The sequence below is a fragment of the Zootoca vivipara genome, chromosome 3 (genome assembly GCF_965207765.1).
Source record: "Zootoca vivipara chromosome 3, rZooViv2.hap1.1, whole genome shotgun sequence".
NCBI classification, from domain to species: Eukaryota; Metazoa; Chordata; class Lepidosauria; order Squamata; family Lacertidae; genus Zootoca; species Zootoca vivipara.
This window is the reverse complement of record NC_142586.1, coordinates 12,329-294,110: the sequence shown is the minus strand read 5'-3', so window position 1 is coordinate 294,110 and position 281,782 is coordinate 12,329. Positions and strand designations below refer to the sequence as shown.

The 281,782-nt window shown below is 44.8% G+C and overlaps 14 protein-coding genes, 2 long non-coding RNA genes and 1 pseudogene across 36 annotated transcripts in view; 14 read left to right on the top strand and 3 right to left on the bottom strand.

The window, feature by feature from the left end:
* LOC148686117 (cysteine-rich venom protein ophanin-like) overlaps positions 1–2,599 on the top strand; it is an 11,391-nt gene extending 8,792 nt beyond the window's left edge. The window contains exons 5-7 of the mRNA XM_088665477.1: positions 463–557; positions 646–734; positions 1,825–2,599. Of these exons, the coding sequence (XP_088521603.1) occupies positions 463–557; positions 646–734; positions 1,825–1,952 (312 nt within the window). The 3' untranslated portion in view covers positions 1,953–2,599. The remainder of the gene's footprint in view (positions 1–462; positions 558–645; positions 735–1,824) is intronic.
* Positions 2,600–6,785: 4,186 nt separating this feature from the next.
* On the top strand, positions 6,786–19,674 carry LOC118082970 (cysteine-rich venom protein-like). Its single transcript, XM_060272301.2, has 8 exons — positions 6,786–6,854; positions 8,493–8,554; positions 10,831–10,941; positions 12,654–12,744; positions 14,444–14,589; positions 15,008–15,102; positions 17,261–17,349; positions 18,985–19,674. Exons 2-8 carry the CDS (start codon positions 8,495–8,497, stop codon positions 19,110–19,112), a joined length of 720 nt encoding a protein of 239 aa, XP_060128284.1. The 5' UTR covers positions 6,786–6,854; positions 8,493–8,494; the 3' UTR covers positions 19,113–19,674.
* A 14,472-nt stretch (positions 19,675–34,146) lies between these two features.
* On the top strand, positions 34,147–52,719 carry RHAG (Rh associated glycoprotein). Of its 2 annotated transcripts, XR_004692290.3 has the most exons (11): positions 34,147–34,324; positions 36,611–36,794; positions 40,037–40,187; positions 41,231–41,378; positions 42,409–42,575; positions 44,159–44,296; positions 45,722–45,843; positions 48,879–48,952; positions 49,629–49,702; positions 49,869–49,951; positions 52,503–52,719. XR_004692290.3 is itself a non-coding variant. In XM_035110396.3 (10 exons), the coding sequence occupies exons 1-10, from the start codon at positions 34,210–34,212 to the stop codon at positions 52,572–52,574; spliced, it is 1,245 nt and encodes a 414-aa protein (XP_034966287.1). In that variant the 5' UTR covers positions 34,147–34,209; the 3' UTR covers positions 52,575–52,719. The 2 variants fall into 2 exon arrangements, 1 of the variants encoding a protein (XP_034966287.1); XM_035110396.3 differs by lacking the exon at positions 49,869–49,951.
* LOC118082633 (uncharacterized) lies at positions 51,805–55,837 on the bottom strand. Its single transcript, XR_004692291.3, has 3 exons — positions 55,628–55,837; positions 54,102–54,235; positions 51,805–52,340 (listed from the first exon to the last, which is right to left on the bottom strand). It is a non-coding gene; the product is annotated as an uncharacterized LOC118082633 (long non-coding RNA).
* Positions 55,838–55,995: 158 nt separating this feature from the next.
* LOC118082631 (cytochrome P450 2K6-like) lies at positions 55,996–74,884 on the top strand. 4 transcript variants are annotated; one of them, XM_088665476.1, is made up of 10 exons: positions 55,996–56,235; positions 58,077–58,172; positions 59,068–59,230; positions 62,843–62,992; positions 63,688–63,848; positions 64,376–64,549; positions 68,285–68,432; positions 72,032–72,216; positions 72,588–72,729; positions 73,496–74,884. In XM_088665476.1, exons 2-10 carry the CDS (start codon positions 58,137–58,139, stop codon positions 73,681–73,683), a joined length of 1,347 nt encoding a protein of 448 aa, XP_088521602.1. In that variant the 5' UTR covers positions 55,996–56,235; positions 58,077–58,136; the 3' UTR covers positions 73,684–74,884. The 4 variants fall into 4 exon arrangements, with proteins under 4 accessions (XP_088521602.1, XP_060128280.1, XP_060128281.1 ...); XM_060272297.2 differs by having other exon boundaries at positions 55,997–56,235; positions 57,639–58,172; XM_060272298.2 differs by having other exon boundaries at positions 56,108–56,235; positions 57,639–58,172; positions 64,424–64,549.
* A 6,406-nt stretch (positions 74,885–81,290) lies between these two features.
* On the top strand, positions 81,291–97,357 carry LOC118082632 (cytochrome P450 2K1-like). Of its 4 annotated transcripts, none has more exons than XM_060272287.2 (9): positions 81,291–81,572; positions 84,260–84,422; positions 85,947–86,096; positions 86,695–86,855; positions 87,424–87,549; positions 91,695–91,863; positions 95,457–95,641; positions 96,013–96,154; positions 97,170–97,357. In XM_060272287.2, exons 1-9 carry the CDS (start codon positions 81,390–81,392, stop codon positions 97,355–97,357), a joined length of 1,467 nt encoding a protein of 488 aa, XP_060128270.2. In that variant the 5' UTR covers positions 81,291–81,389. The 4 variants fall into 4 exon arrangements, with proteins under 4 accessions (XP_060128270.2, XP_060128271.2, XP_060128268.2 ...); XM_060272288.2 differs by having other exon boundaries at positions 81,295–81,572; positions 91,716–91,863; XM_060272285.2 differs by having other exon boundaries at positions 81,295–81,572; positions 87,376–87,549.
* A 1,967-nt stretch (positions 97,358–99,324) lies between these two features.
* Positions 99,325–101,287, bottom strand: LOC148686116 (uncharacterized; annotated as a pseudogene). The gene is made up of 3 exons (XR_015948799.1): positions 101,051–101,287; positions 100,128–100,271; positions 99,325–99,778 (listed from the first exon to the last, which is right to left on the bottom strand). The product of XR_015948799.1 is annotated as an uncharacterized LOC148686116 (transcript).
* A 5,722-nt stretch (positions 101,288–107,009) lies between these two features.
* On the top strand, positions 107,010–120,145 carry LOC132591136 (cytochrome P450 2K1-like). Its single transcript, XM_060272292.2, has 9 exons — positions 107,010–107,279; positions 109,886–110,048; positions 110,869–111,018; positions 111,379–111,539; positions 112,070–112,243; positions 115,147–115,294; positions 117,501–117,685; positions 118,057–118,198; positions 118,570–120,145. The coding sequence occupies exons 1-9, from the start codon at positions 107,097–107,099 to the stop codon at positions 118,755–118,757; spliced, it is 1,494 nt and encodes a 497-aa protein (XP_060128275.1). The 5' UTR covers positions 107,010–107,096; the 3' UTR covers positions 118,758–120,145.
* Positions 120,146–120,284: 139 nt separating this feature from the next.
* Positions 120,285–139,832, top strand: LOC118079144 (cytochrome P450 2K6-like). 5 transcript variants are annotated; one of them, XM_060272291.2, is made up of 9 exons: positions 120,285–120,715; positions 126,551–126,713; positions 127,618–127,767; positions 128,711–128,871; positions 129,529–129,702; positions 133,639–133,807; positions 137,230–137,414; positions 138,282–138,423; positions 138,853–139,832. In XM_060272291.2, the coding sequence occupies exons 1-9, from the start codon at positions 120,533–120,535 to the stop codon at positions 139,038–139,040; spliced, it is 1,515 nt and encodes a 504-aa protein (XP_060128274.1). In that variant the 5' UTR covers positions 120,285–120,532; the 3' UTR covers positions 139,041–139,832. The 5 variants fall into 5 exon arrangements, with proteins under 5 accessions (XP_060128274.1, XP_060128272.1, XP_060128273.1 ...); XM_060272289.2 differs by lacking the exon at positions 120,285–120,715 and adding an exon at positions 123,528–124,024; XM_060272290.2 differs by lacking the exon at positions 120,285–120,715 and adding an exon at positions 123,532–124,024 and having other exon boundaries at positions 133,660–133,807.
* Positions 139,833–139,979: 147 nt separating this feature from the next.
* On the top strand, positions 139,980–168,064 carry LOC118082627 (cytochrome P450 2K1-like). Of its 2 annotated transcripts, XM_060272283.2 has the most exons (10): positions 139,980–140,502; positions 144,895–145,057; positions 145,966–146,115; positions 146,476–146,636; positions 147,167–147,340; positions 155,790–155,937; positions 164,336–164,413; positions 166,005–166,189; positions 166,538–166,679; positions 167,062–168,064. In XM_060272283.2, the coding sequence occupies exons 1-10, from the start codon at positions 140,320–140,322 to the stop codon at positions 167,247–167,249; spliced, it is 1,572 nt and encodes a 523-aa protein (XP_060128266.1). In that variant the 5' UTR covers positions 139,980–140,319; the 3' UTR covers positions 167,250–168,064. The 2 variants fall into 2 exon arrangements, with proteins under 2 accessions (XP_060128266.1, XP_060128267.1); XM_060272284.2 differs by lacking the exon at positions 164,336–164,413 and having other exon boundaries at positions 167,062–168,061.
* Positions 168,065–168,413: 349 nt separating this feature from the next.
* Positions 168,414–186,838, top strand: LOC118082628 (cytochrome P450 2K4-like). 4 transcript variants are annotated; one of them, XM_060272294.2, is made up of 9 exons: positions 168,414–168,745; positions 171,435–171,597; positions 172,395–172,544; positions 173,635–173,795; positions 174,208–174,381; positions 179,762–179,909; positions 184,338–184,522; positions 184,912–185,053; positions 185,647–186,838. In XM_060272294.2, the coding sequence occupies exons 1-9, from the start codon at positions 168,563–168,565 to the stop codon at positions 185,832–185,834; spliced, it is 1,494 nt and encodes a 497-aa protein (XP_060128277.1). In that variant the 5' UTR covers positions 168,414–168,562; the 3' UTR covers positions 185,835–186,838. The 4 variants fall into 4 exon arrangements, with proteins under 4 accessions (XP_060128277.1, XP_088521594.1, XP_088521596.1 ...); XM_088665468.1 differs by having other exon boundaries at positions 179,741–179,909; XM_088665470.1 differs by lacking the exon at positions 172,395–172,544.
* A 372-nt stretch (positions 186,839–187,210) lies between these two features.
* LOC118082629 (cytochrome P450 2K1-like) lies at positions 187,211–204,757 on the top strand. Its single transcript, XM_035110393.3, has 9 exons — positions 187,211–187,463; positions 192,051–192,213; positions 194,225–194,374; positions 195,016–195,176; positions 195,811–195,984; positions 200,144–200,291; positions 203,080–203,264; positions 203,613–203,754; positions 204,128–204,757. The coding sequence occupies exons 1-9, from the start codon at positions 187,281–187,283 to the stop codon at positions 204,313–204,315; spliced, it is 1,494 nt and encodes a 497-aa protein (XP_034966284.2). The 5' UTR covers positions 187,211–187,280; the 3' UTR covers positions 204,316–204,757.
* Positions 204,758–208,363: 3,606 nt separating this feature from the next.
* Positions 208,364–217,417, bottom strand: LOC148686115 (uncharacterized). 2 transcript variants are annotated; one of them, XR_015948803.1, is made up of 3 exons: positions 216,865–217,417; positions 209,663–209,702; positions 208,364–209,111 (listed from the first exon to the last, which is right to left on the bottom strand). It is a non-coding gene; the product is annotated as an uncharacterized LOC148686115 (long non-coding RNA). The 2 variants fall into 2 exon arrangements; XR_015948804.1 differs by lacking the exon at positions 209,663–209,702.
* Positions 217,418–217,660: 243 nt separating this feature from the next.
* LOC118082621 (cytochrome P450 2K4) lies at positions 217,661–229,166 on the top strand. 2 transcript variants are annotated; one of them, XR_015948802.1, is made up of 11 exons: positions 217,661–217,796; positions 217,979–218,194; positions 219,930–220,092; positions 220,779–220,928; positions 221,986–222,146; positions 223,284–223,457; positions 224,069–224,210; positions 224,672–224,856; positions 225,974–226,115; positions 227,640–228,297; positions 228,755–229,166. XR_015948802.1 is itself a non-coding variant. In XM_060272295.2 (10 exons), exons 2-10 carry the CDS (start codon positions 218,012–218,014, stop codon positions 227,825–227,827), a joined length of 1,488 nt encoding a protein of 495 aa, XP_060128278.1. In that variant the 5' UTR covers positions 217,661–217,796; positions 217,979–218,011; the 3' UTR covers positions 227,828–229,166. The 2 variants fall into 2 exon arrangements, 1 of the variants encoding a protein (XP_060128278.1); XM_060272295.2 differs by having other exon boundaries at positions 227,640–229,166.
* On the top strand, positions 217,720–245,448 carry LOC132591864 (cytochrome P450 2K1-like). 3 transcript variants are annotated; one of them, XM_060272296.2, is made up of 10 exons: positions 217,720–217,796; positions 231,709–231,924; positions 233,596–233,758; positions 234,183–234,332; positions 235,569–235,729; positions 236,438–236,611; positions 237,250–237,391; positions 237,914–238,098; positions 243,396–243,537; positions 244,674–245,448. In XM_060272296.2, the coding sequence occupies exons 2-10, from the start codon at positions 231,742–231,744 to the stop codon at positions 244,859–244,861; spliced, it is 1,488 nt and encodes a 495-aa protein (XP_060128279.1). In that variant the 5' UTR covers positions 217,720–217,796; positions 231,709–231,741; the 3' UTR covers positions 244,862–245,448. The 3 variants fall into 3 exon arrangements, with proteins under 3 accessions (XP_060128279.1, XP_088521598.1, XP_088521599.1); XM_088665472.1 differs by lacking the exon at positions 217,720–217,796 and adding an exon at positions 231,039–231,155; XM_088665473.1 differs by lacking the exon at positions 217,720–217,796 and having other exon boundaries at positions 231,568–231,924; positions 244,266–245,448.
* A 9,000-nt stretch (positions 245,449–254,448) lies between these two features.
* Positions 254,449–268,445, top strand: LOC132591863 (ATP-binding cassette sub-family A member 2-like). Its single transcript, XM_088665459.1, has 5 exons — positions 254,449–254,883; positions 257,484–257,599; positions 260,278–260,419; positions 267,649–267,932; positions 268,430–268,445. The coding sequence occupies exons 1-5, from the start codon at positions 254,755–254,757 to the stop codon at positions 268,443–268,445; spliced, it is 687 nt and encodes a 228-aa protein (XP_088521585.1). The 5' UTR covers positions 254,449–254,754.
* Positions 268,446–268,531: 86 nt separating this feature from the next.
* On the top strand, positions 268,532–275,957 carry LOC148686114 (ATP-binding cassette sub-family A member 2-like). The gene is made up of 6 exons (XM_088665463.1): positions 268,532–268,645; positions 269,114–269,206; positions 269,791–269,893; positions 271,341–271,478; positions 273,285–273,491; positions 274,942–275,957. The coding sequence occupies exons 1-6, from the start codon at positions 268,560–268,562 to the stop codon at positions 274,975–274,977; spliced, it is 663 nt and encodes a 220-aa protein (XP_088521589.1). The 5' UTR covers positions 268,532–268,559; the 3' UTR covers positions 274,978–275,957.
* Positions 275,958–281,782: the final 5,825 nt, after the last annotated feature.

Genomic DNA, 281,782 nt, shown 5'->3' with positions numbered 1-281,782 from the left:
GCCAGGCCCGGAGTGAGGAAGTGGCCTTCTTTGCAGGATGAGGCGGCGCTGAGGGAAGGAGCAGCCGAGGTGCCTCAGAGGCCGCGCAGCTCCTGGCCTCGGAAGTTTGACAGCCTTCCCGCCAACAGGGATGACCCTGGCGCTGGAGAGGTCCTAGAGCCCCTGCTCCGCTCGCTTACCTCCCTGCTCTCCCCTGAGCGGCGCGGCTGGCGGAGGGAAAAGGGAGGCCGCCGCGCAGCTCCCCCACTTGCTGGGGTGCCCCTCAGCACCCCCTGAGAGCCCAGGTGCCATGGTGCCCCACGCCACTAGAGCCAATGGGCGAGCCGGCCCTGATTGTTTTTTTTTTGCCTTTTCTTTTTAAGTGCAGAAAGTTAATCTTTTCATATCTTAAAAGTGCTCAGTGTTCAAATGTAATTCTATATGGTTTCCTGGTTTGATGTATTTCCCCTCTTATGTCCACAGCTCATTTGGTACAATTCACATGAAGTTGGATGTGCACTTGTTTACTGCCCAGAGAGTACCTCCCCTTTTTTCTACCTGTGCCGTTTCTGCCGTGGGTAACTATCAGTTTTGAATACAGTGTTCTTAATTTTCCCCCCATGAGAGCCCACATTTCATGCTCTGACTATGGCTCTGTGATTTCAGTGGGAACATAGAAGGCAAACTAGCAGAACCCTACAAAAGAGGCCCATCATGCGAAGCGTGCCCTGCCAACTGTGAGGACAAACTCTGCAGTAAGTTACTTATACAGTGGTACCTCAGGATACAGACGCTTCAGGTTACAGACTCCACTAACCCAGAAATAGTAACTTGGGTTAAGAACTTTGCTTCAGGATGAGAACAGAAATCGCGCGGCGGCAGCAGGAGGCCCCGTTAGCTAAAGTGGTACCTCAGGTTAAGAACAGTTTCAGGTTAAGAACGGACCTCCAGAACTAATTAAGTTCTTAACCAGAGGTACCACTGTATAAAGCAATTTCTCTGGACTCTGAAATTTGTGTTAGATATAGTTAAGCACTCCAGAAACTTTTGTGAATGGAATGCTAGTGGTCTTTCTAAGAGGCATCTATAGCTGTCTCATCGCCCGGTGCTGAGATCTGCCCTGGGGAGTGAATCCCAGCATTTATTTACAGCCACAAATAAGGCTTTATTCGGAATGGACTTTGTATAGGAGTAGAACTTTAAGCAAGGCCCTTTGGGAGATCATTGTGAATGTCCAAATTTCCTAAAATAAACTGGGCCTCTTGACCAGTTAATAAAAATAAAAATTTATACCCCGTCCATCTGGCTGGGTTTCCCCAGCAGAATATTAATATACAATGATTCATCAAATATGTGTGGACATGCGCAGTCCATCCTGGCTCGTCCTGGAGTGCGCATCGTGGGTCGTGATGTCACGATGCATGCGTCAGGATGCATGCGCACTGTGGAGCGACGCCCCGCCCCAGGGGGTGCTGCCCCAGGCAGCCAAGCGGCACCGTTCGCCACTGCTTTGACATCTGATGGGAGGGCGTTCCACAGGATGGGTGCCACTACCGAGAAGGCCCTCTGCCCAGTTCCCTGCAACTTCGCTTCTCGCAGTGAGGGAACCAGCAGAAGACCCTCAGTGCTGGACCTCAGTGTCCAGACTTCTTTAGGTAATTAGTGACCGTCAATGGTAACGCTGACATAAAATAGTTTGCATGAAAAAAGGATAAATCACCTGGATTGTTGCAAGACCGAAGTCACAGAGTCAAGAGATAGATAAATGGCAGATAAAAGGAGGTGTGTTTTGCTTTCTCTTTCTCCTTTTGTATCTAACTTTTCTTTTTGTTCGATCTATTTCAGCCAACCCCTGCTTGTATGTCGATTTTTATGACCACTGTGAGGAATTGCTAAAACACTTCAAATGTAGCGCGAAAAGATTGGCTAAATATTGCCAAGCTAGTTGTCACTGCCTGACAGAAATTATTTAACATGTACACATGAGTACCACAAGGTTAATTTTCAGAGGGTCATTCTTCACTGAAAAGTATGGAAACTCAGCATTAAAAAGAAACTCTCCCCTCTAAAACTCATGTATTTGCATGCTATTGGTTTTTTTCAAAAGAGCATTTGCAAGAATTGTTTGCAAAAAAGAGTGACAGAAATATGTCAATCTCTGTGTCCACTTTGGGTTTTGTTCTATTTTTTTTAAAAAAAAACTATTATTACAGTATGTTTTAGAGAATGCTTCGAATCCTCAACGCCAAATGTTTAAATATTGCAAATATTTCAAATTGCAAATATTGCAAATATATTCTCTCCCTACCCATCACATTCTAACGTTGCTTTATATTTCAGTTCCACACAAACCACTGCTTAGAATATTGTTCAGTAAGCTAAAAATTTGTTGTATAACTGCTTCAGATTGTGATTGTAACCATCAGGTGGTATGTTGTGGAACTCAAATTATAGCATTCCCATTTATTTTATGTTTAAAATTAGAAAGTGGCTGCAATAAACTTTTAAATAAACAAACTATTAGACATTCATTCTTAAGTTTAATTTCCTTCTCTCATAGCTCTTTATTGGCTGTAAAAAATTATTGTAATCTTGCAAAATAAATGCATTCTCAAACTAATGGCTGTCAATTACTGCTCTTAATTCCATTCTTTTTAAGAACAAAGAACCAAGCATGGGTAAAATCCTGCAGCTAATTAAATGCCAAGTGAGGGTATGAGTTATTAGGAGCATGCTGAGTGTCAAATCAAAGAAAAATGGGCCAGAATGGGGCACCATTGCAGCAGCTCTTTAGGGGCTAGGACTTGCTGCCAACGGCTTGGTGCTTATGACCCCAGGCACAACTGGAACTCAGACAGGAAGAAAGAAACCACATGAAACTCATGGTGGGATGCAAACAAGCCATAAGTATTATTGGCTACAACTTCCTAACTGACAAACTACAAACACAAATCATCAGGTCCAGATTGTATTGACCTGAGAACTCAGATTTGAAATGGTTGATCTTCTAACAAAAATATGTACCGGTAACTGTTCCCTAACATCCGTCTCCATACCTGAGGATTGGAAAGTGGTAACACCAATGTAACACCAATTTTTAGAGCAGATGTGGGACGGGTGTGGATCCTGGAAATCATGGCAGTTAGCTCAACACCTGTCCTGTGGAAACTAGTGGAGAGTATTGTTAAGAACAAGAAAACCCAAGCATATAGACGAGTAAGCCTTGCTGAAGTAGAACCAAGGTCTTACTAACCTTTTAGAGTTGTTTGAGAGTGTCAAGACAGAGGTGATCCACTTAGCAGGGTGTATTTAGCCTTCAAAAAGCTTTCAACAAAAGTACCTCACCAAAGACTCCTGAATAAGCTTAGCAGTCATGGGATAAGAGGCAAAGTGGCCCAGGAACATCCTAAGTAACACGAAGCAGAGAGTAGGAACAAATGCATAGGTATCCCAGGGAAGGGATGTAGAAAGCAGAGTCCTCCAAAAGTTGGCGCTGGGACCTGTGGTTCTTAACTTGTTTGTTAATGTTCTTAAGTTAGAACAGGCACCCCCAACCTGCAGCCCTCCAGGTGTTCTGGTCTACAACTCCCATGATCCCTAGCTAACAGGTCCAGTGGTCAGGGATGATGGGAATTGTAGTCCAAAACATCTGAAGGGACGAAGGTTGGAGGTGCCTGAGTTAGAAGTTACCAGCGAGGTAGACAACTTTGTTTTCCAGTTTAGAAAAAAAGGAAGGAAGGAAGGAAGGAAGGTAGTGCCTGATAACATTTTGGCTTGGTAGGTTGGCAGTTTTTAACCTTGATTTTTTCATTACAAAAGGACTTGTGTACCCAGGCACATAAATCCCCACACAACCCGACTTTCTTATTAAGGAATACTGTACACAAAACCCAAAACTGTTGGTCAAATGTTATACCATAATGTTATTGATTACAGATGTAAGAGGTTGGGTACAACCCCCCCAGCCCATCTGCTGGCAGTGCCTGAAGGGCTCAACCTTTTATGAGGAGGTCCTATGACATATATCAAATAGGATCGTCCTGATGGGATTGCCTGAGCATCCAGACAGAGGTACCTACTCCCAGACACTTCAAGAGGATACACCTTTCTTTGGAGGGGCAGGCAGAGTCTACAACCTTCCTTCCAACCAACGCTAAGGTCAACCCCAGGCATCCCCAAACTGTGGCCCCCCAGATGTTTTGGCCTACAACTCCCATGATCCCTAGCTAATAGGATGAGTGGTCGGGGAAGATGGGAATTGTAGTCTAAAACATCTGGAGGGCCGAAGTTTGGGGATGCCTGGTCAACCCAATGCCAAAGTTGAAACAATTGCCATGAGGTTGGCAAAAATCCCAGGCTGGGCCAATTTAGTCTAGTGACCAATGATGTCACTAGCAAAGTCAACTCAATACAAGCGAGGCAATATGGAGAGGGAGATTTGACAAGGAACTGCTGCAGAGGGTGGAGGGGGCTGGGGGTGGCAGCGGCCCTGGGCACATTTTTTGAGAGGGCACAACGAGGGCCCCCACAATAGGCTCCCCCATCAAGGCCAGAGCTGCAGGGAGGGAAGCCATGCCTGAGCTGAGCCTTTGGGGCCTGGCGCCAGCATGTGAGGGAGCCATGAATGCAGCTTCTTCACCCAACACTGCCAGCCAGCTGCAGTTCCAGTCCCAGGTCAGGCCATCATTTTGACATCACACAAATCTTGACTAAAACACATTTGTGAGAGATAGAAATGCCTTATCCAGAAAGCTACATTTCAGCAGGACAGGGGAATCTCCTGATTATGCAGAGACTTTGCTTTTCCCTTTGTGAACCTGCTTTGTTTCCATCCTTTGTGCGTACAGTACGTCCAGCAAACATTGGGAACCGAATGTTCAACCGAGCAACCATTTGCTGTTGATTTGTACTTATAAAACAGCTTTAGATTACCTTTCAAGGGCAATGGTGCCTAACCACAAATATTAAAAGTATTCCGCCTGTCAGCCTTATATGTAGAGATTTATAAGATTGCACATGGTTTAGAGCAAGTGGATAGCGACAAGTTTTTCTCCCTTTCTCATGATACGAGAAGTGTCCACTGAAACTTCACACAGAGCACAGCCACTGGATGTGTGAGCATGGCTGACATCTGGTGTGTGTGTGTGTGTGTGTGTGTGTGTGTGTGTGTGTGTGTGTGTGTGTAGAAAACCCTCATGGTTCTATGTGCTATGAGTGAACCCTCTTATAAAAAAACAGTTATTTTATTTTATTTGAGAAAGGAAGGTCATCTTCACCATGGCAGCATTGAAAGAAATTACCCCTGCAAGTGAGCTTGAGAAAGGCATGTGATCTGCTGTCAGGATCGCGGAGTATCATTACAAAATTAAGATATCAACTCATATTTTTAAGTATGACTCAGTATGTAGTATATGTATGTGTGTTTGTAGGGCAGATAACAACTCCTTCTTATCTCCCCGCAAGCAAAACGGAGTGACAAAATGCTACTAACGTTGATTCCATGGCAAATTTGAATACATTTGCATGTAGAGAATCTCATGTTAGTGCAGACCATACTGTTTTGAAGCAGGATTATGTCGAGGGGAGGGGTGTGTATCCACTTTGGACAAAAAGTATGAATACGAAACTAAAGCTGTCCGCTGTGGAGGTATTCAGACTTTGTTTGAAGCAAGGCAGCTCTTGTCTGAAGTGGTTCAAACTAACGTGGTCTGTTCCCAAAAATGTGGACCTGCTGTGCTGTTGGTTCCTTTTAGGCAGGCATCCCCAAACTGTGGCCCTCCAGATGTTTTGGCCTACAACTCCCATGATCCCTAGCTAACAGGACCAGTGGTCAGGGATGATGGGAATTGTAGTCCAAAACATCTGGAGGGCCAAAGTTTGGGGTGCCTGCTTTTAGGGCTCACCCACACTTCTGCTTGGGTTGCTGCTTTCCCCTGGGAAAACCTGCAGTTTACTACTGCATTGGAACAAATGTCAGCCAGCCTTTCTGCAGATTGGCATTTGTTCCAATGTAAGTGGTAAACAGCGGGTTTTCTCAAGGAAAGTGGCAGGACAAACATAAAGTTGCTCAGACCTCTGCTTAGAAAGCTCAGAACAAGAGGGAAATCTCCCAGACCCGTTTTTCTAGGACGGGGCAAGCGGAATTGTGGACGAGCCCTTCAGGGAACAGGCTGAGCCATGTGGTGGGATACTCTGCAAACCAGAATTGCAGCTGGGAGACATGACCCAAGGGAAATAAAACCAGCCCCAAAGCTGGGTAAGGAACACAGGACAGTTTCATTGTGGGGTTCCTCCCCCCCCCCCCGGCAACTTTGCTTTCCATGTTTTTGCTCCAATGAAGGCTGGGACTGAAGCACTTTCCCTCAAGGTCTGCCAAGCTCTCTGAGCCCTCACAGCAGCTTCAGCGGCCTTGCAGCTCCAGCATCCATGTCAGGTAACCAACCTCACAGTGCAATCCTATATGTCTGCTCATAAGTAAGATAAGTAAGATATGCAGAGCCCAGTGAGACAGCAGGCTAAATATCTTGTATTAGGTTTGACAGTGCAAATGGGACTCAACTGCCAGGTAAGAAAGGCACAGGATTTCAGCTTATGACAGTGTATATCAGTATCCATGCCTTCAGAGATAGAGCGAGCATTGCAGTTCAACTGGGAGCTTTACAACCACCTGTTAGCTGAAAAACCACAGGATTTAAAAAAAAGAAATACAGTTTGCTTGGTATGGATGTAGTGTAGTATTCTTCCCCTTTTTTTTGGCAGCACCAGTTTATGAAGCAGGAAGTGTTCTCGCTATATATATATAACAGCTCTCCAAAGCAAATTAGATCTCACTCTGCTACCTTTCAGAAGACACAGAAAATAGCTCCCTGGATAAGGTTGGTTGGTTGGTTGCTTATTTATTTATTTAGCCACTATTTGCACAAGAAAGGGCCTTAGTTATAGTGCAGTAATCCTATATCTATCTATCTACTATATCTATCTATCTATCTATCTATCTATCTATCTATCTATCTATCTATCTATCTATCTACTATCTATCTATCTACTATCTATCATCTCTCTCTCTCTATCTATCTATCTATCTATCTACTATCTATCATCTCTATCTATCTATCAATCTATCATCTATCTATCTATCTATCTACCTACTGTATCTATCTATCTATATTGCATAGTGTTGTCTTTGAAAAGGTGGTGCAGAATGCAGGAACAGGGTTATTGCTGAAGCCATAACTTAGGATGCTCTGGTTTGGGACCACGTTATCTGAAGTACTATCCTCCTCTCCTATGAATGTGCCCACTACCTGTGTTCAAAATCGGAGGCCCTTTTCCATGGTCCACCTTGCACAGAAGCATCGTGGTGGATGTGGGCTTGAGCATCGGCCTTTTGGGTTGTGGCATCCAGGTTTCCTGTTTAGAGAAGTTTGGGCTGACCGTCTCCTATGATATGTAAATATGCTTTTTAAACATTGTTAAGATCCTGCACCAGCTTCACTGATAACCAGCATATTTCTGGACCCAATTCAAAGTGCTAGTGATTACATTTAAAGCCTTTCCCAACCTTGCCCCTGCCAGATGTTGCTGGACTACAACTCCCACCAACTGTGACCCCTGGTGCTGCTGGTTAGGGATGATGGGAGTTGTAGTTCAGCAATATATTTGGGGGGGGGCAAGGCTGAGAAAGGCTGCCCTATGCAGTTTGGTACCAGGTTATTTGAAGGATCAGCTACCTATGCTTCTGTGAAGATGCCCAGGCCTTGGGGATGGCCAAAAGGACTTGTTCACAGGATGACCAGACACAGGAGACGGGAGATTTTCAATGGTTCACCCCCACTGTGGCCCCCTCTCCCATGGGATGTCTGTCTGATAAACTAGGCCTTAAAGACCTGGACATCCCATTCTGCTTTTAAATTAACAAAGTGATTGGCTTATCATTTTAAATGCATGATTTTATAAACTTCCATTTTGTCACCTCTTGCTTGCCTTTTCTCTAAACTAAAAAATCCCAAACGCTGCAAGCCTTCTTGATAGGGGAGTTGCTCCATGAAGACTTCTTGACTTCTTCAACGTTAGGAAATAATAATCTGCTTTAGACCACCACTCAGTCATAGACTCTCTGTTCTGCCAAATTTAAATTAGCGGTGCAATAGCTGAACAGTGAGCATGCCCAAAACAGGTGACAAGAAAATCTTTTTGCCCTGCAGCTTTCCCTGCAAAAACCCGCTCTATAGGGCTCAATTGGAGAAAAGTCGATCCAGATTTCCCATGGATTAACATTTGTTGTTATTGAGTGCTAAAGGGCAGGTTTTCGTAGGGAAAGCTCAGGGACAAAAAGGGTGCTTTCACACAGAGCTTTAAAGTGCGGACCATGAGCAGAGAAAAGGTGAGTGTGGATAATCCCCAAGTCATGTTGAATTCAGTGGGACCTACGGTAATTCTGAGTAAATAAATACGCCCAAATGTAAGCACCAGAAGACTCCAATCACATTTGCTGATTATTTTTGTTTCCCCAGAAATGCTTCTTTCCAACCTCCTCCTGCTCATGGCTGCTTTGCTGCCCCCATCTCTAGAACAGGTATGAATGCCTGACAGGACAATCTTGTGGTCCAGCTACAAATGCCATAATTATGCTGACCCTTAGAGTGGTATAACTAGTATTATTTTCCTGATAGTGAGCCTCAGTACAGCGTGCTGATAGGTAAAGGTAAAGGGACCCCTGACCATTAGGTCCAGTCGTGACCAACTCTGGGGTTGCAGCGCTCATCTCACTTTACTGGCCGAGGAAGCCGGCGTACAGCTTCCGGGTCATGACTAAGCCGCTTCTGGCGAACCAGAGAAGTGTGCGGAAACGCCATTTACCTTCTCACCGGAGCTGTACCTATTTATCTACTTGCACTTTGACGTGCTTTCGAACTGCTAGGTTGGCAGGAGCAGGAACCGAGCAATGGAAGCTCACCCCGTCGTGGGGATTCAAACTGCCGACCTTCTGAGTTTAGAGGCTGTGTGCAAATGCACAAGAGAGAGACAAAGAGAAAGAGAGAGAGATGGAGGGCTGTGTGTTTGTGGATGTGAGAGAAGGCATTTGAGGGGAAGGTATATCTTGGCTCTGTGTTCCCTTGACTGAGAAGGAAGAGTGGTGGGAATCACCCCATTCAGTTGGCTGTTGCCTACTAGTCCAGTGCAGCTGGTGACAAATGGGAGGAGGAGTGGTTGTGGTTGTGCTTGCAAGAAAATGAGAGGTGGAAGGGTGGACATGTTCACGTGTGTGTGTGTGTGTGAGAGAGAGAGAGAGAGAAAGGGAAGGAGGTCTGTGTGGTCTCTGTGAGAGAATGCAAGCAGAAGAGATAGGTAGTTCTGTGTGGTTTCTAAGAGGGAGAGTTTGGAGGCGGCGCTGTGGTTAAACCACTGAGCCTAGGGCTTGCTGATCAGAAGGTCGGCGGTTCGAATCCCTGTGACAGGGTGAGCTCCCGTTGCTTGGTCCCAGCTCCTGCCAACCTAGCAGTTCGAAAGCACATCAAAATGCAAGTAGATAAATAGGAACCGCTCCAGCGGGAAGGTAAACGGCGTTTCCATGTGCTGCTCTGGTTTGCCAGAAGCGGCTTTGTCATGCTGGCCACATGACCTGGAAGCTATACGCCGGCTCCCTCGGCCAATAATGCGAGATGAGCGTGCAACCCCAGAGTCGGTCACGACTGGACCTAATGGTCAGGGGTCCCTTTACCTTGACCTTTAGGTATGATAAAAAGAAAGTACCAGTACTCGTACCACCATCAGTTCCAGCAATTAGGTCAGGGGTCGGCAAGGTTTATCTTGCCTGGGCCGGTTCGCTCCAGCGGAGATCCCTTTGTGGGCTGGATTGTGCGTGCGCCACCGATTTCCAGCACCTGTGTCTGCGCAGATGCGATTTCCAGCGCCATGGAAGCAAGTCCCTGCGCCATGCCCTTTTAGTGCAGCGTGTGGGGACTCGCTGAGCAGGCGGCTTGGTTCGGGGGTGGCTCATGGGCCGGTTAAATGGCCCCCGTGGGCCGCTTATGGCCCATGGGCCTTAGGTTGCCCACCCCTGAATTAGATAGATGTGGTTTACGTTGTCTCATTCAGCTACATTCAGATCCATACGCTTATGCTAAAACTAACCTTCTGCAGTAACATGATTTGAAGACAGAGTAGGAACCCCCTTTGTGGAAGAAAACTTGATTGTGGAATTTATACATTAGATTTGTTGGCAGATAGGAACAGACGGAGATTGTTTTGCAGTCTCCTATACTGTATTGCAGTTTAGATACCACTTGCCTGTGAGTGCTGAATGGCAGTCCTTTCAATTGCAACACTTGCTGGGGGGGTCTATTTATGGTCCATGTGCTTTGAGCGCTTCAGCATCCCCTGGATTTCTGAACGGAATAATTTGGATGTTTTACTGAAAACCAAACCTGTATGCTGCAATGAGGCAGCAAGAAGGAAGAGCAGGACTACCCAGACCTCTGGCCACACCACAGCCTGCACAAATCCATTCTTCTGTGGGGGGGGGAGCACATCTACCGCAAGGTGGCGGCCAGGGGGAATGCCCTTCCACAGCTCCCACAGAGGCTTTTTCAGCAGTGCATGCCAGTGAATGAGGACGCCTGCTGGATCAAAACTTCCTATGGACTGTGGATTAGGGGTCAGGATTGCATCCATAGTGTATTTAAAGTATTAGTGGGTTGCATTCGATTTTGCAAATGGCCACTAAAGGCAGGGAAACTGAGCAGGGAAATGTGAGGCAATTCAAATCACAGCAGAGGGTGGGTAGTGGAACTTTTTCAAATCAAATAAATTGATGGCAGACTTGTCTTTTTTATTTGCTTTGCGTTTTAGGAGAACAGCACAGTGCTGAATCTCTCCGAAGAGCAGAAGGAGGAAATTATTGAGAAAATGAATAACTTCAGGAGAGGGGTGCAGCCAACTGCCAGGAATATGCTGAAAATGGTAAGAGAGAATTGTCTGATGTTACAAGACGTTGATGCTAGATATTATTCTCGGCTTTTCAACTCTTAGGGATTCCATGATAACTTGGGGTGTAGAACATAGTAGTGCAGCTGGGAACCAGAAAAAGAGCGCTGTGACAGAAGTGTTTTATGAAGATATCCAAAGTTGGGGCCTGTAATACCTGCTTCAACTTTGCTGATCCTTCGTTCTTATCCTCTGATTTTCTCTCTTTGGCTGTGTACACATTACCTTGTTTGTAGCACAAACATGTACTTTTCTCTTACTCACTCTAAAGTCATTCATGCTGCTCCTCAACATGCTACTTTCAATCTAGATTGTGTCTACATCCTGCTGCCCACAAGGGTGGGCGCTGGGTACACTTTTGGAAACCCTTCCCCTGGATTAAGTTCGCCCTGCCTTTTCCTCATTGCATGTCCTCCACGGAAATAAGAAGGACCTGTCAATTGCAATCTTGGCATATGCCCACTGGTGCTGGGCAATATCTGCTTTTCAATATCAAAATATTGTTGTTGTTGTTGTTAAGTCGTTTCGTCGTGTCTGACTCTTCGTGACCCCATGGACCAGAGCACGCTAGGCACCAGTTCAAGATATAGCACCAGTTAAATATCACGATATCACAATATATCACAATATATATCTGCGGTGGTGTAGGGCCCTGTTGGGCCTCCCCGCGGCGGCAGAGGATCCCATTGTGCCTCCCCACAGTGGCAAAGGGTGCACTGTGCTTCCCTGGAGCATCTGAGGGCCTTAAAATGTAAAAAAATATTAAATAAACTTCCATATATTTTATTTAATATATTTTCAACTAATTTATGAGTAGTTTAAGTGATTTACTAGTCAAATTGCATCTGCTTCCACTGAGTTCTACTAAACTTACTTCTACTTTCCTGGAAGAAAGTCTCATTGAATTCAGTAGGGCTTGCTTGTGAGCAGACACGCATTAGCTTGCACTGCTTACTGAAAAACACCCTCCCCATCATTCTCACACAGTACCCAACCTCCCATTTCAGCATAAGGCAGACAGCTAAATCTTCCCCCCTCCATTCCCTGCCCTGCCCCGCAGAGAAGCCCCCCCAAGTTTACCGCAGCGTGGGGGACTTGCCGAGCGGGCGGCTTGGTTCACGGGCGTCCCGTGGGCTGGATAAACGGCCTCCACGGGCCATATCCGGCCCATGGGCCAGAGGTTGCCAATGCCTGCTCTACCCTGTGCCTGATACCAGACTTCAATGAGTGTAAATGTAAAGTGCTTAACCTTGGCTGGATTGTGCTTTGTGAATTTATATAACCATTGGGATTTAAGCATTTTAAAGGGGAAAGGATGCTCATTTAAGATGTTTTGCAGAGCACCTCCAGGCTCTGTTGCGCTAAATTCTTTTACTCCAGCTAAGGGACGTATGCAGGGGGATTCTGTATATGCATTGCTCACTGGGAAGAGAACAGTATGCGCCCCCCAAGTGTTACAAGTGGGTCCCCGCCCCCCGCTCCATTTGTTTAGTTGAAGCTGTGCTAGCAAAGCTCTTGGCTCATTGGTGGAGGGAAGTTGAGAGCCAGATCCAGCCTCCTTTTTCCGCCCAATGCCCAACTGATGGCAGTTCACCTGCTTTGTGTGCACTCCACTGGGGAGAGAGAAAGAGAAAGAGAGATGACCTAAATTCACTTGTAGTTTTTTCTTCTTTCTTTTCCTTGCTAAGACATGGAGCGAGAAAGCTGCAGAAAGTGCTAAGAATTGGGCCAGCGAATGCATAGCCAGAAGCAGTCCCCTCAAACAAAGATATGTTGACGGTAAGTGATGTGGAAAAGGCTGTCTCACACATTATTCAGGGAAGCCACTGGAGGAAAGAGCAATTCCAGTGCATTTGGAGCAGGGAAATAGCCTGAAAGCAAGGCAGGCCATAGCTAGGGGGTGGTGAGACGGGCCCCCGCCAGGGGAGCAGGCGGCATGGGGGCACAAAATCGGCTAAAAATAGGTCCATAAATATAAATATTGATTAGTGCCTCATAAGAAATGGTTTTAAATAGAGGGGGAATTGAATGGGTGGGGGGCAGGGTTGGAGGAGAGGTGGAAAGAACTAATTCGTCCATGGCTAGGGGGCGCAATCTGGACGGTTCTGCCGGGGGGGCAAGATCACTTAGCTGTGGCTCTGCCTGAAAGAAAAGGCCTCAGGAACTCCACTGTTGTAGAAGTGCTCAAACTGAAAGCCAGCTCAGGCTGTTTTTCATGGAAGAAACCAACAGAAACAAAACTTTTGGGAGACTGTTATATGCACTACTATAGAATATCTGGCTTCACTCACCCAGACATGTGCTTGTTCTGCAATTTCTCCCCGGGAAACAATTCTCCTTAGCACTGGACATAGCTGCCAAGTCTCCCGTATTCCCCGGGAAACCCCTGTTTTTCCGGCTGTCCCCAGCCGAAAAAACAGATTTTTTTTGTTTTCCCCCGGTTTATTCTGGCGCGGCGGCCATTTTGGAACTGGGCGGAGCATGCTCAGAAGCGACTTTTGATGCTGCTCTGCCCAGTTCCAAAATGGCTGCAGCGCGACTTCTGGTGCGGCGGCCATTTTGGAACTGGGCACAGCAGCATCAAAAGTCACTTCTGAGCATGCTACGCCCAGTTCCAAAATGGCGGCAGCGCTACTTCCGGTCTGCTACTTCCGGTCCGGTCCCTTATTTCTCAGGCAGAAACTTGGCAGGTATGGCACTGGATTGGAACAAACATTAATGGGGTTCCCTGCGGATGGGCGATTGCACCAGTTCATCACTAAGTAGTAGGTTTTCCTGGGGAAAGTGGCGGCGCAAACAGAAGACTGCTCAGGCCAGTCCCTACAAATCACAGGGAAAGTGGGGAAATGCTTCGACCCAGGCACAAGGCAAGCGGAAGTGTTGGCAAGCCGTGGACTCTGGGGTGGCAGCATGAGTTATGAAGGAGCGAAGAGCAGTTGGTTAGAGTATGGTGGTGATAACGCCAAGGTTGCAGGTTCGATCCTCGCATGGGACAAATGCATATTCCTGCATTGCAGGGAGTTGGACTAGGTTCTCGGAGTCCCTTCCTACTCTATAGTTCTATATTTCTATACTAAACTATAATTTGGCTTTGCATTCAGCCAAACCAGGCCAATAAGTGACAATAATAGCTGAAAATAGTATTTGTGTGTGTGTGTGTGTGATTTTTCACAGCTTGTTCTTAGTGTCTCCGCACTCCCAAATAATATTGTTTAAACGCTATGCCTTGCATTTTTTGGTATCCTATTGAATTTCTTTTAGATATAACCCATTCTGGGAAGTTCAGTGAAGGTCAGGTAACAAATACACTAAATAATTACATAGCAGTAGCAAACCTCTCCCTGATTGTGATTTTCTGCCCATTGTGGATTTTTCTGCAAAATGGCCCCCCGACTTCACCACCCGTGAATGGGGCTGCAAAATTTGAGTTGGTCCCTATTACACACCCATGCATTCAACCACGTCGTTCTTCTTGCAGGTATCTTATGTGGCGAAAGCCTGTCACAGTCAAATTTTGAAAGATCTTGGAGCAAGGTCATCGAACATTGGTATAACTCAGGGGCAACTTTCAAATATGGCCACAACGAATTTGGCAAAGAAAAGGATTATTTGGGATATACCCAGGTATGACTAGGAACACTAGAAACATTCTTTGTACTCCTTCATTTGAAGATTTATATCCCCCTTGCTATGGTAAAATCAAGGTCAAGACAACTTGCAAATAAAAATATGAACCACAAAACAAATGAAAATAATCCTCACAAAAGGAACTCATTCACACAGGAAGCAGCGTTGGCCACCAACCTAGACATCTTTAAAAGAGAATTCGACAAATTCATGGGGGGGGGGGGAATCTATCAATTGCTCCTAGCTTTGGTGGCTATGCCTTTGGTGGCAGAGGGCGAAGGCTCGAATCCTGCTTTCTGGATTCCCAGCGGGGCATTTGGTTGGCCACCATGTTGGAGAACGGGATTCGGGACGGGACGGGATGTTGGCCTAATCCAGGAGGGCTCTTCTGATGTGCTTTCTCTCTCCACTGCAGATGGTTTGGTATAATTCACATGAGGTTGGATGTGCCTTTGTCCGCTGCCCAGAACTTAAGTCCTCTTACTTTTATATGTGCCGCTTCTGCCCTTTGTGAGTATGAACTCTCATAGTACCTTCTTAATTCTCTCTGTTTAAGACTTCACGTGCATGCAGAGAGCTCCAGTGTGTGTGTGTGTGTGTGTGTCCTCCATTTCAACACAAGTAACAGGTCTCTGTGTGCAAACAGGCCAAAGAGAACATGCCACCTCCTTTGCCACCTCTTTGGAGGAGCCAGGCAGTGGCAAAGGGGAATGTGGAGGTGGGCACAATGGCAGCTGCCTCACTTTGCCTCATGGGCTGGCCAGCCTTGAAAGGAGCATACCAACCCGCTGTTTTAACACATGAATGGAATAGTATTTGTGGGTAGGGAAAGTCTCATTTGTATGAAACAGCTGAAACAAAACTGACTCCCTGAACCTGGGTGGCCCTCATGGACTCAGGTATCCTGCCCAATTATTTTAGACGGGCTGGAAATGATCCAGCACAATGGGGTTTAATGGCAGCTGCTCTGGTAGGGGGCTGACTACTGTTTCCTTAACACAGATTGTATGCTTACTTTCTCACCGTGATGCACTGTTGCTGTTTCAAATCCACTTGGCCAGTCCACTTCTAAGGATGGGTGGGCCTCAAGAGTACCCATGATTGATTGCATGCCAAAATAAAAAAATTCCTTCAGTAGCACCTTAAAGACCAACTAAGTTTTTTATTTTGGTATGAGCTTTCGTGTGCATGCACACTTCGTCAAATGCACTGAAATAAAATCCACCAGACCCTTATGTATATGCAGAGGGTGGGGGGTGGGGGTGATGGGAATGGGTGATGGGCTGATAGGAGTGGTAAACCTGTTGATGACTGTTAACGACTGTTAATGACTGCAATTGGTCTTGCGGGGGGAATGCAAGGGCTGAGGTGCTAAGGAAAGCTTGATCATGTATAATGAGATAAGAATCCTATATCTTTGTTCATTCCAGGTGGCTCCATCACCCATTCCCATCACCCCCACCCCCACCCTCTGAATATACATAAGGGTCTGGTGGATTCTGTTTCAGTGTATCTGACGAAGTGTGCATGCACACGAAAGCTCATACCAAAATAAAAACTTAGTTGGTCTTTAAGGTGCTACTGAAGGATTTTTTTTATTTTGTTTCGACTCAGACAAACACGGATACCTACCTGTAACTGATTGCATGCCAGTTCAGCCAAGTAACAATGGGCAATGGCTATGCTAAGCCTCCTTCTCTCATGCATTCATTATTTTTTTTACATGAAATTCTCCATTTGCACTCAGAATTGATACGAAGAAGGGATTTTACCATCTCTGTTCATGTAATATGTAGACTTACCCCTTTGAGGTCAGGTGGCATTGCGGGACAGCGCCTCCACCCCCTGGCTGGATCCCACAAGGGGGCAATTTTCTTGGGACTTTCCCGGCCGGTGCAACCCTTAGATGGACCCTTGCACCAGCTGGGAAGATGGATCATAGCCTGCCTGCAAATCGGCCAATCACAGGCAGGCTGCTAGGCTGGCTCTTCCCCAAGGGTTGGGCTCAACTGAGCCAGCAGGCTTCACTTGGGTCCGCTCCTCAGGTATAAATTCCCACCAGCCTTTTAAGTTCCATCAACAGTATCACACCCTGTAATCTATCACAGTCATTCTGTCTGCTAACGTGCCATATTTTTCCATGTATAAGATGAGAGCTTTTTCTTTTAAAATTATGTTTAAAATTGGGGGTCGTCTTATACACGGATAATGCAGAGGGGCCGGTATGGGCGATTGGTTGCAGCCGCAAGCATGAGATTGTGAGTGGCTGTTGGACAGTTGACTGGTGGCCGCTGCAAGGGCTGTTGTCGATTGGCTGCCCCTGTGGCAATTGGTTGGGCGATAGGCGGCTTTTGTGTCGCTTGCGATTTTCAGCGTCGGTCAGCCGGGTGAGCGATTTTCGGCAATACCCCCTCAAAAAAACTCAAGAACTGTGGCCATTTCTCCCCCCCCCCCCCCAAGAAAAGCTCAACAACTCTGGGGAATCTTCCCCCCCCAAAAAAGCTTAACAACTCTTGACAATCTCCCCCCCCATTTTCTTAATTTTGAGTCCCCCAAAATAGGGGGGGTCTTATACATGGGGGCGTATTATACATGGAAAATATGGTATATCTACTTTTCAAAATCTGTACTTTGATAATCCACGTGTTGTGTTGCTTTGTAATATCAGAGGGAACATAGAAGAAACATTGGCAACGCCCTACAAGGAAGGCCCATCCTGTGGAGACTGTCCTGACAACTGCGAGGATAGACTCTGCAGTAAGTAATGGAGGATGGAAAAGTAACTCTTCTGGATAATAGTAATCTTTTTCTAATCAGTGTTAGATGTAAGAAATTGCTCCAGATTCACTTGTGAACTTTGCTCCCCTTCAGGGGCTTTGAAGCATTTTGGGCCCCCGGGCCCCATTCCTGCGCCTGGAATACTGTATGTAGATTGGAGACCCACCAACTTGGCTGTCTTTAAAAGTGGGCTAGACAAAGTCAAGGAGGGTGAGGTGGCTGCTCCCCACAATGGCTCGGCTCTGCCTCCTGGTTTTCGGGTGTAAAAATGGTGTTGGGGGAATTTTGCCGAAGCGGCAAAATGTCAGGGAAAACCTGAATGTATGGCAACGTGATGGAAAAAGCAGTGGAAACAGCTCAAAAAGCTCACTATTTTGGAGCTTTAAAAAGTTCAACAATTTTGGGGTCTTCCTATAAAAAGCTCAACAGGTGTCTGTAATTTTACTTTTTGAAATATGGCAACCCTGCATGGCTCAGGTCCTTGTGCTCAGGTCCTGTTTGCAGGCTAATAATAATAATAATAATAATAATAATAATAATAATATATTTAAAGCCCGCCAATCTAGTTGGGTTTCCCCAGCCACTCATAGGTTGTTGGGCTCGATGGGTCATTGGCCTGATCCAGCCGGTTTCTTCTCACGTTCAGAGATCATGTAAAGGAAGCTGGAAAAGCAGCCTCCTTGCTTTAACTGCTGTGTTTTATAGTCCTGAGATTTACCGCAAAACAGACAGAGGGTTTGCCAAGCCTGCAGAATAACAAGCGATAAATACTGCGTGCATTTGTAGTTTTGCTACCAACTCTCAGCCTAGCTTACCTCACAGGGTTGTATGACGATTAAAGAGAGAAGGAGAAGACCATGTACACAGCCTTGAGCTTCTGAGAGGAAAATCAAAATACAACAAGAAGCAACTAATATTTGAAGTTTCACAACTCTCATCAAAAAACATTTTGCCCACCTTGATGACAAATATCAGTGTGTCAATCTACTGGAATTCCTACAGTAGAATTTTGACTTGCTGTAACTATAGGATATTCAATTATTTTATAGTTGTATTTGCTGATCTATTTTGCATTTTGTAATTTTGTTTTATGGTTGTTGTATATCAGGCATCCCCAAACTGCGGCCCTCCAGATGTTTTGGCCTACAACTCCCATGATCCCTAGCTAAGAGGACCAGTGGTCGGGGAAGATGGGAATTGTAGTCCAAAACATCTGGAGGGCCAAAGTTTGGGGATGCCTGTTGTATATTAATTAAAAAATAGCCCATTGATGACAAGCAGACCAGGTAGCGGCCATCAGGGACATGGAAAATCAGATAGCGGGGATTGCAACATCCCCATTTTTTCTCAGTGGAAAGGATACCTTATTTATTTCATTATTTCCAAGTAAAACACACCAAAGTCATTTAATTGTGTTTTATTATGTAAAGGCAGCTCACTTGGGGAGTGAACAAAGTATTGCGGGCAAGAGGGAAATGCTTAAACAAACCTACCTCAGTATCCTCTTTTACCCATCCGCTGCTCTTTTTGTGCTTTTTTTTAGTTTTTGTTTTTAATAACTAGATCCCTTTCTCTCATTTGCATCTAACTTTGTTTTGGTTTGATACTTTTCAGCCAACCCATGCAAGTATGCGAACAGTTCTCCTGACTGTGAAGAACTGCTGGAGTACTTTAACTGTGATCAGAGCTTGACCCAGGAAACATGTGAAGCTTCCTGTAAATGCAAAACAGAAATAATATAAAACATACACGAGCGCCACAATATTGACCTTGAGAGATCCGTTCTTAACTGAAATTCATCATTAAAAAGTAACTCTCAAATGTCCACTTTGTGCTGATTTTTCTGCTTCAGAAATGTTTTGAACACCCCAAAACTCATTGTTAATGTGTTTGCCATCCCTCTCTACTAAGTTTAACTTTACCTTAGACAAAAATCTGCACTAAATTATTGTTGTTGTTAAAATTTGTAAACCCACAGTTCACAATTACACTAAACAGCAATGAAGGCATATTCTGTGTTATATATTAATCCTGAGCATTGTTCCATATAGTAGAGATTGATTTTGTAACCTTTTCAGATTCAAACATGAGTTGTTTGTTAGATTTTGTAACTTTGGTAACAAAATATAACGGTGAAATTCTCTGTTTTCAAACTTGGTACAGTACTGAAATCTTTGGCAGTTTGTCCCTGTTCCACCTGACCATAGTTTTAGCAAATGATCACGAACACGTGTGGGATTTTGCTGTATCCTGGTATGTTTTTTTAAAAAATAAACAAACCCATTAATGCTTTCACAAAAACTTAATTCTCCTGACTCCTGCCTGTTCTTTGTAGGTTGGCTATTTTCCATAGCCTTTTCTGTTCTGTTTTGTATTACATCTGATCTGAAGCACTGCTGAAGTGACTATACCTTTGCTTTGAACTTCATTTTTATTGATGTATTTATTGAAAATCCATTTTTACTGACATATTTTAGAGAAATAAACACGGGTTATTTGGGTCAAGTCTGCAAGCATTCACAGTGAAAATCAGTCAGTATTATCAGCTATTACAAGTGTACCCCTCCCAAAACAGAACTGGGGAGTTAGAAGGTGCACATTTTCTTTATGAGGGTTTACATACACAAAAGGGAATCAGACTTCCTTCTACAACCACATGTCAGCTAATGCAGTTTGCCGCACCCAACACTACCATCGTTTTATGGAGAACTCCTCTTTAGATTTCCAGAAGTGTTCTACTTCCAACTGAGCCTCTATTAAGAGATATATTAAAACATCTTTGTGCACAACCTTTTTACTGTGTTCTCTAAATACAGTGGGGATGCAGGTGGCACTGTGGTCTAAACCACAGAGCCTAGGGCTTGCCGATCAGAAGGTGGGCAGTTCGAATCCCCATGACAGGGTGAGCTCCCGTTGTTCGGTCCCAGCTCCTGCCAACCTAGCAGTTCGAAAGCACGTCAAAGTGCAAGTAGATAAATAGGTACCACTCCGGTGGGAAGGTAAACAGCGTTTCCATGCACTGCTCTGGTTTCGCCAGAAGCGGCCTAATCATGCTGGCCACATGACCCGGAAAAACTGTCTGTGGACAAATGTTGGCTCCCTCGGCCAGTAAAGCGAGATGAGCGCTGCAACCCCAGAGTTGTTCATGACTGGACTTAACTGTCAGGTGTCCTTTACCTTTACCTTTTTTACCTAAATACAGCAAGTCAGGATTCAACTGCAAATGCTGCATTGCAACACCAGCAACCGTTAAAAGGACTGTACTCTAGAAAGGCTTAACTTTATCGCATTGCCATCATAAATGGAATGATGTGTCCCATGCAACCTTTATGAAGCCAGGTGCCAGTGATGAGTAAGTTTCATTGCAGCCTTGCCCGGATGTAGAAACAAGCATCAACATTCTTTTTCACTAAATGTCACATCTTTGGGTACGTTCATATTATCCCTTACTCCACATATGCGCCCCCAATGCTAGTTCAAATTCCCAATCAATCTCCATACTCAATCAGGAAGTTACATATGACTGAGACTAACCTTTGCATACCTTTCTCCCAGACAAAGTTTCTCAATTATTTTGAGCATGCTTGGGCAATCCCTCTTTTATTAGCAAATGATGTAACATGGACTTTTTGAAACCAACCTCACTGTGAGCCACTAAAGAACCAATCCATTTTTCTTCCATTAATGGTCTTCCCTAGTTGATTCCTGAACTCTATATAGCAATTTGCCTTCCCAACCTGCAAACTGCTTGTATTTATCCACATCTGCAACATCAGGGTGATCTCACAACAGCAATAATGGTGATTGTTTGGATGCTAAAGGAAGTGTCCATTGTTTAAAGGAGAGCTTTTCAGCTCATGGCATAATATCCTTTCCTCCAATATATTGTTTGTTTATACAATTTATATTCCACTTAGTGGCCAATGTCTCTAAGAGATGGAAATTCTGTGGATGGGGGGAAAGTTTAAATGCATTGGGCACACTGGCCATGCACCCAGAGGGAGCAGCTACTACACAGGAATCCCCAGAACAAGACCTTCAACTTCAAGAGGTGGCAGCACTCATAAAGCATGGATGGCTGCAGTGTTTGAGAGATGCTTCTCTGGCTGCAAAGTTCTTTGGGCCTGCAAAGGACTCTTTACATTATCAAGAGGATATCCTTTATTTGGGAGTCAGGGCACTTATTCCTGTTTCTCAAAGACACAATGTGCTTTATGAATCCCATCAGGGTATTCAGGGAACTAAAGCTATGTCAAGAGGACAGCTGCATTGGCCTGGCATGTCTAAGGATATTAGGGTTGTTTAAGAAAGACTCTGATATTGCTGAATGAACATTTTTTCGGTTGACAAAGTGCCGCCTTTCAGAAATCCCCCCCCCCCAGATGTCAATTCCGCCTTTGAAATCCCAGTAAGGTCCAGGAAAATCCGGACGCATGACAGCCCTAAAGGATATTGAGAATGTGGTTGGAAATGGTTCTATTTGTGCTTGGCCTGCTCCAGGTAATCAAAAGGAACCACTAATATTGCATGAGATCCCTGAATTACCATGTCAGAAGCTGAGTGTAGATTTTTTAAAAATATCGTTCTTCCCCTTCTCTTCTTGTGGTTGATTATTGCAAGAATGGTGGTTGTTGAACTTAAAGCTCCATTGGCTTGCTTTGGGATTCTAAGCGTTTCAGTGGTTTGCAGATGACTGGGGGTTTGAAAAATGTTTTACTAGCCCAGGATACCCACAGCCCAATGGAACGGTTGAAAGAGCAATGCAGGCTATCAGACAGGTCATTTACTGTGGGGGGCAGAAGCTGATTGGTCAGACCTGCATTTGGTGTTGCAGCAAAATGTCAGTTACTGGAATTAGTTCCACTGACTCATTGTTAATGGGCAGGATGTGAAAGAGTAAGCTTCCAATAATGACTAACTTATTACTCCCTAAGTTACCTACTAAGTTACCTGCTTTTGAATTATGGTGCTGGAGGAGACTCTTGAGAGTCCCATGGACTGCAAGAAGATCAAATCTATCCATTCTGAAGGAAATCAGCCCTGAGTGTTCACTGGAAGGACAGATCATGAAGCTGAGGCTCCAATACATTGGCCACCTCATGAGAAGAGAAGAATCCTTGGAAAAGACCCTGATGTTGGGAAAGATTGAGGGCACTAGGAGAAGGGGACGGCAGAGGACGAGATGGTTGGACAGTGTTCTCGAAGCTACGAACATGAGTTTGACCAAACTGCGGGAGGCAGTGGAAGACAGGAGTGCCTGGCGTGCTCTGGTCCATGGGGTCACGAAGAGTCGGACACAACTAAACGACTAAACAACAACAACAAGTTACCTACTAATATACATAAGGAACTTCAGAGAATTTGGGACAGACTAAAACATTTGTATGATTGTGCAGCAAAGTCACTCAAGGCCCTAGAAAAAAAAATTTTTCGTATGGATAGATTCTAATGATTCTTTTTCTTTTAATTTGCAAATTAGCATCTTCATTACTGGGGTGGAAAGAACTACCATGTCTTGGTTCATGGCTCTGTGGGTTTGTGCACAGGGCTACTAAAATTCCTATCAGAGGGAAAGATAGGGATCTAAATGGTGATGTATATGAGCAGGATGAGGCTTTATTACGGAAGAAGGAAGATCATGACTTAATTCTAGTAATGAATGTCTAAGATGCCATTTCTAATAAACTACTATAGCCGGAACAAATGATGGCGCTTTGGTTGAACAAAGTTACTAAAAGTTATGCGCTTTCCAACATGGTACACAGTGTGCTTTTTAAAATATTGGGAAGTAGCCGCAAGAAACTATTAGGCACCCATTAAGTTTCGCTTGTTTACCAAAGAGCTTTTTATTTCTTGTAAATGTAATTGTGCAAAATAAATAGATTTTCAAACTTCAGTTCATGATTACTTCTTGAGAAAGATTATTCACCCATGGTTACAAGCCTAGTTAACAGCCAAGTGATAGACAACTTTCTTGTGCAGCAATGGGGCTTATTCAGAGCACTGTAAGCACTGAATCCATGACTAAGAACTCATTGAATTTCTTCACCAGGCCAATGCATTTTTTGAAGCTATAATAAACATGTGGTACATAGTATGGTGCAGGCATACACTGAAGAAATGGTGTGTTGGAAAAACTCGCACCATCCAGGTGTGTGCATGTGTTTCAAATTCTGGGCTAAGTGAAATAAAAACAGGTGGGTTGAATGTTCAGTTCCCAGGGTTGGAGGAGACTTGGGCTGAAAACACTGGACAAATAAATAAATAACATTTTCTGACCACATACCATTTCATTGCTTGCTAACATTTCCTGACAACATTTAATTTTTATGGCTCCATGTTTCTTTTGGGGCCATTGACTATGTCCACATTTGCTACGCAGAGATGAAGGAAGACTATAAAGTGGGCACATGATGCTAAGGTACAGTGAATTACTCTGGTGAACACAAAACTTTAGACAGAAAGAGCCTAAGCATCATCATTTGTTCCAGTGAATATTCGCAGTATTCGGTTGCATGACTTCAGTCATGAATATAAATAACCCATGACACTATGCTTGAGACAGCAAACTTACTGGTCCCATGTGCCAACCAGCAGGGCAGTAAAATAGAGCCGTTTTGTACTACTTTGAATATCTGGGCTATTTCCCAGCGCCCTCTTCATTCAACTGGCACCCTCAACATTCTGTGGCCCCGAATGGCTATTGCATAGGCAGGATTTCTTTCTCCTTCTTTTCTGTTAAATTGTAAAATGCTGTCAAGCTCCCAAACCAGCTCCAACTTCATCACATTCACAGCACACCTCTATTTTTGTCACAGTTCTGGATGTTTATGCCAGGTAATCTACACCTACATCTGCACATTATGTTTATAATTCTGTTACCTCTGTGGGTTAAACAAGGAATATCTTGAAATAGCTCATGATAGCCGTGTGTTGTGTTGTGTTGTGTTGTGTTGTGTTGTGTGTGTAATAATAATAGTAATAATCTATTATTTATACCCCACCCATCTGGCTGAGTTTCCCCAGCCACTCTGGGCGGCTTCCAACAGAACATTAAAATGCAATAATCTATTAAACATTTTAAAAGCTTCCCTAAACAGGGCTGCCTTCAGATGTCTTCTAAAAGTCTGGTAGTTGTTTAATATCTCCCTATAATTGAACAGGTTTTTTTTTACAGGTGCATATTTCCTGAAACACCTTTTTTAAAGCTGCAATTTCTTCTCTCTCTCTAAAGTTTTACTTTTATTGTTTTTAATTATATTGTATAAACCACACTGGGATGCAGGTGGCGCTGTGGTCTAAACCACTGAGCCTAGGGCTTGCTGATCCCCACGATGGGGTGAGCTCCTGTTGCTCGGTCCCAGCTCCTGCCAACCTAGCAGTTCGAAAGCACGGTAAACGGCATTTCCGTGTGCTGCTCTGGTTCGCCAGAAGCGGCTAATGTCATGCTGACCACATGACCTGGAACCTCTACGCCGGCTCCCTCGGCCAATAACGCGAGATGAACGCCACAACCCCAGAGTCGTCTGCGACTAGACCTAATGGTCAGGGGTACTTTTACCTTTATATGCCACACTGGAGAGTTTTTTAAGGGTAAAATAAAACATGGGTGTGTGCCATTAAAGTGCTTCTTTACAAAGCAGGAAATGTTTTTGGTAAATATATACTTCCTAACTTGGTAAATATATGCTTCCTAACTCCTAACTATAGACCTAACTCGAGCATCCTTTCCAAAAAGTCAAAAAGCACAAAACTGTGATACGCAATGTCTGAAAAATCCTTATAGACACCGGAGGCGGGGAGCCTGTGGCCCTCCAAATGTTGGTGGATCCCAGCTCCCATCAGCCGCAGCCAGCATGTGCAAATGCAAATATGTTTATTCGGCTGTACGCCCATCATAAAACACAACAAAACAAATCAAATAAAAACCGCAGACTCGTACAAACCACAGATAATATAACACAATTCACAGCTCACAAGGACAAATATTAACAATTCAAAAAACATATCTTGAAGGTTTGAGATTAAGGTTAAAAATTTAGGCGCCTAACTAAAATCAATATCTGATGTCATTAAAAAAAATTCTTATAACTATCAATAATCAGCTAACATTCCATTCCGTCTCTTGTACGAGAGGACGGCTGTTAGGAATTTAGCAACCTGTAGAGTGATATAAGGGTCCACATCTTGAAGAACCCAGGCTAGCTGAAGGTCAACTGGATTGTCAGCCATAGGCTGGATTATGGAGTTTAATATACTAGCACGAGCCGAACTGTACATAGGGCAGATAAACATAACATGGTGTAAAGATTCAGTTGATTTCATTTCGCAAGCACACATTGAAGAGACTTGGCCCTTAGTAAATCTATGTCTCAGCACGTTAGTTGGAAAAACATTGAACCTAGCTTTAAGGAAGGCATATCGATGAGACGCGGCCGTAAGCGTTGTTAAGTAGGATGGAGTACGGTAAATAGGGGTTGTGCATGTGCAATGGTCAGGCATGTTGAAAGCTGGACATTCCGCTTCCAAATATTTCCCTATGACATGTTCTTTAATTTTACTGATAAAGGGGCTCTCCACCACTCAGCTCTCACCTGGGCTCCTGGAAATTGCTTCAAGTGGCTGGCTAAACCAGATGAGGGCAGCCGAGGCGAAGGCTTTCTCTTTTTTGCACCTAACTTTGTTTATCATTGATTCTTTTCAGCCAAAGGATGTGCATACATAGATAATACTGAGGGCTGTAGGACACAAAGATGTGTTCAGATGTGACTCACGACTGTTGGAAAAACACTGCTGAGGCACCTGTAAATGTACAGCATAAATAACATTGTAAGAAAGCCGCTTCCGCATCTCAAGGAGGTGGCGTTGTCGGCGTGGCCCGAGCAAACTCTCGCGATGGGGGGGGCTGAGTGCTCAGCCCCCCTCGCGAGATGGGAGTTCCCGCCTCCGTCATACCCGGGCCGACCAATACGGTCGGCCGGGAGGCGGGGCTTCCCCTCATTTAAACTAGCCGGAGGCGGGAACCTGGTCTCTTTCGCCCCGGCTCTCAGCCCGCTCGGTTCACCCACCCACCCGCCCTTTAGGCTAGGCAGGTTAGGCCGACGCTGCTATGGACTTTTTTGGTCGCCTTGGTTGGCCAGGGGGCCTGGTAGGACTTTTTCCACTTGGACTAGCCAAACTGGTTTTTTCGCCTACCTCATAGCAATTCGTCACAAATTGGTTTTGCAGTTAGGCATTGGAAATTTGCATAAAAGAAGAAAGGGGGGCAGATTACATCACTGTCTGCCCAGTAATTGGAGATTTAATCCCATTAAAGGGGTTCCGGGGGCGGTAGCTTTGTCCTGAGCCTGCGGAGGTCAGGGCCTTATGGCACCCCCCAACGGTGGCCACAGGAGGTGTCTCGGTAGATGTACATCATTGGGCTCCTTTCTGGTGGTTAATTTCTCCCAGACTGTAACACACGGGTTGGTGTCAGATATAGTCAGTTAGGTTCCAATGCCTAAGCCAATACCGCTCAACATCCGAAACCAATAAAGTTGTGGCCTTTTCGCCCACTTAAATTCATTTCACTGTGTCTTGTGTCTTATTTCCTGGGGGAGCGAGGGACATCGCCACACAATGTTCTTGAGATAACTATTCTTAATTTAAGATAGAACTACAGCATTAAAAGTAAATAATGTTTGACTTTTTCTGTCAAAAACTGGTTAAAATTTTACATTATTGGCACCAGGAATATTTCCCAAACTCCAGCTCTTGGAGGTGATGGCGAAGTCCAAAGTCCAGCTATTGAGGTTGATGTTGTTTGCGTGGTTCGGGCTTCCTCATTGGGAATAAGTTCCTTCACTGTGAACTTGGAGCACAAACGTATTAAATTTAACTTTATACTTTATAACAGGGGTGGCCAACTCCCAAGAGACTGTGATCTACTCACAGAGTTAAAAACTGGCAGTGGAGAGGGGTGGGAGTAGGGAGGGTGGGAGGGGGGAAGGGTTTTTTTATTTGTATAGGTATGGGCATTGGTTATGAGTTATAAGACTTGATGTATTTGTGTTGTGCCATTACCATACGTGCATTTATGTTTCATGTAAAATTTTAAATTGATCAATAAACTTGTTTTTTAAATCTTTTTTTAAAAAACAAAAAAACTGGCAGTGATCTACCCCCTTTTTTTGGGTTCAGGTCAAAGTTGTTTAGCTTTTTTTAGGAAGGAGGAAGGTCCATTTTGGGGTCCATTCAGGTCAATGTTGTCGAGTTTTTTCAGGGAGGAGGTAAAATGTTGAGCTTTTTTTAGGGGAGCCACAGTTGTTCAGCTTCTTTGAGGGGAGCCAATGATCTACCAGCGATCTACCACAGACGTCCAGTGATCTACCAGTAGATCATGATCTACCTGTTGGACATGCCTGCTTTATAACATCAGACTACATGACTTTAACTGCTTAATGATATCAAATTATGGAATGGGTAGAATTACAAAAGGGCAATCAAAGGCAATGAAAACAGAGTGAGCTTTAATAAAAATATTAAAAAAGAAAAGATGTGCGCTGCATGCCACAAATCAAGTGCGCACATGAGGGATGGGAGAGGTTAATAGCACAATTTAAAGTAAATAACACTAAACAGAAATAAAATTTAAACACCACATTATCTGCTGCTGCTGAGGCTGAACTGTGAGTAGCAAAGCATGCTAATTGTTTATTAGATGCATAGGATTGAAGATCAGCATGCAAAAAGGGAAGGACAACGGGGGAAGGAATATGATGTAATTTGGAGGGGAATGTACAAAAGTTACCTATCTGTAATAGAAGGTGCTGTCAGTATATTATTATTATTATTATTATTATTATTATTATTATTATTATTATACTACACATATATATCTGGGCCTTCAGGAAATGATCCCAGGGTGCTTTATACAACCCCATAGTTTATCACATGGAGTAAAGGCAGGTAAGGGAAATGTGTGGTTTTTTCCAGCTTCTCCGAGAAAAATACACAAAAGTGGTGTAAACCTGCTTGCCTCAACCTCCCAGCCAACATGTACAGAAAAATGAGCACCCCTGCAAATAACAACAATACTGACATCACAATCACCATCACTACCACCATCAACAATCCATGTCAAAAAGAACCTGTATTTTTGTGGTTTAGAAAGTGATGGAGAAATGCATTGAGAAATGGGAATGATACACTAAAATCTAGGCCTGTCTTAAGCATATCTGGCGCCTTGGTGCAAATATCCCTCCGGCACCCCTTCCCATTTCCCACAGTTGTCAACCTTTTCCCAAGCTTCTGTGGGGATCACTCTCCTCCCGCGGAGGCTTGGGAAGGAAGCTGCATGCCCACCAGCCATATGGTTGACGGGGCAGTTTGCAGGCGTGCAGGAGGCAAAGGGGAGGCCGCTGGCAAAGCCGCACAGCTCCCCCACTCACTGGGGTGCCCCTGAGAGGCCGGCGCCCTGGCGCAATGCGCCAGTAAGCCCAATGGGAAAGACGGCTCCGCTAAAATCGAACAAATCTGCCTGTTGGCAAAGCTGGGAAGCCGACATCCATGAAGGGGTAGGTTCCTGACAGAAAAAGAAGACATTTGCAGGCCTTTCAGAGACCATGTTGTTCTGCAGCATGCATTGGTTCTTATTTATTTATTTATTAAAATTATTTACATCCTGCTTCTCACAGGAAACTAAAATGTAAGAGCTGCTGTGGCTCAGTGGCTAAGAAACTGAGCTATGAGTGAGGGACCTGGCTCTGCTTTGAATCTTGACTCTTCTCAGTTGGAGGTGGGATGGATGGATGGATGGCCTAGAGTGGCAGACCCCCAATTTTTCCTAGGCAGGTGATAAAGCGCCACTGGCTGTAGACTTCCCAAAATGGGACACATGGCTGTACAGTGGAGTACTGACATCTTTGGATCCTCTGGATCTAACATAGCAGGGGACAAAAGAAGAAAGAACAACAAGCTGACTGGTGTAAGCCAGCAGAGTTTCTGATGCAAAAGTGGACTTGCAGCTCTGGGCCTGCTTGGCCCCTTGTTGGGACTCACCTCCCCATATACAGTGCACAGGAAGCACTTTGAACCGCTGAAAGCATTATACAAAAGTGCCGTCATCATCATCATCATTAATAACAGCAAAAAACTGAAATGCAGCAGCATTAAACCTGTGCCGCTCCCCCAATAGCAATAATAAATTCTAGACTGCCTTCTGGAGTAAAAATGTTTTCAATACTCATCACGGACAGAGTTCCACAACTGTGGCATGAGAAACCGTCTGACTCTGCTACTCGCCAACAGAGGCACCATTCCAAAGCGCACTGAGGGGTCCTGACGTTGTGCGCACAATGTTGCATGAGGTCCTGGACTTGCTCTGCACCCTGCTACAAAAATAAGGGAGTGCCACCGAAAAAAAACAAGCAAAAAAACAAGCATTGAGGGGTCTCCAGAGCCTTGGCCCCCTATGCTTGTCAATCAAATATCTGCTACTGGCAGATTTTAAGCTCAGGTTCTTCTTCGCTGATGTTATGCGCATGATGACATGCACTGATGTCTTGCGCTCTTGTGCAAGCCAGCTCTCTTTTCCCTCCACATGAATGTCCCAGGGGAACAATGCAGTGTTGGTGTCCTGCCAGCACTATTTCTGCAAAATTTTACAAGGTCTGGAGCGCTAATGCAGAAACAAAGAAATGGGGGCAGGGGGGAGTTTGCATTAAAAAAAAACCCCCTCAAGTTTGCTCTAGACTTTTTCTTCCATTTTTCATTGTGGTAACAGGCTTGCAGCCTAGGCCTCTCTAAAGCCCTGGGCCCCCCTGACTTAAAATTCTCTCCTCCCCACCAATGTGTTCACTACTTTACACATTAATTGTTCCTAGACTTAGCGGAGATTTTTATTTTTTCCTTTCAGAACCAGAATTAACTATGGTAAGGACGGCAAGCATGGTGACACATGCAGTTCATTCTCATGTCCAGATGCAACCTTTTGATTGACTGGGAGGGGTCATAAACAAAACGGCTCGCCACCCTTTAAGGATCTAGAGCCAAGGCAACTCCAGTTCTTTTCCACAGTGATATGCAAAAGAGCTTTTATCTCTATTCAGCAGCTTGCTGTGGGCTGTCTGGTTAATCGTAAAGGGAACTTTACTTTTTGCTCTTGCATACATATATTTTGGGTGATGTACAGCACAGGAACCAACCAACACATGCTAATCAAATAAAAATTTACCTCAGAAAGTGTTGAAAAAGACCCTTTTGCAATAGATAACTGATCTGTTTGTCTGAGAGGCAAATGCCATTCTTTTTCTAATGCTATAATGTTGGAGAGAATTGAGTGTGAACAAGCAGAGCTTAACACTATTACATTTCCACATTTTCTGGTCTGCTGAACACTCTACAGAATATGTTCCCATTCCTGCCCCCTTATGAATCACTTGAAAATTGCTGAGGGTCTTGGCAGACCATTTGATGATTCCCACCCACCCACCATCTGTTGTCGCAACTGTTATGCACAGTGTTAGATGCAGTGTGGTTTTAAATTGCATTTTTATTGCTTCTTTTCTTTCTCATGTTGCATAGGGTTCAGAGTGTATGTGTTCTTCACAGCAACACCACAGACCACCTGAATCAAGCTCATGGATCACTGGTGGTCCATGGAATCCACTTGGGGGACCCCTGCTCAAAGGCTGACTAAATGAAGTGGTTTATGGCAGGGCCGGCCCAACCCTGAGGCAAGGTGAGACTACTGCCTCAGGCAGCAGGATCCATAGGGGCAGCAAATTCGAATTTCCTGTAGTAATTCCCCCCCTCCTTGTTCCCAATGTAGATTAAATAGAGAGATAAAAAAATTCTAGAGCAGCCCACCTCTTTGTTTTGTACCTCTCCTTATTTTTCCTCCCAGGGGTTGGAATGGAGAGTTGACTGTAGAAATCAACAGAGAAATCCAGGATATTATTCTCCACCCAGGTGAGAAAATTATTGTTTCGACTTTTGCCTGTGGGCAAAAACACCACAAATGACCTCACTCAACGGATATCAACCCAAAATATATTCTGGAATCCCCGAAACCTCTCTGCTTGGATACTGAGGTGTGTATATCCAGCAGTTTATCTGGTCACCTCAGATGACCTCCTGGTCTGTTTGCACAGAGTTTGTGGGCAAGTTAGATTAGCTGACCCTCTTGATTTCACCACTTGCGCACTTGCAAACATCATTAGTAATGAACAGAGATGAGGTGAGAAATCAAATCTGGACTAAACAAATGCAATAAATTAAATACAATTGTGCTTAAATAGACCATCCCCATTAGTAGTTTATGTAGCCTGTATCTCACCTGCCCCTTTTCTCTAGTTGCCTCAGACCCCCTACAAAAAGGAAAATATCCTTACCTTGGGGACAGGCCCACTTGCCAAATACATCACTCCACACATCAAAATCCCCCCCTCTCTCTTAAAAAATGGAAAATGGTACTAAATGGTACCTGCCGAGACAATTCTTTTCTTTCAGTAAGAACAACGCACCTCTGATTGTCAGTAATATGGAGAAGGTCGAAGGAGCAAAGGGAGGGTTAATTTATTTTAACTCTTAAAACTTGAATTTTACTTGATTTTGATTCAAATTTGTTAGGGCCACTTGGGTACCAATGATATTGACTTAGTCCTGATCTGGTGAATCTCTGGTCTGAAACTTGGGCAGTATGAATTTAACTGAACAACTTAAACAAAAAAAGTTCAGCCATTAGTAACTTAAAAACCTGCTTCATTTTTGAAGGAATAAAAATGTTATTACCGATATAAATGAAATGTAAAATAAGCATCCATATAATAAAATTTTTTCACTTAATATAAAACATTATTTGCAGTAGACACATACCACAGAATGATGAACTTCCTTCCTTATAAATAGGGGATTGTCTGCCCAGCTTTATTCTTCTGACTATATTCTATAAAACATTATTCGCAGTAGACACATACCACAGAATGATGAACTTTAATCCCTATAAAAAGATAATTGTTTACCCACCTTTATACTGCTGGGGGTTATAATCCCATACACACTTCACAGGATTAGGCCCCAGCACATTGAACTAAATGGGGCTTATTTCTGAGTAGATAGGTATAAGATTGTTCTGGAGAACACAAATAAGGTATTTAAAGCAAAATAAGCCCATCTTGGGTTGCCACAGCTACTCTGGGTGGCTTCCAACACACAAAAAGATCAAACATTAATAGTAGCAATCTGATCCAATATAAAGAATCACAATAACTGCAAAATAAACAACTTATATCAAACAAAGGAACATTCAACAATCCATCAGAATCTAACAGTAAACGGTAAAATTAAACATCAGCAAATAATAATTAAACAGTTTACACTTATCAACCACAATAAAGGATTACCAATTATAATCAATAAAAATAACAGCAAATCACAATGCATAAAATACCACAAAGCATACAAAACCATGTTAAAGGATCAAACTGAGAAACAAGGACACACAACTTATAAAACTATTAAAACTTCTCTCTTCTCAGCTGCTGCTGCTGCTGCGGCTGCTGTTCTCAGAGTCATGGTCTGGGAAAGGCTCCCAGGGCAAGGCAGATGGAAACACCATTGCATGATGAGGAACAGAAAGTTTCTCCCCCCTCACAGTTCTTCCTCTGTAGCAGCAGCAGCAGCAGTAATAGTCTGCTGGATGTGGACATTTGAGAAAAGAAATGAAAAAGTGCTGGTACTGTGTATTGTTGAGTAATGCCTGAAAAAAAGCACTGGTTCTGGGCACCTAAAGCCAAAATCACATATGCTCAAAACACATTGGATGCAATGGCTGGTGGGGTTGCCGACAGGGCCGGTTCTAGGGGAAGGCTGGGTGGCGCGGGGCGCAGTGGCCACACTGCGCACTGCGCCCACCCACCAGCCGCGGCAAGAAATGGGGCGGGGGCGCCAGAGCGATCGCCACACCACGACGCCAGGGCGCCTGGCATGCTTAAGACGGCCCTGGTTGCCGAAGTCATTTTTCCTGGAACCCCTTCCCCTTTCTGCCCACTTTTTGTTTTTTAATAAGTGTTTTGCCACATGTGTAAAGCTGAATGTGCACAAGTTAAATGCAAGCAAGTTGTGGGCTTACTGTATACAGTTATCTATATATCTGTATCTATCTCATCTATAAAACCATTACAGTTCCACAATTTAAGGGCTGCCACAGAGAAAGGCCTCTCCTGGAGTGCCATGACTCACTTAAGGGTGGTTACCTTAAGACCTGAGAAGGCCACTAGGGATAGACGGACTCTTGCAGATATTTGGGTCTAAGTCATCTGAGGCTTTAAACCACCTTGAGTTGGACCCAGAAACAATTCTGGCAACCAAATTGGGAAATACCATGTGGAGTCTATTTGAATTTTGTACTACAAATCATTTCTGAAAGAAAATGGTCTCAGTTGCTGTTTTTATACCTTATAAACAATATGCAGGGGGGAGCAGTTAGAAATAATAATTAAAAGTGTTCCGAAGCCATATAAGCGTGAATCATAATTTCATGACATTTCCATCCTTGCCATGACTTAGTCCTACTTGGTTACAAGCCTATATATCCCACAGAATATTGCCTCCCTGGGTTGTTTTTTGTTTGTTGAAGAGCAGCGTATAAAAATAACAATAATTGTAAATTCTAAGACAGGAGACTTTTGTAAAGTTCTCCTTTCAGTGAGCTTGACATGGGCAAGGGTGAGTTTTTGCCATGTCATTCTGTTTTAACCCAAAGGAATATAAACATTGAGCCTCTCTCTCTCTCTCATTATCACTCGTCTGCAGACTGCTGCAAGGCTGGCCAACACAGATCCATCTTCCTTCACAACCATGAGGATCAAATTCCCCATACTTGCCATTTTCTTGGAGGTGGTCATTATAATTTTATTTGGGGTATTTGTAAAATATGGATATGACACAGTGGACAGGAGACAAGTATACCCACGTGAGTGTTTTCTATTTGCTACCTTTGTATACTGGCCATCTCATCAAGTTCTTGAACAAGCCTGCTTGGTTGGTTCGTAAACTTGCTTTCCGGTACAGCGAGGTGCTATTTGCATTGCTGCATCATGGTGCACAACTACAGACTCATCAGCTAAAGTTGGAGAGCTTCTTGGTTTGTCTCCTGGTGAGCATGTTGTACGCCTTAAACTAGTAGCATATCAAATGGCCGTAAAGGTGCAGAAGGCTCTATCTCACTTCTGCTGCACGTTGCTTCTAGAAAGCAGGCTTTTGTGGTGATAATGTGAGACCCATCAAAGTTGTCATTTAAAGTTTTGTTTCTGTTTAGGTCTCACTCCATCTAACCGCTTTGCAGAATTTGGGGATTCAAAGTGTCTTAGGCTTTGTGCATCCGAAATCTTCTGGCTTCAGAGACAACACAGAGGATTCTCATTTACCATTTTGAACTCCTATCTTGTTTTCCTGCCTGCTCACACCCCAAGGGCTGAATGCTAGATTAAAACAGCCAAGACAATATAGGAATGACTATCTTCTAACCACCCTTTGGCTTTAGCACTTTTCCTCCTTCAACTACAAAGTCACTGGGTTTGGGAGCTTTAATTGATGCTGGAAAAAAAACTTACTGTCCTTTAGCCAGGCATAGCTTTTGTCATGTTTCTGCAGTTCATCATCCATTCTGCAGAAGCCTTTCAATAGGATTCAGTAGATATGCATTGAACTGAATTAATTTTATGAATTGTCTGTCCCATAAACAATTAAACCACGATTAATTTGCTTAGGTGTCTGTTTATTTAAGGTGGCATAAAATGAGTGCTATTACAAAGGTACCAAGGACTCATGTAGTGCTCAACCATTTCACAAGTTATAATATGTAAACTTGTTTAGAAATAGAATAGAAATACTTTATTGTCAGTGTACCATTTGTTTACAGTGAGATTAAACGAGCCCCCCCCAATCTCTCAGTCCTTGTTACACTCTGTGTGCTGTCATAAGACCACCAACCCTGAACGTCAGCTGCAATGTTGCTGTCTTCCATTCAGCAGCCTCACGGCCCACTGGTAGAAACTGTTCTTTAACCTACTGGTGTAGCTTATCATGGTTCTATAAGCTTTAAAAGGTGCTGGCCAGGGTGTGAGTCATCCCTGAGAATGTTCCTCGCTCTTCTGAGGCAACGGTCTCCCGCAATAACATCTAGCGGACTCAGGGGACAGCCCACAATATCGTGTGCTGTCTTCACCACCCTCCGTAGGGACTCTCTGTCCATGGCTGTCAAACCAGCATACCACACCATAATGCAGTATGAGAGAACACTTTCTATTGTGGACCGATAGAAGGAAATCATCAGTTGCTGTCCAACCTTGTTCTTTCCGAACACCCTTAGGAAATGAAGTCTCTGTGGGCCTTCCTAACCACCTGGGCTGTATTGACCTTCCAAGTTAGGTCTTCACTAAGATGGGCTCACAGGTATTTAAAGGAAGAGACTCTCTCCACACAGCGCCCCCCCTGGATATACAACGGGACTATCTCCCCTTTCTTCCTCCGAAAGTCCAAGACCATCTCCTTTGTCTTGCCAATGTTTAGGTGCAGATTGTTCTCTGAGCACCATGTGGATACCTTTTGAACCTCCCCCCTGTACACAGTTTCGTCTCCGCCTGTAATTAAACCCAATTATGGTGGTGTCATCAGCAAACTTAATAATTGCAGTAAATGGGTCAGATGAAATGCAATCATATGTATATAACAAATACAGGTATGGACTTAGCACACATCCCTGTGGAATGCCAGTGCTGAGCTTCAGGGAGGTAGATGTAACAGGTCCAATCCTCACTCTTTGTGTCCGATCTCTCAGATTACAATTAATCAATTCCTCAGCTCTATTTGGAAAGTTTTGGAGACCACATGCCCTTACGTAAGACCACAAACAGCCGTGGAAGGTTCAGGTCCCCCACGCCTACCCTCCAAAAAGGTGGAATTTTAAACATATTAATGCAACTGTTATTTTTTAATTCTTTTTATAAAATATATTGCAATATATTCCCAGAAATATGCATCTTTAATCCTGAGTTTGGGGGTTTATCTTCCATATTTGAGAATAGTCTACCCATGTACCTGTTCTCAGAAATGATTGACTGCACTTGTTTTAAAAATATGCTCTGTGGGGAAAGAGAGGGTTCTTCATTGTAGGTAACTGGGAACAAGTGGCCATTATTAGCTTTCAATTTATGCAACCCATCGTGGGCCCAACCCATTGTCTTCCTTTTCCTTCCAGTCTTTCAGGATGTTCATGTGATGATATTTGTTGGCTTTGGTTTCCTGATGACTTTCCTGAAGAAATATGGCTTCAGCAGTGTTGGCATAAACTTCCTGGTTGCAGCCTTGGGTCTCCAGTGGGGCATCCTGATGCAAGGATTCTGGCATATGCACTCCAATGAAATCCGCATCAACACTAAAAGGTAAGGGAGGCATCCTGAGAAGCCCCTGTCACTTAACAGATACCAGTGTCACTGGAAAGCCCACAGGAATTCATAAAAGAGTCCTGTGGCTCCTTAAAGGCTGAAAATAGGATTGCGCTGTAGGCTTTTGCAAACTTGAAAACTGAAGCTCGCTTCATCCGATCAGGTGTCCATGCTTAAACCATTGCTGTCTCCCACATCAACTTGCCCAGACATTAAGATCTGCTGCAGAAGCCTGTCCCTGTCCCATCAGAGGCAAGGCATGCGGGGGGAAAGGAGACGGCCTTTACAGCTCAGCCCCCCTCCCCCCCAAAAAACACTGTTGCTGCTTACTCCTATCTTTTGGGCATGAAGCAAAACTGAAGAAAAAAATCAAAAAAACAAAAACATTCTCCCATTCTCCTGTTTGTTTAATATCCCTCTGATATTGCATAGGACATTCTGGTATTTTAACTATTTTTGTTGTCCTTGCTGTTGTCTTTGCTGTTCTGTAGTTATTTTCTTTTTAATAAATTTCACTTATATGCATTACCAAAGGCAGTACAGCAACACCCTAAATAAATAAACGTGCCAATGTAAAATACCAGTTTATGCATCTTTTGAAGAGGGTTCTACATGAATAAACTTTGTGTTGGAATACATTTGTTAGGCTTTAAGGCACCACAAGACTCTTGGGATTATTTCCTATCAATGCTCCTCCCTGACAGAAGGCTTTTGGGAACTGGCTGAAAAATCCCCCTGTCCAGTTTCATGGTCCTCTGAAAATGAGGAGACGGGTCAGCCCAACACTTCTGGGAAGTGATTCTGAGCTCTGCAGCCTCTTTTTCATGCTTCTGGGAACTGCCAGAATGGTGGCCAAATGCCCAATTTGGCCACTGAGCCAAACGTGCATCTAGGAATCGGTGATCTAAAACCAGGCTCGCCTTGGGTTTGAAGGCTGAATGTAATGTTGGTTTATAGAAAGTAGTCGTGCTGGGTGTTATATTGGGGTGGATGAGTTGAATAGTGTTTATATTCCCTTCTTTTCTCTTCTCTTCATTTCCTCTGGATTTTTAACATTTAGTTTGGACCAAAAAAAGATATTTGATAACAATTGTGGTAACTCTTTTTATAAAATCTAATAAATTTATTCAAAATAAAATAAAATCAGGCTCACCCATGCATCCTCTTTTTGAAGTTTCGATGAGACTTCTAAAGCCACCTTCACCCATCTGGTACTAGAACTGAATTTTATGCAGAAATAAAATCAAGCAAAAATTGATTTCAATAGACCTGCTTAGTTACTATCATTTCCCCATAATGGCAGGAGAAACCCAGCTAGATGGGCGAGGTACGATTATTATCATTAATATTATTAGAACTACCCTTTCAATAGCATTGCCACGTATATTGTAAAAGTCATGAAGTAAATAAATTAGACTTTTACACATATATGAAAGTGTAAAATGAAGCAAGTACAGTTAAAATGAGTTTCACTTGGAGCATATATCTTAACTCAATTCATAGAGCCTCTCCAGGTGATTGCAATTTTCGTGCAAAACTACACAGGTCATAGTCAGCTGCTGCAAGGAATTAATGTATCTTCCCTCAAGGTGTTTCTCTTGCAAATGAGTTCTTTGCATCTTTGCTCAGCACATTTCCCCAGTGCCAAAATGCAGAGGGTTATTGTTAATGAAATACTCTTTGCTACCAGCAGCTCCACTGCTATGGATGTCATAGGCACCTATTAGAGCAGGCATCCCCAAACTTCGGCCCTCCAGATGTTTTGGACTACAATTCCCATCTTCCCCAACCACTGGTCCTGTTAGCTAAGGATCATGGGAGTTGTAGGCCAAAACATCTGGAGGGCCGCAGTTTGGGGATGCCTGTATTAGAGACAGGTCTGCCCGTGACATTGCTACTGGCCACAACCTCATCTCTCATGCGCACACCGTTCCCTGCACTTTCCTGCTGCAATGTTGTGATGTCTATATTCCCCATGAATGCAAAAAGCTGGGTGCATTTCCGCTCCCCATTTTTTAACTGAGACAAAGGAAACAGAAGACAAACTCAGCCAAGCATTCTCCTGGTCTTTTTCCTGCCATGGTGCCAGAAAGGAATTTGTAAGAGGATTGAACCCAAAGGGAAATGTGAGGTTAAAGTACATTTTTGTAGGGTTGTCTGGGTAAGGCCTCGGAGTCCCAAATCAATGAACAATTCAATAAACATCAGGCTATTTTTAAAATTAATTGCATTTGTTCCTTCAAATGGTTCGGGTCCAAACTAGATGTTCTAAGGCAGGGGTTGGCAAGGTTTACCGGCCATGGGCTGGATCACTCCCATGGAAATCATGCCTGCACATGCCTAGACACCGGAAATTGCTTCTGCGCATACCTAGACGTAAAAAATTGCGCCTGTGCAGAAGCAATTTTCGGCGTCTGGAAATGCGCAGGTGTGATTTACAGTATCTGCGTGTGCGCAGACGCAATTTCCGGCGCCACTCGGCGAGTCCCCACACTGCGCTGGTTTAGCACAGTGCATGGGGGACTCGCCGAGCAGGCAGCTTGGTTCAGGGGCGGCTTGTGGGCCAGTAAAACGGTCTTCATGGGCCGCATCCGGCCCATGGGCCGCACGTTGCCGACCCCTGTTCTAAGGCATACACTGCCCCTTGTCTTTTCTCCCTCTCCTCTCCTTGTTACACAGAGTAGGAAGGAACAATGGTTCTCCCTGCCATTAGCAGCCAACATTGTGAACTGCAAGGGAAGGGAGATGCCCTAACCATGTCTGGTTGGGATGTTTTATAAAGAAGAAAAAGATGGACAAGAAACACTGAGTGGGGAGTCTTACGTGTTACTTTTAACATCTGTGTTGATCCTCAGGGTCAACTGTATAATGTTCCTAGTATTGTTGTTGCTGTTTCAGAGTTTACCTGGAGGCCTTTTTTTATTTGGAAGCACTAGGAGCTGTTGGGCCCTGCTCTGGAATCTGCTCCTGGTGCAGACTGGGAGTACATTCTGCACTGGAGAACCATGACTACTTGTTCTTCAAAATAAGAATGGCCTTAAACTTAAGTGCACGTTAAAAAAACCATGAAGGGTGTAACTGGTAGCTGAGATCTTTCATACAGTCCCCATACAGCTTTCAAAGCCACATCTGTTTAGGCATAGGATAGCATCATCATGCCACTTCATCCTGGTCTCTGAACATCTATGATGTCATACCTGACTTTGTTTTTATTCTCCACATTCCCTTCAAATTGAAAGCATGATCAATGCAGACTTCAGCACAGCAACTGTCCTGATTTCCTTTGGAGCTGTCCTGGGGAGAACAAGTCCAATCCAGATGCTGATCATGGCCATTTTTGAAATCGCCATCTTTGCCTGCAACGAACACCTTGTCGCGTCAGTACTAGGGGTAGGAATTTTCTGTGACATATATGAAGCGAGAAAAGTTGTTCACTTATATTCTGCCCGTACTTTATAGTGGAAACATATCCTATCTCTGTTTAGTTTGTTGTGCCTCAAGGCTTTGTGCTTACAATTGTTCTCTGTTTCATCTGCGTTGAAGCTTAATTTGTGCCGTAGTGTCTAGTGGGGTGGGGTCAGGAAAGCAGCTCGCCCCAAACACACCAGCTGCTCCTGAATTCAAGAAGAACAGCAACATTTGACTGTCATTTAATGATCACTCCTTCAGGAACCTTGCATTGATGCTGCCATGCCAAAAGATCCCCTGCAATCTGTCAGAGAGAGAGAGAGAGAGAGAGAGAGAGAGAGAGAGAATATAATGAATAATGAATGTTTAAAATGATTTGAAATAGTGTTGCATGGAAAACCCCTCTGGAAGGCAGTCCTGAGAACTGACATTCTTGCCATGCTCACTTTTACATTTTGGTCCTGTTCACTTTCACATGGTTGAAATCACACCATCAGGGCAAAAGCACAGCTCAGCACCTTGCATGTGCCAATGTTGACCTGGCTTGCTAGGACTGACAAAACGCACTTCCTCCTTAGAAAGAAAATGGTGCATTTTTCTCCCCCATCTCTATCTGCCCATCAGTTTCTAACTCCAGAAGCCTGATATAGTAGTAGTAGTAATAATAAACCTAACAGCTGTTTCTCCTCCGGCTTTAGGAGAGAGGATTATGCACCTCAACAAGCCAACCAACCTCCCCAACTTAACCCCCCTCTCCTATGTAGCCACCAGACATTGTCTACAGACAAGGAGGGAGAGAGGGAGCCTTGCATACTCCATACTTGTGCACTGGCACCAGAAACTTGAAATTAAAAGGATTCGGTTGGAAGGATCCCACGTATTCACAGTCATAGTTATCTGAATTTTTCACTCTCTTATGACGGCAGTCGTTACAGCGGGGGAACTTGGCTTTAAGACAGCAGTTCAGCATGCTACATGGTTAGGATTAACAACTAATTGTTGCAACTAATTATGCTTTTTTGCAGGCCACTGATACTGGTGCATCCATGACTATTCATGCTTTTGGAGCCTATTTTGGGCTAGCAGTATCTCGGGTCATATACCGCCCTGCTCTGAGAGATGGACATAAAAATGAAGGTTCTGTTTACCATTCCGACATGTTTGCTATGATTGGTGAGTAGGAGGATTCTTTCTATTATGAATCAATTTTCATGATACTTTGGAGAAGAAACATATCATACCATGAAGGTGGCCAACAAAAGCGATTTATCATTTGATGCCTTGCCTGGCATTACTGCATGGTCAAGGGTTCTGATCCAGTTATGCCAGGAGACTCGGGTAATTAGGTCTGTATGAAAGAACCACGAAGGCCTGATGCCACATACATTAGGCAATTTTAATTCCAGCTTTTGGATTGATAGAAACAGTTGTCTCACTTCTCCAAGTGATGTGGACTTGTGGCATGTTTCTAAGGTATACGGCTGTACTAAGTCATTGGGACGCGGGTGGCACTGTGGTCTAAACCACAGAGCCTAGGGCTTGCCAATCAGAAGGTCGGCAGTTTGAATCCCCACGACGGGGTGAGCTCCTGTTGCTCGGTCCCAGCTCCTGCCAACCTAGCAATTCGAAAGCACATCAAAGTGCAAGTAGATAAATAGGTACTGCTCCAGCGGGAAGGTAACTAGCGTTTCCGTGTGCTGCTCTGGTTCGCGAGAAGCGGCACTGTCATGCTGGCCACATGACCTGGAAGCTGTATGCCGGCTCCCTTGGCCAATAAAGTGAGATGAGTGCCGCAACCCCAGGGTCGTTCGCGACTAACGGTCAGGGGTCCCTTTACCTTTTACCTTTAAGTGTTCTGGATGAAGTCCAAAGTGCTGCCCTGACACAATTTTTCCAGGCATGATGTAACACTAGTATTGGTGTACCAGTGCAATGATAGTTCAGGTGGTCACATTGGACTAAGTGTATGATAACTGTAGGGAAGAAAACTATAGCAAGATTCCATTCCCAGAATCACTGGTCAAGAGGACCAGGCAACAGAGGATGGGGAAGATCTCTCCCTGGGACCTTTGGGAGTCATCAGAGTTGAGAATACAGGGAGCTACCTGGGAATGGTCTGACCAGCTTCCAATGTCCTTCAAAGAAGACCAGAGGAGGTTAATTAATGACATTCTGCATTTTTTAAAAAAAATTATTTATGTAGGTACCCTTTTCCTCTGGCTGTTTTGGCCCAGTTTTAACTCAGCAATTGCAGCAACAGAAGATGCCCAGCAAAAAGCGATCATCAACACATACTTTGCTTTGGCAGCTGGTACGCTCACAGCATTCGCCACCTCTATCCTGTTGGAAGGCAGAGGAAAACTGGACATGGTAAGCTTTGTCTTGAACACGATGCATATCCATCACCGTTAACAACCACTCATTTATGTAGGGGTTTCTCATTTCTCTACTCTCTAAATTCTGTTCACATTTCCACATCTGTTTGCAACTCAAGAAAGTCATCACAAAAAATCATCAGCATTTGGATTCTCTTAATATACAGATTTTTGCATGCAATTTTGCTTATTGTGCACAATCTTTCTTCTACCATCTGTGATTGGATTAAAGACTTTCTGAGGGATCGGACACAAGCAGTGAGGATTGGGCCTGTTACATCAACCTCCCTGAATCTCAGCACTGGCACCCCACAGGGATGTGTGCTGAATCCCTACCTGTACTCATTGTACACATATGACTGTATTTAATCTGATCCATCCACTGTAATTATTAAGTATGCAGACAATACTACCATAATGGGTCTAATTACAGGTGGAAATGAATCAGCGTACAGGGGGGAGTTTCAAAAAGTATCTACATGATGCTTAGAGAATAACTTGCACCGAAATATTAACAAGACAAAGGAGATGGTGTTGGACTTTTGGAGGAAGAGAGGGGAACTAGCCCCATTGTATATCGGTGTGTGTGTGTGTGTGTGTGTGTGTGTGTGTGTGTGTGTGTGTGTGGAGAGAGAGAGAGAGAGAGAGAGAGAGAGAGAGAGAGAGAGAGAGAGAGAGAGAGAGAGAGAGTCTCTTCCTTTAAATTCCTGGGAGTTTACCTTAGTGAAGACCTCATTTGGAAAAACAATATAACTCAGGTGGTTAGGAAGGCCCAACAGAGACTCCATTTCCTCAGGGTCTTGTGAAATGTTAACAATGTTAAACAACAACTGATTACCTCCTTCTACTGGTCCACAATAGGAAGTGTCCTCTCATGTTGTATCACAGTGTGGTATGTTGGCTTGACAGCCACGGACAGAAAGTGTTTACAGAGGGTGGTGAACACAGCACATTATATCATGGGCTGTCCCCTGAGCCCACTAGATGACATCGCAAAGGATCGTTGCCTTAGGAGAGCGAGTTCTCAGGGACTATTCACACCCCAGCCAGCACCTCTTTAATCTTCTACCCTCGGGCAGGAGATACAGAAGTATAATGAGCCGTACCAGCAGGCTATAAAATAGCTTCTATCCATGGACTTTTATGGGTGAGGGAAAGAGGGTAACTCTGTGAACTACTTACAGCAGAATGAAATTCTGGTTGGCTTGCTGGTCACATCTAATTTCTGCATTACAGGTGACTCCCCACTTACGCAAAGGTGGCGTTCTGGGCCCCTGCATGCTTAAGTGAAATGTGCCCCTGGTCCATAGCTGCCAAGTTCTCCCTTTTTTAAAGGGAAATTCCCTTATGCTGAATAGGCTTCCTCGCGAGAAAAGGGAAAACTTGGCAGCTCTGCCCTGGCCACATGAGGATGCCAAGTCCAGCTTTAGATCAATTATTTCTGCAACTGCATTTTGAATGCCATCTTTGCAAATTCCTTTGCAACTATCCTGCAGTACTAGTCAATTACAGGAAAGGCAAATGGTCTCTTGGTTTTACGGGTGTAATATAACGTGTCGATATGTTGTGCCCCAACAGGTGCACATTCAAAATGCTACCTTGGCAGGAGGAGTTGCTGTGGGTTCCTGTGCTGACCTGAACATCTTGCCTTTCGGTGCAATGTTAATTGGCAGCACAGCTGGATTCATCTCAGTTGTTGGATTCAAATACTTGACTGTGAGTGCTACGTTGTTCTTTTTAGATTTCTCCTACCTTTGATAAGAGAATTTTCACACCACACTGAGTAGGCCAAAATCCAAGCTGTGCTTGATAGTTTACTTAACAGTTATTGCTGTGGCTCATGTTGCCAGGATTCTGCTCCTTTCTGAGTGTGTTTTCAAAGCCAATCAAAGTGAGTAATGGGAAATTTCAATATAATCCTGACTTAGTCTGGTATCTAGATAAATTTACTTTGGTACATCAGGGCCTGCCACAATTAAAGATGATGATGATGATGATGATAATAATAATAATAATAATAATAATAATAATAATAATAATATTTATACCTTGCCCATCTGGCCGGGTTCCCCCAGCCACTCTGAGCGGCTTCCAACAAAACATTAAAATACAGAAATCCATCAAACATTAAAAGCTTCCCTAAACAGGGCTGCCTTAAGATGCCTTCTAAAGGTCTGGTAATTGTTGTTCTCTTTGACCTCTGGTGGGAGGGCATTCCACAGGGTGGGTGCCACTACCGAGAAGGCCCTCTGCCTGGTTCCCTAACTTAGCTTCTCGTAGCGAGGGAACCGCCAGAAGGCCCTCGGAGCTGGACCTCAGAACGGGGGAGGAGACGCTCCTTCAGGTATACTGGACCTGATGGTTGCTGTTGAGTGAAAGTCCCATTCAATTGCCCTCGAGCAGGCCAGCTTCTCTCCTGAGCTTCACACCATTCAGCACCTGAAGGCAGTGGGAATTCATGCCTTACACAATTTGAGCTCTCACACATTCTTTTGAATGGCTGGAGACAGCTTTTGTCAGACTGATTTCCACATTTGGAGTGGGAAAGAAAAACGTCCCCCAGGTCATACCGGGAATTTGCCTTGTTGCAAACATACAGGTGCGCAACTGTTTTTTCTTACCATATGGGGAGACTTGTCCTGTCGGGTGGCAAGGAAAATTGTGTTGGATTCTGAATCAGTAGTTTTACTAAAGCCAGAAACAGCTTCTTCCCATTCCACCATTACTCCTCCCTTGCACGGTCACAGCCTCAAATTCAGTTGTCTAAAGATGTTACTATGTTGTATCCTATCTAGGGAAATATTTTTGAGATGATTAATAAATCACAGAATGGGAAGGGACTCCAAGGGTCATCTAGTCCAACCCCCTGCAATGCAGGAATCTCAGCAAAAGCATCCATGACAGAAGGCCATCCAACCTCTGCTTAAAAACCTCCAAGGAAGGAGAGTCCACCACCTCCCGAGGGAGACCTTTCCAAAATGTAGATTATATTGCAGGATACTGTGGTGTCGTTTTATGTTGTGCAAATTTGCTCTTTGATCATGTAAGACAACCTGTGAAAATAAGGAAGAACAACCTTTATGTTCTTTCTAGATACCCTGCTTTACAGTGACTTGGAAATAACCTTTTGTTTCCTTACAGCCTTTCTTTGCCTCAAAGCTGAAGATTCAAGACACCTGTGGAGTCCATAACCTGCATGGCTTACCTGGCCTTTTGGGAGGCATTGCAAGTATCATTGCAGCTGCTTTACAAGTCGAGAACAAGTGAGTTGCATAGAATCAGGTTCTATCTGCTAGTAAAATAACATTTTTAAATTGGTTGTAAACTAAGTTTTGACAGATGACAAAAATGGCCAAACTAAGAATGTATGAAAAGCTGCTTTTAGATTGCCTTATTGGCATGCAACCACTTTGCCTTTGTAGGAGCAGTGTTAGAGCACAGATCTAATCTAGAGCACAGATTCGAATCATAGAATTGTAGAGTTGGAAGGGATCTCCGAGGTCATCTAGTCCAACCCCCTGCAATGCAGGAATCTCAACAGATCACAAGCCCAAGATAGTGTAGAAGAACAGAATGTTTCAGTTCCACTTTCTCTCATTTTCTCACTTCCCCCCCAATCTTAAGGTCAGCTCTCTACATTCCACATCACTTTTCAATTTACTCATTTTAAAGTCCTTTTGAAAATTGCCCAGAGCTTTATAATGTGTTCCTCTCACTTTGTATACTCTTGCAAGCAATTTTCTCTTACATACTGCATTTCATGTTATTTTCACCAGTATATGAATTCTTATGTGCACTTTCTCCTAATATATTATTTGGCTGGAGAACTTTGAAATGTAAATTTAAAAGAATAACTGCATTTCAATTTGTGTCTTTTTTCAGGAAGTGCAAAAGTAGTTAAGTTTGCTCTAAACTGCAAACTGAACCGAACTTTTGCCCCATACTCACTTCATTCCCTCCCTGAATTAGCACCACATATTTTTAGAGGTTTTTATTGTTTCAAAATATTTTTAATTTTTTTAAAAAAATTATTTGTATTGTTTTGTTACTGGTGTCTTTGCCGTCGTGGGCTCCTTTAGGAAGAAAGGCAGGATTGAAATTTAACAACAACAACAACAATTTATTATTTATACCCCGCCCATCTGGCTGGGTTTCCCCAGCCACTCTGGGTGGCTTCCAACAGAATATTAAAAAACAATAGTCCGTCAAACATTAAAAGCTTCCCTAAACAAGGCTGCCTTCAGATATCTTCTAAAAGTCTGGGAGTTGTTTTTCTCTTTGACATCTGGTGGGAGGGTGTTCCACAGAGCGGGTGCCACTACAGAGAAGGCCCTCTGCCTGGTTCCCTGTAACTTCGCTTCTCACAGTGAGGGAACTGCCAGAAGGCCCTTGGCACTGGACCTCAGTGTCCGGGCAGAATGATGGGGTGGAAACGCTCTTTCAGGTATACTGGACCAAGGCCGTTTAGGGCTTTAAAGGTCTGCACCAACACTTTGAATTGCTCGGAAATGTATTGGGAGCCAATGTAGATCTTTCAAGACTGGTGTTATGTGGTCTCGGTGGCTGCTCCCAGGCACCTGTTCAGCTGCCACATTCTGGATTAGTAGCAGTTTAAGGGTCATCTTCAAAGGTAGCTCCACGTGGAGTGCGTTGCAGTAGTCCAAGATGGAGATAACTGGAGCATGCACCACTCTGGCGAGACAGCCCTCAGGCAGGTAGGGTCTCAGCCTGCGTACCAGATGGAGCTTATAGACAGCTGCCCTGGACACAGAATTGACCTGCGCCTCCATGGACAGCTGTGAGTCCAGAATGTGCAGCTGGTCCTTTAGGGGCGCAGTTACCCCATTCAGGACCAGGGAGTCCTCCACACCTCCCCGCCTCCTGTCCCCCCAAAACAGTACTTTTGTCTTTTTCAGGATTCAACCTCAGGATTCAACAGGTTAGAAACACCTGTGTTTGGGATAAGAAGGTGCAAAGGTTCCTAGGACACACTAGATGGGGCCTGCCCAGTCAGCAGGGTCATCCTGTGGGTGGGAGAAATGTCGACATTCTGTCCCTGTTGCCATTAGCACCAAGAGGGTTCTCTATCCACAGAGAAAGAGTCACATGTTTGCTTCCTTTCATTTATTAGCTGAGTGAGGGGAAATGGATCCGTCAAGAAAATGTCAACATCTTGTAAAGCAAATTATACTCCACTAGTATTCTCCGTTCTCCCTTTCACAAATCACATAGGCTAGTTGAGCTTTCTACAGGTTGGGGGGCTTCTCCCTCTTCCCTTCTTATAAGCAGGATCAGCCCACCCATGAGGAGACCGCCTTGGGTGGCAGGATGCATAGGGGCAGCGTCAGGGATTATTGCGACTACTCCTGAGTAACAACCTTCCACATACCGTACTTGTCTTTCAAAAGTCTTTATTAGTGCACATTATTTACAGTGTAGTGAGCTGTTGGTTTCACGTCTTCTCATTCCGAATCAGAATCCAGCACTGCCCCCTTCCACGATTTGGACCAACATAAAAGCCTCGGGACAGCGAATCTCCTCCCCTTTCTCCTCCTCCTCAATTCCGGAGTCAGGGGGAAGGGTCTGCGTTCTGCCTGTGTCCTCTCCTCTCTTTCCCTCTCCCTCTCTTCCTGCCTGTGGAGCAGGGGCTCCTGGATGTTGCCAGAGGTCTGGCACTCCCTTTCCGTCTCCTGACTTTCCTCATCCGTCCCTTCGCTTTCATGACTGCTTGGAGATGGGCTGTTCTCTATAAGCCCTTCCCCTTACAGGCAGCAAGGAGTGCATTGGACTGCCGCCTCCTTGGCATCCCCCCCCATGCCACCCCTAATGCACCCTCGTGGCAAATTGGAGGCACGCTGGTCCCCTCCAACTCCTATGGAGCAAATGTCAGGGGTTGCCCTCCGGGGTCTCTTGGGCTCTGCACCCACTCAGCATGATTCAGAACAGGCCTCTTCTCCCCCACCCCAATGGCCTTTGAGTCCCATTTCAACTATCTGGTAAGGTTGATTCCTCTCCACCACCCCACTTGCGTCCATTGTAGAGCTTCACTTTCCCCTTCTTTCTTGGCTGGCGGGGGACACCCTTTTGGGCCTTGCCTGCTGAAAGGGGAGACAAAAGGAGTGAACATTGAGCCTGCTCCTTCCTGTCCTGAAGGCAGCTAGGGGACCACTGGATATTGGACAGCCACATTATTTTAAAACAGCTACATGTGTTTTGTGTCCCAAAGAACACACCTAACAAATTCCACTCATCATGGGTGAATGTGATGCAATATGTATTTTATCTCCTCATCCTACAGTTTATCGACTGGTATGCAGGCTGCTGCTCTGGGGTGCTCCATTGCAATTGCTTTGACAGGAGGAGCTTTGACAGGTCAGTAAAATACAGGCCCTTATGGGTGCCATCTGAGGCTGTTTTCAGACGGGGGTTTGTTGTGGGGTGGCTGCACCCCATTTATCTATTTATAACAGCATTAATATGTCATTCAGTTGTAATAAAACCTCTAAGCAGTTTGCAAGAAGTGTTAAAACGATTAATAAAAACAGTTTAAGACCATTAAAAATATTTAAAGAAAAAGAAGAATAAAAGTAAAAAAAACGTTAAAACGCGTCTGCTTCTATGTCTCTGGATAGGCTTGAAAGATGTTTGAAACAGGTGCTGAAAGAGTGCGTGGAAAGCCCAAGGTGGTTTTTTTTGGAAAAACAACAACAATCACTTGCCAATGACATATTTAGAAATATTAAACCACAATCTGGAAACCTCCTTACAAGTGTGTCTGTTTTACTGTGTAGAATCTAGTGTGAAATATAATTGCACTAGGAAGAAAACAGAAGTCCCCTGAACATTCTATTGCTTCAAGTTGAATTAAAATACACAAAGCTAATGTTAAACCTAAATTTTACTTGGGGGGCACAAATTGATGAGATTATAGGCTAATGAGGTTTCTGTGGCATTTCTCCAATATTCCATCTTACTGTTGTTATATAAAATCTGTTATGGGATGTTTCTAACTATGGCTGTCTTCCCCGCTCCCCGCTCCCTAATGCAGGACTGATTCTACATTTGCCTTTCTGGGAGCAACCACCTGATCAGAACTGCTATGACGACTCCGTGTATTGGGAGGTAGGACAGAATAATACAACTGAGTGCATAAAAATAGCATTTTTCTTTCACGGTATCAGCATGATTAGATAGCCAGTGCCAATGTCTCTTTCTGGTCCATCCAGAGCAATCAAGTTTGCTTCCAATTTCTTAATAAATGGCTCCACTTTGTAGTGCTCTTTTCCAGATCACATTTGCCTAATTGGGATTCCCAGGGCGTAGAAAGCTGTGCTGTAGTTTCTTCAACCCAGAGTTTTAGAAATCTCACAGGTTAGAGTTTATTGTGTGGGGATTGCTTGGTTTTCTTCCTTTTTCTTTTCAATAAGGTTTTATTAAAGTATTTAAAAAAACAGATAAAGGGGAAACTCTCCACCATTGTCTCCACTTTCAAATTCTAGGCTAGCTGAACTTTAGTGTGAAGCCTGGTGTCCAGCTTTTGAAAGTCTTTACTGCATTCCTAAGTTACGCATGGGGAGGCTTTTCGTATTACAATTATAAATCGTGTTCTCTATTCATTGAGAGCATGTGTTGCGGAAGGGTGAACAGAAAATCCCCTGGGGTTGCTGGCCAGTTTAGTCTAAATGGCCACGGGGCGATTGGACAGTTTTGTGGCTGGGGGAAAAGTCATGTTGCAAGTTAATGATTGATAGCGATAGCGGGTATAAATTCCTGTGGGCAGCTTTTAGTTTCACTTTTGCCAGTGCAAGAGCAAGAGCCTTGGGGAACATTCGGGGAGAGCTGAAGGGCCCTGACCCACAGCTCCATCCTCTCTCAGGGGGTGTTTATCTACTGACTTCCCTAGATAATTTTGGAAAATATATATAAAAGAATAATATTGGAGAATACTGGGTATTGAAACCTGCTTAACCTAAACCATATATCCCAGTTTCCAGCGGCCCTTTAAAGAACGCTTCACGCAGTATATGCAGTCAGAAGTCGACCTGGCTAAGAAAACACCACCAAGAGCATAGGGAATTATCTCCCTTGTATGAAACCCCTTACTAGCTGTACACTTGTAAAAGTATACAGATGAAAATACAAACGGTTGGGTTTCTTTAACTGAAAAACAAACTGACTCTAAAGAGACTTTAAACTAAAGATAAATGCTTTCTCTCTTAGCAACTTTATCTACCCACATTCCAACCTTCCAACCATTCCAAACCTCCCACAAACTCCCACATAACTCCCATTAAACTACCCAAGAATTAACAGCAAACTAGCTTTATAACTAAACAACTCTCATATTAAGATTCAACTAAGGAATCTCTTAAACTGAGAGTCTCTCTTATTAAGATTCAACTGGGAATCTCTTAAACTAAGAATTAAGTCACACTGAGATATTTAACTGAGAGATACATTCAACTGAGAGGGTGATCTACTAAGAGATCTAACTAAGAGATAAATCAAACTGAAAGATACAGAAAGCTTTCTGGCAGAGCCTTATATACAAGGAGCAGAGCCCATGCCTGTGAGCAATTAACAGAAATCACCGACACCTGTTTCTCTTAAACAGACAGTATTTACATTAGACCGGCTCTAAAGTAACTTGACTATTCAAAAAATCCAACAGATGGCTAGGGATGTCAGATCTGTCCCAGGGCGGGGGACAGATGGATGAACCAATGCCTAAGCAACCACTCACATTTGGTTGTATTTTAAATAAAGTTGTGGCCAAAATAATGCCAGAAACCTTAAACTTAAATTGCTGTGTGATGTGTGAATTATGTCCTGTGACCTTGACACGCAACAGTATTTTCCATTACCCTGTTCTCTATTAACCTCCCATAGAGCTCCTTTGTATCCTTTATTTGGACTCCATAGTGTAGGCACCAACCCATCTGAACCCCATAGCTCACCCACCCCCTGCTTTGCCCTTGTTTTCCCACCCCACAGGTCTCTCTGAATTCCCTTTCCTCCCTCCGCACCTTAGAGAGCATAGCACTCTCTCTGCACCCGAGCCACCACCTTAAACCTCTTCATCTTTCTGACCTCACAGTTCTCTCATGCACATCACTAGTAAATGCCTGGTCACATATAACATATTTGGTATTTTTGTTTTGTTTTTAAGTCAGCTCCTCCCCCCCCCCCCCCGGGCAGCAAATGGCAGATTCAGGACAGCAGAATGTTCATCACTGTGAAGCTGTGATTTTCTTTCAGCAATATTTTAAATTGGTTTCACTCCCATTTTCAATGGACTTGGACAGGCAACTGATGTTCTTCCCACAAATGTGCAAGTTAACTGGTATCTCTTGTTGAAGATTCAGTAAAAAGGCATGTCCCCATAGACAGGTGAAAAAGGATCACATCTTTTGAATTTCTCAAGGGAGGCTTAAAAAGTCAGGCAGAAGACTGCCTTTGGCCCACTTTTAAAGGAAGAGCTCTTCTACATGTTACCTTGTACAGCAGGAAACTGACAGAAATAGCAAATCACGTTTAAAAAAAATGGGATGATACCTGTACAAGGAGTTTAAAGAATGCAGCTAAATCCCCCTGCAAGTTGTCTTTGAAGTGGGTTTCTCTTTTGAAGTGAACTCATTGTTGGAAACTAGTAGCAGTCCGGAGGCGATAGATTAAAATCCCAGCTCTGGAACTTTCTGAACCGATCAACCATCTATCATTGCTCCAACAATCCCGTTTACAGTTTTCAGCAGTAGCTAACCTGCACAAAAACATAACAGTTTAATCTTGTTTGTCACAATGGTTTAAAGGGTTACAAAAAAAGATATTGAACTCACTTTAGATTTTGGTATGTGTGGTGTAGCGTCCTTTGGCTACCAACTAAATTCTATCTACTTGAACATATTGTCTGGTTTCCTTCTAGGTTCCCATTGAAGAGCCATCATGGGAGAGCAGTTATCATTTACCAAGAGAGCCACAGCAAGCTCAGCATTGAAGCACAGAAGGAACTATACATATTTAGCTATTTTCCCAAAGGTGTTTTCTGTTTCCGGTGAAATAACTGGACCATGCATTGTTGTTGTTTTTTCAGCTTATATCTGCTTTAATTTACTGCAAAAATAAAACCAGAGCAAAATGTTTTTCTGGACTAGTATTAATATTATGCACATTCACACATTACAGCACTAGTACCCACTTAACGGTTGTGTTTCTAATGTATTCAGAACCTGGCAGCAAAATAATTTGAGAGAATGTTTACTGATAAAATAAATACGCTAAGTCACAAGTGACTTCACACGCAAGCTGCAATCTCCTGGAGTTGATCACACAGACCCTAAAGTGAAGCCAGATGCTATAATTTAGTGCCTCTTTTCATAGATACTTCATTTAACTCAACTCTTTCCACCATAATATTGGTACTGGGTAGTTAAGTTTAAAAATCCTAATCTGGGCACCAGCTGCATAAAAGAAACATTAGCTATTGATGATGGTGGTACTGAGTAATCGGAAATAGTACCACTGTAGTCAAAGAAACTGAAATACAAGCCATACAATTCATTTGAGACACTTCAAAAGATGGAAAGAGTTAACTCATGACTAGTGCTTTTCCCCTTGTTTTTGTTGTTTAGTCGTTAAGTCACGTCCGACTCTTCGTGACCCCATGGACCAGAGCACGCCAGGCACTCCTGTCTTCCACTGCCTCCCGCAGTTTGGTCAGACTCACGTTGGTCGCTTCGAGAACACTGTCCAACCATCTCGTCCTCTGTCGTCCCCTTCTCCTTGTGCCCTCCATCTTTCCCAACATCAAGGTCTTTTCCAAGGATTCTTCTCTTCTCATGAGGTGGCCAAAGTATTGGAGCCTCAGCTTCACGATCTGTCCTTCCAGTGAGCACTCAGGGCTGATTTCCTTCAGAATGGATAGGTTTGATCTTCTTGCAGTCCATGGGACTCTCAAGAGTCTCCTCCAGCACCATAATTCAAAAGCATCAATTTTTTTGGCAATCAGCCTTCAGCTTTCCCCCTACATATATATATAAAACGTGCCACTGTTGTGTACCACGGAGTTCTGCCAGAACAATAGCACTGTTTGTTACATAGGTTGCACACCACCTCCAATCTCTTCTGATCATTAGCAAGATGCCAGCTGGGTTTCAGGAGCTTAGCCAGGGTCATGTTTCTGTAGGGAATCAAGACATGGCAGAGACTGGTGTGTCTTTAAGAAATTTGGTTCATTTTACACATATTTCAGTGGAGGACTGCAGCACTGCTTGTTCCCCACCCCAGTGCAACATTGGACTCCAAGGCATCTCTGTGCCTCTGTCCTAGTTTGCCTTCAGCCAGCCCCCAATATGGTTCTGACCTTCCACCCCCTCATGCAGTTTTGGCACCTCCTTTTCTTCTTCCCAAAAGCCCTTGCTCAAACCTCAGTTTTAAAAGGATACCTTTCTTCCTGGGGAGGTGTCCCACGCCCCTTTTACCCTGGTAAGCTCCACCCTTCCTTGTCTGATGCTGAATGTCTCACCTTTTATCATGGCAAATGCTCCTTACAGAAGAAGGGTGGAATGTGATTTTTGTGTTTTGTTTTGTTCTGTGAATCTGTTCTGTTTTGGCAAGCCTGTCCAGCCACACAGAAGAGCATGAGGGACAGATTGAGCCCTGGAAGTAAAAAAGACAGGTTTGTTGTATCACACAGATGCATATTTTAGAAAGAGGCAAATAACTAGAAAGGGAGAAGAGAAGGTTAGGGGGTGATATGATAGCCATGTTCAAATATATAAAAGGATGTCATATGGAGGAGGGAGAAAGGTTGTTTTCTGCTGCTCCAGAGAAGCGGACACGGAGCAATGGATTCAAACTACAAGAAAGAAGATTCCACCTGAACATTAGGAAGAACTTCCTGACAGTCAGAGCTGTTCGGCAGTGGAATTTGCTACCAAGGAGTGTGGTGGAGTCTCCTTCTTTGGAGGTCTTTAAGCAGAGGCTTGACAGGCATATGTCAAGAATGCTTTGATGGTGTTTCCTGCTCAGCAGGGGGTTGGACTGGATGGCCCTCGGGGTCTCTTCCAACTCTATGATTCTATGATTCTAACTCCAAATGGCTCAAAAAGAGAACCAAGCAAGATGCTACAGAAAAATGCAGCTTCCACTGGAGGGAATGTCAGGAGTGAACATGGACCACTGGTACCAGACTGTACGGGAAACAGTCCTACTCTAAAAGCTAACCAACAAACAGAAACTCACACAGCGAGACAAATAAAAGAGGATGCCTTCACCCCAGTGTGGCTCCCCTTTATTCTACACACGGCCCAACAATACAACAACGTTACCCACATGATGCTGCCATAATAACTATCCCCCTTCTCCCCCCCCCGGCTTCTCCCCCAAGCTTTTACCGTGTACAACAGCTAGGGTTGCCATATTTCAAAAAGTGGAAATCCAGGGGGCAAAGTTTTGCCCAAAATTGTTGCGCTTTTTCTGAGGGGAAATTGCCAGAAATGACACATACGTTGGGATTTTCCTGGACATTTCAGTCTTTCTCACCTGGACACTGTTTCCAATGGCTATGTCCGGCTTTTTCTGGACATATGGCAACCTTAGCAACAGTGAAGTCTCGCATCGAATAAAGCTGATCTGTAAAAAAAGGACTTCTGTAACCCAAGAAAAACTTTAAGAAAAAAATTAAGAAGAAAAAGAAAAATGCAGATTCCACTCCACCCCAGTCGTTGAGCTGGTTGATATGGCAACATCTTTGTGAGGGGTTCAATGGGAGAAAGTTCAGGAAATACTGGTGCACTTTCTTTTTTTCTTTTCAATTAATTTTTATTAAAGATTTTCTTGGTTTTAAAATGTACATATCTTGTCTCTTTTTCAGGTTGTACAGTCTTTCTTACAAATCAGTTACATTGGCTCTGAGACATTAGTGTTGACTGCAATATAAGGTTGGGGAAGAAGCAGGGCCGTCTTAAGGTCCTCGGGCGCCCTGGTGCAGGGATCCCTCGGGCGCGCGCCCCCCCATTCTTAAAAGAAAAGAAAAGAAGGAAAACTCACGGCAGCCCCCGCACCTCACAGCCGCGCTGTGCCGGAGGCCGCTGGATAAGCAACCCGGAAAAAAGAGGTGCTGCTGAGGCGCGGCAGGAGCTGCTCGCGGCCGGGACACCTCCGAGTGTCGCGGGCCATTTCCGTGGCCCGCCTGCCGAGCTCCGCGCGCCGGCCAGAGACGCAGCTGGGTGAGTGCAGGATGCGGCCGTCGGGGTTTCTTCCCGCCAACAGGGCGCTGCATTTTATTGGTAGAGGAGCTGACATGTGGCGTCGCCTCTACCAATGAAACGCAGCGCCGGGGTGAGGGATGACCCTGGCGCTGCAGAGCGGAACAGGGTCCTAGTGCCCCTGTTCCGCTCGCTTACCTCCCTGCTCTCCCGGCGCGGCTGGTGGAGGAAAAAGGGAGGCCGCTGCAAAGCTCCCGCACTTGCTGAGGTGCCCCTCAGCGCCCCTCAGCGCCCCCCTGATCGCCCAGGCGCCATGGTGCATTGCGCCACTGGAGTCAATGGGCGATCCGGGCCTGGGAAGAAGCGAGGGGAGAGGAGGGGTGGGGTGGTGGTGAGGCTTATATTCTGTTGTATAATGTGCGTGTGGGGTTTTCTGTCAGCGTCAACTGAGTAGGTTCTCTTTCTATTAATTTATTACATTTCCTTGGTAGTGGGAGGGATTGGGGAAGCCCAGAGTGTGGTTGGTTCTCTGTGGTTGGTTGCAGTGGGGTTTGTTTGCATTTGTGGGGGGCGGGGAGGGCTTGTTGGGTTAGGTAAGCCAGATTGATTCGTATGCTGTCAGTGGATTCTTGTTGTTGTCTTGTTGGGCTGTGTATGTGATAAAGGGGAGCCATACTGGGGTGAAGGCACCCTCTTCAATTTGTCCCCGTGTCAGATTCAGTATATTAGTTAGCTTTTCTAGTAAGGCCATTTCCCATACAAGTTGGTACTATTGGTTCATGTTTACTCCTGACAGGTCTCTCCAGTGTCTGGCTATGAGGCTTCTGGCTGCTGAGAGCAGGTGGGTTATAAGCTCTGTATAATGCGAGTGGTCATTATGATCTTGGAAGGTGTTCAGTGGGGCCACTTCTGGGGTGAGTTCTAATACCCGTTTAGTTATTTTGCATATCTCTTGTAAGACTGCTGTCTAGAAGGGTTGGATTTTAGGGCATTTCCACCACATGTGGAGGTATGTGCTTGTGGAGGTGCAGCCTCTCCAACATCTTGGTGAGGTTCCTGGGCGTATCGGTGCCAGTTTCCATGGTGTTAAGTACCACCTGTATTGTAGGTGAGTTTCAGAGTGAGTTCCATTCTTTTGGCTGATACGGTCTTAAAGGGGGGTTTAGACCACATTCTAGTGCATTGGGTAGGGTTAATTTCATAGCCTACCTATGTTGTGCTCCCATTGTTCTTTGATTGCGTCAAGGGGGGTTGTGGGATTTTGAAGCAATATTTTGTATATTGTGGATACCATCCTTTTGCTGTGTCCCTCTGCTGTCAGGAGAAGGTTTTCGAAGCTATTCAAGGGCCCAACGGGTGCTGGTTTTACTGCTGGGTTGTTTAAGAAGGCATGTAGTTGATGGTGTGTTAGCCAAGGTATTTAAGTGTCCCCTAGTTTGTCTTGTATTTCATGTGTTGTTTTCGTAGAAGTCTTTTAGACAGAAAAAATCTGGAGGTTTTTTCTTCTTTTGTGTTCAGCCCTGGAGGCCTACAGGACTTGGAGCTCAGCGGCCGACAGTGGGATCTTCCAGGTCCCAGTAGTTTCAAGGCCACTGAGGGGACTGGAAGCTCCACACAGCCTCCTTGGTTGTCACGTTGGGCTCCCCTGCTTACCGCGGCAGCGGCAGCGGTGGCCGGGTTGGTAGTGCGGACCGATGCTTGCTGTCCTCAAGAGCTCTGTGCTGTCATGGGGCTTGCCATCTTGCCTCACCAGAAGTCCATACTGGTGCACTTTCAAACACCCATCCCTAAGTGCAGTTCAATGATCACTCCAAAAAAATTCACAATGCTGTCCTTTACTCCCATTATGACAGATTGATTTTACAGATATTCCTGAGCGACAAGTCTGCAGCCAGATTAAAGAGAGTTTGAATCTGTTCTGGAAAGCATTAGTTTGTGGAAGTGAGCACCACCCCCTTGAGTAAACATTAAACCGAAAGGCAAATCATCCAATTTACAACTTTGAATAGTTGTGGAGAAGAAGAAAAAATCAGAAGGACAAAGCAGGACACTTTGCTTTTTACTGGATGGTTTAATGATTAGTTTGAGACAGTACCTAGCATAATATATATGCTGCTCACTGCAGTTGCAAGACATCATCCTTGGCCAAACTGCACTGTAGCTTTCATTATAACAACTGCCAAAAAATTGCTTGCTGAAACGAAATGGATTGGACAGAGCCGATTCCAGCGTTGTTTCTCTTTATCCTTATGGTTTCCTTTGTTTTGAAACTGGGCATTTTCTGGAACAAGACCTCCCAAAATCTTCCACCAGGACCGAGGCCTTTACCTCTCATTGGGAATCTCCACATCATGGATCTGAAGAGGCCTTACAGAACCATGTTAAAGGTAAAGCGTCCAGTTCTTCCCAAGGGAAGACTAAAGGGTACTGGGGCAGCCCAGCCAGATGAGTGGGCTATAAAATAAATAAATAAATAAATAAATAAATAAATAAATAAATAATAATACATTTTGTTCTTTTAGAGCCTATAAATCTCATCTCCCTTTGTGTGTTACAGAACCTCCTCTTATCTTTTCCAGTAAATATTCATAGGACCTAGTTGCAATTTATAACTGGTAATTTGAACAAGGTGTCTGGGAGTGTCTGGTGTCGAATCCTGTTTGACTCTGCCTCCATTTTCAAGGATGCAAAAGTTCCGGGGCAAACCTTGCCTAGCCCAGGCACCTCCTTGAGTCTATCTTTCTAAATTAGATTTGAGGGGTGCCATTAAATGTATAATCACATTTATCCTTACAACTGCCTATTTTGTGCTGGTTTTCTGAGCTTTCCTAGCAAATATTTTTGCTTCTGCAGCACAACTGAACTGGGCGAAAGGGCTGAGCTGCTGTATTATGGATCCTGCACTGTTGAAGCTACAGCTATTAGTAGCAAATGTCTTGAAGACCATTGTGGCATAGACAATGCTCTCTTAATTTATCATTATGTTATTTGGATTCTGTTTTGCATGGTGATTGGCAAAGATACAAAAAGTGAATTCATTCCACAAAATTACTATTCTTAAGTCATATGTTTTCAGCTCAGTCCAAGGCACAATGACATGGAAGAAATTTCTACCAAGTTCAATAGTAGTTATTGAAAAAAAAACTTACAATAGTCTAACAGTAAAACTGTGCTACTAGATTCTGTGGAATGTATAAAATAGTCCTTACTCTTAGGTAAATGTGCAAGCTAATGCAGTATGCCAGAACTCTGTTTCTCACTTTTTCTTCTGTTGAATTCCAGTTGTCAAAGCAATATGGCCCTGTCTTCAGCATCCAAATGGGACCCCAGAAAAGTGTGGTGTTGGCAGGATATGAGACCGTAAAGGAGGCTCTGGTTAATCAGGCAGACGCATTTGCAGACAGGCCCATCATTCCAATAGTTCAAGATCTTGCACCAGGCTTTGGTGAGGCACTTCCCTTTTTATTGAAACTGGTAATGTGAATTGTGAATAATTGTCAGGCTTCAGGGAATCAGCTTCCTCCCCCCATGGCAGTAGATAAGCAGAACAAAGGAAATAGAGTCTTCTTACCAGTTAGAATTCTTTAATAATCACAGCGAGGGACAACAAATACCTCCCGCTAAAATGGTGGTGCTCCCAATTAAGGTTTTCCCCTCCTCCCCCTATTGTCAGGGGGACTCCCTACAGGGAGCCTCCCCCCACCATCCTGACCAGCACTTCGCCCAGCGACAGCGCTAGCAGTGGGTCAGGGGAAAGCGGAATGGAAGGGGGAAGGTTCAGCGAGGCATCAGAGCCCTGGCAATGCTCTGGAGAATAGACGGTGGAGGAAGGGCTCAGCAACGTACTGGAGCCCCTGCACCACTCTGACCATCTAGGGCAGTGTTTCCCAACCAGTGTGCCTCCAGATGTTTTGGGACTACAACTCCCATCATTCCTGACCACTGGTCTTGCTAGCTAGGGATGATGGGAGTTGTAGTCCCAAAACATCTGGAGGCACACTGGTTGGGAAACACTGATCTAGGGCAGGCATCCCCAAACTTCGGCCCTCCAGATGTTTTGGACTACATTTCCCATCTTCCCCAACCACTGGTCCTGTTAGCTAGGGATCATGGGAGTTGTAGGCCAAAACATCTGGAGGGTCGCAGTTTGGGGATGCCTGATCTAGGGGAAGAGGGACAGCTCAGGGAGGCGTCGGAACCGAGGCACCGTCCCAGCCAGCGAGGGGAAGAAGGGAAACCGCTCCTTCCGGCGCCCGAATTGAGTTGTGCCCCCAAACGCAGGGCAAAGGGGTGGCATTTCGGGGTGCCCCGGTTATTATGCTGGCCCCGAAGCCGATGGACGCCATTGCTGGGTTCTGAGAGTGACTAGGCGGTCATGTTTTCTGCTATCTCTGCACTGTAAATAGTATGCGCAATAAAACCTTTAAAGACACAACGGACTGGAGTGTCTTTACTCGGGAGTAGCCGCAACAACTCCTTGACACCTATCAATCCACGTCACTCCTACATCTCATAACCTGAGTGTGTAGTTCCTATGCTTTCTGTTTGGAGACTTTCTGAGCACTCCAAGATCGATGGGAGGGGGGAGGAGGATGTTATCCAATGACTGTGAATGTGTAAAACCTCTCTCTTCCAGTGTTTCTTCTCCTAGCTGTTCTCCATCCAGTATTTCCCAGCTTTTCCCTTCTCAGCTATGCGCCTCTGCAAACCACTGATCTAAATCTATACTGTCCTCCTGCTCCTGGGGAGATTCAGGTTCAGGGGGAAGAGGAAGCTCCCACCAGGCCTCCTCACTCTAGTCCTCGGCTCAGCATGGTCCCTGACAATAATTGTCACATGGAAAAGTAATGCCACACACCGGGGGAGGGGGGGGACTGACTAACCATTTTCTGGCCCAGCCTATACAGAGAGGAAGCATGAAGGAGGCATAATATCTGCCCATGGAATACAAAGTAACAAGCTGAGTGCTGCTGGGACCCCTGACATGAACAAACCACCCTCTACTCTATCCAATCTATCTATGTGTTCTCAGGTCATGCTCTGATGGCACCACTCCAAGCTACTTTGTCAAAGCTCAGAATTCAAAGCTCAGCAGATTGGAGGAGGGCAAATGTTGTCCCTATTTTCAAAAGGGGGGAAAGAGAGGACCCAAACAATTACTGCCCATTCAGCCTGACATCAATACCAGGAAAGATTCTAGAGCAGATCATTAAGCAAACGGTCTGTGAGCACCTAGAAAGAAACACTGTGATCACTAAAAGTCAGCATGGGTTTCTGAAAAATAAGTCATGTCAGACTAATCTGATCTCATTTTTTGACAGAATTACAAGGCTGGTAGATGAAGGGAACGCTGTGGATGTAGCCTATCTTGATTTCATCAAGGCCTTTGACAAGGTGCCCCATGATATCTTGTAAAGAAGCTGGTAAAATCCGGGCTAGACAATGCTACCATTCAGTGGATTTGTAACTGTCTTACTGACTGAACCCAAAGGGTGCTCATCAATGGCTCCTCCTCATCCTGGAGAGTAGTGACTAGTGGGGTGCCACAGGGTTCTGTCTTGGGCCCAGTCTTATTCAACATCTTTATCAATGACTTGGATAATGGGCTTGAGGGCATCCTGAGCAAGTTTGCAGATGACACCAAATTGGGAGTGGTGGCTAATACCCCAGAGGACAGGATCACACTTCCAAATGACCTTAGCAGTATTCAGAACAGCATCTCTCCCTGCTCCCTTCCTGTGCCCTTCCTTCATCTGAAAAGAACTGCACTAGAGAGAGTGGATGTAGCCTATCTTCATTTCAGCAAGGCCTGTGACAAGGTGCCCCATGATATTCTTGTAAAGAAGCTGGTAAAATGCAGGCTAGATAATGCTACCATTCAGTGGATTTGGAACTGGCTGACTGACCGAACCCAAAGGGTGCTCATCAATGGCACCTTCTCATCCTGGAGAGTAGTGACTAGTGGGGTGCCACAGGGTTCTGTCTTGGGAACAGTCTTATTCAAGATCTTGATCAATGACTGGATGATGGGCTTGAGGGCATTCTGAGCAAGTTTGCAGATGACACCAAATGGGGAGGGGTGGCTAATACCCCAGAGGACAGGATCACACTTCCAAATGACCTGAACAGATTAGACAACTGGGCCAAAGCAAACAAGATGAATTTGAACAAGGAGAAATGTAAAGTACTACACATGGGGGGGGGAGTGAAAGGCACAAATACAGGATGGGAGACACCTGGCTTGAGAGCAGTACATGTGAAAAGGATCTAGGAGTCCTGGTAGACCACAAACTTGACATGAGTCAACAATGTGATGCAGCAGCTCAAAAAGCCAGTGCAATTCTTGGCTGCATCAATAGGAGTATAGCATCTAGATCTAGGGAAGTAATAGTACCACTGTATTCTGCTCTGGTCAGACCTCACCTGGAGTACTGTGTCCAGTTCTGGGCACCACAGTTCAAGAAGGATACTGACAAGCTGGAACATGTCCAGAGGAGGGCAACCAAAATGGTCAAAGGCCTGGAAACGATGCCTTATGAGGAATGGCTTAGGGAGCTGGGTATGTTTAGCCTGGAGAAGAGAAGGTTAAGGGGTGATATGATAGCCATGTTCAAATATATGAAAGGATGTCATATGGAGGAGGGAGAAAGATTGTTTTCTGCTGCTCCAGAGAAGCGGACACAGAGCAATGGATTCAAACTTCAAGAAAGACGATTCCACCTAAACATTAGGAAGAACTTCCTGACAGTAAGAGCTGTTCGACAGTGGAATTTGCTACCAAGGAGTGTGGTGGAGTCTCCTTCTTTGGAGGTCTTTAAGCAGAGGCTTGACAGCCATATGTCAGGAATGCTTTGATGGTGTTTCCTGCTTGGCAGGGGGTTGGACTGGATGGTCTCTTCCAACTCTATGATTCTATGATTCTAAGTCTGAGTCTGAATGAGAGAATAGCTGGGATCCATTCTCAGTTCCATGGAAGAAATGCATAACACAATTTATTGTTGTTGTTTTTTACTACAATGGCCATGCAGACATGAAACCTTTCTTCCCATCTCTTCAGGTATAGTTCTGTCTAATGGTGAAAACTGGAAAGTGATGCGGCGGTTTGCTTTAAGCACATTACGGGACTACGGAATGGGAAAGAGGACCATAGAGGACAGAATTGTTGAGGAATGCAGTGTCCTGATAAAGAAATTTGAATCCTACGAAGGTGGGTTGGTGTTTTCCTCTGCTGCATAGCTACACTACCATAGCATAAAGGTGCCAAGACTGTTGTGTTTAAAGTTTAAAGGTGCCGGGAGTGTTGTGTTCCATAGGGCTCATCCACACTTCCTCTTCTCCCTCTGCTTTCCCTTGGGAAAAACCACACTTTGGAGCAATTTGGGTTTCCCCAATTGGCCTTGGTTCTGATCTACTGCTAAAGAGTGGGTTTCCCCTTGGAAAGGAATGGGGAAAGGGGAAATGTTTTTTCCAACCATGCCTAGTGTGGATGAGCCCATACTTATGGCTAACTCCAGAACTATAGTTCCCAGGCTTCCCTGTGGAGACATAATCGGTCTGTTCCTGTAATGTGTAGATTATACTCCAATAGCTGCTGTGACTTCCAAGCCCTTTTAAGCACATCTTAGCCCAGCTATGGCCCATAGCTGCCAAGTTATCCCTTTTTTTCAGGGATTTTCCCTTATGCTGAATAGGCTTCCTCGCGAGAAAAGGGAAAACTTGGCAGCTATGCTATGGCCACATCCAGCAGCACTTAGGATCAGTTTCTTTGATAAATGAGGTCTACACATAGGTAAGCTGCCAGTGGGGACTTAAGGCAACAAAGAGCAGACTTAAAAACAATGCCATTTCCATACTTGGAATTTCATCAGAATATTTTTGTTTAACTGTCATATTTATGTATAGGAAACCCATTTGAGACCACCACAATTATGAATGCACCTGTTGCCAATATTATAGTGTCCATACTACTAGGCAAGCGATTTGATTATGAAGATCCCATATACATAAGACTTCTGAAGTTGGTCAATGAAAACACCCGACTTTTTGGAAGCTCTTCAGTCATGGTAATCTATTTGTTTCCAATTAAAACAAGCAAACAGTTGATTGTAATAACAGTGTATGCAAAGTGGGCAGGGCAACCTGTTTATTGTATATTGTTCAGGATTCACTACAAAACACAGACTATTGATATCTCGAGAAACCTGCTGATTATTCAAAATATTTAGAAAACTCACACGGCACAGTCATCCCGTAACTATAACAAAGTCTCTTTTGCACACACCCTTTCTGGCCTCACTGCCATCAGGACTTCAATGACAAGGAAGAACAAGTGGTAGTTGGTTCCATGATGGCTCAGAAGGAGCATCCAAGGGCAGATCTCCCTCTCTGAAGGCAAACCTCCAGAGGAGAACCGTCATAGCCTATTATTCTGGGGTTGCACATAAATTATGCTGAGGTAGTCTGCTGCTCGTTCCAAATGCCATTCAAGAGCTTTGTTTTGTATTTGGGCAACCATGCTTTGAGAGATCCAGTTGAGAGAACTGTACTTTCCTAATGTCTTTTTTCCTTTTTCACATTTTTATCCTTTCAGCTTTATAACATGTTTCCCACTCTTGGTTTTCTTTTGGGGGCTCCTAAGAATTTCACTCAAAACAGAGCTGAGCTGTTTGCCTTCATAAATGTCACCTTCCTAAAACACCTGAGAGATCTGGATGAAAATGACCAGAGGAGCTTTATTGACTCATTTCTTATCCAACAGCAAGAGGTAATGGAGTCTTTTAGGTTGGCCCAGAATAAATGTTGACATTTTAAATTCGTGTTTGCAAGTGAATGCAAGTGCTACCTCTAGTTGCAAACGGGATCCGTTCTGGAGCCCCATTTACAACCTGAGCAGTATGCAACCCGTGTCTGCGCTTCTGTGCATGTGCGGGTCTCGATTCGGCGCTTCTGCACATGAAATCATTAGACGCTTCTGTGTATGTGTGAACTGCCTAACTGGGAAGTAACCCGTTCCATTACTTCTGGGTTTCGCACATTTGTAACCCGTGTTGTACACAACCCGCAGCATTCGTATCCAGAGGTATGACTGTAGTCAGGAAGTCTCACTTCAGAAGGGACCAACCTGGCATCCTTCCTACCATTTCCCAATAGTCAGCCATTGTTAATGTGTTACAGAAGTTGCCTCTGCAGGGGCAAAGGTTGCATACTCACCAGCATTTCTGAAAAAAATCCCTGGTCAAGAAAACATGCCAATGGGCGTATATGAATTTCCAGGGGTGGAATTATGGCAGACTAACCATTGGTTGCTGGTGCTTCTGCCAAGAGAGATAATTATGCAGTGATGAGATGTAATCAAGTCATAAATAATGTTTGCCAGACTCCCTTTTGATATAAGGGGGGTGGGGGTGGGATAATGCCTCAAGTTCTCGGAAGAAGGCGTTCTTCACACCGGAGGAGAGAGGGAACTTTGAGGGTGGAGAGGCATCTTGGAGCAAGGAAAAACATTGGCCCATGCACTGTGTAATCACCCTTAAATTAGGGCTTCAGTTCTTTCGACCATTACTAAGATTGGAAATGAATATGAATTGGAGTTTCTGTTTACCAATTAATTGTTGTTGTTTAGTCATTTAATCGTATCCGACTCTTCGTGACCCCATGGACCAGAGCACACCAGGCACTCCTGTCTTCCACTGCCTCCCGCAGTTTGGTCAGACTCATGTTGGTGGCTTCGAGAAAACTGTCCAACCATCTCGTCCTCTGTCGCCCCCTTCTGCTTGTGTTCTCCATCTTTCCCAAGATCAGGGTCTTTTCCAGGGAGTCTTCTCTTCTCATGAGGTGGCCAAAGTATTGGAGCCTCAGCTTCAGGATCTGTCCTTCCAGTGAGCACTCAGAGCTGATTCCCTTAAGACTGGATAGGTTTGATCTTTTCTGCAGCGGCTCCCCATTTGTGGGACACTCCCTCCCTCAGCCTCGGCCACCAGAATTGCCTCATCACATTATATTTTGTGCTGCCCAAAGTATTCATTGACGTAAGACCTTGGCTCGGAGGTTTCCTTCCGGAACATAGAGAGCTTTTCCTCTATACAGTAGTCCATCACTTTCTGAGAACCCTTCTGCGTCACCTGCTTCTCCCCACAGTGCAGCTAACTTGTGTTTTGCGAAAGCATCCCCCCTTGTCTTCCCCACCATTCCCCCACTCCTCCAAGGGGATCAGAGGAGGGGGTGATCTCTGGCTCTCCTCCTCTCTCTCCTCTTCAGTCCAGTTCCTGAAAGAGAAGAAGGAGCTGGATTGCCAAGCTCCCCCTATGTCAGAGACTGGAGTGAGAAAAAATGGTGGAAACTGCACCCCCTCCTCTTGAACCTTCTAGAGAAGAGGACGGCCATATTGATTTGCAGCAGTGGTTTGAGGAAGGTCACAGCTCAGAGACAGGTGAACAGAAGAGTTGGGAGTTCTTCTTCTTCTTTTCCAAATAATTTTTATTCATTTTCCAATATTACAAAATCGCAAAAGCAAAAAACAAAAATAAAACATAAAACATAAAAAAAATATCAATTCTTGCATTTTTTACTTAACATTGTTGACTTCCTCAATTCCCTCCTCACTGGGTCCATTTTAAAATTCCAATTAAGCAGTTTTCATCTTATGTCTTAAATCATTCTAACACAGTTTATCTTTATCACTCAAATATTCTATTCTAAAAACACCATCTATTCCTCCCCAATAATTAATCAATTTATCCAAATCAAAATTTATTTTCCCGCCCTTCTATCTTCTATTTCTCCCCTTAGCCTAAAATTTCTTACCAAGAATTTTCCATAAATTTAAATATTAATTCTTCTATCGTACTAACATTTAAACACTTAAAACTAATCCACCCCCCCTTCCCCTGGACTCAGGGTCTCCCAGATACTTCAGAGAGTTCCTTAAGTCGTTCCAGCATCAGGCCTTCTAGATCAATCAAAAACGTACATCCATTATTGCCCCTCACCCCACTCCCACCCTGTCCCAGCCTACCCCCCATTCTTCCTAGATCATCCCCTGCTGCCTCCCCAATTCTCCAAATACTGTAGTTCAAAACCACCCAGTTATATTTCCACTTTCCAGCCCATCTCAATTTTCCCCCCTTTAAGTTCTGGCCCCAGCATGGATCCTGCCCTCCCTCTCTCACTGGGAGGACATTATTCCATGCTGGTTCTTCTTTGGAGACTCCTTGGATCAGACATATGTTCTGTTCCCCCCTCTCACTGGGGGAACAATATTCCATGTATCTTCCTCATCTTCTTTAAAGTCAATTGCATTGTCCAAGACTGATGATTGTTCTTCTTGCTTCTCTTCATTGTCTATTGAAATTAATCCTTTTTCACTGTCCACACAATTCTGATTCCTTTCACACATTTCACGCAACTGTATATTACTTTCATACAACAAAATATTATTTTGCTGCAATTCATTTCTCAAGTCCAAAAGCAATTCCAAAAGTTCCTTCTGAAAGTCCAGGCCATCAGGTGATGTTGTGGCTACAGACATCCTGCTCCTCTCAGATTTCATGAGAACAGAACAGAGCAGGAAGTGGCACAGATCTTATTTCCAAAAACATCAGGGACCAAGTTTATAGCCGAAATGGTTATACTCTCATTTTTAATTCTTCTTCATATCTTAAAAATCTTGTGACCATTTCTGAAAAGAGCATTTATCAAACTTCTTATACCCAGTTTTATAATTTGCGCTCTCTTCAAAATTGACAGTTCTCAACTTCAAAGAGGTAAACAAATTCTTTTCTATTGTGATATCATAATGGCAGCTCGCTGATCCCTCCAGGGACCCGACTCTAGCTTCCAGGGGGACTTTCCCCAGACAAATTTTTAAAAAAATTACAGGGATTTTAGTGGATTCAGCCCTTCTCCCCTTTACCCTGCTTCAGGGGAGAGGTATTGGGCCCAATGCTTGGTAATTGATAAGTTCCTTTCAGTCTTTCCGGCTACAGGCAAATTAACTGCATCACAGTTCTCTCAATGGGGGAGATCGACTTCCTGTTTAAATCTTCTCCCGTGGCCAATTCTTTTCAATAATTTTTTTCCTCTGAAATTTCTTTCTGTTACTCACAGTGTCCAATGTCTTCAAATACTTTTTTTTTTATAAAAAAAAATATCCACCGCTCCTCCACTGCCGGCTCAGAGCTTCGTTCTGTGAGGGTAGCGGTATACTCGAAAATGGCACCCACGACTCTCACTCCCCTCGCTCTCGAAGCTCTTAAAAAGAGCTTACCGGGGGGCAGAGGAGTCACTTTGGGGTGCAGCTGAGCTCTCAGGCCCCCAGAAAGCTCAATCTGGGGTTCTTTTGGGAGTCTGCATTGCTCTCGCGGCTCCCCCCTCCCTCACAGCACCAGGAATCTCGGAGCTTGAGGATTCCTCGCTGATCAGTGCTGGCGGCAGACCGGAAGTGTATATGAAATTTTCTCACTCGCTTCGTTTTAACCAGTTCATACTCTTTGCAACCCAGGAGGAAAAGAAGAACAAGACGAATGGATACTTCCACAACGAAAACTTAAAAACAGTTGTGGCCAACTTGATAGCTGCTGGCATGGAGGCCACTTCTACCACACTGCGCTGGGGACTGTTACTAATGATGAAACACCCTGAAATTCAGAGTGAGTGCTTTTCATTGGGTTGGCTCCCATCATTCTGAGATATCTTAATTCCAGTTATATGTAACAATTAGAGAGAGAGAATATTTATAATTTGCATATATATACCGGTATGTATGTATGTATGTATGTATGTATGTATGTATATCAGGGAAGTGGGTGGCGCTGTGGTGTAAACCACTGAGCCTCGGCTTGCTGATCGAAAGGTCGAATCCTCGTGATGGGTTGAGCTCCCGTTGCTCAGTCCCTGTTCCTGCCAACCTAGCAGTTCGAAAGCACATCAAGTGGAATTAAATAAATAGGTACCGCTCTGGTGGGAAGGTAAACGGCATTTCTGTGCGCTGCTCTGGTTTTGCCAGAAGCTGCTTGGTCATGCTGGCCACATGACCCAGAAGTGGTACGCCGGCTCCCTCAGCCAGTAAAGCGAGATGAGCGCCGCAATCCCAGAGTCACCTGCGACTGGACCTAATTGTCAGGGGTCCCTTTACCTTTACCTATATCTATAACACAACAATTGTTCAGTCATAAGTTTAACATTTCAGCCTGGACTCCCTTCTCCTTCTTTCTATGGTTCTTTACATTTCATTTCATATTCCTGCATACTCCAAATTATCTTAACCTATTATTTTATGTATATATTCCTGTATATATCCCAGAGAGAGAGAGAGAGAGAGAGAGAGTGCAGGTTTTTACATTAATCCTGCCAATGTCTTAATTTACAGTTTGTTTGTAAATATTCAATAAACCATTTCCATCCCTTTCATGTGTTGGTTTTTTTTTTTTTAAAAAAATTATCTTCTGGTTTTTTAAACATCTTAAACATCTTTTTCATCTCATTATATATCATTTTCGAGTAAACTTTAACCTTATTACAAGACCACCACATATGAAAATCAGTACCTTCTTTCTCTTTACATTTCCAGCACATATTCAATTTGGGTTTATACATGGGAGCCAATCTACTAGGTGTTAGGTACCATCTATACAGTATAATGTTTTCATATAATTTTCTCTTAAAATATAACATTCTGTAAATTTTATATCCATGTTCGATAAACTTTCCCATGCATCCATTTCTATATTATTACCAATAACTATTGTCCAGAGTATCGTTGAAGATTTCACTTGTTCTTCCTTTGTCTCTCATTCCAATAATGTCTTATAAATTTTAGATATCGCTTTAACATTACAATTTAACAGGTCTCTTTCTAGGTGTGATGTTTCATCCCAACCCACTGCTATACAGTAATTCCTTTTAAAATACTTCATTCAAATGATTATATTGTAATCATATTGTTAACATCTTTGATAAATCCTTATTTTAATTTAAATTATCCACCTTCTCCACTTAAATTTCTACGTTGCCCAATTTTCCATCATATTTTTCTTTTTCACCGCTATGGCTTCCACAGGTGAAAGCCATAGTGGTGTTTTGGAACAGGTTTTTATACTTATCCCATACTCTATACATTCTTTTCCTGATTATATGGTTTGCATTTTTTAAATCAATTTTTATTGAATTTCCATTTTATAACATTTAATATTATTTTCACCTTTTCATACCACAAATAAATGTACCAACCAAAAATGATATCATGACCTTCCAAATCTAAAATTATGTGGATTCTTCAATAACAACCATTCCTTCAACCAGCACAGACAAGGTGCTTCATAGTATTATCTCTTTTAATTCAGTTTTCAACCCATTTGCTAATCTGACTGCAAACAGTTTAGAATCTTTATTCAACAAAGAAATAGGTTGATAGATCATAACCAGCTCTGGATCTCTATCTTGCTTATGAATCAAAGTTATGTATGCACTCTTCCAAGATTTGGGTAACTTTCCCGTATTCAAATACTTGTTCATAATATCTTTTAAAGGTTGTATTAAGTAATCCTGCAATTTTTTATATTATATTGCTGAAAGTTCATCAGGTCAGGGTGCCTTCCCTAATTTACCCTGTAAAATTGCTTGCTGTAATTCCGTCATTGTGACAGGTCCATTAACAAATGACATTTTATCTTTTGGTATCTTAGGTAGTCTGCTGTCTTCTAAATATTTACCCATTTCTTCTAAATTACCTCATTCGCCTCAATAAAGTTCTGTATAAAAACTCACACATTGATTTCTTATTTCTTTCAGATTTTTCATAACTCTATTCTATTAATGCAGGTATTTTCTTGTTTCTTCTTTATTTGCCAAGCAAATAGTTTCCATGGCTGGTTAGCCTGTTGAAATTGTTTCTGTTTTAAATATTTAATTTTCCACTCTATTTCTTGGTTTATTATCATTTGCAACATCTTGATATCCTGTTTCACTATCTCTTTTCAAGCAGAATTTATTAATTCTTTTCCTTTTCCTTTTATTTCTTGAAAAAAATCTTGTTTTTTCTGCTCTCTAATATTTCTTTGGTATGTGCCTTGCTATGTAAAAAACACCCCACATTACCAATTTACTTGCATTCCATACCACCTTTAAATCTGTCTCTTGCTATTAATTAATTTCAAAAAAACCTTTCTTTTTTGCCCCCTTTCCCTAATTTTTCTTGATCATTTAATAAATTAGTCTCCATCTCATTGGGAAACTTGTCCCTGTTTTTAATTAAATTATTATAGAGTTGTAGTCTCATAATTTCTGCCCTCTTTACCTTAGTATACAAATCTTTAGAAGTCCATACAGAATCTTTTCAGCTTGCAGAATTATTTGCGCTCGAATAAAATATACATTGTCCTGTGGGTGTTTTTTCTCTCCAAATGTCAATTAAACTTAAATTGTCAGTTACTCCTATCCCAATCTAGGGAGGCTACACCATTCATATCGCCCATCAAAACAATCTTTTCATTCAAATGTTCAAATAATATTCCTTCTAGCCTCTCTTGAAAATCTGGTGTATTTTCCCATTAGGGGCATACACAACAATTAATATTACTTTTCTCCATGTGATGGTATCTGGGTTATCAATATTCTTCCTTTTTGGTCTTTGAATAATTGTTTTGGGTCCAACTCTGGTTTTATACACATTACAACTCCTCTCTTTTTTGGTACATCAGAAGGTACAAAGTCCTTTCCCAACCTTTTATTTAAGTTTTATTTATCCAAGTTTAACTTCTTTACAACATGTTCAATTTTATTCATTTAGTCTTATTATTTAGACTATTTACATTCCAAGTTAGAATTTTCAAAGCCATCTTGTTCCATATTTATTTCTCTGTTGCCTCCACCTCTGTGGAATCTTTCTCCAACTAACCTTCCCCCATATTTTCTCCAAAATTTGTCTGGTTCTGTAGGATCCCGAAATCTTTGTTTTCTACGTTTATATGTAAAAGATACCACTTCAGGATATTCCCCATGGTGATATTTTAATAATCATCCTGGATGAATTTCTCGCCATCAGTATATCAGGTTATTGGCTAAAATCTTTGTCTTGTTTAAAAAATATCTGTGTAATATTCTAGAGAATAAATTTGTTAGTCCAGGGAATTGGAGAACCAGTTTATGGCAGTTTTATGTTTCAGAGATTAATATTTTGAGAGACAAAAGTCAAAGATAAAGAGATAATCTTAGCAGAAAAATGAATGATTTTCTTTTTTCTTTTCCCCAGTAAAGGTCCAAGAAGAAATTGCAAAGGTTGTTGGATCTTCTCAGCCAAGGATTGAACACCGAACAAAAATGCCTTATACAGATGCCGTGGTCCATGAGATCCAGAGATTTGCCAGTATTAACCCAACCAACGTGCCACATGCCACGGCTACAGATGTTACCCTCAATGGCTACTTCATTCCAAAGGTGATCCATTTCACTGAACTGCTGCCTACTAGTTACAATATATTTTAATGCTTTCCTGGGAGTAAGCCCCATGGGGCATCAATGTGGGTGACATCTCAGCAGACTTGTATAGGATTGCACTGTAAGCAAGCAATCTACCCTTCGGAAGCTGTCAGGCATCAGCTTCAACCCATTAAACAGATCTCAATGAGAAGGGGAACAAGGTTGGAAAAGAAACCTTTTCTGGTGGGAGATCATGGTTTATACGTTAAAGTTTTTCAAACTAAAGACATTTCTCAGATGAACTCAATTCTCATTTCGCCTGCACTCAATATTAATTATACCAGAGGCATATGCTTTATTTTAAAATAACTCTTGCTTTGTTTTTTCAGGGGACATACATCATAACATTGCTGTCCTCTGTGCTGCATGATGAATCTCAATGGGAAAAACCACATAAATTCTATCCTGAGCATTTTCTCAACTCTGAAGGAAAATTTGTAAAGAGAGATGCTTTCATGCCTTTCTCCGCAGGTAACTTTTTTTTACTTTTGTGTATACCTGCATAGAGTGGGATGCGGGTGGCGCTGTGATATAAGCCACTGAGCCTAGGGCTTGCCGATCAGAAGGTTGGTGGTTCGAATCCCTGCGATGGGGTGAGCTCCCGTTGCTCGATCACTGCTCCTGCCCACCTAGCAGTTCGAAAGCACGCAGTGCAAGTAGACAAACAGGTATCGCGCCGGCAGGAAGGTAAACGGCATTTCCATGCACTGCTCTGGTCCGCCAGAAGCGGCTTTGTCATGCTGGCCACATGACCTGGAAGCTGTACGCCGTCTCCCTCACCCAGTAGAGCGAGATGAGTGCCGCAACCCCAGAGTCGTCCGCAACTGGACCTAATTGTCAGGGGTCCCTTAACCTTAACCTTTATACCTGCATAGTGTGTGCTTAATCAGTGTGTGCTTAATCAATGGGATTTTTACATGCCTGGAGTGTAACCTATTGTGCAATGGTAAGAATCACATCAGTTGCTGTGGCCGTTTCTGCAACTAGATCTGGCCACCATTGGTGTGTGGCCCCCTGCAATGTGGCTCACCAGGGGATGTGGCCCTCAGGCAGAGAAAGGTTTCCCATCCCTGGTTTTCAGAATTCAGGATGGCTCGTATTGGGAGTTCAAAATTCTTTTAAGATGGGCACCATGAGTTGTTATTTTATCTCTACATTTTGGTCTGCTTTAAAGTATTTGGGATGTTATTAGGCAACTGCTAAACCCAGTTTTCCTGCTGCCTGTGCTTCCTTACAGGACGGAGAGTATGTTTAGGTGAGACTCTTGCCAAAATGCAGCTCTTCCTCTTCTTCACAAGTCTGCTGCAGAGATTTACCTTCCAGCCACCCCCTGGAACATCTCAAGAAGATCTGGACCTTACTCCTGCTGTTGGGGTTATAACACCTCCCATGCCCCACCAGCTCTGTGCTCTGCCACGTTTCTAAGATTCACGAATTCCTGGGTTGCTTATCCTACCTGTGTGTGCAATGCGAGCCTTTTTTTAAAAAAAACACCCCATTCAACGGGGGTATTTTGATTGAGTAGCCTACTGGTTGAGTAGCCCAATTGGTCCATGCTTTGTCAAAAACCTTAAGTGTCCTCCCATTACTGCTGAATCCTTTGAAACTAGCATTGGAGCATCTCTTACGTAAAACCTGGCCCTGAGTTCTTGGGGTATAGAGATCAACCAGCAAAACTGGTTTCATGTATTCCCATGTATTCCCATGTTAACATACAGTATACCTTCAAATATCTTGATATCTGATATCTTGATGCATCATATCCACTGTGGCTTCAATGTATTTGGATTCTGTGGAAGACAAGGCTATGCAGTGGTACCTCGACTTACAAACGACTTGACAACCGAATTTTTCGACTTACAAATGGGGCAAATGGCCACGCGCTTACGATTTTTCGACATCCAAATGGAAACCACAGCAGTTTTACTTAGGAATTTTTAGATGGGGTTGCTTCGACTTACGAATTTTTCAGTTTCCAATGCATTCCTATGGGAAATCACGTTTCCAATGGCGCTTTTCGACTTATGAATTTTTCGACCTACGAAGGTGCCTTCGGAACGGATTAAATTCGTAAGTCGAAGCACCACTGTACAATTCTGTATATAACTGCCCCAGGAGATTGGACCATTGGCAGACATAAAGACATACCCACCTATAGATTTATAGTTTTTTTGCAATTGGGTTTGCTTCTGGCGTCTTGATGCTGTCAATTAGTTCAGTGAATTTCTGTTTCTGGCTTAGAATAAAACAGCCATCTTCTCTCTGTATCTGGACTCCTAGATAGTAATGAACCTTTTCTTGTTCTTTGACTGCCACATCTTTGCTTAAATTTTCTTCTACTTCTGTGTACTCTCTGTCATTTATGACTGCAATTATCGGGTCATTCATGGGTGTCAGAATGTAAGACAATTGTTCATTCTTACATTTGTTGTACAAACACTTGTCTCCATGGCCCTAGTTGTGTTAGCATGGTGTGTGATATTTCGTTCCATGCCCTAGTAGCTTCTTTTAGTCCTTAAAGCCCTCTTTGAAGTCTGTATATCAAATGCACTTTGTTTGACTTGATAAAACACTTGCTTCATGTAAATCTCCTCTGAGATTTTGCCATGTAAAAATGCAGCTTTTATGTCTATGTGTCTCGTGCCTATTTGCTTAGGCGGCTTTGCCTAAAAGCGTTCTGATGGTGGTGTATCTGACTACTGGGGTGAATGGGGCATCCTAGTCTTCTCCATAGCGTTGACTGAAACCTTGTGAACAAGCCTCACTTAGTAACACTGCACCTCCCCTTCTGCACCCTGTTTCACTTTAAAACCCACTTGCTTCCTAAGGCATTCTTTCCAGGAGGCAGGTCAGTAAAGGTTCAGGAGTGGTTCTGGTGCAGTGTATCTATTTCAGGGGTCAGGAAACTTTTTCAGTCCACTGTCCCTCAGACATTGTGGGGGGCTGGACTATATTTTTTTGGGGGGGGGGGGGGAGGAAACGAATTCCTATGCCCCACAAATAGCCCAGAGGTGCATTTTAAGTAAAAGCACACATTCTGCTCATGTAAAAACAGCAGGCAGGCCCCACAAATAGCCCAGAGATACATTTTAAATAAAAGGACACATTCTACTCATGTAAAAACACGCTGATTCCCAGACCATCCGCGAGCCAGATTTAGAAGGCAATTGGGCTGGATCCGGCCCCCGGGCCTTAGTTTGCCTACCCATGATCTATTTCCTACTATGGAACATCCTTCCAGAGATGGGCTTGAGTGGCTGGCATCACCTCTATCATTTCCCAGGTGGAAGGTTCTACGGGTTACACTGACCCTGTGAGGTAGGATAGTCACGGTGATAGGACACCTCTATTGGATTTTGATGAGCATCTGACCTGTGGTCCTGGAACTGCATCTGCTTCCTCCTCCAGTGCAGGCATCTCTACATCAGACTTATTAACCGTCTTGGAACTCAGGAGTCGTGATCCCGCACCATGTGCTGTTTAAATGTAGGGGATTTCTGTGACTTTAGGGTTTTGCGAGCACTGGCTATACAGTAGTACCTCATTTTGTGACCAGGATCTGTTCTGGAGTCCCGGTCGCAGGCCGAAAAGGACACTGGACAAAGTGTCACATCTGTGCACACGCATGGAATGGTTTGTGCTTTTGTGCATGTGCAAAGCGCGATTTAGCGCTTCTGTGCTTGTGCAAGTGGTGAACCCAGAAGTAACCTGTTCCGATACTTCCGGGTTTGCCGTGGACGTTCAACAGAACGGGCGTTCAACGAGGCGGACACTAGACGAAGTACCACTGTATATATTTCCTTGTTACAATTAAAACACAAACTTTTTCTTGGGCCTAGTGCTTCACTTGGTACTTAGACATATAGTTTGAATCATTGGCTTTGGCAGTTCTGATTGGAGAGTCTTGTATTCTTTCCACACGTTCCTCTCTCAGATAGGCAATCACTTTTCTTAGAGTTAAGTGAGTTGCAAAAGTCTCAGATTTAGGTCCCAGGAAATAACCAACTTTCTGGTCTTCCTGTATTCTGTGAATTCTAGTTTTCAATCATTGTTAAGAATTCTATTATGTGACTGCTCCAGTCTTTCTTAGATCTGAGCCTCTTGGGCTTGCTAATTAGAAGATCAGTGGTTCAAATCTGCGTGGTGGGGTGAACTCCCATAGTTCTGTCCCAGCTCCTGCTGACCTAGCAGTTCGAAAGCACACCAGTGCAAGTAGATAAATAGGTGCCACTACAATGTGAAGGTAAACAGTGTTTCCATGCGCTCTGGCACTCATCACAGTGTCCCGTTGCGCCAGAAGTGGTTTAATCATTCTGGCCATATGACCCTGAAAGCTGTCTGTGGAAAAATGCCAGTGCCCTCAGTCTGAAGGGAGATGAGCACCACAACCCCATAGTTGCCTTTGACTGGACTTAACCGTCCAGGGTCCTTTACCTTTTTTACCTTTTAAAAAAAACACGCACACACGCACACACACAACAACAACAATCCAAAATACAATCTAGCATCCAAAATACTACAGAGAAGTATAGCTACTTCTAGTTTATTCTGCTTTTCCCATGCCACGATTGGTGTTTTGCTGCCAATTTCTTCAAAAGTCCAATACAAAACAAGCAGCACACGAGGGCACAAGATTCAATCAAGTTTCAATCAAGTATTATTAATCCAAAAAGAAAACAATAAGAGAACCATATACAAGTGCTGACACAGAAGCCAAAACCAAACGTCAAGCAGATAGCATATACAAATAAATACCGAAAGGCAAACCAGTCTTAATGGTCTTTGAGTAGTACAATTTCTAAAATACATGTACATATAAATAGATACTTACATTTCTTATATTCAGAGTTTTCTTAGTTTGAGCATGTATATACATGTATTTTAGAAATTGTACTACTGTATTAGTTTAAATAATAATTAGATTTTGATTTGTATTACCAGTGAATATGTAAATGAGAGAACCTTTTGAAAAAGAACTTGAGCATTGTGGCCTAAGCCAAGATAAGTGGTTTCATACGAATTGTAAGTACTGCCTTTGATATTTGTTTGTTTAGATGTATATTAGTGATTTAGTTCGAATACTAATAAGACCTGGTTTATACCACCAGTGAATGCACTAAACATAACTGAAAGCAGAAGGAGGAACTACTGAAGAAGCCCGTCATATGGGCGAAACAGGCGAAAAACGCCGGCAGCCTGTCTATCATTGACACTTTGTTCGACCTGCTGCCACTTTGCTGACCACTATATAGCCTCAAAGACCATAAAGACTGGTTTGCCTTTCGGTATTTATTTGTATATGCTATCTGCTTGACGTTTGGTTTTGGCTTCTGTGTCAGCACTTGTATATGGTTCTCTTATTGTTTTCTTTTTGGATTAATAATACTTGATTGAAACGTGATTGAATCTTGTGCCCTTGCGTGCTGCTTGTTTTGTATTGGACTTTTGATGATTGATGTTTTGGCTACGTCACTGGTGCCAGAAGGATTTTCATTTTCAATGCAATCCAAGATTTCTCTAAAATATATTATGACATCTAGGTGTTTTTCAATTGGATGGTGATGTTCTGTGAGAGTCTGGGTAGGTTGCTTAAGGCTTCCCTCATCAATGGAATTCTGACTGGTCATGTCAAAAATGGGGGAAATGTGTCAAATTCAAAATCAAAACTTACATCTCCAATTGATTTAAAACTCAAAATAAAAAGGGACTAACCTGCTTGCTAAACTAATTTAGAGGCTGTTAAAAGAATAAATGAAAGATCAACACCGGGAATGTTTTAATTGGACTAATTTGGACTAATTAAGAAATGCAGTATGAGATTAGATCATCACTCCCCAAACTTCAGAGCATGGGAAGTCACCCAAAAGATATATAATTTGACATTGAATATTTGGCTTTTTTGATTGTATTATAATTCGGAATGTTTTAATGTGGTTTTTATTGGATGGTTAAATTTAATAAATATTATTTTTATAAAAAAAACCTCAAAAACTTCTCTGCCTCTGAGAGGAGAGAGGGAGCTAATCCCCTTCACAATGGAGACAATGGAAGTCACCATGTGCTCACCAGGAAATATAAAAAATGTCCGCTTTCAATTTCTCTTCTCTTTTAAGAAAATCCACACCCACTGAAATACTTTGAATTTTGTCTTAACTGGGCCCCATAACCTTTGTAGGAATGGATTTAGGCCCCATGAGAGGATGCACTGCTTAGTTATTATCTTTCCTTGCTCATATGCTCCAATATATACAAAGATATACCCTAATACTTGTTGCCGTGTTTAAGCAGAGTAACTATTGCGCAACAAAAAGCATTTTAAGGAGACTGCAAAGTATAATCAGGAGTGGATTTAATTAAAGAAATAATAACAGAAGTTGCACTAATCATAAGAACATTACAGAAACATGACCCACTATCCAGGGTACTGAGCGCGGTACGCAGACCTCCTCATATACTGTATGCGATTGCTGACACGCCTTAAATCAATACAAGCTTAACATCAGCTGCTGTACTGCCCCACAGCTGCAAAACTAGGTCACTACTTTTATTATTTCTTATTATTATTACTTTTATTCTTTCTTTTAAAGAGATACACATTTCAGTGGAACAGTAATGAACCTCAAACTGTAAATCACTCAACAATACCACCATGTTAAACAGGTTCAAGATGGAAATGAATAAAAACTATATTAAAAAAGGGAAATATTTGTAAGTGTTTCAATGGGAGAAAGTTCAGGAAATTCTGGACACAAAAGAGCAATGCACGTGGAGAGCAACGACCCGAGTTGTATTTGCAAAATCGCAGCCAAGCAGCGATTTGCCCTTTGGTTTTCTTACAGAAAGCATCTACGTCAGCCCAAATATAGGATGGCCAGGGGAGGGAGCATTATTTCATTAAAGATGGCTGGCCTGGCATCAGCGCCCTTCATGTCCCGAGCTGAGGGAGGGCTGTGCCCCCCCCCCGTCCCCAATATGCACATGATTCAGGCCAAGCGCTGTGCCCCATACGGGATTGGGGCTGGCGGGCAAGACCAGATGTGGCGTCGGAGCAGACTGAGCTCCCTGGCCGTGCGCAGTCTATCTGTACAGTGGGTAGGGGTCTTCAGGGGCCCTGGACCCCCTAATAAAATATTTGAGTTAATGGGGGACTGCCATTCAAATGGGGTGTGTGCCACATCATGATCGATTATGCAGGCGGGGCTTACCTCCCCCCCATATTGGCACCCTAGTAGCAGGCCTTTTAACGAGACTGGCAATCTTTTTCGAGGGACGGGAAGGGGTCCGTCTTGGGCGCAAAAGAGCCCCACGAGTCTCGTCCCCTTAAGGAGGGCGCCTGCAGAGGATTTTATTCCGGCCTTCTGCTTCCTGCCAGGTAGGCGGTTGTACACGCATGTAAACAGGGGGTGGGAGCCATGGGGCGGGGGCCCCCTTGGGATGGAAAACTCGCTGGCACCTGTCCAGGTTGGCCTGGGAGCCTGAGACCCGGGAGAGCCTCTATCGGTCAAGGATGGCAATATGGAGTTGGGCCCAGCGGCCTGACTTGGCCTAGCAGCTTCCGGGGCTCGCGAGGAATTCGGTGCAGGGACCATTGGCTGAGCACCACTCGCTGCCTTAAGCACCCATGCTCCTTTGTCAGAAATGCAGCATTAAAATGCATCGCGTAGATCACAGGATCTTTGAATATGCAGGAAGCCACATGCAGCTGTCAATTAAGCCTGACAGGCTGCCGCTGATCCAACCCATGTAAACAGTTTGCTGAATAATTGCACAATAATCAGCAGGTGAGAAGTGCTCATTAAAAGCCATTCCTTGGCTGCTGCTCGATGGTGTTTCTGCAGGGGAATTCCGGATGAACAACCCTCCCGCTGGCTGCTCCTGCCCATAGCTGCCAAGTCTCCCGTTTTCCCCGGGAAAACCCCTTTTTTACTTACCTTTTCCCGGTGGTCCCCCGTATCACTTCGTCTCCCGTTTTTCTCCATTATTTTCTCCTGCCGGCGGCCATTTTTTTTCTTTCCGATTTGCCCTTCTATGGGCACCAAAAATGGCTGCTGCCAGCTTCAAAAGCCGCATCTACGCATGTCCGGAAGTGCATAGACGTCACTTCCGGTGTCGGCGGCGGCCATTTTGGTGCCCATAGATGGGCGGAGCGATACCGGAAGTTGCCTCGGAGAACTTCCTGACATGCGCACAAGCGATTTTCGAAGCCGGCGGCAGCCATTTTGGTGCCCATAGATGGGCGGAGCGACACCGGAAGTTGCCTCGGAGCACTTCCTGACATGCGCACAAGCGATTATCGAAGCCGGCGGCGGCCATTTTGCGTGCCCATAGAAGGGCAAAGCAACACCGGAAGTTCCATCGACGCAACTTCCGGTGTCAAATGGCTGCCAGTCCCGGATTCTGCAGTCCGGAACTTGGAAGGTAAGTCCCTGCCTTAGCCCAGCCTCTGGTTGAGGGAATGAAACAGACCCAAAGTGAGCATGCAAGGCTGGAAAGTTTCCTCTAACTTGAGCGAGCTCAACACCCTGCAATGTAGGAATCTCAGCTAAAGCCTCCAGGACAGATGGCCAGCCAACCTCTACTTAAAAACCTCTAAGGAAGGAGAGTATGCAACCTTCTGAGGGAGACTGTTCCACTGAAGAATAGCTCTTACCACCCTAAAGTTCTTATTTCATGTGCATTTTAAAAAGGATTTTGAACCTCTTGCAATGCAGGGGGTTTGACCAGGGGCAGAGCAAGGGGGTCGAGATTTTTTTTGTCACCCTCCCCGCCCACGACTCCCAGGCCTACAATGAGCAGCCCTGGCAAAGCAACAAAGTTCCCCCCCTTTCCCCGGCTTGCTGTAGGCTTGGGAGTCATTGGGGGGGGGGCAAAATTCCGCACCAGGTGCCACCAGACCTTACTACGCCTCTGGCACAGCTGAGCTATCGGTTGGATGCTCCCAGTCCCAGCAGGGGAGAGGCTATTGGGGGCGGGGCTGGGGTTAGGGTTAATAATGGTTTAATGATTAGTTTGAGACAGTACCTGGCATAATATATATGCTGCTCACTGCAGTTGCAAGACATTGTCCTTGACCAAACTGCACTGTAGGTTTCATTATAACCACTGCCAAAAAAATTGCTTGCTGAAACGAAATGGATTGGACAGAGCCGATTCCAGCATTGTTCCTCTTTATCCTTATGATTACCTTTGTTTTGAAACTGGGCATTTTCTGGAACAAGAGCTCCCAAAATCTTCCACCAGGACCAAGGCCTTTACCTCTCATTGGGAATCTCCACATCATGGATCTGAAGAGGCCTTACAGAACCATGTTAAAGGTAAAGCGTCCAGTTCCTCCCAAGGCAAGACTAAAGGGTACTGGGGCAGCCCAGCCAGATGAGCGGGGTATAAAATAAATAATCATAATCATAATAATAATACATTTTGTTCTTTTAGAGCCTATAAATCTCATCTCCCCTTTGTGTGTTGCATAACCTCCTCTTATCTTTTCCAGTAAATATTCATAGGACCTAGTTGCAATTTATAACTGGTAATTTGAACAAGGTGTGTGGGGGTGTCTGGTGTCGAATCACATTTGACTCTGCCTCCATTTTCAAGGATGCAAAAGTTTCAGTGCAAACCGTGCCTAGCCCAGCCTCCTCATTCATCCTTTCTAAACTAGATTTGAGAGGTGCCATTAAAGGTGTAATCACTTTTATCCTTACAACTGCCTATTTTGTTCTGGTTTCCTGAGCATTCCTAGCAAATATTTGTGCTGCTGCAACTGAATAATAAATAATAATAATTTAATAATAATTTATTATTTATACCCCGCCCATTTGGCTGGGTTTCCCCGGCCACTCTGGACGGCTCCCAACAGATTAAGAACAGGATAGAACATCAAACATTAAAAACTTCCCTAAAAAGGACTGTCTTTGGGTGTTTTCTAAAAGTCGGGTAGTTGTTTATTTCCTTCACATCTGATGGGAGGGCGTTCCACAGGGCGGGCACCACTACTGAGAAGGTGCTCTGCCTGGTTCCCTGTAACCTCAGTGCCCTGGCTGAACGATGGGAGTGGAGACACTCCTTCAGGTATACTGGTCCAAGGCCATCTAGGGCTTAAAAGGTCAGCACCAACCCTTTGAATTGGTCTTAGAAATTTACTGGGAGCCAATGTCGGCCTTTCAGGGCCAGTGTTGGCAGCCACTCCCAGTCAGGCACCCCCAAACTTCGGCCCTCCAGATGTTTTGGACTACAATTCCCATCTTCCCCAGCCACTGGTCCTGTTAGCTAGGGATCATGGGAGTTGTAGGCCAAAACATCTGGAGGGCCGTAGTTTGGGGGTGCCTGGTCTAGCTGCTGCATTCTGGATTAGTTGCAGTTTCCGGGTCACCTTCAAATGTAGTCCCACATAAAGTGCATTGCAGTAGTACAAGCGGGAGATAACTAGAGTATGCACCACTCTGGCAAGACAATCTCTGGGCAGGTAGTGTCTCAGCCTGCATACTAGATGGAGCTGATAGACAGCTGTCCTGGACACAGAATTGACCTGCGCCTCCATGGACAGGTGTGAGTCCAAAATGACTCCCAGGCTGCGCATATGGTTCTTCAGGGGCACAGTTACCCCATTCAGGACCAGGGAGTCCTCCACCCCTGCCTGCTACCTCTCCCCCAAAACACTACTTCTGTCTTGTCAGGATTCAACCTCCATCTGTCAGCCACCATTCATCCTCCAACCGCCTCCCAACACTCACACAGGACCTTCAATGCCTTCACTGGTTCTGATTTAAAAGAGAGGTAGAGCTGGGTATCATCCGCATACTGATAAACACCAGCCCAAACCCCCTGATGATGTCTCCCAGCAGCTTCATATAGATGTTAAAAAGCATGGGGGAGAGGATGGAACCCTAAGGCACACCCACTAGTGAGAGCCCAGTGGCCTGAACACTCATCCCCCAACACCACTTTCTGAACACAGCCCAGGAGAAAGGAGCGGACACTGTATAACAGTGCCCCCAGCTCCCAGCCCCTCTAGACGGTCCAGAAGGATGTCATGGTCGATGGTATCAAAGGCCACTGAGAGATCCAGCAGAACTAGGAAACAGCTTCCACCATTGTCCTTAGCTGGCCGGAGAGCATTGACCAGCACAAGCAAGGCAGTTTCAGTCTCATGATGAGGCCTGAATCCCAACTGGAAGGGATCCAAATAGTCTGTATCCTTCAGCAACCACTCGCTCAATCACCTTTCCCAAGAATGGAAGATTTGAGACTAGGTGGTAGTTGGCCAAATTGGCTGGGTCCAAAGATTTATTTTACTAAGCAGTTTTATAACCACCACTTTCAGTGGGTCCAGGAAGGCTCCTTAACAGAGGAAAGCATCCACCACCCTGCAGAGCTTTTATGAGCCAGGAAGGGCAAGGATCAGGGAGACATGTGATGAGTTTCACTCATCCAAGCAGCCGGTTCACATCCTTGGGGGTAAACTGATTGGAATTGAACCCATGCAACTTGACTAGAGAGGACTCTAGCACTATCCCACCCCGGTCCTGCTCCCATGGTGGAGTCTCCTGAACTGGGCGAAAGGGCTGAGCTGCTGTATTATGGGTCCAGCACTGTTAGTAGTACAGCTATTAGTAGCAAATGTCTTGAAGACCATTGTGGCATAGACAATGCGCTCTTACTTTATCATTATGTTATTTGGATTCTGTTTTGCATGGTGATTGGCAAAGATACAAAAAGTGAATTCATTCCACAAAATTACTATTCTTAAGGCATATGTTTTCAGCTCAGTCTAAGGCACAATGACATGGAAGAAATTTCTACCAAGTTCAATAGTAGTTATTGAAAAAAAACTGAACAGTCAAACTGTGCTACTAGATTCTATGGAGTGTATAAAATAGTCCTTACTCTTAGGTAAATGTGCAAGCTAATGCAGTCTTGGTTCTGTCAGAGATGATTTACATTAATATATTCTTTGGGGTATGCCAGAACTCTGTTTCTCACTTTTTCTTCTGTTTAATTGCAGTTGTCAAAGCAATATGGCCCTGTTTTCAGCATCCAAATGGGACCCCAGAAAACTGTGGTGTTGGCAGGATATGAGACCGTAAAGGAGGCTCTGGTTAATCAGGCAGATGCATTTGCAGACAGGTCCATCATTCCCATACTTCAAGATCTTGCACCAGGCTTTGGTGAGGCACTTCCCTTTTTATTGAAACTGGCAATGTGAATTGTGAATAATTGTCAGGCTTCAGGGAATCAGCTTCCTCCCCCCATGGCAGTAGATAAGCAGAACAAAGGAAACAGAGTCTTCTTACCAGTTAGAATTCTTTAATAATCACAGCGAGGGACAACAAATACCTCCCGCTAAAATGGTGGTGCTCCCAATTAAGGCTGCCCCCTCCTCCGACCATCCCTATTGTCAGGGGGACTCCCTACAGGGAGCCTCCCCCCATCATCCTGACCAGCACTTCGCCCAGCGACAGCGCTAGCAGTGGGTCAGGGGAAAGCGGAATGGAAGGGGGAAGGCTCAGTGAGGCATCAGAGCCCTGGCAACGCTCTGGAGAATAGACGGTGGAGGAAGGGCTCAGCAACGTACTGGAGCCCCTGCACCACTCTGACCATCTAGGCAGGCATCCCCAAACTTCGGCCCTCCAGATGTTTTGGACTACAATTCCCATCTTCCCCAACCACTGGTCCTGTTAGCTAGGGATCATGGGAGTTGTAGGCCAAAACATCTGGAGGGCCACAGTTTGGGGATGCCTGATCTAGGGGAAGAGGGACAGCTCAGGGAGGCGTCGGAGCCCAGGCACCGTCCCAGCCAGTGAGGGGAAGAAGGGAAACCGCTCCTTCCGGCGCCCGAATTGAGGCGTGCCCCCAAACGCAGGGCAAAGGGGCGGCATTTCGGGGTGCCCCGGTTATTATGCTGGCCCCGAAGCCGATGGACGCCATTGCTGGGTTCTGAGAGTGACTAGGCGGTGTCTTTACTCGGGAGTAGCCGCAACAACTCCTTGACACCTATCAATCCACGTCACTCCTACATCTCATAAGCTGAGTGTGTAGTTCCTGTGCTTTCTGTTCGGAGACTTTCTGAGCACTCCAAGATCGATGGGAGGGGGGAGGAGGATGTTATCCAATGACTGTGAATGTGTAAACCCTCTCTTTTCCAGTGTTTCTTCTCCTAGCTGTTCTCCATCCAGTATTTCCCAGCTTTTCTCTTCTCAGCTATGCGCCTTTGCAAACCACTGATCTAAATCTATACTGTCCTCCTGCTCCTGGGGAGATTCAGGTTCAGGGGGAAGAGGAAGCTCCCACCAGGCATCCTTACTCTAGTCCTCGGCTCAGCATGGTCCCTGACAATAATTGTCACATGGAAAAGTAATGCCACACACCGGGGGAGGGGGGGACTGACTAACCATTTTCTGGCCCAGCCTATACAGAGAGGAAGCATGAAGGAGGCATAATATCTACCCATGGAATACAAAGTAACAAGTGCTGCTGGGACCCCTGACATGAACAAACCACCCTCTACTCTATCCTATCTATCTATGTGTTCTGATGGCACAGCTGCCAGCTACGTTCTCAAAGCTCAGAAGTCTGAGTCTGAATGAGAGAATAGCTGGGATCCATGGAAGAAATGCAGAATATAATTTATTGATTCCCCGCCCCCCTAAAATGGCCATGCAGACATGAAGCCTTTCCTCCTGCCTCTTCAGGTGTAACTCTGTCTAACGGTGAAAACTGGAAAGTGATGCGGCGGTTTGCTTTAAGCACATTACGGGACTACGGAATGGGAAAGAGGACCATAGAGGACAGAATTGTTGAGGAATGCAGTGTCCTGATAAAGAAATTTGAATCCTACGAAGGTGGGTTGGTGTTTACCTCTGCTGCATAGCTACACTACCATAGCATAAAGGTGCCAAGACTGTTGTGTTTAAAGTTTAAAGGTGCCGGGAGTGTTGTGTTCCATAGGGCTCATCCACACTTCCTCTTCTCCCTCTGCTTTCCCTTGGGAAAAACCACACTTTGGAGCAATTTGGGCTTTCTCCAATTGGCCTTGGTTCTGATCTACTGCTAAAGAGTGGGTTTCCCCTTGGAAAGGAATGGGGAAAGAGGAAATGTTTTTTCCAACCATGCCTAGTGTGGATGAGCCCATACTTATGGCTAACTCCAGAACTATAGTTCCCAGGCTTCCCTGTGGAGACATAATCGGTCTGTTCCTGTAATGTGTAGATTATACTCCAATAGCTGCTGTGACTTCCAAGCCCTTTTAAGCACATCTTAGCCCAGCTATGGCCACATCCAGCAGCACTTAGGATCAGTTTCTTTGATAAATGAGGACTACACATAGGTAAGCTGCCAGTGGGGACTTAAGGCAGCAAAGAGCAGACTTAAAAACAATGCCATTTCCATACTTGGAATTTCATCAGAATATTTTTGTTTAACTGTCATATTTATGTATAGGAAACCCATTTGAGACCAACACAATTATGAATGCAGCTGTTGCCAATATTATAGTGGCCATACTACTAGGCAAGCGATTTGATTATGAAGATCCCACATTCATAAGACTTCTGAAGTTGATCAATGAAAATATCCGGCTTTTTGGAAGCTCTTCAGTCACGGTAACCTATTTTTTCCAATTAAAAGAAGCAAACAGTTGATTGTAATAACAGTGTATGCAAAGTGGGCAGGGCAACCTGTTTATTGTATATTGTTCAGGATTCACTACAAAACACAGACTACTGATATCTTGAGAAACCTGCTGATGATTCAAAATATTTAGAAAACTCACACGGCACAGTCATCCCGTAACTATAACAAAGTCTCTTTTGCACACAACCTTTCTGGCCTCACTGCCATCGGGACTCAAGGAAGAACAAGTGATGGTTGGTTCCATGATGGCTCAGAGGGGACATCCAAGGACAGATCTCCCTCTCAGAAGACGAACCTCCAGAGGAGAACAGTCATAGCCTATTATTCTGGGGTTGCACATAAATTATGCTGAGGTAGTCTGCCCCTCGTTCCAAATGCCATTCAAGAGCTTTGTTTTGTATTTGGGCAACCATGCTTTGAGAGATCCAGTTGAGAGAACTGTACTTTCCTAATGTCTCTTTTTCTTTTTCCACATTTTTATCCTTTCAGCTTTATAACATGTTTCCCACTCTTGGTTTTCTTTTGGGGGCTCCTAAGAATTTCACTCAAAACAGAGCTGAGCTGTTTGCCTTCATAAATGCCACCTTCCTAAAACACCTGAGAGATCTGGATGAAAATGACCAGAGGAGCTTTATTGACTCATTTCTTATCCAACAGCAAGAGGTAATGGAGTCTTTTAGGTTGGCCCAGAATAAATGTTGACATTTTAAATTCGTGTTTGCAAGCGAATGCAAGTGCTACCTCTAGTTGCAAATGGGATCCGTTCTGGAGCCCCGTTTGCAACATGAGCAGTATGCAACCCGCGTCTGCGCTTCTGTGCATGCGTGGGTCTCGATTCGGCGCTTCTGCACATGAAATCATTCGACGCTTCTGTGTATGTGTGAACTGTCGAACTGGGAAGTAACCCGTTCCATTACTTCTGGGTTTCGCGCATTTGTAACCCGTGTTGTACACAACCCGCAGCATTCGTATCCAGAGGTATGACTGTAGTCAGGAACTCTCACTTCAGAAGGGACCAACCTGGCATCCTTCCTACCATTTCCCAATAGTCAGCCATTGTTAATGTGTTACAGAAGTTGCCTCTGCAGGGGCAAAGGTTGCATACTCACCAGCATTTCTGGAAAAAATCCCTGGTCAAGAAAACATGCCAATGGGCATATATGAATTTCCAGGGGTGGAATTATGGCAGACTAACCATTGGTTGCTGGTGCTTCTGCCAAGAGAGATAATTATGCAGTGATGAGATGTAATCAAGTCATAAATAATGTTTGCCAGACTCCCTTTTGATACAAGGGGGGTGGGGGTGGGATAATGCCTCAAGTTCTCGGAAGAAGGCGTTCTTCACACCGGAGGAGAGAGGGAACTTTGAGGGTGGAGAGGCATCTTGGAGCAAGGAAAAACATTGGCCCATGCACTGTGTAATCACCCTTAAATTAGGGCTTCAGTTCTTTCGACCATTACTAAGATTGGAAATGAATATGAATTGGAGTTTCTGCTTACCAATTAATTGTTGTTGTTTAGTCATTTAGTCGTGTCTGACTCTTCCTGACCCCATGGACCAGAGCACACCAGGCACTCCTGTCTTCCACTGCCTCCTGAAGTTTGGTCAAACTCATCTTGGTAGCTTTGAGAACACTGTCCAACCATCTCATCCTCTGTTGTCCCCTTCTTCTTGTGCCCTCCATCTTTCCCAACATTAGGGTCTTTTCCAGGGAGTCTTTTCTTCTCATGAGGTGGCCAAAGTATTGGAGCCTCAGCTTCAGGATCTGTCCTTCCAGTGAGCACTCAGAGCTGATTCCCTTAAGACTGGATAGGTTTGAACTTTTCTGCAGCGGCTCTCCATTTGTGGGACACTCCCTCCCACAGCCGCGGCCACCAGATTTGCCTCATCACGTGATATTTTGTGCTGCCCAAAGTATTCATTGACGTAAGACCTTGGCTCGGAGGTTTCCTTCCGGAACATAGAGAGCTTTTCCTCTATACAGTAGTCCATCACTTTCTGAGAACCCTTCTGCGTCACCTGCTTCTCCCCACAGTGCAGCTAACTTGTGTTTTGCGAAAGCATCCCCCCTTGTCTTCCCCACCATTCCCCCACTCCTCCAAGGGGATCAGAGGAGGGGGTGATCTCTGGCTCTCCTCCTCTCTCTCCTCTTCAGTCCAGTTCCTGAAAGAGAAGAAGGAGCAGGATTGCCAGGTTCCCCCTATGTCAGAGAGTGGAGTGAGGAAAAATGGTGGAAACTGCACCCCCTCCTCTTGAACCTTCTAGAGAAGAGGACGGCCATATTGATTTGCAGCAGTGGTTTGAGGAAGGTCACAGCTCAGAGACAGGTGAACAGAAGAGTTGGGAGGTGAAGGGAGAAGAGAAGGGGGAGACAGACAGATCAGCCAGCTGACACGTTATCACTGGGAAGCGTTCTCCCAGAACCCAGCGTGCATTGAAAGTGCAAGAGCAAAAGACTCATAGAAAATTAACCCCTGGTGGCCACCATAAAGGTAAATGTTGTTGCTAGGAAGGGAGGCGAGAGAGACCAGTTGGAGCAAAACCATTATCCAAGTGGCTATTCAGCTGCCGAGTGGTATGTTTCTGTGAATCTTGAATAAAAACATTGATAGGAACATCTTGTTTTCCAGTTTCTGGCAACCAGTTGTGAGGGAGGGGGATCAGATTCCCATGAAGTCTGACACCCAACCTCCTGTCTTAGCTGGTAGATGGAGAACAACAGCTGTGACTATGGAGAAGCAAGACATTTTGGGGTGTTGATGCTGAGCCCCTCCATCTTAGGCTCGGGTTGTATATAAGTGTAAACAAACCCTATATCATGATGGCATAGTCTGGAAAATCTGGAATTTCTCACTGCTCTGCAATTGGGGGGATGTGCAACAATACTTTGGATCATCGGGTTCTGTCAGGTATTCATTTTTATCATTTTATATGAAATCTTCTTCTTTTTTCCAAATAATTTTTATTCATTTCCCAATATTACAAAATCACAAAAACAAAAAACAAAAACAAAACAAAAAACATAAAAAACAACATATCATTCAACATATGCATTTTTTAACTTAACATTGTTGACTTCCTCAATTCCCCCCTCATTGGGTGCATTTTAAAATTCCAATTAAGCAATTTCCATTTTATATCTTAAATCATTCTAACACATTTTATCATTATCACTGAAATATTCTATTCTAAAAGCACCATCTACTCTTCACCAATAATTTATCAATTTATCCAAATCAAAATTTATTTTCCCGTCCTTCTATCTTCTATTTCTCCCCTTAGCCTAAAATTTATTACCAAGAATTTTCCATAAGTTTAAATATTAATTCTTCTATCATACTAAATTTGAACACTTAAAACTAATTTAGCCCCCCTAACCCTGGACTCAGGGTCTCCGAGATACTTCAGCGAGTTCTTTAAGTCGTTCCAGTTTTGGACCGTCTAGATCAATCGAAAATTTACATCCATTATTATCCCTCACCCCACTCCCACCCTGTCCCAGCCTACCCCCATTCCTCCTTGATCATCCCCTGCTGCCTCCCCAATTCTCTAAATACTGTAGTACAAAACCATCCAGTTATATTTCCACTTTCCAGCCCATCTCAATCCCCCCCTTTAAGTTCTGGCCCCAGTATGGATCCTGCCCTCCCTCTCTCACTGGGGGAACAATATTACATGTATCTTCCTCATCTTCTTTAAAGTCAATTGCATTGTCCAAGACTGATAATTGTTCTTCTTGCTTCTCTTCATTCTCTTTTGAAATTAATCATTTTTCACTGTCCACACAATTCTGATTCCTTTCACGCATTTCACGCAACTGTATATTACTTTCATACAACAATATATTATTTTGCCGCAATTCATTTCTCAAGTCCAAAAGCAATTCCAAAAGTTCCTTCTGAAAGTCCAGGCCATCAGGTGATGTTGTGGCTACAGACATCCTGCTCCTCTTTATATCCGAACTGGTTATACTCTCATTTTTAATTCTTCTTCATATCTTAAAAATCTTGTGACCATTTGTGAAAAGAGCATTTATCAAACTTCTTATACCCAGCTTTATATTTTGCGCTCTCTTCAAAATTGACAGTTCTCAACTTCAAAGAGATAAACAAATTCCTTTCTATTGTGATATCATAATGGCGGCTCGATGAGCCCTCCAGGGAACCGACTCCAACTTCCAGGGGGACTTTCCCCAGTCCAAATTGTAAAAAATTTACAGGGATTTTAGTGGATTCAGCCCTTCTCCCCTTTACCCTGCTTCAGGGGAGAGGTATTGGGCCCAATCCTTGGTAATTGATAAGGTCCTTTCAGTCATTCCGGCTACAGGCAAATTAACTGCATCACAGTTCTCTCAATGGGGGACTTCCTGTTTAAATCTCCTCCTGTGGCCAATTCGTTTCAATTAAAAAAATTTCCCCCTTAAATTTCTTTCTGTTACTCACGGTGTCCAATGTCTTCAAATCCATTTTTTTAAAATCCAACGCTCCGCCACAGCCGGCTCAGAGCTTCGTTCTGTGAGGGTAGCGGTATATTTGAAAATGGTGCCCACGACTCTCACTCCCCTCGCTCTCGAAGCTCTTTAAAAAAAGCTTACCGGGGGTAGAGGAGTCACTTTGGGGTGCAGCCGAGCTCTCACACCCCCAGAAAACTCAATCTGGGGTTCTTTTGGGGGTCCATGTTGCTCTCGCGGCTCCCCCTCTCCCTCACAACGCCAGGAACCTCGGAGCTTGAGGATTCCTCACTGATCAGCGCTGGCAGTAGACCGGAAGTGTATATGAAATAATCTCACTTGATTCGTTTTAAGCAGTTCATACTCTTTGCAACCCAGGAGGAAAAGAAGAACAAGACGAATGGATACTTCCACAACGAAAACTTAAAAAATGTTGTGCTCAACTTGTTAGCTGCTGGCATGGAGACCACTTCTACCACACTGCGCTGGGGACTGTTACTAATGATGAAACATCCTGAAATTCAGAGTGAGTGCTTTTCATTGGGTTGGCTCCCATCATTCTGAGATATCTTAATTCCAGTTATATGTAACAATTAGAGAGAGAGAATATTTATAATTTGCATATATATACCGGTATGTATGTATGTATGTATGTATGTATGTATGTATGTATGCATATCAGGGAAGTGGGTGGTGCTGTGGTGTAAACCACTGAGCCTCGGGCTTGCCAATCAGAAGGTCGGCAGTTCGAATCCCTGTGATGGGGTGAGCTCCCGTTGCTTAGTCCCTGTTCCTGCCAAGCTAGCAGTTTGAAAGCACGTCAAGTGGAAGTAAATAAATAGGTACCGCTCTGGTGGGAAGGTAAACGGCATTTCTGTGTGCTGCTCTGGTTTTGCCAGAAGCTGCTTAGTCATGCTGTACGCCGGCTCCCTCAGCCAGTAAAGCAGGATGAGCGCCGCAACCCCAGAGTCGTCTGCGACTGGACCTTTACCTTTACCTATATCTATAACACAACAATTGTTCAGTCATAAGTTTAACATTTCAGCCTGGACTCCCTTCTCCCTCTTTCTGTGGTTCTTTACATTTCATTTCATATTCCTGCATACTCCAAATTATCTCAACCTATTATTTTACGTATATATTCCTGTATATACCCCATATATATATAGAGAGAGAGAGAGAGAGAGAGAGAGATTGCAGGATTTTACATTAATCCTGCCGATGTCTTAATTTACAGTTTGTTTGTAAATATTCAATAAACCATTTCCATCCCTTTCGTGTGTTGTTTTTTTAAAAAATTATCTTCTGGTTTTTTAAACATCTTAAACACCTTTTTCATCTCATTATACAGTCGTACCTCGGGTTGCGAACACCTCGGGTTACGAAAAACCCGGGTTACGAACTTCGCAAACCCGGAAGTATTTTCGCCACGCGCCTTTGCGCATGCGCAAAGTGCGAAAATAGCAAAAATAGCGCTTTGCGCATGCGCAAAGCGGCGGTTCGGGCCCTTTTCAGGTTACGAACTTTTCAGGTTACGAACTGCGACCCGGAACGGATCACGTTCGTAACCCGAGGTACCACTGTATATCATTTTCGAGTAAACTTTAACCTTATTACAAGACCACTGCAGATGAAAAACGGTACCTTCTTTCTCTTTACATTTCCAGTACATATTCAATTTGGGTTTATACATTTGAGCCAATCTACTAGGTGACCTTCCAAATCTAAAATATGTGGATTCTTCAATAAAAACCATTCTTTCAACCAGCACAATCCTATTAAAATAGGATTACCTCTTTTAATACAGCTATCAACCCATTTGCTAATCTGTCTGCAAACAGTTTCGAATCCTTATTCAACAACGAAATAGGTCGATAGCTCTTAACTAGCTCTGGATCTCTATCTTGCTTATGAATCAAAGTTATGTATGCACTCTTCCAAGATTTGGGTAACTTTCCCGTATTCAAATACTTGTTCATAATATCTTTTAAAGGTTGTATTAAGTAATCCTGCAATTTTTTATATTATATTGCTGAAAGTTCATCAGGTCAGGGTGCCTTCCCTAATTTACCCTGTAAAATTGCTTGCTGTAATTCCATCATTGCGACAGGTCTATTAACAAATGACATTTTATCTTTTGGTATCTTAGGTAGTCTGCTGTCTTCTAAATATTTACCCATTTCTTCTAAATTACCTCATTCGCCTCAATAAAGTTCTGTATAAAAACTCACACATTGATTTCTTATTTCTTTCGGATTTTCCACAACTCTGTTCTATTAATGCAGGTATTTTCTTGTTTCTTCTTTATTTGCCAAGCAAATAGTTTCCATGGCTGGTTATCCTGTTGAAATTGTTTCTGTTTTAAATATTTAATTTTCCACTCTATTTCTTGGTTTATTATCATTTGCAACATCTTGATATCCTGTTTCACTATCTCTTTTCAAGCAGAATTTATTAATTCTTTCCCTTTCCCTTTTATTTCTTGAAAAATTTCTTGTTTTTTCTGCTCTCTAATATTTCTTTGGTATGTGCCTTGCTATGTAAAAAACACCCCACATTACCAATTTACTTGCATTCCATACCACCTTTAAATCTGTCTCTTGCTATTAATTAATTTTTTAAAAAAACCTTTCTTTTTTGCCCCCTTTTCCTAATTTTTCTTGATCATTTAATAAATTTTCATTTAGTCTCCATCTCATTGGGAAACTTGTCCCTGTTCTTAATTTAATTATTATAGAGTTGTAGTCTCATAATGTTCTTGATCGAATTTCTGCCCTCTTTACCTTAGTATACAAATCTTTAGAAGTCCATAGAGAATATTTTCGGCTTCAATAATTATTTGTGCTCGAATAAAATATACATTGTCCTGTGGGTGTTTTTTTCTCCAAATGTCAATTAAACTTAAATTGTCAGTTATCCCTAAAAAGACATTCGGTAGTTTCCCTTCTTTTGTGTCATTTTTTCTCACAGCCCTGTCCCAATCTAGGGAGGCTACACCATTCATATCGCCCATCAAAACAATCTTTTCATTCAAATATTTACCCATTTCTTCTAAATTACCTCATTCACCTCAATAAAATTCTGTATAAAAACTCACAAATTGATTTCTTATTTCTTTTGGATTTTCCACAACTCTATTCTATTAATGCAGGTATTTTCTTGTTTCTTTTTTATTTGCAAAGCTAATAGTTTCCATGGCATACACACCAATTAATAATACTTTTCTCCATGTGATGGTATCTGGGTTATCAATATTCTTCCTTTTTGGTCTTTGAATAATTGTTTTGGGTCCAACTCTGGTTTTATACACATTACAACTTCTCTCTTTTTTGGTACATCAGAAGGTACAAAGTCATTTCCAAACCTTTTATTTAAGTTTTATTTATCCAAGTTTAACGTATTTACATGTTCAATTTTATTCATTAAGTCTCATTATTTAGACTATTTACATTCCAAGTTAGAATTTTCAAAGCCATCTTGTTCCATATTTATTTCTCTTTCGCCTCCACCTCTCTTGAATCTTCCTCTTCCTGTCCAGCTTTCTGTCCAAATGCTCTTTCTCCAGCTAACTTTCCCCCATATCTTCTCCAAAATTTGTATGGCTCTGTAGGATCATGAAATCTTTGGTTTTTACCATTAACTGTAAAAGATAGCACTTCAGGATATTCCCCGTGGTGATACAGTGGTACCTCGGTTTATGAACACAATTGGTTCCGGAAGTCTGTTCATAAACTGAAGCGTTCATAAACTGAAGCGAACTTTCCCATTGAAAGTAATGGAAAGTGGATTAATCCGTTCCAGACGGTCCGCGGAGTAACCGTTCATAAACTGAAGTGAACTTTCCCATTAAAAGTAATGGAAAGTGAATTAATCCGTTCCAGATGGGTCCGCGGTGTTCATAAACCGAAAATTCATAAACCGAGGTGTTCATAAACTGAGGTTCCACTGTATTTTAAGAATCACCCTGGAGGAATTTCTCTCCATCAGTACATCAGGTTATTGGCTAAAATCTTTGTCCTGTTTAAAAAATATCTGTATGATATTCTAGAGCATAAATTTGTTAGTCCAGGGATAATCTTAGCAGAAAAATGAATGATTTTCTTTTTTTGTTTTCCCCAGTAAAGGTCCAAGAAGAAATTGCAATGGTTGTTGGATCTTCTCAGCCAAGAATTGAACACCGAACAAAAATGCCTTATACAGATGCTGTGGTCCATGAGATCCAGAGATTTGCCAATATTGTCCCAACCAACCTGCCACTTGCCACGGCTACAGATGTTACCCTCAATGGCTACTTCATTCCAAAGGTGATCCATTTCACTGAACTGCTGCCTACTAGTTACAATATATTTTAATGCTTTCCTGGGAGTAAGCCCCATGGGGCATTAGTGTGGGTGACATCTCAACAGACTTGTATAGGACTGCACTGTAAGCAAGCAATCTACCCTTCGGAAGCTGTCAGGCATCAGCTTCAACCCATTAAACAGATCTCAATGAGAAGGTGAACAAGGTTGGAAAAGAAACCTTTTCTGGTGGGAGATCATGGTTTATACATTAAAGTTTTTCAAACTAAAGACATTTCTCAGATGAACTCAATTCTCATTTCGCCTGCACTGAATATTAATTATACCAGAGGCATATGCTTTATTTTAAAATAACTCTTGCTTTGCTTATGCAGGGGACTCACGTCATACCACTGCTGTCCTCTGTGCTGCATGATGAATCTCAATGGGAGAAACCACATAAATTCTATCCTGAGCATTTTCTCAACTCTGAAGGAAAATTCGTAAAGAGAGATGCTTTCATGCCTTTCTCCGCAGGTAACTTTTTTTTACTTTTGTGTATACCTGCATAGAGTGGGATGCGGGTGGCGCTGTGATCTAAGCCACTGAGCCTAGGGCTTGCCGATCAGAAGGTTGGTGGTTCAAATCCCTGCGATGGGGTGAGCTCTCGTTGCTCGATCACAGGTACCACTTCGGCAGGAAGGTAAACGGCATTTCCATGCAGTGCTCTGGTTTGCCAGAAGCGGCTTTGTCATGCTGGCCACATGACCTGGAAGCTGTATGCTGGCTCCCTCGGCCAGTAAAGTGAGATGAGTGCCACAACCCCAGAGTCGTCCGCAACTGGACCTAATTGTCAGGGGTCCCTTTACCGTTAAGAGGAAATATGAATTCAAATATTTGAAGGGCTTATACAAAGATGGAGCATATTTGTTTTCTGTTGCTCGAGAGGGCAATAGCTGTGTCAATGGGTTCAAATTACAAGGAAAATGAGTTAGGCTTTGTGTGCCCTATACCTTTAAAGCACACTCATTCCCTCAAAGAATTCTGGGCACGGTAGTTTACGTTTCACAGAGTTAAAATTCCCAGCAAGTCTTAACAAACTACAGGGCCCAGAATTATTTTAAATGATTTGCTTAAAGCTATTGTGTGTACATAGCCTTATACTAAATATGGGAAAGCTGTCTGACAGTGGGAGACACTATGCAGTGTGTGCTTAATCAATGGGATTTTTACATGCCTGGAGTGTAACCTATTGTGCAAAGATAAGAATCACATCAGTTGCCGTGGCCATTTCTGCAACTAAATCTGGCCACCATTGGTGTGTGGCCCCTGCAATGTTGCTCACCAGGGAATGTGGCCCTCAGGCTGAGAAAGGTTTCCCACTCCTGATTTTCAGCATTCAGGATGGCTCGTATTCGGAGCTCATAATTCTTTTAAGATGGGCACCATGAGTTGTTATTTTATCTCTACATTTTGGTCTGCTTTAAAGTATTTGGGATGTTATTAAGCAACTGCTAAACCCAGCTTCTCTGCTGCCTGTGCTTCCTTACAGGACGGAGAGCATGTTTAGGTGAGACTCTTGCCAAAATGGAGCTTTTCTTCTTCTTCACAAGTCTCCTGCAGAGATTTACCTTCCAGCCACCCCCTGGAACATCTCAAGAAGATCTGGACCTTACTCCTGCTGTTGGGGGTGTAACACCTCCTATGCCCCACCAGCTCTGTGCTCTGACACGTTTTTAAGATTCACGAATTCCTGGGTTGCTTATCCTACCTGTGTGTGCAATGCGAGCCTTTTTTAAGAAACACCCCATTCAACGGGGGTATTTTGATTGAGTAGCCTACTGGTTGAATTGGTCCATGCTTTGTCAAAAACCTTAAGTGTCCCCCATTACTGCTGAATCCTTTGAAACTAGCATTGGAGCATCTCTTACGTAAAACCTGGCTCTGGGTTCCTATGACACTATGGGCATACATATCAAGCAACAAAACTGGTTTCATGTATTCCCATGTTAACATACAGTATACCTTCAAATATCTTGATGCATCATATTCCCAGGTAGAGAATGTGCAGATAATTGTTACCAAGATGATAAAGGGTCTGGAAATCATGCCTTATGAGGAATGGTTGAGGAAGTGGGCTATGTTAGCTTCTGTGGCTTCAATGTATTTGGATTCTGTAGAAGACAAGGCTATGCAGTGGTACCTCGACTTCCGAACGACTTGACAACCAAATTTTTCAATTTACGAATGGGGCAAATGGCCGCGCGCTTATGATTTTTTCGACATCCAAATGGAAACCACGGCAGTTTTAGAGTTTTTTCGACTTTTGAAGTTTTCCGTTTCCAATGCATTCCTATGGGAAATCGCATTTCCAATGGTGCTTTTCGACTTACGAATTTTTCGACCTACGAAGGTGCCTTCGGAACGGATTAAATTCGCAAGTCGAGGCACCACTGTACAATTCTGTATATAACTGCCCCAGGAGATTGGACCATTGGCAGACATAAAAGCATACCCACCTATAGATTTATAGGGTTTTTTGCAACTGGGTTTGCTTCTGGCATCTTGATGCTGTCAATTAGTTCAGTGACTTTCTGTTTCTGGCTTAGAATAAAACAGCCATCTTCTCTCTGTATCTGGACTCCTAGATAGTAATGAACCTTTTCTTGTTCTTTGACTGCCACATCTTTGCTTAAATTTTCTTCTACTTCTATGTACTCTCTTTCATTTATGATTGCAATTATCAGGTCATTCATGGGTGTCAGAACGTAAGACAATTGTTCATTCTTACATTTGTTGTACAAACACTTGTCTCCATGGCCCTAGTTGTGTTAGCATGGTGTGTGATATTTCGTTCCATGCCCTAGTAGCTTCTTTTAGTCCTTAAAGCCCTTTTTGAAGTCTGCATATCAAATGCACTTTGTTTGACTTGATAAAACACTTGCTACATGTAAATCTCCTCTGAGATTTTGCCATGTAAAAATGCAGCTTTTATGTCTATGTGTCTCGTGCCTATTTGCTTAGGCGGCTTTGCCTAAAAGCGTTCTGATGGTGGTGTATCTGACTACTGGAGTGCATGGGGCATCCTAGTCTTCTCCATAGCGTTGACTGAAACCTTGTGAACAAGCCTCACTTAGTAACACTGCACCTCCCCTTCTGCACCCTGTTTCACTTTAAAACCCACTTGCTTCCTAAGGCATTCTTTCCAGGAGGCAGGTCAGTAAAGGTTCAGGAGTGGTTCTGGTGCAGTGTATCTATTTCCTACTATGGAACATCCTTCCAGAGATGGGCTTGAGTGGCTGGTATCACCTCTATCATTTCCCAGGTAGAAGGTTCTATGGGTTGCACTGACCCTGTGAGGTAGGATAGTCACGGTGATAGGACACCTCTATTGGATTTTGATGAGCATCTGAACTGTGGTCCTGGAACTGCTTCCTCCTCATCCTCCAGTGCAGGCATCTCTACGTCAGACTTATTAACCGTCTTGGAGCTCAGGAGTCCTGATCACACACCATGTGCTGTTTAAATGTAGGGGATTTCTGTGACTTTACGGTTTTGCAAGCCTTGGCTATACAGGAATACCTCATTTTGTGACCAGGATCTGTTCCGGAGTCCCGGTCGCTGGCCGGAAAGGACACTGGACAAAGTGTCACATCTGTGCACACGCATGGAATGGTTTGTGCTTTTGTGCATGTGCGAAGCGTGATTTAGCACTTCTGTGCTTGTGCGAGTGGTGAACCCAGAAGTAACCTGTTCCGATACTTCCGGGTTTGCCGTGGACGTTCAACAGAACGGGCGCTCGACGAGGCGGACACTAGACGAAGTACCACTGTATGTATTTCCTTGTTACAATTAAAACACAAACTTTTTTCTTGGGCCTTGTGCTTCACTTGGTACTTAGACATATAGTTTGAATCATTGGCTTTGGCAGTTCTGATTGGAGAGTCTTGTATTCTTTCCACACGTTCCTCTCTCAGATAGGCAATCACTTTTCTTAGAGTTAAGTGAGTTGCAAAAGTCTCAGATTTAGGTCCCAGGAAATAACCAACTTTCTGGTCTTCCTGTATTCTGTGAATTCTAGTTTTCAATCATTGTTAAGAATTCTATTATGTGACTGCTCCAGTCTTTCTTAGATCTGAGCCTCTTGGGCTTGCTAATTAGAAGATCAGTGGTTCAAATCTGCGTGGTGGGGTGAACTCCCATAGTTCTGTCCCAGCTCCTGCTGACCTAGCAGTTCGAAAGCACACCAGTGCAAGTAGATAAATAGGTGCCACTACAATGTGAAGGTAAACAGTGTTTCCATGCGCTCTGGCACTCATCACAGTGTCCCGTTGCGCCAGAAGTGGTTTAATCATTCTGGCCATATGACCCTGAAAGCTGTCTGTGGAAAAATGCCAGTGCCCTCAGTCTGAAGGGAGATGAGCACCACAACCCCATAGTTGCCTTTGACTGGACTTAACCGTCCAGGGTCCTTTACCTTTTTTACCTTTTAAAAAAAACACGCACACACGCACACACACAACAACAACAATCCAAAATACAATCTAGCATCCAAAATACTACAGAGAAGTATAGCTACTTCTAGTTTATTCTGCTTTTCCCATGCCACGATTGGTGTTTTGCTGCCAATTTCTTCAAAAGTCCAATACAAAACAAGCAGCACACGAGGGCACAAGATTCAATCAAGTTTCAATCAAGTATTATTAATCCAAAAAGAAAACAATAAGAGAACCATATACAAGTGCTGACACAGAAGCCAAAACCAAACGTCAAGCAGATAGCATATACAAATAAATACCGAAAGGCAAACCAGTCTTAATGGTCTTTGAGTAGTACAATTTCTAAAATACATGTACATATAAATAGATACTTACATTTCTTATATTCAGAGTTTTCTTAGTTTGAGCATGTATATACATGTATTTTAGAAATTGTACTACTGTATTAGTTTAAATAATAATTAGATTTTGATTTGTATTACCAGTGAATATGTAAATGAGAGAACCTTTTGAAAAAGAACTTGAGCATTGTGGCCTAAGCCAAGATAAGTGGTTTCATACGAATTGTAAGTACTGCCTTTGATATTTGTTTGTTTAGATGTATATTAGTGATTTAGTTCGAATACTAATAAGACCTGGTTTATACCACCAGTGAATGCACTAAACATAACTGAAAGCAGAAGGAGGAACTACTGAAGAAGCCCGTCATATGGGCGAAACAGGCGAAAAACGCCGGCAGCCTGTCTATCATTGACACTTTGTTCGACCTGCTGCCACTTTGCTGACCACTATATAGCCTCAAAGACCATAAAGACTGGTTTGCCTTTCGGTATTTATTTGTATATGCTATCTGCTTGACGTTTGGTTTTGGCTTCTGTGTCAGCACTTGTATATGGTTCTCTTATTGTTTTCTTTTTGGATTAATAATACTTGATTGAAACGTGATTGAATCTTGTGCCCTTGCGTGCTGCTTGTTTTGTATTGGACTTTTGATGATTGATGTTTTGGCTACGTCACTGGTGCCAGAAGGATTTTCATTTTCAATGCAATCCAAGATTTCTCTAAAATATATTATGACATCTAGGTGTTTTTCAATTGGATGGTGATGTTCTGTGAGAGTCTGGGTAGGTTGCTTAAGGCTTCCCTCATCAATGGAATTCTGACTGGTCATGTCAAAAATGGGGGAAATGTGTCAAATTCAAAATCAAAACTTACATCTCCAATTGATTTAAAACTCAAAATAAAAAGGGACTAACCTGCTTGCTAAACTAATTTAGAGGCTGTTAAAAGAATAAATGAAAGATCAACACCGGGAATGTTTTAATTGGACTAATTTGGACTAATTAAGAAATGCAGTATGAGATTAGATCATCACTCCCCAAACTTCAGAGCATGGGAAGTCACCCAAAAGATATATAATTTGACATTGAATATTTGGCTTTTTTGATTGTATTATAATTCGGAATGTTTTAATGTGGTTTTTATTGGATGGTTAAATTTAATAAATATTATTTTTATTAAAAAAACCTCAAAAACTTCTCTGCCTCTGAGAGGAGAGAGGGAGCTAATCCCTTTCACAATGGAGACAATGGAAGTCACCATGTGCTCACCAGGAAATATAAAAAATGTCCGCTTTCAATTTCTCTTCTCTTTTAAGAAAATCCACATCCACTGAAATACTTTGAATTTTGTCTTAACTGGGCCCCATAACCTTTGTAGGAATGGATTTAGGCCCCATGAGAGGATGCACTGCTTAGTTATTATCTTTCCTTGCTCATATGCTCCAATATATACAAAGATATACCCTAATACTTGTTGCCGTGTTTAAGCAGAGTAACTATTGCGCAACAAAAAGCATTTTAAGGAGACTGCAAAGTATAATCAGGAGTGGATTTAATTAAAGAAATAATAACAGAAGTTGCACTAATCATAAGAACATTACAGAAACATGACCCACTATCCAGGGTACTGAGCGCGGTACGCAGACCTCCTCATATACTGTATGCGATTGCTGACACGCCTTAAATCAATACAAGCTTAACATCAGCTGCTGTACTGCCCCACAGCTGCAAAACTAGGTCACTACTTTTATTATTTCTTATTATTATTACTTTTATTCTTTCTTTTAAAGAGATACACATTTCAGTGGAACAGTAATGAACCTCAAACTGTAAATCACTCAACAATACCACCATGTTAAACAGGTTCAAGATGGAAATGAATAAAAACTATATTAAAAAAGGGAAATATTTGTAAGTGTTTCAATGGGAGAAAGTTCAGGAAATTCTGGACACAAAAGAGCAATGCACGTGGAGAGCAATGACCCGAGTTGTATTTGCAAAATCGCAGCCAAGCAGCGATTTGCCCTTTGGTTTTCTTACAGAAAGCATCTACGTCAGCCCAAATATACGATGGCCAGGGGAGGGAGCATTATTTCATTAAAGATGGCTGGCCAGGCACCAGTGCCCTCCATGTCCCGAGCCGAGGGAGGGGGCAAGGAGCCGTGGCTGTGCCCCCCGCCCCCCAATATGCACATGATTCAGGCCAAGCTCTGTGCCCCATTCGGGATCGGGGCCGGCGGGCAAGGCCAGACGTGGCATCGGAGCGGACTGAGCTCCCTGGCCGCGCGCAGTCTATCTGTACAGTGGGTAGGGGGCTTCGGGGGCTTTGGACCCCCTAATAAAATATTTGAGTTAATGGGGACTGCCATTCAAATGGGGTGTGTGCCACATCATGATCGATTATGCGGGCGGGGCTTACCTCCCCCCCATATTGGCACCCTAGTAGCAGGCTTTTTAACGAGACTGGCAGTCTTTTTCGAGGGACGGGAAGGGGTCCGTCTTGGGCGCAAAAGAGCCCCACGAGTCTCGTCCCCTTAAGGAGGGCGCCTGCAGAGGATTTTATTCCGGCCTTCTGCTTCCTGCCAGGTAGGCGGTTGTACACGCATGTAAACAGGGGGTGGGAGCCATGGGGCGGGGGCCCCCTTGGGATGGAAAACTCGCTGGCACCTGTCCAGGTTGGCCTGGGAGCCTGAGTCCCGGGAGAGCCTCTATCGGTCAAGGGTGGCAATATGGAGTTGGGCCCAGCGGCCTGACTTGGCCTAGCAGCTTCCGGGGCTCGCGAGGAATTCGGTGCAGGGACCATTGGCTGAGCACCACTCGCTGCCTTAAGCACCCATGCTCCTTTGTCAGAAATGCAGCATTAAAATGCATCGCGTAGATCACAGGATCTTTGAATATGCAGGAAGCCACATGCAGCTGTCAATTAAGCCTGACAGGCTGCCGCCGATCCAACCCATGTAAACAGTTTGCTGAATAATTGCACAATAATCAGCAGGTGAGAAGTGCTCATTAAAAGCCATTCCTTGGCTGCTGCTCGATGGTGTTTCTGCAGGGGAATTCCAGATGAACAACCCTCCCGCTGGCTGCTCCCTGCCCATAGCTGCCAAGTCTCCCGTTTTCCCCGGGAAAACCCCCTTTTTACTTACCTTTCCCGGTGGTCCCCCGTATCACTTCGTCTCCTGTTTTTCTCCTTTATTTTCGCCTGCCGGCGGCCATTTTTTTCCTTTCCGATTTGCCCTTCTATGGGCACCAAAAATGGCCACCGCCAGCTTCAAAAGCCGCATCTACGCATGTCCGGAAGTGCATAGACGTCACTTCCGGTGTCAGCGGCGGCCATTTTGGTGCCCATAGATGGGCGGAGCGACACCGGAAGTTGCCTCAGAGCACTTCCTGACATGCGCACAAGCAATTTTCGAAGCCGGCGGCGTCCATTTTGGGTGCCCATAGAAGGGCAAAGCGACACCGGAAGTTCCATCGACGCAACTTCCGGTGTCAAATGGCTGCCAGTCCCGGATTCTGCAGTCCGGAACTTGGAAGGTAAGTCCCTGCCTTAGCCCAGCCTCTGGTTGAGGGAATGAAAAAGACCCAAAGTGAGCATGCAAGGCTGGAACGTTTCCTCTAACTTGAGCGAGCTCAACACCCTGCAATGTAGGAATCTCAGCTAAAGCCTCCAGGACAGATGGCCAGCCAACCTCTATTTAAAAACCTCTAAGGAAGGAGAGTATGCAACCTTCTGAGGGAGACTGCAGGGGGTTTGACCAGGGGCAGAGCAAGGGGGTCGAGATTGTTTTATGTCACCCTCCACGCCCACGACTCCCAGGCCTACAGTGAGCAGCCCTGGCAAAGCAACAAAGTTCCCCCCCCTTCCCCTGGCTTGCTGTAGGCTTGGGAGTCATTGGGGGGGGGTGACAAAAAAATTTTTTGCACCAGGTGCCACCTGACCTTGCTACACCTCTGGCACATCGGTGGGATGCCCCCAGTCCCAGCAGGGGAGAGGCTATTGGGGGCGGGGCTGGGGTTCTGCATGGCCTCCCTGGGTGTCATGTTGGGCCACCATGGTTACCCCCAAATCATGGTGGTGGCAGCGGCCATGGTGGCAGTGCAGGGACCAGCCAGGCAGCGCCATTGGTGCTTGGGGTCCTCAGAAGCTCCACGCTGCTTTGGCACTAGCCATCTTGCCTCACCAGAAGTCCATACTGTCAATTCTGCCAATTCCATATAGTCCAGCATTTTCATTTGCCATTCCTGCTTCGAAGGCAATTCCTCTTTTTTCCAATATTTTGCTATTAAAATCCTGGCAGCTGTGGTGGCATACATAAACAGATTAACATCATCCTTGGGGATTTCTTCCCCAATTATTCCAAGCAAAAAGGCTTCCGGTTTTTTCAAAAATGTGTTCTTAAACATCTTTTTCAATTCATTATAAATCATTTCCCAGAAGCCTTTTATCTTAGGGCATGTCCACCACATATGGTAGAATGAGCCAACATCCTGTTTACATTTCCAACATTTATTGTCGCTTTTGTGGTACATTTTAGCTAGCTTGACCGGCGTCAGATACCATCTATACATCATTTTCATCAAATTTTCCTTCAACACCGTACAAGCCGTAAATTTCATACCTTTCTTCCACAATTTTTCCCACTCCGACATCATCACATTATGACCCAGATCCTTGGCCCATTCAATCATAACTGATTTTGTTTGCTCATCTTTCAAATGCCATTCTAGCAACAAATTATACATTCTGGACAAATTCTTGTGATCTGTCTCTAATAACTCCATCTCTAATTTCGATTTTTCTGATTGAAATCCTAATTTTTTATCTAACTTGAATGCTTCATTTATCTGCACATACTGAAACCAGTCACTCAACCTATCTTTCAATTGTTCGTATGGTCTTAACTTAAAGTGGTTTCCCACTTCCATCAAAATGTCTTTATATTTCAACCTATTCTCATCCATATTTGTCCTTTTAGGTTTCTTTGCCTCAAGTGGTGAGATCCACCTAGGAGTTCTCCTTTCCAGCAAATCCTTATATCTCATCCAGACATTAAACAATGATTTCCTAATTATATGGTTTTTAAAACCTTTATGCAATTTCACTTTATCATACCATAGATATGCATGCCAACCAAATGCATTATCATGACCCTCTAAATCCAACAAATCATCATTATCTAACAAAAACCAATCTTTCAACCAACAAAAGGCAGCAGCTTCAAAATAAATCTTTAAGTCCGGCAGGGAAAATCCTCCTCTTTCTTTAACATCAGTCAAAAGTTTATATTTAATTCTTGGCTTCTTCCCCTGCCAGACAAATTTAGACAGTATCTTCTGCCATTCTTGAAAACATTTCATTTTATCAACTATCGGTAGGGCCTGAAATAAAAACAACATTATTGGCAAAACATTCATTTTAACAGTTGCTATTCTACCCATTAAAGACAAATTTAACCTCGTCCATACTTCCAAATCTCTCTGGATTTCTTTCCATAATTTCTCATAATTGTCTTTATACAAGTTCAAATTTTTTGACGTCATATTAACTCCTAGATATTTCACCTTTTTTACACACTTCAGTCCTGTGCATTCCTCTATATTCTGTCTCTCTTGTAATGCCAAATTTTTATCCAATACTTTAGTTTTCCCTTTATTCAGCTTAAAACCCGCCACACTGCCAAATTCTTGAATTATCTGCAGTGCTCTCACTGCACTCTGTTCGGGATTCTGCAAAGTCAATACTAAATCGTCTGCAAAGGCCTTTAACTTATATTGTTTCGAGCCCACTGTAATCCCTTTGACTCCTTCATCGCTCCTTATCATATTCAGCAAAACCTCTAGGACAGAAATAAATAACAGGGGGGAGAGTGGGCACCCTTGTCTTGTTCCTTTCTCAATTCTTATCTCGTCTGATACCACATTATTCACAATAATCTTCGCTCTTTGCTCAGAGTAAATACCGGGACCAGACAAATGACAAAGTTTTAAAAGATTGGAAGAAATTTAAAATGTATATAGGGAATGTATTCGATAATTAGAGTTTGAATATCCAGGAAAGTAAAGAGGTTAAGGCATTAGGGAAACAATAGAAGATTAAAAGTTTGAAATTAGGGTAAATGATATGAAGATGAATTAATTTGGAAGATTTAAAGGGATTACATGATGGGAAAGAAAGATGATTTAGAAACTGCTATAGAAGTTTATAAAAATGAAAATCAGATAGTAGGGAATTGGGGAAGCCTGAAGACAATGAGTATTAAAATGGATGAGAAATGATATATTTTTCTGTTAGATGTTGTTTGATTTTTGTATTTTGTATTTTGATGTTTTTGATGTGTGTTGTATTTTGTATGTTTGTTGAAAAAAGGATTAATAAAAAATATATTAAAAAAAAAACCAGAAGTCCATACTGCTGCCCTTTACTCCCATTGCAACAGCTTAATCTTACACATAATCTGGGTGGCAGGTCTGCAGCCAGGTTCAAGAGAGTTTAATAATGGTTTAATGATTAGTTTGAGACAGTACCTAGCATAATATATATGCTGCTCACTGCAGTTGCAAGACATCATCCTTGGCCAAACTGCACTGTAGGTTTCATTATAACCACTGCAACAAAAAATTGCTTGCTGAAACGAAATGGATTGGACAGAGCCGATTCCAGCGTTGTTCCTCTTTATCCTTATGATTACCGTTGTTTTGAAACTGGGCATTTTCTGGAACAAGAGCTCCCAAAATCTTCCACCAGGACCGAGGCCTTTACCTGTCATTGGGAATCTCCACATCATGGATCTGAAGAGGCCTTACAAAACCATGCTAAAGGTAAAGATCCTGGTTCTTCCCAAGGCAAGACTAAATGGTACTGGGGCAGCCCAGCCAGATGGGCGGGGTATAAAATTATTATTATTATTATTATACATTTTGTTCTTTTAGAGCCTATAAATCTCACATCCCCTTTGTGTGTTACAGAACATCCTCTTATCTTTCCCAATAAATAGTCATAGGACCCAGTTTCAATTTATAACTGGTAATTTGAACAAGGTGTCTGGGAGTGTCTGGTGTCAAATCACATTTGACTCTGCCTCCATTTTCAAGGATGCAAAAGTTCCGGTGCAAACCTTGCTTAGCCCAGCCACCTCCTCTTTCTTAACTAGATTTGAGAGGTGCCATTAAATGTATAATCACTTTTATCCTTACAACTGCCTATTTTGTTCTGGTTTCCTGAGCATTCCTAGCAAATATTTGTGCTGCTGCAACTGAATAATAATAATAATAATAATAATAATAATTTATTAATAATTTATTATTTATACCCCGCCCATCTGGCTGCGTTTCCCCGGCCACTCTGGACGGCTCCCAACAGATTAAGAACATGATAGAACATCAAACATTAAAAACTTCCCTAAAAAGGACTGTCTTCAGGTGTTTTCTAAAAGTCGGGTAGTTGTTTATTTCCTTCACATCTGATGAGAGGGCGTTCCACAGGGCGGGCACCACTACTGAGAAGGTGCTCTGCCTGGTTCCCTGTAACCTCACTTCTCGCAGTGAGGGAACCACCAGAAGGCCCTCGAAGCTGAACCTCAGTGCCCTGGCTGAACGATGGGAGTGAAGACACTCCTTCAGGTATACTGGAGCGAGGCCACCTAGGGCTTAAAAGGTCAGCACCAACACTTTGAACTGTGCTCAGAAACGTACTGGGAGCCAATGTAGATCTTTCAAGACCGGTGTTATGTGGTCTCGGCAGCCGCTCCCAGTCACCATTCTAGCTGCTGCATTCTGGATTAGTTGTAGTTTCTGAGTCACCTTCAAAGGTAGCCCCACGTAGACCACATTGCAGTAGTCCAAGCTACAAGAGCATGCACCACTCTGGTAGACAATCTGCAGGCAGGTAGGGTCTCAGCCTGCATAACAGATGGAGCTGATAGACACAGAATTGACCTGCGCCTCCATGGACAGGTGTGAGTCCAAAATGACTCTCAGGCTGTACACCTGGTCCTTCAGGGGCACAGTTATCCCATTCAGTCCTCCACACCTGCCCGCTACCTCCCCTCCCAAAACACTACTTCTGTCTTGTCAGGATTCAACCTCCATCTGTCAGCCACCATTCATCCTCCAACCGCCTCCCAACACTCACACAGGACCTTCAATGCCTTCACTGGTTCTGATTTAAAAGAGAGGTAGAGCTGGGTATCATCCGCATACTGATAAACACCAGCCCAAACCCCCTGATGATGTCTCCCAGCAGCTTCATATAGATGTTGAAAAGCATGGGGGAGAGGATGGAACCCTAAGGCACACCCACTAGTGAGAGCCCAGTGGCCTGAACACTCATCCCCCAACACCACTTTCTGAACACAGCCCAGGAGAAAGGAGCGGACACTGTATAACAGTGCCCCCAGCTCCCAGCCCCTCTAGACAGTCCAGAAGGATGTCATGGTCGATGGCATCAAAGGCCACTGAAAGATCCAGCAGAACTAGGAAACAGCTTTCACCTTTGTCCCTAGCCAGCCGGAGATCCTTGACCAGCGCAACCAAGGCAGTTTCAGTCCCATGATGAGGCCTGAATCCCAATTGGAAGGGATCCAAATGGTCCCCATCCTCCTGGTCCTCCTTCAGGCATGCCTGGAGTTGTTCAGCAACCACTCGCCCAAGAATGGAAGATTTGAGACTAGGTGGTAGTTGGCAATATTGGCTGGGTCCAAAGATTTGTTTTTTTTACTAAGCAGTTTTATAACCACCACTTTCAGTGGGTCCAGGAAGGCTCCTTAACAGAGGAAAGCCTCCACCACCCTGCAGAGCTTTTATGAGTCAGGAAGGGCAAGGATCAGGGAGACATGTGATGAGTTTCACTCATCCAAGCAGCCGGTTCACATCCTTGGGGGTAAACTGATTTGAATTGAACCCATGCAACTTGACTAGAGAGGACTCTAGCACTATCCCACCCCGGTCCTGCTCCCATGGTGGAGTCTCCTGAACTGGGCGAAAGGGCTGAGCTGCTGTATTATGGGTCCAGCACTGTTGAAGCTACAGCTATTAGTAGCAAATGTCTTGAAGACCATTGTGGCATAGACAATGCGCTCTTACTTTATCATTATGTTATTTGGATTCTGTTTTGCATGGTGATTGGCAAAGATACAAAAAGTGAATTCATTCCACAAAATTACTATTCTTAAGGCATATGTTTTCAGCTCAGTCTAAGGCACAATAACATGGAAGATATTTCTACCAAGTTCAATAGTAGTTATTGAAAAAAAACTGAACAGTCAAACTGTGCTACTAGATTCTATGGAGTGTATAAAATAGTCCTTACTCTTAGGTAAATGTGCAAGCTAATGCAATCTTGGTTCTGTCAGAGATGATTTACATTAATATATTCTTTGGGGTATGCCAGAACTCTGTTTCTCACTTTTTCTTCTGTTTAATTGCAGTTGTCAAAGCAATATGGCCCTGTCTTCAGCATCCAAATGGGACCCCAGAAAACTGTGGTGTTGACAGGATATGAGACAGTAAAGGAGGCTCTGGTTAATCAGGCGGACGCATTTGCAGACAGACCCATCGTTCCATTGTTTCATGAGCTTTCGCAAGGCTTTGGTGAGGCACTTCCCTTTCTATTGGAACTGCTAATGCTTGCAAACACTCACAGGTCCCACCAGGCGAACACAATCCTTTCCCAAGAAATGTTTTGTAAGATGAGTGCTTGCAAAGCAAGTCAGCAACATCCAATGTTTCCTGTGGGAAAATCCTTGTGAATTTTTAAAACAATTTTAGTGCCTTTGACATTGACAGAGTATCTGCAGGCATTAGGCTGAGATTGTTTCACAAAAAGTGTCGCCTGTGGATTTCTGCAGATCAAGCTAAAATTTTTAAAAAAGTAGACCAGCTCAGCCTTTTTTGGTCTTGACTTTCAGTGGATCAGTGGGCCTCTGTTGAAGAAACATTTGAAGCAAACCTTTCCCATTCCCACCTTCTTCCAAACAGTCACATTGTAGAGCTGGGGAGAATGGGACAGGAGAATTGTGAATAATAGTCACACAGAAAAGTAATGGCACACACCAAGGAGAAACTCACTGACCATTTTCTGGCCCAGATTATACAGAAAGGAGAAAGGAAGGAAGGCATAATATCTATCCATGGAATACAAAGTAACAAGCTGAATTCTGCTGGGACCCCTGACATGAACTAACCACCCTCTATTCTACACTTTGCAACACATAATATTGATCAATGTGTTCTTAGGTCATGTTCTGATGGCACAGCTGCCAGCTACTTTGTCAAAGCTCAGAAGTCTGAGTCTGAATGAGAGAATAGCTGGGATCCATTCTCAGTTCCATGGAGGAAATGCAGACCATAATTTATTGATTCTGTATTCAATGGCCATGCAGACACGAAACCTTTCTTCCCATCTCTTCAGGTGTAATTCTGTCTAATGGTGAAAACTGGAAAGTGATGCGGCGGTTTGCTTTAAGCACATTACGGGACTACGGAATGGGAAAGAGGACCATAGAGGATAGAATTGTTGAGGAATGCAGTGTCCTGATAAAGAAATTTGAATCCTACGAAGGTGGGTTGGTGTTTTCCTCTGGTGCATAGCTACACTTCCATAGTTTAAAGGTGCCAAGAGTATCGTGTTACATATTCCTAACTTCCAGAAGTACAGATCCCAGGGTTCCCTGCAATTGGTCTGTTCCTGTAATGTGCAGATTGTACTGCAGTAACTCCTGTGACTTCCAAGCATTTCTTAGCCCAGCTATGGCCACATCCAGCAGTAATTAGGATCAGTTTCTTTCATAAATGAGGTCTACACATAGGTAAGCTGCCAGTAGAGACTTAAGGCAACAAAGTGCAGACTTGAAAACAATGCCCTTTCCATACTTGGAATTTCATCAGAATATTTTTGTTTAACTGTCATATTTATGTATAGGAAACCCATTTGAGACCACCACAATTATGAATGCAGCTGTTGCCAATATTATAGTGGCCATACTACTAGACAAGCGATTTGATTATGAAGATCCCACATACATAAGACTTCTGAAGTTGATCAATGAAAATGTCCAGCTTTTCGGAAGCTCTTCAGTCACGGTAATCTATTTTTTCCAATTAAAACAAACAGTTGATTGTAATGACATTGTATGCAAAGTGAGCAGGACAACCTGTTCAATATTGTTCAGGATTTACTACAAAACACAGAATACAGTATTGATATCTTGAGAAACCTGGTGGTGATTCAAAATATGTAGAAAACTCAGACAGTACAATCATCCCGTAACTATAACAAAGCCTCTTTTGCGCACAACCTTTCCGGCCTCACTGCCATCGGGACTCAAGGAAGAAAAAGTGATAGTTGTTTCCATGATGGCTCGGGGGGGGGGGGCTTCGAAGGGCAGATCTCCCTCTCTGAAGATGAACCTCCAGAGGAGAACCATCATAGCCTATTATCCCGGGGTTGCACATAAATTACATTGTCCTGAGGTAGCTTGCCCCCCATTCCAAATACCATTCAAGAGCTTTGTTTTGTATTTGGGCAGCCATGCTTTGAGAGACGCTGTTGAGAGAACAGCACTGAGCTTTCCTAATGTCTCTTTTCTTTTTCCACATTTTTATCTTTTCAGCTGTATAACATGTTTCCTGCTCTTGGTTTTCTTTTGGGGGCTCGTAAGACTGTCCTTCGCAACAAAGATGAGCTGTTTGCCTTCATAAATGCCACCTTCATAAAGCACCTCAGAGATCTGGATGAAAATGACCAGAGGAGCTTTATTGACTCATTTCTTATCCAGCAGCAAGAGGTAATAGAGTCTTTTAAGTTGGAGCAGAATAAACGTTGACATTTTCAATTCGTGTTTGCAGTGAATGTTTAAGGAGTGGTCAGGAAGTCTCACTTCAGAAGGGACCAACCTGGCATACTTCCCTCCATTTCCCAATAGTCAGCCATTGTTAATGTGTTACAGAAGTTGCCTCTGCAGGGGCAAAGGTTCCGGGCTCACCTGCATTTCTGGGGGGGGGGGGAACCAGATCAAGAAAATATGCAATTATAGATCATTATGTTGTGATGAGAGGTAATCAAGTCATAAATATTGGTTGCCAGATCCCCTTTTGATACAAGGGGGGGGATAGAACCTCATGTGCTCAAAAGAAGGCGTTATTCACACCGGAGGAGATAGGAGACTTTGAGGGTGGAGAGGCATCTCACAGCAAGGAAAAAAGATTGGCCCAGGCACTGCATAATCAGCCTAAAATTAGGGCTTCAGTTCTTTTGACCATTTACTAAGATTGGAAATGAATATGAATTGGAATATCTGTTTATTAATTAATTAGCACCCAGAAAAGGAAACAGGTGACAACAAAGATCTAAATAACAAATTGGAAATTATTTCTAAAAGCTTAAACTAATTACTGATCGATTTGAAAAGTTAAAGCAGATATACAGGCCTGAATTTGCTTTTAACTTTCAGTCTACACTGCCTGTAAAACCGTTTTCTTCCTGTCTTTCCCGTGCTATGCTGATTGGGAAACAAAAGTGAATTCTATCTGCATCACAAGTGCAGCAAAACTGAGACGCTTAAGTGGGGGGGGGGGGTTGTCTCATAAATCATGGCAAAAATAACTGACTCCTTCATTGCTTCTTGAATATATATATATATATATATATATATATATATATATATATATATGAATGCCTTAATGAACAGCTAGCACAGTTAAGAGATGAGATGTGTAGAAAGTTTGGAGAGATTTGATCAGGGAGGCAATTGCAGATGAAATTAATCTCTAGAACCTTTGGGGAAAGACTTGGACTTTTCCCTGCCTAAATGGGAGACAACAGCTTTACAGCTGTATGAAGGGATGAAAGAAATAAAAGAAGCTGTTGAATATTTTGAATAGTACTGTAGTTATATACATAATTGGCAGACAGAGATGCAGAAGACTCATTTTCTTCCTTTTCTTTAGTTTTTCTTAGCTTGCTTTTCCTGTGACTTTTAATCATTGTTAGTTCTCTGTAAGTTCTATCTATATGTATGTTTCGTTTTTTGAAGTTACATATTTTGGATAAATGAAGATACCCACAGAAAGTTGATGGACCAAAGATTAAAGGATCTGTGTGAGATGCAGAGAGGATCCCTCAGGGTGGGAAGCTGAGGAAAGAGGTGGGAACTGGGAGGGTTCACTCTACTGGGTCTGGAATAAGGGTTAAGGTGTAATAGATAAAGAGCTTAGAATTATTATCCTTTCTCCTACTTTATATTTTCTCTTTTAAAAAATTATCTTCTTTTTTGGTTTCTAGTTTGTCCTGCTGCAAATTCACGGCAGTCTGAGGCTGAGCTACTTTTAGATAGGCAAGAGGGCCATTTCGGAGAGTAGGTGTTGTATGAAAGCGGGAGGGGGGGGGAATGGTAGAAAGGAGAATTATTGGATGCTAAGATCCAAGTTTTGGGCAAGTACTGTTTAGTGAGAGAGCTCCAACATAGATTTAAAAGTCACAAAATATGGAGCAAAGTAATAGTGAAAATATAAGTTGTTGAAAAGCATCATTTAAACATATGTATCAAATAAAGCTTCTAAACAGCTAAGAAGTTTTAATGTTATTTCCCTCTGCTTTTGATCCTCTGCCTCACTTGTGAATTTGCTGATTGTGATGTGAAACTGCATGTCTGCGCCTTTGTGAGAGAAAAAAATGCTAGGAATGCTCAGTATAGTGAAAATCCTGAAAAACACCCCACTGCTGGTTGGTGTCATGCAGCAACTATTGAAAGAACAATTGGAAGAACTCCCTCCTCTCTTTACTCCCCTCTGGCTCCCAGCGGGACAGGCAGTAATTACAACCAGCAAGTCTATCGGTGTTACTCTCCAACAGGGAGGCTGAAGGGAGTTGCAATCTCCAAAATATGGAGGGCACCACATTGTCTATCTCAGGAAAAATGGTGGGGGGACATGGAGTGCAAAGAAGAGCTAGAACAATTTCTATATAACTTACTGTTTATTATGTACAGTATACCCTCACCGAATTGCATTTACTGGACACATTCAAAACATCATTTTATCAAAAGAGATCAAAGAGCCGTTATTCTTAACTTTGGATGGAAGCCCAGGACTTTCAGCAGAAGGAGGGGCCACCAAGAGAGGACTGTCTTTTAAAATAATCTAACAGAGGGAAATATTGAAATAACCCCCCCCCCAGTGTGGTCATCAGACTTATAGACCTGTTAAAAGAAGATTGGGAGTGACATACTGGCGACTGATTGAGAAGACAAGAACAGTTAATCAGAATTTGGAAATTGGAAATCAACAGACAAGAAAGCATAAAACAAATTAAAGAGACTATCTCCGAAACCCAGGACATGGGGAGTCCTACCTTTGAAATTTGTTTGAACTTGGAATATATAATTGGTAATATTGTATATGATTTGATATGATTTTATGTTATTTGGTAATAATTGGAAGATTTCTATTGGAAAATGAATAAAAATTGTTTTAAAATAAATAAATAAATAAACAAACAAACAAACAAACATTATGCCATCACGATGGCATAGTCTGGAAAACCTGGGATCTCTCCTCACTACTTAGAGATTGGGGTGATGTGCAATGATACTTTGGCTCATCGGGTCCTGTCAGGTATTCATTTTTATCTTTGCACATTAAATTTTCTCACTCCATTCGTTTTAACCAGTTCATATGTTTTGCAACCCAGGAGGAGAAGAAGAACAAGACGAATGCATATTTCCACAACGAAAACTTAAAAACTGTTGTGGCCAACTTATTTGCTGCTGGCATGGAGACCACTTCTACCACACTGCGCTGGGGACTGTTACTAATGATGAAATATCCTGAAATTCAGAGTGAGTGCTTTTCATTGGGTTGGTGCCCATTATTCTGAGATATCTTAATTTCAGTTATATGTAACAATTAAAGAATGAAAACATTCATAATTGTTTAGGCCAGCCAATGGAGGGGAGTGGGTGGTCACATGGTCCACCGCAACCCCGCCCCACTGGGAAGTGGAGCGGCTTTCTAGGCAAATAACATTCTGTGGTTGCATACATAAATATTTTTTTATAAATTTCTATAAATTGCATACATAAATAAATTTCTAAATATTCTATACTAAATAAATTTCTAGATAGTTCTGATCCCATAATTTCCAAAAGAAAAGCTTCTGGTTTCTTAAACATCTTAAACATCTTTTTTAGTTCATCATATATCATTTCCCAGTAAGCTTTAACCTTATTACTAGACCACCACATTTGAAAAAGATACCTTCTTTCTCTTTACATTTCCAGCACATATGCATTTTGGGTTTATACATTTGAGGCAATCTACTAGGGGTTAGGTACCATCTATATAACATTTCCATATAGTTTTCTCTTAAACTATAACATTCTGTAAATTTTATATCCATGTTCGATAAACTTTCCCATGCATCCATTTCTATATTATTACCAATATCTATTGTCCAGAGCATCATTGAAAATTCCACTTGTTCATCCTTTAGATATCCCTTTAACATTACAGTTTAACAGGTCTCTTTCTAGGTGTGATGTCCCCCCCCCCAAAAAAAAACACCATATGTCCCAAAGCGTTAAACATATAAAGTCCCAGGAGACTTTATCATATGCTTTCTCGGACTCTAAAAACATTAAAGCTTCCCGGTTTTCATTTCTCACTACTAAATATTCTATTACATCAGTCATGTTTCTATTATGATCTTTCATTTGTCTTCCCAGAAAAAATCCTGCCTGATCTTGATGGATCACCTCTTTTAATACAGTTTTCAAGCTATTCGCTAATATGTCCATCAGGTCCAGGTGCCTTCCCTAATTTTGCCTGTAGAATTGCTTGCTGCAATTCAATCATTGTGACAGGTCTATTCAGAAATGACATTTTATCTTTTGGTATCTTAAGTAGTCTGCTGTCTTCTAAATATTTACCAATTTCTACATTACCTCAATTGCCTTGATACGGTTCTCTAGAAAAACTCACAAATTGATCGCGCACCCCCCCCCCCGATTTTCCACAACTCTATCTCCTACATTTATTCCATTAATGTAGGTTTTTATTTGTTTCTTCTTTATTTTCCAAGCTAATAGTTTCCCCAGTTTCTTGGACACATATAACATCCAAGTCTAACTTCCTTACAACATGCTCAATTTTATTCATTTAGTCTTATTATTTTGCATATTTACTTTTCAAGTTAGAATTTTCAAAGCCATCTTGTTCCCTATTTATTTCTCTTTTGCCTGTACCTTTGTTGAATCTTCCGCTTCCTGTCCAGCTTCCAGTCCAAATGCTCTTTCTCCAATTAACTCTTGCCCATATTTTCTCCAAAATTTGTCTGGTTCTGTAGGATCCTGAAATCTTTGTTTTCTACGTTTATATGTAAAAGATACCACTTCAGGATATTCCCAGTGGTGATATTTTAATGATGATCCTGGATGAATTTCTCTCCATCAGTATATCAGGCATATCAGTATATCAGGTTGTGGGACCCAGGTGGCGCTGTGGTTAAACCACTGAGCCTAGGGCTTGCTGATCAGAAGGTCGGCGGTTCGAATCCCTGTGACGGGGTGAGCTCCCATTGCTTGGTCCCAGCTCCTGCCAACCTAGCAGTTCGAAAGCACCTCAAAATGCAAGTAGATAAATAGGGACCGCTACAGCGGGAAGGTAAACGGCGTTTCCATGTGCTGCTCTGGTTTGCCAGAAGCGGCTTTGTCATGCTGGCCACATGACCTGGAAGCTATACGCCGGCTCCCTCGGCCAATAATGCGAGATGAGCGCGCAACCCCAGAGTCGGTCACGACTGGACCTAATGGTCAGGGGTCCCTTTACCTTTACCTTTAGTATATCAGGTTATTGGCTAAAATGTTTGTCCTGTTTAAAAAAATACCTGTATCACATTCTAGAGATTAAATATGTGAGTCCTGGGAACTGGAGAACCAGTTTATGGCAATTCTATGCTGGAGAGATTAATATTTTGAGAGACATAAGACAAAGTCAAAGAGATAGTCTTAGCAGAAAAATTGATGCTTTTCTTTTTCTTTTCCCCAGTAAAGGTCCAAGAAGAAATTGCAAAGGTTGTTGGATCTTCTCAGCCAAGAATTGAACACCGAACAAAAATGCCTTATACAGATGCCGTGGTCCATGAGATCCAGAGGTTTGCCAATATTGTCCCAACCAACCTGCCACATGCCACGGCTACAGATGTTACCCTCAATGGCTACTTCATTCCAAAGGTGATCAGTTTGATTGAACGGCTGGCTACTAGTTACAATATATTTTAAGGCTTTCCTGGGAGTAAGCCCCATGGGGCATCAATGCGGGTGACATCTCAACAGACTTGTATAGGATTGCACTGTAAGCATGCAATCTACCCTTTGGAAGCTGTCAGGCATCAGCTTCAACCCGTTAAGGAGATCTCAATGGGAAGGAGAACAAGTTTGGAAAACACACCATTTCTGGTGGGAGATCATGGTTTGTACGTTAAAGTTTGTCAAACTAAAGACATTTCTCAGATGAACTCATATCTCATTTCTCCTGCACTCAATATTTATTGTACCAGAGACATATGCTTTATTTTAAAACAGCTCTTGCTTTGCTTTTACAGGGGACATACATCATACCATTGCTGTCCTCTGTTCTGCATGATGAATCTCAATGGGAGAAACCACATAAATTCTACCCTGAGCATTTTCTCAACTCTGAAGGAAAATTCGTAAAGAGAGATGCTTTCATGCCTTTCTCCACAGGTAACCTCCCCTCCCCCCTGTGTATTTCTGCAATGGGATGTTTTACATGCCTGGAATGTAGCCTATTGTGCAAAGGAAAGAATCACATCAGTTGCTGTGGCCATTTCTGCCACCAGATCTGGCCACCATTGGTGTGTGGCCTCTGCAATGTTGCTCACCAGGGAACGTGGCCCACAGGCTGAAAAAGATTCCCACCCCTCTCCCCCAGCTTTCAGCATTCAGGATGGCTCGTATTTGGAGCTCATAATTCTTTTAAGATGGGCACCATGAGCTGTTATTTTATCTCTACATTTTGGTCTGCTTCAAAGAATTTGGGATGTTATTAAACAACTGCTAAACCCAGTTTTCCTTCTGCCTGTGCTTCCTTACAGGACGGAGAGCATGTTTAGGTGAGACTCTTGCCAAAATGGAGCTCTTCCTCTTCTTCACAAGTCTCCTGCAGAGATTCACCTTCCAGCCACCCCCTGGAACTTTTCAAAAAGACCTCGATCTTACTCCTGCTGTTGGGCTTACAACATCGCCCATGCCCCACCAGCTCTGTGCTCTGCCACGTTTCTAAGACTCACAAGTTCCTGGGTTGCTTATCATACCTGTGTGTGCAATGTGAGCCCTTTTTTAAACACCCCTGTTCAATAAGGGTATTTGGGTTGAGTAGCCTACGAGTAGAATTGGTCCGTGCTTCATCACAAACCTTAAGTGCCTTTATCTGCCATACTGCCAAATCACGTGAAACTAGCATTAGAGCATCTCTTACTTAAAACCTGGCCCTGAGTTCTTATGACACTTGGGGCATAGAGATCAACCTACAAAGCTGGTTCATGTATTCCCATGATAACATATACAGTGGTACCTCTACTTACGAATAACTCTACTTACGAATGTTTCTACTTACGAACGGCGCTCTGTCCGCCATCTTGGATGCGGTTTAGATAGGATTTTTTCTACTTACGAATTTTTAGATAAGGTTGCTTCGACTTTCGATTTTTTCTCCCAATGCATTCCTATGGGATTCGACTTTTTTTCGACTTACGAATGTGCGTTTGGAACGCATTAAATTCGTAGGTAGAGGTACCACTGTACCTTCAAAGATCTTGAAGAATCATATTCCCAGGCAGATGTGCAGAGAATTGTGACCAAGACGATAAAGGGTCTGGAAACCATACCTTATGAAGAATGGTTGAGGAAGTTGGGCATGTTAACTTCTGTGGCTGCAATGTATTCAGATTCTGAACTGTATTTGTTGTTGTCAGGCAATGGCTTTGTTTCCTCCTGGTTCTTTAAAAAGTCTGTCATAATAGATGTGGCAACTGGATTTGCTTCTGGTATCTCCATGCTGTCAATTAGTTCAGTGACTTTCTGCTTCTGGCTTAGGATAAAGCAACCATCTTCCATCTTCTCTCTGTACCTGAATGAACTTTCTCTGAGAGTCTGGGTGGCTTAAGGGTTCCCTCATCAATGGAATATTGACTAGTCATACCAAAAATAAAAATGGGGAAATGTGTCAAATTCAAAATTAAAACTCAAATCTCCACAAGTGGAAAAACTCAAAACCTTCTATGCCTAGCTATTGCTCTGAGACGGAAGTCACCATGTGTTCACCAGGAAATCTCGTAAGAAAATCCAGCAACATCGACTAAAATACTTTACATTTTGTCTTATCTTGGACCCATATCCTTTGTAGAAATGTATTTAGACACTACGAGAGGATGCACTTCTTAGTTATCATCCTTCCTTGCTCACATTGTTGCATGTCATACGCACATATAGGGTATAGAAAGGTATACCCTAATGCCGCCATGTTAAACAGTTTCAGGATGAAAATGAATAAAAACTATGGTATGCTAAAAAGAAAAATATCTGTGAGTGTTTCAATGGGAGAAAGTTCTGGAAATTCTGGAAACTTTCAAACTAAATGCAGTTGTCTCTAATTAAAGTTGAATAATTTAATCTGCAAATGATTTTACAATGTTGCTCTCTACTTCCAGTGTAACAGATTAATTTATACATCATCTGGGTGACAGGTCTGCAGCCAGGTTCAAGAGAGTTTGAATTTGTTCTTGAAAGCATTAGTTTCTGCAAGTAAGCACCATCCCCTTGAGTAACATTAAACTGAAAGACAAATCATCCAGCTTTGAATAGTTGTGGAGAAGAAAAAAGTCAGAGGACCAAGGCGGGACACTTTCCATTTTACTGGATGGTTTAATGATTTGTTCGAGACAGTACCTAGCATAATATATATGCTGCTCACTGCAGTTGCAAGACATTGTCCTTGACCAAACTGCACTGTAGGTTTCATTATAACCACTGCAACAAAAAATTGCTTGCTGAAACAAAATGGATTGGACAGGGCCGAATCCAGCATTGTTCCTCTTTATCCTTATGATTATCTTTGTTTTGAAACTGGGTATTTTGTGGAACAAGAGCTCCCAAAATCTTCCACCAGGACCAAGACCTTTACCTCTCATTGGGAATCTCCACATCATGGATCTGAAGAGGCCTTACAGAACCATGTTAAAGGTAAAGATTCCAGTTCTTCCCATGGCAAGTCTAAAGGGTACTGGAGCAGCCCAGCCAGATGAGCGGGGTATAAAATAATAATAATTATTATTATACATTTTGTACTTTTAGAGCCTCATCTCATCTCCCCTTTGTGCGTTGCAGAACCTCCTCTTATCATTCCCAGTAAATAGTCATAGGACCTAGTTGCATTTTATGTCTGGGGGTGTCTGGCGTCAAATCAGACTCTGCCTCTGATTGTAAGCCTCTGCATCTTTAAAAAACAACAAGCATGCACTTTCTCTCCCCAGTTTAAGTCCTCGGATATTTGCAGTGGCCAATCCCCCCCCCCCCGATTTACAATCCCCTACCTTCCCCTTGCCACTTCCTGGGTTTTTTATGGAGCCGAACAGCTCAGGCACTTCAGAACACGCCTTCTGTTGCTACGGAGCTGGATGGCTTCGCTATTTGACCGACCTCCCCCCCCCCCCGGTCGGGATTTTTAAAGTAGTTCTCTGGGTCCCGGGGCACATCATCACCCCTGATCCTTCTCTTTGCCCAAACGGACCTCTCCCCACCTTCCTCAACACCAAATACTCCTCATTTATACCCACAATAAAAACCATAAAAATAAAAAAGTTACAAACAACACATGTTTAAAAAAATACATCCCATCCTACATTCCAAAAAATTACACCAAAAATAAAAAACCAAAAAACAACCACCCACACCAAAATCATACACTACACACCAAAATAAATGACTACCCCAATTAGAGAAATAAAACATCGCAAACACCACATCCTACATTCAAAACACCAACTCCAAAATTAGAAAATCCAGATAACCAAAAACCAAAAACCACAAAACACACAAAACACAAATCATACAATACCCACCAAAATAAATGACAACCCCAAAATAAAATTAAACAATAATAACTTCTACTTCTCATGTTCTTATTTCAAATTTTTAAAATCTAAATATATAAAAATGTTCACGAAGCGTGCGCAGGGGCCAATGTATGGAGATACAGGGGGGAGGGGACAGCACTCCCCAGGGACAACAGAGGGCTCAGACAAAAGTGCATGCTGGGAAATAGAACCCAGAAGCTGACATTTCCTTCTCCAAGTGTGGGGGGCAAGGTATGGAGAAACGGGGGAGCGACCAACACTCCCCGGAGACAACAGAGGGCTCAGAGAGGGTGGGGGGAGGAGGGGTCTTGATAGCTCATGAGTCAGGACAGGGTGGGGCCAGTCACAGGGATGTGCCGGAGGGGTGGGGGGAGAAGGGGGCTCGATAGCTCATGGGTCGGGACAGGGTGGGGGCAGCCACAGGGATGAACTGGGGGTGGGGGAGGAGGGGACAGGATAAGTCATGTGTCCGGATAGAATGGGGAGAATCACAGGAAAGAACCACAGCAACGTGTGGCCAGGTCAGCTAGTTCAAAATAAAAACTTAAAACACGAAAACTCAAAACCTTTTCTGCCTAGCTACTGCTCTGAGAGGGAATAGGGAGCTAATCCCTTTCACAATGGAGACACCAGGAAATAGAAAAAAGTCCGCTTTGAATCTCTCTTCTCTCTTAAGAAAATCCAGCCACATCCATTAAAATACTTTGAATTTTGTCTCAACTGGGCCCCATAAGCTTTGTAGGAACAGATTTAGGCACTACGAGAGGATGCACTGCTTACTTATTGACCTTCCTTGCTCACATTGTTGCATGTCATATGCTCTAATGTATACAATGATATACCCTAATGCCACCATGTTAAACAGTTTCAGAATGAAAATGAATAAAAACTATGCTAAAAAGAAAAATATCTGTGAGTATTTCAATGGGAGAAAGTTCAGAAAATACTGGACACTTTCAAACTTGTTCCTCATTAAAGTTGAATAATTTCATCTACAAATAATTTCACAATTGTTGCTGTTTAGTCGTTTAGTCGTGTCCGACTCTTCGTGGCCCCATGGACCATAGCACGCCAGGCACTCCTGTCTTGCACTGCCTCCCGCAGTTTGGTCAGACTCATGTTCGTAGCTTCGAGAACACTGTCCAACCATCTTGTCCTCTGTCGTCCCCTTCTCCTTGTGCCCTCCATCTTTCCCAACATCAGGGTCTTTTCCAGGGAGTCATCTCTTCTCATGAGGTGGCCAAAGTATTGGAGCCTCAGCTTCACGATCTGTCCTTCCAGTGAGCACTCAGGGCTGATTTCCTTCAGAATGGATACGTTTGATCTTCTTGCAGTCCATGGGACTCTCAAGAGTCTCCTCCACCACCATAATTCAAAAGCATCAATTCTTCGGCGATCAGCCTTCTTAATGGTCAAGCTCTCACTTCCATACAACACTACTGGGAAAACCATAGCTTTAACTATACGGACCTTTGTAGGCAAGGTGATGTCTCTGCTTTTTAAGATGCTGTCTAGGTTTGTCATTGCTTTTCTCCCAAGAAGCAGGTGTCTTTTAATTTCGTGACTGCTGTCACCATCTGCAGTGATCAAGTGATCAAGGAGCCCAAGAAATCTCTCACTGCCTCCATTTCTTCCCCTTCTATTTGCCTCCTTCATGGATCAATGCCTTGTCGTGGCGAAGGGGCTTGAATAACTCAGAGAAGCTATGAGCTATGCCATGCAGGGCCACCCAAGATGGACAGGTCATAGTGGAGAGTTTTGACTAAACGTGATCCACATGGAGAAGGAACTGGCAAGCCACTCCAGTATCCCTGCCAAGAAAACTCCATGGACAAAGACAAATTTCACAATGCTGCTCTCTAATCCCAGTGTTAGAAACCAAGTTTACAGGTAATCCTGAGTGATGAGTTCTCCGTCTTCAAGAGTTTTGAATCTGTTCTGGAAAACATTAGTTTCTGCAAGCAAACACCACTCACTTGAGTACAAATTAAACTGAAAGGCAAATCATTCAATGTACAGCTTTGAAGAGTGGAGAATGGTGGAGAAGAAAACAAAAATTGGACGCCCAAAGCGGGACACTTTTTACTGGATGGTTTAATGATTAGTTTGAGACAGTACCTAGCATAATATATACGCTGCTCACTGCAGTTGCAAGACATTGTCCTTGACCAAACTGCACTGTAGGTTTCATTATAACCACTGCCAAAAAAAAAAAATTGCTTGCTGAAACGAAATGGATTGGACAGAGCCGATTCCAGCGTTGTTTCTCTTTATCCTTATGGTTTCCTTTGTTTTGAAACTGGGCATTTTCTGGAACAAGAGCTCCCAAAATCTTCCACCAGGACCAAGGCCTTTACCTCTAATTGGGAATCTCCACATCATGGATCTGAAGAGGCCTTACAGAACCATGTTAAAGGTAAAGCTTCCAGTTCTTCCCATGGCAAGACTAAAGGGTACCGGGGCAATCCCAGCCAGACGAGCGGGGTATAAAATTAATATTATTATACATTTTGTTCTTTTAGAAGCTATAAATCTCATCTCCCCTTTGTGTGTTACAGAACCTCCTCTTATCTTTCCCAATAAATAGTCATAGGACCAAGTTGCAATTTATAACTGGTAGTTTGAACAAGGTGTCTGGGGGTGTCTGGTGTCAAATTATGTTTGACTCTGCCTACATTTTCAAGGATGCAAAAGTTCCGGTGCAAACCTTGCCTAGCCCAGCCTCATCCTTGAGCCTTTGACAACAGACACGGTTGGCACACGTACCTAGTGTATGACAAAGTAAATTCCTATAGGGGGTTTCTAAACCATATACAGTGGTACCTCGGTTTAAGTACACAATTGGTTCCGGAAGTCTGTACTTAACCTGAGGCGTACTTAACCTGAAGCGAACTTTCCCATTGAAAGTAATGGAAAGTGGATTAATTTGTTCCAGACGGGGTCCGCGGAGTACTTAAATTGAAAGTACTCAAACCGAAGCGTACCTAAACCGAGGTATGACTGTAATAAGAAAATCGCTATATAAAATATGGTCAAAGTATAAGGGAATCCTTGAATCTAAGATACCCCTATGGACCTCTCCCACTGAAGCTATGGTGGTAAAAAGAAAAAAACATGAAGGGAGAATGGCTCACATACAGAACAGTGTTAGAATTGGACAAGGAAATACCAACACTTAAGAAATTAGTCATAGGACTTAGTTGCAATTTATAACTGGTAGTTTGAACAATGTGTCTGAGTGTGTCTGATGTCGAATCATGTTTGACTCTGCCTCCATTTTCAAGGATGCAAAAGTTCCGGTGGAAACCTTGCCTAGCCCAGCCTCCTCCTTGAGCCTTTCTTTCTAAACTAGATTTGAGAGGTGCCGTTAAAGGTATAATCACTTTCATCCTTATAACTGCCTTTTTTGTTCTGGTTTTCTGAGCATTCCTAGCAAATATTTGTGCTGCTGCAACTGAATGTCAATAATAATTTATTATTTATACCCCGCCCATCTGGCTGGGTTTTCCACTCTGGGCGTCTCCCAAAAGATTATCAGATTAAAAACACAATAAAGCATCAAACATTAAAAACTTCCCTAAAAAGAACTGCCTTCAGGTGTGTCTTCTAAAAGTCAGATAGTTGTTTATTTCCTTGACATCTGATGGGAGGGTGTTCCACAGGGCAGGTGCCACTACCGAGACCGCCCCCTGCCTGGTTCCCTGTAACTTCACTTCTCGCAGTATGGTATCAAAGGCCACTGAGAGATCCAGCAGAACTAGGAAACACCAGCCCAAACCCCCTGATGATGTCTCCCAGCAGCTTCATATAGATATTAAAAAGCATGGGGGAGAGGATGGAACCCTGAGGCACCCCCACAAGTGAGAGCCCAGTGGCCTCCACACTCATCCCCCAACACCACTTTCTGAACACAGCCCAGGAGAAAGGAGCGGACACTGTATAACAGTGCCCCCATCTCCCAGCCCCTCTAGACAGTCCAGAAGGATGTCATGGTTGATGGCATCAAAGGCCACTGAAAGATCCAGCAGAACTAGGAAACAGCTTTCACCTTTGTCCCTAGCCAGCCGGAGATCATTGACCAGCACAACCAAGGTAGTTTCAGTCCCATGATGAGGCCTGAATCCCAATTGGAAGGGATCCAAACGGTCCCCATCCTCCAGGGGTGCATGGAGTTGTTCAGCAACCACTCACTCAATCACCTTACCCAAGAATGTAAGAATTGACACTGGGTGATAGTTGGCCATATTGGCTGGGTCCAAATATATATTTTTTAATAAGCAGTTTTATAACCACCACTTTCAGTGGGTCCAGGAAGGCTCCTTAACAGAGGAAAGCATTCACCACCCCACAGAGCTTTTAGGATGAAGGATGAAGGATGAAGGAGACAAGTGGTCAGTTTCACTTGTCAAAACATCCTCGGAGGTAACATATTGCAACTGATCCCATGCAACTTGACTAAACAGGACTCTAGCACTCTCCCACCCTGGCCCTGCTCCCACGGTGGAGTCTACTGAACTGGGTGAAAGCGCTGAGCTGCTATTAGTAACAAATGTCTTGAAGACCATTGTGGCATAGACAATGCTGTTTTACTTTATCATTATGTTATTTGGATTCTGTTTTGCATGGTGATTTGGAAAGATACAAAAAGTGAATTCATTCCACAAAATTATTATTCTTAAGTCATATGTTTTCAGCTCAGTCCAAGGCACAATGACATGGAAGAAATTTCTACCAAGTTCAATAGTAGTTATTGAAAAAAACTTAGAATAGTCTAACAGTAAAACTTTGCTACTAGATTCTGTGGAATGTATAAAATAGCCTTTACTCTTAGGTAAAAGTGCAAGCTAATGCAGTCTTGGTTCTGTCAGAGATGATTCACAATTATATATTCTTTGGTTATACCAGAACTCTGTTTCTCACTTTTTCTTCTGTTTAATTGCAGTTGTCAAAGCAATATGGCCCTGTCTTCAGCATCCAAATGGGACCTCAGAAAACTGTGGTGTTGACAGGATATGAGACAGTAAAGGAGGCTCTGGTTAATCAGGCGGACGCATTTGCAGACAGACCCATCGTTCCAATGCCTCATGAGCATTCACAAGGCTTTGGTGAGGCACTTCCCTTTCTATTGGAACTGCTAATGCTTGGAAACAATCACAGGTCCCACCAGGTGAACACAATCCTTTCCCAAGAAATGGTTTGTAAGATGAGCGTTTGCAAAGCAAGTCAGAGAAATCGATTGTTTCCTGTGGAAAACACAATCCTTGTGAATTTTTCACCAACCTTAGTGCCATTGACATTGACAGAGTATCTGCATGCATTAGGCTGAGAATGTGTCACAAAAAGTGTCACCTGTGGATTTCTGCAGCTTAAATGTTAAAATGTGTAGAGCAGGCAGCCTTTTTTGGGGGGGTCTTGACCAGGGATCATGGGAGTTGTAGGCCAAAACATCTGGAGGGCCACAGTTTGGGGATGCCTGGTCTTGACTTTCAGTGGATCAGTGGGGCTCTGTTGAAGAAACAAAAATGGAGACCATTTAAAGCAAACCTTTCACATTCCTACCTTCTTCCCAACAGTCCCATTGTAGAGCTGGGGAGAATGGGACAGGAGAATTGTGAATAATAGTCACACAGAAAAGTAATGGCACACACCAAGGGGAAACTCACTGACCATTTTCTGGCCCAGATTATACAGAAAGGAGAAATGAAGAAAGGCATAATATCTGCCCATGGAATACAAAGTAACAAACTGAGTGCTGCTGGGACCACTGACATGTACAAACCACCCTCTACTCTATCCTACACTTGTAATGGAAAATATTGTTCAATGTGTTCTTAGGTCATGCTCTGATGGCACATCTGCCAGCTACTTTGTCAAACTCAGAAGTCTAAGTCTGAATGGGAGAATAGCTGGGATCCATTCTCAGTTCCCTGGAAGAAATGCAGAACATAATTTATTGATTATTTGTACAATGGCCATGCAGACATGAAACCATTCTTCCTGTCTTTTCAGGTTTAGTTCTGTCTAATGGTGAAAACTGGAAAGTGATGCGGAGGTTTGCTTTAAGCACATTACGGGACTACGGAATGGGAAAGAGGACCATAGAGGATAGAATTGTTGAGGAATGCAATGTCCTGATAAAGAAATTTGAATCTTACGAAGGTCGGTTGGTGTTTTCCTCTGCTGCATAGCTACACTACCATAGTTTAAAGGTGCCAAGAGTATTGTGTTACATATTCCTAACTTCCAGAAGCACAGATCCCAGGGTTCCCTGCAGTTGGTCTGTTCCTGTAATGTGCAGATTGTACTGCAATAACTCCTGTGACTTCCAAGCATTTCTTAGCCCAGCTATGGTCACATCCAGCAGCACTTGGGATCAGTTTCTTTGATAAATGAGGTCTACACATTGGTAAGCTGCCAGTGGGGATGTAAGGCAAGAAGGAGCAGACTTAAAAACAATGCCCTTTCCATACTTGGAATTTCTGTGGGGATGTTCAGGGAGGTAAGAGAGGCTATATTTTTAAATGATATCCCTCCCCCTAACTTGCGTTAGCAAGTTCTATATCTTAGCAGAGTTTAAACGCATAGTGGTTTGCTTGTTGCAGGCTCGCCTGAGCCTCTCTATATAAGATTCCTGGTAAGATCCCTTCTTTTCCCTCTTAAAAATAATAGACACAACAATCTTATTAAAGTCAATATAAAAGTAGTTTACTCACATTCATTCAGTTCACAGTTGGATCCCTGAAGGCAGACTTAGGTTACAAAAGTATATATACATGTGGAACTATCCCAAAACAGAGTTAGTCCCAAGTGACTGCGGACAGGCAGTCACTTTTGCTAACATGTAGAAAAACAAAATGGAGAAGAAGAAGAAAAGAAGGAGGTGTGCTCCCCTAACCCAGATCAGGCTACACCTACATGTAGTCACATGCAGAGGAGGTTTGTTCCAGCTCAGGAGGAAACAGTAATTTTTCTCCTGGCTGGTAGAAAGCATCCCCTAGCACGTCCATTCTAGGAATGTTGTACAGTACTTGACTCCTATGTATTTTACATCCCACATTTGAAACAGAAAGTTTTTTTGCTTAACTGTAATGTTTATGTATAGGAAACCCATTTGAGACCACCACAATTATGAATGCAGCTGTTGCCAATATTATAGTGGCCATACTACTAGACAAGCGATTTGATTATGAAGATCCCACATACATAAGACTTCTGAAGTTGGTCAATGAAAATGTCCGGCTCGTCGGAAGCTCTTCAGTCATGGTAATCTATTTTGTCCCCAATAAAACAAACAGTTGATTGTAATGACATTGTATGCAAAGTGGACAGAGCAACCTGTTTATTGTATATTGTTCAGGATTCACCACAAAACACAGAATACTGATATCTTGAGAAACCTGCTGGTGATTCAAAATATTTAGAAAACTCACATGGCACAGTCATCCCGTAACTATAACAAAGTCTCTTTTGCACACACCCTTTCTGGCCTCACTGCCATCAGGACTCCAAGGACAAGGAAGAACAAGTGATAGTTGGTTCCATGATGGCTCAGAAGGGGATTTCCAAGGGCAGATCTCCCTCTCTAAAGACGAACCTCCAGAGGAGAACTGCTATAGCCTATTATCCCAGGGTTTCACATAAATTATCATATCTTTCGCTCCATAAGGCACACCGGACCATAAGGCGCACTTAGTTTTTAGAGGAGGAAGACAAGAAAAAAAATATTCTGAATCAAATGTACTAACTATTTACTGGTAATAAATTTACGCTGCCCTGAGGTAACTCCCTCCCCCATTCCAAATACCATTCAAGAGCTTTGTTTTGTATTCGGGCAAACATGCTTTGAGAGATGCATTTGAGAGTACAGTAATGAGCTTTCCTAATGTTTCTTTTTCTTTTTTCACATTTTTATCCTTTCAGCTGTGTAAAATGTTTCCTGCTCTTGGTTTTCTTTTGGGGGCTTATAAGACTGTCCTTCAAAACAGAGATGAGCTGTTTGCCTTCATAAATGCCACCTTCCTAAAACACCTCAGAGATCTGGATGAAAATGACCAGAGGAGCTTTATTGACTCATTTCTTATCCAGCAGCAAGAGGTAATGGAGTATTTTAAGTTGGAGCAGAATAAACGTTGACATTTTCAATTCGTCTTTGCAGTGAATGCTTAAGGAGTGGTCAGGAAGTCTCATTTCAGAAGGGACCAACCTGGCACACTTCCTACCATTTCCCAGTAGTCAGCCATTGTTAATGTGTTACAGAAGTTGCCTCTGCGGGGGCAAAGGTTGCATACTCACCAGCATTTCTGAAAAAAAATCCCTGATCAAGAAAACATGCCAATGGGCGTATATGAATTTCCAGGGGTGGAATTATGGCAGACTAACCATTGGTTGCTGGTGCTTCTGCCAAGAGAGATAATTATGCAGTGATGAGATGTAATCAAGTCCTAAATAATGTTTGCCAGACTCCCTTTTGATACAAGGGGGGGATGGGATAGAACTTCATGTTCTCAGAAGAAGGTGTTCTTCACACCGGAGGAGATAGGAGACTTTGAGGGTGGAGAGGCATCTCACAGCAAGGAAAAAAGATTGGCCCATGCACTGCGAAATCACCTTTAAATTAGGGCTTCAGTTCTTTTAACCGTTACTAAGATTGGAAATGAATACAGCTGTATGAAGGGATGAAATAAATAAAAGGAGCTCTTGTGAAGCCCGAAGAGATTGATGGAATTATGATTAAAGATGTTAAAAGATGATTGGAGGTGGCAGAGATCGGATTTAGAAGGTGAGATTCTAGTTAACAAATTGAAATGAACAAACAGGCAGAAAAAGCTCCTCACCTCATAGGTTTGAAAAATGACTGGAAGAAATTGCAAAAAGAGAGAGAGAATCGTTTCCTTTTTCTTAAACCAAAGTGAAGCATGACCAACTAGAAATGAGATTGGAATGTGGCACTGAGTATGATTTAATGAAGATACAATATGCAAATAAGTATGGGCTATTATACTGTTAAGATTTGTTGCAACCCTTGAACTATCTAATTGGAAAACAGAAAGGCTATTTTAGACACTTGATGAGAACAACAACTAAAGAGCTATATTTGGACTTTTAGACTTTTGGAGCTGAATAAAGGTTGAAAAAGATCATCTAGCAGAATGAGAAAAGGCTGGATATTAATACAACTAGAAGTTATTCCAGAATGCAAAATCTGAATATTTTGAATAATAGTTATATACGTAATTGGCAGATAGAGAAGCGGGAAGACTATTACAACCAGCAACTCTATCGGTGTTACTCTTGCTGTTGGAAAGTGTGGCGAAAGGGAGTTGCAATTTGCAAAATATGGAGGGCACCACATTGTCTATCTCAGTTTAATGAAACAGTTCCAGATTAATATGCGGTATTTCTGTGTCAGTTTTCCATTTTAGACTATGAGTAAATACATTAAAGATGTTCAACTGAGAACCATATCTGTCAGCAGAAAACAACACTTTGTTAACCTTGATTTCAGATCTCCACAAGTGTTCACCAGAAATGCCGCCTTCCATGCATGCATGTATGCATTCATACTCAGACCTGTTGCAGGTTTGTGGGGTCAGTCTGCATGATGCCCCAACTTGTGGGGATCTTGTACCCAGTAAGGGTTAATTCTAAGGGAGGAATTTTTTGTTGAATCAGTCAGAAAAGTTTCTTTCTGATGTGAGGGCCATATATTTGTCACCTAAATACAGTGGTACCTCTGGTTACAAACGCTTCAGGTTAGAAACACTTCAGGTTACAGACTCTGCTAACCCAGAAATAGTACCTTGGGTTATGAACTTTGCACAGCAGCAACGGGAGGCCCCATTAGCTAAAGTTGTACCTCAGGTTAAGAACTGTTTCAGGTTCTTAGATAGTAAAAAGAAGAGAGGAGTGGTTACCTATATAAATCCCAAAATAAAAGCAGAAAAAGTCTTTCAAGACAATGAAGGGAGAGTAATTGCATCAAGGTTATATTTACCAGAAAGAAATGTAGTAGTAATTAATGTGTATATGCCAAATGGGGGTAAAACGGAATTCTTGAAAAAATTATGGAAACAGTTGGGAGAATGTATAGAAGAAGAGGAAGTAATATTGGTGGGAGATTTCAATGGAGTGGTGAAGCCTGAATTGGACAGATCAAATGGGGGGGGGGATATGAGGGGAAATTACCAGAAACCTTTTTCAAAATAATGGAAAGCTATGACCTGCAAGATTGTTGTAGGTTGAGAAACCCTAATGAGAAAAGATATACATTTTATTCAGAGGTACAAAAATCAGGGGCAAGAATTGACATGGTGTGGCTGACAAATAAATTAATGACCAATGTAATAAAATGTGAAATTATGACAAAATCATTGACATACCATAACCCAATAATGGTGAAATTAAAAGACAATGATAGGAAAAGTAATAGATGGAGGATATAGGAAGACCCATATATAGTGACCAATGGGAGAGGCTATGGAAAGAAGGAATAAGATTCACAGCATGCACAGGAATAAAAGAAAATATATTAAAATTAGTTTATAGGTGGCATCCAACCCCAGTTAAAATCGTGAAAATGTATAAAAACGGCTCAAACAAATGTTGGAAATGTCAAGTTGAGATTGGTAGTTTCTACCACTGCTGGTGGCAATGTGTTAAAATTCATGAATTCTGGAATGCGGTGTATGAAAAGCTAAAAAAAGATGTTAAAAATGACGTTTGAAAAGAAACCGGAGCTGTTCCTATTATTGTCCCTGAAAATATTCCGGAAATCAAAGGAAATATATTGTTATACTCCAGCGCAGCGGCTAGACTGCTTATAGCTAAGAACTGGAAGGGGGAGAAAACGCCGACGATTTTTGAGTGGCAGGAGAAATTAGTAGAGTTTATGAATCTGGCCAAGATGACTGCTGCAATTAGAAATATACCCAAAGAAAAATATATAATGGAATGGAAATTTGTGGAGGAATATTTGATCAAAGAAAATTTTAATATCAATTTGGTGATTTGCTTAAATTGAGGGAAGAGTTAGGGAATTAAAGAAATTGAGATAAGAAAATAGGATAAATAGGTATAAGAATTAATATAAATAGGAAAATAGTATTAGAGAAAGAATTTTTTAATTTGGTAATTAATGTAAAGCAAGATTAGAAGAAAGTATGAAAAGGAAAGTGATGTAGGAGTGGTAGGAAGTTAATTTTTTAAGTTATATATTTATTGTATTGTTTGCACTGTTTTGTTTTGTATTTGTCTGATTTATATGATTTATATTATCGAGTGTTATGAAATATTATTTTGGTTTTTTGTGTTTTCCTTTTCTTTTGTTTTCCTTTGTAAACCTTGATTATTTTTTGTATATTCTGTAGGTCCCTTTGCTTGTGTTATCCTTTTCTTTTTCTTATAATTTATGTATTATTTGTATTTTGTATTATTTTGAAGAGCTGAAATGAAGTTTTTTTTTTAAAAAAAGGAACAGTTTCAGGTAAAGAACGCACCTCTAGAACGAATTAAGTTCTTAACCAGAGGTACCACTGTACTGCCACTAGTTCCTTTGCCTAAACAAGGAGTTAAGCGCCACGATTAGCATCAGAGGAGGAGCTGGATTGCCAAGCTACAACCACCTCTACATTTAGCTGGTAAACAGAGCACAATAGGGAGAGAGCTGAGTCAGACCCATGCTTGGTGTTTGCTTGACTCCAAGGCTGTGATTAGCATCAGAGAAGAAGAAACTGGATTGCCAAGCTTTCCTGACCTCCTCTCTTAGCTGGTAGATGGAGAACAACAGCTGTGACTATGGAGAAGATAGGCGTTTTGGGGTGTTGATGCTGAGCCCCTCCATCTTAGGCTTGGGTTGTATATATGTGTAAATAAACCCTATATCATCATGATGGCAAAGTCTGGAAGACCTGGAATGTCTCTCTGCTCAGTGATTGGGGTGACGTGCAATGATACTTTGGATCATGAGGTCCTGTCAGGTATTCGTTTTTATCTTTGCACATGGAATTTTCTTACTCCATTCATTTTATCCAGTTTATACTCTTTGTAACCCAGGAGAAGAAGAAGAAGAAGACGAATGCATATTTTCACAACGAAAACTTAACAAGGGTTGTGGCCGACTTATTTGGTGCTGGCATGGAGACCACTTCTACCACAATGCGCTGGGGACTGTTACTAATGATGAAATATCCTGAAATTCAGAGTGAGTGCTTTTTATTGGGTTGGCTCCCATTATTCTGAGATATCTTAATTTCAGTTATATGTAACTATTAGAAAGAATATATATATATATATATATATATATATATATATATATATATATCTCACAACAATTATTTAATCCTAAATTTAGCATTTCAACCTGGACTCCCTTCTCCCTTTCTGTGGTTCTTTACATTTCGTTTCATCTTCCTGTAATACTCCAAATTATCTCAACATATTCATTTAAATATATATTCCTGTATATATCTCATATATATATTGAAACTGAAGGTTTTTACATTAATCCTGCCAATATCTTAGTACGGTATGTTTACAGTTTGTTTGTAAATACTCAGTTAACCATTTCCATTCCTTTCATTTCTGTTTGGGTAGTTCCGATTACAATATTCCCCAAAGATAAGTTAATAGTTTTTTAAACATCTTAAACATCTTTTTCAGTTCATTATATATCATTTCCCAGTAAGCTTTAACTTTATTCCTAGACCACAACATATGAAAAATGCTACCTTCTTTGTCTTTATGTTTCCAGCACATATTCAATTTGGGATTATACGTTTTAGCCAATCTTTTAGGTGTTGGGTACCATCTATTATTACCATCTAGGATGCGGATGGCGCTGCGGTCTAAACCACAGCGCCTAGGGCTTTGCCGATCAGAATGTCGGCGATTCGAATCCCCGTGACAGGGTGAGCTCCTGTTGCTCAGTTCCTGCTCCTGCCCACCTAGCAGTTCGAAAGCACATCAAAGTGCAAGTAGATAAATAGGTACCGCTCCGGCAGGAAGGTAAACGTTGTTTCCGTGTGCTGCTCTGGTTCGCCAGAAGCGGCTTAGTCATGCTGGCCACATGACCCGGAAGCTTTACGTCGGCTTATAGAGCGAAATGAGCGTCACAACCCCAGAGTCATCTGCGACTGGACCTAACGGTCAGGGGTACCTTTACCATCTATATAACATTTTCATATAGTTTTCTCTTAAACTATAAAATGCTGTAAATTTTATCTTATACATTTTAGATATCACTTTAACATTACAGTTTAACAAGTCTCTTTCTAGTTGTGATGTTTGTTCCCCAACCCCCCGCATCATATCCTTTTTTCAAATGATGATATTGTAACCATGTTGTTTACATCTCTGATAAAACCTTAAATTAATTTAATTTAAAATCTCCAAAGGTGGAAGCCATGGTGGTGGTTTGGTCTCCAACAGGTTTCTGTTTCTGGTGTTTCACTCTATTTCTTGGTTTATTTTAATTGAATATTGCATTTGCAACATCTTGATATCCTGTTTCACTATCTCTTTTCGAGAAGAATTTATTAATTCTTTCCCTTTCCCTTTTATTTCTTTAAAAAAAAAAATTCTGCTCTCTTATATTTCTTTGGTATGTGCTTTGCTATGTAAAAAAAAAACCACATTACTACTTTACTCGCACCCCATACCACCTTATAATCTGTCTCTTGAATTAAATTAATTTCAAAATAATCCTTGAAACTATTTGCCCCTTTTTCTAATATTTCTTGATTTAATAATTTTATTAAATTTTCATTTTGTCTCCATCTCATCGGGAAACTTGTCCCTGTTCTTAATTCCACTATTATAGAGTTGTGGTCTCATAATGTTCTTGGTAGAATTTCCACCCTCTTTACCTTAGTATAAAAATCTTTAGAAGTCCATACAGGGTCTTTTCGTCTCGCAGAATATTTTGCAGATGAATAAAATGTACTGTGGGTGTTTTTCTCTCCAAATGGCAATTAAACTTAAATTGTCATTCATCCTAAAAAAAGGCATTCAGTAGCTTGCCTTCTTTTGTTTCATTTTTTCTTATACTTATACTCCTGTCCAAATCTAGGGAAGCAACACCATTCATGTTGTTGTTGTTGTTGTTGTTGTTTAGTCATTCAGTCGTGTCCGACTCTTCGTGACCCCATGGACCAGAGCACGCCAGGCACTCCGGTCTTCCACTGCCTCCCGCAGTTTGGTCAGACTCATGTTGGTGGCTTCGAGAGCACTGTCTAACCATCTTGTCCTCTGTCGTCCCCTTCTCCTTGTGCCCTCCATCTTTCCCAACATCAGGGTCTTTTCCAGGGTGTCTTCTCTTCTCATGAGGTGGCCTGTAACAGCCTGAAGCAGCAGCTTTCAGGCTGATGTATATCAGCTAGATAGATGTACCAGAGAAGGCTGTAGCAGCAAGGCCTGTTACAAGCGGCGGGCTCTCATGAAGACACGACAGACAGCTGATAGAGTCAACCAGTCTCATGACCACATATTTATTAGGTATAGTAAATGCATATGCAATAGCCATAAACCAATCATTACAGCACACCTATCTAGCATTATCCAATAATATCAGCAGAATACACTTATGCCCATTTATGCTCAGACCTATTGTTCTCCATAGTATGCATGTTTCCCATGGGAAGTTTGAGCTCCTGGGGAATGAATAACTAAAGATGGATGAAGACGTTCCCCAGGACTGGCATGACCTGAGGAATGGATAACTTGTGATGTATGTGAGATGTTCCTCATGGCTGGCTGGACCTCCTAGGACCATCTATCTTGTGGTATGGGGAGAAGTACAGACTCTACATCCGGCTAGTTACGCCTAGCCGATGTTGCCATGGTGCCCACATACCTCTTGAGAGAGGACCGTGGAGGCACCATTTCATGGCTTTGGGATGTGGCTGCATTATTCCCACAGTGGCCAAAGTATTGGAGCCTCAGCTACACTTCCAGTGAGCACTCAGGGCTGATTTACTTCAGGATGGATAGGTTTGATCTTCTTGAATCATCTTTTCATTTAAATGTTCAAATAATACTGGTATTTCTTCTAGCTTCTTTTGAAAATCTGGTGTATTTTCCCATTAGGGGCATACACACCTATTAATAATATTTTTCTCCATATGATGTTATCTGTGTTATCAATATTCTTCCTTGAATAATTGTTTTGGGTCTAACTCTGGTTTTATAAACATTGCAACTCCTCTCTTTTTTGTTATATCAGAAGGTACAAAGTCCTTCCCCAGTCTTTTATTTATCAAAATTCTTCTATGTTTCTTCACAATGTGTGTTTCTTGGAGGCCTATAACATCCAAGTTTAACTGTTTAAACATGTTCAACTTTATTCATTTAGTCTTATTATTTAGCCTATTTACATCCCAAGTTAGAATTTTCAAAGCCATCTTGTTCCATATTTATTTCTCTCCCTCAGTATATCAGGTTATTGGCTAAAATGTTTGTTTGTCCTGTTTTAAAATACCTTTGTCTAGAGATTAAATTTGTGAGCCAAGGGAATTGGAGAACCAGTTTATGGGAGTTCTTTGCTGTGGAGATTAATATTTTAAGAGACCAAAGTCAAACAGATTATCTTAGCAGAAAAATGAATGCTTTTCTTTTTATTTCCCCCAGTAAAGGTCCAAGAAGAAATTGCAAAGGTTGTTGGATCTTCTCAGCCAAGGATTGAACACCGAACAAAAATGCCTTATACAGATGCTGTGGTCCATGAGATCCAGAGATTTGCCAATATCATCCCAACCAACCTGGCACATGCCACGGCTACAGATGTTACCCTCAATGGATACTTCATTGCAAAGGTGATCAGTTTGATTGAACTGCTGCCTACTAGTTACAATATATTTTAAGGCTTTCCTGGGAGTAAGCCCCATGGACTGTAGGCAAGCAATCTGCCCTTTGGAAGCTGTCAGGCATCAGCTTCAACCCGTTAAGCAGATCTCAATGGGAAGGAGAACAAGATCGGAAAACAAACCTGTTCTGGTGGGAGATCATTGTTTATACATTAAAGTGTAGTAAATGGTTAGATCCAACAACGAGACATGAGACAAGGCTGAGTTCCACAAAGACCAACCCCGGGCGGAGCTCGGGGGATCGTATTTATTAGCAGCAACTTTGATAGGTAAACATTAACCAGCGATGTAACTTTCAACCAATTACAGAACAGACCTCATGCATAAACATGTACAGGTAGATGTCACTTCCTGCCAACACCCTAACACCTTTCACATCCCATACCTGTCACATGTCCTACTCATCAAACATCCCCCTCCTCTCAGTCTTGTGACTGTCAGTAACTTTCCAAGCACACTACCTGTTCCCATTGTGTTCTCCTCACCCCAGCTTGACCCATCCCGGTCTTTCCCTGTCAGGCTGGATCCAACCAGTTTAATCCAAATCTCTCCAGATGCCTCCAGCCTCTTCCAGCACAGCTGACCCATACCTTCACCTTTCAACTTGTCACTGTACTGGCTTGCCAGCATTACTCTAGCTAACCCTAAAGGACTGGCGGGTATGCCACGCCACTTTCTTAATCAACCCCACATTAAAGTTTCTCAAACTAAAGACATTTCTCAGATGAACTCAAATCTTATTTCTCCTGCGCTCAATATTAATTATACCAGAGGCATATACTTCATTTTAAAATAACTCTTGCTTTGCTTATGCAGGGGACTCACGTCATACCATTGCTGTCCTCTGTGTTGCACGATGAATCTCAATGGGAGAAACCACATAAATTCTATCCTGAGCATTTTCTCAACTCTGAAGGAAAATTTGTAAAGAGAGATGCTTTCATGCCTTTCTCTGCAGGTAACTCTTTTTTTCTTCTTTTTCTGTTTATATCTGCATAGTGTGTGCTTTGTCAATGGGATTTTTACATGCCTGGAATGTAGAATACTGTGCAAAGGTAAGGATCACATCAGTTGCTGTGGCCATTTCTGCCGCCAGATCTGGCCACCATTGGTGTGTGGCCCCTGGAATGTTGCTCCCCAGGCAATGTGGCCCTCAGGCTGAAAAAGATTCCCCTTCCCCCCAGTTTTCAGCTTTGTAAGATGGCTCGTATTGGGAGTCCATAATTCTTTTAAGATGGGCACCATTAGCTGTTATTTTATAGCTGCATTTTAGTCTGCTTTAAAGTACAGTGGTACCTCAGTTTATGAACTTAAGAAACCGAGGCACCACTGTATTTGGGATGTTATTAGGCAACTGCTAAACCCAGTTTCTCTGCCGCCTTTACAGGACGGAGAGCATGTTTAGGTGAGACTCTTGCCAAAATGGAGCTCTTCCTCTTCTTCGCAAGTCTCCTGCAGAGATTCACCTTCCAGCCACCCCCTGGAACATCTCAAGAAGACCTGGACCTTACTCCTGCTGTTGGGCTTACAACACCTCCAATGCCCCACCAGCTCTGCGCTCTGCCACGTTTCTAAGACTCACAAGTTCCTGGCTTGCTTATCCTACCTGTGTGTGCAATGCGAGCCTTTCTTAAAACAGCCCTGATCAACAAGGGTATTTGGGTTAAGTATCCTATGGGTAGAATTGGTCCGTGCTTCATCACAAACCTGAAATGTTCCCCTTTATCTGCCATACTGCCGAATCACGTGAAACTAGCATTAGAGCATCTCTTACTTAAATCCTGGTTCTTTAAAAAGTCTGTCATAATAGATGTGGCAACTGGATTTGCTTCTGGCATCTCCATGCTGTCAATTAGTTCAGTGACTTTCTGCTTCTGGCTTAGGATAAAGCAACCATCTTCCATCTTCTCTCTGTATCTGAATGAACTTTCTCTGAGAGTCTGGGTGGCTTAAGGGTTCCCTCATCAATGGAATATTGACTAGTCATATCAAAAATAAAAATGGGGGAAATGTGTCCAATTCAAAATTAAAACTCAAATCTCCACAAGTGGAAAAACTCAAAACCTTCTATGCCTAGCTATTGCTCTGAGACGGAAGTCACCATGTGTTCACCAGGAAATCTCTTAAGAAAATCCAGCAACATCGACTAAAATACTTTAAATTTTGTCTTAACGTGGCCTCATATCCTTTGTAGAAATGTATTTAGACACTACGAGAGGATGCACTTCTTAGTTATCATCCTTCCTTGCTCACATTGTTGCATGTCATACGCACATATAGGGTATAGAAAGGTATACCCTAATGCCGCCATGTTAAACAGTTTCAGGATGAAAATGAATAAAAACTACGGTATGCTAAAAAGAAAAATATCTGTGAGTGTTTCAATGGGAGAAAGTTCTGGAAATTCTGGAAACTTTCAAACTAAATGCAGTTGTCTCTAATTAAAGTTGAATAATTTCATCTGCAAATGATTTTACAATGTTGCTCTCTACTCCCAGTGTAACAGATTAATTTATACATCATCTGGGTGACAGGTCTGCAGCCAGGTTCAAGAGAGTTTGAATTTGTTCTTGAAAGCATTAGTTTCTGCAAGTAAGCACCATCCCCTTGAGTAACATTAAACTGAAAGACAAATCATCCAATGTACAGCTTTGAATAGTTGTGGAGAGAAAAAAAGTCAGAGGGCCAAGCTGGGACACTTTCCATTTTACTGGATGGTTTAATGATTTGCTCGAAACAGTACCTAGCATAATATATATGCTGCTCACTGCAGTTGCAAGACATTGTCCTTGACCAAACTGCACTGTAGGTTTCATTATAACCACTGTAACAAAAAATTGCTTGCTGAAACAAAATGGATTGGGCAGAGCCGGTTCCAGCATTGTTCATTTTTATCCTCATGATTACCTTTGTTTTGAAACTGGGTACTTTGTGGAACAAGAGCTCCCAAAATCTTCCACCAGGACCGAGGCCTTTACCTCTCATTGGGAATCTCCACATCATGGATCTGAAGAGGCCTTACAGAACCATGTTAAAGGTAAAGCTTCAATTTCTTCCCATGGCAAGTCTAAAGGGTACCGGGGCAGCCCAGCCAGATTAGCGGGGTATAAAATTATTATTATTATTATTATTATTATTATTATTATTATTATTCATTTTGTTCTTTTAGAACCTATAAATCTCATCTCCCCTTTGTGTGTTGCAGAACCTCCTCTTATCATTCCCAATAAATAGTCATAGGACCTAGTTGCATTTTATGACAGGTAATTTAACAAGGTGTCTGGGGGTGTCTGGTGTCGAATCCTGTTTGACTCTGCCTCCATTTTCAAGGATGCAAAAGTGCCGGTGTAAACCTTGCCTAGCCCAGCCTCCTCCTTCAGCCTATCTTTCTAAACTAGATTTGAGAGATGCCATTAAAGGTGTAATCACTTTTATCCTTACAACTGCCTATTTTGTTCTGGTTTTCTGAGCATTCCTAGTAAATATTTGTGCTGCTGCAACTGAATAATAATAATAAATTAATAATAATTTATTATTTATACCCTGCCCATCTGGCTTGGTTCCCCTGGCCACTCCGAGTGGCTCCTAACAGATTAAACCACTGAGCCTAGGGCTTGGTGATCAGAAGGTCGGCGGTTCGAATCCCTGTGACGGGGTGAGCTCCCGTTGCTTGGTCCCAGCTCCTGCCAACCTAGCAGTTTGAAAGCACGTCAAAAATGCAAGTAGATAAATAGGAACCGCTACAGCGGGAAGGTAAACAGCATTTCCATGTGCTGCTCTGGTTTGCCAGAAGCGGCTTTGTCATGCTGGCCACATTACCTGGAAGCTATACGCTGGCTCCCTCGGCCAATAATGCGAGATGAGTGCGCAACCCCATAGTCGGTCACGACTGGACCTAATGGTCAGGGGTCCCTTTACCTTTACCTATTTTATTTATATTTATTCTTTATTTATTTAATAAAATTTCTTTTTAAAAACCTGCAAAGCGGTTTACCAAAAAAAAAAAAAAAAACCACAGCAGTAAAATGAAGAAAAATTAACAACCCTACTTTAAAAAATGCAAAAGCTAAAATATTAAAACAGAATAAAATTACTTCAACTTCCTAAGCATCTGGGTATTCTTGCCTAAACAAGAATGCTTTTAGTAGGTGCCTGGAAAGAGTCTAGCAAAAGCACGTACTTTATTACGATAGGCTGGGAGTTCCAAAGTGCATAGTAAACAATGCAGTACAGATATTGTCAGGAACCTGTAGTAGTGCTTGAAACTACTGAAGGGGAGGTTTTATTTCATCATCAGCATTTTTAATTTGTATACCGTCTTTCTATCTTACAACACTCAAGGCAATTTACAAACTGAAGAAACAAAAAATGTACATCTTATAACAATCTAATGCAATACAAAAATGTGATAATAAAACATACTTTTTTGATATAGGTTACCTATTTTAAAGTTAACATTCAACAATCATTAGAATAGTATTACATAATAATAATGTTGTTGTTTAGTCGTTCAGTTGTGTTCGACTCTTCGTGACCCCATGGACCAGAGCACGCCAGGCACTCCTGTCTTCCACTGCCTCCCGCAGTTTGGTCAAACTCATGTTCGTAGCTTCGATGTCCAACCATCTCATCCTCTGTCGTCCTTAAATATTAATAATAATAACATATAAAAGTTAAACAGAAATCCACTCAGCAGTTATAATAATTAATTTCTAAACTATAATTATAAAACAATGGTAAGACACAGTACATAAAATAATACAATACAAACTGAGAAGCAGAGACTAGAGGGTGGGGCAAGGCAGGTGCAAAGAGGCCTTGCCTGATGGAGTCTCTCCCCCCCTCCCCTCCCCTCCCTTATTGTGATTTCACCATGCTCTGTATTATCTGAAAAGGAAAACATTTATTTAAAAAGCAGGACTGCACAGCAGCAATCTACTTGCCTGCGAGTCTCATCATGATCAGTGGGACTTATTCCTGAGCCGACGGTGCATCAGATTGGCTGCAATCCTATGCACTCCTTGAATCCAACTTGTACCTAAAAATCTTCACAAACCTGCACCAGAAAATTGTAGAGGTGGAAGGGACCCCTGAGGGTCATCTAGCCAACCCCCTGGGGCAATGCAGGAATTTCAACTACTAGACCATCCCTGACCGACCGATGACCATCAGTCTTCTGGTTTTCCCCTCAGCCAGGACACACAACAACGGAGACTGGAGGTGGGGGGGAGATAAATTTTGATGTGGGAGAGAGAATGAGGCTGTTTTGTCAGGTGTGCACAGGCACAGCTTGAAGACTTTACACAGAGAGGAACCCCATGTAATGTAACAGGCAGGAAGCCAGCTCAGATAGAGAGAAAGACATTGGGGGAGGACAGGACAAAAGAATACCAAAGTCTGTCCATTTTATCCTCTTTGGGATGGTGGCGCTAGGGCTCTGGGATGCTGCCAGAGCTCTGGCACCACCCTCCCAAAAATATTTACTTACCTTCAATGTATTGTTACCACTGTTATTTTATAGTACATATAATTTTTAAATTAAACACTTTCTCTAAAATTAAAATGGCAGAAGTAATCAGTAGCATAGCTATCAAAGGAAAGGCGAGAGAATGCTGCCTAATTGAGTTGTTAAGTGTCATGTTGTTAAGTGAAGCTAAACCCCCACTGCAGCCTTAACAGAGGAAATGAGGCACATTCATTTTATGTTACACGGATAAGATCATTTTAGTATGGTAACCACATCCTGAGAATGGAGGCTAGCACTTGAGCAATTTCTACAAAGGTTGGTGGTAAATTTCATCCCCAAAATTACTGCAACATTTTCTTCAGAAGACATTTCTGTATCACTGTATCACTGAAAGCGTGTGTGTGTGTGTGTTTGTGCATGTGCATGCACACACGCGTGCACACACACACACACATTTTGTGCATAATTTGAATTACTTGAAGGCCACTCTGAGAATCTGTATAAATACTTGGTCATTAAAAATAACATCAAACAAATGTCAACACACAATGAAAAATGTGCACAAAAGCATGGTTTTATAAACTTTGTCACCAGCCTTGGGGAGGGGCGTAGGAATGTACAGTTGGCTGTACATAGCCTCGAGATGGGAGACTGAAAGGGCTTTAAAAAATTAAAAATAAAAGTCTTGTGTCTAGAAATATTTTTCTGCAAAAGCATCAGACTGCTTGTCAAAAGTATGAACTTCATTAATTGACCCTATTTAAAAGAATTAAAGAAATGGGAGTGCCTGACCACCTTATCTGTCTCCTGAGAAATCTCTATGTGAGATAAGAAGCAACAGTTAGAACTGGGTATGGAACAACTGATTGGTTCAAAATTGGGAAAGGAGTATGACAAGGCTGAATATTGTATCCGTGCTTATTCAACTTATATGCAGAATATATCGTGCAAAAGGCTGGACTGGATGAATTCCAAGCTGGTATTAAGATTGCCGGAAGAAATATCAACAGCCTCAGATATGCAGATGACACAAATTTGAAGGCAGAAAGTGAGGAGGAATTAACCTCTTAATGAGGGTGAAAGAGGAGAGTGCAAAATATGGTCTGAAGCTCAACATAAAAAAAAAAGGATTAGGGCCACTGGTCCCATCACGTCCTGGCAAACAGAAGGGCAAGAAATGGAGGCAGTGACAGATTTTACCTTCTTGAGCTCCATGATCATGGCAGATGGTGACAGCAGTCACGAAATTAAAAGACGCTTGCTTATTGGGAGAAAAACGGTTGATGCTTTTGAATTGATGCTTTTGAATTGTGCTGCTGGAGGAGACTTTTGAAAATCCCATGGACTCCAAGAAGATCAAACCTATCCATTCTGAAGGAAATCAACCCTGAGTGCTCACTGGAAGGACAGATCCTGAAGTTGAGGCTCCAATACTTTAGAATTGATCCCATCCAACTTCACTAGACAGGACTCCAGCACTCTCCTGCCCTGGCCCTGCTCCCACAGTGGAGTCTACTGAACTGGGTGAAAGGGCTGAGCTGCTGTATCATGAGTCCAGCAACTGTTGCTGCTACAGCTATTAGAAACAAATGTCTTGTGGCATAGACAATGCTCTTTAACTTTATCATTATGTTATTTGGATTCTGTTTTGCATGGTGATTTGAAAAGATACGAAAAGGGAATTCATTCCACAAAATTACTATTCTTAAGTCATATGTTTTCAGCTCGGTCCAAGGCACAATAATATGGAAGAAATTCCTACCGAGTTCAATAGTAGTTATTGAAAAAAACTGAACAGTCAAACTGTTCTACTAGATTCTGTGGAATGTATAAAATAGTCTTTACTCTTAGGTAAAAGTGCAAGCTAATGCAGTCTTGGTTCTGTCAGAGATGATTCACAATTATATATTCTTTGGGTATACCAGAACTCTGTTTCTCACTTTTTCTTCTCTTTAATTGCAGTTGTCAAAGCAATATGGCTCTGTCTTCAGCATGCAAATGGGACCTCGGAAAACTGTGGTGTTGACAGGATATGAGACAGTAAAGGAGGCTCTGGTTAATCAGGCAGACGCATTTGCAGACAGACCCATCGTTCCAATGTTTCAAGAGCTTTCACAAGGCTTTGGTGAGGAACTTCCCTTTCTATTGGAACTGCTAATGCTTGCAAACAGTCACTGGTCCCACCAGGTGAACACAATCCGTTCCCAAGAAATGGTTCGTAAGATGAGTGTTTGCAAAGCAAGTTAGCAACATCTATTGTTTCCTGTGGGAAAATCCTTGTGAATTTTTCAACCAATCTTAGTGCCATTGACATTGACAGAGTATCTGCAGGCATTAGGCTGAGAATGTGTCACAAAAAGTGTCGCCTGTGGATTTCTGCAGCTTAAATGTTAAAATGTGTAGAGCAGGCAGACTTTTTTTTGGTCTTGACTTTCAGTAGATCAGTGGGGCTCTGTTGAAGAAACAAAAATGGAGACCATTTAAAGGAAAACTCTTCTCATAATTCATATTGTAGAGCTGGGGGTCAATGGGACAGGAGAATGTAATAATTGTCACATGTGAATTGTGAATAATAGTCACATGGAAAAGTAATGCCACACACCATTTTCTGGCCCAGCCTATACAGAGAGGAAACAGGAAGGAGGCATAATATCTGCCCGTGGAACACAAAGTTCTGCTGGGACCCCTGACCATAGCTGCCAAGTTATCCCTTTTTTTCAGGGATTTTCCATTATGCTGAATAGGCTTCCTCGCGAGAAAAGGGAAAACTTGGCAGCTATGCCCCTGACATGCACAAACCCACCCTCTATTCTACACTTTGCAACACAGAATATTCATCAATGTGTTCTTAGGTCATGCTCTGATGGCACATCTGCGAGCTACTTTGTCAAAGCTCAGAAGTCTGAGTCTGAATGGGAGAATAGCTGGGATCCATTCTCAGTTCCATGGAAGAAATGCAGAATATAATTTATTGATTTTTTATTTTTTTACAATGGCCATGCAGACATGAAGCCTTTCCTCCTTCCTCTTCAGGTGTAACTCTGTCTAATGGTGGAAACTGGAAAGTGATGCGGCGGTTTGCTTTAAGCACATTACGGGACTACGGAATGGGAAAGAGGACCATAGAGGATAGAATTGTTGAGGAATGCAGTGTCCTGATAAAGAAATTTGAATCCTACGAAGGTGGGTTGCTGTTTTCCTCTGGTGCATAGCTACACTTCCATAGTTTAAAGGTGCCAAGAGTACTGTGTTACATATTCCTAACTTCCAGAAGTACGGATCCCAAGCTTCCCTGCAATTGGTCTGTTCCTGTAATGTGCAGATTGTACTGCAATAACTCCTGTGACTTCCAAGCATTTCTTAGCCCAGCTATGGCCACATCCAGCAGTAATTAGGATAAGTTTCTTTGATAAATGAGGTCTACACATAGGTAAGCTACCAGTAGAGACGTAAGGCAAGAAAGAGCAGATTTAAAAACAATGCCCTTTCCATACTTGGAATTTCATCAGAATATTTTTGCTTAACTGTCATATTTATGTATAGGAAACCCATTTGAGACCACCACAATTATGAATGCAGCTGTTGCCAATATTATAGTGGCCATACTACTAGACAAGCGATTTGATTATGAAGATCCCACATTCATAAGACTTCTGAAGTTGATCAATGAAAATATCCGGCTTTTCGGAAGCTCTTCAGTCACGGTAACCTATTTTTCCCAATTAAAACAAGCAAACAGTTGATTTTAAAAGCAGTGTATGCAAAGTGGGCAAGGCAACCTGTTTATTGTATATTGTTCAGGATTCACTACAAAACACAGACTACTGATATCTTGAGAAACCTGGTGGTGATTCAAAATATTTAGAAAACTCACACGGCACAGTCATCCCATAACTATAACAAAGTCTCTTTTGCACACACCCTTTCTGGCCTCACTGCCATCGGGACTCAAGGAAGAACAAGTGATGGTTGGTTCCATGATGGCTCAGAAGGGGCGTCCAAGGGCAGATCTCCCTCTCTGAAGGCAAACCTCCAGAGGAGAACCGTCATAGCCTATTATCCCGGGGCTGCACATAAATTATGCTATGCCGTGGTACACCATACTCCATTCCAAATACCATTCAATTGCTTTGTTTTGTATTTGGGCAGCCACGCTTTGAGAAACCCAGCTGACGGAACTGTATTGAGCTTTCCTAATGTCTCTTTTTCTTTTTTCCCATTTTTATCCTTTCAGCTGTATAATATGTTTCCTGCTCTTGGTTTTCTTTTGGGGGCTCATAAGACTGTCCTTCGCAACAGAGATGAGCTGTTTGCCTTCATAAATGCCACCTTCATAAAACACCTCAGAGATTTGGATGAAAATGACCAGAGGAGCTTTATTGACTCATTTCTTATCCAGCAGCAAGAGGTAATGGAGTCTTTTAAGTTGGACCACAATAAACGTTGACATTTTCCATTCGTATTTGCAAGTGAATGCTTCAGAAGGGACCAACCTGGCATACTTCCCTCCATTTCCCAATAGTCAGCCATTGTTAATGTGTTACAGAAGTTGCCTCTGCAGGGGCAAAGGTTGCATGCTCACCAGCATTTCTGGAAAAAAAATCCCTGATCAAGAACACATGCAGTTATAGATCATTATGCTGTGATGAGAGGTAATCAAGTCATAAATATTGGTTGCCAGATCCCCTTTTGATACAAGGTGGGATGGGATAGAACCTCATGTGCTCAGAAGAAGGCGTTCTTCACACCGGAGGAGATAGGAGACTTTGAGGGTGGAGAGGTGTGACGACCCTGGTCCCACTCTGCCTTACTATCACTGCGACACAGGAATCCAAAGGGGAAAACACCCACCCTCTGGTCCTGCCGCCTCAAAAATAAACCCCTTTTACTAATGGGTTTCTAAGTAAGGAGAGCCTTCCAGCCTGCGTGACCTGGTACCTTAAGAAACTCTAGGCTGTCCCCCCAGGAATAACCTCTTGCCTCCAGTAAAGGGTCTCCCTCAGTCGGATTCCCCCACTGTAGAAGTTTGCCCTATGCACTCTGGCAACTTCTTGGCACCTCCGGTTACCCTCCTATAAAGGCACGCACCTGCTTCTTAGTTTTGGGAGCCGGCCAGCTTCTGATGGCTTCCACTTTGTTAGTATCTGGCCTGATCACTCCCCCTCCGAGAACATGGCCTAAGTATTTAACCTGTCTTTTCCCCATCTGACACTTAGCCGCTTTTACTGTTAAACCTGCCGCTTTTATCCTCTGGAAAACCACACTTAGGTGTTGTAAGTGATCTCTCCACGATGGGCTAAATACCGCTATGTCGTCAATGTAAGCAAGGGCGAACGTTTGCAGACCCCTTAGCATCCTATCGATGAGTCGCTGGAACGTGGCTGCCGCGTTCTTTAATCCAAAAGGCAACACTTTAAATTCAAACAACCCATCTCTAGTGATGAAAGCGGTTTTGGGCTTGTCTAAGGGATCCATTTCCACTTGCCAGTACCCTTTTGTTAAGTCAAGTGTAGATATATAATTCGCTTTTCCTATGGTCTCAACCAAGTCGTCCACCCGTGGCATGGGGTAAACGTCCGGCACGGTCACCTGGTTCAACTTTCTGAAGTCTACACAGGGACGAAAGGTATTGTCTGGCTTCCTGACCAAGAGCAGGGGCGATGACCAGGGGCTGTAAGAGGGCTCAATCAATCCCAGTGCAAGCATCTCCCTGATCTCTGAAGAGACCAAGTCGGCGTGCTCCCCCGTCACTCTGTAAGGAGGGGTAGCTATGGGTCTTGCTTCCCCCGTATCTATTTTATGAGTTGCTAGGCTGGTCCTCCCTGGGATGTTTGAGAAGATCTGAGCAAACTGAGCAAGGACTAATTTTAACTGCTCCTTTTGCTCTGGGGTCAGACTTTCATCGAATGACACCTCTGCTAGAGTTGTGCCCTTACTTAGCTCTCCCCATCCAGTTAAATGAATTCCTTGGGTCACCTTCCCCTTTACTTGCAACACCAACTTATTTCTGTCAAAATAAGGCTTAAGTAAATTTACATGAAAATTCTTACATCGGTTCCCTTCCCCATCTAACTCTACCAAATAGTTCACCGCCGATATCCTCTCGACCACTTTGAAGGGACCGTCCCACGACATCTCCAACTTCTTTCGACGTCTTGTTCTTAACACGAGCACACTGTCACCAGGCTGGAAAGATCTGTCTCTTGCGTGTGCATCATACCACTGCTTCTGTCGACGCTGTGCCTGCTGCAAGTTGTGAGCAGCTTGCTCCCGTAGCTCTTGAAGGTCGCTCTGCAGCTCCTGTAGATACGTCACAACATCAGGGCTGTCGATCTGCTCCTCCCCTGACCACGCTGCTTTCATCAAGTCTAGGGGTCCTCGTGGCTGTCGTCCAAATAGGAGTTCAAAAGGACTGAACCCTGTGCTCTCCTGCGGCACTTCGCGATAACCAAATAGGAAGTGTTGCAGCCTCTCATCCCAGTCGTTAGGATGATTGATGGAATAGGTTTTTAGCATCCGGCTCAGTGTTGAGTTAAATTTCTCCGTCAAGCCATTCGACTGTGGATGATAAGCCGTAGTTTTAACATGCTTAATCCCACAAAGAGTTAAAAGCTCTTCCATGGTCTTGGACGTGAAGGATGTCCCTAAATCTGTTATAATTTCCTTGGGGAATCCCAGCCTTAAGAACACCGACATGAGGGCTTTTGCTACAGTCTTTGAGTCAATGTCCTTTAGAGGTATTGCTTCTGGATAGCGCGTAGCATAATCCACTAGGCATAAAATAAACTTATTCCCCCTTTTAGTAACTCTGGAGATAGGCCCGAGGATGTCCACTCCTACTCTGGAAAAGGGCTCAGTAATTACGGGAATAGACTGTAACAAGCCTCGCGTTTTGTCCGCTCTTTTGCCTGCTTTTTGGCAGATCACACAGGACTTGCAATACTCTTTGATATCTTTGCCCATCCCAGGCCAGTAAAATCTTGCTTGGATTCTATCACTAGTCTTCCTAATGCCTAGATGCGCTGCTGAGGGTGCGTCGTGTGCCATTTGTAGCACTTGCAACCGGTAAGTTCTTGGCAACACTAACTGTTTCTTCCTTTCCCAAACAGCAGCAGTTTTCCTCCTCCTAGAAATTCTATACAATCTTCCCTCAATGGTGGTAAATAAGCAGGGGTTCTCCACAGTTACTTCTGCAGTAGGACTTTGTGCTTTACCCCACAGCTCTTTTATAGTTTCATCCTCTTTTTGATCACTCAAGAATTGGGCACCGTGCTCCTGGACCACTGGCACGCTAATCAGCCCTTCATCCTCACCAGGATCTATGTGTGGCTCTATAACTGCAGGAGGATTACTCTCAGTGACTTGAGACTGTGACCTAGTTATCACTTGAATACGGTGCTTCTGACTAGCTAGGTCATTCCCTATTAAAAAGGGTACCTCCAATTCATTTAGGATTCCTACTCTCCACTTGCCACAAAATCCTTTGTAGGTAATATCAACTTCAGCTAATGGTACTTCAAAATGTGGGCCCCATATGCCTTTTAAACTATAGGACTGACCCTTGAGGTACTGCTCCTTTGGAACAAATTGTGATTTGACCAGTGAGACTTCTGCTCCTGTGTCCCTCAAACCTAAAAAAGACTGACCATTTAATTCAATTGGCTCCATGTAATCTTGGTTGCACTCCTGCTCAGCCCTCCAGACCTGTAAGACCTTAGAAGTAGTCTCAGCTGGACTGTCTGATTTCTCTGAGTCTTCTGTCTGAGGCGAGCTATTTTCCTGAGACTGCATTACCAGTTTTACTTGTTTAGCTGCAGAAGGTGTAGTTTGCGACTTAACCAGCAGGGGGCACCTGGCACGTACATGGCCCTCACGATTACAAAAAAAACAAGTGATTTTCTTTGACCCTATCTTATCAGAAACTGATTCCCTGACAGGAAAATTTTCTTGCCTGTCTTTATTTTCTCTGTTTCTCCATGGATTACCCTTCTGTGAGTGTTTTGGGAATGCTATTTCATTGAAATCTCCTTGTAGTTCATCTAAGACCTCTGCAACCCGTGCCACAGTTTTCAGTTTTTTATCCCTCAAGAACCAACGTAAATTGCTAGGGATTTGCTTAAAAAATTGTTCTAAACAAATTAATCGTTTTAACTCATCAAAGTCCTTCACTCCACTCCCTTGAATCCATCTGTCAAGTAATTTATCTAAGCGGCTAGCTAGTTGGGCATAAGTCTCTTTATGTTCCTTTTTTGCCTCACGAAAAGCCTTTCTGCTTTGTTCAGCCGTGAGTCCACATCGAACCCTGACCCTTTGCTTAAATACTTGGTAACTTGACAGCTCTTCTTCCCTCAGGTCAGCATAAATTTCACTTAGTATCCCACAAATTTGAGGTCTTAAATAAAGCATCCAGTTCTCCTCAGGTATTTGAAATTCCACACAAACGCGTTCGAAGGTAAATAGAAACGATTCGACATTATCGTCTTTTCCAAATTTGGGGAACCTTTTTAAATTAATTGCGATACTATCATTATTAACTGGGCTACTAGTTAATTCTGATCGCAAACGTATCTCTTCAAGCTTCATTCTGTCCTGTTCTAATTGAACCCTTAACCTCTCGGACTGCATTCTCTCCTCAAATGCCATCTTTTCCCTCTCAGCTTCAATTCTAGCTTTTTCCCTCTCATTTTCAGATGCTATCTTTTCCCTCTCAGCTTCAATTCTGGCTTTTTCTCTCTCACTTTCAATTCTAGCTTTTTCCCTCTCCCTTTCACTTTCAATTCTGGCCATCTCAATTCGTAGTTTCATAAGTTCTACCTGAGAATCTGGGCTTCCCTCAGCCCCTTCCGTTCTTTCATCTCCTTTTGCCTCTCTGGGTTTTCTTACGTGAGTCATTTTCCTCACAGGAAAATCCTGACAGACTCAAACCAAACTAGGCGCGTGAGCTTTTAATTTCGATCACGACGCTGCCACCAAAAATGTGACGACCCTGGTCCCACTCTGCCTTACTATCACTGCGACACAGGAATCCAGAGGGGAAAACACCCACCCTCTTCTCCTGCCGCCTCAAAAAAAATAAACCCCTTTTCCTAATGGGTTTCAAAGTAAGGAGAGCCTTCCAGCCTGCGTGACCTGGCACCTTAAGAAACTCTAGGCTGTCCCCCAGGAATAACCTCTTGCCTCCAGTAAAGGGTCTCCCTCAGTTGGATTCCCCCACTGTAGAAGTTTGCCCTAGGCACTCTGGCAACTTCTTGGCACCTCAGGTTACCCTTCTAAGCCTCCTCCGTGTAACTTCAGGACACAAACCACCACCTCCCTGCCTGAGGTGAGTTTGGCCCTCTCTTGAGTCACCACGGCTGTGAGTCCTGGTACCTCGCTGGAAAAATACAGACGGACCTCTTGTTGGCAAAAACAGAGATGAAGTTTTATTGTGTTAAAAACATAAGTGATTCTTTAACGTGTCATTTATTAATTAGCTTTGTTCCAGTTGTACAAAATAAACTCAGTCAAACATTTAACTTTAAGTTGTCCTAGCCTCTTCACTGTCTTCTAACAAGCCACCTCATAACACCACACCACACCTTCCTCCCTCTCCCTCCTAACTGACCAAAACCGACCCTCCCTCCTTTTTTAAACCTGGCACAGTCCCGCCCCCATCAGAGTTCTATGCCAGTCAGGCTGGAGGTGGGTTAACTCTTTGCCAGCCGGGCAGAAATAAACATTTTAAAAGTGCTTCAATTTGTCACAAGAGGCATCTCACAGCAAGGAAAAAAGATTGGCCCATGCACTGCGAAATCACCTTTAAATTAGGGCTTCAGTTCTTTTAACCGTTACTATGATTGGAAATGAATACAGCTGTATGAAGGGATGAAATAAATAAAAGGAGCTCTTGTGAAGCCCGAAGAGATTGATGGAATTATGATTAAAGATGTTAAAAGATGATTGGAGGTGGCAGAGATCGGATTTAGAAGGTGAGATTCTAGTTAACAAATTGAAATGAACAAACAGGCAGAAAAAGCCCCTCACCTCATAGGTTTGAAAAATGACTGGAAGAAATTGCAAAAAGAGAGAGAGAATCGTTTCCTTTTTCTTAAACCAAAGTGAAGCATGACCAACTAGAAATGAGACTGGAATGTGGCACTGAGTATGATTTAATGAAGATACAATATGCAAATAAGTGTGGGCAATTATACTTTTAAGATTTGTTGGAACCCCTGAAGTTTGTGTAACGAAGATTCTATTGGTGATAACCACCAAGGTTTTTTTTGTTCTATTAAATCCTTATATCTTCCCCACACTCTCATTAATGATTTCCTAATTATGTGGTCATAAAATCCATTATGTACTTTCCCTTTCCCATACCATAAGTATATGTGCCATCCATATCTATTGTTGTGTCCGTCCAAATCAATTGCTTCTTCCATTTCCAGTTTTATCCAGTCCCTAATCCAAACTAAGCAATGCATGCAGTCTCGTAATATAATTTAATATCTGGGAGGGCGAAGCCTCCTTTTTCTTTTGTATCTGTAAGTATCTTATGTTTAATCCTTGGCCTTTTGCCCCCCCCCCCCCCGACAAATTTGGAAATATCCTTTTGCCATCTTTTGAGGCAATCATCCTTAACCATTACTGGGACTGTCTCCCAGGCTATTTTAGACACGTGATGAGATCAACAACTAAAGAGCTATATTTTTACTTTGTGAGCTGAATTAGGTGAACCCAAGAGACCTGAGAGTAACGATCAAAAAATATCATCTAGCAGAATGAGAAAAGGCTGGATATTAATACAACTAGAAGTTATTCTGGAATGCAAAATCTGAATATTTTGAATAATAGTTATATACATAATTGGCAGACCGAGATGCAGAAGACTCCCTTTCCTCCTTTGCTTTATTTATTCCTCCTTTGCTTTATTTGTTTTTTTAGCTTGTTTTTTTGTGACTTTTAATCATTGTTAGTTATTAGTTCTCTGTCAGTTCTATCTATATGTATGTTTTCTTTTTAAAGTTCCATATTTTGGATGAATGATGATACCTGCAGGAAAGTGATGGACCAAAGATGAAAGGATCTGTGTGAGATGCAGAGAGGATCCCTCAGGGTGGGAAGCTGAGGAAAGAGGTGGGAACTGGGAGGGTGCACTCTACTGGGTCTGAAATAAGGGTTAAGGTATAAGTGATAAAGTGCTTAGAATTATTATCTCTCCCCCTACATTTTCTTTTCTCTTTTAAAAAATTAACTTCTTTTTGGGTGAATTTAAATAGTGAAAAACACCCTACTGCTGGTTGGTGTCATACAGCAACTATTGAATCAACAATTGGAAGAATTTAGAGAGGAGATACATTAAATTGTTGATAAAACTGGATTGGACCAGAAAGGTTACAGAGTACTTGGGGAAAATACTGATGGAGGATTGCCAGAACAGGAGAACGGAATGGTAAAGTGGGAGGCAATAGATTATGAAATCGAGAGGACATCCACGCAGGTGCCTGGAGGGGTGAAACAGCCAAAAGGCAGAGTTATGATGTTGAGGGAGGGGAAGGAAACCCTGTACAGAAGAAATCTCCTGAGCTGGCATAGATACAGTTCAGAAAGAAAGGCCTCTGCGTACAATTTGGACTGAAATTAGAGGGGAAAGCTATTGAGCCTCTGGCAACATTCTTGGAAATAGAAGAGGAAATGAAAGCCATATAAAGAAAAAGGATGGGAAACCATAGCCAACAGGAGATGGGATTGGAAGATGATGTAATGAAATACAGTATAATGAAAGCGTCAGGTGAGCCTCCCTGGGGAGAGCTTTTATCCTCCTCCCTCTTAACCACCACAGTTAAGATTCTTCCCTTTTCTAATTCCTCTCTTCACTCCCCTCTGGCTCCCAGCGGGACAGGCAGCTATTACAACCAGCGACTCTATGGGTGTTACTCTTCCTGTTGGAAAGTGTGGCGGAAGGGAGTTGCAATTTGCAAAATATGGAGGGCACCACATTGTCTATCTCAGTTTAATGAACCAGTTCCAGATTAATATGTGGTTTTCCTGTGTCATTTTGCCATTTTAGACTATGACTAAATACATTAAAGATGTTATGAGATGTCCAACTGAGAACCATTCAGCAGAAAACAACACTTTATGTTAACATTCTTTTCAGATCTCCACAAGTGTTCACCAGAAATGCTGCCTTCCATGTATGCAATCATATAATATTGTTGCATGTTTGTGGGGTCAGTCTGCATGATGCTTGTGTACGTTCCAGCTTGTGGGGATCTTGTACCCAGTAAGGGTTCATTCTAATGGAGGAATTTATTGTTGAATCTGTCAGACAAGTTTCTTTGTGAGATGAGGGCGATATACATGTCACCGAAATACTGCCACTAGTTCCTTTGTCTAAACCTTTGTCAACCTGGTCCCTATCGCCCACTAGTGGGCATTTCAGGATTCTAGGTGGGTGGTAGGGCACAAGCTGAATCCCCCTTCCATCGAGCACTGGTGGGCGGAAAGGAAATTTTACCATCAAGAAAGATGCATTAGTGGTTGGTAGGTATAAAAAGGTTGACTGCTGGTCTAAACAGCAGGTCTTAGCTGGTAGATGGAGAACAACAGCTGTGACTATGGAGAAGCAAGTCGTTTTGGGGTGTTGATGCTGAGCCCCTCCATCTTATGCTTGGGTTGTATATATGTGTAAATAAACCCTATATTATCATGATGGCATAGTCTGGAAGACCTGGAATCTCTCTCTGCTCAGTGATTGGGGTGATGTGCAATGATACTTTGGATCATCGGGTCCTGTCAGGTATTCATTTTTATCTTTGCACATGAAATTTTCTCACTCTATTCATTCTAACCAATTCATACTCTTTGCAACCCAGGAGAAGAAGAAGAACAGGACAAATGCATTTTTCCACAACGGAAACTTAACAGTTATTGTGGCCAACTTATTTGCTGCTGGCATGGAGACCATTTCTACCACACTGCGCTGGGGACTGTTACTAATGATGAAATATCCTGAAATTCAGAGTGAGTGATTTTAATTGGGTTGGCTCCCATTAATCTGAAATAGTTTAATTCCAGTTATATGTAACTATTAAAGAGAGAAAATATTTATAATGTTCAATCATGTTTAACATTTAAACCTGAACTTGCTTTTCCCTCTTTCTGTGGTTCTTTACATTTCGTTTCATCTTTCTGCATACTCCATATTATCTCAACATATTCTTTTAGATATATATTCTCATATATATTCCATATATATATTGAAACTGCAGGTTTTTACATTAATCCTTCCAATGTCTTAGTATGTTTACAGTTTGTTTGCAAATACTCAATAAACCATTTCCATTCCTTTCTTTTTTTAAAAAAAAAATGGTTATCTTGATACAGTATATTATTCTCATGGTAAGTTTCGCCATTTCTGCGTAGTCCATTAATTTCCGTTTCCATCCTTCTCTTGTCGAGACCTCTTCTTCCTTCCATTTTTGGGCAAATTACATTCTTGCAGCTGTGCTCGCATACATAAATAAATTTCTATACTGCTTAGGTAGTTCTGATTTCAAAATTCCCATAAGAAAAGCTTCTGGATTTTTAAACATCTTAAAAAAAATTTTCAGCTCATTATATATCATTTTCCAGTAAACTTTAACCTTCTTACTAGACCACCACATATGAAAAAGGTACTTTCTTTCTCTTTACGTTTCCAGCACATATTCAATTTGGGTTTATACATTTGATCCAATCTATTAGGTTACTGCCCCGGCGGGAAGGTAAACGGCGTTTCCGTGCGCTGCTCTGGTTTGCCAGAAGCGGCTTAGTCATTCTGGCCACATGACCCAGAATCTGTATGCCAGCTTCCTTGGTCAATAAAGTGAGATGAGCGCCGCAACCCCAGAGTCGTCCGCAACTGGACCCAACGGTCAGGGGTCCTGTGAGGGACAAGGGATACAGGGAAGTCCCTCCCATCTTAAGTTCCAGCCCATCACCAAGCGCTGGAGAGAGTAAGGAGAGCTCTGCCTCCAGCGGAGAGTCAGGAAGTGGTGTCCGAGGCTCAGGCAGGGTTGTGGAGCCCATGCCTCAGGTGGGACAGGAAGTTGGACGCACGGGGGGGAGGCCAATCCCCCCAACTCCCGAATTGCGACGCAAACGTAGGGGGAAGAGGTTGGGTCTGCCAAAGTTGTGGTGCTGGAAGAAAACGCGCCAATCGCCATTCGGGAGTTCTGACACCTCACCTTAAGGATGCATTTTTACTGCTCTGAACACTGTAAATAATCAGCACTTAATAAAAGCCTTAAAAGACCATGCTGGAGTCGTTACTCTAGAGTAGCCATACCAGGCCCTCTGACAGCAACTCCCGAATCTTTTTTGGCTACTTTGGAGTGCAGCGATGAGCGCTCAAGAGGCTGAGCATTGGAGGCTGGAGGCTGAAGCAGCGAAGCAGGAGCTACAGACCCTCACAGCGCACGCACAGCAGCAATTGCATGCCGCTCAGGAGGAAGCGCGAGGGGCGCAGGAGGAGCTGAACAAGCTGGTGGACCAGGTGAGGACAAAAGAGGAGACTGAGAAACAGCTAAGGGTGATGGTATTAGACCTGCAGAAAAAGTTGGAAGAGGAGAAAGCCGCTAGAGGTGGGGGGGCACCCCAGCCGCAGCTAGTCCAAGTGAGAAGGGGACAGAGCCTAGTCACCAAGTTCAGCGGAGACCCGAGGGAGTACCTCGGATTCGAGACTGAGATAAATTATGCGCTGGAATTGCATGCAGCAGAATTCCCAGATGACGCGCACAGAGTCTACTTTATCATAGAGCATTTGACGGGGGCCGCCCGGGAATGGGTAAGACCGCTCATCGCGCAAAAAAATCCTTGCATGAAGAACGCAACTTTATTTCTAGAAGCTTTAAAATTAATGTACGCTAGCGACAGTGAAATGGAGGCCACTAAACAGGAGCTTCATGACCTAACACAAGGAAAATCGACAGTTAGAGACTACTGGGCGAAATTCACCATGCTGGTGCACAAACTGGGGTGGGATCTGAACAGTGAGCCAGTGAAATCAGCCTTCTACCTAGGTTTGCATGCAGACGTTAAGGATGAGCTGGCAAGAGGTCCTAGACCGCAGACTATGGATCAGCTCAGCAAAGCGGCGCTAGCGGTGGGGGTGAGGCAGGAATCCAGATGGTATGACAAACAAGCGACGCGCGCAGCAAAACCTTGGTTCCCACGCTCTCAGGACAGACCACATCACCAAAACCCACCCCAGGGACCGCCCCCAGACCCGCCCAGACCAAGCCCAGAGCCGGAACCGATGGAGATCGGGGGAGCGCGCGCGCGGGCTTTTCAAACCCCGGCGGCGCCAAAACGCAAGGAGGGAAGAGGAGGGAATTGCTTTCTCTGCAACTCCCCCCGGCATCGCGTCAGAGACTGCCCTCATCGTAGGGAGTGGCAAGGAAAGGCGGGAACGGTTGTACCTTCCCCCACTGACGTAGCACCACAGCAGGGAAACGAGACAGCCTGGCTGCAGGAGACAAGGGGCAGCAGCCAGGCACAGTCAGCAGTGAACAGCCCCAGCCCGCCCACCCGCACAGAGAGGAGCAGAGCCAGCCCACCCCTCCCAGAGCAGGAGTGGTTCTAGAAGTCACGCTGACGCTCCCAAATGGCTACCCCCTGTCAGTCCTCGCCTTAATTGACAGTGGGGCATCTGCCAACTTCTTCTCGAGAAACTTTGCAGAAGAGCACCAAATCCAACTTCTGCAGCTGGATTTTCCCCTGCATGTGGCCACCATTGATGGCAGAGAGTTGCTGGGAGGGGCCATCACTCATCAAACCCCCCCCATGAGAATGACGGTGGGAAGGCACTCAGAGACACTGGCTTTCAACGTCACGACCATCTCAGACCCCCCCATCGTTTTGGGAATGAGCTGGCTGGCGCGCCACGACCCTTCCATAAGTTGGCACCAGAGATGCATCACGTTTGGGTCGGACTTTTGTCTGGAACATTGCATGCAGCACCAACCAGGGGAGGGGCCTCCGATAGCCACGGTGGCCACCATGCACGTCAAAGGGGGTGAGGCGATACCCAAGCCGTACTGGGACCTGCAGGAGGTCTTCAGCGAAGCGGAGTCCGACCACCTACCCCCACACAGGCCTTTTGACTGCCAGATCAACCTGGTGCCAGGGGCAACTATACCCCCAGCCAAGCTGTACGCCATGTCAGACCAGGAACTGGAGGATCTGCGCGCTTTCATCGACAAGAACCTCAAGCGGGGGTTCATCAGAGAAAGCAAGGCAGCAGGGGGCAGCCCGGTCTTCTGGGTGGACAAGAAAGACACGCAACAGCGCCGCCTGGTGGTGGATTTTAGACGGCTGAATTCGGTGACAGAGCCAGTGGCTTTCCCCATGCCCAGAGTGGATGATCTCCTGACAGCGGCACGCAGGGGCAAGATTTTCACCAAGCTAGACCTGAGGGGGGCGTACAACTTGATCAGGATCCGGAAGGCGATGAATGGAAGACCACGATGTTCACGCCTCTGGGCTCTTTTGAATATCTGGTGATGCCCTTCGGGTTGCAAGGGGGCTCAGCCTGCTTCCAGGCCTTCATGCACCACGTCCTGGGGTCCCTCCTCTTCAAGAACTGCCTGGTCTTTCTGGATGACATCCTTATCTATTCCAATGACCCAGTGCAGCATGTGAAGGATGTCAGGGAGGTGTTGCAGCGCCTGAAGGACAACCACCTGTATGTGAAGCTGGAGAAGTGCAAGTTTCACACCAAGGAGGTGGACTTCTTGGGCTACAAGCTGTCAGACAAGGGACTGGCAATGGACAAGGACAAGGTGCAGACCATCCTGGACTGGCACAGCCCCAGGACGCGCAAAGATGCCCAACGACTACTAGGCTTCGCTAACTTCTACAGGAAGTTCATCCAGAACTTCTCTCGGGTCACGGCTCCCATCACCGACTGCCTGAGAGGCAAGCAGAAGTTCAGGTGGACACCAGAGGCACAAGCAGCGTTCGAAAGCCTCAAGAGGGTGTTCGCGTCAGACCAGCACCTGTTCCACGTGGTGCAGGATGCGCCCCTACGCCTGGAGACAGATGCTTCTGATAAAGCTGTGGGAGCGATTCTGTTGCAACTGGACGCCAACAGAGAGTGGAGACCCTGTGCCTTCTTCTCCAGGAAGCTGACCCAGCCTGAACGCAACTACACAGTGTTTGATAGGGAACTTCTCGCGATCCACGCGGCGTTCCAGCACTGGCGACACTTCCTGGTGGGCGCCAAGCACCCCATCCAGGTGTGCACAGACCACAAGAACCTGGAGTTCTGGAGAACGGCCAGGGTGCTCAACCAGCGGCAGATACGGTGGGCAGAGTTCTTCTCGAACTTCAACTTCTCCATCCACTACATCCCGGGGGAGCAGAACGTCAGGGCGGATGCCCTCTCCCGCAAGCCAGAGTACATGGAGGAGGAGTTGCCACCAGCACCCAGGCACGTTTTCCCCCCATCTGCATGGTCATGCGGTGCAGCAGTGGTGAGCGAGGCAGAACTCACAGCACTGACGGCAGCGGATGAATTTGCCACCCGCATCTTCAGAGACCTGAGAGGGGGGAGGGAGCAGGCCAAAGACTTTGAGGAGAAGAGGGGTTTGCTTTTTTACAGGGGAGCCCTGTACCTCCCGACCAAACAGCTGAGAGGTAAGGTTCTCAAGCAGATGCACGACAACCCAACGGCGGGTCATTTCGGAAGGGACAAAACCACTCACCTAGTCATGAGACACTTCTGGTGGCCAGGGGTGCGGGAGGATGTTCGGGATTATGTCAGGGGATGTGACACCTGCCAGCGAGCAAAGGTGGTCAGAGCGCCACCAGCAGGTTTGCTGGAGCCATTAGCCACACCGCACAGGCCGTGGGAAGTAGTGTCCATGGACTTCATCACAGACCTGCCGTCGTCCAGGGGCAAGACCGCAGTGTTGGTGGTGGTGGACCTCATGTCCAAAATGTGCCACTTTATACCGTGTGCCAGGGCGGTCTCGGCAGAAGAGACGGCCAAACTGTTTGTGGACCACGTATTCCGACTGCATGGATTGCCTTTAAGAGTTATTTCGGATCGTGGCCGCCAATTTGTTTCCAGGTTCTGGCGACGGCTCATGAACCTCCTGCAGGTGGAGGTCAGCTTGTCGACGGCTCGGCACCCGCAGACCAATGGACAGGCGGAGCGGGTCAACGCCATTCTGCAGCAGTACCTGAGATGTTACGTCAGCCAGAGGCAAACGGACTGGGTGGATCGCCTGCCACTGGCAGAATTTGCCTACAACAATGCGGTGCACGTCTCCACAGGGGTGTCGCCCTTTAAGGCCAACTATGGGCGCGACCTCAGATCTTTCCCGGAGAGGGAGGGGGAGGAGGAGGAAGAGGGCCCACAGGCCGAGGAGTGGGCAGAGGACCTGGAGACGGTGCACCAACAGCTCAGAGAACACTTGGAGAGGGCCAAGGAAGCGTATAAGAAGGGGGCAGATCGCCACAGGCGGCCGGGAGAGGTCATAAGGGTGGGGGACAAGGTTTGGTTATCCTCGGAAGGTCTTCCCACCAGGGGGCGATGCAGAAAGTGAGCACACAGGAGGCTGGGCCCCTTCACGGTCACGCAACAGGTCAACCCGGTAGCCTTCAGGCTAGCACTGCCGGAGGACATGAGAGTGCACCCAGTGTTTCATAGATCACTGCTGTCGCCGTACAGGGAAAGTACCAGGTTCAGGGACAGCGATCAGCCTCCAGAGGGAGGGGGGGAGACGGGAAACGCCCGACAGCTCAATGAGGCAACTGAGATTTTAGACTCAAGGAGAGGGGTGAGAGGACTGGAGTACCTGATAGCATGGGAGGACACTCCGCCATCCCACAATGAGTGGATACCGGCCACGGAAGTACCTGAGGAATTTTTAGTGGAAGAATTCCACGCCCTGTTCCCCCACAGGCCCAAGCCCTGGCACATGGAAAGGGAGGGAGAGGGGGAGGAGCAGGAGGAAGGGATAGCAGGCAGCAGCTCCCCATGGAGATGGGAAGCGGAATTTGAGGACACGGAAGAAGAGGTGTGGGTTTCACCGAGGTCAACGACGTCAGAGGCAGGAGAGGACTGGCAGAACATTTTTACTCCCACCAGCTCTGATGCCACTGACTTCTTGGGATTTCCGTCTTCTCAGGGGGAAGGAGAGAGATCGCAGGATTGGGGGGAAATTTTCACACCCACAGGCTCGGATGCCACAGACTTCTTGGGATTTCACTCGTCCCCAGCAAGCAGAGAGCCACTGGGGAGGAGGAGAGAGGAGCCTGGGAGGGGGGTGGATGTGAGGGACAAGGGATACAGGGAAGTCCCTCCCATCTTAAGTTCCAGCCCATCACCAAGCGCTGGAGAGAGTAAGGAGAGCTCTGCCTCCAGCGGAGAGTCAGGAAGTGGTGTCCGAGGCTCAGGCAGGGTTGTGGAGCCCATGCCTCAGGTGGGACAGGAAGTTGGACGCACGGGGGGGAGGCCAATCCCCCCAACTCCCGAATTGCGACGCAAACGTAGGGGGAAGAGGTTGGGTCTGCCAAAGTTGTGGTGCTGGAAGAAAACGCGCCAATCGCCATTCGGGAGTTCTGACACCTCACCTTAAGGATGCATTTTTACTGCTCTGAACACTGTAAATAATCAGCACTTAATAAAAGCCTTAAAAGACCATGCTGGAGTCGTTACTCTAGAGTAGCCATACCAGGCCCTCTGACAGGTCCCTTTACCTTTACCTTTACCATCTATATAACATTTTCATATACCGGTAGTTTTCTCTTAAACTATAACATTCTGTAAATTTTATATCCACATTCGATAAACTTTCTATATTATTACCAATACCTATTGCCCAGTGTATCATTGAAGATTTCACTTGTTCGTCCTTTGTCTCCCATTCCAATAACATCTTATACTTTTTATATATCACTTTAACATTACAGTTTAACAGGTCTCTTTCTAGTTGTGATGTTTGTTCCCCAACCCCATGCTTCATATTCTTTTTAAATACCGGTAGTTCATTCAAATGATATTGTAACCATGTTGTTAACATCTCTGATAAACCCTTATTTTAATTTAAATTATCCACCTTCTCCACTTAAATTTCTATGTTGCCCAATTTTCCATCATATTTTTCTTTTTCATGGCTATGGCTTCCAAAGGTGAAAGCCATAGTGTTATTTTGGTCTCCAACAGGTTTTTATACTTATCCCATATTCTATACATTCTTTTCCTGATTATATGGTTTGCATTTTTAAAATTAATTTTTATTGAATTTCTGTTTTATAATATTTAATATTATGATTATATGGTTTGTAAAACCTTTATGTACTTTCACCTTTTCATACCACAAATAAGTGTGCCAACCAAAAATGATATCATGACCTTCCAAATCTAAAATATGTGGATTCTTCAATAACAACCATTCCTTCAACCAGCACAGACAAGGTGCTTCATAGTATTATCTTTTAATACAGTTTTCAACCCATAAGCTAATATGCAAACAGATTAGAATATTTATTCAACAACGAAATAGGTCGATAGCTCTTAACCAGCTCTGGCTCTCTATCTTGCTTATGAATCAAAGTTATGTATTCACTCTTCCAGGATTTGGCTAACTTTCCTGTATTCAAAGACTTATTCATAATATCTTTTAAAGGTTGTATTAAGTAATCCTGCAACTTTTAATATCATATTGCTGAAAGACCATCAAGTCAGGGTGCCTTCCCTAATTTACCCTGTAAAATTGCTTGCTGTAATTCCATCATTGTGACAGGTCAATTAACAAATGACATTTTATCTTTTGGTATCCTAGGTAGTCTGCTGTCTTCTAAATATTTACCCATTTCTTTCAATTGCCTCATTCGCCTCAATAAAGTTCTGCATTAAAACTCGCAAATTGATTTCTTTTTTCTTTCGGATTTTCAACAACTCTACCTCCTACATTTATTCTATCAACGCAGGTTTTTTTTTCTTGTTTCTTCTTTATTTGCCAAGCTAATAGTTTCCCTGGCTTATTAGCCAGTTGAAATTGTTTCTGTTTCAAATATTTAATTTTCCACTCTATTTCTTGATTTATTATCATTAAATATTGCATTTGCAACATCTTGATATTCTGTTTCACTGTCTCTTTTCAAGGTGACTTTATTAATTCTTTTCCTTTTCCTTTTATTTCTCGTAAAATTTCTTGTTTTTCCCCTGCTCTCTTTTATTTCTTATCTATGCCCTTTGCAGTGTAATAAACAACAACCCGCCTTACCACTTTACTCGCATCCCATACCACTTTTAAATCTGTGATGGTTTTCAGTTTTCGAATGTCTTCCCTGATGAACATTATGGTTTTAGAATGGCTTCTACTGAGTGTATGTGTTTTCTTCTCCATTTTCTCTGTTAAGTTCACAGACTGCCCTTTGTGCCTCAGTTTTCAAAAGTTTCGGAATTCAAAGAGTCTTCGAGAATGGATTATGTTCAAAAACCAAGGTACCACTGTAATTTCAGAATAATCCCTTAATTTGTTTAGCCCTTTTCCTAATATTTCTTGATCATTTAATAAATTTTCATTTAGTCTCCATCTCATCGGGGAACTTGTCCCTGTTCTTAATTCCAGTATTATAGAGTTGTGGTCCCATTAATGTTCTTGGTAGAATTTCTACCCTCTTTACCTTAGTATAAAAATCTTTAGAAGTCTATACAGGGTCTTTTTGGCTCGCAGAATAATTCACAGTCGAATAAAATGTACATTGTCCTTTGGGTGTTTTTCTCTTCAAATGTCAATTAAACTTAAATTGTCAGTCATCATAACAAAGGCATTCAGTAGCTTGTCTTCTTTTGTTTCATTTTTTCTTATAGTCCTGCCACAATCTAGGGAGGCTACACCATTCATATAGCCCATTAAAATCACCATTTCATTCAAATGTTTAGATAATATTTATTCTAGCCTCTTTTGAAAAACTGGTGTATTTTCCCATTGGGGCACACACACCTATTAATAATATTTTTTCTCCATGTGATTTTATCAGTGTTATCAATATTCTTCCTTGTTCATCTTTGAATAATTGCTTTGGGTCCAAACCTGGTTTTATACACATGACAACTCTTCTTTTATTTGTTATATAAGAAGGTACAAAGTAATCTCCTGGCCTTTTAATTAACTTTTATTTATCCAAGTTTAACTTATTTACAGTTTTACTTATGTTCAGTTTTATTCCCTTTAGCCTTATTATTTAGCCTATTTATATTCCAAGTTTGAATTTTCAAAGCCATCTTGTTCCCTATTTATTTCTCTTTCACCTCCACCTCTGTTGAATCTTCCTCTTCCTATCCAGCTTCCATTCCAAATGCTCTTTCTCTGGCTAATAATTTGTCTGGCTCTGTAGGATCACGAAAACTTTGTTTTTGACCTTTATATGTAAAAGATAGGGACCCAGGTGGCGCTGTGGGTTAAACCACTGAGTCTAGGGCTTGCTGATCAGAAGGTCGGCGGTTTGAATCCCTGCAATGGGGTGAGCTCCTGTTGCACGGTCCCAGCTACTGCCAACCTAGCAGTTCGAAAGCACATCAAAGTGCAAGTAGATAAATAGGGACCGCTCCGGCGGGAAGGTAAACGGTGTTTCCGTGCGCTGCTCTGGTTCACCAGAAGCAGCTTTGTCATGCTGGCCACATGACCCGGAAGTTGTCTGTGGACAAACGCCGGCTCCCTCGGCCAATAACGTGAGATGAGCGCCGCAACCCCAGAGTCGGACACGACTGGACCTGATGGTCAGGGGCCCCTTTACCTTTACCTTGTATGTAAAAGATACCACTTCAGGATATTCCCAGTGGTGATATCTTAATAACCATCCGGGATGAATTTCTCTCCATCAGTATATCAGGTTATTGGCTAAAATGTTTGTCCTGTTTAAAAAAATACCTGTATCACATTCTAGAGATTAAATATGTGAGTCCTGGGAATTGGAGAACCAGTTTATGGCAATTCTATGCTGGAGAGATTAATATTTTGAGAGACAAAAGCCAAAGTCAAAGAGATAATCTTAGCAGAAAAATTAATGCTTTTCTTTTTTGTTTCCCCCAGTAAAGGTCCAAGAAGAAATTGAAAAGGTTGTTGGATCTTCTCAGCCAAGAATTGAACACCGAACAAAAATGCCTTATACAGATGCTGTGGTCCATGAGATCCAGAGATTTGCCAATGTTAACCCAACCAACCTGCCACATGCCACGGCTACAGATGTTACCCTCAATGGCTACTTCATTCCAAAGGTGATCAGTTTCATTGAACGGCTGCCTACTAGTTACAATATATTTTAAGGCTTTCCTGGGAGTAAGCCCCATGGACTTCAGTGTGGGTGACATCTCTGCAGGCTTGTATAGGATTGCACTGTAAGCAAAACGTCTACCCCTCAGCAGTTCTACAGCATCAGTTTCAACCTGTTAAACAGATCTCAGTGGGAAGGTGAACGAAGTTAGAAAATAAACCATTTCTGGTGGGAGATCATGGTTTATATGTTAAAGTTTTTCAAACTCAAATCTCATTTCTCCTGCACTGAATATTTATTGTACCAGAGGCACATACTTAATTTTAAAATAACTCTTGCTTTGCTTATGAAGGGGACTTTCATCATACCATTGCTGTCCTCTGTACTGCATGATGAATCTCAATGGGAGAAACCACATAAATTCTACCCTGAGCATTTTCTCAACTCTGAAGGAAAATTCGTAAAGAGAGATGCTTTCATGCCTTTCTCCGCAGGTAACTCCCCCCCCCTCTTTGAGTATATCTGCATAGTGTGTACTTAATCAATGGGATTTTTACATGCCTGAAATGTAGCCCCTTTTTTGCAAAGGAAAGAATCACATCAGTTGCTGTGGCCATTTCTGCAACAAGATTTGGCCACCATTGGTGTGCGCCACCTGCAGTGTTGCTCACCAGGTAATGTGGCCCTCAGGCTGAAAAGACCCCACCCCCCATTTTCAACATTGCAGGATGACTCTTATTGGGAGTTCAAAATTATTTTAAAATGGGCACCATGAGCTGTTATTTTATCTCTGCATTTTAGTCTGCTTCAATGAATTCGGGATGTTATTAAGCAACTCCTAAACCCAGTTTCTCTGCTTCCTTTGCTTCCGTACAGGACGGAGAGCATGTTTAGGTGAGACTCTTGCCAAAATGGAGCTCTTCCTCTTCTTCACAAGTCTCCTGCAGAGATTCACCTTCCAGCCACCCCCTGGAACATCTCAAGAAGACCTGGACCTTACTCCTGCTGTTGGGCTTACAACACCTCCAATGCCCCACCAGCTCTGCGCTCTGCCACGTTTCTAAGACTGACAAGTTTCTAGGTTGCTTATCCTACCTGTGTGTGCAATGCAAGCCTTTCTTAAAACAGCCCTGTTCTACAAGAGTATTTGGGCTGAGTAGGCTACTGGTGGAATTGGTGCATGCTTTGTCACAAACCTTTACCTGCCATACTGCCGAATCCTGTGAAACTAGCTTTGGATCATCTCTTACTTAAAACCTGGCCCTGAGTTCTTATGACACAACAGAGCTGGTTCATGTATTCCCATGTTAACATATACCTTCAAATATCTTGAAGCATCATATTCCCAAGTAGATGCGCAGAAAAATGTGACCAAGAGGATAAAGGGTCTGGAAACTTTCTCTGAGAGTCTGGGTAGCTTAAGGCTTCCGTCATCAACAGAATACAGTCTGGTTATATCAAAAATGAAAATGGCGGAAATGTGTCAAACTCAAAATAAAAACGTACATTTCCATAAGTGGAAAAACGCGAAAACTCAAAACCTTTTCTGCCTAGCTACTGCTCTGAGAGGGAAGAGGGAGCTAATCCCTTTCACAATGGAGACATGGTCTCACCAGGAAATATTTTAAAAAGTCCGCTTTGAATCTCTCTTAAGAAAATCCAGTCACATCCATTAAAATACTTTGAATTTTGTCTTAACTGGGCCCCATAAGCTTTGTAGGAATGGATTTAGGCACTACGAGAGGATGCACTGCTTACTTATTGACCTTCCTTGCTCACATTGTTGCATGTCATATGCTCTAATGTATACAAAGATATACCCTAATGCCACCATGTTAAACAGTTTCAGAATGAAAATGAATAAAAACTATGCTAAAAAGAAAAATATGTGTGAGTATTTCAATGGGAGAAAGTTCCGAAAATACTGGACACTTTCAAACTAAATGCAGTTGTCCCTCATTAAAGTTGAATAATTTCATCTACAAATAATTTCACAATGCTGCTCTCTAATCCCAGTGTAACAAACAAAGTTTACAGATACTCCTGAGTGATGAGTTCTCAGTCTTCAAGAGTGTTTGAATCTGTTCTGGAAAGCATTAGTTTCTGCAAGTAAACACCACTCACTTGAGTACAAATTAAACTGAAAGGCAATCATTTGATGTACAGCTTTGAATAGTAGAGAATAGTGGAAAATTAAACAAAATTGGACGGCCAAAGTGAGACACTTTTTACTGGATGGTTTAATGATTAGTTCGAGACAGAACCTAGCATAATATATATGCTGCTCTCTGCAGTTGCAAGACATTGTCCTTGACTAAACTACACTGTAGGTTTCATTATAACCACTGCCAAAAAAAAAATTGCTTGCTGAAACGAAATGGATTGGACAGAGCCGATTCCAGCGTTGTTTGTCTTTATCCTTATGGTTTCCTTTGTTTTGAAACTGGGCATTTTCTGGAACAAGAGCTCCCAAAATCTTCCACCAGGACCAAGGCCTTTACCTCTCATTGGGAATCTCCACATCATGGATCTGAAGAGGCCTTACAGAACCATGTTAAAGGTAAAGCTTCAATTTCTTCCCATGGCAAGTCTAAAGGGTACCGGGGCAGCCCAGCCAGATTAGCGGGGTATAAAATTATTATTATTATTATTATTATTATTATTATTATTATTATTATTATTCATTTTGTTCTTTTAGAGCCTATAAATCTCATCTCCTCTTTGTGTGTTACAGAACCTCCTCTTATCTTTCCCAATAAATAGTCATAGGAGCCAGTTGCAATTTTTAACTGGTAATTTGAACAAGGTGTCTGGGGGTGTCTATTGTCAAATCATGTTTGACTCTGCCTACATTTTCAAGGATGCAAAAGTTCCGGTGCAAACCTTGCCTAGATCAGCCTCCTCCTTGAGCCTTTGACAACAGAAACGGTTGGCACGCGTACCTAGTGTATGACAAAGTAAAGGCCTATAGGGGGTTTCTAAACCATATAATTAGAAAATCACTATATAAAATATGGTTGAAGTATAAGGGAATACTTGAATCTAAGATACCCCTATGGACCTCTCCCACTGAAGCTATGGTGGTAAAAAGAAAAAACATGAAGGGAGAGAATGGCCCACATACCGAACAGTGTTAGAATTCAACAAGGAAATACCAACACTTAAGAAATTAGTCATAGGAACTAGTTTCAATTTATAACTGGTAATTTGAACAAGGTGTCTGCGTGTGTCTGGTGTCAAATCCCGTTTGACTCTGCCTCCATTTTCAAGGATGCAAAAGTTCCAGTGGCAACCTTGCCTAGCCCAGCCTCCTCCTTGAGCCTTTCTTTCTAAACTACAGTGGTACCTCTACTTATGAATAACTCTACTTACGAATGTTTTTACTTACGAATGGAGCTCCGTCTGCCATCTTGGATGCGGTTTAGATAGGATTTTTTCTACTTACGAATTTTTAGATAGGGTTGCTTCTACTTACGATTTTTTTCTCCCAATGCATTCCTATGGGATTCGACTTACAATTTCTTTCGACTTACGAATGTGCGTTCGGAACGCATCAAATTCGTAAGTAGAGGTACCACTGTAGATTTGAGGGGTGCCGTTAAAGGTATAATCACTTTCATCCTTATAACTGCTTTTTTGTTCTGGTTTTCCGAGCATTCCTAGCAAATATTTGTGCTGCTGCAACTGAATATCAACAATAATTTAATAATAATTTATTATTTATACCCCGCGCATCTGGCTGGGTTTTCCCAGCCACTCTGGGCGGCTCCCAACAGATTAAAAACACAATAAAGTATCAAACATTAAAAACTTCCCTAAAAAGGACTGCCTTCAGGTGTATCTTCTAAAAGTCAGATAGTTGTTTATTTCCTTGACATATGATGGGAGGGCGTTCCACAGGGCAAGTGCCACTACTGAGAACGTCCCCTGCCTGGTTCCCTGTAACTTCACTTCTCGCAGTATGGTTTCAAAGGCCACTGAGAGATCCAGCAGAACTAGGAAACAGCTTTCACCTTTGTCCCTAGCCAGCTGGAGATCATTGACCAGCGCAACCAAGGCAGTTTCAGTCCCATGATGAGGCCTGAATCCCAATTGGAAGGGATCCAAACGGTCCCCATCCTCCAGGGGTGCATGGAGTTGTTCAGCAACCACTCGCTCAATCACCTTGCCCAAGAATGTAAGAATTGAGACTGGGTCCAAAGATATATTTTTTAATAAGTGGTTTTATAACCACAACTTTCAGTGGGTCCAGGAAGGCTCCTTAACAGAGGAGAGCATTCACCACCCTACAGAGCTTTTAGGATGAAGGATGAAGGAGACAAGTGGTCAGTTTCATTTGTCAAAGCAGCCTCTCCACATCCTTGGAGGTAACATATTGGAACTGATCCCATGCAACTTGACTAAACAGGACGCTAGCACTCTCCCACCCCGGCCCTGCTCCCACGGTGGAGTCTCCTGAACTGGGTGAAAGGGCTGAGCTGCTATTAGTACCAAATGTCCTGAAGACCATTGTGGCATAGACAATGCTCTTTTACTTTATCATTATGTTATTTGGATTCTGTTTTGCAAGGTGATTTGCAAAGATACGAAAAGGGAATTCATTCCACAAAATTACTATTATTAAGTCATATGTTTTCAGCTCAGTCCAAGGCACAATGACATGGAAGAAATTTAAGTTCCATTGTAGTTATTGGAAATAGTAGTTATTGGAAAAAACTGAACAGTCAAACTGTGCTACTAGATTCTGTGGAATGTATAAAATAGGCCTTACTCTTAGGTAAATGTGCAAGCTAATACAGTCTTGGTTCTGTCAGAGATGATTTACATTAATATATTCTTTGGACCCAGGTGGCGTTGTGGTTAAACCACTGAGCCTAGGACTTGCTGATCAGAACGTCAGCGGTTCGAATCCCTGTGACGGGGTGAGCTCCCGTTGCTTGGTCCCAGCTCCTGCCAACCTAGCAGTTCGAAAGCACGTCAAAATGCAAGTAGATAAATAGGAACCGCTACAGCAGGAAGGTAAACGGTGTTTCCATGTGCTGCTCTGGTTTGCCAGAAGCGGCTTTGTCATGCTGGCCACATGACCTGGAAGCTATATGCCGGCTCCCTCAGCCAATAATGCGAGATGAGCGCGCAACCCCAGAGTCGGTCACGACTGGACCTAATGGTCAGGGGTCCCTTTACCTTTACCTTTATTCTTTGGGTATGCCAGAACTCTGTTTCTCACTTTTTCTTCTGTTTAATTGCAGTTGTCAAAGCAATATGGCCCTGTCTTCAGCATCCAAATGGGACCCCGGAAAACTGTGGTGTTGGCAGGATATGAGACCGTAAAGGAGGCTCTGGTTAATCAGGCAGACGCATTTGCAGACAGACCCATCGTTCCAATGTTTCAAGAGCTTTCGCAAGGCTTTGGTGAGGCACTTCCCTTTCTATTGGAACTGCTAATGCTTGGAAACACTCACAGGTCCCACCAGGTGAACACAATCCTTTCCCAAGAAATGGTTTGTAAGATGTGCATTTGCAAAGCAAGTCAGCGAAATCCATTGTTTCCTGTGGGGAAATCCTTGTGAATTTTTCAACCAACCTCAGTGCTGTTGACATTGACAGAGTATCTGCAGGCATTAGGCTGAGAATGTGTCACAAAAAGCCTGTGGATTTCTTCAGATCAAGCTTAAATGTTAAAATGTGTAGAGCAGGCTGGCTTTTTTTGGGGGGGGTCTTGATTTTCATTGGAGACCATTTAAAGCAAACCTTTCCCATTCCTACCTTCTTCCCAACAGTCCCATTGTAGAGCTGGGGAGAATAGGACAGGAGAATTGTGAATAATTGTCACATGGAAAAGTAATGCCGCACATCAAGGGGAAACTCACTGACCTTTTTCTGGCCCAGATTATACAGAAAGGAGAAATGAAGGAGGCATAATATCTGTCCATGGAATACAAAGTAACAAGCTGAGTTCTGCTGGGACGCCTGACATGTACAAACCACCTTCTACTCTATCCTACAGTTTGTAATGGAAAATATTGATCAATGTGTTCTCAGAGCATGCTCTGATGACACATCTGCCAGCTACTTGTTCAAAGCTCCGAAGTCTGAGTCTGAATGGGAGAATAGCTGGGAACCATTTTCAGTTCCATGGAAGAAAAGCAGGACACAATTTATTGTACAATGGCCATGCAGACATGAAACCATTCTTCCCGTCTCTTCAGGTGTAGTTTTCTCTAATGGTGAAAACTGGAAAGTGATGCGGAGGTTTGCTTTAAGCACATTACGGGACTACGGAATGGGAAAGAGGACTATACAGGACAGAATTGTTGAGGAATGCAGTGTACTGATAAAGAAATTTGAATCTTACAAAGGTGGGTTGGTGTTTTCCTCTGCTGCATAGCTGCACTACCATGGTTTAAGGTGCCAAGAGTATCGTGTTACATATTCCTAACTTCCAGAAGTACAGATCCCAGGGTTCCCTGCAATTGCTCGGTTTCTGTAGTGTGCAGATTGTACTGCGAGAACTCCTGTGACTTCCAAGCATTTCTTAGCACAGCTATGGCCACATCCAGCAGCACTTAGGATCAGTTTCTTTGATAAATGAGGTCTACACATAGGTAACCTGCCAGTGGGGACTTAAGGCAAGAAAGAGCAGACTTAAAAACAATGTTCTTTCCATACTTGGAATTTCTGTGGGGATGTTCAGGGAGGCAAGAGAGGATATAATGTTTAATGATATCTCCCCCTAACTTGCGTTAGCAAGTTCTATATCTTAGCAGAGTTTAAACACATAGTGGTTACCGGTACTTGTTGCAGGCTCGCCTGAGCCTCTCTATATAAGATTCCTGGTAAGATCCCTTCTTTTCTCTCTTAAAAAGAATAGACACGACAATCTTGTCGTGTTTTGGAGTCTCCTTCTTTGGAGGTCTTTAAGCAGAGGCTTGACAGCCATCTGTCAGGAATGCTTTGATGGTGTTTCCTGCTTGGCAGGGGGTTGGACTGGACGGCCCTTGTGGTCTCTTCCAACTCTATGATTCTATGATCTTATTAAAGTCGATATAAAAGTAGTTTACTCACATTCATTCAGTGCACAGTTGGATCCCTGAAGGCAGACTTCGGTTACAAAAGTATATATACATGTGGAACTATCCCAAAACGGAGTTAGTCCCAAGTGACTGCGGACAGGCAGTCACTCTTGCTAACATGTAGAAAAACAAAATGAAGAAGAAGAAGAAGAAGAAGAAGAAGAAGAAGAAGAAGAAGAAGAAGAGAAGGAGGTGTGCTCCCCTAACCCAGATAGGGTAGTCACATGCAGAGGAGGAAACAGGAATTTTTCTCCTGGCTGGTAGAAAGCATCCCCTAGCATGTCCATTCTAGGAATGTTGTACTTGACTCCTATGTGTTTTACATCCCACATTTTAAACAGAATATTTTTTGCTTAACTGTAATATTTATGTATAGGAAACTCATTTGAGACCACCACAATTATGAATGCAGCTGTTGCCAATATTATAGTGGCCATACTACTTGACAAGCGATTTGATTATGAAGATCCCACATACATAAGACTTATGAAGTTGGTCAATGAAAATTCCCAGCTCATCGGAAGTTCTTCAGTCATGGTAATCTATTTTTTTCCAATAAAACAAACAGTTGATTGTAATGACATTGTATGCAAAGTGGGTGGGGCAACCTGTTTATTGTATATTGTTCAGGATTCACTACAAAACACAGAGTATTGATATCCTGAGAAACCTGCTGGTGATTCAAATTATGTAGAAAACTCAGACAGCACAATCATCCTGTAACTATAACAAAGTCTCTTTTGCGCACAACCTTTCTGACCTCACTGTCATCGGGACTCAAGGAAGAACTACATTGTCCTGAGGTAGCTTGCCCCCCCCCCCCATTCCAAATACCATTCAAGAGCTTTGTTTTGTATTTGGGCAGCCATGCTTTGAGAGACGCTGTTGAGAGAACACCACTGAGCTTTCCTAATGTCTCTTTTCTTTTTCCACATTTTTATCCTTTCAGCTGTATAACATGTTTCCTGCTCTTGGTTTTCTTTTGGGGGCTCGCAAGACTGTCCTTCGCAACAAAGATGAGCTGTTTGCCTTCATAAATGCCACCTTCATAAAGCACCTGCGAGATCTGGATGAAAATGACCAGAGGAGCTTTATTGACTCATTTCTTATCCAGCAGCAAGAGGTAATAGAGTCTTTTAAGTTGGAGCAGAATAAATGTTGACATTTTCAATTCGTATTTTCAGGGTATATTTGCAAGTGAATGCTTAAGGAGTAGTCAGGAAGTCTCACTTCAGAAGGGACCAACCTGGCATAATTCCTACCATTTCCCAGTAGTCAGCCTTTGTTAATGTGTTACAGAAGTTGCCTCTGCAGGGGCAAAGGTTGCGTGCTCACCAGCATTTCTGGGGGGGGGGAAATCCCTGATCAAGAAAACATGCCAATTTGGGTGGAATTATGGCAGACTAACCATTGGCTGCTGGTGCTTCTGCCAAGAGAGATAATTATGCAGCGATGAGAGTTGATGGTTGCCAGACTCCTTTTTGATACAAGGGGGGATGGGATAGAACCTCATGTGCTCAGAAGAAGGCGTCCTTCACACCAAAGGAGATAGGAAACTTTGAAGGTGGAGAAGCGTCTCGGAGCAAGGAAAAAACATTTGCCCATGCACTGTGTAATCTGTTGAATGGTTTAAGGTTTAAGGTTCATTACTGTTTCACAAGATGTGTATCTCTTTAAAAGCCAGAAGTAAATGTCCATACCTGCCAAGTTGCTGTCAGAGAAATAAGGGACCGGGCCGGAAGTAGCAGACCGGAAGTGGCGCTGCCGCCATTTTGGAACTGGGCGGAGCATGTTCAGAAGTGACTTTTGATGCTGCTTTGCCCAGTTCCAAAATGGCCGCCGTGCCAGAAGTTGCACTGCAGCCATTTTGGAACTGGGCAGAGCAGCATCAAAAGTCGCTTCTGAGCATGCTCTGCCCAGTTCCAAAATGGCCGTCGCGCCAGAATAAAGCGGGAAAAAACAAAAAAAAGGAACAGCTGGAAAAATGGGGATTTCCCGGGGAAAACGGGAGACTTGGCAGCTATGAATGTCATGACCTAGTTTTGCGGAAGTACAGTAGATGATGTTACGTTTGTGTGAATTGAGGTATGTCAGCAATCGGATATAGTATATAAGGAGGTCTGTGTACTTCTTTCAGTACCCTGGTGGGCGGGTTACTGGATGGGTCATGCTTTTGTAACTTTTTGTAGAATTAATGTAACTTCTGTTATTTTCTTTAATTAAAACAATTCTCCTAATTATACTCTGCAGTCTCCTCAGAATGCTTTCTGCAGTGTAGTTAACCAGTTTAAATATGATAACATAATCACCCTTAAATTAGGGCTTCAGTTCTTTTAACTATTATTAAGGTCGATTGCAAATTATTTCAAAAAGCTTAAACTAATTACTGATGAGTTTGAAAAGTTAAAGCAGATACAAGAGCCTGAATTTGCTTTTAACTTTCAATCTACACTGCCTGTAAACAACTGTTTTCTTTGTGTCTTTCCCGTGCTATGCCAACTGGGAAAGGAAACAAAAGTGAATTTTATCTGCATCATAAGGGCAGCATAATGGAGACGCTCAAGTAGGGGGGGGCGTCTAATAAATCATGGCAAAAAGAACACTTCATTGCTTCTTGAAAATATATGAAAATGCCTTAATGAACAGCTGACACAGTTAAGAGATGAGAGGTGCAGAAAGTTTGGAGAGATTTGATCAGAGATGAAATTGCAGATGAAATAATCTATAGAACCTGTGGGGAAAGTCTTGAACTTTTCCCTGCCTAAATGAGAGACAACAGCTTTACAGTTGTATGAAGGGATGAAACAAACAAACAAACAAACAAACAAACAAACAAAAAGCTGTTGTGAAGCCCAAAGAGATGTATGGAATTATGATTAAAGATGTTAAAAGATGATTGGAGGTGGCAGAGATTGGATTTAGAGGGAGAGATTCTAGTTAACAAATTGAAATGAACAAACAGGCAGAAAAAGCCCCTCACCTCATAGGTTTGGAAAATAACTGGAAGAAATTGCAAAAAAGAGAGAATTGTTTCCTTCTTTAAACCAAAGAGAAGCATGACAAACTAGGAATGAGAATGGAATGTGGCACTGAGTATGATTTAATGAAGATACAATATGCAAATAAGTATGGGCTATTATACTGTTAAGATTTGTTGCAACCCTTGAACTATCTAATTGAAAAACAGAAAGGCTATTTTAGACACTTGATGAGAACAACTACTAAAGAGCTATATTTGGATTTTTGGAGCTGAATAAGGTGAACCCGAGAGGCCTGCGAGTAAAGATTGAAAAATATCATCTAGCAGAATGAGAAAAGGCTGGATATTAATACAACTAGTAGTTATTCCAGAATGCAAAATCTGAATATTTTGAATAATAGTTATATACATAATTGGCAGATAGAGAAGCGGGAAGACTATTACAACCAGCAACTCTATGGGTGTTACTCTTCCTGTTGGAAAGTGTGGCGGAAGGGAGTTGCAATCTGCAAAATATGGAGGGCACCACATTGTCTATCTCAGTTTAATGAAACAGTTCCAGATTAATATGTGGTATTTCTGTGTGGGTATCTTGTACCCAGTAAGGATTCATTCTAATGGATGAATTTATTGTTGAATCAGTCAGACAAGTTTCTTTCTGAGATGAGGGCCACATACTTGTCACCTAAATACAGTGGTACCTCGGGTTAAAAACACTTCAGGTTACAGACTCCACTAACCCAGAAATAGTATCTCGAGTTAAGAACTTTACCTCAGGGGCTTCCGGGTTCAGCGCCAGCGCCGATCGGCGGGGTCTCGTCTCGTCTCCGAGACGGCCCGTCCCTGCTAGGAGTGGGGAGGGCAGCGAGAGCGACGCTGCGCCCCTTAGAACCTCGGGAAGGGCGTCCCGGGGGCAATTTGCTCGGCACAGCCCAAATCCGGACTCCCCAACTCTTCGGTTAGCTCTAATAAGAGCTCCGGAGCGAGGAGGGTAGAAGTCGCGGGGGCCATTTTGAGCGGCAACGTTATTCTAGCAGGGAGAAGCTTCAAGCCGAAGGCGGAGAGCGCTGGATTCTTCCGAAAATAAAACGATTGGAAAAGATTGTAAGTAACCTCACGATTTGGATTATAAAACAATTTGGATCTGGGAGAGAGGGGAGAAAAGAGGAAGCCACCCCCCCCCCCACGGCAACAAAAGAGACAGTAAATAGAAACCCGAAGCCATAAACAGAAGATTTACAATTCAAAGGATCCCTCAAAGGCATCAAAGAGAATCTCCCCTTTGATGCAGGGTGAGAAGGGGAGAGAGACTGTGGTTTATGACTGCCCTGCAGCAAGAGGTAAAGACTGAGAAAAATCTTTCTTTTCCTCGGGAGCCGGCAGCCCAGGCAACCCAGTGAGTTGATCAGGATTTATGAGTCAATTTTTATTTTATTTTGTATTTCTGGACTTTGTGGAATTTCTTTTCTGGTTTAAATGTTTGTGAAATGTGAGTTCGAACTTTATTGTTAATAAGACTTGAAGAATGCAGCCAGCTTGTTAAAATGGAGTCGAGAAAATAAACTGTGATCATATTCCACCCCACGTGACAAGTTTTGACCTTGGCAGGATTGAATTATGTCAACAAAAAAGTGTTCCCCTGAGTTCCAGCGGTCTGTTTTGACCTTAATGTGGGAAACAAGAATAGAGCTATGTCAAGAGGAGACACGACGGCAAGAGTTACAGAAAAAAATTCAGATGGTGATGGCAGAATATGATTTTTTAGGAGATGAAGCTTTTGACACTGAAAAAGATGAATGTGAGAATGACAATGATGATGACTGTGATTTGGAAGGAAAAGATGAAGATGAGGACTGTGATGATTCAACACAAAATGAAGCACACCACGAAAAAAATGATGACTTTACTCTACAAAAAGTTGGATGGAGTGCCCCGCTTTTGAGGGGGGCACGATTGGTATTATTGGAACTCCAGAACGCCCACAGGGAAGAAGGAAAAAATATGCAGAGAAGAGAAGAAATTCAGGGGCCCTGTATGGTGGCCTGGATGGCAAAAGACTGTAAACAGGGGGTGGGGTGAAGGGAAAGTGATGTTGTGATTATAAGGATGGATTAACAGGTTTATAACTGGTCTGCTGATTATGGAATTTGCTGGATTGGGGGGGTGGAGCCGGTAATCGGGGATGTAAGGTTAAATTGAGAATAGTTATAGTTTTAAAAGTGAATGGATTTTGGAAAATGTGAAAATATGGAGGCTTATAGAGGGAGAAAAAATTAGGCACGGGAAGATAAAATGGGAGTTTGATTTTTCAGTGATTTGAAGTTGTATAAGATACAAAGGTGTATTTCTATAAAGTAAGAAACTGTTGCAGATGATAAAAAAGGGATGAAAACCGGGGAAGGGGGGGGAGGGGAAGCCCACAAAATATGGTTTTAAAATCATGAATGTAAGAAAAAATTTTCTGTTTTGTATTGTTTTTTTCTCTTTTTTTTGCCCTTTCTTTTTTTTCTTTTTTCCTATTTCTATTTTTCTCTTTTTTTTTTGGTATGACAATAGATGGTTGGATGGATGGCCTCCTGCGTACTGCCCTGGTTTGCTGGAGCTCCCTGGTGGCAGGGGGGGGCTTTGGGGTCAGGGGAGGGGGAGGAGGACAGAAATCCAAGCATAAAATGGACCATCTCTGACTGTTCACATACATGGGATACTTCTATGGCAGGGGAGGACCCATGTGGGTGGGTAGGAAGGAGGTGGAAAAGGTGTTTATGTATGTACCGTTTTTTTTTGTTTTTTTTTTGTATTCTGTAAAATTAATAAAAAGTATGTTTAAAAAAAAAAAAGAACTTTACCTCAGGATGAGAACAGAAATCGTGCTCTGGTGGCACAGCGGCAGCAGGAGGCCCCATTAGTTAAAGTGGTGCTTCAGGTTAAGCACAGTAGCAGGTAAAGAACGGACCTCCAGAACGAATTCCGTTTGCAACCAGAGGTACCACTGTACTGCCACTAGTTCCCTTGTCTAAACAAAGGCTGTTGGCTGAGGAATTAAGTGCCACAATTAGCATCAGAGAAGGAGCTGGATTGCCAAGCTACAGCCACCTCTTCACTTAGCTGGTAAACAGAGAACAATAGGGAGAGAGCTGAGTCAGACCCATGCTTGGTGTTTGCTTGACTCCAAGGCTGTGATTAGCATAAGAGAAGGAGGAGCTGGATTGCCAAGCTTTCCTGACCTCCTCTCTTAGCTGGTAGATGGAGAACAACAGCTGTGACTATGGAGAAGATAGGCGTTTTGGGGTGTTGATGCTGAGCCCCTCCATCTTAGGCTCGGGTTGTATATATGTGTAAATAAACCCTATATCATCATGATGGCATAGCCTGGAAGACCTGGATTCTCTCACTGCTCAGTGATTGGGGTGATGTGCAATGATACTTTGGATCATGAGGTCCTGTCAGGTATTCGTTTTTATCTTTGCACATGGAATTTTCTTACTCCATTCATTTTATCCAGTTTATACTCTTTGTAACCCAGGAGGAGAAGAAGAAGAAGACGAATGCATATTTTCACAACGAAAACTTAACAAGGGTTGTGGCCGACTTATTTGGTGCTGGCATGGAGACCACTTCTACCACAATGCGCTGGGGACTGTTACTAATGATGAAATATCCTGAAATTCAGAGTGAGTGCTTTTCATTGGGTTGGCGCCCATTATTCTGAGATATCTTAACTTCAGTTATATGTAACTATTAGAAAGAATATATATATATATATATATATATATATATATATATACACACACACACACACACACACACACACACACACACATATACATATACATATACATACATACATACAATTATTCAATCCTAAATTTAGCATTTCAACCTGGACTGCCTTCTCCCTTTCTGTGGTTCTTTACATTTCGTTTCATCTTCCTGTAATACTCCAAATTATCTCAACATATTCATTTAGATATATATTCCCGTATATAACCCATATATATATCTATTGAAACTGACGGTTTTTACATTAATCCTGCCAATGTCTTAGTATGTTTACAGTTTGTTTGTAAATACTCAGTATACCATTTCCATTCCTTTCATTCCTGTTTAGTGAGTTCCGATTCCAAAATTCCCCATCTTAAACATCTTTTTCAATTTGGGTTTATACGTTTTAGCCAATCTTTTAGGTGTTAGGTACCACCTATTATTACCATCTAGGATGGTAAATTTTCATTTCGTCTCCATCTCATCGGGAAACCTGTCCCTGTTCTTAATTCCACTATTATAGAGTTGTGGTCTCATAATGTTCTTGGTAGAATTTCCACCCTCTTTACCTTAGTATAAAAATCTTTAGAAGTCCATACAGGGTCTTTTTGTCTCGCAGAATATTTCGCAGTCGAATAAAATGTACTGTGGGTGTTTCTCTCTCAAAATGTCAATTAAACTTATATTGTCAGTCATCCTAAAAAAAAGGCATTCAGTAGCTTGCCTTCTTTTGTTTCATTTTTTCTTATACTCCTGTCCCAATCTAGGAGTATTCATATTGTTGTTGTTGTTGTTGTTGTTGTTGTTGTTGTTGTTGTTGTTGTTTAGTCTTCAGTCGTGTCCAACTCTTCATGACCCCATGGACCAGAGCACGCCAGGCACTCCTGTCTTCCACTGTCTCCCACAGTTTGGTCAGACTCCTGTTGGTAGCTTCGAGAACACTGTCCAACCATCTCATCCTCTGTGGTCCCCTTCTCCTTGTGCCCTCCGTCTTTCCCAGCATCGGGGTCTTTTCCAGGGAGTCTTCTCTTCTTATGAGGTGGCCAACGTATTGGAGCCTCAGCTTCAGGATCTGTCCTTCCAGTAAGCACTCAGGGCTGATTTACTTCAGGATGGATAGGTTTGATCTTCTTGAATCTGTCATGGCTAAAAAAATTGGCCGCTGTTTCTTTAATGCTGGGGGAGCTGAGTCAGCATGAGTCAGCAGCCTGCGGTGACTCATGCAACCTCTCACCTAGAATCATAGACTCATAGAGTTGGAAGAGACCACAAGGGCCATCCAGTCTAACCCCCTGCCAAGCAGGAAACACCATCAAAGCATTCTTGACATATGGCTATCAAGCCTCTGCTTAAAGACCTCCAAAGAAGGAGACTCCACCACACTCCTTGGTAGCAAATTCCAGTGCCGAACAGCTCTTACTGTCAGGAAGTTCTTCCTAATGTTTAGGTGGAATCTTCTTTCTTGAAGTTTGAATCCATTGCTTCAAATACCTAATACAATACCTAATTGTATTGTACCTGTATATATAGAGTAGTGTTTTGCTGGGGTGTTGGTTGGTTGGTTGGTTGGTTATTTGGTTGGAGAATTGGTGGTGTTGATGTCTGTACAGTTAGTCATTTTGCAGTTAAAGACTTTTAAGAACTAGATATACCAGACGACCAACTACAGCCATGGCCTCTGGTGTTACCCCATGAGATACATACATTGATAGGTATGCTGAAGAATGGGAAAGCACCAGGTAATGACTTCCTTCCAACGGATCTGTTCAAAATTGATCCTGACTGGTGGGCTCCTGTATTAGCTGCTCTTTTTACATTTATAGATAGAACAACTCAGATTCCCGATGACTGGGGGCTCTCAATTATCATGCCTATCTATAAAAAAAGGTCCTAGGGATGATCCCGCCAATTATAGGCCTATAAGTCTTTTAAATACCATCTGTAAACTTTACGCCAGATCCTGAGTGGAAAATTGTGTGATTGGATGGAAAAGGAGAGAATATTAGACGATGTGCAGGGTGGATTTAGACAGAATAGATCCACCTTAGACCACTGTCTGTCCCTGCAACACCTGGTCAAAAAATACTCCACGCAACATAACCCTCAGCTCTTTGCAGCATTTGCTGACTTCAAAGCGGCCTTTGATTCCATCCTAAGAAGCCGACTCTGGGACAAGCTCAGCATCCTATCGATAGATCGACGCCTGCTCCTATTAATATACAAGTTATACAGCAATACACGATTACAAGTAAGATGCAACCGGGAGGGGCAGCTATCTAATACCATCAGATCATATAAGGAGTTAAACAAGGGCGCATTTTGGCCCCTCATCTGTTTAACATCTACATAAACCCGTTAATTGTGCATCTGCAAGGAGAAGACATTCACGTCCCAAAACTGGCGGACCAAAGGATACCCATTCTGTTGTACGCAGACGATGCGGTCATCCTCTCCCAGACGCGGATAGGCCTTCAAAGAGCACTTACCAAACTCACTCAATACTGCAGAGAGGAACAACTAATTGTGAATTTCCAAAAAACTAAAATTATGTTTTTTTCCAATAAAAGGAAAACATATAATTGGCACATTGACAAGCAAATCATCGAACAGGTACCTTGCTTTAAATACCTGGGAGCTGTTTTTGAAACCTCTGGGAGGAAAATGGCCCACGTCAAATTCATTTCGTCAATTGCGCAAAGAAGCTCGTCAGCAATTGTAAGCTTCTATCGATCAAAGGGAGGGAACTATATTCCAGCTGCTCTTAAACTATTTGTGGCTAAACCATTAGCCCAATTACTATATGGTGCACCACTTATGCCTACTGCCAATCTGGACGCAAACGAAAAAATCCAATCAGGGTTCCTAAGAACAATTTTCCGAACGCCAAAATGTGTGCCAAACGCAGCTCTTCAATTGGAAACAGGCCTGCATAGAGTTGAAGCAACGGTATGGCAAAAAGCCTTTTACCTGTGGCTAAGACTTAGCGCTGTGGTTAAACCACTGAGCCTAGGGCTTGCTGATCAGAAGGTCGGCGGTTCGAATCCCTGTGACGGGGTGAGCTCCCGTTGCTTGGTCCCAGCTCCTGCCAACCTAGCAGTTCGAAAGCACATCAAAATGCAAGTAGATAAATAGGAACCGCTACAGCGGGAAGGTAAACGGCGTTTCCATGTGCTGCTCTGGTTTGCCAGAAGCAGCTTTGTCATGCTGGCCACATGACCTGGAAGCTGTACGCCGGCTCCCTCGGCCAATAATGCGAGATGAGCGCGCAACCCCAGAGTCGGTCACGACTGGACCTAATGGTCAGGGGTCCCTTTACCTTTAAGACTTAACAAGACACCCACTGGCCTTCTCCCTCTGATACACTGTGACAAATTCTAATCAAGTTGGGAGAAGAGCATCCTTAGGAAGCTGGCCCGATACAGACTCTCAGCAGGGCATCTCCTAAGTCTGGAAATGGGGAGGGTGGAAAATTTAATCAAGGAAAGAATCACCGACAACAAATTACGAAATGATTTTACCAGGCTCTCTACAAATTATCAACACCTATATGACCATCGAAAGATTTATTTGGCAAATTACCTTAAGTCGGTAGATAATCCTAAACATCGCTGGGCATTTTCTCCCCTCAGCGCTATTACCTGGTAGGTATAACAAGACTCCCTTTGATCAAAGATTATGCCCATGTAACAACAAAGAGATTGAAACAATCGGGCACGTTCTGTTACACTGTTCGTTATACCAAGAGACGAGAAAAGAGCTAATTGAACCGCTCCTAGCCAGACAACCCGGTCGATCAGGAGAAGCTTACACCAATTATCTGCTAGCTGACACAGAGACCACTAGGGCTGTAGCTAAATATTGCTACTTGGTGACAAGAATAAGACATGCCATGACGAAAGCAACCACCAAAGATAAAGTTCCTAGTTAACCCATAGCAGATGGAGAGGTGACAGAGGCTCAGTTTTATAACAGCCATGTAATATGTTATAAAATTTTAAAATTGTGTAGTGCTCAATATTATTATAATGTATGGACTGAATTGTATTATTCTTTTGCTGGTCTTTGACCATATTAAAGTTTACTACTACTTCCAGCAGTGATATTTTATTAATCATCGTGGATGCATATCTCTCCCTCAGTATATCAGGTTATTGGCTAAAATGTTTGTTTGTCCTGTTTTAAAATACCTTTGTCTAGAGATTAAATTTGTAAGCCAAGGGAATTGGAGAACCAGTTTATGGGAATTCTTTGCTGCGGAGATTAATATTTTAAGAGACCAGAGTCAAACAGATTCTCTTAGCAGAACAATGAATGCTTTTCTTTTTTGTTTCTCCCAGTAAAGGTCCAAGAAGAAATTGCAAAGGTTGTTGGATCTTCTCAGCCAAGGATTGAACACCGAACAAAAATGCCTTATACAGATGCCGTGGTCCATGAGATCCAGAGGTTTGCCAATATTGTCCCAACCAACCTGCCACATGCCACGGCTACAGATGTTACCCTCACTGGATACTTCATTCCAAAGGTGATCCTTTTCATTGAACAGCTGCCTACTAGTTACAATATATTTTAAGTCTTTCCTGGGAGTAAGCCCCATGGACTGTAGGCAAGCAATCTGCCCTTTGGAAGCTGTCAGGCATCAGCTTCAACCCAATAAGCAGATCTCAATGGGAAGGAGAGCAAGGTTGGAAAACAAACCTTTTCTGTTGGGAGATCATGGTTTGTACGTTAAAGTTCGTCAAACTAAAGACATTTCTCAGATGAACTCATATCTCATTTCTCCTGCACTCAATATTTATTGTTGTTGTTGTTGTTTAGTCGTTTAGTCGTGTCCGACTCTTCGTGACCCCATGGAATTTATTGTACCAGAGACATATGCTTTATTTTAAAACAGCTCTTGCTTTGCTTTTACAGGGGACATACATCATACCATTGCTGTCCTCTGTGTTGCACGATGAATCTCAATGGGAGAAACCACATAAATTCTATCCTGAGCATTTTCTCAACTCTGAAGGAAAATTCTTAAAGAGAGATGCTTTCATGCCTTTCTCCGCAGGTAACTCCCCCCCCCCCTGTGTATTTCTGCATAGTGTGTACTTAGTCAATGGGATGTTTTACATGCCTGGAATGTAGAATACTGTGCAAAGGTAAGGATCACATCAGTCGCTGTGGCCATTTCTGCCGCCAGATCTGGCCACCATTGGTGTGTGGCCCATCGAATGTTGCTCCCCAGGCAATGTGGCCCTCAGGCTGAAAAAGATTCCCCTTCCCCCCAGTTTTCAGCTTTGCAAGATGGCTCGTATTGGGAGTCCATAATTCTTTTAAGATGGGCAGCTGTTATTTTATCGCTGCATTTTAGTCTGCTTTAAAGTACAGTGGTACCTCGGTTTATGAACTTAATTTGTTCCGGAAGTCCATTCTTAAACCGAAACCGTTCTTAAACCGAGGCACGCTTTCCCTAATGAGGCCCTTCCACCGTTCTTAGACCGAGGTAAGTTCGCAAACCGGGACACTACTTCCGGTTTTGCGGAGTTTGTAAACTGAATCATTTGTAAACAGGACTGTTCTTAAACCGAGGTACCACTGTATTTGGGATGTTATTGGGCAACTGCTAAACCCAGTTTTCCTGCTGCCTGTGCTTCCTTAAAGGACGGAGAGCATGTGTAGGCGAGACTCTTGCCAAAATGGAGCTCTTCCTCTTCTTCACAAGTCTCCTGCAGAGATTCACCTTCCAGCCACCCCCTGGAACATCTCAAGAAGACGTGGACCTTACTCCTGCTCTTGGGCTTACAGCATCGCCCATGCCCCACCAGCTCTGCGCTCTGCCACGTTTCTAAGAGTCACAAGTTCCTGGCTTGTTTGGTCTACCTGTGTGTGCAATGCGAGTCTTTTTCTAAACACCCCTGTTCAACAAGGGTATTTGGGTTGAGTAGCCTACGAGTAGAATTGGTCCGTGTTTCATCACAAACCTTAAGTGTTCCCCTTTATCTGCCATACTGCCGAATCACATGAAACTAGCATTAGAGCATCTCTTACTTAAAACCTGGCCCTGAGTTAGGTATGCTTCGGTATCTGAATGAACTTTCTCTGAGAGTCTGGGTACCTTAAGGCTTCAGTCATCAATGGAATTCTGACTGGTCATATCAAAAATAAGAATGGGGGAAATGCGTCAAATTCAAAATCAAAATTTACATCTCCAAAAGATGAAAAACTCAAAACCTTCTCTGCCCAGCTGGGAGGGAACTCTGGGAGGGAAGAGGGAACTAATCCCTTTCACAATGGAGACAATGTGCTCACCAGGAAATAGAAAAAATGTCCGCTTTGAATCTCTCTTCTCTCTTAAGAAAATCTAGCCACACCCACTAAATGTTTATTTGTTTCTGTATATATATATAATTTTTATTTATTTTCCATTTAATAATATACGTTCACATCATTAAAATCCACTTTACTTCTCTGGCTCTTTAGAGACTATCAACTTCCTTCCCTCCTGCCTCATGGCTTTCAAAATTAACCTTTACACCATTGCATTTTGTACATTTTCCAATTCTAATTACACTCATTACAAAATAACTCAAAATCTAAATATAGAAAGATAGAAAATTTCTCATTACAAGTCTCCAGACAACCCTGCTAGTGATGTTAATTGCTTACAATAATCTTTCAGTATAAATTTACTCCAGTCCTTTTGAAATGAGAGGATGCTCTGCTTACTTATTGACCTTCCTTGCTCACATTTTTGCATGTCATATGCTCTAATGTATACAAAGATATACCCTAATGCCGCCATGTTAAACAGTTTCAAGATGGAAATGAATAAAAACTATGCTAAAAAGAAAAATGTGTTTCAATGGGAGAAAGTTCAGGAAATTCTGGACACTTTCAAACTAAATGCCATTGTCCCTAAAGTTGAATAATCTCATCTGCAAATGATTTCACAATGCTGCTCTCTACTCCCAGGGTAACAGATTAATTTATATATAATCTGGGTGACATGTCTGCAGCCAGGTTCAAGAGAGTTTGAATTTGTTTTTGAAAGCATTAGTTTTTGGAAGTGGGCAATACCCCCTTGAGTAAACATTAAACTGAAAGGCAAATCATCCAGTGTACAGTTTTGAATAGTTGTGGAGAATAAAAAGATGGGAGGGATGGTTTAATGATTCGCTAGAGACGTTAGGTAACATTACATAAGGGCTGCTCATTGCAGCTGGTAGACACAGTTGTTGACCAAATTGCACTGAATTATAACTACTGCACACACAAAAATTGCTTGCTGAAACGAAATGGATTGGACGGAGCTTATTCCCGCATTGTTCCTCTTTATCCTTACAATTACCTTCATTGTGAAACTGGGTGGTTTCTGGAACAAGAGCTCCCAAAATTTTCCACCAGGACCAAGGCCTTTACCTCTCATTGGGAATCTCCACATCATGGATCTGAAGATGCCTTACAGAACCATGCTAAAGGTAAAGATTCTGGTTCTTCCCATGGCAAGGCTAAAGGGTACTGGGGCAGCCCAGCCAGATGAGTGGGGTACTATTATTATTATTATTATTATTATTATTATTATTATTATTATTCATTTTGTTCTTTTAGAGCCTATAAATCTCATCTCCCCTTTGTGTGTTACAGAACCTCCTCTTATCATTCCCAATAAATAGTCATAGGACCTAGTTGCATTTTATGACAGGTAATTTAACAAGGTGTCTGGGGGTGTCTGGTGTCGAATCCTGTTTGACTCTGCCTCCATTTTCAAGGATGCAAAAGTGCCGGTGCAAACCTTGCCTAGCCCAGCTACCTCCTCCTTCTTAACTAGATTTGAGAGGTGCCATTAAAGGTGTAATCTTTTATTACTACTACTACTACATTTTGTTCTCTTAGAGCCTATAAATCTCATCTCCCCTTTGTGTGCTACAGAACCTCATCTTATCTTTCCCAATAAATAGTTGCAATTTATACCTGGTAATTTGGACAAGGTGTCTGGGGGTGTCTGGTGTCGAATCACGTTTTACTCTGCCTCTATTTTTAAAGATGCAAAAGTGCCGGTGCAAACCTTACCAGCAGCCAGGACCTGCGGAGGAGGGCCCTTGCTTGCCCAATCCCAAAGCTCAGGACGTAAGCCATGCAAGTAGAGGTGCCCCCCCCCCCGCAACAAAAGGAGAGTGCTAGGGGTGTGTCAAGTGTTTGATCAATGTCTTGGCTAAGTCTATCCCCATCTTGTTATACTCTTGCATGCACCACCTGTTTGTACCATGGAAACCCATTTTGGGATGCTTGCACTTATTTTACCAATACTGTAAAACTTTCAAGTCCAAGGAGGGCACTGCAAATGAAACAAAGAGAAAGAAAAATAAGCTTTGCAGAAAGATATTTATTTTATTATGGCCTCCTTCTAAATAAATAAAGTCCAAGTTTGATTTTTGAAACAGGTATTGCATACACTTAATCACTCCTTCTCCACCATCTTCTTGTGGAAAATGATGACTAAAGAGAGGGGTTGGGGAAGGATACCACAGACCAGACCCACCAGTGAACTTTTAGCATTTTCTAATATGCTGCCGGGGTGATGCAAAGGATTGGTGTATGTCTGCATGTTTCTTTTCTGGCTCTGCCTTACTGTTTACAGCACCCTGGCATGCAGCCATTCATTCACAGCGAGTGTTTTTGTTTGCCTTAAGACTGCAGATGATACATAATTACTGCTATCTTATTTGGTTGGTTGCTTGCCTTAATGTTTCCAAACTTTGTCCACATGAAACTCAAGAGAGGCTTGGAACGTCACTGGGGGAGATGGTCAATTGATGATGATGATGATGATGATTTGATTTGATTTATTTCTGCCCTTTCTCCAAAGGCCACTTGATGGGCCAATTGATGGAGGTGAATAACGTGAATTTGTTGTTGATTGAGAAAGGGGATGCCAAGGTGTGAGAAATTATTAGTGTATGCAGGTGCATTTATTTCTGAAGTGTTGGTCCCCCACCACCACCACCACCAAGGCAACTCATATCCCTCTGGCAATCTTCAGCATGCCTACTCATAAGTAAATCCCTCTGAAACCAGTGAGGCTTACTCCCAGGTTAGTCAAGTGAGGATTTCCAACTGTTGTGGAATGCACCACTCTTTGTTCTTTTCACATGGAAAGAAGCTACTTGTCTTGTTACCTGTAGATTTTATCAGTGCTCCTTCCTTAAGCGTCTAGGCTCTTTGTCAAAGTGTGCAGAACGGTCTGGATTTCACTGCCCAGTTTTTACAACATTAAACCTCAGGGCCCGCCAGCCACATTTTGTTGCTTGAAGCAAAATATAAAATGACCCCGCCCACACACCATAGCTGCCAAGTTTTCCCTTTTCTCGCGAGGAAGCCTATTCAGCATAAGGGAAAATCCCTTTAAAAAAGAGATAACTTGGCAGCTATGCCACACACACACCAACACCTTCTCTTCCACCTCCTGACACAACCGGAAGTGGCCTGGTTAAGTCCTGGTGCACTCAAGGCAGCAGAGGGAGCAAAAAGAGCAGCACTCTTCCCAGGTGGCAGTGAGCAGCATGCGCCTTGGGGACCTTGGAGCTAAACAGAGAGACAGAGGAGGAGAGTCTTGGTGGTTTAGGCTCCTTGGATCTGCTGCACCTCTCCTGTTTCGTGGTGAGGCCCCGGGGACCCCAGTTCCCCTTAGTTAATAAACACATGGACACAAATAAAGCCCACAACTTTATTGCTTACAGATGTGAGTGGTTTGGCTTAGGCATTGGGTGAAACCAGACTATATCCTGATTCCTGAACATCCGCAGGAAGTCTCTTAAGGGTCAACCACCGGTAGGGAGAGCCCTATGATATACATCAATTAAGAGCTCCCCCAGGGTTCCCAATGGGGTTGTAGCATGGCCCTAGCCAACGCCCCGGCTTCGGACAGGATCCACACTCCCGGATCCCTTTAACGGGATACCCTTAACAAGGAGGGGCAGGCAGAGGCAACAACCTCCCCTCCCATAAACAAGGCTTACACAATGCCTAACCTTACAAAGTTGTGATGATTGCTACAAGGTAGGAAAAAACCAAATGGCTGGTCAGAGGAGTCTTTCCCATAGAGGCTGATGGCTCGTTGCGCCAGGGCGCCAGCCTCTCAGAGGCGCTGGCGGGGTGCAACGAGTCACTGAGCCCTCTGCGTGCGGTGACAGCTCTGAGAGAGGCGCAGCATGGCAAGGACGCAGAGGAAAAGAAGCAGCCACCAACCGCGGGAGGCCAACCTCGTTGCCTTGGCAACTGGCTGGGCCTGCCCCCTTCGCTTCACGTGGATTGGTGGCTGCTCGATGGAGGGGCGTGGTGTTCTTGGGATGGAGAGGGAAATTGGATCTCACGGCTGCTACTGCGCCCACACTCTGTCCCTTGCCCGCCTCGACGACTCCAGGCCGAACGGGCCAGTGCAACTTTGCCCCATTCAGGGACGGGGGCAGATCTGGAGCCGCTCCCGCCACTGCCGCTCCTGCAGCTCCCTCAGGCGAGAGATGGCGGCCGCTGGGCCAAGCAGCCTCCAGGCCGGGAAGGTGACGGGAGCTGGGGAGTTGCCCACACCCCGGCCAGGGCAGAGAGGGGTCGGTGCCGGAGGGAGGGGGCGCTGGAGGGACCTTTGCACCACAGTGCTGGATGGGCTTAAGACGGTCCTGTGGCTGGAATTTGCCAAGTGGAAAAAATGCCTACCTGACCCCAACAATAAGGCAACCAACATTAGTCCATAGCAAGGCCAAAGTCAAGCAACGCATAAAAGAGGGCGGGTGGGCTGGGTGATGTGACGAGGACGCAAAAAGGGGGCCGCCCCCTCAGCTGCACTGTGATTTAAACGGCAGTGGCCAATGGCCATGCCCCCCGGCTAACCAGATTGGTCAGCCGGGGGGGGCGTGAAATGCCTGGGAGTACCGATGATGCGGGAAGCATTCTTCCGCCCACTGCTGGGTCACACAGGGGTCCCAAATGCCCTCCCACAACTCCCCCCTCCCCCCGGGGAAGGGGACTGGTCTTCCCAGCCCGCTGCCTGAGGCTAATGGGCAAGCAGGCATTTTAAACCTGCATTTTAAAAGTAAATTTTAATTTGAAACATAAAACAACAGGTCTTCTCTCCTTAACTGCCTCTAGCGCAGCCCTCCTGCTTGAGCCTAACTTTTAAACTACTGTAGATTAGAGAGGTGCCATTAAAGGTAAATCACATTTATCCTTACAACTGCCTGTTTTTGTTCTGGTTTTCTGAGCACTCCTAGGAAACTGGGTGATATGATTGATCTGCTGTTGTTGCTGCTGCAGCTAGTAGTAGCAAACATCTATAGTGTCACTGTAGGATAGACAATGAGCTTTATCATTATGTCATTTGGATTCTGTTCTGCACAGTGATTTGCAAAGATACAAAAGTAAATTCATTCCGCAAAATTACTATTCTTAAATCACATGTTTTCAGCTTGATCCAAGGCACAATGACTTGGAAGTGATTTCTACTTACTCTAGTGGCATTTATTGAATAAAACTGAAAATAATCTTACGTGAAAACTTTACCACTTGATTCTGTAGAATAAAATAGCCCTTAAAGGGTAAAGGGGGCCCTGACCATCAGGTCCAGTTGTGTCCGACTCTGGGGTTGCGCCGCTCATCTCGCTCTATAGGCCGAGGGAGCCGGCGTTTGTCCGCAGACAGCTTCCAGGTCATGTGGCCAGCATGACAAAGCTGGCAAACCAGAGCAGCACACGGAAACGCCGTCTACCTTCCCGCCGGAGCGGTCCCTATTTATCTACTTGCACTTTTGATGTGCTTTCGAACTGCTAGGTGGGCAGGAGCTGGGACCGAGCAACGGGAGCTCACCCCGTTGTAGGGATTCGAACCGCCGACCTTCTGATCAGCAAGCCCTAGGCTCAGTGGTTTAACCCACAGCGCCACCTGGCAAGTGTGCAAGCTTCTGCAGTTTTGGATCCATGAGAGTTGCTTTACATTAATGTATTATTTGAGTACCCTTGAATAGTGAGAAGGGCTTTATTTGGTGACCACACTGTGTTCGTTCTGTTGAATTTCAGTGGTCAAAAGAGTATGGCTCTGTCTTCAGCATCCAAATGGGTCCCAAAAAAATGGTGGTCCTGACAGGATATGAGACGGTAACGGAGGCCCTGGTGAATCAGGCCGATGCATTTGCAGAGAGGGCCATCAGCCCAATTTTGGAAGAGCTCACAAAGGGCTTTGGTGAGTCCGCTCCTTATGTAGTATCTGGTACTGCTTGCAAATAGATTAACCATGCCAAAAGAGTCTAATCTAAAAGTTATCATGGGGGAAATGCGAAGTATACTTTCCCCTCTCTGTAGATTCGTGGCTTACTCTATAACAGAGGTTCCCAAACTTATTTGGCCTATCACCCCTTTTTCAGGGGGGGGGAAACAAAACTCAATGCCCCGCTGGAAATCTAACTTCTTTATGCAAACAAACAGTCCCATCTGCCCCAGGGACACGGCCAGCGCTACAACCCGCCTGCCATTGGCCAAATGGGCAGGCAAGTTGCAATCCACTTCTCAGGCCTGGGTGAAGCCGAAAAGGGTTCACCCAAGCCCGGGAAAACCCCACACCTCCAGCACAACCACGAGATCAGGGGAGGAGTTGTTGCCATCCCTTTAATGATGCTCAACCTGGCGATAAACATCATTACACAACAGATGAAACACGTACGAACGATTTTTCAAATTTTTCTTCTCTTCTTCCTTTATAATAATAATATAATATGAACAGGGCTGCCTTCAGATGTCTCCTAAAAGTCTGGTAGTTGTTTTCCTTTTTGACATCTGTTGGGGGGGCGTTCCACAGGGCAGGTGCCACCACCGGCTTCCACCCCCTCCCTTTATTTTTATTCAATGCCCCCCCCCAATTGCACCCGAGGCTACTAGCATCCCCCAGGGGGTGGTATCGCCCACTTTGGGAAACACCGCTCTATAATTTGGGAATAGCTTTTGAATTTTCCTACCAATCTGCAGACATTAGGCTGATACTGGGTCCCACCACACTCCAGCCCCCCCCCCCCCCATGTCACATGAAGCTTCATCTGCGGATTTCTGTAGATCAAATGAAGTTGGTTTTTTTAAAAAAGAGTATTCCAGAGTTCCGTAAGGTGCTACTGAATAAACAAAAATGAATAAAAGATTGTATATGTGTATAAAAGGCTGCATACATGTACAAGGGATTTCTATGGACTGTCTCATTTACTCATTTGTTAAATTTCTATTCCGCGGTAACATCATAATCATGAAAATCATTGTCTGAAGGAACCTTTAAAAGGTTGTTATCGGGGGAGCACTGGCATGTGGCACACACAAAAAAAGACAAGGCCACAGCAGCTAACTTGAAGTTAGCAGTTTTATTAAGGAATTAAAGGACGATCCATGCAGAGACCCATGAGATATGCTCATTTATAGTGAGCCATTGCTGAGGCTGCCTGGTACCTCCCACTTCATTCTATTCCTTCTGAGTCAGGCCCCTCCCTCTGTCTCTTCTCTTCTTTGCCCTGTGTTCTGTTATGTGAACTTCGGGGCTTCAGCTGAAGCTGCTAAATCTGACTCCTGTATTTGCTCCATGCTGGGGCACCTGCTTGTTAGCCCCCTTTCCTCACCCTCTAAGCTCCCAGCCTCCAGTACCTCCCAGTTCTCCTCCTCTGAGGTGCGTCCAGTTGTCCACCACCAAGAGCCTGACTCCAAGTCTTCTTCCTCTGCACTTTCCATGGGAGGCTCTTGGTCAGGCAGTTTCCACCACCCCTCCTCATCTAGCCAGTCCCTGGCAGTTGGGGGTCTGGTCTGTGCCTGTCTCAATTCTGTAGTTAAAGGCAGGGCCGGTGCTAGGGTTTTTTGCGCCCTAGGCGAGATCACCTTCTGGCACACACACACCCCATTTCCCAGAGTTGTTGAGATTTTTTAGAAAAAAATAAAAGTGGAATAAAAAAATAGAATAGAAAATAGAAAAAAATAAAAAGTAGGGGGAAAAAGAGAGTTCCTTTTTCTGCTCTCCAGAAGCCGCTCAACACCTGAGCACCTGAGCAGCACCGGGGGCGGGGGGCAGAGGGCAGGCTGGCCAGCGCCCCCTCCATTTTGGCGTCCTAGGCAGCAGCCTAGTTCGCCTTAATGGACGCGCCGGCCCTGGTTAAAGGATGAGATCTTAAATAGCACATCTATGGCCAGAATGACTTCGAACTTGCCCCATTTTTCTCTCTCTTCAGGTGTAGCTTTTTCTCACGGTGAAAACTGGAAAGTGATGCGACGGTTTGCGCTAACCACATTACGGGATTACGGCATGGGAAAGAGGTCCATAGAGGACAGAATTGTGGAAGAGTGCAGTGTCCTGGTTAAGAAATTTGAATCTTACCAAGGTGGGTTGGTATTTCTCTCCTGTGTTCCAGGGTGTATCTTCTTGTTGGCATCTCTCTGCCTCGAGAGACAATGGAGTGTGCCTCTGGGGGTTAAGTCAAACCACTACATAAGCACAGCAATTTAAAGATGCCTGGAGTGTTGTGTTCCATGTATCCACACTTCCTCTTCTCCCGATGCTTTTCCTTGGGAAAAGCCACTCTTCGGAGCAGTTTGGGTTTCCCCCAGATCACCATTAGTTCTGATCTACTGCTAAAGAGTGGGTTTCCCCTTGGAATGGAGTGGGGAAAGGGGAAAAAACTGCTTCACCCATGCCTAGAAAGTGTGTGTGAAGTGGAAGTGTGGATGAGCCCATACTTATGGTTAACTCCAGAACTACAGTTCCCAGGGTTCCCTGTCGAGACGTAATCGGTCTGTAGTTTGTATATTATATTCCAGTAGCTCCTTTGACTTCCAAGTCCTCTTTAGCATTTCTTAGCTGACATATGGCCACATCCAGCAGCATTTAGGATCAGTTTCTTAGATAAATGAAGTCTACACATAGGTAAGCTGCCAGTAACAAAGAGCAGACTTAAAGACAATGCCATTCCATACTAGGAATCTCAACAGAATATTTTCGTTTAACTGTCATATTTATGTATAGGAAACCCATTTGAGACCACCACAATTATGAATGCAGCTGTTGCCAATATTATAGTGGCCATACTACTAGACAAGCGATTTGATTATGAAGATCCCACATACATAAGACTTCTGAAGTTGATCAGTGAAAATGCCCGGCTTGTTGGAAGCTCTTCAGTCACGGTAATCTATTTTCCCCCCCAATGAAAAACAAAAAGAAACAGTTGATTGTAATAACAGTGTATGCAATGTGGGCAGGACAACCTGTTTATTGTATATTGTTCAGGATTCGCTATAAAACACAGAATCTTGGTATCCTGAGAAACTTAGCGGTGATTTGAAATATTTAGAAAACTCAGACAGATGACACAATTATCCCATAACTATAACTAAGTCTTTCTGGCCTTGCTGCCAAGGACAAGGAAGAACCAGTGACAGCTGGTTCCACGAAAGCTCAGAAGCGGCTTCCAAGGCCAGATCTCCCTCTGAAAGTGAACCTCCAGAGCAGAATCACAATAGCCTATTATCCCGGGGTTGCACATAAATTATGCTATCCTGAGGTACGCCACTCCAAATGCCATTCCAGAGCCTCCAGGAGACACTGCTGACTGCTATGGGGCAATTTGACCAACACCACCCTTTTTGCCAGAGTGATTTTAAGAAGTCTTTAAGGTGTCGTTACTAAACATTAATTCAACCTGAATATATTATTGTTTTGTATTGATATGGGCAATCATGCTTTGAGACACACATCTGAGTGTACACTACTGGGATTTCCTAACGTTTTCTTCTTTTTTTAACATTTTTATCCTTTCAGCTGTATAACATGTTTCCTGCTCTTGGTTTTCTTTTGGGGGCTCATAAGACTGTCCTTCGCAACAGAGATGAGTTCTATGACTTCATAAATGTCACGTTTATAAAACACCTCAGAGATTTGGATGAAAATGACCAGAGGAGCTTTATTGATTCTTTTCTTATTCGACAGCAAGAGGTAACAGAGTATTTTAAGTTTGCCCAGGAGAAAGTATAATTTTAAAAAATTTATTTTATTGATAAATCACAGAAATCACAAAAAATACAAGAAAAGAAAAAAACATTGAATCATACATTATTCAGTATTCAAATTGTACATAAACAAACTAAATTGGTAAACTAAATTAATTTAGAAAGAAAAAGACAGAAGAAAAAAGAAGAAATAATAATAATGATGATGATAATTTATTATTTGTACCCCGCCCATCTGGCTGTGTTTCCCCAGCCACTCTGGGCAGCTTCCAACAAAGATTTAAAATACATTAAAATATCGCACATTAAAAACTCCCCTGAACAGGGCTGCCTTCAGATGTCTGCTAAATTTAAGGTAGTTGTTTATCTCTTTGACCTTTGATGGGAGGGCATTCCACAGGGCGGGCGCCACTACCGAGAAGACCCTCTGCCTGGTTCCCTGTAGCTTTGCTTCTCGCAGTGAGGGAACCGCCAGAAGGCTCTCCTCGCTGGACCTCAGCGTCCGGACTGAATGATGGGGGTGGAGGCGCTCCTTCAGGTATACGGGACCGAGGCCGTTTAGGGCTTTAAAGGTCAGCACCAACACTTTGAATTGTGCTCAGAAACGTACTGGGAGCCAACTGGGAGAAAGAAGAAAGAAAAAATAGCAAGAAAGAACAGATAGAGATGCAAAAGAAAAAAGCCAAACAAACATTCGTTTATCAAACACTTCCACCGCTTTTCACACAGCATTTATACATTTTTTTCCTGTTAATTCAAAATAGTCCTTTAGAGACACATATTATGAGGGATGAAAAAAATATTGAAAACCCTGCAGAAATTAGAAAATGTTTTCAGAAATACTATAAACAATTGTATAAAAGAGAAAGGGAGGATATTAATTTTTTTATCAATATACAGTATACATTTTATTTCTTTATTCTGTCTCTTAATAATGTTCTATTCTGGTATTCGTGCATAGTAGCCTAATACATTTCTATCTAATTTTAATTTCCTGCAGGGTTAGTCTAAACATAGGAGAAATTTTCAATTCATGCTTTACGTGTATGTTTGCAAGTGATTGCATAAGGAGTATTCAGGAAACCTCATTTCAGAAGCACACTTTCTAACTATTCCACCATCATTAATGTGTTACAGAAACAGTCTCTGCAGGGCCCAAAGGTTGCGTGCTTATCAGCGTTTCTGAAAATCTACCTTGATCAAGTGGCACCTGTTGTGCAATTGTTAGTCTGTTGTTTCTTGCTATCCCATTCCTTTTTGTGGACACAGCAGAGGCTGAAGAGGAGATTGTATAGCCAAGGCTGCCAATTATGCTAGGTTTTGTGCTAATAGTACAAAGGGGGAATAGTGGCTAGTTTGTCCTGCTAGAAATTCATTGCAGTCTGAGGATGGCCACATTTGGACAGGTAGGGGTAGCCATTTGGAGGAGTAGGAATCGATTTGCTCTTTGCATTTCTCCTCCTTCCACTTAACCTCCACATTTCTGATTCCTCCCTTTCCTCCTTCCTCTGCTCACTCCCCTCTGGTTCCTGGCAGGACAGGCAGCTATTATCTGTGCTGCTCCTCCTGATGCTATTGAAATACAGGCACATTAAACATAGGCTCACAACATAGGCACATTTAACTTGTCTTATGCACTTGGCTTTTTTTTTTTTTACAAAATCAAAAAAGCAGTGGGCATCCAACAAAAAAAGTCTTGGCAATCCTACGCAGCATTGAACCCAATGGGCTTTGACTATAAATTGTTTTGGCTCTATCTGGAAGGTAATTCTTGTGTAAGTTGAGAGTCACCTGTATACAGTTACTGATTCACACTTGTGTGCATATAAAGGGTTAACCTCAGCTCAAGTTACCTGAGTGTGTGTGGCTCTCAGCAGACACTGTTCCCCAGTCTGTTCTCAGTCTGTTGCTCTTCATGCTTCCTGGAACAAGCAATGAAGGAGCCATGCAGCTTCTAGCTCCCTGCAAGTGAACGGACTCACTTCAAACGGGGGATTTTATAGCCTGCACTTTTGCTAATCCAAAGATTGCACGGTCCTTTTCTTTTTAAGCTGCTTAGAACCTTCTTTCATCTTTGTTTTACTGCCAGCAGATGGAGACTTGTTTGATGTAACTGCAGGAAACTGTGTGAGTAAAATACTCGCTTACTGTATTTGCAAAGCTAAATTCTGTGATTTATTCCAGCCTAAGTATTTTCATGTTTATGTTTGTTTAAAGCTGGATTAGGGCAGATACAAATCTAACCGGGTGCTTGGAACTTTAACCACTGTGCTCAACTCTGCTCCTGGAGATTAGGAATCTCTCTTTGTACAGTGGTACCTCAGGTTACAGACGCTTCAGGGTACACATTTTCAGGTTACAGTCCATGGGAAACCCAGAAGTACCGGATAGGGTTACTTCCGGGTTTCATCGCTCACGCATGTGCAGAAGCACCAACGCTGCGGTTTGCGAACGTGCCTCCGTCACGGATTACATCCGCAACCCGAGGTTCCACTGTATAAGGTTTCATGAGCCATTGTGCCAGATGCAATAACACATTCACACACACATATACTCTGCTCTGAGATTCCTTTTTGAGGACAAATAGTGGATTAAATTTCTCTTTTCCACTGCAAAAACCAGGCATAAATTCACTTCTACAACCAGTAACAAGAAGGACACAAAGCTTGTCCCTACTATACTGTGACCTCCATCACATGTGGTGGGAGCTTTGATCTGCAACATCTAGAGGGCACCATGTTGCGAAGTTTAAACCTCAGTTTAAAGAAGGTTAACCAAATATAGTTCCAGACCAACGTGCTATTTCTGTGTCATTCTTTCCTTTTGGACTCTGAGTAAATATATCAAAGATGTTACGAGATGTTCAGCTGAGAAACTTTGTATGCAAACATACACAAAATAACCTCAGTTACGAACACAATTGTCAATTATATAAACAGGCGTAAGCGGCTGCTGTAACAAGTCATTCAAAAATTTAGAGAGACAATGTAAAATAACATAAATGGCACAGCCACGTGTTGCAAAGTATCAGAAAAGGATTTAGTCCAACATAAATGCAATGTCCACAGTCATAGTTCATAGTTCATTTGTCATAGTTCATATGGGGTATCCGTATGGAAATAAATCAGTTCAAAAGTACTTACAAATAGATGTAAATGCTTGAGTTCCACAGAATGAGGTGTTCACCAATGTTTAGGTAGGTGGCAACGAAGCGTCCGAATGAAGATCGGGTGGGGCATGGGAATATCCACAGGTGAAGGTGAAGACAAGATTCCTAGGGTATATACCTTGTTTCGCCACAGTTGGCTTCTTCAGTAAGCATGTAGTTATGTATCATAAAGGAATATCAAGTCAGTCTTTTACCACCCAAAAAACCAGTGATAAACTTCTCCATGTAAGTACATACCTTTCAAAAACGGAGTATTAACTAGAGACTCCAGGTGTAACACCAGATAATGCTCCTATTTTACAGGAAAAGATCAAGGACATATAAAGGTCTGACTACAGATAATAACAGGTGTGATCAATCAAAGGTAATACTTAAAGACGCTTAAAGAGACAGTGTGATAGATAATATAAAGCTCAATGAAATTAAACAGATTATGACACCTCTGAGTCTTCTAGCTCATCCAACACACACATAGGGTATAATCTTAGATCTGGACAGTCTCATCGGACTTTTTCCAGGAGACGCCCCAGATGCCTTTACAAGACGTGACTCCCACCAACAAGAAGCATTCATTAGCTGTTAATCTTTTGGACAGAGTTCTTACTACTGTACAGAGGAAACTTACTACAAAAATAATAATGCCACTAGTTCCCTTGTCTAAACAAATGCTGTTGGCTGAGGAGTTAAGCACCACAATTAGCATCAGAGAAGAAGGAGCTGGGTTGCCAAGCTACAATGAGGAGCAAGACACTTTGGGGTGTTGAGCCCCTCTATCTTATGCTTGGGTTGTATATATGTGTAAATAAATCCTATATCATCATTATGGCATAGTCTGGAAAACCTGGAATCTCTCACTGCTCAGCGGTTGGGTTGATGTGCAATGATGCTATGGATCATCGGGTCCTGTCAGGTATTCATTTTTATATTTGCACATGAAATTGTCTCACTCCATTCGTTTTAACTCTTTGCAACCCAGGAGGAGAAGAAGAACAAGACGAATGCATATTTCCACAACGAAAACTTAAAAGCTGTTGTGGGTAACTTATTTGCTGCTGGCACGGAGACCACTTCCACTACACTGCGCTGGGGACTGTTACTAATGATGAAATATCCTGAAATTCAGAGTGAGTGCTTTTCATTGGGTTGGCTCCCATTATTCTGAGCTATTTTAATTCCAATTTTATGTAACTATTAGAGCAAGAGCTGAAACAGCAGCAGGAGGCGATGAGTACATTGCCCTTCCTGTTATTGTGAAGACTGGTGTGAATTAATTAATCGACCAGGGAGTGGGTGGGATTATATAAGGTGATTATGAATATGAAAACACTGGAAACACATATTGTAGAGCCCTGCTTGGTCAGGAATCTCCATGAAAATGGCCACAGGGCCGTCTTAAGCGCCCCTGGCGCTGTGGAGCAACGGATCCCTCCGGCGGGGCCCCCCCCGCCCCGTTTCCCAGCACGGTGGGCGGACGGGCGGGCGCAGCTGCGCGTCAAACTGGCGGACCGGCCGGCCAGTGGGCACGCGCAGCTCGCGGCGCCCTCCTGACGGGCCGGCGCTGTGGTGCCCTGCGCCACCGGGGGTCTACCTAGAGCCGGCCCTGAATGGCCAACTTAGGAGAGCTACAGCCATTTTCCCACGTGATATTTAAATAGCCATCCTGGATGCATTTGTCTCCATCAATATATCAGGCATTGGCTTAAATCAGTGGTTCTCAATTAGCCAATTACTGAGGACCCCCTATTTTTCAAAAGCCAAGCCACAGAACCCGTACTTTTGAAAATTTTGATAACTCTATGGTAGTTACCTGTGCAAGTCATTTAAAAAATGTGGGGGAGCCTCTAATAAGAAAAGGATTTTAGGTGTACTAAAAAAGACCATAAAATTTGTTATATTTCCACACAAAATGACAAAGATTTAGTTGGGGGAGAGACAAATTTAATTTTATTAACTTATAGTACAAGTGAACAAATTATGACATGCCAACAGCTACTAAACCTAAATAATAATCATAATTTACTTATTGATTTATTTACATGCCACCCATCTGACTGAGTTGCCCCAGCCACTCTGGGCAGCTCCTAACAAAATGTTAAAAGCACACTAAACCTAAATGTGATGGGAGAAATCATGCCTCTTTTTGTCTAAAGCAATCCCTTTCACATCTGGTTCAATATTTCCTACTTTTATTCTCAAATCTGTTTCAACATCAAGCCGATTTCTATGCTTGTTCTTCAGATAACAAAATGTTGAAAATGTTTGTTCACAAAGTTATGTGGAACAAAAGAGATCTAGATTTTTTTGAAGTTTTTTCACCCAGCTTCTTAAAATCAGCAAAACCCTTCAACCAAAATTGGCCCAGTCGACATTATTTGAAAAATGAATTCAATGAACCACAACAAGTTACGTCAGCAAGTGCATCTTGCTCTTCCACAAATAGTGTTAGTTGTACAGCCCCACATTCAAAAGGATTCCTTATCCATGGGTTTGGTAATCCCAGAAGATAGTTGCTAATTTACACAGGTGCTCAGTGATATAATGTTTTACTTCTGGTATCAATTCTTCATCACTGCCCTCCAGAAATGTCTCCAATGTTGGGATGTTAGTGAGGCTAGAACCTTCTACTCGGCTTGCCGAAATTTTTAAATAACTGCCTCAATCTTATCTTCAATGTAAAAAATATTCACATCGCTACCTTGAAGGCTTGTGTTGAGAATGTATGTGAAAATGTCTATCATACACAACCATGCAAAGTTGTTCAACTGATCACATAGAAATTTTGAATCTGTCAAAAATTTAAATCGGAGGGTGAGCTGTTGTGCTAATCATTGTGGCAATTTGCTTAGCTATTTCCCCTGTTGGACTTCCAAGATGACAGATGAATCCCAAACACATAAGGCAAGATTCACTGAAAACCCAGCCTACAAGTAGTGGGAGAGTCCTATAAACTTGAGAGTCGCTGAAAGCAATTAGAAGTTCTTTTCAGTTAAAAAGTAGAGAGCAAAGGGAAGGGATCTCTTACCTTTTTTAACGACAAGCATGTAAGGTAAACGGTAAAGGACCCCTGGATGGTTAAATCCAGTCAAAGGTTTCTCTGGGGTTGCGACGCTCATCTCACTTTCAGGCCGATGGGGCCAGCGTTTGTCCACAGACAGCTTTCCGGGTTATGTGGCCAGCATTATGTGGCCGGGTTATGATTAAACCTCTTCTGCACAACGGAACACCATGATGGAAACCAGAGCACACGGAAATGCTGTTTACCTTCCCATCACAGTGGTACCTATTTATCTACATTCACTGGTGTGCTTTCGAACTCCTAGGTTGGCAGAAACTGGGACAAAGCAACGGGAGCTCACCCTGTCGCTGGGATTCAAACTGCCGACCTTCTGATCAGTAAGCCCAAGCGGTTTAGTGGTTTAGACCACAGCGCCACCTGTGTCCCATGTAAACCCACTCCGTGGAGCAAGCTGTTCTCTCTCCTTCTCCCTATTCCCCGCTCCAATTGCAAGAGCCCTAAGAAATTGTGTCAGAGATTTTTGCCCAATCCCAGCTCACTTCCCATCCAGGAACAATTTCACAAGTTCCCACCCCCACCCCGGCTGGTCCTGAGCAGAGGCTGGATGATGCCTGAAAGGCTTTCACTGTGCAATCAACAAAATATGTGAGTCCCAAAGCAGGCGATGGTGCTGCAGACTCGCAGCAGTCCCTGAACCCCTCATTGAGAACCACTGACTTAAATGTTTGTCCTGTTTGAAAATACCTGTTTCAGATTAGATTTGAGAGTCCAGGGAATCGAAGAACCAGTTTGTGGCAGTTTTATGCTTCAGAGATTAATATTTTGAGAAACAAAAGCCAAAGTCAAAGTGATAATCTTAGCAGAAAAATGAATGTTTTTCTTTTTGTTTCCCACAGTAAAGGTCCAAGACGAAATTGCAAAGGTTGTTGGATCTTCTCAACCAAGGATTGAACACCGAACAAAAATGCCTTATACAGATGCTGTGGTCCATGAGATCCAGAGATTTGCTGATATTGTCCCAACCAACCTGCCCCATGCAACCACTGTGGATGTTACCCTCAAAGGCTACTTCATTCCAAAGGTGAACTGTTGCCTACTAGTTACAATATATTTTAAGGCTTTCCTGGGAGTAAGCCCCATGGACTTCAGTGTGGGTGACATCTGAGCAGGCTTGTATAGGATTGCACTGTAAGCATACAATCTGCCCTTTGGAAGCTGTCAGGCATCAGCTTCAACCCGTTAAGCAGATCTCAATGGGAAGGAGAACAAGGTTGGAAAATAGACTATTTCTGGTGGGAGATGCATTAAAGTTTTTCATACTAAAGACATTTCTCAGATTAACTCAAATCTAATTTCTCCTGCACTAAATATTTATTGTACCCAGAGACATATGCTTTATTTTAAAATAACTCTTGCTTTGTTTTTTCAGGGGACATACATCATACCATTGCTGTCCTCTGTGCTGCACGATGAATCTCAATGGGAGAAACCACATAAATTCTACCCTGAGCATTTTTTCAACTCTGAAGGAAAATTTGTAAAGAGAGATGCTTTCATGCCTTTCTCTGCAGGTAACTCTTTTTTTCTTCTTCTTCTGTTTATATCTGCATAGTGTGTGCTTTGTCAATGGGATTTTTACATGCCTGGAATGTAGAATACTGTGCAAAGGTAAGGATCACATCAGTTGCTGTGGCCATTTCTGCTACCAGATCTGGTCACCCATGAATGTTGCTCACCAGGGAATGTGGCCCTCTGGCTGACAAAAGTTTCCCACCCCTGGTTTTCAGCATTGCAGGGGAGATAGTATTGGGGGTACGTAATTCTTTTAAGATGGGCACCATTAGCAGTTACTTTATCACTTCATTTTAGTCGGCTTCAAAGAATTTGGGATATTATTAAACAACTGCTAAACCCAGTTTCTCTGCTGCCTGTGCTTCCTTACAGGACGGAGAGCATGTTTAGGTGAGACTCTTGCCAAAATGGAGCTCTTCCTCTTCTTCACAAGTCTCCTGCAGAGATTCACCTTCCAGCCACCCCCTGGAACATCTCAAGAAGACCTGGACCTTACTCCTGCAGTTGGGCTGGCAACATCGCCCATGCCCCACCAGCTCTGCGCTCTGCCACGTTTCTAAGACTCACAAGTTCCTGGCTTGCTTATCCTACCTGTGTGTGCAATGCGAGCCTTTCTTAAAACAGCCCTGAATCCCATAAAGCTAGCGTTGAAGCATCTAGACCTGAATTCTTATGACACTTGGGGCCAGGGGTGCCAACTCTATGGGGCTGAGGTGTCTGTTGGAAGGGGACCATGCCCCCTCAATGTTGAGGGGGCGGAGGAGACCATCCGCAGAACTGAGCGCAGTGCACAGCAATGCAGCTCCAGTGACCGGCTCCTCTTGAGTGCAGGAGGAGAGGAACCACCTGCCATTGAAGCCACGCCATGCTGTACTCCATGCTTGGTCTCCCCTGACGATGTGATGTTGTGCACTCATGATGTCACATCTTGGGCGCAAGTTGGTGCCTCTGCTTCAGCCATAGAGATCAACCGACAAAACTGGTTTCTTGTATTCACACATTGCCTTCAAATATCTCAAAGCATCATGTTCCCAGTTAAATGTCCAAATATGAGCCAGTGATAATGGTTTTACTTGGAAAATACAACAACTATACAAGCTGCAGAGACCCGAAAATATTTTTATATGCAAGCAACCTATCTGTGAAGCTCCCTCATGCGGAGCGAGTGGGCTCAATAAGTCATGTCAGACTAATCTGATCTCATTTTTTGACAGAATTACAAGCCTGGTAGATGAAGAGAACGCTGTGGATGTAGCCTATCTTGATTTCAGCAAGGCCTTTGACAAGGTGCCCCATGATATTCTTGTAAAGAAGCTGGTAAAATGTGGGCTAGACAATGCTACCATTCAGTGGATTTGTAACTGGCTGACTGACCGAACCCAAAGGGTGCTCATCAATGGCTCCTCTTCATCCTGGAGAGAAGTGACTAGTGGGGTGCCACGGGGTTCTGTCTTGGGCCCAGTCTTATTCAACATCTTTATCAATGACTTGGATGATGGGCTTGAGGGCATCCTGAGAAAGTTTGCAGATGACACCAAATTGGGAGGGGTGGCCAATACCCCCGAGAACAGGATCACCTTAACAGATTAGAGAATTGGGCAAAAGCAAACAAGATGAATTTTAACAGGGAGAAATGTAAAGTACTACACTTGGGCAAAAAAAATGAAAGGCACAAATACAGGATGGGAGACACCTGGCTTGAGAGCAGTACGTGTGAAAAGGATCAAGGAGTCTTGGTAGACCACAAACTTGACATGAGTCAACAGTGTGATGCAGCAGCTAAAAAAGCCAATGCAATTCTGGGCTGCATCAATAGGAGTATAGCATCCAGATCAAGGGAAGTAATAGTACCACTGTATTCTGCTCTGGTCAGACCTCACCTGGAGTACTGTGTACAGTTCTGGGCACCACAGTTCAAGAAGGATACTGACAAGCTGGAACGTGTCCAGAAGAGGGCAACCAAAATGGTCAAAGGCCTGGAAATGATGCCTTATGAGGAACGGCTTAGGGAGCTGGGTATGTTTAGCCTGGAGAAGAGGAGAAGGTTAAGGGGTGATATGATAGCCATGTTCAAATATATAAAAGGATGTCATATAGAGGAGGGTGAAAGGTTGTTTTCTGCTGCTCCAGAGAAGTGGACACGGAGCAATGGATTCAAACTACAAGAAAGACGATTCCACCTAAACATTAGGAAGAACTTCCTGACAGCAAGAGCTGTTCGGCAGTGGAATTTGCTTCCAAGGAGTGTGGTGGAGTCTCCTTCTTTGGAGGTCTTTAAGCAGAGGCTTGACGGGCATATGTCATGAATGCTTTGATGGTGTTTCCTGCTTGGATGGCCCTTGTGGTCTCTTCCAACTCTATGATTCTATGATTCTATGATTCTAACCTCTTTTGAATTCTCAGAAGGTCCAATGTTCAGGTTTAGAAAAGCATTAAGAAACCCTCTTGCGTAAATATTGAACTAGTGAGAAATCTTTCAGATAGTCTCAGAATCTCCTGAACTCCTTCTTTACAAATATTCTGCATTTGGCATTTGTGTGTAGCTAATTTAGTTAATTAATATACCGGTGCCGGCAACATAGGGAGATGTTCTTGGGGAAATACTGGCCTTGAGAGACCAGTGTATCTTATCTAAATCTGACCCCTTCTCAACATTCCAGCGGGTCTCAGAGTCGCTCTTCCCACTACTTACGAACTCCAATCCTCCCAAACAACAAAACAATTCGAGGGCCTGGTTTGACAGAGACTGCAGGAATCTAAGATCCTTGCTTAGAAAATTACAAAATAAGGTAAAACAGGAAGGGACTCTGTCCTCCATGGAAAACCTGCACAGGTGGCGTTCTCATTATAAAAATACTCTAAAATTTAAGAAATCCCTCTACAGAAAGGAACAATGGGAGGCACTTGACAAAGCGATCAAATTGCAGGCCGACAAAAAATTCTGGGAAATAATTGCTCAGGGAGTTTCACCCAAAGGGAAAATTGTAACCAACAGTATTTCATCTAACTTATGGTACCAACATTTTTCCCGGCTATATACAGCTCCAAACATTGTTGAACCAAGCCAGTTTCCTCCTCTTAAAAACGATCTATTAATGGGCTGGGATCCTGTTACCGAATTAGAATGCTTACAGCTAATTAAAACACTCAAAAATGGCAAAGCTCCCGGTGAGGATATGATTCCCCCGGAGGTGTTTAAACTAAATGCCCAGTGGTGGGCCGCTATTTTGGCCCAACTTTTTACGGTAATAAATGATACATGCAGAATCCCACCAAACTGGAAACTGAGTCTCGTAGCCCCCATCTATAAGAAGGGAGACCCCCAAGACCCTTCAAACTACCGCCCCATAAGTCTCCTGGACATCGCGTATAAACTTTATACTCGTTACCTGCTAAATAAACTGGTTGACTGGGCTGACCACTCTAACTTGTTTAATCCGGAACAGGCAGGGTTCAGAAAGGGCCATAGCACAACAGGTCATTGTTTGGTACTACAGACAATGATAGATAAGTATACAAAGGTACATAAGAGCAAACTTTTTGTGGCTTTTGTAGACCTTACATCTGCTTTTGACTCAATTTGTAGGGACAAATTATGGCAAAAACTATATCAAACAGATATCGATAGACGACTTCTCAAAATACTTAGAGAGTTACATACAGATACCACAGTTAAAATCAGAACTGGGATGACAGGCAACTATACTGACCCAATGCCACTGGGGAAAGGGGTTAAACAGGGTTGTTTGTTAGCGCCATTCCTCTTTAACTTTTATATAAATGATGTTGTTCAGCATATGGCGAAGTACAAGTCATCAGCTCCTGCCCTGGAAGGCAAACACCTGAATATATTGCTATATGCTGATGACATGGCTGTCATGGCACTTACTCGAAGGGGTCTACACAGCATGCTGGAGGGGCTCGCAGCTTATTGTTCCCAAAACTCTCTAAAGATAAACTATGACAAAACAAAAATTGTGGTGTTTACTAGAGCTCGCCACACATTTAGATGGTCTTTAGACGAACGCATAATTGAACAGTGTCCTCTTTTCAAATATCTTGGTATCACCTTCCAAGCTACATCTAGCTGGCTTGCCCACTTCAAGGCCGCAACCCTTCTAACACGTAGGACAATCGGTGCTCTGCTCAGCTTTTTTTACTCAAGGGGAGGGCAACTGGTGATCCCGGCACTAAAAGCTTTTGTTGGTAAAGTGATTCCCCAGATGCTATATGGGGTAGAACTCTGGGGATGGAATCAGAAGCTGCTAGAACGGCTTGAAATCTTCCAAAAATTTTATCTCAGAAGAATTCTAGGCCTCCCTCAGAGTACTCCGGCAGCTTTCCTAAGAGTGGAAGTAGGATTACCTTCTGTGTCTGCCAGGGCCCACTTAAGATTTCTGCGTTTTTTCACCAACCTCGCAGATGCCTCGAACACCTTATTGGCTAAACAAGCCTTTGTATCTTTACAACATAATACTACTTGGCGTCAAAACCTATTAGATATTCTATCCAGATACAATCTACCTGAGTTTAATACTCTCAAACTGTGGAGCCCTGATAAAGTTCGGGAATGGATCTTTGAAAAAGACGCCTTTTTGGACACCACGAAGATAAAAAATTCTGGGTTTTCCTACTGGTTTCCCCGAGTAAAAGCAGTCAAAATCTGTGCCAACTACTTGGTGGAGATCACTGATCCCACCCTTCGGAGAGCTTTTACTATGGCGCGGTTCCAAACATTGCCAACTGCATATCTGACCGGTAGATTCACAAAAACCCCAGTAGAACATCGTTTATGCCCTTGCCTTATGAAGATTAAAGAGGATCTTACCCATTACCTCCTCTATTGCCCCATTTACTCGGGCTTTAGAGACGCAATGCTGCAAATTATACCCAACTCCATAATCAATCCTGAAGACAGAGTAAAATTTTTGTTGGTTGATGCAAACCCACATATTACCCATGCGGTAGCGGTTTTTGTGATGGCCATGAAAGCCAGGGAAAGATTTATAGATGACAATGTAAAGACCCCTTCATCGTCTGTTTAACTCGCTTGTTTTCCTTCTCTTCGTGTTTTGTGGGATGAAGGTTTTGTTGGGATATTATGAAATGGATTTTAATATTTTTAATTATTGTTGTGTTGATATTTGTGTACAGGCATGGTCCTCACAATAAACGGATTTGATTGCTTTGATGGTGTTTCCTGCTCGGCAGGGGGTTGGACTGGATGGCCCTTGTGGTCTCTTCCAACTCTATGATTCTATGATTCTTCAAATCCATGGTTTGCACTCCCTTACCAATTCCTGTCAGTGGGGAATCCAGGTCTCCCCACATCTGAAACAGTGTCCTCAAGTGTAGCCTTAAAGGGGAGAAACAAACATTCACTCTAATATCAGGAAGTAGCAATCTTCACATGTTACATTCAACAAATATACAATCTGTGTATGCAAGTACAGTAGCTAAGTTGTACACTCATACAATTATTCACAGTTATTCACTTTAAGAAGGCTGATTTCAAAAAGCTTAAGGAACTACTGGGTGAGATCCCATGGCCAGAAATACTCAATACGAAGGGAGTCCACCTTTCTTAAAGGTGAAATGCTGAAGGCCCAAATGCAGACAATTCCAGCAGGAAAGAAAAGTGGGAGGCACAGATGAGCTGAGATTCAAGAAGGACACATTTAAGAAATGAAAAAAGGGGGAAATCACAAAGGAGGAATATATATGAGTAGCCAACAGTTGCATGGAGAAGGTCAGGCAGGCCAAAACTCAGAATGAACTCAGGCTTCAAGAGAGGTTTTTTCAGCTATGTTTGAAGTAAGAAGAACAAGCAAATAATAGGTCCTCTGCATGTAGAAAATGGAAAAATGCTAGGGCAACAGAGAGAAGGTAAAACTGTTCAACACCTACTTTGCCTCTGTCTTCACCCAAAATGAAAGCAGTGCCAGACCTGGTGATAACAGAATAAATACTGCATGATAGGAAAAGAGGTGGAAACCTAGTTACACCTAGCTACAGTGGTGCCTCACTAGACGAATTTAATTCGTTCCACGGGTCTTTTCTTATAACGAAAAATTTGTCTAGCGAAGCCCATAGGAATGCATTGAATTTTTTTGAATTTTTTTTTTGCCCATAGGAACGCATTAATTGAATTTCAATGCATTCCTATGGGAAACCGCGATTCGCTAGACGATTTTTTTGTAAAATGAATTCGTCTAGCGAGGCAACCTCCGCTAGAAAAATCCTTTCTTTAAGCGAAAATGTGAGGGACAGGGGATATCGCGAAGTCCCTCCCCTCCTGAGTTCAAGCCCGTCCCCGAGCAAAGGGGAAAGCAGGGAGAGTTCCGATTCCAGTGGGGAAGCAGGAAGTCGTGTCCGAGGCTCAGGCAAGGTAGAGGAGCCAGGGTCCCAGGTGGGACAGGAAGGGGCAAGCAAGGGGGGAAGACCCATCCCCCCAACTCCAGAATTACGCAGGAAGAGGAGGGGCAAGAGGATGGGTCTGCCAAAGCTTTTGTGTTGGAGAAAGACGCGCCAAAAGCCATTAGGAGGTTCTGAAACCGACTGACCACATCACTCCGTGTAAATAGCAATGACTTGAGCACTGTAAATACGCAGCACCAATAAAAGAATAAAATGCAGAGCTGCGTGGCGTCGTTACTCTGAAGTAGTCCACTCCGGCCACCGTGACAGCAACCTCCTAATCATTTTTGGGCTACTTTGGAGTTGCCGGGATGAGTGTGTCAGAGGCGGAGAAGTGGCGGCAGATCGCGGAGCAAGCCCAGCTAGAACTGCAGCAGCTATCGCTGCAGGCGCAGGGAGAATTGAAGGCAGCTAAAGAGGAGACTAAGAAGGTCCAGGACGACCGGCTACAACTTGCGGAACAGGTGAGAGAGCTTCAGGAAAAAGAGCAGCAATTAAGGGCGGTGGCGGTAGACCTCCAAAACAAGCTGGATGCAGAGAAAAACAAGGCGGGAGGGGCACCCCAAGTCCAAGTGCTGCCAGGAAGGAGAGCTGGGACCCTAGTTAGCAAGTTCAATGGAGACCCGAAGGAATTTCAAGGCTTTGAGACTGAGATTGTGTATGCTCTTGAGCTGCACCACGATGAGTTCCCTGATGATGAGCACAGAGTAGCGTTTATTGTGGAGCACCTTACCGGGGCAGCCAGGGAGTGGCTAAGACCGTTAATTGCAACAAGGAATCCTTGCATGAAGAATGTCAAACTATTTCTAGAAGGTTTGAAAACGATGTATTCGTCCGATAGTCATATGGACCAGACTAAGGAGGAACTTCATAATTTACGCCAAGGAAATATGACAGTTCGCGCGTATTGGGCGAAATTCACCATGCTGGTGCACAGATTGGGGTGGGAACTGGGGTCCCCCCCAATGCAAGCGGCGTTCTACTTGGGGTTGCATGAGGAGGTGAAGGATGAGCTCTCGAGAGGTCCAAAGCCCAGTGATATGGATCAGCTGAGCAAAGCGGCTCTGGCGGTGGGGGTGAGACAGGAATCCCGGTGGAGCGACAAACAAGCAACGCGCGCAAAGCGGGCTTGGTTCCCACGGTCGCAGGAGAAACCACTCCCCCAACAACCCTTTCAAGCCACGCCTGGGGCCAGCCAGGACCAGGAACCCATGCAGATTGATAGCGCGCGCGCGCGGGCTTTTCAAACCCCAGCGGCGCCAAGACGCAAGGAGGGAAAGGGCGGGAATTGCTTTCTCTGCAACTCCCCCCAGCATCTCGTCAGAGACTGCCCACATCGCAGGGAGTGGCAAGGAAGGGCGGGAACGGTGGTGCCCTCCCCCACTGACGCAGCACCACAGCAGGGAAACGGGAAAGCCTGGCTGCAGGAGACAAGGGGCAGCAGCCAGGCACAGTCAGCAGACAACAGCCCCAGCCCACCCACCCGCACAGAGAGGAGCAGAGCCAGCCCACCCCTCCCAGAGCAGGAGTGGTTCTAGAAGTCACGCTGACGCTCCCAAATGGCTATCCCCTGACAGTCCTCGCCTTAATTGACAGTGGTGCCTCAGCGAACTTCTTCTCGAGAAACTTTGCAGAAGAGCACCAGATCCAGCTTCTGCAGCTGGATTTTCCCCTTCACGTGGCAACCATTGACGGCAGAGAGCTGCTGGGGGGGGCCATCACTCATCAAACCCCCCCCATGAGAATGACGGTGGGAAGGCACTCAGAGACACTGGCATTCAACGTCACCACCATCTCAGACCCCCCCATCGTCTTGGGCATGAGCTGGCTGGCGCGCCACGACCCCTCCATCAGTTGGCACCAGAGATGCATCACTTTTGGATCGGACTTTTGCCTGGAACATTGCATGCAGCACCAACCAGGGGAGGGGCCTCCGATAGCCACGGTGGCCACCATGCACGTCAAAGGGGGTGAGGCGATACCCAAGCCGTACTGGGACCTGCAGGAGGTCTTCAGCGAAGCGGAGTCCGACCACCTACCCCCACACAGGCCTTTTGACTGCCAGATCAACCTGGTGCCAGGGGCAACTATACCCCCAGCCAAGCTGTACGCCATGTCAGACCAGGAACTGGAGGATCTGCGCGCTTTCATCGACAAGAACCTCAAGCGGGGGTTCATCAGAGAAAGCAAGGCAGCAGGGGGCAGCCCGGTCTTCTGGGTGGACAAGAAAGACACGCAACAGCGCCGCCTGGTGGTGGATTTTAGACGGCTGAATTCGGTGACAGAGCCAGTGGCTTTCCCCATGCCCAGAGTGGATGATCTCCTGACAGCGGCACGCAGGGGCAAGATTTTCACCAAGCTAGACCTGAGGGGGGCGTACAACTTGATCAGGATCCGGGAAGGCGATGAATGGAAGACCACGATGTTCACGCCTCTGGGCTCTTTTGAATATCTGGTGATGCCCTTCGGGTTGCAAGGGGGCTCAGCCTGCTTCCAGGCCTTCATGCACCACGTCCTGGGGTCCCTCCTCTTCAAGAACTGCCTGGTCTTTCTGGATGACATCCTTATCTATTCCAATGACCCAGTGCAGCATGTGAAAGATGTCAGGGAAGTGTTGCAGCGCCTGAAGGAGAACCACCTGTATGTGAAGCTGGAGAAGTGCAAGTTTCACACCAAGGAGGTGGACTTCCTGGGCTACAAGCTGTCAGACAAGGGGCTGGCGATGGACAAGGACAAGGTGCAGGCCATCCTGGACTGGCACAGCCCCAGGACGCGCAAAGATGCCCAACGCCTGCTAGGCTTCGCCAACTTCTACAGGAAGTTCATCAAGAACTTCTCTCGCGTTACGGCTCCCATCACTGACTGCCTGAGAGGCAAGCAGAAGTTCAGGTGGACACCAGAGGCGCAAGCAGCGTTCGAAAGCCTCAAGAGGGTGTTCGCCTCGGACCAGAACCTGTTCCACGTGGTCCAGGACGCGCCCCTCCGCATTGAGACAGATGCTTCTGAGAAAGCTGTGGGCGCCATTTTGTTGCAACTGGACGCCAACAGGGAGTGGAGACCCTGTGCCTTCTTCTCCAGGAAGTTGACACAGCCCGAGCGCAACTACACCGTGTTTGACAAAGAACTTCTTGCGATCCACGCTGCGTTCAAACATTGGAGACACTTCCTGGTGGGCGCCAAGCACCCCATCCAGGTGTGCACAGACCACAAGAACCTGGAGTTCTGGAGAACTGCCAGGGTGCTCAACCAGCGGCAGATACGGTGGGCAGAGTTCTTCTCGAACTTCAACTTCTCCATACACTACATCCCGGGAGAGCAGAACGTCAGGGCGGATGCCCTCTCCCGCAAGCCAGAGTACATGGAGGAGGAGGAGCCACCAGCCCCAAGGCACATTTTCCCCCCGTCGGCATGGTCCTGCGGAGCAGCAGTGGTGAGTGAGGCAGAACTCACAGCACTGACGGCAGCGGATGACTTTGCCAACCGCATCTTCAGAGAACTGAGAGGGGGGAGGGAGCAGGCAAAAGACTTTGCAGAACGCAGAGGGCTGCTTTTCTACAAGGGGGCACTGTACCTGCCCACCACCCAGCTCAGACGTACGGTCCTCAAACAGATGCACGACAACCCAACGGCGGGGCATTTTGGAAGGGACAAGACCACTCACCTAGTCATGAGACACTTCTGGTGGCCAGGGGTGAGGGAAGATGTTCGAGACTATGTACGGGGCTGTGACACCTGCCAGCGGGCAAAGGTGGTCAGGGCAGCGCCACCAGGGTTGCTGGAGCCCTTAGCCACGCCACACAGGCCGTGGGAAGTGCTGTCCATGGACTTCATCACAGATCTGCCTTCTTCCCGGGGTAAGACCGCAGTGTTGGTGGTGGTGGACCTCATGTCCAAAATGTGCCACTTTATACCGTGTGCCAGGGCAGTCTCTGCAGAAGAGACAGCCAAACTGTTTGTTGATCACGTTTTCAGACTGCATGGATTACCTTTAAGGGTTATTTCGGATCGTGGCCGCCAATTTGTTTCCAGGTTCTGGCGGCGGCTCATGAACCTCCTGCAGGTGGAGGTCAGCTTGTCGACGGCTAGACACCCGCAGACCAACGGACAAGCGGAGAGGGTCAACGCCATTCTGCAGCAGTACCTGAGATGCTACGTCAGCCAGAGGCAAACGGACTGGGTGGATCGCCTGCCACTAGCAGAATTTGCCTACAACAATGCAGTGCACGTCTCCACAGGGGTGTCGCCCTTTAAGGCCAATTACGGGCGCGACCTCAGATCTTTCCCAGAGAGGGAGGGGGAGGAGGAGGAGGAGGGCCCACAGACGGAGGATTGGGCAGAGGAACTGGAGACGGTGCACCAGCAGCTCAGAGAACACTTGGAGAGGGCCAAGGAAGCGTACAAAAAGGGGGCAGATCGCCACAGGCGACTAGGGGAGGTCATCAGGGTGGGGGACAAGGTGTGGTTGTCCTCGGAGGGCCTTCCCACCAGAGGGAGGTGCAAAAAGCTGGCACCCAAAAGGCTGGGCCCCTTCACGGTCACGCAACAGGTCAACCCGGTGGCATACAGGCTGGCACTGCCAGAGGACATGAGGGTGCATCCAGTGTTTCATAGATCGCTGCTGTCGCCGTACAGGGAAAGCAGCAGGCTCCGAGACAGCGAACAAACCCCCGAGGGAGGGGGGGAGAGGGAAGGCAGGGAGCAACTCAATGAGGCCACGGCCATCCTGGATTCAAGGTGGGGGGTGGGGGGACTGGAGTACCTCATGGCATGGGAGGATGCTCCACCGTCCCAGAATGAATGGGTCCCAGCCACTCAGATACAGGAGGAATTCTTGGTGGAAGAATTTCACGCCCTCTTTCCCCACAGACCCAAGCCCTGGCACATGGAAAGGGAGGGGGAGGAGGAGGAGGCACGGGAGAGCAGCTCACCATGGCGCTGGGAAGCGGAGTTTGAGGAACCAGAGGATGAGGTATGGGTGTCACCGAGATCCACCCAGTCAGAGGAAGGAGCAGATTGGCAGAACGTTTTTACCCCCACCAGCTCTGACGCCACGGACTTTTTGGGATTCCCGTCCGCCCAGGCGGAAGGGGGGGGCTCGCAGGACTGGGGGGAGGTATTCACACCAACGGGCTCGGAGAGCACTGAGTTCTTAGGCTTCCAGTCGTCACCGACACATGGGGGGGGCCTGGGGAGGGGTGAAGGAGAGCTTGGGAGGGGGGTGGATGTGAGGGACAGGGGATATCGCGAAGTCCCTCCCCTCCTGAGTTCAAGCCCGTCCCCGAGCAAAGGGGAAAGCAGGGAGAGTTCCGATTCCAGTGGGGAAGCAGGAAGTCGTGTCCGAGGCTCAGGCAAGGTAGAGGAGCCAGGGTCCCAGGTGGGACAGGAAGGGGCAAGCAAGGGGGGAAGACCCATCCCCCCAACTCCAGAATTACGCAGGAAGAGGAGGGGCAAGAGGATGGGTCTGCCAAAGCTTTTGTGTTGGAGAAAGACGCGCCAAAAGCCATTAGGAGGTTCTGAAACCGACTGACCACATCACTCCGTGTAAATAGCAATGACTTGAGCACTGTAAATACGCAGCACCAATAAAAGAATAAAATGCAGAGCTGCGTGGCGTCGTTACTCTGAAGTAGTCCACTCCGGCCACCGTGACAGAAAATTTCGTCTTACAGGGCATTCGTTAAGCGAGGCACCACTGTACTTTAAAACAAATCTCTGAGGCATGGTGAGCTGCACTCAAGGGTACTAAAGGAGCTTGCAGGTGTCTCAGAGTCAGAGCCTCTGTCTATAATTATAATCTTTGAGAATTCCTGGAGAACAGGTTAGGTCCCTGCAGACTGAGGGAGGGCTAATTCGTTTCCATCTTTAAAAGTGGGTAGTTACCCAGGCAACTACCAACTGGTCAGTTTGATGTTGATACCAGGAAACATAGAAGCAAACTCCTAGGGGCCAAGGTCCCTTTGGCCCTGCCAATAAAATATATCAAGGGGCTGCCCCCCCAAGGTAATGGGCATTTCCATTCAAATGCTGTGTGTGTGTGCTATGTCATGTCATGTGATTAATTGCATCATTTCTAGGTTTCCCTTGTTTGATGCAAGAAATGACCCTTTCATTCTGAGAATGACGTCCAATCTTCTCTTCCATTGGATAAAGTTACTCTCTGTGCATCTAAGCAGTATGAACAGCAATGAGATTGTGGATATCCATTGTAAAAGGGGGGGGGGAACCCCAAAAGAATCTAAAATTATGTCAGGAACAATGCAAAAAATAAGAGATTGTTCTCAAAACTCTACAATGTGGGGAGAAACCTCAGAATAACAAAAGAACAAAAAACCAAAATAGAACCTGGCGTCTCATGACTGAGTGAAACCATGGAGAAGGGCAATCTTTCTCTGTTTTTAAAACCAAGTTTTAAAGAATAATTTAAAATGCTGAAATCTCTACTAAAGTATTCCTCACTGGACTCTTAACAAATATATTCCTCCCTTGGCCCACTAGAATTCCTGGGTACCGAGTACTCTTTGATGAGAGAACTCCAGCAGACATTTAAAATCACAAAATATGCAGCAAAGTAAAGTATGGAAATTTAGGCTGGTAGACCTTTAAAATATATCCTTGTGAATTCCAAAACTCCCTTCTTCCCTCTGCATAAGAAAAGACCACAAGTTTGGTAAGTTAAAAACTGGTTTACTTACAAAGGTCAGGTTCATGTGCTTTTCCATACATCAGTCAGAAAAGACACAGGCAGTAAAACCTGGCTAAGTTTCAAAGTGGTGAACGTTTCTGAATTATTGGTATAGGAACTCAAGAATGGCTTGCAAGCAACCAGCTCCGACTTCTTTTACATACTGAGCTTCTCAGGCAGACTGAGGTACAACAACAGGCTTGATTAACTTCCAAGGTGAGGGGAAGTCACCTAACTATACCTGGCAGGAAAGCTTACTCTATGGTTTTAACCCATTCATGCATTAGCACGCTGGTTATATGAGGCTGGTTATCTCACACAAATAAGTCCCAAGACACAAAATAAATCAGTACCTGCTCTAATACTGTGGTATCCACATGTCAACAGCTGAGCCTCCTGCCACCAGATACAGAACATCATGTGCTTAAAACGGTTGTAATCTGCCCTGGGACCTTATGAGTCAAGAGCAACTCTTACTAAAATATATCATCAACAGCTAAACCACAATGTTGCACAAGCCAAGAGGAAGTGTATAACACAAGTTTGTCTATGGAGCAAATAATTCTAGAGATGACTGGCAGAAGAGGCCCATGCTACATAGTGCAGAAAATTGCACACACACACCAAAATATTTGTGCAGTATTTCCCCAAGAACATCTCCCTAAATTGCTGTATATTAATTAACTAAACTAGTTACACACACATCCTGAATAGCAGAATATTTGTAAAGAAGCAGTTCAGGAGGTTCTGAGACTATCCCAAAAATCTCTCGCTAGTTCAATAATTACACAAGAGGGTTTCATAACAGTCATCTGGGTCCCTTCCAACTCTCCAGTTCTTTTATTCTGTTCTAAACCTGACCGTTGGACCTCCCAAGAATTCAAAAGCGGTTGAACCTGCTGAACGATGTTTTCAATTCAGGAAGAAAACAACTCCACCCAAGTATGTATAAAGGGAAAGCTAAATCATCAAGCGTAGATTGCAATAATGTCGGGGGGGGGGGGAGTGAAGGCATTCCATTGAATGAAATGATTCACTAGAGACAGTTCCTAGTATGATAAATTTGCTGCTCATTTCAGGCGGCAGACATTGTCCTTGACCAAACTATGTTGTGACTTTCACAGTAATCGCTTCAGAAATTTGCTTACTGAAAAGAAATGGATTGGACTGCACAGATTCCAACATTGTTCCTGCTCATCCTTACGATTATATTCATTTTGAAATGGGGCAGTTTCTGGAATAGGAGCTCCAAAAATCTCCCACCAGGACCTACACCTTTACCACTTATCGGGAATCTCCACATGGTGGATCTGAAGAGACCTTACAGAACAATGTTAAAGGTAACGTTTCCTGTTCTTTCTGTGGATGTTTTTAGGCCAGGTAGATGTCAGTGTTCCATCTCATATCGGCATATATGCAAAAATGACAAAACTCTGTCAAGTATTGCTTATTCCTTTTTTTCTTCCTTTTTGTGTGTGATTGCTGAAACAAAAACAAAAAAATCCTTCCAGTAGCACCTTAGAGACCAACTAAGTTTGTCATTGGTATGAGCTTTCGTGTGCATGCACACTTCTTCAGATACACTGAAACAGAAGGGTCACCAGACCCTTATATATAGTGAGAGGGTGGGGAGGGGTATTACTCAGAAGTGTGGTGGGAATGGGTGATTGACTGATAGGTGTGGAAACCCATTGATGACTGTTAATAACTGCAATTGGTCTTACAGGAAAAAGCAAGGGGTGAGAATGGCTAATGATAGCTTTATCATGTATAATGAGATAAGAATTGTGATTGCTGTTATGGTTTAGGCTGATAGCTGATCTGTGCAGTGGAGGGACCGGGTCACTGGAGGAGAGGAATAGGAATGCTATAACCAGCCTGGGACATGGGTGGTGCTGTGGTCTAAACCACAGAGCCTAGGGTTTGCCAATCAGAAGGTTGGTGGTTCAAATCCCCACAACGGGGTCAGCTCCCGTTGCTCGGGCCCTGCTCCTGCCAACCTAGCAGTTCGAAAGCACGTCAAAGTGCAAGTAGAGAAATAGGTACCGCTCTGGCAGGAACGTAAATGGCGTTTCCATGCGCTGCTCTGTTTCGCCAGAAGCGGCTTAGTCATGCTAGCCACATGACCCGGAAAAACTGTCTGTGGACAAATGCCGGCTCCTTTGGCCAGTAAGGCGAGATGAGCGCCGCAACCCCAGAGTCATCCGCAACTGGACTTAACAAACAGGGGTCCCTTTACCTTTACCTTAACCAGCCTTATCTGCAAAAATTGGCTGCAAAATTATCAAACTTTTCAATGTGAAGCCAGCACTTCTAAATACACTCCTAAAATCCCCTCAAGTTTTCACAATCCTCTTACGTGAAACAAAACAAAGCATTTACCAGTATATTTAGCAGTATAAGTGTGCCCATGTCTGAAATTATGTTCTAATTGAGAATGTTCATCTCTTCACAACACCCACATTTTCCAGGATTCTTTGGGCAGGTGAATTTTTTTGCATTAGATTAAATCTAGATTAAGTTTCCAGGGTAATTTTAGCTAAAGGCAATATTGGAAAGCACTGGCTCTCCATGGGTGAAACAGAGGAGCCTAATTATGAGCAGCCAGAACTGATAGTTCACTTGGTTGAGCATGAGACTTTTAATCACAGGGTTGTGTGTTCGATCTCACGTTGAGCAAAAAGATTCCTGCATTTCAGGGGGTTGGACTAGATGATCCTTGTGGTCCCTTCCAACTCTACAATTCTATGATTCTAGCTTTCATTTTGTTAAGGAAGGAAAATTCACATCAGTTTTCAACTTTATCTGCTCACAGTTTCCTCCAGATAAACTAAAAGACCTGCAGAAATTGCCACCCTACTGCACTTTCTTCTTAACAATTTGATGTTACTCCTCTTCCTAAAGACACCCATGTGCTTAGACATTTAAAGTTGATAATTCAGTCACAAATATACCATGAAACCATGTAAATGAAATTTATTTCAGATCTGTGAGAGATTATGTATGTTTAGTTACCCTTTGCTTAGTCTTGGGGGATTTATCTGATGTTTCTCTCTTTTGGTCATTGAACTCCAGTTGTCAAAAGAACATGGCCCCATCTTCCACATCCAAATGGGATCCCAGAAAATAGTGGTGCTGACGGGGTATGAGACAGTCAAGGAGGCTCTGGTGAATCAGGCGGACGCATTTGCAGAGAGACCCATCATCCCAATTTTTGAGGATTTTGCAAGGGGCTTTGGTGAGGCCTTTCCTTCTGTTTGTGGAATTTAGTTATCATAGCAATATAGAATCTGTGCCAAAAAATTCATAAAACTGATTACAGTCGTACCTCGGGTTGCGAACACCTCGGGTTATGAACAACTCGGGTTACGAACTGCGCAAACCCGGAAGTATTTTCTCTGCGTGCGCAGAAGCGGCGCGCGTTATTTGCGCATGCGCAAAGCGCGGAAATAGCAAAAATAGCAAATGGCGGTTCGGGTTACGAACTTTTCGGGTTACGAACTGCGACCCGCAACGGATCGCGTTCATAACCCGAGGTACCACTGTATTAGTTTAAATTATAGCTTTGAGGCCAGCCTGCCAATTTTTCAATTGACCAGTGTAGCTGCAGCCATTTGAGGGATAATGTCAAATGTCTTCGTCACTGCCAGCAAAAGCGTAGTGTTGAGGGAATAGGAGAATCTGGTCATAAGATAATGTACGATTACATCTGAAGAGCCGTAAACTGGAGAACCCCCTGTCCAATTGTGTTCTGAGGGTACAACCCATAGGGATATTGCTGAAGTTCTGGAGAGTGTGTGTCTTATCAGAGACCGGATGAGGGACCAGCTGAGAGCGATGGTCAGTTCCACAGAAGAAGGGTCCGAGAAGCCAAAACATATTATCGTGACCATGGTAACTTGAAACTTGATCTCTTCTCTTTAGGTGTTCTTTTTTCACATGGTGAAAACTGGAAAGTGATGCGGCGGTTTGCACTAAGCACATTACGGGACTATGGCATGGGGAAAAGGTCCATAGAGGACAGAATTGTGGAAGAATGCAGTGTCCTGATTAAGAAATTTGAATCTTACCAAGGTGGGTTACAGAATATTGTGTTATATACATATTGCTAACTCTCAGAACTATAGTAACCAGGATTCCTGGTGAAGGAGTAACCAATCTGCAGTGTTCAGGTCAGTGTGAGATAATGCTGGCCTCTGTCCCTCTTTCCTTCCCTCCCTCCTCAGGTGTCCTCTCGCATCTCTCCCTCCCAAAGGCTTGCACAGCTGTTTGTTGCAGCAGCCCTGGCTACAAGCTCCCCAGGTGAATGGTGCCTTTGGGGCTGGCCAGGGGGTGCTGGTTGCCAGGAGCTGAGGTGGTTCAGCCAGTCCACCAGCCCTTGATGTTGGGAATGGACAGACCAGTGGGAGGCTGGGCAGGCAGGCACCACACTGACCTTTCTTGTGCTTGCTGTGTGCAAGGCCATGTCTGGGAGCTGAGTGTACAGTGCCAAAGGGGAGCCTTTGTGCCATGCAGGCCTGGTGGCACCCATTGCTGCCACTGCTGCCTCCCAAGATAAGTAAGGTGCTGGCTTCATGCTCACCTTCGTCCAGTCTCCGTCAGGCCGCTAAGGCTGGGGCATCCTCTTCCTAGGCCCTTGTGGGGCAGCCTGAGGAGGCAGCTCTCTTGGGGGCAGGGGGTGGCTCAGAGACCAGGGGTGGCTGTGGCTGCTCCCTAGAGGACTCCCAAGGAGAGGGGAGAGGAGAAGAGGCTGAGGGAACACTTCGTAACGGAGGGTGTTTGAAAAAGGGTGAGAGGCAGCTGGATCTGCCAAGGGGTGACATAACTGGCTCCTGAGGTTTGGAGTACATTTGCCCCACAGGGGAACCACAGGAAGATTGTAGCTGGACAAGGGAGTCATGGACTCAAAAAGCTTGGAGACTTCTGGGTAGGTATATACAGTACTGCAATAGCACCCATGGCTCTTTTCAGCATTTCTTAACTCAGATATCTCCAAGTACACCGGAACTTAGGATTAGTTTCTAAGATAAATGCACTCTATACATAGGTAGGCTGACGCTGGGAACTTAAGGTAGTGAAGAGCAATTATACTTGGTATTTTATCTGAACATTGTTTAATATTTATGTATAGGACAACCGTTTGAAACCACCACAATTATGAATGCCGCTGTTGCCAATATCATAGTGTCCATCCTACTAAACAAGCGATTTGAATACGAAGATTCCACATTTAGAAAACTTCTGAAGTTGGTCAATGAAAATGTCCGGCTTTTTGGAAGCCCCTCGGTCATGGTAATCTAAGCTTGTCAAATGGGAAAATAAATAAAGAAGGGCCCCAAACAAATTTATTTTTAAAAAAGCAAATGTAAAATTTCAAGACAATGTTCACCCCATTTATTATTTTCATTCATATAATTGGGTATTCTGCTTAAAATATAATAGTTAGATAACATAAAACATAATTGACTTTTTGTATAGTGATGCATGATCGGATGAAATTATATATAGTTGAAATATTTGCTTTTGTAATTTCATCTTTTTTAATAGTTTTAAAAAAAAATGAACAGGGCCCCATAACTATCATTTGGGGACTCTACTTTCTACATCCTTCTATTGGGAGAATGTCTGTCTATTCCTATGCCCCACTTCCTGACCTACTAGAGGACCCCTCCCCCTTATTCCAATGCCTGCTTTTCTTACTCAGGAGCCTTTGTTGTGCAAGCTTTTTTGAAAGTCTAAGTCAGGTGTGGGGAACCTTTGAACGTCCAGCAAGAATGGTTAATGGCCAGGGATAATACAAGCAACATTGGGGTAGGGCTAAAAATGCCCCACTGCCAAGAACCGATGCTAACATGAGGTGAGGTGAAGCAATTTGCCTCAGGTGGCAAATCCAACCGCTTCCCTGTCCCTGCCGTTGCCCTACTGCCAGCCACGTCTCAGTTTTGCCCATGCCAACATGGCTGCTGTTACAGTGCCCTCACCGCTAATATGACACAATTTGCTGCTGTATTGTGGCAACACTGTGGATGACACCATGGGTGCAGCGGCAGTGGTGAGGCTGGCTGCAACAATGGTTGGGGCAGGAGGGGGCCTGGATCTGTGGGGGGACAGCGTCAGGGGGGCATTTTGCCGTCCGTGGCTACTACTGGTTGACCTCTGTCCAGGGGCTTATCCAGATCTGAGCAAACTGCTAATCCACAAGTACAATGGGGCTTGATAACTACAACAGCACATAGGAAAATGGCCCTCCAGCCAGCTCTATTGCAGCCTTGGCCTCTAAGGGATATTTACTCAACGTTGCTCCGACCCGAATACATTATTGTTCTCTGTCATTGTGTATTCCTCTGTGGAAGATGAGCAAACATATTTGGGGTACCACCTGAGAATTGAGCACTGGGCTTTTCTCTTTGTCGTATTTTATTCTTACAGCTGTATAACATATTTCCTGCTCTTGGCTCACTTTTGGGAGCTCGTAAGACTATCCTTCACAACAGGGATGAGATGCATGCATTCATAAATGCCACCTTCATACAACACCTCAAAGATCTGGATGAAAACGACCAAAGGAGCTTTATTGATTCATTTCTTCTGAGGCAGCAAGAGGTAATGGAGTCTTTAAGCCCACCAAGAATATAATTTGATATTTTGAAAATATCCATGTGAGCTGATGTCTAATATACTCTGCACATTTATTTTTTATTTTTTGCTTTCTAAAGCTTTGGCTAATATCCGGAGTCTGTGACCTGATTGCTTGCAGGGCTGTTTTCCAGTGGGACGGCCACTTCTCTCAAAAGAAAAGGAAAGAACAACATTTGAGATACAGTGGTTCAGTTGGTTGGAACACATTGCTGCGTACGCCAAGGTTGCAGATTCGATCCCTGTACGGGACAGCTGCAGTCCTACATTGAGATGGTTGGAATAGATGATCCTCAGGGTCCCTTCCAACTCTATGATTCCTTGATTCCATGACTAGTCCAGCATGTCATGTTTCCCTCCCCACACCCCCGGTATTTCTTTTATACTACGCTCCTTTCTTCTGCCTGTGACATGCTTTCATGGATAAAAGAGATTTTAGTGTGCTGGGCGTGTATTGTTTTTCTACTCTTTCCATTCCAGTGAGTTCCCTCCCAGCCCTTGGTTGGCTACTTGGATATCTGCGCATGGAATTTGCTCATTCACCTGGTTATAGCCAGTTCTTTCTTTTTACACCCCAGGAGAAGGACAAGCCAAACGGATATTTCCACAATGAAAACCTAAAATCCGTTGTGGGTAACTTATTTGCTGCTGGCATGGAGACCACTTCTACCACGCTGCGCTGGGGACTGTTACTAATGATAAAATATCCTGAAATTCAGAGTGAGTTCTTGTCATTGGGTTGGCTCCCATTACTCTAGCTAGCATACAGTATCTTGATTCCAGTTGTACATAACTCTCTGGGGAGCCGGGGAGCTGGGCAGTGAGCCCCACAAATTTCAATGAGGGGGGCGACCCCCCTCAATATTCCACAACTGGGTGGGCCTTGTTGGGTCTAGTTTCACTGTGTGACATCACACATGTCAGCCCCCCCCCCCATGTGAGTATGCAAATTGTGAGTTTCTACTAAAATTCTCAGGTGAATAGCATCTTCCACAACTTTGCAATATGTTGTGAGATTGTGCTCATAGATCAGGCAGTCCCATTGCATAATTAGCTGTCAGTTACTCCAGGAAATCTGAAGATATGAGTTGATGGCAAACATATGCTTTTGAGTTTGCCATTGGGGGGGGGAGCCACCAATGAGTTTATTTTAACAAAAAAAAATCCTCCGCTGCCCCCAGATAAGGTCCAAGAAGAAATTGCAAAGGTTCTTGGATCTTCTCAACCAAGGATTGAGCACCGAACGAAAATGCCATATGTTGATGCAGTGATCCATGAGATCCAGAGATTTGCTGACATTATCCCAACCAACCTTCCCCATGCAACCACTGTGGATGTTACCCTCAAAGGCTACTTCATTCCAAAGGTAATCACTTTGATTAAACTGCATTGTTTGTTCAGCTGACTGCAATTGATTTCTTCATTAATTAGAACATTACACTTTAGGCTAACCCTGTCAACTTAGCAGTTCGAAAGCACGTCAAAGTGCAAGTAGATAAATAGGTACCACTACAGCGGGAAGGTAAACAGCATTTTCGTGTGCTGCTCTGGTTCGCCAGAAGCGGCTTTGTCATGCTGGCCACAAGACCTGGAAGCTGTACGCCGGCTCCCTCGGCCAATAATGTGAGATGAGCGCGCAACCCCAGAGTCAGTCACGACTGGACCTAATGGTTACCTTTACCTAGGAGCAGGCCCCACTGACCTCCTTGTAAAGTAGGGGGCCATTGCCCCCCTTGGGGCCCCAGTCTTACCTTCCAAGTCCCAGACTGCAGAATCCGGGACCGGCAGCCGTGTGACACCAGAAGTTTTGCTGATGTAACTTCCGGTGTCGTTTTGCCCTTCTATGGGCACAAAAAATGGCCGCTGCCGGCTTCGAAAGTTGCTTGTATGCATGTCAGGAAGTGCGATGACACAACTTCCGGTGTCGCTCCGCCCATCTGTGGGCACCAAAAATGGTCGCCGCCAACACCGGAAGTCGCGTCTATGCACTTCCGGACATGCGTGGATGCGACTTTTGAAGCTGGCGGTGGCCATTTTTGGTGCCCATAGAAGGGCAAATCAGAAAGAAAAAAATGGCCGCCGGCAGGAGAAAATAACGGAGAAAAACGGGAGACAAAGTGATACGGGGGACCACCGGGAAAAGGTAAGTAAAAACGGGGGTTTCCCTGGGAAAACGGGGTACTTGGCAGCTATGGCCCCAGTTGGTGCCCCAGTTTCCTAGTCTGGGCCTACTTGCTTCTGCCTTCCTTGCTGCATACAGGTCTTTATTGAGTCATCCCAGAAAAGTTGAGCAAGAAGCTCAGTCAACAATTCTCTCAGCCCAATGATGACTGTTTAAGGAGCTAATGGTATATAATCTCAGGATTATATTCCGAATCATTTCTTGCTTTTTAAAAGAAAAAAATACATTGAGGACTATACCATATCAAATTGCTTGATGGGCCATATCCATTTTTTAAATAACTCTTGCTTTTCCTATTCAGGGGACTCATATCTTGCCACTACTGACCTCCGTGCTGCATGATGAATCTCAGTGGGAAAAACCATACCAATTTTATCCTGAGCACTTTCTTGACTCGGAAGGAAAGTTCATGAAGAGAGATGCATTCCTGCCTTTCTCTGCAGGTAACGTATTTTGTGTCTATTTATACATATCCAATGAACAGGCCATCCTAAGTATATTAACATAAAATAAAACTTGGACAGAGGACCCAGTCCCAAACTTTGGAGTCCTTATATCTGTCATTTAGAACTGCAATAAGATACACAACAATATTCGTTTTCAGTAGGGCAACTTCTGGACCACTGGCCAAATGGGACTCTTCAAGGCTCTCTAACCCCCCTCAGAACTTCCCCCAGGCTGTGGCTTTCAGTGGACCTGCTCTGTGTTCCCCTTGTGTGCTTTTGCCTGGCTGGAATGTGCCATTGATCTAGGATAATGGCACCTGCTTGCTGTGGTGGAGAATGCATACAGGCTGTTTAGAGGATTAGGGTACAGAAAACTCTCAGACCATAGGCTGAAAAACATCCACTCACCTTGGTTTTCAGCCCTGTAGAATGCTTCTTGCTGGTAGTTCATCTTTTGCATTCCTCAGATGAAAATCTGGACATTTTTCACACCCACCCAACTCACCCTCCTAGGGTAATGCCACCCCTACACCAATGGGACTCAGCACACATACCCTTCACTGTCCTGAGAAAACCCCTTAGCCCCAATTTGATTTTATTCTTTTAGTAGATTTACAAAAGGGACACAGGTGGTGCTGTGGGTTAAACCACAGAGTCTAGGGCTTGCTGATCAGAAGGTCGGTGGTTCGAATCCCTGCAACGGGGTGAGCTCCCGTTGTTCGGTCCCAGCTCCTGCCCACCTAGCAGTTCGAAAGCACGTCAAAGTGCAAGTAGATAAATAGGTACCGCTCCGGCGGGAAGGTAAACGGCGTTTCTGTGCGCTGCTCTGGTTCGCCAGAAGCAGCTTTGTCATGCTGGCCACATGACCCGGAAGCTGTCTGCGGACAAACGCTGGCTCCCTCGGCCTATAGAGCGAGATGAGCGCCGCAACCCCAGAGTCGGACGCGACTGGACCTGATGGTCAGGGGCCCCTTTACCTTTACCTAGATTTACAAAAGGAAGAACACACACTTTTAGAAAGAGACAAGATTAGACATGGATGCACAAACATTTTAAAAAAAATAAATCCGGACTCCTTGTGCTCTGTTCCGCTCCCCATTTCGTCCCACTCAGGGCTGCTCTGCCTGCTGCCTCCCCCTCTGAGCCACTGCATCATTACGCTAGGCCTCGACAGCCACATCCTCTCCTCCAGCAGCTGCTGTGGAGGGGCAAGTGCTGGCTCATCCTTCTCCCCAAGCTCAGGAGCAGAGCCCCTGGCAAAATAGGGAAATGGGACATTCTGGCATCAAATCAGAAGCCAGGACGGCTTTCGTAATTGTGGGGATACCAGTGGAGAAGTGGGACACTTGGAGAGCATGCATTTGTTCAAGATGAGTATTCATTCTTGTTGCATTTTAGAATGGTATCATTATGAAATTTTAAACAGTAAGTGGTTTGATGCATTCCATTATAGATAAACCAATAAAATGTTATTAAGTAAGCAATAAAGCCAGTTTCAATCCTGCTTGGGCTTCCTTACAGGTCGGAGAGCATGTTTAGGTGAGACTCTTGCCAAAATGGAGCTCTTCCTCTTCTTCACAAGCCTCCTGCAGAGATTCACATTCCGGCTCCCTCCTGGAACATCTGAAGATGACCTGGATTTTACCCCTGCTGTTGGGTTCACAACACCACCCATGCCGCACCAACTCTGTGCTCTGCCACGTTCATAAGACGCAAAGTTCATGGCTTGGTAAGCCTCCCTGTGTGATCAATGCAAACCTTTTTTAAACACCCTTATTAACCATGGACATTTTGGTTCAGTAGACTTCCAGTCGGATTGGCCCATGATGTGTCACAAAACCTAAGTGTTACCCACTATGTTCTGCTCAATGTTTGTAGTAAATATGATTATGTGTTAATTGTAGTGCTTTATTTCAGCCTAGGAATTTAATTTTGAAAGTTCTTTGATTCTGTTCAGGGGAAAAATTACCTACTATAATCTGTATATTTTGTGCCAAGACACTTCATTCCTTGTGTATTTTACTGCTTCATCATGTGGTTCTAAGTGAAGGGCACTTTTAAAAACAAAGATTTAAGTGATGGCTGGTCAAAAAGGGGTAGTCAAATGCAGGTGCTTCTCCCCACTCTGATCAAGAGGCTCAGATTTTAACTGAGGGCCACAGGTATAGCAAGTCTACAGGTAACAAAATGTCTTTCCATGTGAAAAGAGCAATGATAAATTCCACTGGTTTTAAAATTCACATCAGGAATCTGATTAAGAACATTGTCCCCAGATTTATCTATATTCTGAGAGGCCTTCCAGTTTTTATATCCAGATCATATTTCCAAAAGTGGATAATTTTACATACATACATAGCGCCTTGCATTAGGATCAAGATGTTTGAAAGTTCAAACAACTCTTGAAACAATTAAGTCAGGTAGAAAGATATGGAATATATTAGCCAATAAAAATAAATTTCCTTCATTTTCAGATGCAAAACTTACTCTATGGAGAAATTCTACTTTAAATATTGGGGGTGGGGTGGGGTGGGGGTGAAAAACTGGATGGGCGAAACCACTATTTTGCTTTCTTTGAATAAGCTCTGATCAAGAGGCTCAGATTTTAACTGAGGGCCACAGGTATAGCAAGTCTACAGGTAACAAAATAGATTGTCTTTCCATGTGAAAAGAGCAATGATAAATTCCACTGGTTTTAAAAAACTACATCAGGAATCTTATTAAGAACATTAAAAACTTACTCTGTGGAGAAATCCTATTTTAAAAATTGGGTGGGGGAGTATGGAAAAACTGGATTGGAGATGCTGTGATCAAGATGTTTGAAAGTTCAAACAACACATGAAACAATTAAGCCAGGTAGAAAATATGGAATATACTGTATTGGCCAATAAAAATAAATTTCCTTCATTTTCAGATGCAAAACTTACTCTGTGGAGAAATTCTATTTTAACAATTGGGGGTGGGGGTATGGAAAATCTGGATGGGAGATGTTGTGATCACTAGGCCTGCACTATTTTGCTTTCCTTGAATAAAGGGTTAACTTCCCCAGCACTGGTGGTGTTTTTATTGCTGACCTACTCCTGACTCCAGCTCCTGCCAACTTACGAGAACTGAAGATCCCCACCTTCCCCCTGCCCTCTAAGCCCCACCCCCCCCAGCAGCCTACAGCTCCATCACCTTGCATCTCATGACTTTGCTGTCTTCATTTCTCTCCATATTCTGGGTGACCAGGGAGAAGGGAGCTGGTTGCAGCAGGAGGGGGAGACTCCCCGGATGAGGCAGGCTGCAGCATCTCTGTCTTCTGCCCCCTTCCTCTCCTGTCTAAACTGTTCTCCACAGCAGTTTCTTCCTGCTCATAAAACCCTGTTACCTCTTCAGCTTTCAACACCTCCTCCTCCCAGTCAGCTCCCTCTTCTCCCACTGACCACTCATCCCACCACCAGTCCCCTGGCTCGGAGCCTTCTCCCTCGGGGGGTCTCCCAGCTGCTGCCTCCCTTCACAGCTACCCACTTTGAGCTTTTTTTAAAAAAAAAAATCAAGTGGTGCATAAATGTTATAAAATAAATAGATAAGGTTGGACTCCATTTTGCAGTCTCTTGTCACATCTCTCCCGGCACTGTGATGTTGTGCACTCATGATGTCACATCTTGGGCGCAAGTTGGTGCTTCTGCTTCGGGCATAGAGATCAAGTGACAAAACTGGTTTCTTGTATTCACACATTAACAAATCCTTCAAATATCTCAAAGCATCATATTCCCAGTTAAATGTCCAACCGTGAGCAACAACTATACAAGCTGCAAAAATAGTTTTTTATACAAGCAACTTATCTGTGAAGCCCCCTCATTCGGAGCGAGTGGGCTCTTCAAATCCATGGTTTGCACTCCCTTACCAATTCCTGTCAGTGGGGAATCCAGGTCTCCCCACATCTGAAACAGTGTCCTCAGGTGTAGCCTTAAAGGGCAGACACAAACATGCACTCTAATATGAGGAAGTAGCAATCTTCACATATTACATTCAACAAATGTACAATCTGTGTATGCAAGTAGCTAAGTTGTGTTGTTGTTGTTGTTGTTTAGTCGTTTAGTCGTGTCCGACTCTTCGTGACCCCATGGACCATAGCATGCCAGGCACTCCTGTCTTCCACTGCCTCCCACAGTTTGGTCAGACTCATGTTGGTAGCTTCGAGAACGCTGTCCAACCAACTTGTCCTCTGTCGTCCCCTTCTCCTTGTGCCCTCAATCTTTCCCAGCATCAGGGTCTTTTCCAGGGAGTCTTCTCTTCTCATGCTAAGTTGTACACTCATACAATTATTCACAGTTATTCACTTTAAGAAGGCTGATTTCAAAAAGCTTAAGGGACTACTGGGTGAGGTCCTATGGTCAGAAACACTCAATAAGAAGGTCCAAATGCTGAAATTTCTACTAAAGTATTCCTCACTGGACTCTTAACAAATATATTCCTCCATGGGCCCACTAGAATTTCTGGGTACCAGTACCTGCTCTGATACCGTGGTAACCGCCTGGCAACAGCATGTGCTTAAAATGGTTGTAATCTGCCCTGGGACCTTATGGATCAAGAGCAACTATAAATAAAAGACATCATCATCAGCTAAACCACAATGTTGCACAAGCCAAGAGGAAGTGTATAACGCAAGTTTGTCTATGGAGCAAACAGTTCAAGAGATTGGGCCCACAGAAGAGGTCCATGCTGCAAAGTGCAGAAAATTGCATGCGCACGCACACACACACACCAAAATATTTGTGCAGTATTTCCCCAAGAACATCTCCCTATGTTGCCGGCACCGGTATATTAATTAACTAAATTAGCTACACACACATGCCAAATGCAGAATATTTGTAAAGAAGGAGTTCAGGAGATTCTGAGAGTGACTATCTGAAAGATTTCTCACTAGTTCAATATTTACGCAAGAGGGTTTCTTAATGCTTTTCTAAACCTGAACATTGGACCTTCTGAGAATTCAAAAGAGGTTGAAGCTCCTGAACGATGTTTTCATTTCAGGAAGAAAAGACCCCTGCTCAAGTAAGTAGAAAGGGCGCTGTACTCTAAACCACTGAGTCTCTTGGGCTTGCTGATTGGAAGGTGGGGGGTCGAATCCCTACAACTGGGTGAGCTCCTGTTGCTCTGTCCCAGCTCCTGCCAACTTAGCAGCTCAAAAGCATGCCAGTGCAAGTAGATAAATAGGTACCGCTGCAGAGGGAAGATAAACAGCATTTCTGTGCACTCTGGCACTCGTCACAGTCCTCCGTGTGCCAGTAGCGGCTTAGCCATGCTGACCACATGACCCAGAAAACTGTCTGTGGACAAACGCCAGCTCCCCCGGCCTGAAAGCGAGATGAGCGCCGCAACCCCATAGTCGCCTTTGACTGGATCTAACCACCCAGGGGTCCTTTACCGTACCTTTAAAGGGAAAGCTAAATCATCAAGCGTAGATTGCAATAATGTCGGGGGGGGGGAGTGAAGGCATTCCATTGAATGAAATGATTCACTAGAGACAGTTCCTAGTATGATAAATTTGCTGCTCATTTCAGGCGGCAGACATTGTCCTGACCCAACTATGTTGTGACTTTCACAGTAATCGCTTCAGAAATTTGCTTACTGAAAAGAAATGGATTGGACTGCACAGATTCCAACATTGTTCCTGCTCGTCCTTACGATTATATTCATTTTGAAATGGGGCAGTTTCTGGAATAGGAGCTCCAAAAATCTCCCACCAGGACCTACACCTTTACCACTTGTTGGGAATCTCCACATGATGGATCTGAAGAGACCCTACAGAACAATGTTAAAGGTAACGTTTTCTGTTCTTTCTGTGGATGTTTTTAGGCCAGGTAGATGTCAGTGTTCCATCTCATATATGCAAAAATGACAAAACTCTGTCAAGTATCGCTTACTCCTTTTTTTCTTCCTTTTTGTGTGTGATTGCTGTTATGGTTTAGGCTGATAGCTGATCTGTGCAGTGGAGGGACTGGGTCACTGGAGGAGGGAAATAGGAATGCCATAACCAGCCTGGGACGCGGGTGGCACTGTGGTCTAAACCACAGAGCTTAGGGCTTGCCGATCAGAAGGTTGGCAGTTCGAATCCCCGCGACAGGGTGAGCTCCCATTGCTCGGTCCCTGCTCCTGCCAACCTAGCAGTTCGAAAGCGCATCAAAGTGCAAGTAGATAAATAGGTACCACTCTGGCAGGAAGGTAGGTGGTGTTTCCGTGCGCTGCTCTGGTTCGCCAGTAGAGGCTTAGTCATGCTGGCCACATGACCCGGAAAAACTGTCTGTGGACAAACGCTGGCTCCCTCGGCCAGTAAAGCGGGCTTTCAGACTCAGTTCATCGGACCTGCCCACCTGTCCCTATATTTACGGCTTTTTCTTGACCTTGCTATGCCGTCGTGTGTCGCTTGTCATTGGAACAGGGGCATGGCAGGAATTTTCCCCACTTGGCTGATTGGCTGGTGCCATTGGTGTTTCACCTGCCACGTAGCAAATCATCACAACTTCTAAGGTTGCGGATAGGCTCTGGTTCTTGTTGATAGGGGTGGCAAGATTCCTAGCCATCCCCATGCATGGGTATTCCTTTAAGAAGGAATCCAGGACTCACGGTTGGTCTTCCCCGTGTGGAGTTGTGCCCTGAGCCTGAGTTCAGGGCTCATCTGGGTGGAGGCATGGCAGACACCTCTGCCTGCCTGTGCCCCAGGTGTTTACCCAAGGCTGACTTACGGTTGCTGCCCAGAGTCAGCGCTGCCTGCAGGGCTGCAGGTAGCTAGACAAACCAGAGCCTATGGAACCACTCACTTGATTTGTAATCAATAAAGTTGTGGCCTAAATTCTGCCAAAAACCAAACCAAAATTTGAGTCCTGTCTGAATTTATGTCTAGGCCTGGTTAAAAGGTCTCCACACGCAATTATGTTCTTATTGAAAATGTTCATCTCTTCACAACACCCACATTTTCCAGGATTCTTTGGGCAGGTGAATTTTTTTTGCATTAGATTAAATCTAGATTAAGTCTCCAGGGTAATTTTAGCTAAAGGCAATATTGGAAAGCACTGGCTCTCCACGGGTGAAACAGAGGAGCCTAATTATGAGCAGCCAGAACTGATAGTTCACTTGGTTGAGCATGAGACTTTTAATCAAAGGGTCGTGGGTTTGATCCCACGTTGGGCAAAAAGATTCCTGCATTTCAGGGGGTTGGACTAGATGATCCTTGTGGTCCCTTCCAACTCTACAATTCTATGATTCTAACTTTCGTTTTGTTGAGGAAGGAAAATTCATATCAGTTTTCAACTTTATCTGCTCACAGTTTCCTCCAAATAAAATAAAAGACCTGCAGAAATTGCCACCCTACTGCACTTTCTTCGTAACAGTTTGATTTTGAGATTATGTATGTTTTGTATGTATGTTTAGTTACCCTTTGCTTAGTCTTGGGGGATTTATCTGATGTTTCTCTCTTTTGGTCATTGAACTCCAGTTGTCCAAAGAACATGGCCCCATCTTCCACATCCAAATGGGATTCCAGAAAATAGTGGTGCTGACGGGGTATGAGACAGTCAAGGAGGCTCTGGTGAATCAGGCGGACGCATTTGCAGAGAGACCCATCATCCCAATTTTTGAGGATTTTTCAAGGGGTTTTGGTGAGGCCTTTCCTTCTCTTTGTGAAATTTAGTTATCATAGCAATATAGAATCTGTGCCAAAAAAAATCATAGAACTGATTATTATAGCTTTGAGGACAGCCTGCCAATTTTTCAATCGGCCAGTGTAGCTGCAGCCATTTGAGGGATAATGTCAAATGTCTTCGTCACTGCCAGCAAAAGAGAAGTGTGGGGGGAATAGGAGAATCTGGTCATAATATAATCTGAAGAGAACCCCCTGTCCAATCATGTTCTGAGGGTACAACCCATAGGGATATTGCTGAAGTTCTGGAGAGTGTGTGTCTTATCAGAGACCGGATGAGGGACCAGCTGAGAGCGATGGTCAGTTCCACAGAAGAAGGGTCCAAGAAGCCAAAGCATATTGTCATGGCCATGGTAACTTGAAACTTGATCTCTTCTCTTCAGGTGTTATTTTTTCACATGGTGAAAACTGGAAAGTGATGCGGCGGTTTGCACTAAGCACATTACGGGACTATGGCATGGGGAAGAGGTCCATAGAGGACAGAATTGTGGAAGAATGCAGTGTCCTGATTAAGAAATTTGAATCTTACCAAGGTGGGTTACAGAATATTGTGTTATATACATATTGCTAACTCTCAGAACTATAGTAACCAGGATTCCTGGTGAAGAAGTAACCAATCTGCAGTGTTCAGGTCAGTGTGAGATAATGCTGGCCTCTGTCCCTCTTTCCTTCCCTCCCTCCTCAGGTGCCCTCTCGCACCTCTGCCTCCCAAAGGCTTGCACAGCTGTTTGTTGCAGCAGCCCTGGCTACAAGCTCCCCAGGTGAACGGTGCCTTTGGGGCTGGCCAGGGGGTGCTGGTTGCCAGGAGCTGAGGTGGTTCAGCCAGTCCACCAGCCCTTGATGTTGGAAATGGACAGACAAGTGGGAGGCTGGGCAGGCAGGCACCACACTGACCTTTCTTGTGCTTGCTGTGTGCAAGGCCATGTCTGGGAGCTGAGTGTACAGTGCCAAAGGGGAGCCTTTGCGCCATGCAGGCCTGGTGGCACCCACTGCTGCCACTGCTGCCTCCCAAGGCAAGTAAGGTGCTGGCTTCACGATCACCTTTGTCCAGTTTCCCAACCTTGTGCCTACAGATGTTTTGAGACTACAGTTCCCATCATCCCTGACCACTGGTCCTGCTAGCTAGGGATCATGGGAGTTGTAGGCCAAAAACATCTGGAGGCACAAGGTTGGGAAACACTGGCCTAGAGGACTCCCAAGTGGAACCACAGGAAGAATGTAGCTGGACAAGGGAGTCATGGACTCAAAAAGGTTGCAGATCTCTGGTTAGGTACATTATGGTGCCAGTGTGGTGTAGTGGTTAAGAGCGGTAGACTCATAATCTGGGGAACCGGGTTCGTGTCTCCGCTCCTCCACATGCAGCTCCTTGTTGACCTTGGGCTAGCTAGTCACACTTCTTTGAAGTCTCTCAGCCCCACTCACCTCACAGAGTTTTTGTTGTGGGGGAGGAAGGGAAAGGAGAATGTTAGCCACTTTGAGACTCCTTAAAGGTAAAGGTAAAGGGACCCCTGACCATTAGGTCCAGTCGTGACCAACTCTGGGGTTGCGGCGCTCATCTCACATTATTGGCCGAAGGAGCCGGCATACAGCTTCCAGTAGTAATAAAATGGGATATCAAATCCAAACTCTTCTGCACTATATATTTCAATAGTTTCTAAGATAAATGTACTCTCTACTGTACATAGGTAGGCTGACACTGGGAACTTAAGGTAGTGAAGAGCAATTATACTTGTTATTTTATCTGAACATTGTTTAATATTTACGTATAGGACAACCATTTGAAACCACCACAATTATGAATGCTGCTGTTGCCAATATCATGGCGTCTATCCTACTAAACAAGCGATTTGAATACGAAGATTCCACATTTAGAAAACTTCTGGAGCTGTTCAATGAAAATATCCAGCTTTTTGGAAGCTCCTCTATCATGGTAATCTAAGTTTGTCAAATGGAAAAGAAATACTGTAGTTGGTTGTATTCACAGAAAACTCAATGTGTGTGCAATTCCATATTGTTTGGGATTCACTGCAAAAAATATTTTGAGAAATATGAGACACTTTCAGAACATTTTTTAAAAACAATCTTCCCCCCATTTATTATTTTCATTCATATAATTGGGTATTCTGCTTAATACATAATAGCTAGATAACTTAAACCATGATTGACTTTTTGTATATTGATGACCCTGGCAACTACTGGTCTAAGTATACAGCGTTGACCTCTGTCTAGGGCAGGCATCCCCAAACTTTGGCCCTCCAGATGTTTTGGACTACAATTCCCATCTTCCCCGACCACTGGTCCTGTTAGCTTGGGATCATGGGAGTTGTAGGCCAAAACATCTGCAGGGCCGCACTTTGGGGATGCCTGATCTAGGGGCTTGTCCACATCTCAACAAACTGCTAATCCACAAGTACAACGGGGCTTGATAACTACAACAGCACGTAGGAAAATGGCCCTCCAGCCAGCTCTATTGCAGCCTTGGCCTCTAAGGGATATTTACTCAACGTTACTCCAACCCGAATACATTATTGTTCTGTGTCATTGTGTATTCCTCTGTGGAAGATGAGCAAACATATTTGGGGTACCACCTGAGAATTGAGCACTGGGCTTTTCTCTTTGTCGTATTTTATTCTTACAGCTGTATAACATATTTCCTGCTCTTGGCTCACTTTTGGGCGCTCGTAAGACTATCCTTCACAACAGGGATGAGATATATGCCTTCGTAAAAGCCACCTTCATACAACACCTCAGAGATCTGGATGAAAACGACCAAAGGAGCTTTATTGATTCATTTCTTCTGAGACAGCAAGAGGTAATGGAGTCTTTTAAACCCACCAAGAATAAAACTTGATATTTTGAAAAGTTGAAATTTTCACATTTTAAAAATACATTTCCATGTGAGCTGGTGTCTAATATACTCTGCACATTTATTTTTTATTTTTGCTCTATAAAGCTTTGGCTAATATCTGGAGTCTGTGACCTGATTGCTTGCAAGGCTGTATGCAGTTGGAGGCCTGCTTCTCTCAAAAGAAAAGGAAAAAACAACCTGTGAGATACAGTAGCTCAGTTGGTTGTAAAACGTTGCTGCGTACGCCAAGGTTGCAGATTCAATCCCTGTTAGTGACAGCTGCAGTCCTACATTGAGATGGTTGGAATAGATGATCCTCAGGGTCCCTTCCAACTCTATGATTCCTTGATTCCATGACTAGTCCAGCATGTCATGTTTCCCTCCCCACACCCCCGGTATTTCTTTTATACTACGCTCCTTTCTTCTGCCTGTGACATGCTTTCATGGATAAAAGAGATTTTAGTGTGCTGGGCGTGTATTATTTTTCTACTCTTTCCATTCCAGTGAGTTCCCTCCCAGCCCTTGGTTGGCTACTTGGATATCTGCGCATGGAATTTGCTCATTCACCTGGTTATAGCCAGTTCTTTCTTTTTACACCCCAGGAGAAGGACAAGCCAAACGGATGTTTCCACAATGAGAACCTAAAAGCCGTTGTGGGTAACTTATTTGCTGCTGGCATGGAGACCACTTCTACCACGCTGCGCTGGGGACTGTTACTAATGATAAAATATCCTGAAATTCAGAGTGAGTTCTTGTCATTGGGTTGGCTCCCATTACTCTAGCTAGCATACAGTATCTTGATTCCAGTTGTACATAACTCTCTGGGGAGCTGGGGAGCTGGGCGGTGAGCCCCACAAATTTCAATGAGGGGGGAGGCCCCCCTCAATATTCCACAACTGGTGGCCTTGTTGGGCCTAGTTTCACTGTGTGACATCACACATGTCAGTCCCCCCCCCCAATGTTGGGTGTAACGGAGCACACATGTTTCTGACTTTTGCTTCCGGCATAACTATATGCAAATTGTGAATTTCTACTAAAATTCTCAGGTGAATAGCATCTTCCACAACTTTGCAATATGTTGTGAGATTGTGCTCATAGATCAGGCAGTCCCATTGCATAATTAGCTGTCAGTTACTCCAGGTAATCTGAAGATATGAGTTGATGGCAAACATATGCTTTTGAGTTTGCCATGGGGGGGGGGGGGGACATATAAAACCACCAATGAGTTTATTTTAACAAAAAAATATCCCCCTCCGCTGCCCCCAGATAAGGTCCAAGAAGAAATTGCAAAGGTTCTTGGATCTTCTCAACCAAGGATTGAGCACCGAACGAAAATGCCATATGTAGATGCAGTGATCCATGAGATCCAGAGATTTGCTGACATTGCCCCAACCAACCTGCCCCATGCAACCACTGTGGATGTTACCCTTAAAGGCTACTTCATTCCAAAGGTAATCACTTTTATTAAACTGCATTGTTTGTTCAGCTGACTGCGATTGATTTCTTCATTAATTAGGACATTACACTTTAGGCCAGTGATGGGCAACCTTTTGAGCTTGGTGTGTCAAAATTCGCCAAAAAACTGAGCATAACTCGGGTGGTGTGTCACTTTGAGAGAAAAACCATAATTTCACGATATTTAGGAATATCCTAGGAATATTTAGAATAAAAAGCAAAAAGGGGAGGGAAATATTTTTTAAAATTTTTTTTAAAAGGGGGACTCTGGACTCAGGCCTTCCTCCAACAGGTCTGCTGCTGGGGAGGTGGGCTCGGGTTGGGCCTGTGTCTCCTCGTGGCCCTCTTCAGCCTACCTCTCCCCTCACTCGGCTATGCTTGCGCGGCAGCGGGGCAACTTTTCTCTCTTCCTGGAATGGTGGCAAGGTGGCGGTTTTGGTAGCAGCGTGGTCGGGGTCGGGGTTTTTTTCCCTCCTCCAAGGGCCCCCTCCTCTTCCTTGAGTCGGGGGCGACGGGGACAGCAACGGAGCGAGCGGACCCCTGTTCCCCTTTGCCTTGTTTTTCCTTCTTTTTTCCTTCCTTTCTGCGGTGGCAGTGGCGGCAGCAGCAGGGCCAGGGCTTCCTTTTTCCTCCTCTGGCCTTTGGAGTGCCTTGAGGCCGGCCGTCAGGTTTGCGGGGTGGGGGTGGGGTCTAGCAGCTTCCCGGTTGCTGCACTGGTGGCCCCCAGTGTCTGGGCGGGGGCGGGGCGGGGGCTTGGGAGCCTGTCCTTCAGCTCCTGCAGCACTGGTCACTTTCAGGAGCTCCGTGACTCTGTGCCGACCGCCACCTTGCCTCGCCGGAAGTCCACAAGGCGACTTCCGGTCTGGCGCCATTGGAAATAGGCGAGGGAATCCTCGGGCTCCGAGGTTCCCAGCGCCCCAGGGGGGGGGGAGAGCCGCTTGAGCGAAGCGGCCCCCCGGAGAACCCCCGAATTGTGCTTTTCGGGGACGTGGACACCCAGCAGAGCTCCTTAGAGTCCCGCTCACTGCCCGGCAAGCCCCTTTTTGGGGGGCGACGTGAGCAGGCTGAGCGAAACGGAGCCTTGGGTTTATTCGCTCACTCTGAGGCGCAAAGCTCCGAGCCAGTGACAATGTGCGCCAGATGCCTCCAAAGAATTGATTTGGACTTGTGAGTAAATATTTTTAATTAATTTGGGAAAGAATTTGGACTTGGGAGGGGAATTCTAAAGATAACAGAGGTCGTTTCCCCCGCCCCACCGAGATACCAACATGCAATTACTGAGCCTGCAGCCATCATGCTGGAACGGGACTCTGAATTTATCTAAAAATTAAGTTGGACCCCTTCCCTGTGGTAGCAGAGCCAAGGGGAGGTGATTTATTTTCTTTGTGTGGATTCCTGCAAAAATTGGAACTGTCCATTAATGAGCTCTCCGGTAACCGGGTGACGGGAAACTGGAGGCTCCGACTAGCCACCATTAGGACTCGTCTCTGGCACAACAGCCTATGCGCCATATTGTAACTTGAGAAGACAATGGATACAGACAGTCAAAATAACTTAACGAGATGGGTGAGAACGGGATACAAAGTGTATGGGAAAAAGTTCAAGAAGTGCTGACGGGAGTAAAAGAATCCAAAAGACTTACAAAGTTATGGATTGAAACACAACATCAACTTCTCCCCACAGACAATTTTGAGACACAGGTTGAGATTATAGAAGACAAAAACATTAAAGTTTTAAAAGAGGAAGACCAAGAGGAGCATCAGATTTTGATTGAAGTGCAAGCTGTGAGAGAGGTTGCACAGGACATACGTTATAACCAAGGAGCTCCAATGTGCATGGAAGACCAGGAATCACTTCCCCCAGTGAGAGGAGAGCAGGTTCTTGGCAAAAAATAACCAAGCTGTGACAATGAACAAAGAGGTGGCCTGGATTCGGACCTCCTTAGTGAGAGAAGGGAGGCAAGAACCAGGCAAAGGACATGCTAAAGGGGGGGGGGACAAGAAAAAGGAAAAACTGGAGTGAGGCTGGCAGAAGGGCTGTTGGAGAGGGGGGGTGGGCTGGAGTGGTCGAGAGACGGAATGGGTTGATAGCTATTGTAATTAAAGGACGGATTAAATGGTTTGAAACTGGACTGTATATAGGAGCTGGTCGGGATATCCAGGGAAATGTCATCCGGGAGAAGGAGGGGGGATTTAGAAATTAAACTAGCTTAGAAGTGAGGTATTAGAATTGTCAGAATGGATAAGGTAGAATATTTTTAGTGAAAATTAATAGGCCAAAGGGAGTAATTAGAGGAAATAATTTGTCTATTATTTGGATTAAAGGATTTTATTCAAGTAATTATTTTAAGATTTAAATTGATAGTTTTGGAATTGTATAATTATGAAAATTGCTAAGATGGGATATAACTAGACTCGGGAAGGGAGGAACGGGGAAGTCGAAGTTATGACAGAGTTATTAATATAAGATTGGATTGTTGTTTTTTTGTTTTTTGTTTTTGATTCTATCTCTTTTTTTCTTTTTTCTTCTGGAATTTTTTCCAGTTTTTTGCTCTATTTTCCTTTTTCTTTTTTCTTTTTTTCCTTTTTCTTTTTCTATATGGTATTATGATGTGATGTGATGAAGTGAATGTAATTTCAAGTTGAAAAATCTCAATAAATTTTTTTTTTTTAAAGGGACTTCTGGTCTGCCGCCATCAGCCACCGGCGGGGTTTGTCTCGGTCTCCGAGACACCCACCGCTACCGAGGGGGGGGGAGTTGCGTGGGCGCCGCGACCTCCCGGAGAATCCTCAGATTGTGCGTTCTGAGGGCCTGGATACCCAGCGGGCTCCAAAAAGCCATGGAAACTGCCCGGAGAGCCCCCGTCGGAGCCTCCGAGAGCAGGCTGTACATGGCGGAGCCTTGGGACCATTGCTACCTCGGTAGTGGAAAGCTCCGAGCCGGAGACAGAGGAGCGGCAGATACCTTCTAATTAAGATTCGGACTGTGAGTAAGACAATACATTGTTTTTTAAAAAAGAAGAATTTGGACTTGGGAGGGGAATAAAAAACGGAGATCGTTCCCCCCCCCTACCCGGAAGGCTGTGCCACAACTAACTTGCCTGCAGCCGATCGAAGAGAAGGGGTGCGGATCCCCCTGGAAAATGGAACTTGTATCCCCCCTTAGAAGGCAGAACTAAGGGGGGGACATATGTTTTAGACTGCATTGGCAAATTTACTATTGGGATAAAGAACCCCCCCAAAAAAAAACCGGGGGCAGGAACCTAAAGCCATGACCAGCTGACAATATAAGGATTTATAAAGAGTAATCGTTGTGATTTTGTGATAACTTTTGGATTATATTTAAGTTGACTGACGGAATAAAGTGGAGAATTGGAAAATTTGGATTAAGAATTTGAATTATAAATGACAAACATGGTTGGAAACAAACAAAGGAACTAGCTTGGGCATTACAGCACCATCTCTGGCGGATCAAGTTACAATTCCCACGGGAACATAGAAGGACAAAGAAGGCTGCCAGCCAAAACAACCCTCTTAAAAATGGAGGAGGTCGAGTTGCAGTATATTCTAGACTTTATTAAAGAAATGACAGAGGAAATACGTTATGGCAAAGGAAATATTCAGACTTTAAAAGAAGACCAACAACAGACATACCCAATGGAAACTGTAGAATTGGAAGAAGAAGAAATCATTGAACAACAGACAGAAAATAAGGAGCAACGGACTGTGAAATCAATGCAACCTGTGAGAGAGGAAGCATTGACCACCTGCGTGACTTTGGATGCCAAGGAACAAGATGGACTCTGGGACCTGGTCCGCCCAGTGAGAGAGGGTGGCCAGATCTCAGAAGGAAACAAACAAGCTGAGGAGGGAGGAAAGAGTCTGGCCCTTGCCCCCCCCCAGTGAGAGTGAGGGGACGCAGGCCAGACAGAAGACTGGAAATAGGGGAAAGTGGAAATAAAGATGAGGGTGGGAGGCTGGTGGAAGAATTAAAACAACGGAAGGGGAAGAAGGAGGAATGGGGTGGTTTAGAATGGCTAAGAGTGGGTGTGGGGTGAAGAAGGAATATAAAGTAGATGAATGGATGGATTAAAAGGTTTGAAATCGGATAGTATGAAGACGCTGGCCGGGGAAAAGGGGAAACTGCTACCTGGGGAGGGAGGGGGTGGGATTTGAGGTTTGGCTAAAAGATTGGATAGAATCTGAATCAGGAAAAGATATATCTTTTTAGGGGAAAATTATAGGCTAAAGGAAATTATTAGAAATAGTTAAAAGCAATATAGTTTACAATTTAATAGAAATCATTGTGTGGGGTATAAAAAAGAAGTTGTGAACTTTGATATGGAATTGACCCGGGAGGGGAGGGACGGGGAAGTCGGGGACAAGATATTGTTAAAGATACTATCTTTTTTCCTTTTTCCTTTTTTTCTTTTTGTGCTTTTTCTTATGTTTTTCTTAATTTTTCTTTTCTAATTTTTTTAAGCTTTTGTAGCTTTGTGCTGTATTTTTTATTGTAAAAAACCTCAATAAATATAATTTTTTTTAAAAAAGGAAGTCCACAAGGCGCCCAGAAATGCATCGCCTGTGGCATTCCACCACCAGCCAGAAGTGAGATCTTGGCATGCGGCCTCGTGTCACTGAAAATGGCTATCCGTGTCAGTGCTGACATGCGTGTCATAGGTTCGCCATCACTGCATTAGGCTAACCCTGCCAACCTAGCAGTTCAAAAGCACGTCAAAGTGCAAGTAGATAAATAGGTACTGCTACAGCGGGAAGGTAAACGGTGTTTCCATGTGCTGCTCTGGTTCGCCAGAAGCGGCTTAGTCATGCTGGCCAAATGACCTGGAAGCTATACGCCGGCTCCCTCGGCCAATAAAGCAAGATGAGCGCCACAACCCCAGAGTCGGTCACGACTAGACCTAATGGTCAGGGGTTCCTTTCCCTTTACCTAGGAGGAGGCCCCACTGACCTCCTTGTAAAGTAGGGAGCCATTGCCCCTCTGGGGGCCCCAGTCGGTGCCCCAGTTTCCTAGTCTGGGCCTACTTGCTTCTGCCTTCCTTGCTGCATACAGGTCTTTATTGAGTCTTCCCAGAAAAGTTGGGCAAGAGGCTCAGTCAACAATTCTCTCAGCCCAATGATGACTGTTTAAGGAGCTAATGGTATATAATCTCTGGATTATATTCCGGATCATTTCTTGCTTTTTTAAAGGAAAAAATACATTGAGGACTATACCATAACAATTTGCTTGATGGGCCATATCCATTTTTTAAATAACTCTTGCTTTTCCTTTTCAGGGGACTCATATCTTGCCACTACTGACCTCCGTGCTGCATGATGAATCTCAGTGGGAAAAACCATACCAATTTTATCCTGAGCACTTTCTTGACTCGGAAGGAAAGTTCATAAAGAGAGATGCATTCCTGCCTTTCTCTGCAGGTAACGTATTTTGTGTCTATTTATACATATCCAATGAACAGGCCATCCTAAGTATATTAACATAAAATAAAACTTGGACAGAGGACCCAGTCCCAAACTTTGGAGTCCTTATATCTGTCATTTAGAACTGCAATAAGATACACAACAATATTCGTTTTCAGTAGGGCAACTTCTGGACCACTGGCCAAATGGGACTCTTCAAGGCTCTCTAACCCCCCTCAGAACTTCCCCCAGGCTGTGGCTTTCAGTGGACCTGCTCTGTGTTCCCCTTGTGTGTTTTTGCCTGGCTGGAATGTGCCATTGATCTAGGATAATGGCACCTGCTTGCTGTGGTGGAGAATGCATACAGGCTGTTTAGAGGATTAGGGTACAGAAAACAGGCTGAAAAACATCCACTCACCTTGGTTTTCAGCCCTGTAGAATGCTTCTTGCTGGTAGTTCATCTTTTGCATTCCTCAGATGAAAATCTGGACATTTTTCACACCCACCCAACTCACCCTCCTAGAGTAATGCCACCCCTACACCAATGGGACTCAGCACACATACCCTTCACTGTCCTGAGAAAACCCCTTAGCCCCAATTTGATTTTATTCTTTTAGTAGATTTACGAAAGGAAGAACACACACTTTTAGAAAGAGACAAGATTAGACATGGATGCACAAACATTTTTTAAAAAATAAATCCGGACTCCTTGTGCTCTGTTCCGCTCCCCATTTCGTCCCACTCAGGGCTGCTCTGCCTGCTGCCTCCCCCTCTGAGCCACTGCATCATTACGCTAGGCCTCGACAGCCACATCCTCTCCTCCAGCAGCTGCTGTGGAGGGGCAAGTGCTGGCTCATCCTTCTCCCCAAGCTCAGGAGCAGAGCCCCTGGCAAAATAGGGAAATGGGACATTCTGGCATCAAATCAGAAGCCAGGACGGCTTTCGTAATTGTGGGGATACCAGTGGAGAAGTGGGACACTTGGAGAGCATGCATTTGTTCAAGATGAGTATTCATTCTTGTTGCATTTTAGAATGGTATCATTATGAAATTTTAAACAGTAAGTGGTTTGATGCATTCCATTATAGATAAACCAATAAAATGTTATTAAGTAAGCAATAAAGCCAGTTTCAATCCTGCTTGGGCTTCCTTACAGGTCGGAGAGCATGTTTAGGTGAGACTCTTGCCAAAATGGAGCTCTTCCTCTTCTTTACAAGCCTCCTGCAGAGATTCACATTCCGGCTCCCTCCTGGAACATCTCAAGATGACCTGGACCTTACTCCTGCTGTTGGGTTCACAACACCACCCATGCCGCACCAACTCTGTGCTCTGCCACGTTCATAATGAAGGGAGGGGTCTGCCAATTGTATTATCGAGCTAAATCTGATCATATAGTTGCATTGTATAATTCTGATTGTGTAGCTTAGCCCCCCCCCCATATCCCTGGGATGTCTTGCTTAAAATGCTTTCTTCTTTGCCTCTCTCTGTGTGCCAAAGTGTAATGTAAGTGAGAAAGCTTCCTATCAAGGCCGAATAAGCTGACCTTGTCTGGAACACAGAAAGGTTTATCAGCGGATGAGCTTGACGCTGGAAGCTGCTATGCTTGACGCATAGTCTTACTCAAGGCTGAGTGAGGATGCTACCGGGGCAGCATGAGTCAGCATGTGTTTATGCACAGGACCGGACACGGATCTTCCTTATATGTACTTGTGACCCCCTTTGTGTTTATGAGAAGGACAAGATACGGATTTTCCTAATATGGATTTGTAACCTGTCACCCCCTTGCGTGCGCACATTTACAGAGGAGGGGGAAAGGAACCCAAGAAGTGTATAAGAAGCTTTGCAAATTTGTGTTTCTTTACTCTTGTCGTGAAACATGGATCACTGAGAGTCCCTTAAATTTAAGGATTAAATTCTTTCTCTGAATTCAACCGCCGGTGTCATTATTGACTGTCTCTGTCCTGCCTGGGCGCAACTAAAGGACCCTTGGAAGCTAATAAGGCTACAATAAGACGCAAAGTTCATGGCTTGGTAAGCCTCCCTGTGTGATCAATGCAAACCTTTTTTAAACACCCTTATTAACTGTGAGGGACAGGGGATATCGCGAAGTCCCTCCCCTCCTGAGTTCAAGCCCGTCCCCGAGCAAAGGGGAAAGCAGGGAGAGTTCCGATTCCAGTGGGGAAGCAGGAAGTCGTGTCCGAGGCTCAGGCAAGGTAGAGGAGCCAGGGTCCCAGGTGGGACAGGAAGGGGCAAGTAAGGGGGGAAGACCCATCCCCCCAACTCCAGAATTACGCAGGAAGAGGAGGGGCAAGAGGATGGGTCTGCCAAAGCTTTTGTGTTGGAGAAAGACGCGCCAAAAGCCATTAGGAGGTTCTGAAACCGACTGACAACATCGCTCCGTGTAAATAGCAATGACTTGAGCACTGTAAATACGCAGCACCAATAAAAGAATAAAATGCAGAGCTGCGTAGCGTCGTTACTCTGAAGTAGTCCACTCCGGCCACTGTGACAGCAACCTCCTAATCATTTTTGGGCTACTTTGGAGTTGCCGGGATGAGCGTGTCAGAGGCGGAGAAGTGGCGGCAGATCGCTGAGCAAGCCCAGCTAGAACTGCAACAGCTGTCGCTGCAGGCGCAGGGAGAATTGAAGGCAGCTAAAGAGGAGACTAAGAAGGTCCAGGACGACCGGCTACAACTTGCGGAACAGGTGAGAGAGCTCCAGGAAAAAGAGCAGCATTTAAGGGCGGTGGCGGTAGACCTCCAAAACAAGCTGGATGCAGAGAAAAACAAGGCGGGAGGGGCACCCCAAGTCCAAGTGCTGCCAGGAAGGAGAGCCGGGACCCTAGTAAGCAAGTTCAATGGAGACCCGAAGGAGTTTCAGGGCTTTGAGACTGAGATTGTGTATGCTCTTGAGCTGCACCACGATGAGTTCCCTGATGATGAGCACAGAGTAGCGTTTATTGTGGAGCACCTTACAGGGGCGGCCAGGGAGTGGCTAAGACCGTTAATTGCAACAAGGAATCCTTGCATGAAGAATGTCAAACTATTTCTAGAAGGTTTGAAAACGATGTATTCGTCCGATAGTCATATGGACCAGACTAAGGAGGAACTTCATAATTTACGCCAAGGAAATATGACAGTTCGCGCGTATTGGGCGAAATTCACCATGCTGGTGCACAGATTGGGGTGGGATCTGGGGTCTGCCCCAATGCAAGCGGCGTTTTACTTGGGGTTGCATGAGGAGGTGAAGGATGAGCTCTCGAGAGGTCCAAAGCCCAGTAATATGGATCAACTGAGCAAAGCGGCTCTGGCGGTGGGGGTGAGGCAGGAATCCAGATGGAGCGACAAGCAAGCAACGCGCGCAAAGCGGGCTTGGTTCCCACGGTCGCAGGAGAAGCCACTCCCTCAACAACCCTTTCAAGCCACGCCTGGGGCCAGTCAGGACCAGGAACCCATGCAGATTGATAGCGCGCGCGCGCGGGCTTTTCAAACCCCAGCGGCGCCAAGACGCAAGGAGGGAAGGGGTGGGAATTGCTTTCTCTGCAACTCCCCCCAGCATCTCGTCAGAGACTGCCCACATCGCAGGGAGTGGCAAGGAAAGGCGGGAACGGTTGTGCCCTCCCCCACTGACGCAGCACCACAGCAGGGAAACGGGAAAGCCTGGCTGCAGGAGACAAGGGGCGGCAGCCAGGCACAGTCAGCAGACAACAGCCCCAGCCCACCCACCCGCACAGAGAGGAGCAGAGCCAGCCCACCCCTCCCAGAGCAGGAGTGGTTCTAGAAGTGACGCTCACGCTCCCAAATGGCTATCCATTGACGGTCCTCGCCCTAATTGACAGTGGTGCCTCAGCCAACTTCTTCTCGAGAAACTTTGCAGAAGAGCACCAGATCCAGCTTCTGCAGCTGGATTTTCCTCTGCACATGGCAACCATTGACGGCAGAGAGCTGCTGGGAGGGGCCATCACTCATCAAACCCCCCCCATGAGAATGACGGTTGGAAGGCACTCAGAGACACTGGCATTCAACGTCACCACCATCTCAGACCCCCCAATCGTTTTGGGCATGAGCTGGCTGGCGCGCCACGACCCCTCCATAAGTTGGCATCAGAGATGCATCACTTTTGGATCGGACTTTTGCCTGGAACATTGCATGCAGCACCAACCAGGGGAGGGGCCTCCGATAGCCACGGTGGCCACCATGCACGTCAAAGGGGGTGAGGCGATACCCAAACCATACTGGGACCTGCAGGAGGTCTTCAGTGAAGCGGAGTCCGACCACCTGCCCCCACACAGGCCTTTTGACTGCCAGATCAACCTGGTGCCTGGGGCAACTATACCCCCAGCCAAGCTGTACGCCATGTCAGACCAGGAACTGGAGGATCTGCGCGCTTTTATCGACAAGAACCTCAAGCGGGGGTTCATCAGAGAAAGCAAGGCAGCAGGGGGCAGCCCGGTCTTCTGGGTGGACAAGAAAGACACGCAACAGCGCCGTCTTGTGGTGGATTTTAGACGGCTGAATTCGGTGACAGAGCCAGTGGCTTTCCCCATGCCCAGAGTGGATGATCTCCTGACAGCGGCACGCAGAGGCAAGATTTTCACCAAGCTAGACCTGAGGGGGGCGTACAACTTGATCAGGATCCGGGAAGGCGATGAGTGGAAAACCACGATGTTCACGCCTCTGGGCTCTTTTGAATATCTGGTGATGCCCTTCGGGTTGCAAGGGGGCTCAGCATGCTTCCAGGCCTTCATGCACCACGTCCTGGGGTCCCTACTCTTCAGGAAATGCTTGGTCTTTCTGGATGACATCCTTATTTACTCCAACGACCCAGTGCAGCACGTGAAGGACGTCAGGGAGGTGTTACAGCGCCTGAAGGAGAACCACCTGTATGTGAAGCTGGAGAAGTGCAAGTTTCACACCAAGGAGGTGGACTTCCTGGGCTACAAGCTGTCAGACAAGGGGCTGGCAATGGACAAGGACAAGGTGCAGACCATCCTGGACTGGCACAGCCCCAGGACGCGCAAAGATGCCCAACGCCTACTAGGCTTTGCCAACTTCTACAGGAAGTTCATCAAGAACTTCTCTCGAGTTACGGCTCCCATCACTGACTGCCTGAGAGGCAAGCAGAAGTTCAGGTGGACACCAGAGGCGCAAGCAGCGTTCGAAAGCCTCAAGAGGGTGTTCGCCTCAGACCAGAACCTGTTCCACGTGGTTCAGGACGCGCCCCTACGCATTGAAACAGATGCTTCTGATAAGGCTGTGGGCGCCATTTTGTTGCAACTGGACGCCAACAGAGAGTGGAGACCCTGTGCCTTCTTCTCCAGGAAGTTGACCCAGCCCGAGCGAAACTACACAGTTTTTGATCGGGAACTTCTTGCGATCCACGCGGCGTTCCAGCACTGGAGACACTTCCTGGTGGGCGCCAAGCACCCCATCCAGGTGTGCACAGACCACAAGAACCTGGAGTTCTGGAGAACTGCCAGGGTGCTCAACCAGCGGCAGATACGGTGGGCGGAGTTCTTCTCGAACTTCAACTTCTCCATACACTACATCCCAGGAGAGCAGAATGTCAGGGCGGATGCCCTCTCCCGCAAGCCAGAGTACATGGAGGAGGAAGCGCCACCAGCCCCAAGGCACATTTTCCCCCCGTCGGCATGGTCCTGCGGAGCAGCAGTGGTGAGCGAGGCAGAACTCACAGCACTGACGGCAGCGGATGAATTTGCCAACCGCATCTTCAGAGAACTGAGAGGGGGGAGGGAGCAGGCAAAAGACTTTGCAGAACGCAGAGGGCTGCTTTTCTACAAGGGTGCGCTGTACCTACCCACCACCCAGCTTCGACGTACGGTCCTCAAGCAGATGCACGACAACCCTACAGCGGGGCATTTTGGAAGGGACAAGACCACTCACCTAGTCATGAGACACTTCTGGTGGCCAGGGGTGAGGGAAGATGTTCGAGACTATGTAAGGGGCTGTACCACCTGCCAGCGGGCGAAGGTGGTCAGAGCAGCGCCACCAGGGTTGCTGGAGCCCTTAGCCACACCACACAGGCCGTGGGAAGTGGTGTCCATGGACTTCATCACAGATCTGCCTTCGTCCAGGGGTAAGACTGCAGTGTTGGTGGTGGTGGACCTCATGTCCAAAATGTGTCACTTTATACCGTGTGCCAGGGCAGTCTCGGCAGAAGAGACAGCCAAACTGTTTGTTGATCACATTTTCAGACTGCATGGATTACCTTTAAGGGTTATTTCGGATCGTGGCCGCCAATTTGTTTCCAGGTTCTGGCGGCGGCTCATGAACCTCCTGCAGGTGGAGGTCAGCTTGTCGACGGCTAGACACCCGCAGACCAACGGACAAGCGGAGAGGGTCAACGCCATTCTGCAGCAGTACCTGAGATGCTACGTCAGCCAGCGGCAAACGGACTGGGTGGATCGCTTGCCACTAGCAGAATTTGCCTACAACAATGCAGTGCACGTCTCCACAGGGGTGTCGCCCTTTAAGGCCAATTACGGGCGCGACCTCAGATCTTTCCCAGAGAGGGAGAGGGAGGAGGAGGAGGAGGGCCCACAGGCTGAGGATTGGGCAGAGGAACTGGAGACGGTGCACCAGCAGCTCAGAGAACACTTGGAGAGGGCCAAGGAAGCGTACAAAAAGGGGGCAGATCGCCACAGGCGACAAGGGGAGGTCATCAGGGTGGGGGACAAGGTGTGGTTGTCCTCGGAGGGCCTTCCCACCAGAGGGAGGTGCAAAAAGCTGGCACCCAAATGGCTGGGCCCCTTCACGGTCACGCAACAGGTCAACCCGGTGGCATACAGGCTGGCACTGCCAGAGGACATGAGGGTGCATCCAGTGTTTCATAGATCGCTGCTGTCGCCGTACAGGGAAAGCAGCAGGCTCAGAGACAGCGAACAAACCCCCGAGGGAGGGGGGGAGAGGGAAAGCAGGGAGCAACTCAATGAGGCCACGGCCATCCTGGATTCAAGGTGGGGGGTGGGGGGCCTGGAGTACCTCATGGCATGGGAGGATGCTCCACCGTCCCAGAATGAATGGGTTCCCGCCACTCAGATACAGGAGGAATTCTTGGTGGAAGAATTTCACGCCCTCTTTCCCCACAGACCCAAGCCCTGGCACATGGAAAGGGAGGGGGAGGAGGAGGAGGCACGGGAGAACAGCTCACCATGGCGCTGGGAAGCGGAGTTTGAGGAACCAGAGGATGAGGTATGGGTGTCGCCAAGATCCACCCAGTCAGAGGAAGGAGCAGATTGGCAAAACATTTTTACCCCCACCAGCTCTGACGCCACGGACTTTTTGGGATTCCCGTCCTCCCAGGCGGAAGGGGGGGCTCGCAGGACTGGGGGGAGGTGTTCACACCAACGGGCTCGGAGAGCACCGAGTTTTTAGGCTTCCAGTCGTCACCGACACATGGGGGGGGCCTGGGGAGGGGTGAAGGAGAGCTTGGGAGGGGGGTGGATGTGAGGGACAGGGGATATCGCGAAGTCCCTCCCCTCCTGAGTTCAAGCCCGTCCCCGAGCAAAGGGGAAAGCAGGGAGAGTTCCGATTCCAGTGGGGAAGCAGGAAGTCGTGTCCGAGGCTCAGGCAAGGTAGAGGAGCCAGGGTCCCAGGTGGGACAGGAAGGGGCAAGTAAGGGGGGAAGACCCATCCCCCCAACTCCAGAATTACGCAGGAAGAGGAGGGGCAAGAGGATGGGTCTGCCAAAGCTTTTGTGTTGGAGAAAGACGCGCCAAAAGCCATTAGGAGGTTCTGAAACCGACTGACAACATCGCTCCGTGTAAATAGCAATGACTTGAGCACTGTAAATACGCAGCACCAATAAAAGAATAAAATGCAGAGCTGCGTAGCGTCGTTACTCTGAAGTAGTCCACTCCGGCCACTGTGACATTAACCATGGACATTTTGCTTCAGTAGAGTTCCAGTCGGAATGGCCCATGATGTGTCACAAAACCTAAGTGTTACCCACTATGTTCTGCTTAATGTTTGTAGTAAATATGATTTTGTGTTAATTGTAGTGCTTTAGCTCAGCCTAGGAATTTAATTTTGAAAGTTCTTTGATTCTGTTCAGGGGGAAAATTACCTACTATAATCTGTATATTCTGTGCCAAGACACTTCATTCCTTGTGTATTTTACTGCTTCATCATGTGGTTCTAAGTGAAGGGCACTTTTAAAAACAAAGATTTAAGTGATGGCTGGTCAAAAAGGAATAGTCAAATGCAGGTGCTTCTCCCCACTCTGATCAAGAGGCTCAGATTTTAACTGAGGGCCACAGGTATAGCAAGTCTACAGGTAACAAAATAGATTGTCTTTCCATGTGAAAAGAGCAATGATAATTTCCACTGGTTTTTAAAAAATTACATCAGGAATCTTATCAAGAACATTAAAAACTTACTCTGTGGAGAAATTCTATTTTAAAACTTGGGGGGGGGAGAGAGTTTGGAAAAACTAGATTGGAGATGCTGTAATCACTAGGCCTGCACTATTTTGCTTTCTTTGAATAAAGGGTTAACTTCCCCAGCACTGGTGGTGTTTTTATTGCTGACCTACTCCTGACTCCAGCTCCTGCCAACTTACGAGAACTGAAGATCCCCACCTTCCCCCTGCCCTCTAAGCCCCACCCCCCCAGCAGCCTACAGCTCCATCACCTTGCATCTCATGACTTTGCTGTCTTCATTTCTCTCCATATTCTGGGTGACCAGGGAGAAGGGAGCTGTTCGCAGCAGGAGGGGGAGACTCCCCGGATGAGGCAGGCTGCAGCATCTCTGTCTTCTGCCCCCTTCCTCTCCTGTCTAAACTGTTCTCCACAGCAGTTTCTTCCTGCTCATAAAACCCTGTTACCTCTTCAGCTTTCAACACCTCCTCCTCCCAGTCAGCTCCCTCTTCTCCCACTGACCACTCATCCCACCACCAGTCCCCTGGCTCCCTCGGGGGGGGGTGTCTCCCAGCTGCTGCCTCCCTTCACAGCTACCCACTTTGAGCTTTTTTTAAAAAAAAAACAATCAAGTGGTGCATAAATGTTATAAAATAAATAGATAAGGTTGGACTCCATTTTGCAGTCTCTTGTCCTATCTCTCCCGGCATTGTGATGTTGTGCACTCATGATGTCACATCTTGGGCGCAAGTTGGTGCCTCTGCTTCGGGCATAGAGATCAAGTGACAAAACTAGTTTCTTGTATTCACTGGTTTCTTGTATTTTTTCCTAAAGGTCTTAGAATTAAGAACCCCCTTCAATCAACGTATCCCACAGAATATGCCAGGAAACTTTGCCACACTTTATCCAAGAAGCTACTTAAACATCTTATCGGCGTTCTTTATTCAAAACAGAAGCTTATAAAGGAGGAACTCTCTGCACTGGACAACTCTATCAGGAATCACCCAGCCTGGCAGGAGTTCCACAAGGAAAAACAAACCATTTACCACTCTCAACTGGAGTTACTGAAGAACCGGAAAAATAAAAAACTCTGCAACCTTTCCAACCTACAAGCCACTAATCAAAACAAGATCAACAACATTGTCAATCTTTCACAGCAAACACTCAGCCCAGCTGAGGAATCCGTCCTCTCACGGGGACTATCATTCTGCCCTGCTAAATCCCCACACATGATTCAGTTCTGCGGGGACCTGGAAGCATTTTTCCGCCGTTTACGCCTGAAGGAGTATTTTCATCACAAACAAGAACAAGACAAAGTAGAACAAACTACATCCCCACAACACAACACCTCTCAACTTACTGGGGAACAACCATCACCCTCCAAACGCATTAATGAACAGAACATCGACCACCAACCACCACCGAAAAGATGTTACACAAAAAGGGACTCCACGTGGACCCCTCCTGATGGACGCAATACCACACTAGATCTGTACATCGACTGCTTCCGCCACAGAATCCAAACGGATGTGACCAGAAAACACCATCACTTACAACAAAATCTAAACCATGCTGAAAGGAGAGCCATAGAAAATCTCAGGAACAACCCAGACATTATAATTAAAGAGGCAGACAAGGGTGGAGCTGTCGTCATCATGAACAAAACTGATTACATCCAAGAGGCCCACAGACAACTTTCCAATACTGCCTTTTACATGAAATTGGACTCAGACCCCACACAAGCATACAAAAAAGAACTGAACAAGATTGTCAAGGAGCTACCCCTACACATCCAAGAACAGACCCTCACAAACACACCAGCGGAACCTCGACCAGGAACTTTCTACCTTCTACCTAAAATACACAAACCAGGAAATCCAGGACGCCCCATCATCTCAGGTATTGGCACCATTACAGTGGGTGTTTCCGGCTATATGGACTCTGTTCTGAAACCATATGCTATCAGTGCTCCCAGCTACGTACGTGACACCACAGATTTTCTGAGGAAAATACAATCTTTGAACAATCTTCCTAACAATACTATACTAGCCACTATGGATGTGGAATCTCTATACACCAACATCCCACACAATGATGGTTTACAAGCCATAAGGAACACCATTTCAGATAAAACCACAGCGGACTTTGCTACCAAACTCTGCCACTTTGTCCTTACCCACAACCACTTCAAATTTGGTGATGACCTGTTCCTCCAGATCAGCGGCACAGCCATGGGCACCCGCATCGCCCCACAGTATGCCAACATCTTCATGGCAGACTTAGAACATCGTTTCCTAGACTCCTACTGTCACAGTGGTCGGATGGGACTACTTCAGAGTAACGACTCTCCACCGCTCTGCATTTTATCTTTTTATTGGTGCTGCGTATTTACAGTGCTAAAGGTAGAGCTATTTACAGAGACACATCTTTTCAGCTTTCATCAGAACCTCCGAATGGCTTTTGGCGTGTCTTGCGCCAGCATAACAACTTGGGGAGCCCCATCCTCTTCCCCCGACGCTTTCTGCGAAGTTCCGGAGTTGGGGGATGGGTCTGCCCCCCCCTCTTTCCTCCTTCCTGTCCCACCTGGGACGCTGGCTCTTCTACCCTGCCAGAGCCTTGGATCCCACTTCCTGTTTCCCCACTGGAGCTGGAGCTCTCCCTGCTCTCAGTCGTGCTCTGGGCTGGGCTGGAACTCAGGAGGGGAGGGGCTTCGCGATACCCCTTGCCCCTCACACCCTGCTATAGCAGATTGCCTAATGGTGCCTGGATTTATCGCCTCGTGTCTTTCTCCTCCTTTCCCTGACCAACCCGCAGCCTCCAGGGCACCGACGTGGTCATCGCCATCTTCATCATTGTGGCCATGTCCTTTGTGCCGGCCAGCTTCGTGGTCTTCCTGGTAGCAGAGAAGTCCACCAAAGCCAAGCACCTCCAGTTTGTGAGCGGCTGCGACCCAGTGATCTACTGGCTGGCCAATTACGTCTGGGACATGGTATCTTCACAAAGCTTTTTTTCATTATTATTTTTTAAAAAATCTGATCCAGAAAAGCAGTTTGTGTTGTTTGTTTGTTTGTTTGTAGCATTTCTACTCTGCTCTTCAGCCATAAAGCTTACATACAATCCGTTGAAACAAGAAAGTCCCTGCCCCTGCAGGCTTACAATCTTAAAAAGCAGGGGAAGCGCAACGCGCAAGGGGAAAGGGGCAGGGAGAGAAGGGAGGGGGGAATCGAGCTCAGGCACGAATTCTGCAACAGTTGTTCTTATAATGACCAGCTGGCCCAGTTCAGGGGCAGAGGCATAGGTGCCAAGTACCCCGTTTTCCCCGGGAAACCCCCGTTTTTACTTACCTTTCCCCGGCGGTCCCCCATATCACTTTGTCTCCCGTTTTTCTCCGTTATTTTCTCCTGCCGGCGGCCATTTTTGGTGCCCATAGAAGGGCAAATCGGAAAGGAAAAAAATTGCTTCCACTGCGACCCCCTAACTCATAGCTGTCAACTACCCCGTTTTCCCCGGGAAACCCCCGTTTTTACTTACCTTTTCCCGGCGGTCCCCCGTATCACTTTGTCTCCCGTTTTTCTCCGTTATTTTCTCCTGCCGGCGGCCATTATTTTTTTCCCCCTGATTTGCCCTTCTATGGGCACCAAAAATGGCCGCTGGCGGCTTCAAAAGTAGCTTCTACGCATGACCGGGAGTGCATAGACACGACTTCCGGCATCGCCCCGCCCATCTATGGGCACAAAAAATGGCCGGCGCCGGAAGTCGCGTCGGCGCACTTCCGGTCCTGTGTAGAAGCTCCTTTTGAAGCCGCCGGCGGCCATTTTCGGTGCCCATAGAAGGGCGAAGCGAAGTCGACGCCGCTTCCGGTGTCGCACGGCTGCCGGTCCCGGATTCTGCAGTCCGGGACTTGGAAGGTTAGGGCAGAGGCTGTCTGGCAGAGCTGGGCTTTTCACAAAGCTGATGAAACGAGACTTCTGTCTCCCATCACTCCTGCCGAGGGAGCCTGACGGAGCGGCTGCCCCCAGGCGGCAAGTCAGGGGAGAGGAGCTGGCCTCTCCCAGCAGAGCCAATGGAGAGGATTCTTGTGTAGCCAGCTTGGGGGAAGCCTTCCCCTGGTATGTCTTGAAGAGTTGCTGTGATTCAGACTAATGTTGTTATAGTTATAGATTCAGACTAATCTAGTTATTAGGCGGTTGGAGGATGGATGGCGGCTAACAGATTGAGGTTGAATCCCGACAAGACAGAAGGACTGTTTGTGGGGGACAGGAGGCAGGCGGGTGCGGAGGACTCCCTGGTCCTGAATAGGGTAACTGTGCCCCTGAAAGACCAGGTGCGCAGCCTGGGAGTCATTTTAGACTCACAGCTGTCCATGGAGGCACAGGCCCATTCTGTGTCCAGGGCAGCTCCATCTGGGACGCAGGATGAGACCCTACCTGCCTGCGGACTGTCTCTCCAGAGTGGTGCATGCTCTAGTTATCTCTCGCTTGGACTACTGCAATGCGCTCTACGTGGGGCTACCTTTGAAGGTGACCCGGAAACTACAACTAATCCAGAATGCGGCAGCTAGACTGGTGACTGGGAGCGGCCGCCGAGACCACATAACACCGGTCCTGAAAGACCTACATTGGCTCCCAGTACGTTTCCGAGCACAATTCAAAGTGTTGGCGCTGACCTTTAAAGCCCTAAACGGCCTCGGTCTGGTATACCTGAAGGAGCGTCTCCTTCCCCATCATTCTGCCCGGACACTGAGGTCCAGCGCCGAGGGCCTTCTGGCGGTTCCCTCGTTGCGAGATGCCAAGTTGCAGGGAACCAGGCAGAGGGCCTTCTCGGTGGTGGCACCCACCCTGTGGAACGCCCTCCCACTAGAGGTCAAAGAGAACAACCCAATTACCAGACCTTTAGAAGGTAAGTAAAAACGGGGGTTTCCCGGGGAAAACGGGCTACTTGGCAGCTATGCTTTAGACGGCATCTCAAGGCAGCCCTGTTTAGGGAAGCTTTTAATGTCTGATGGATTTCTGTATTTTAGTGTTTTGTCGGAAGCCGCCCAGAGTGGCTGGGGGAACCCGGCCAGATGGGCGGGGTATAAATAATAAATTATTATTATTATTATTATTATTATTATTATTATTATTATTTAGTTTGTATGCTGCCCTTTGTCAGAAGGCCAGAGGCCAGTTTATAAAATGCAACACAAATGTTGCCACATCATATCTGCGCGACATAAAACGCAGGGCAATTATATAAACACAATTTATAGCAGTCGGAAATGTATGGCGAAATACAGATTCTCTTCAAAAGCAGCAGCATCAAAATTAAGGGATCTAAAATACAAAGACAGTTGCACAAATACATAATCTTCTGTCTATGCAAAAGTAAGTCTTGGTTCTGGGCAGCCGGCAGAAAATGAGAGACCCTCCCGGCCTCTCACCCTGGGAAATCTTCACTTCCGTGACTCTCACTCAGAGTCCTTCCGCTTTCTGCCTGCTGTTTTCATGTCCGAAGATGCAGGATCGAATAGCAGGTGGGGACGCAAAGCCTCGCCTTCTAGAGACGCTCTGTTCTCACGCTTTCCTCACCTTTCCTTCCCTCCTGCAGTTGAATTACCTGGTCCCGGCAACCTGCTGCATTATCATCCTCTTTGTGTTTGACCTGCCGGCGTACACCTCGCCCACCAACTTCCCAGCTGTGCTCTCGCTCTTCCTGCTTTACGGGTACGTTGGCGCAAACAGCAAAACAGCCAGAACTTCCTGACAGTCAGAGCTGTTCGGCAGTGGAATTTGCTGCCAAGGAATTTGCTACCAACTGCTGGGAACAGCAGCTGGCCATAGCAAAGAGGGTTGAAGTAGCAAATTATGCAGGGAATATTTTCCACCTCATCCCTTGCCGTGTTACCAGGTGAATTGCCAGCTGTAGTAAGAGACTTTTCAGTGCTGGCCCCAGAGCAGTGGAACTCTGCCCCTTTTGGGGATGCGGCTGGTCTCATCCCTTGCCATGTTTAAGTGGGCTTGGAAGACTGAAAGTGGGCTTCAAAGCCCTCTGGAACATGACAAGGAATGAGACCTGCTGCATCCCCAAAGGGGAAGAGTTCGCTGCTCTGGGGCCACCACTGAAAAGTCTCTTATTACAGCTGGCGATTCACCTGGTAAGTCTTGGAAACGGCCTGGAATGGTCAAAGGCCTGGAAACGATGCCTTATGAGGAACGGCTTAGGGAGCCGGGTATGTTTAGCCTGGATCAGAGAAGGTGAAGGGGTGATATGATAGCCATGTTCAAATATAGGAAAGGATGTCATATGGAGGAGGGAGAAATATTGTTTTCTGCTGCTCCAGAGAAGCGGACACGGAGCAATGGATTCAAACTTCAAGAAAGAAGATTCCACCTAAATATTAGGAAGAACTTCCTGACAGTCAGAGCTGTTCGGCAGTGGGATTTGCTGCCAAGGAGTGTGGTGGAGTCTCCTCCTTTGGAGGTCTTTAAGCAGAGGCTTGACAGGCATATGTCAAGAATGCTTTGATGGTGTTTCCTGCTTGGCAGGGGGTTGGACTGGATGGCCCTTGTGGTCTCTTCCAACTCTAGGATTCTATGATTCTATTATTAGGAAGAACTTCCTGACAGTAAGAGCTGTTCGGCAGTGGAGTTTGCTGCCAAGGAGTGTGGCGGAGTCTCCTTCTTTGGAGGTCTTTAAGCAGAGGCTTGACAGCCATATGTCAAGAATGCTTTGCTGGTGTTTCCTGCTCGGCAGGGTGGTGGACTGGATGGCCCTTGGGGTCTCTTCCAACTCTAGGATTCTAGGATTCTATGAAAACTGGGGCCTTGCATTGTCCTTGTAGGCACCCAGAATGATCTTCATAAAGAGGGAGGGTGGGGGGTTATGCCTGTTCCCTCTGCTTTGGTGGCACTACCATGTTGAGAGGCAGTCTACCTTAGAGAACCAGATATTGGGAGCATGCTAGGGGAATTGCCTTCCTGCCTTGCTCCCAGGCTTCCCATTGGGGCATCCGGTTGGCCACAGTGGGAGGCAAGATGGACTTGCTTTGGTCCGATTGAATGGTGCAAATACTTTAGCTTTTGGGCCAGACTCTGCCTCTGTATATACGATTTCCAATTGTACAAAAATATCATAATGACCCGATTTCTCTGGCTGCATAAACCAAATGTTTATCAGATTACCTGAGGGCCTGCAATGAATAAAATCATCAACAGTGATTTAGATTGAATCTCCTTTTTCAATCCATTAAATAATGGTCATAAAAACAGGGCAGACATACATGCAGTCAGCTACGTAACTATTTTAGACCCAGAAAGGCTGAATACAGCGGTGCTCCTGCCAGAGGTGAACATTTGCCTCCTTAAAACATCTTTATCAATGACTTGGATGATGGGCTTGAGGGCATCCTGAGCAAGTTTGCAGACGACACCAAATTGGGAGGGGTGGCTAATACCCCAGAGGACAGGATCACACTTCCAAATGACCTTAACAGATTAGACAACTGGGCCAAAGCAAACAAGATGAATTTTAACAAGGAGAAATGTAAGGTACTACACTTGGGCAAAAAAAAAATGAAAGGCACAAATACAGGATGGGGGACATCTGGCTTGAGAGCAGTGCATGTGAAAAGGATCTAGGAGTCTTGGTAGACCACAAACTTGACATGAGTCAACAGTGTGATGCAGCAGCTAAAAAAGCCAATGCAATTCTGGGCTGCATCAAGAGGAGTATAGCATCTAGTTCTAGGGAAGTAATAGTACCACTGTATTCTGCTCTGGTCAGACCTCACCTGGAGTACTGTGTCCAGTTCTGGGCACCACAGTTCAAGAAGGAGACTGACAAGCTGGAACGTGTCCAGAAGAGGGCAACCAAAATGGTCAAAGGCCTGGAAACGATGCCTTATGAGGAACGGCTTAGGGAGCTGGGTATGTTTAGCCTGGAGAAGAGGAGGTTAAGGGGTGATATGATAGCCATGTTCAAATATATGAAAGGATGTCATATGGAGGAGGGAGAAAGATTGTTTTCTGCTGCTCCAGAGAAGCGGACACGGAGCAATGGATTCAAACTACAAGAAAGAAGATTCCGCCTCAACATTAGGAAGAACTTCCTGACAGTCAGAGCTGTTCGGCAGTGGGATTTGCTGCCAAGGAGTGTGGTGGAGTCTCCTTCATTGGAGGTCTTTAAGCAGAGGCTTAAAGCAGAGGTCTCTTCCAACTCTAGTATTCTATGATTCTATAAAGAGTTCCTACGCTCATTAGACCTGACACTCCTGTCTTTCTAATAAAGAGTTGACTCCACTTACTTGGTACGATTTACTGCTGGCTCGCTCCTGACGCCAGGGCTTCTCAGAGGAACTTACATCTTTGCTTTGCCCCATTCTTCTTCCTCTCTGTCTCTGTAGCATCTTGAAGGACATTCTCCAGGTGCAGCAGAGCTTGGGCTACTGCCCACAGTTCGACGCTCTCTTTGATGAGTTGACTGCGCAGGAGCACCTAGAACTGTACACCCGACTGCGTGGCATCCCATGGAAGGATGAGGAGCGGGTGAGCAAGAGTGCTGTGGAGGGACTGCTTCCTCTGGTGGGCAGCATAGCTGCCAAGTAGCCCGTTTTCCCCGGGAAACCCCCTTTTTTACTTACCTTTTCCCGGCGGTCCCCCGTATCACTTTGTCTCCCGTTTTTCTCCGTTATTTTCTCCTGTCGGCGGCCATTATTTTTTTCCTGATTTGCCCTTCTATGGGCACAAAAAATGGCCACCACTGGCTTCAAAAGTAGCTTCTACGCATGACCGGAAGTGCATAGACACGACTTCCGGTGTCGCCCCGCCCATCTATGGGCACAAAAAATGGCCGCCGCCAACACCGGAAGTCGCGTCGACGCACTTCCGGTCATGTGTAGAAGCTACTTTTGAAGCCGGCGGCGGCCATTTTTAGTGCCCATAGAAGGGCGAAGCGACGTCGACGCAACTTCCGGTGTCACATGGCTGCCGGTCCCGGATTCTGCAGTCTGGGACTTGGAAGGTAAGGTGGGCAGTGGTGGAGAGGAAGAAGGCCGGGGTGACTCTGGCCTCTCTTTCCCATGGACCTCTACCAGGTGGCTGGTTTGCTGGTCAGCCTGGACTCCTAATGATTGGGGCAATGGCTAAGCTGTGCATCACAGCATGAGCAGCAGTAGATTCAGGGCAAACAAGTAGCTGCCGCCGCTTCACGCAATGCATAGTTAACTTGTGGAACTCATAGCCACAAGATGTGGTGGCAACCACTTTAAAAGAGTGTTGGGGGGGATTTACAGAAGGGACGAGAGGTTTGCCAACGGCTGTCGTCATGGTGGCTAAGCATGTATTCCCCTGACCATCAGTTGGTGGTGGTGGAGCATGGGCGTAACCAGCATGGGGCAAGGGGGGCAGCTGCCCCCCCCTAGAAGGCCAAACCACGGGCCCGACTAGGGAAGCCTCCGGAAAGCGGCCTGAAGCCGCTGAGCAGCTGAGAGGTGCGCCTGGGTCGGCCTCCGCTGCGCCTCTCAGCGGGCGTAGTGGCGCCCCTGGTGGCCTGGCGCCCCGTGCCACCAGACCTGGGCCTAGAGACGGCCCTGCTTCAGAGCAGGGGAATTTCGTATGAGAGAGTTGAGGGGGTTCATTTAGCGGCTGCAGCCGCCGCCACCGAGTCGTTGGGCCCGCTGGCCCTGTAGCCCCGCCCACATTCCCACTTTGTGGCCCCTCCCCTCCCGTGCCTGAACGACCATGGCTTGCCCCCCCCCCTAGTTTTGATCCTGGGTACGCCCCTGTGGGTATGCATATGGCTGGCCAAACAGGAGACTGGGCCACCTGGGTGCTTCCACCGAATCCTGCGGAATGATTCTGATACTCTTGCGGTAGCTAAGAATGAAGCCTGGCTGCTGGTTTAGGCGAACTGTCACAGTGGCCGGAGTGGACTACTTCAGAGTAACGACGCTACGCAGCTCTGCATTTTATTCTTTTATTGGTGCTGCGTATTTACAGTGCTGAAGTCATTGCTATTTACACGGAGTGATGTGGTCAGTCGGTTTCAGAACCTCCTAATGGCTTTTGGCGCGTCTTTCTCCAACACAAAAGCTTTGGCAGACCCATCCTCTTTCCCCTCCTCTTTCTGCGTAATTCCGGAGTTGGGGGGATGGGTCTCCCCCCCTTATTCGCCCCTTCCTGTCCCACCTGGGACCCTGGCTCCTCTACCTTGCCTGAGCCTCGGACACGACTTCCTGCTTCCCCACTGGAATCGGAACTCTCTCTGCTTTCCCCTGTGCTCGGGGATTGGCTTGAACTCAGGAGGGGAGGGACTTCGCGATATCCCCTGTCCCTCACATCCACCCCCCTCCCAAGCTCTCCTTCACCCCTCCCCAGGTCCCCCCCAGGTGTCGGTGACGACTGGAAGCCTAAGAACTCAGTGCCTTCCGAGCCCGTTGGTGTGAACACCTCCCCCCAGTCCTGCAAGCCCCCCCCTTCCGCCTGGGAGGACGGGAATCCCAAAAAGTCCGTGGCGTCAGAGCTGGTGGGGGTAAAAATGTTCTGCCAATCTGCTCCTTCCTCTGACTGGGTGGATCTCGGTGACACCCATACCTCATCCTCTGGTTCCTCAAACTCCGCTTCCCAGCGCCATGGTGAACTGCTCTCCCGTGCTTCCTCCCCCTCCCCCTCCCTTTCCATGTGCCAGGGCTTGGGTCTATGGGGAAAGAGGGCGTGAAATTCTTCTACCAGGAATTCCTCCTGTATCTGAGTGGCTGGGACCCATTCATTCTGGGACGGTGGAGCATCCTCCCATGCCATGAGGTACTCCAGTCCCCCCACCCCCCATCTTGAATCCAGGATGGCCGTGGCCTCATTGAGTTGCTCCCTGCCTTCCCTCTCCCCCCCTCCCTCAGGGGTTTGTTCGCTGTCTCTGAGCCTGCTGCTTTCCCTGTACGGCGACAGCAGCGATCTATGAAACACTGGGTGCACCCTCATGTCCTCTGGCAGTGCCAGCCTGTATGCCACCGGGTTGACCTGTTGCGCGACCGTGAAGGGGCCCAACCTTCTGGGCGCCAGCTTTTTGCATCGCCCTCTGATGGGAAGGCCCTCCGAGGACAACCAAACTTTGTCCCCCACCCTAATGACCTCCCCCGGTCGCCTGTGGCGATCTGCCCCCCTCTTGTACGCTTCCTTGGCTCTCTCCAAGTGTTCTCTGAGCTGCTGGTGCACCGTCTCCAGTTCTTCTGCCCAATCCTCAGCCTGTGGGCCCTCCTCCTCCTCCTCCCCCTCCCTCTCTGGGAAAGATCTGAGGTCACGCCCGTAATTGGCCTTAAAGGGCGACACCCCTGTGGAGACGTGCACCGCATTGTTGTAGGCAAATTCTGCCAGTGGCAGGCGGTCCACCCAGTCCGTTTGCCGCTGGCTGACGTAGCATCTCAGGTACTGCTGCAGAATGGCGTTGACCCTCTCCGCCTGTCCATTGGTCTGCGGGTGTCTAGCCGTCGACAAGCTGACCTCCACCTGCAGGAGGTTCATGAGCCGCCGCCAGAACCTGGAAACAAATTGGCGGCCACGATCCGAAATAACCCTTAAAGGTAATCCATGCAGTCTGAATACGTGATCCACAAACAGTTTGGCTGTCTCTTCTGCAGAGACCGCCCTGGCACACGGTATAAAGTGGCACATTTTGGACATGAGGTCCACCACCACCAACACTGCGGTCTTGCCCCTGGAAGAAGGCAGATCTGTGATGAAGTCCATGGACACCACTTCCCACGGCCTGTGTGGCGTGGCTAAGGGCTCCAGCAATCCCGGTGGCGCTGCTCTGACCACCTTTGCCCGCTGGCAGGTGTCACAGCCCCTTACATAGTCTCGAACATCTTCCCGCACCCCTGGCCACCAGAAGTGTCTCATGACTAGGTGAGTGGTTTTGTCCCTCCCAAAATGACCCGCCGTTGGGTTGTCGTGCATCTGCTTGAGGACCGTACGTCTAAGCTGGGTGGTGGGCAGGTACAGTGCACCCTTGTAGAAAAGCAGCCCCCTGCGGTCTGCAAAGTCTTTTGCCTGCTCCCCCCCCCTTCTCAGTTCTCTGAAGATGCGGTTGGCAAATTCATCCGCTGCCGTCAGTGCTGTGAGTTCTGCCTCGCTCACCACTGCTGCTCCGCAGGACCAAGCTGACGGGGGGAAAATGTGCCTGGGTGCCGGTGGCGCCTCCTCCTCCATGTACTCTGGCTTGCGGGAGAGGGCATCCGCCCTGACATTCTGCTCTCCCGGGATGTAGTGTATGGAGAAGTTGAAGTTCGAGAAGAACTCTGCCCACCGTATCTGCCGCTGGTTGAGCACCCTGGCAGTTCTCCAGAACTCCAGGTTCTTGTGGTCTGTGCACACCTGGATGGGGTGCTTGGCGCCCACCAGGAAGTGTCTCCAGTGCTGGAACGCAGCGTGGATCGCAAGAAGTTCCCGATCAAACACCGTGTAGTTTCGCTCTGGCTGGGTCAACTTCCTGGAGAAGAAGGCACAGGGTCTCCACTCTCTGTTGGCGTCCAGTTGCAACAAAATGGCGCCCACAGCTTTATCAGAAGCATCTGTCTCCACGCGTAGGGGCGCGTCCTGAACCACGTGGAACAGGTTCTGGTCTGAGGCGAACACCCTCTTGAGGCTTTCGAACGCTGCTTGCGCCTCTGGTGTCCACCTGAACTTCTGCTTGCCTCTCAGGCAGTCCGTGATGGGAGCCGTAACGCGAGAGAAGTTCTTGATGAACTTCCTGTAGAAGTTGGCGAAGCCTAGTAGGCGTTGGGCATCTTTGCGCGTCCTGGGGCTGTGCCAGTCCAGGATGGCCTGCACCTTGTCCTTGTCCATCGCCAGCCCCTTGTCTGACAGCTTGTAGCCCAGGAAGTCCACCTCCTTGGTGTGAAACTTGCACTTCTCCAGCTTCACATACAGGTGGTTCTCCTTCAGGCGCTGCAACACCTCCCTGACATCTTTCACATGCTGCACTGGGTCATCGGAGTAGATAAGGATGTCATCCAGGAAGACCAAGCATTTCCTGAAGAGGAGGGACCCCAGGACGTGGTGCATGAAGGCCTGGAAGCATGCTGAGCCCCCTTGCAACCCGAAGGGCATCACCAGATATTCAAAAGAGCCCAGAGGCGTGAACATCGTGGTTTTCCATTCATCGCCTTCCCGGATCCTGATCAAGTTGTACGCCCCCCTCAGGTCTAGCTTGGTGAAAATCTTGCCCCTGCGTGCCGCTGTCAGGAGATCATCCACTCTGAGCATGGGGAAAGCCACTGGCTCTGTCACTGAATTCAGCCGTCTAAAATCCACCACAAGACGGCGCTGTTGCGTGTCTTTCTTGTCCACCCAGAAGACCGGGCTGCCCCCTGCTGCCTTGCTTTCTCTGATGAACCCCCGCTTGAGGTTCTTGTCGATGAAAGCGCGCAGATCCTCCAGTTCCTGGTCTGACATGGCGTACAGCTTGGCTGGGGGTATAGTTGCCCCTGGCACCAGGTTGATCTGGCAGTCAAAAGGCCTGTGTGGGGGTAGGTGGTCGGACTCCGCTTCGCTGAAGACCTCTTGCAGGTCCCAGTACGGCTTGGGTATCGCCTCACCCCCTTTGACGTGCATGGTGGCCACCGTGGCTATCGGAGGCCCCTCCCCTGGTTGGTGCTGCATGCAATGTTCCAGACAAAAGTCCGATCCAAACGTGATGCATCTCTGGTGCCAACTGATGGAGGGGTCGTGGCGCGCCAGCCAGCTCATGCCCAAGACGATGGGGGGGTCTGAGATGGTTGTGACGTTGAATGCCAGTGTCTCTGAGTGCCTTCCCACCGTCATTCTCATGGGGGGGGTTGATGAGTGATGGCCCCTCCCAGCAGCTCTCTGCCGTCAATGGTTGCCACGTGCAGGGGAAAATCCAGCTGCAGAAGCTGGATCTGGTGCTCTTCTGCAAAGTTTCTCGAGAAGAAGTTGGCTGAGGCACCACTGTCAATTAGGGCGAGGACCGTCAGGGGATAGCCATTTGGGAGCGTGAGCGTCACTTCTAGAACCACTCCTGCTCTGGGAGGGGTGGGCTGGCTCTGCTCCTCTCTGTGCGGGTGGGTGGGCTGGGGCTGTTGTCTGCGGACTGTGCCTGGCTGCTGCCCCTTGTCTCCTGCAGCCAGGCTTTCCCGTTTCCCTGCTGTGGTGCTGCGTCAGTGGGGGAGGGCACAACCGTTCCCGCCTTTCCTTGCCACTCCCTGCGATGTGGGCAGTCTCTGACGAGATGCTGGGGGGAGTTGCAGAGAAAGCAATTCCCACCCCTTCCCTCCTTGCGTCTTGGCGCCGCTGGGGTTTGAAAAGCCCGCGCGCGCGCGCTATCAATCTGCATGGGTTCCTGGTCCTGACTGGCCCCAGGCGTGGCTTGAAAGGGTTGTTGGGGGAGTGGCTTCTCCTGCGACCGTGGGAACCAAGCCCGCTTTGCGCGCGTTGCTTGCTTGTCGCTCCACCGGGATTCCTGTCTCACCCCCACCGCCAGAGCCGCTTTGCTCAGCTGATCCATATTACTGGGCTTTGGACCTCTCGAGAGCTCATCCTTCACCTCCTCATGCAACCCCAAGTAGAACGCCGCTTGCATTGGGGGTGACTCTAGTTCCCACCCCAATCTGTGCACCAGCATGGTGAATTTCACCCAATACGCGCGAACTGTCATATTTCCTTGGCGTAAATTATGAAGTTCCTCCTTAGTCTGGTCCATATGACTATCGGACGAATACATCGTTTTCAAACCTTCTAGAAATAGTTTGACATTCTTCATGCAAGGATTCTTTGTTGCGATTAACGGTCTTAGCCACTCCCTGGCTGCCCCGGTAAGGTGCTCCACAATAAACGCTACCCTGTGCTCATCATCAGGGAACTCAGCGTGGTGCAGCTCAAGAGCATACACAATCTCAGTCTCAAAGCCCTGATATTCCCTCGGGTCTCCATTGAACTTGCTTACTAGCGTCCCGGCTCTCCTTCCTGGCAGCACTTGGACTTGGGGTGCCCCTCCCGCCTTGTTTTTCTCTGCATCCAGCTTGTTTTGGAGGTCTACCGCCACAGCCCTTAATTCCTGCTCTCTTTCCTGTAGCGCTCTCACCTGTTCCGCAAGTTGTAGCCGGTCGTCCTGGACCTTCTTAGTCTCTTCTTTAGCTGCCTTCAATTCCCCCTGCGCCTGCAGCGACAGCTGCTGCAGTTCTTGCTGGGCTTGCTCCGCGATCTGCCGCCATCTCTCCGCCTCTGACACGCTCATCCCGGCAACTCCAAAGTAGCCCAAAAAGGATTAGGAGGTTGCTGTCACAGTGGCCGGAGTGGACTACTTCAGAGTAACGACGCTACGCAGCTCTGCATTTTATTCTTTTATTGGTGCTGCGTATTTACAGTGCTGAAGCCATTGCTATTTACACGGAGTGATGTGGTCAGTCGGTTTCAGAACCTCCTAATGGCTTTTGGCGCGTCTTTCTCCAACACAAAAGCTTTGGCAGACCCATCCTCTTTCCCCTCCTCTTTCTGCGTAATTCCGGAGTTGGGGGGATGGGTCTCCCCCCCTTATTCGCCCCTTCCTGTCCCACCTGGGACCCTGGCTCCTCTACCTTGCCTGAGCCTCGGACACGACTTCCTGCTTCCCCACTGGAATTGGAACTCTCTCTGCTTTCCCCTGTGCTCGGGGATTGGCTTGAACTCAGGAGGGGAGGGACTTCGCGATATCCCCTGTCCCTCACACGAACCTTTGGCCGGATCCAGCTGCGTACAAGCAATCTCCTCTTTGCTCTTCTCAGGTCGTGAAGTGGGCGCTAAAGAAGCTGGAGTTGGCCAAATATGCTAACAAATCCGCCAGCACCTACAGTGGCGGCAACAAGAGGAAGCTGTTGACAGCTATTGCCCTGATTGGCTACCCAGGCTTCATTTTCCTGGTGAGGAGAGGAGGTGGGCTTAGGGCACATGGCACACAAGAGCAACCAGAGGTTCCATACTGTGTAATGCTTTTTTCTGTCCCTAGGTGCCACTATGGTGCAAGTGCTATATCTTTGTATATATATACTAAAGCCTATAAGGGACCCAGGTGGCCTGTGGTTAAACCACTGAGCCTAGGGCTTGCTGATCAGAAGGTCGGCGGTTCGAATCCCTGCGACGGGGTGAGCTCCCGTTGCTCGGTCCCAGCTCCTGCCAACCTAGCAGTTCGAAAGCATGTCAAAATGCAAGTAGATAAATAGGAACCGCTACAGCGGGAAGGTAAACGGCGTTTCCGTGCGCTGCTCTGGTTTGCCAGAAGCGGCTTTGTCATGCTGGCCACATGACCTGGAAGCTATACGCCGGCTCCCTTGGCCAATAATGCAAGATGAGCGCGCAACCCCGGAGTCGGTCACGACTGGACCTAATGGTCAGGGGTCCCTTTACCTTTACCTTACTAAAGCCTATAGTCCCCTAGCAACAGAACCTTGGCAGAGAACCCAAACTAAGTTTCCAACCACAAAAGATGACCATGTAAATTGCAGGAAATGTGTGTTAATTTAAATTGGGTTTCCTGGGTCCCTCCTTCCTTGGATGATTTATATTCAGAATCCATGGCGACTGACAATAGGCTTGTATGGAGCCAAACCGAAGGATGGTAAGGCTTAAGGATGCCCCTGTGGGCAACTAATTCTGCCATTTGCCCCCTTCTCCCTGGCAGGATGAACCAACCACTGGCATGGATCCAAAGGCCCGGCGTTTCCTGTGGAACCTTATCCTGGACATCATCAAGACAGGCCGCTCAGTGGTTTTGACATCACACAGGTGGGCGGGGGGGGCCTTGGGGTGCCTTCTTCTGCTTCATGAGACCCTGGGGGGCAAGGGGGCGGGCCATGAACTGAGGCAATGGATGGTTCAATGGATTAAAACGGAGCAATGGATTCAAACTTCAAGAAAGAAGATTCCACCTCAACATTAGGAAGAACTTCCTGACAGTAAGAGCTGTTCGGCAGTGGGATTTGCTGCCAAGGAGTGTGGTGGAGTCACCTTCTTTGGAGGTCTTTAAGCAGAGGCTTGCCGGCCATATGTCATCAGGAATGCTTTGATGGTGTTTCCTGCTTGGCAGGGGGTTGGACTGGATGGCCCTCGTGGTCTCTTCCAACTCTATGATTCTATGAATGAAGGAAGAGCTTGTGATTGCCTGCTCCCTCTGTATTGGGAGAAGATCGTGTGGGCGACTCAGCCATCCAGGCTGGCTTTGTGTTGAGTGCCCTCTCCTTTTGTATCCCTCAGCATGGAGGAGTGTGAGGCCCTCTGCACGCGCTTGGCGATCATGGTGAACGGGCGCCTGAAGTGCCTGGGCAGCATCCAGCACCTAAAGAACAGGTGAGCGGGAAAAGGTCAAGGGGCGCCAGAGGGTGCATCAAAGGGAAGCTCTTCCAACCCCTGCTCATCCACGTGAGAACTGGGCGGTGGGTGCGGATCCCGCGAGGCAGGACCGGCTCTGTATTTGAAGGGGTCCTGGCTAAAGTGACTCCCCTTCCTCTCTCATCAGCTGCATGGAGCAGCTGGGACCAGTCACTCTTATGACTTCCCACACTGCCCCAGAGGTAGAACAGAAGAGCATGGTGGAAAATGGAAGGAGGGCTGAATGGAGCCACCTGGTCCTGCTCAGAGGAGGCCATGGCAGCTTCCCAAGGGTGCTGGATCTGGCCTAGCCAGGAGGCCCTGCTTCCATGGGTACCTGATCTGAAAAGGGTCTAGATCAGGCCCTGCCTTGCCCCAGGGCCTGACAGGAAACGGCGCCATAAAGTTTCAGCTGCACTAAACTTCAATTTGAAATTTGCTTGCGAAGGTGTGCCACGGTTGCAAGCCAAGGTGTGAGAAACCAGGGCTAACTTTTGCTGGCGAGGGGCGTGTGCAGAGAGGGAAATGAGAGCGGCGCGGTCGGTTTTCCTCTGTTCCTCTAGGTTTGGAGACGGCTACATGATCACGGTGCGGACCAAATCCAGCCTGAATGTCAAGGAGGTAGTGCGGTTCTTCAACAGGAACTTCCCAGAGGCTGTCCTCAAGGTTAGGCTTCTTCCAGCGTGGAAATGCCCAGACTCGGCTCTGCTTCCTGCAAGCTTGGCCCCTGGCTGCATCTGTGACAGAGTTCTCTTTAAAGGGGGACTTTCTATCTCTGTTCCTGTGTAGGGGAAATTAGGAGGTCCACTTATTGGAGGCCAATAATAACAAGATAATGAATTCAATCACATTGATTGATTGAACGTGCAAAGAAACAACCCCACTTGTGGAAGTTGCTACCTTGCAACCAATAACTGTTAGTGGGAAGTTCCTAGTTTCCCCTACGCCTGTGGTTCCCAACCTTTTTTTGGCCATGCATCTCTAAAATCCTGATTCCCCACCCCATGACATATAATTCTCATTATTCAAAAAGTGAACTGCTATTCACATGGCGGAAGCCTAAAAGGCCATTAACTGCTCCAGAGAAGCGGACACGGAGCAACGGATTCAAACTACAAGAAAGAAAATTCCACCTAAACATTAGGAAGAACTTCCTGACAGTAAGAGCTGTTCGGCAGTGGAATTTGCTGCCAAGGAGTGTGGTGGAGTCTCCTTCTTTGGAGGTCTTTAAGCAGAGGCTTGACAGCCATCTTTCAGGAATGCTTTGATGGTGTTTCCTGCTTGGCAGGGGGTTGGACTGGATGGCCCTCGTGGTCTCTTCCAACTCTATGATTCTATGATTCTGTTAATAACTCATTCTCGAATTGCCCCCTCTTAAAAATCAAATTAGGGACCCAGGTGGCGCTGTGGTTAAACCACTGAGCCTAGGGCTTGCTGATCAGGTCGGCGGTTCGAATCCCTGTGACGGGGTGAGCTCCCGTCGCTCGGTCCCAACCTAGCAATTCGAAAGCACGTCAAAATGCAAGTAGAGAAATAGGAACTGCTACAGTGGGAAGGCAAACGGTGTTTCCATGTGCTGCTCTGGTTTGCCAGAAGCGGCTTTGTCATGCTGGCCACATGACCTGGAAGCTATACGCCGGCTCCCTCGGCCAATAATGCGAGATGAGCGCGCAACCCCAGAGTCGGTCACGACTGGACCTAATGGTCAGGGGTCCCTTTACCTTTACTAAAAATCAAATTGCCCCCCGCGGGGCGTGTGCCCCATGTTGGGAGCCACGACCCTACACTTAAACTGCCAGTAAAGGTAAAGGGACCTTCCCGCTGTAGCGGTTCCTATTTATCTACTTGCATTTTTGACGTGGTTTCGAACTGCTAGGTTGGCAGGAGCTGGGACCGAGCAACGGGAGCTCACCCCGTCGCAGGGATTCGAACCGCCGACCTTCTGATCAGCAAGCCCTAGGCTCAGTGGTTTAACCCACAGCGCCACCTGGGTCCCTTTCATGTGGATATAGCACTGGGTATTAAAGTCCACCAGGAGATAGATTTGGGGTTGCAGAAAAGGGGGAGAGGCCCTTCTGGTGCTGCGCTGATGTTTTTGTCTCTGTTTCCCAAGGAGAGGCACCACACAAAGGTGCAGTACCAGCTGAAGTCAGAGCAGATCTCGCTGGCTCAGGTCTTCAGCAAGATGGAGCAGGTGGTGGACATCTTGGGCATCGAGGATTATTCCGTCAGCCAGACCACACTGGACAACGTGAGTTCAGGAGCCTGACCTCTTGAGGGTGGAGGGTGGTTGACATCATCAACCAAGCAACTGAAACCACCAAGGCGGCCATTATCAGACAGACTAGGCCGCTTTCCAGACTAGGCCAAGTGGAGGTAGGAGGGGCGAATAGAGGGCAGGGATAAGTAATGGGTCAGAACAGGGTGGGGGGAGACACAGGGATGAAACCTGCCCTCTCCACAGTATCTCGCCTTCACTCAGGGGGACTCTGAGGCTCAGGAGTATCTGAAGGGGGGCTATTACCCCCCCATTTCACAGACTAACGCACAGCAACGCGTGCAGGGCCAGCTAGTGCTTAATAGCCGTCGATAAGGCCTCTCTCATCCTCCATTGACGTCTTCTATGAAGCCACCAAAGCCAGTTGGCTATTTCCACACCTCTCAGTGGAAGAGCAGCTGCTTTGCGTGCAGAAGGTCCAGTTTCAGTCCGTGGTTTCTAAGCTGGCAGGGGATGGGGAAGACCAGTGACCCAGAGAGTCACGGCCAGGTGGAGAGACAGCTGTCCCGATAGAAAGCAACTCCTTGGGATGCATCGTACTTCTTGGCAGCAAATTTCATATATTCATTATGCACTGCGTGACAATCTCTTCCAGGGGTTTTGTGGGACATAATATGAAAAACTGGTTCCTTAAAAAACAACAGCAGCACCTTTGAGGCAAATAGCAATTAGAAGCAGGAGTGAGGAGAGGTGATTTTCGGAAGGTGCCTAATGTGGGCTCCCAAGCCATACTGGGACCATTTTCCAGATCAGGGTCCCAAAAGGCCGTTTTCTTTAAATGAAAGTGGCCAGTTTAAACATGTATTTGAGGGAGGGGGAGCATGTTCATTGTGATGTACTCAGTCTGCTGTTGTGTCTCTCCTGGATATCCTTGCCAATCCATTTCATGGAGAGCGGGGGCTTGGGTTCTTTTGTTAGGGGAGAGGGAGGAAAACTTCCCTCTGTCCCATTCATCATGTTACAGACTTCTGCAATTGGACTCTCCCTTTCATCCCTAAACTAAACAGGCCCACACTCATTATCCTTTCCTCTTAGGGAAGGTGATCCAGTTGCACACCAGAGATGTATGTGCATTACAGTGCAGGCATTTGTATTTTCAATCCCTTTGCTAATAATACGCTAGCATGACATGAGTCAGCAGTGTGATGCAGCAGCTCAAAAAGCCAATGCAATTCTGGGATGCATCAATAGGAGTATAGCATCTAGATCTAGGGAAGTAATAGTACCACTGTATTCTGCTCTGGTCAGACCTCACCTGGAGTACTGTGTCCAGTTCTGGGCACCACAGTTCAAGAAGGATACTGACAAGCTGGAACGTGTCCAGAAGAGGGCAACCCAAATGGTCAAAGGCCTGGAAACAATGCCTTATGAGGAATGGCTTAGGGAGCTGGGTATGTTTAGCCTGGAGAAGAGAAGGTTAAGGGGTGATATGGTAGCCATGTTCAAATATAGGAAAGGATGTCATATGGAGGAGGGAGAAAGGTTGTTTTCTGCTGCTCCAGAGAAGCGGACACGGAGCAATGGATTCAAACTACAAGAAAGAAGATTCCACCTCAACATTAGGAAGAACTTCCTGACAGTAAGAGCTGTTCGGCAGTGGAATTTGCTGCCAAGGAGTGTGGTGGAGTCTCCTTCATTGGAGGTCTTTAAGCAGAGGCTTGACAGGCATATGTCCAGAATGCTTTGATGGTGTTTCCTGCTTGGCAGGGGGCTGGACTGGATGGCCCTTGTGGTCTCTTCCAACTCTATGATTCTATGATTCCTCCTCCCCATCCCCAGGTGTTTGTGAACTTCGCTAAGAAGCAGAGTGACAACCTAGAGCAGCAGGAGACCAGCCCGGCCTGTTCAATGGAATCACCTCTCCAGCGCTTGCTAAACTTTCTGCGGCCCCGTGCGGCCCCAACTGAGCTGCGGGCCCTAGTGGTGGAGGAGCCCGAGGACTTGGAATCAGATGATGAGGGCCTGATCAGCTTTGAAGAGGAGCGGGTGAGAGGACTGCTCTCGTGGCAGCCGTTATACTATTTTCTTTTTCGTTTCTTCTGATTTGAAACCAACTGGCCCTGCACGCGTTGCTGTGCGTTAGTCTGTGAAATGGAGGATAATAGCCCCCCTTCAGATCCCCCTGAGCCTCAGAGTCCCCCTGAGTCGAGGCAAGATACTGTGGAGAGGGCAGGTTTCATCCCTGTGCCCCCCCTGTTCTGACCCATTTTACAGACTGAGTGAGAGGTGTGAGCTTGCTTTGGCTGGGTAATCTCATTTATAAAAGGTAAAGGGACCCCTGACCATTAGGTCCAGTCGTGACCGACTCTGGGGTTGCGCGCTCATCTCGCATTATTGGCCGAGGGAGCCGGCGTGTAGCTTCCAGGTCATGTGGCCAGCATGACAAAGCCGCTTCTGGCGAACCAGAGCAGCACATGGAAACGCCGTTTACCTTCCCGCTGGAGCGGTTCCTATTTATCTACTTGCATTTTGACGTGCTTTCAAACTGCTAGGTTGGCAGGAGCTGGGACCAAGCAACGGGAGCTCACCCCGTCACAGGGATTCGAACCGCCGACCTTCTGATCAGCAAGCCCTAGGCTCAGTGGTTTAACCACAGCGCCACCTGGGTCCCTTAATCTCATTTATATTAGAGTCTAATTTGAGATAAAGAAAGTCTCGTCTCCTCATCAACACAAATAAGCTTTTCTCATCTTTTTATATTGACAGCATGCTATGCTATACTCTACTCAATGCTTTTTTCTGGTGCTACTCAATGGTACACACCCCCACCCCCAATTCTTACAGTGGGGAGACCTAGCATGCAACTGTGGCTAAAAGGGGGGGGGGTTGTGAAAAGCAGGAGCCCGAGGCGGCTGCAGCAAAAAAAAAAAAAGGCGTCTCCTGTTTGGGCTTGTAGTAGCTGCTCTCAGTCAACAGCTTGCACCGCTTTCCTTCAGCTGCCCTGCAATGTGCACTCTCCCCTTGGATGGGCTGCTATGCTGCTGTGAGCAGCCGGCTGAGCATGAGTATCGCTTCCCTTTCATTTCTGCTCGCTCCTTCCATGTTGGCAGGGGAGGAGAGAGGAGGGAAAAAGAGAGATGAAGAAGGCAACTGCTTCTGCTTCTAGCATCACCGTCCTCCTAAAATCTTCCACCACACTTGGCATCCTCTCCTGCCACACCCTCTGAGAGCCACTGAATTAAAGGAAGGCATTAATGTCGCCATCTCTTATGGAATGTGGCAACCGCAGTTGGTCCTGTGATTCTTACCCGGCAAGGCAGTTGGACTGTAGCATCAGGTGGATAAATGGCCGCCTGTGAGCCGTAGATGCCCCTTGTGTTTTTCTTTTCTTTTCCCCCTCCCTCTAGCCCAGGGCCTTGCACCAGTTTTTTCCAGAAAGTGCCATGTCCCAAATCATATTGTACTATTTTTGTATATCTTCCTCGTCTCCCCGCAGGCTCAGCTCTCCTTCAATACCGACACGCTCTGCTGAGGAGTGGAGAGGATGCGACCCCCTCCCTTGGCTTTTGGAACCACCATGGACTCCGCCTACCCCCACCCCCCCTCCTTGACATCTACCTTCCTTGGCCCTCCCCCCACAACCTCCATCGAACCTCTCGTCTAGCGGTAGTCGGCAACTGCAAGAGGCAGGTGGCGAGAGGGCCCAGCACCCAAGCATCTGATCTGGGCAAATTCCGTGTTGGTGGCTGGCAAGACCTGCGGAAAAGGAACTGCTCGAGTTGGTGGTGGTGCCTGGATTGTGTCTCCAAGGAGAGCGGAAAGGCTTGCTCAAGGGAGCATTTTTCCGGAAGCGGGAGAAGAGGCGGAGACCTCCCGAGCCCGGAAGTTGTCAATTGGGACGGAACTCTGGTGTTTTAAGATAAGATATCTTTATTGTCATTGTCCCCTTGCGGGAACAACGAAATTACTCGGTTGCTACATCCACTCCGATAAAGCATTCCACATAATCCAAAATTACAAAACCTAATTAAAAACAGTAAATATAATACAAAATAACAAGTCAAATAAGATGACTTCAAAGTCCAGGCTTTCCATTTAAGGCCAAAATTGCTCTAGAGACGGCTCGTTCTTGCCTGCATTGTTCTATATCTCCGTCCCGATGGCAGGAGCTGAAAGAAATGGTGACCAGGGTGCGTTGGATCCCTTGATATGTCTAGTGCTTTTCTATGGCACCTGGTGGTGTAGATTTGTTCTAAGGTGGAGAGTGAGCAGCCAATAATGCTCTCTGCTGTTTTCATAATTCTACACAGCCCTGGTCTGTCCCGGGAAGTACAGCTTCCGTACCACACACATAAACCGTACGTGAGCACGCTCTGTATGGCACAGCGATAGAAGGCAAGCAGCAGCTTTTGTGGAAGGTGGTTTTTTGGGGGGGGGTCAGTAATGGAGGGGTGGGCAGCTTTGTTTCCTGACTCCGAAGCAGCCAGCTAATTAAACAACTTGCCTCTGGGATATCTGGAGGATATTTTTCAAAGAGGGGAGAAGCTTCATCAGAATGGCGCTCCAAATATGAGGGCTGTTTGGGTGGACTGTGGGGGCTGCTTTCTAGCAGGGCTTATTTGCAGGGAAGGCCCTCCTTCCCCCCTCTTTCTTCCTTTGTCATTTAACGTGGGACAAAAAAAAAGAGATTGGTGGCTTCTTACAGAGCTGGCAAATGCTGTTGAATCAAGGGTGTGTTTGTACGGGATCACACACTCCCTCCGTCTCTGCTCACTCTAACTTAGGCCTGGATTCTTCTGCTGTTTTTTTTACAAAATGAATGATCCTGCAGTGCTGCTCTCTACAACAACACCCACCCACCCAAAGCACCCAACTGATGCTGCTGCTCCTCCTGGCTGAAAACCCCCTAAAGCTTTCGAAGGCAGAAACCTCCAGTATGGATGGAGCTTTGCGGAGTTGAGTGCTGGAGGTGTGGAGAGAGGGCTTCTTCTCTGCTGAACTTGGGCCAGCTTGGGTCCTTTGCTGGAAACACACACACACACACACCCTGCCTGCAGTTTTGTCTTGGGGTTTGTAGGGAGTCCTCTAGTGAACGTACTCTTGAGCTGAACCTGAGCTACACACTCATTGTAGCAATAGAGCACAGAATGCGGGAGGTGTTGGACCAGAAAATTTAGGTAGAGTTGCTGCTGGCTGTCCTCCCTGGTCTGGCCTCTCTCACAGTCACAACTTATCAGTTGGAGTTTGCCTTTGAAGAATTGCAGTCCAGCCAGCTGAGTGCTGCATATTCTCTGAGTAACCACACACACACACACACACACACACCAGCACCAGCTCTATGGTAGTGAATCATAGAATCATAGAGTTGGAAGAGACCACAAGGGCCATCCAGTCCAACCCCCTGCCAAGCAGGAAACACCATCAAAGCATTCTTGACATATGCCTGTCAAGCCTCTGCTTAAAGACCTCCAAAGAAGGAGACTCCACCACACTCCTTGGTAGCAAATTCCACTGCCGAACAGCTCTTACTGTCAGGAAGTTCTTCCTAATGTTGAGGTGGAATCTTCTTTCTTGTAGTTTGAATCCATTGCTCTGTGTCCGCTTCTCTGAAGCAGCAGAAAACAATCTTTCTCCCTCCTCCATATAACATCCTTTCATATATTTGAACATGGCTATCATATCACCCCTTCACCTTCTCTTCTCCAGGCTAAACATACCCAGCTCCCTAAGCCGTTCCTCATAAGGCATCGTTTCCAGGCCTTTGACCATTTGGGTTGCCCTCTTCTGGACACGTTCCAGCTTGTCAGTATCCTCCTTGAACTGTGGTGCCCAGAACTGGACACAGTACTCCAGGTGAGGTCTGACCAGAGCAGAATACAGTGGTACTATTACTTCCCTAGATCTAGATGCTACACTCCTATTGATGCAGCCCATAATTGCATTGGCTTTTTGAGCTGCTGCATCACACTGCTGACCCATGTCAAGTTTGTTGTCTACCAAGACTCCTAGATCCTTTTCACATGTACTGCTCTCAAGCCAGGTGTCACCCATCCTGTATTTGTGCCTTTCATTTTAAGTGTGGGCCTTTTTATCTTGGCCTTTCTGGTTGGAGTCTGATGGCCATCCGTTGGTACCTGGCAGCTCCCTGGTTCCTTACTCAAACTTCAAGAAAGAAGATTCCACCTCAACATTAGGAAGAACTTCCTGACAGTAAGAGGTGTTCGGCAGTGGAATTTGCTGCCAAGGAGTGTGGTGGAGTCTCCTTCTTTGGAGTGTGGTGGAGTCTCCTTCTTTGGAGGTCTTTAAGCAGAGGCTTGACATGCATATGTCAAGAATGCTTTGGTGGTGTTTCCTGCTTGGCAGGGGGCTGGACTGGATGGCCCTTGTGGTCTCTTCCAACTCTAGGATTCACACTCACACACATGTGCATCTGTCTCATTTCACTGTCCTTTCATTTTCGTCTGGTAGGCAATACAGGAGAAGATGGATGGACAGTTGGAGCTGGTTTAAAGCAGCTTCTTGACCTGCACCCCCAAGCAGCTGAGCAGAATTTGCCAAATTGAGCCACTTGGACACGCAGGATGTGTTGATTTACAAACTGCATTTTGGAAAAAAATCTGAGGATTTGGGGGCTTTGATTTTTATAATTTATTTCAGTGTATGTTGAGCAAGTGCAAGGTTTTTATTTATTTTTGTTAGGGTTGTGTGGGTGTGTACACAATCTTGAGGGGAGGAAGATCCAAAGAAAGGGGACCCCTGCATGCATGAGAGTTGGGGAGTGGGGCTTTTATTGCAGGTTCCCCAAACCCAAGTAGTTTCAGCTGCTAACATCTCGGGCAGCTTTTGGTTAACAACCTGATCCGTGGAATCTCCTGTTTTTGAGCTCTGCCAAGAATGCACCTTGGAAGTGTGGAGCAAAACGTGAAGCTTCACCCACATCCATGAGGAGGAGCATGTGAACTGAGACTCCTCCGGGTCCTGCCCTGGGTGGGTCTGCGCTCCTTCGATTCTTGCTCTGCCTTAACACTCCGGGCTGTCTTCTCTTTCAAGTCTCCCCTTGACATGTGCCACCTTTTCATGTACTTTGCCTCACCGGGCTGAAGTCCTTCCCTTCAAATGGTTTGCATGGGAAGAACCGGCTGTTGGCGAGGGCCTTTGCTACTCATGAGAACCCTTGAAGTCTGCCAGCTGGAACTGGCATTCAGCTGATTAATTAACATTGTATGGCTTTTTTAATTGGGGGGGGTTGGATTGTTTTTGTTTCGTTATGTATTTTGTATCTTCATTCCATATATTTCTGTTGTCAACCTCCCTGGAATCCTTGCATGAAAGGTGGTAAACAAATTTAATAAATAATAATAATAATTTGGTAAGATATAGTGGCTCAGAAAGGTAGACAGTTGCGGGATAAGTTGCCTCCAAGCACACATTTAACCCAGGATTTTTTTGTTAGTACCAGAACTGAAGCACACTCTCCCTCTCTCACATACAAACACACACATGACCCTACTGAAGTTTTTTTTCCATTCTCTCTTCATTTCAGCACAGTGCAGAGGTTGTCTTGAAATCGGTGGTTTTATCACTTGAGTAGCATGCTGGGTGGGGAGAAAGAGGTCCCAATGTTTCCCATGATGCTCTGGAATTTTTGGTGAAACACACAAACACACATATGTATATGTATATGTATATATATGTGGTGCGTGGGTGGGTGTGTACACACACCAACTCCTAAAATACCAACGTGATCAAGATATACAGTACAGTGGTACCTCTGGTTATGAACTTAATTTGTTCTGGATGTCCGTTCTTAAGCAGAAACCGTTCTTATCCTGAGGCACGCTTTTGCTAATGGAGTCTTCCGCTGCGCACATGCACCTTCGACACAAAATTTCCATTCACATCCTGGGGCATAGTTCTCAACCAGGAGCACCTACTTCTGGGTTAGTGGAGCTCATAACCCAAAGCATTTGTAACCAGAAGTGTTCATAACCAGAGATGCCATTGTTTGCCAATACAAAATAATCACTAAAATGTTTGCCTGCTCAAAAGCCATTTAAGCAGCTACATTTGGCATACTGTAGAAAGGTCTGCAAGGGAGGCTACACACTGAGCTGCCTTGCCCTCCTATAGAAGGAGCCCCTTTCTCACCTTCTGGCTGGCTGGCTCCCTCCCTGACCTAGCTGTGCTCTGGTGTCCAAGCAGAGGGATGGATGCTGGACAGCAGAACAGGCTCTATGACGGGTTGGCAGCCTGTAGCCCACGGACCACATGGGGGTCGTTTAAACGGCCCACAAGCCGCCCCCGAACTGAGCTGCCTACTCGGCGAGTCCCCACACGCTGCACTAAGCCGGTGGAGTGGGGACTCGCTCGCTTCCGCGGTGCCGGAAGTCGCATCTGCACATGCACATACACCAAAAATCACACCTGTGCAGACGCGATCCGGCCCACTGAATGATCTCTGCGGGAGTGAACTGGCCCAGGTGAAGTAAACCTTGCCGACCTCTGCTCTATGACCTTAGTGAGTGGCTGTATCTAAAGCCAGGCTTCTCTCTCCCTGCTCAAGAGGCCGATCCCTGATGTTAGCAGGCAAGGGAGGCAATTGTGAGCTCCTCACAATGTGTGTGTGTGGGGGGGGAATACAGTAACCAATTCTAACAATTGTAGGTAACATGCGTCATCATAAAATAAAAGTTCTGTGGGTGGGGGAGGGAAGCATCGTTCAAAAACCATTGAATGGCAAGATTAATAGAGGACACCTGATCATTCACACACACCAGAGCTACTGCTTCTGGGACAAAACAATAATAAAAAGGCAGTCGATCGAAACAAAGAAAGCTTCCTCCCCCAAACGCCTGACCACGTGCTTCATCTTGCAAACAAAGCGGAACAGACTCCTTACTGAGGGCTGAATTTGGCACACCCACACCCCCGCCAGGTGTGTTTGTGTACACACACACAACATGTGTGTTCATAAAGGGCATAAAAAGTAGGCAGTATATTATTTGAATACAAAGGTTTATTTTTAAACAATATTGATTTCCAGCTTAATTTACACAACAAAATATCCAAAATAACTTATAACAAATAAGTAATAAAATATTTTAAATAGTATGCATTTTTTTCAGAATTTTTTTCAGAATTAGGAGATATAAACTGCATCAACATATAGCATTATAATTTTTTTTTTTACTGCTGAGATAAATAAATTCTTGTTACATATTAAAGGCCAGAATCAAACTGACTGAGGAGGTTGGGGGAAATTAAAAAACAAAAGAACAATATATATGCTGCACCATAAAGCTCCGTGCCAGGCAGCTATTCCTGTTCACTTCAGGCATTAAGTTGCTTAAATTACAGTCGTTCCTTGGTTGACACATTGCAGCTTGAACATTTTGGCCCCCGAACGCCGCAAACCCGGAAGTGAGTGTTCCGGTTTGCAAACGTTCTTTGGAACCCAAACGTCTGTTTTGGCTGTCAGCATTGTTTCCAGGACCAATCAGCCAATTGGAAGACATGCCTTGGTTTGTGAATGTTTCGGAAGTCGAACGGACTTCCAGAACAGATTCCATTCGTCAACCAAGGTATGACTGTATTATCATTGGCATATTGTATTAATTCCCACCAAACAGCACTAAATACGAGATTTTAAAGCTGCAAATGTATTTATAACAAAGTTTAGAAGCTAGCATATGTTCTATGCCAGGCATCCCCAAACTGCAGCCCTCCAGATGTTTTGGCCTACAACTCCCATGATCCCTAGCTAACAGGACCAGTGGTCAGGGATGATAGGAATTGTAGTCCAAAACATCTGGAGGGCCGAAGTTTGGGGATGCGTGTTCTATGCTGATGATACTTAAGTTGGTTAGTCACTTTTATTTGTTTTAGTTTGCTAAAACTCCTTTCATTAGAGGCAACTGAAACTGGCATCGAAAGAAAGATTCTCAAAATAGTAAAATGGTTTGTGTCTGGCTTCTGTAAGGCAGTCTGTCTCCCATCACCCATCATCTATGTTCCAAGCCGGGTCCTGAGAGGAGACAGCAGTTACTGTGTATGCCTGAGGGTCCCCTTGATCTGGGGGTGGGATGGGGGGTCCCTTAGCTGCAGCCTCCGCTCTTCACGAGTCAAAAGAGGATCCACCAGAGGAGCGAGCGGAGGCTTCTTTCGACACACTAGACATCCGGACACAACCCGCCACCATTATGGTGAAGCTCGCCAAGAACGTTAAACAGAAGAAAATGGCTCCTCCTCCAAAGGATGTGGACAACAGTGAAGAGGAGGAATCGTCAGAAGAGGAGTGAGGCAGGAACCGTACTCTTTGAGTACTTCCTCTCGACTGG

What these genes read in the sequence shown, in the direction of transcription:
- LOC118079144 (XM_060272291.2), top strand. Translation starts at nt 120,533, where the DNA reads ATGGATTGGACAGGGCCGAATCCAGCATTGTTCCTCTTTATCCTTATG. An exon ending in CTTACAGAACCATGTTAAAG is followed by an intron (nt 120,716 to 126,550) that starts GTAAAGATTCCA and finishes GTTTAATTGCAG; the next exon opens with TTGTCAAAGCAATATGGCCC. An exon ending in TCGGAAGCTCTTCAGTCATG is followed by an intron (nt 128,872 to 129,528) that starts GTAATCTATTTT and finishes TTATCCTTTCAG; the next exon opens with CTGTGTAAAATGTTTCCTGC.
- LOC132591864 (XM_060272296.2), top strand. Translation starts at nt 231,742, where the DNA reads ATGGATTGGACTGCACAGATTCCAACATTGTTCCTGCTCGTCCTTACG. An exon ending in GAAATTTGAATCTTACCAAG is followed by an intron (nt 234,333 to 235,568) that starts GTGGGTTACAGA and finishes ATTTACGTATAG; the next exon opens with GACAACCATTTGAAACCACC. An exon ending in TTCTTCTGAGACAGCAAGAG is followed by an intron (nt 236,612 to 237,249) that starts GTAATGGAGTCT and finishes TTTACACCCCAG; the next exon opens with GAGAAGGACAAGCCAAACGG.
- LOC118082629 (XM_035110393.3), top strand. Translation starts at nt 187,281, where the DNA reads ATGGATTGGACGGAGCTTATTCCCGCATTGTTCCTCTTTATCCTTACA. An exon ending in GAAATATCCTGAAATTCAGA is followed by an intron (nt 200,292 to 203,079) that starts GTGAGTGCTTTT and finishes TGTTTCCCACAG; the next exon opens with TAAAGGTCCAAGACGAAATT. An exon ending in TTTCATGCCTTTCTCTGCAG is followed by an intron (nt 203,755 to 204,127) that starts GTAACTCTTTTT and finishes GCTTCCTTACAG; the next exon opens with GACGGAGAGCATGTTTAGGT.
- LOC118082632 (XM_060272285.2), top strand. Translation starts at nt 81,390, where the DNA reads ATGGATTGGACAGAGCCGATTCCAGCATTGTTCCTCTTTATCCTTATG. An exon ending in AGATCTTGCACCAGGCTTTG is followed by an intron (nt 84,423 to 85,946) that starts GTGAGGCACTTC and finishes CTGCCTCTTCAG; the next exon opens with GTGTAACTCTGTCTAACGGT. An exon ending in ATGGCTACTTCATTCCAAAG is followed by an intron (nt 95,642 to 96,012) that starts GTGATCCATTTC and finishes TTGCTTATGCAG; the next exon opens with GGGACTCACGTCATACCACT.
- LOC118082970 (XM_060272301.2), top strand. Translation starts at nt 8,495, where the DNA reads ATGCTTCTTTCCAACCTCCTCCTGCTCATGGCTGCTTTGCTGCCCCCA. An exon ending in TGCCCCCATCTCTAGAACAG is followed by an intron (nt 8,555 to 10,830) that starts GTATGAATGCCT and finishes TTTGCGTTTTAG; the next exon opens with GAGAACAGCACAGTGCTGAA. An exon ending in CTGCGAGGATAGACTCTGCA is followed by an intron (nt 17,350 to 18,984) that starts GTAAGTAATGGA and finishes GATACTTTTCAG; the next exon opens with CCAACCCATGCAAGTATGCG.
- LOC118082627 (XM_060272283.2), top strand. Translation starts at nt 140,320, where the DNA reads ATGGATTGGGCAGAGCCGGTTCCAGCATTGTTCATTTTTATCCTCATG. An exon ending in TCGGAAGCTCTTCAGTCACG is followed by an intron (nt 146,637 to 147,166) that starts GTAACCTATTTT and finishes TTATCCTTTCAG; the next exon opens with CTGTATAATATGTTTCCTGC. An exon ending in GATTATGTTCAAAAACCAAG is followed by an intron (nt 164,414 to 166,004) that starts GTACCACTGTAA and finishes TGTTTCCCCCAG; the next exon opens with TAAAGGTCCAAGAAGAAATT.
- LOC132591136 (XM_060272292.2), top strand. Translation starts at nt 107,097, where the DNA reads ATGGATTGGACAGAGCCGATTCCAGCGTTGTTCCTCTTTATCCTTATG. An exon ending in GAAATATCCTGAAATTCAGA is followed by an intron (nt 115,295 to 117,500) that starts GTGAGTGCTTTT and finishes TCTTTTCCCCAG; the next exon opens with TAAAGGTCCAAGAAGAAATT. An exon ending in TTTCATGCCTTTCTCCACAG is followed by an intron (nt 118,199 to 118,569) that starts GTAACCTCCCCT and finishes GCTTCCTTACAG; the next exon opens with GACGGAGAGCATGTTTAGGT.
- RHAG (XM_035110396.3), top strand. Translation starts at nt 34,210, where the DNA reads ATGAGGATCAAATTCCCCATACTTGCCATTTTCTTGGAGGTGGTCATT. An exon ending in ATCCGCATCAACACTAAAAG is followed by an intron (nt 36,795 to 40,036) that starts GTAAGGGAGGCA and finishes TCAAATTGAAAG; the next exon opens with CATGATCAATGCAGACTTCA. An exon ending in ACGACTCCGTGTATTGGGAG is followed by an intron (nt 49,703 to 52,502) that starts GTAGGACAGAAT and finishes GTTTCCTTCTAG; the next exon opens with GTTCCCATTGAAGAGCCATC.
- LOC132591863 (XM_088665459.1), top strand. Translation starts at nt 254,755, where the DNA reads ATGTCCTTTGTGCCGGCCAGCTTCGTGGTCTTCCTGGTAGCAGAGAAG. An exon ending in CCAATTACGTCTGGGACATG is followed by an intron (nt 254,884 to 257,483) that starts GTATCTTCACAA and finishes TCCCTCCTGCAG; the next exon opens with TTGAATTACCTGGTCCCGGC. An exon ending in TCGCTCTTCCTGCTTTACGG is followed by an intron (nt 257,600 to 260,277) that starts GTACGTTGGCGC and finishes CTGTCTCTGTAG; the next exon opens with CATCTTGAAGGACATTCTCC.
- LOC118082631 (XM_060272297.2), top strand. Translation starts at nt 57,990, where the DNA reads ATGGATTGGACAGAGCCGATTCCAGCGTTGTTTCTCTTTATCCTTATG. An exon ending in TTGGAAGCTCTTCAGTCATG is followed by an intron (nt 63,849 to 64,375) that starts GTAATCTATTTG and finishes TTATCCTTTCAG; the next exon opens with CTTTATAACATGTTTCCCAC. An exon ending in GAAACACCCTGAAATTCAGA is followed by an intron (nt 68,433 to 72,031) that starts GTGAGTGCTTTT and finishes TCTTTTCCCCAG; the next exon opens with TAAAGGTCCAAGAAGAAATT.
- LOC118082628 (XM_088665468.1), top strand. Translation starts at nt 168,563, where the DNA reads ATGGATTGGACAGAGCCGATTCCAGCGTTGTTTGTCTTTATCCTTATG. An exon ending in CTTACAGAACCATGTTAAAG is followed by an intron (nt 168,746 to 171,434) that starts GTAAAGCTTCAA and finishes GTTTAATTGCAG; the next exon opens with TTGTCAAAGCAATATGGCCC. An exon ending in TTTCATGCCTTTCTCCGCAG is followed by an intron (nt 185,054 to 185,646) that starts GTAACTCCCCCC and finishes GCTTCCTTAAAG; the next exon opens with GACGGAGAGCATGTGTAGGC.
- LOC148686114 (XM_088665463.1), top strand. Translation starts at nt 268,560, where the DNA reads ATGGATCCAAAGGCCCGGCGTTTCCTGTGGAACCTTATCCTGGACATC. An exon ending in ATCCAGCACCTAAAGAACAG is followed by an intron (nt 269,207 to 269,790) that starts GTGAGCGGGAAA and finishes CTGTTCCTCTAG; the next exon opens with GTTTGGAGACGGCTACATGA. An exon ending in TCCCAGAGGCTGTCCTCAAG is followed by an intron (nt 269,894 to 271,340) that starts GTTAGGCTTCTT and finishes CTGTTTCCCAAG; the next exon opens with GAGAGGCACCACACAAAGGT.
- LOC118082621 (XM_060272295.2), top strand. Translation starts at nt 218,012, where the DNA reads ATGGATTGGACTGCACAGATTCCAACATTGTTCCTGCTCATCCTTACG. An exon ending in GAAATTTGAATCTTACCAAG is followed by an intron (nt 220,929 to 221,985) that starts GTGGGTTACAGA and finishes ATTTATGTATAG; the next exon opens with GACAACCGTTTGAAACCACC. An exon ending in AAAATATCCTGAAATTCAGA is followed by an intron (nt 224,211 to 224,671) that starts GTGAGTTCTTGT and finishes CGCTGCCCCCAG; the next exon opens with ATAAGGTCCAAGAAGAAATT.